This window comes from Manis pentadactyla, chromosome 8 (assembly GCF_030020395.1).
Source record: "Manis pentadactyla isolate mManPen7 chromosome 8, mManPen7.hap1, whole genome shotgun sequence".
Taxonomy (NCBI): domain Eukaryota; kingdom Metazoa; phylum Chordata; class Mammalia; order Pholidota; family Manidae; genus Manis; species Manis pentadactyla.
Window position 1 is genome coordinate 15,723,154 of NC_080026.1, and position 288,358 is coordinate 16,011,511.

A 288,358-nucleotide genomic window follows, 5' to 3' on the forward strand; every position below is an offset into this window, starting at 1 on the left:
TGAGACACCACAATTAAGGAAAGTGAACCTGGGCTCTATAGGAGTCACCTTACTGGCAAACAAGAGCTGAGAAACTCTACTTACGACGCAAACCTGTGGGCTGGAATGGCCCCGAAACTGGAGGAACCAGTTGGATCACAGGCCATGCTCTGGTATCCAAGGGGGATACCATGAGGCTCGATCCTCCAGTCTCTTCCACTGAAACATGATATGTTATCTACAACTACAGGATGCCTACTTTAACCTCCACAGTTTCAGGCAACACCAGCGTGAATACCAGAAAGGAACAGGGAACCAAGAGTAGGGCTTGCTAAGCAACACAACTCGATGCCAAATGTAGAGAACATAGATGGCTCTGATAATTTTGCTAAACTGGTATTTTGCTTAGGTCAAATAAATCTTATTATTCTGGATCAGGTATTTAACAAAACGCAAAGGTACTTACTGATTTTTGCAACCTCAGGACCTGCAGGACCCTCTCTGGCGGGCTTTGTGGTTCCCATACATCATGCTATATGCCTGTATTTCACAAGTTTGGTAGCTAATTAGAGACCTACAACACGAAGTGCAGGCACAGAAGGCTTGTCAACTCCACCTCCTACACAGAAACTCTCTCATTAGGAATTCTCCCTATCAATTCAAAACTTGTGTTGGCTTCCTTCCTTCACAATCAAGTGTCATCAGGTGAAATTTGATGGCCGTGATAATGCAGTGTTGACACAGACTGCAAACTAGTGATGCTGTTATCTGCTGCCCTTTCTTTGATTACCATACATTTTATAATTCCAAAAACCAGGAACAAGGCATTTTGACAAATTTTATGTTGACCAATTTTAAAGTGCTATCAAATCTGATAAGCTGAATCCAGTGAACAATATTTAGAGCTGCTATGTTTTCTTTTCCAGGCACCGAACAAACAGTTCATTGTTTCATGTCTGTCTGGGAGCCACTGCTTTGGGGCACATTATACCATTTCAAAGAACCCTCAGAGGCTCACGTGTGTCTCTGAGCACACAAAGCCAGGAGGGCAGCCCATCTATATGCTCCAGATACATGTGTAAATTAGAACTTATAAAATAACACGGCCATTATAAAATTTGTGTTAAAACTGATAACAGCTTTACTGATTTACTGACAATGAAAATATATAGCATGTTTTCCATCAGAGCATTTATCAACACTTGGCAACCCTGTACTAACTTGACATGTAAGATGATCAAAATGGATTATGTAATCTTTCCCATTCATTTCTATTGATTTTAGTTATGATAAAATTCATCAGGGCACCTCGGAACGCTCAGGCTGAAAGGCTCCGGTTGACAAAAAAAAAGGCGGGGGGTGGCGGTGGAGGGAGAAAAGATTTGACAGAGTTGTAATGGGATGGATATAATTTTAGAGCAGCATTGCACAAATACACAACCCGTGCTCTCAAGGCTCCAGGAACAAATTAATACAAATAATTCTGGCAATGTCATAAAATTATGTCTATGCAGAGATTTACTTTTGAGAGAAAATCACAAAATTCCAAGCTAACAATGAATGTGTAAGGGCCATGAAAAATAAAATTTGTGAAAAACATTTCCAAACTTTCTCTACAATTCTAGCAGTAATCGAAGTTATTAATTCTCTGACTCTAAGTAACATCAAAATGCCAACAAATGGGCCATCTTAATCAGTTTTATTGATTCATGCTTTCAGTTCTTATTCAGTTAAAAACAAGGCACATTAAATACATCCTCTTATAGCTCTATAAATGCATGCAGCTCATTCTGTGTATCAAAAGTAATAAATAATGGCGATAAAACACCAAGACAGTTATAAAAATGACAACCCAGCCTCCAACATAGTATTTAACAGTCCAATCTAGAACAATAACCCAACATAATACATAAAAGTGCCACATATGAAAACACACAGTGTGCATCTCCATTCCAGTACTGGGCCTGTACTTGCCCTTCTTTAAAAACACAGTAGGGCTTTTTAACTCCCTAAAAGGGGTTGACATAATGCAAAACAGTGCAAGTGACAGTGTCACTGATTTCAGTACTATTACATTCGTAGGCCAAAAATCATTACAAATACATAAAAAAGGAAATAAGGTCAATGATCATCCTTAAAGTATGTTTAGTGAAAGCCAGATGAAATTTTTATTATTGTACAAAAGACTAAGTCACCTATTTTGAAAAAGACAAAGCAAAGCTAGAAACTAAAGCAGAATAGGGAACGTGCATTTACTAGTAGAGGTCCTAAAGTTGCACTCAATATAAATTGATTGAAAGCAAGAATATTGCAAACAGCATTATGGATCTGAGGCAGACAACCTTGGCTTAACAAATAATCCAGCATTCTCACCATTGTTAGGATTGTAGTATGGGCTACTTAAAGGAGCATCCGGTTCTCCACCACAGATGGGGGTTCCTTCACCTGAATCCCCTTCAAGGCTCTTGAAATAAATCACTTGATGGTGAAAGACAATGTCTGCACACTCCACCCCCATCCCAACAGAATCATCTACTATCACGTTTATACAAAAAGAAAAAACAATTCTTTTCCACTTGGAATAGGCTTTGAAGGGACTCATTCCCCAATTTCTGTCCTCCTTTCCTGAAATCAGGTAAAGAAGCTGTGTAGGTTTAATTAAGAATTTAGGCAAAAATGCAGGAGGGGTTTATTCACAGTTAAAGACTTGGAACCAGCTCATTTCCAGGACTCTGGGATTGGTGAAGGAGTGCATGTTTTAGAGTCAGTAGATGTTAAGCAAAAGCAGATATGCTCAAAAGAAGAAAGGTGTGCTTTTGTCCTTAAAGGAATTTCACTTGTAGCCAAGTGTGCACAAACAAGGCCTGTTTTACAGACACAGCTCTGCCCAGGCCAGTCAGGTTAGAAACCTCATCCATACTATAATGGACTCAGGGAGGACACAGTCATCATTACTGTTGATCTAACTAGAAAGAGAGAGAGAGAGAGAGAGCACAGATGTACTACTGCGGTCCATCACCTGTGGTGGTCTAAAGGACAGTTCTTCTATTGATTAAGAATCACTGGGGTCTAAACATTCTAGCCATAAAGGCATTTATTGTCTTGATAGAAAAACACTAAATCACAAAGCCACATGCTTCCATTATTTTTTCTTAAAAAATGCCCATGTAAAAAATTCACACCTTGAAAGAAGAAAGTTCACAGTGATGGCTGGGAGCATCACTAGCTCTATTTTAGGTTTCCCTTTAAGAAGTGGCAATCCATACTTCGTTTAAAAACAACATGGGTTGAGATGCATCTTCACTCTTTCAGGGCTGAGGGTGGCAGCTAGGTGAGTGAACCTCCAGTGTCTATATTATGACATACAGGCCCATACCCCATGTGACTGAGGCATACAGATAATTCTACAGTGTTGACAGAAATAACAGCACAGAAGTGTTCTGTGTACCAGCTTAAAAAACTAAGACATCAAGTCTGTGCAAGTAAACTTCCCATTAAATAAAGGGTTACATTTCCTATTAGGTACATACACAACACAACCTGATCTTAAATAAAAAAGTACGCTTTTTTTTTTTTTAACAAGAGGAAGCACAATGAATAAATACTCAGATGACTGGTTAAAATGATACTAAAATATTGCAAAAGCATACCAAATTGGCCCTTTAAATTCAATGCATTATTAGTTAAATTCAGTGCAGACTGATTTTTGTTTTTTGTTATTTTTGTGTGTATGTGTGTGTATGGGGGTATTGTGTGGGTGTGTGTTGTGTGGGTGTGGTTTTATTTTTTTCTTTTCCTTTTTGGTTGTTTGAGAACTTTTCCATTAAGTACAGAAGAGTAAAGGGTTTATGCAACCACAGTGACCTTGAATATCCCAATGTTGTGCCTTTTTACAATTAACTGTAACTGATGTTAGCTAAAGGCTATTTCTATCCTCTTTTACTATCTGTTTAAAAATACCCCCTCAAAAATGATGCAATAAACTAAGCAAAATGGGCCATATTTGACAATATATCACATGCTCTAAGACTTAGGATTTGGGGATAGAAAATTGTGCTGTCATATGTGGATATATAAACACAGGTTTTTAATTCATTACTACTAGAGATTTGAGAAATTTAGTCACATCCCATTACATCCCACTTGCCACTTAAATGCTGGTTTTAAAATGAGAGAAGCAAGGATCTTCCTGGCAACTATAATAGTCAAAGAAAAACCAGCAGTGACTGGGTGGAAAAAAATGAATTGCTGAGATGAAACTATCATGGTAACTTCCCTCAAATGTCAACACTATCCTTATCTTACACCTGTGATTCTGGAAGCTTTCAGACTTTCTCCTTGAGATTTGCTCCTGCAACCAGATCTAAACTTTTTCTTCTCTTTCTAGCTTGGCCAGTCATGCTCTAGACAGAAAAGGGTGCAGGATGGTTTGCATGAGGAAGGCAGACAAGCTGGAGGAAGAAGGGACTGAGAAGTCTCCGGAAACATTATCCTTTCAACAGGTCACTCTCTGCTCAGTTTCTTTTAAGAACAAATACTATCTACAAACTTAATGCCCAGAGCTTTGTGCATGTTACAAAATGTTTCCAGCTCCTTTTTTCAGTTTCTGCCAAAATATTTTGTTTCTAGAACTGACCTAGAATAAATGAATAAAAAAGCAAAAAGGGAGCAGGTCCAGTTGACAGGTCACCAAATGAATGCAAAACAAATCAGTGTGCATGGACAATTAGAAAAAAAAGATTAAAAATATGCTCTTTGAAAGTTAGGTTGAATGGCAAATGCAAATAAAGGGAATACATCAACATCTTAAAGCTTCGGAATGTTCCCAGTGTTAAGAAAGGCAGCTATCCATATCCACTGTCTTGGAGTGTGTAAGTCATCTCTGATGGTTACAGGATGATCTGTTGTTCCTGCGTTTGCTGGCTGTGCATTTACGGCGCAGACTCACAATCCTCCACAACTTCGGTCCACCGGGATGGGCACTCTCCGGTCAAGGTTCTCTTCTGCAGTTTTCATTAGTATAGCAAGCCGGCTTCCAGACACCCTTCCTTTTTGAATAGCACTCATCAGCTTCAAGAGAAAATAAAGCAACAGATTGAGAAGGTCGCCCAGCCTCTGCCTCTCTTTGCAGTGTTCTAATGATTACCTTTGTAGCAAGCAGAGGTGGTTAGGTGCTCTGTCAAAAACCACCACGAGTCCTACAGCTCAAGTAAGAAGAGTAGTTTTTGAACATTTCAAAAAGGGAGAAAGGGGCAGGATTTCATCCTGCTGCAAAACCGACCCCTTTCTAGCAAGTTAGCCTGCCTTGTATGGCAAAGCAAATGCATCACACGTTTGGCCCCTTAATGTGCTCAGGGCACATTTTTTTTGTGTGAGCAACTCACATATTAGATCTTTAATTCCATTTAAAAATCTTAAAAAGGAATCTCTGGTATTGAACAAATACCAACCATGACCTGCCCTTTAACTACTCTTTTTCAGTGTTACTGTACTTGACAACTTCAAGTCCCCTAAATCCAAATTCCTTAAAGACTTTTTAAAGTAATTTATATTTAAGTCCTTCAAAATGGACCCAGAGATCTACCTTAAGAATTAAAAGCACTTCACAGCCCAGATTTTAGTTAATTCATTTTTATCCAATGGATAAAATCAGAATTAGTCTTGAAATTACATGTAGTCAGCAGGCAAAGACCTTTAATCTGGAAGGCACCTTGCAATGATGAGCGTGGGGATTTTTTTTTCCGTTTTTAAGTTGATGTGGTTTTAACTATTTGCTTTTCTTGATTTCACTTCCCCCATCGTTTTTATTTATTTTAAGAAGAACTGATTTAGCCGTCCGTCAGGGAAAAAATACCTATAAATTCTCAAAAATATTTTTAGGGTTATAGTTTCTAGCCAAAGAGACACATTTCTTAAAAATATCTCTGAGTAGCAGTCAGAAGCATCTGCCAAGGGGCTGGATCAGAATTTCATGACCTTATTAAAAGCTGTTTCACAAGCTATTGCTTATTAGAGATGGACTCCTACATGCAGAAGTGTCATTAGAGCTCAAATCTAAAAATAAAGTCATGTAACATTGCAATATCTATAGTGATCCCTCCACGAGGATTATTGAAAAACCACTTCTATATTAAAAAAGGTGTTTAATGGGATAAACATGGGCTCTTTAGTCTTTATAAAAAAAACATCTTATTAAAAAAAAAAACCTGAAAACATACTACACATTTGACAAACAGTATAACATGCAGAATGCTGACATCAAAAGACAGAACAATTTATTGTTTATTGTTTTGTCTCTGATTTCATAAAGACCTTCAAGGTTTATCAGCGCTACTGAGAGCTGGGAGTTTTTCTATATACATAAACGTTATGTGATGCACCAACCTTTAAAAGTTCAGAGTTTCTTTAAACATTACGTGTATCTTGAAAACATATTACAAGAAAAACAATAACATCTGGGGGTGAAAATAGTTCATGATAAATACGGCCAGCATTTTTTTAGTTGAAAATTACACTGTGTATTTAGAAGCATGAATAGTCTCTTTCATTTAGCATTGGACAAGAAATAAATATTTAAAAAACTCTACAAGGAAACCTGCAGATGGTTTGAATTATTTTCTACGTGTGTAACTCTTTTGCATTCAAGAAAATTACTTAAAACCCAAACCACACAACAAACCCATAAAATTAGATTCTTATTGTTTCTAAAACCCCAGGTCTTTCAACCCTAAGTGCTACTGTTTATTTACAACACATAAGAAATGAAGCATGAACTATTTCTTTGAAGAAAAGTTTTCTAAAATCCTGAGACAAACAATAAAATATTGTCAAGAAAAAACTAGACATAACATGTATTAAATGGTTCCTAACTCCCCAGCATAAATTTTAAACTCAATTTAAAATGTGCACTTAGTTAAACACTAAGCTAAGGAATGAAACATTCTTTTTTGTAATGCTGGACACAACCTGTGAAAATTTTCTGCATTTAGATTCAACAATGCTCTTATCTGCAGTGCATCTCCAGAGAGACAATTACCATTTCCTTTGCCTTGATATTGTTTGTTTAACTTGACACAGTGAAGAAAGGGCTGACATTGACCAAAATCCCCAGCATTAATTTATTTCATGTTCAGCATTCATCATTGCCATGGTGCAAGCAAGACCTGGCATTCGTTTGAAATACCTGCCCACGACACACTACAGAAAAAATCTGGCTGCTTGGAAACCAATACATTCTTCATATGAACAGAGTCCCGTGGACAGCTACAAATAGCGTATGGGTTTGCTGAATTTCTTTCTTTTAAAGAATCAAGTGTAGCATCCAGTTTGAAGTAAAAAGTAATAAGATTTACTTCCTCCATGGTTATGATTAAACAATTGAGCCTTGGATAAGTGGAAAATCAAAAACAGAAATGTTGGAATTATATGGTCTCCCCAGAACACAGATTTCCCCACTTTTACTCTCCAGGTTCTTTCTAATGAAAGAGTATAACAATTACATTTCAAGTTCTTAAGTGAATGTGATCCTCAAATAAATGCAGCTATGATTTTTTTTAACTTCTGCATAAAAAAATTTATTTTTCACATAAGAATTACTGTGTTGCCTCTTCTGAAGCAGGTAAAGAATGGTCTGGCAGGCATTCCATGGCATTTTTCTCTAAAAAGCATATTCCTATTCAGCCCTTTAATCCATAATTAACTAGATTTAACCTAAATTGCCTAACTCAACAGAATATATCTTAGGGAAAAAAAGAGTAGCACCACATAGCAACTTATCCTTGAGGGCAGAAATATCAACCTTTGCTGCCTTCAAGCTTTCTTCTTTCTCAGAATGAAGTGATGACCGTGCGGACTTAAAAATCCTTTCTTGAACATCCACTGACAACTAAAGATAAAAACAAATACACTTGTTTCCTTTCACCGTCAACTCACCTGCAAAAATTCATTGAGTTCAACCTGCCCATTTTTGTTTAAATCTACTTCATTCAGAATTTCATGTAGTGTGTTTTCATCCATTTGGACACCAATACTCTAAATAAGAGGAAAGCAAGAACTAATTAGGTTTAATTAAAAATTAGATACATCCTTTTATTAATGTTACCAACCTTCCAAAAGTTAAGAAATAGTACTTCTAGAAAGCACTACATCAGTAAAAATTACTTCATACTATCTTTACCTTCTTCTGCTGTCAAATACACTAAACAAACAAACAAAAAATTACCTCTAATACACGCTGAACATCAACGATGGTAATAAAACCCTTTTGGTCTTCATCAAACTTATGAAATCTCTTCTTGTACCTGAAACACAACGTTGAATATTGGAAAATATATTTACGTAGGTAAAGGCAGAAAAGAAAGAGATGGAAACTTATTAGAAATACCTGTCAACGTCTGAAGGGAGTAGGCAAATTTCAGAGCGATCGGTTAACTGTTCTGATCGACATTTATAGCCCATTTCATAATACAGAAACTTCCTGGCTGTTTCAAGTTCTTCCTAAAACACAGATACACACAAAATTCAAAGATTTATGCAAAGAATTATTGATTTTCCCCCTTTTCGTTTTCTAAAAAGAAAACCACCTTCACTTTTCTGACCAACATGAGTTTTTATTTCCCAGTTTCATTGAAATATAATTTCTCGTCAATAAAATTCAGTCATTTTAGGTACAGTTTGATGCATACTCTACCACAAACAAGATATAGAACATTTCTCTCACCCTAAAAAGCTTCCTCAGACCTATTTGCAATTGATCCCTTCCCCTGACCTCAGCCCCAGGTAACCACTGATCTGCTTTCTATCACCAGAGTTTTGCCTTTTCTAGAATTTCATTTAGTATATAGTCTTCTGTGTTTAAGTTTAACTCCTTTCACATAGCATAATAATTCTGAGATTCATTCACGTTTGTGCATGTTTTGATATTCTGTTTCTCTTTACTGCAGAATATTCTTCCACAGTACTGGACTAGCAAAATCTAGAGGATCAAATCCTTGTGGTTTGGTGAAAAAAGCAATTAAAGGTGAAAACAGTATCTAGGACTTGAACAACTACTTGATGTGGCCTCGAATGCCTGGGCAGACATGGGATTAACTACTCTAAAATTTGGTCACGTGGATGGATGCTGACAGCTGGGCGCAAGTTCCAGAGTCCTGAGAAGAAACAAGTCATCCTGGGCAGCTGCTCTTCCCGTTTTCAGGGTCCCCAGCCTCAACTGATACTAACAATTGCTGAGAACACTGTCTTTTTAGTGTTCATCATGTCACTGTCCCACTGGTTTACAGCTTTACAAACTGTATTTTTCCCTTCTCCCTGTTTGGAATTTGATACTACATTTGCCCACCTTCTGTCTTCTGGTTCTGTTCGTATTTGTCACAATATTTTAAACCTCAACAGAAGTTAAGTAATCCCTTCTGCAAATTCTCATGGTACCCGAAGGTATAATTTTTCTGGGCTTGCACACAAACTCTTAGAGCATTCTCCTATTTGAATATCTATTTCCTCTTCCCAGTATTTATTTTGTTCTTTTCACACAAAATCACTCTGCTTGACCAAAAGAAAGAGAAGGAAACAAATTGGTATTAAACTATGAGGTGCAGAGTTCTCCCTTTTCTCTAGCATTCAAGAGTTTGGTGCCAGACATTTTAAGCAATGACCTAGGTTAGACCTTATGTGCATTCTCTTCAAGTTTTAAAAGTTACTTTTGGTGTCCTTAGAATTTCTTTTCCAACACTTAAGCAATCCCTGACACTAGTCATCTACATCCACATTAGTCCTGGATACCTTTGCACTGCTGGGCACTTGTCTTCCATCTGTTATAAATTTGGTGTTTATCAGCTTGCTTTGTTTAGACTCACTCCATTTTTTCATTTGCTTTCCCTTTCTCCTGCTCATTGGAATCAATTTTGAAACAATTTCTTTTTGGGAGGCTCTCTCAATCTACTGAAGTGATCTGTCTGTCTGCTCTTTAAAGTCTCTCAATGAAATGTATATTTTGTCAGAAGGTTATAAAATCTACCTGACCAAATACTATGGCAGCATTTCCTAAAATACATCCTATGCAATCCTAGTCTTCCTCCCCAAGCCCTTCCAAAGAGTAAGCACCGGGTTTGTCTAAGTTCCCTTTTGGAAACTGACAATGCACATAGCATTTTAAATGTACCAAATTATCTGCACTACAGAAAACGGGTTCATTGTTTAACTCAGAATTTCCCAAATTCTTTTGACCATATAGTTGTCTTTTGTCTTACATTAACGTATAGCTTGTGGAACACAACTGAGCAATGTCCCATTGTCTGAATACCCCACCAACTTCCCTAGACAATGCCTTTCTCCCTAATCAGTTCTTCCAAGTTGGTTGGACTCTGTTTTGAGTAACAGCTTTTTAAATCTCTCTCTAAATTTTGGAAAATACACATATGTTGCTGAGGTATATGTGTGCTGTAACCACCTCAATTAGATTTGAAGATCCTGGCAACCATGAGCTATTTATTATTCCCCTAAAATATTTGGTATAATGCTCAGTATACAAGTCACTCATTAAGTATTGACTGGTAAAAACAACCACAATTCATCTACACAGAGTTATTTATCACCATGTTCCTCTTTCACTTCTGCAGGTTAAATAATCCCAATGCTTTTAACCTTTTCTCAGAAGTCCAGCTTTCTAACCTTTAATTCTTTTTTTTTCCCCTCTCCTTTGTTCTCTCTAGACTGTCTGCTGGTCTCATTAATGCTCCTATGTCTCAGATATTGAGTAATACCTTTAGGTCTTTGGTTTCTGTTACTTTGTTGAGGGGGATGGGAGAATATTTTGGAGTACATAAATCTGCTCATAAAATCTGAACTGAATTTAAGTCTATTTCCTCAGGAGGAATGAACATAACCGGTTTACAGAATCTTCTTCCTCCTTCCTACCTCCTACAGTCTGAATTCCTGGCACAAAATATCTTCCTGCATATTCAAATCATTCCAACCATAATTTTTACAGGAACACATCACCCCCAGTTCCTTCCATAATGTAAAAATGATCGTCAGTAGCACAAAAGGAAGCTTCATTCTTGTGTTGCCTCTGTGCATAGCTTGAGTTGATCAAACAGAAACTCCAAACTGGAAGAGCTAGGTTTTAAACCAGTCCTGCCAAAGCAGAGGCGACAGGGTGGGAGAGCATATGCTCTGGGATCAGAGTACCTGGTTGCAGCCCCAGTCCCACAATGTGCTGGGTGCATGAACTCTGACTGGGACTTCTTCCCTGAGCCGTTTCCTCAACCATAAAGTGGGGGTAAAGGTCATTCCTGACAGAATCGAGGTCGTGGTTAAAGAACTCCTTTCAATCAGTGATTCTGATCATCAGTAGACTATGTACAGTGCATTGAAATTACTAGAGGAGAATTTTTAAAATGTATGGTCATGGTTTCACCCTTGAAGGCCCTCAAGTCAAGCCTCTGATTCTGCTTTTCTCCCCGAATTTCCCAGGTAACTGCTATGTACCCATCTTTGAGAATCTAATCCAGAATGGGAACGTGTTAAGGACAGTACTGGTGCCCAGTGCTTCCTTACTCCTTTAACATATGACAGAGATGCATGGTAATGTCCATTCACTCACCACTAGGTGTTTACTTAAGGCCTACTATATGCTGGGCACTGTGGGCACAGACACAGAATAGGTCATGTCTTCTCCTTTATGGAGCTTATTTTCTGAGGAGAGGCACAGACAATAACAAATAAACAGCTAAATACAGGGTATGTCAATTGGGGGTAGAGTTTAAGGAGAAAAATACATCAGGGAAAGCAGTAGAAAATGCCATTCAGATGGAGGGGCATGGGACAGGGGCTGCTCTTTTATTCAGGCCCTTTAAGGAGGCCTCTCTGGGGCACAGAAAGTTGGAAGTGAGCGACTAGGCCACGGGCTATCTAGAGAAAAGCAGTCCTTGAAGAGGGGTGGGCAGAGCTCCATAAGGAAAAGCAAACCAGTGTGTGGGTTGGAGGAGAATGACCGAACAGGAAGAAATACCAGGGGCATCAAAAAGGTGGCGGCCGGATCCCCAAGGCCTTGCAAACCCCTGTAATGACTTTGGCTTTGCCCTGAGTGTGTGTTCGCAAGAAGCACTAGTTATGGGTCCTCATCTTACTAATAAGTGTATCAGCAGCATGTGATTCCGTAGATTCCTTTCTTCTTCTTGAAATACTTCTTTCCTTTCCTTCGCGGTCACAGCTCTCTCTTGAGTCTCCTCACACCTTCTCCATCCTCAGCAGCTATTATCTTCCTTTCCTTCTGGATTCCTATCTGCCCGACGTTCAAACTCGAGATTGCCTCGGGGCTCGGTATTTGGATGGCTTGCTGATATCTAACTACACGAACTCCCTGTGTAGCTCAACCAGTGTGATGCCATCCACAGGTCACATCCACAGGTTTGAATACCATCCACAGGTCACACCTCCAGTTCAGACCAGCCCTCGGAACCGCAGACTGACATAGCCAGTGATCCGGGTTGTGTTTTAGAATCACAGAAGTTGTTAAAGCAGGGACCCCGGTTTGGGGGAGGGAAGCTATTCCAATAACCTCTGAAAGAGATGCTGGTAGTCTGATTCGGGACAGCAGTTGAACGTTTATGAAAAGGTAGAATTCAAGTCATTATGTGAAGATAAATACGATAAGGTTTGCTGAAGGATTTAGATCAAGTATGATACCAAGTTTCAGGCCTCAACAACAGAAAGGTACAGTAACTATTTTTGACCTGGAGAGGTTGGTGGTGACGGCGATAACGGTACTTTGAAGAAGGTGGGAAGACATCCAGAGACGGAGCTACAGGCTGAACTGCATTCCCCAAAATTCATGTTGAAGCCCTCACCCCCAGTGGGATGGCTGGCATTTGGAGATGGGGCTTTGGGGAAGTAATCAGGTTTCCCTGAGTCTTGAGAGTGGGGGGCCACTCTCCTCTCTCTCCCCATGGGGGTCACTCTCTCCTCCAGGTGGGGACAAAGCAAAAAGTCAGCAGCTGTCTGAGAGACGGGCAGAGGGCCCTCAGCAGAGCCAGCTGTGCCCACTCCCGGACCTCCGAGTTCTAGTGCCCAGAACTGAGAGAAATAAATGCCTGCTGTTCCAGCCCCCCATCTGTGGCATTCTGGGAGAGCCGCCCAAGTAGACCACATCACGGGGTGTTCAGGAAGGAGAGAAGAGTCAGCTGTGTCAGTGTTGCTAAGTGGTTGAATGAAAGGAGAAGGAGGACCAAGAGTTGACAAGGATATTGAGCCACACGTTGGTTTCCAGAGTGACTACAGCACAAGTGGCAGTGAGTGCCCGAACAGAAGGGGGTCAAGAAACACCAAGGGGGAAGAACTGAGCCATTGAGTACAGAAAGTTCTTTTTGAATAAATATATGAAAATGTGTATATCACAACAGTTTGGTTTAATTAAAAATCCTGATCTTCTGTTTATTAAGCAAGCCTGGGGCTGCTTTTGTGGGCATCAGAGCATCACTGGCTTTCTTTTTTTAATTTGGATACAAATATAAAATCTCAAATGACACAAATCAGTAAGCATTTGGTGGTCAGGCAGGAAAACCACTATTTCCTACCAAAGGCACATTTGCAGGAGTATGAATTTCACCATAGAATACATTCTCAGAGTGTTTTCAATGAAAACCAGATTCTGCCCCACAATCGTTATTATCTTACTTTTTCAGGAATTCTGACCGCAAATTTAAGAGTGTTCTTTTACAAGGGATTTTCCAGAAACAACCAACAAATTTTGGTACAAGAATATCTTTTCCGTTTCCTAGGGCATAGCAATATTAAACACACACACACGGGAATTGGCAAGAAATCTTAAGTTACAAATCTACAGTCATAGCAAAAACTATGCTAGCTTCTACTAGCAGATCAAGACATTACATGTTTATAACGGCAACTGTTGTTTTAAAGACTTCTGTATAATACCTCTTTTTTACGATCATCCCAATGCAGTTCTCTGCCCATCAGTTCAACAATCCTGGGCAGGGCTTCCTCGGCTGCCTGGACATTTAGAAAGGCCAAGCGAGTGCGCCGTGAAATCATGTCCACCGCAGTGCAGGCATATTCTTTAATCCCGTATTTCACCTGAGATCGAATAAAAATATATTGATCAGGTTAGGCCTTTTTTGTTAAAAGTTTGTGCTTAGGAAAAGTGACATTTATCTTTATACACTCTGGTTTTCTAGCAGGCGTGAGGCAGATAGTGACATCACACACGTTCCCCCCATCTGCCTGCCAAAGGAAGTTTGGAAATTGGGACAAATTGGACACGAGTTAATGCCTTTCATCCTGAAACACAGAACCTGAAACAAGTATGCAAACTGTATCACTTTTTTTTTAAAGGTATCATTGATACACAATCTTATGAAGGTTTCACATGAGCAACATTGTGCACCACCTCTTATTACCACCCACAGTAATCATTTACTTCTTTGCTTACAGGTAACACGGATGTTAATTTACATAGCTGAACAGGCAAAGAACAAGCCCCAAAAAAGTCATTTTCTCAACTCCTTACGCTGCCCACAATTCTCTGTCTCGGAGCACCCAGATGACAGAAGTCCTGCATCCAGTCAACACAACATGCTTAGTGGACACCCATGTTTTTTAAGGTGCAGTGAATAAGAAATAAATTTAAAGCATGGTCTCGGGTTTCAGTCTCAAATCAAGATATGTCATCAGGCAGCACACGAGCAGTACAAACTTGAAGAACTACAAGTTTACCAATGGGGCAAACGACTGTGAATTCATAAGACCTGAGGGAGCTCTGTGGAGGAGAAAGAAATCTATATTTTCTATTATTATGGTTACAGCTATCAATATCACTTCAGAATTAAAATTACAATTTTATAAATGGAAGGATCTGTGCTTGGAAAACATTTTGCTTCAGGTTTTAGTTGACATATGTTCATTAAAACTTAGCTATATATAACTTCTAAAGAACAGATGAATGGCACCACACAGCAGACAGGAAATTCCCACGTGGCCATTCACATACCTCTGCTTCGATGTATGGAAATTCCGACACAAGACGCACTCCGACAATGGGCCACCTTTTTCCAGTCACACTTGCCATTTTGGCCACCTCAAAAGCCTTGTCGCCATAAGTGGTGGCAAGATGCTGTGCCACCTAAAGAACAGAACCACATTAGGCAGATACACTGAATGTCGCACCTTCTAGGTACAAAGAAAAAGTGTTCACGCTTCTCTTGTCTTTTCTTACAGCCTGTAAGTTCTAGGGCAGTGTTAGATTTTGACTTTGTGGGAGGAAACCCTTGGGCTCCCCATGCCTCGGGCAGCTCTAACTGCACTGCACTTGCAGTGATGGGTGAAGCTTCAGCCTCAGTCTTCTCCTGGTGCCCTTCTGAAGAACGGCCTTCCTGAGGCTCAAGACAGAAAGTAACTGCGATGCCCTGCCTGCCAGGAACAATCGACCAAACACCAGATTTTAAAACGAAACTAATACATGTGCTGCCTTTCAGGCAACTAAAGCAAAATGTGATCACCTTTTTTCCTTAGTTCACTTGCACAGTGTGCAAGCAGAAATGAACCCGGTAAAAAGGAAACTCTAAATTAGGGTGACTGCCCACTCTGTTACGGGCACTAGTGAGATTAGGTAAGGAGTAAAATGACGTGGCAAGACACACCCACCTCACTCTCCAGTCCATAATCCTGGACAAGCCTAATATATAGTGTGGGGCTCCAGTCTTTGCCCCCTTGAAGGAAAAGCCCAACTGTTCTACTCGGTCCTGCTTTCAAACTGTGAGTCTTGATAGCGGCATTGATGGTATCTTCGGCCATAGATCGATAAGTTGTCCACTTTCCACCTATAAATAAGTTGATAAACAATCCATTAGGTTACCATCCTTTATTTTTCTTATGATTAGCCATTTATCAACTTATAACAGAAGTCACCTGTTGTTGGTAACAAAGATGGCAAAACAGTGCACAAGACTTTACTCAGAGTCATGAAAATAAAATACCTGTTCATTGGCGTTAAAAGATTCGGGTGTGATAATTTAACTCAAAGTCCTACATAATGCACACCCAAATAACAAGCTAAAATCTCATACCTGCTATAGTGATGAGGCCACTCTCACTGATATCCACAATATGATTTCGCGAGATAGACTGAGTATCTGCAGACTTGGGGTCTGTAACAAGGGGACGGATACCACTCCATGCTGCCAGGACATCCCCTCTTCTCACTGGGAAGGATCAATGTCAAGGGTGAAGAGGATTACTCAAGGACATGTCAACAAAACTATGAAATAGTTAAAAAGCAGAAAAGAATTCAGCAAAAACACACAAACATGCACTTTTTAAAAGGGAGAAAAAGTCCTTAAAAATAAAAACTAAGTGAGCGGATATGTACAAGAAAAACTCAAAGAACAATCTTGTTACAAAAATAATCTCCATTAAAAAAAGCAAAAAGCTTAAAAATCATTGACACTGGTACCAATGAGAAAGGAAACAAATGTTAGCAACCTTTAGCTGGGACAACCTGGAATAGTTCAAAACATCAACAAAGCACAAACAAAACAAAAACAAACCAGTAGATTTAAGGCTTGTTCTGTTGCCTTCTAGAATATTACTTGCTGTCTTTTCTCAGGGAAGACAAAGATAGTTATTAAACAAACAAAACTGTAACAGGATGTTTTCTCCCCATTCAATGCCAGCCTCTTATTGAGCATTTACGGTAGGTGTCGCCTCGTCAAAAGCACTTGACATACACATTTCATCATATTTACTCCTGCAAAGACCTATAACATCATTTACTGTTATTCTCACCATACAAAAGAGAAAAAAGATCGAAAAAGTTTAACCAACTCATCCAAATCAAACATCTTGGAAATAGTAGAGCAGCATTAGAACCCAGTTCTTTCAGACTTTAAAGTCCACATTCTCACCCACTAAACTGTACTGTCCCTTATCTGTTGACAGATCCCAAAATCTCACTTTTTTTTCTTGTCTCATCCCATTATCTTCATAAATGCCACAAAGCAGACATACTTTGCATTGGCTCCTCCAAGTAGACGTACACAATACTTGTGTTACAGCACATGAAATATATTCAAAGAATATATTTAGTTATCATGAAATTTCCCTATCTCTGCCAAAATACAATCATCCCTCTGTACCAAGACTGATGAAGTTTATAATAGAATTAGACAGATGTTGCATAGCACTCATTACTGACCTAAAATGGCTAAGGAAAATAACCTAGATGTGGTTCTGGTGTACCATCAGGGGCAAGTCAAGGGCAAGACTCTGCCAAAATGTTTATAATCTACTCTTTTTTATGCAGATCAGCTCCAGGGAAGGCTTTTCTTATTCTTTTCCTCTCCAATCTCCACATCAGGCAGCTGATACACCAATCCAACAGCTGCCTAATGATGTAGACTCCAGGGAGGTGAATGTTTACCTGGTCCTGCTGCACTTACTTTGTTAAGCCGGTTAATCCACTCCTAGATAATAGAGAAGTAATTGCAATTTTGCTTCAACCACAACTTAGGGTTATATGTAGCCTCATTCTTCATCTTATGCCCAGCCATTACCCACACTGATGAAAAATTGACTGTATATAGTCATGAAAATCAAAGCAATTGGAAAGTTGTACAACTACATACAAAAGAATGGAGTTGGACCCTTATCTAATACTATATACAAAAATTAACTCAAAATGGATCAAAGACCTACATAAAAGCTACAACTATAAAATACTGAGAAGAAAATATAGGGGAAAAGCTATATGACACTGGATATGGCAATGTTTTCTTACATATGACACCAAAGGCACAAACTACAAAAGAAAAAGTAGATAAAATGGACTTGTTTAAAATTAAAATCTTTTGTACATCAAAGGACCTTATTAACAGAATTAACAGGCAGCCCATGCAATGGGTAACAAAATTTGCAAATCATATATCTGATAAAGGGTTAATATTCAGAATACATAAGAACTCCTAAAACTTAATAACTACAAAAGACAACCTGATTGAAAAAAATGGGCAAAGGATTTGAGTAGCCATTTCTTCAAAGAAGATATACAAATGGCCAATTAGCACATAAAAAACTCCTTAATACCACTAATCATTAGGGAAATGCAAATGCAAATCACAATGATATGTAGGTATTAAGATGGCTATTATAAAAAATTAAAAAACAAAAACGAAAATAAGAAGTGTTGACCAAGACGTGGAGAAATGGGGAGAGCTTGTGAGTTGATAGGAGGGTGAATGATGCAGCTGTTATGAATAACTGTATAGTAATTCCGCAAAAAATTAAGCACTGAATTACCATATGATCTAGCAGTTATACTTCTGGGTACTTACCCAAAAGAACTGAAAGCACAGAAAAGTTGTACACCCCCATGTTTGCATCAGCATCATTCATAATACACAAAAGGTGGAAGCAACCCAAGAGTCTTTCAGCAGATGAATGGAGAAATGAAATGGGTATATACATATGGTGGACTATTGGTCAGTCTTAAAGGGTAAGGAAGTTCTGACACACGCTGTAACGTGCATGAAACTTAAAGACATTATGCTAAGTGAAATAAACCAGTCACAGGAGGACAAATACTGTACAATTTCATTTACATAAGATACCTAGTATAGTGAAATTCACAGGGACAGAAAATAGAATGGTTGGCCCTAGTTACCAGAGGGTGGTGGGAGAGGGGAGTGGGGAGTTAGTGTTCAATGGGTACAGAGCTGAGGAAGAGGAAAAGGCCCTGGATCTGGATGGTGGTGACGGCTGCCCAAAAATGTGAATATGTTTAATGCCATAGAACTGTACTTAAAATGATTACATGGTAAATTTTATATTATATATATTTTACTATAACTTCTTTTAAAAAGCAAGACAAAATTGACATAATTCAAGTGTCATAAGATTAAGGAAATAGTTTACATATAAAACAGACATATCTGGGCCTCTACCAGCCCATACATACCATGCACATTCCTTAGTTCAAATTAAAATATCTCATCGAGGGGAGCACAGTTTTGTGAGCAGAGGGAAGTCTGGATTTCAAATCCCACTCACCTCTTGGTCATGTGCTTTTGTACAGTGAAATATATTTAATACACAGCAGTCCCTGACAAGTATGTAGATCTGTATCTAGCAGACTCTTTGACTCCTGGAAATGATTGGGGGGGAGGGGAAGCACTTAACCAAGTACAAGGAAAGGACCCCAAAAACAAGTTATAATAGATGACGGATAATCCCTCCATCTTGATCTCAAAAGAAAAATAGGTTTCTGATAAAGATAAATTCAACAAGGGTAAATCAGACATATGCTAATATAGCTCCTTAAGGACCACACTCTTAATGTAACCATAGTCTGAAAGAAGAGGGACCCATACACCTCTACAGTGGTGGTTAATCAAATTCATATCCAAACACTCTACCTGAAACAAAGGAAGAAGAAACATAAACAGGTGAGTAAAGCCTAAAGCTTCCAGTCTTATCAACTGGACACCACAAGCTAATCTCTAAAATTTGCCTCTCCCATGTGTGTGTTCTCTTCAGTTTGATTCCGATGGCTTCCATGGAATTGGGGTTAATTTTCACTCTATACATTTCCACAAAATCTTGTAAAACCTCAACACAAATCATGCAACATTTTCATCTTTACAAAAAGCCTAACTAGGAAATTACCACTATTTTCCATTAGAGTGCAACTCACCCTCTGAGTCAAAAAATAAAACTGAGCCAACCACTTAGAACGTCACTGTGGTCACCACCAAGTCTGTAGGGTGTCTGTGAAATTCCTTACGCAGCCACACTGATTAGGAATTTGGTTTCCATTCTTAAAGCCCTCTGACTGATGTTAAAATTATTTGATGGAAAATTAGGCTTTCGAGAGTAAATCTGAAGCATATTCTAATAATTTTTGTGGCAAATGCTTTACCTTTTCTGGTATAAGAAGCAGAAAATATATCTATGAAATTGTGTTGTCTGAGAAAAAAAAAACTACCTAAAACATTTGAGTTTTACAATCATAGAGGAACATTAAATAAAACATTATGTAAACTTCTACCATTTTTAATCCTTACTCTTAAAATTGACATGCAAAACATAAAAGAAAACACTACCAGGGAGAGTTCATAATATGTTAGTAACTTTAATTTATTTTGCTTCCTATATTAGCATTCAGCTTTTTAACTTGAGAATTAACCAGATGAATTATATTCGGATTAAATTTATTTAAAAAGATACATGTAAGTGGCCCTATCATGTTTATAGGATCCTGTAAAGCAGGGTCTACACACATGTTCACACGACACCCACAGGAACAAAAACACAAGGAGAGAGGGAGCCTCTGAGAAGGGAGATGTCCGGGCCCTGGTGGGCAGCAGTGGGCATCCCTGAAGCAGAGGAAAATGTTAAATCAAGAGATAGGGCCTCAGCTGGGATGGGGCCCAGCAGCTCTGCCCTGACAGGTCAGTTAGGTGGGGGAGGGGAGGCCAGCCAGGTTCTAGAGCACAGCTCTCCCTACCCGCTCTGAGGGAGGAAGTGACGTCACCGGTACAGGCACACGGGGCCTCATACACAGAGAGCGGCCAGGCCTGGCCTTGTGCTGTCACCCAGGTCGGCTGCAGGGCCAGGCGGGCCTAGAGTGTCAGAGCTCCTGGCTGGGATCAGCCTTTCCCTCCTGCCCCATGTGCCTGTACCGGTGACGTCACTTCCTCCCTCAGAGCAGGTAGGGAGAGCTGTGCTCTAGAACCTAACTGCCCTAACTGACCTGCCCAAGAGGGCACCTGTTGCCCTTAGCTAAGGAATGCTGCAGGGCTCTGAGCGGTCCCCTCTGCCCACAGACACTGGCATTCGGAGGCAGAGCTGCGGAGCCCTGCAGCCATGGAGGGCCTGCTGCCTGCCGCCGGACTCATGGGCCAGCTGATCCTGGAGCGCCTGTGGGGGGCTCTGCTGGCGATCGCTGAGAGCTGGGGATGCCTAACAGGACTCTTTGGGGTCCCCTGGGGCACTTTGGCAGGTTGTGTGAAGATGCTCCTTGAGGTCCCCTGGGAGACCCTGGCTAGTTGTGTACAGATGCTTTTGACGGCAAGGAGAGCATGGCATTCATGACAGGCACCACGCAACAGAAGCTCTTCTGCCCGCCAAGAAGTACCTGGAAACCGTGGTGACACTGCAGAACGAACGACTCCAGTCGATGACGCTGGCAGGCCACCTACAGGGGAGGCCAGTCCTCCCACCCTACAGAGCCTGAGCTTGGCAGCGGTGGCCACACACCTGATGCTGTCCCTTCAGATCACTCTGGGCCTTCTGGCAAAGGGATGGGGGAGCCAGCCTTCTACACTTCCCAAGGCCACTGATGAGAAACCAACCCTTAGGGCTTCACAGAAGGATGGAGAACAACTTGAGAAGATGCTGCATGATCGGAAAGGAAACACTGCTTTTCCAGTGAGGGCAGAAGCCCTTGCCCAGGACATGGCAATATGCAGGCAGAAGCTGAAGGAAAAGGAGGAGGAGAAGGAGGGACTGTTGGGGTCGAGCGCTCGTGTGGAGCAGGACCTGAAAGAGGGAGTCAGCCGCCTGCTGTCAGTGGCTGAGACCCTGCTCCATGCCATCCCCTCACTTGCACCCCTAAGACATCTCCTGGATGGCAGGAACCTGGAAGTCAAGCAAAAGCGGGAAGCGGGAAACTGCAAACACCCCGTCCCCAGGTCAGAAGTGGCACTGAAGGCTGACGTGCACGATGCTGACTCCCCTGTGTCCCCTCAAAGTCCTGAGAGAGCCAGATCATTGAGGAAACAAAGGCAAGTCAAAGAGCTGAGAAAACAAACAGCCGCCCTCCAGGCAGAGGAAACATCTCTGAGGCATGAAATCCTACAGGTGGAAAGTCAACTACTTCAGCTGAAGCTCCAGAATCTGCTTGAACTACACCAAGAATGTACCATGCAACTTGAGAGCCAAATCGCTGTGGAGGGAAAGAGGTGCCAGAAACTGAGAAGAAACTGATCAACTGGGGCAGAACCGGGAACTCCGAGTTTCAGATTCTCCAGCTGCACAACAAGATAGCCAAAGACATGGGCAAAGAATTGGAGAGAACCAGGTCCTTCTACCAAAGGGAGTTCCTCTTGCGTGAGGAAAGGGCTCAGAAAAGCTGGGAGGCAGCCGTGCAGACTGAGAGAAACCTCCTGAAGCTAAGAAGAGAAGGCGACCACATCAGACAAATGCTGGCCAACGCCCAGGCCCCCCTGCAGCCTTTCCCATGTGGCCCTTCTGCTCCTGTTGCTCCACCTGCAGCCCACGGAGGCCACAAGCTGTCCCGGGATCCCCTGAGTCCTCAGGCCCCCTGAGGAAGGAGGTGGGTGTCACCCTGAGGGCCCAAGGGGCACGGGTGACCTGCAGGTGTGACTCAGCTCACGGCAGCCTGTTTCTGACCACCCACAGCCATGGCACAGCTCTGCAGGAATTTCTGTATTTAAGCTAATTTTGATTTCTCTGTTTTTGGTTTAGCTACTGTTACTTAACTGATACTACAATTCCCTTATCCAAATAAACATAGCATTATAATATTAAGAGCATTTTTCAAATAAGTTTCATTTAATAATAAAAAAAATCCCTTATGAAAAACTAAAAAAAACAAAAGATGCATGTAAGGATAATAAAATTCTAAATCATATTTAAAATGTGAATCAGTCTTTATAGTTTGCAGAATTTTTATATCATTAGACCAGAGGGTGGTTGGATCAGGTTATCTATCAATTTTCTCCTAACCTTGAGATGTAATGACTTTTATGCATCATTCAAAATGCTATTTGCTGCTAAAGAATAAAGTGCTTGTACCTCTCCACCACTCAAATTAAGTAATGACCGGTCAGAGCCATTCATATAATCTGCATCCGTAGGACAGAGCAGAGCTTCACATGTGAAACATAAATTCTAACCTCTTGCAAAGAAAGACTGCAACTTACTGAACTAACAGGTTTCTCTCCTTATCACCTATTCACCCCCAGTGGAAACCTTATACACTAAACAAACTCTATTTAAAGTTTGCTGAAGAAAGAGATTCAGAAGTAGTAGACAGAATGGAAAATCACCGAGATACATTTTAATTCTGTCTGGAACTGTTGCAGCCATATTGTAACCATGGGGGGGAACAATCCTAGAATGAAGCCAACTTGGAGGGTGGCAGAGTGAAGAGAAAGAAGGGCCAGGAAGCTCAGACACTGTTGAGTCACTAAAGTAATCACCTTGGAGCCTTCTAATATTTGGGGTTCTTTTTTTTTTTCAGAGTAATAAATTATTTTACTTAACAACAAGTACAAATTAAATGACTCTATTTCCTCCTCTCATGACTATTAAATCAAGTATATGTAAATACCTCTAGATTCTACAGAGTGGTACTGTTCCATAGACTTTTCTGCAGTGATGGAAATGTTCTCTGTACTTTCCAATTCACAGCCATATGAGCCTATTAAGCACTTGAAATGTAGTTCATGTGACCGAGGAACTGAATTTCAAATTTTATTTAATTTTAACTAATTTGAAAAGAAACAGCCACATTACATGCACGTGCACAGGCTATGACACTACACAAGACAGCGCTAGAGTAAAAATCTCCAAGAGCAGATCTCAGACTTGTCCTGGTAGATCTTCAAGCTGGCTACTTCGATGTGGCAGCCTTGCCCACATCTCTAAAAAACCAACCTTTCAGTGAAATTTGACTGTACTTCCTCTGCTCCTGAGAGTTTAACTGTTCAAACAGCACACCTCCCCCCACAAATACTTGACTTAGTTATAACATGTTCCGTATTTACCACTTCAAACTATCCTCCTCACCTAATCAAGTTCAAAGAAATGAAAACTCTTTTTTCTAAGTTAAGTACTGCTACCTAGAAACTGGTTCTATTATTCAGGTTGTAGCGAAGAGTAGGTAGTGAACATCATCTACTTTAAATCTCCATGGCATAATTGTGAAGAAAATAACTCAACTCAAGGCTTTTATGCTTCAGAGCTCAAAGATTCATCTTAATTTTTCTGGTTCTCAACTCATATTACCAGGAGAGCTAAACAGGATTTCATAACTGTTTCATTTTTCTTGCCTTGCTGAGGGCCTTCAGCAATGTCAATTCTAATATTTCTCAATACCCTAAATGCTGTATTAAGTAGGGGGTCATGTATAACGATCCATAAAGATTAAGTGGCATATTGAAACATTCTCTGAACTTTTAAAATCAAACAAGAAGAGTTGATGTTACAAAATCAAAAGCAAAAATATTTGGGACACTGAGCCAATATTCTAGGGGTTATATAAGGTTTCTAATGATATATATTTAAACAATTAGATATTCTCTTTTAAAATAAATGAATACTTTAATAAAACAAGATGACAGGAAACACCACCACTATTAAAGATGGGAAAAACCCTTATTAAACACAACTTAGAGCAGCTCACCCAGATAGCACCCAGTTGATTCTTTTAAGTGCCAACTACCCAGATGTTAAAAAGCCCACAAGTACCTCCAGAGTGTATAACAGTACCTGGCAGTATTTTCTAAAGGACAGTGAGAAAATAAAATAGTCCTTCTACTACCATATTTAAGAATTATTTTTATTACAACTCATAAATAACTCATTCAGGTTTTGGTATATGTAATATAGAAAGAGTAAAATATAAATCATAAAGTTGAATAGATGTTTTTCACACCTGGTTGAAAAGACTAAGTTCAAATTATAATGAATATTTTTACTCTTAAAAACTTGGCAAGATACATGTTTGTTTTAAAAATTAATAGAAAATGAAGCCCACAGGAAGTGACAATGAAGAGCTAAATGTGCAGTTTTGCTTCATATTGGTTATTTAGCCAAACAAAATGTATGGGGTGTTCTTTCTCCCGTTTGCCACTTTTGAAAATCAGTAAAAAGCATGTGAAAATATCCAAATGAACACAGGGGAAATAGTGTCAGAAATCAATACTTCTCTACCAGCATGTTTAACTTGCTGAAATGAAGTGTTAATCACAGAAATAAGATACCATATTACATTTATAAACTAATGAAACTAGAAAAAGCAAAGCGCGTGACACTATAATTAAACAGCTGGAAGACATCCAAGCCTGTGTAAGTTGATAACCCTGGTACAATCTCTGGCAGTGAGAAGGCAGGTCTGCAGTGAGTTGATATGGCCAGCTCAGTTGTTAATTGAATAACAGGCAATCTATAAACACTACTAATTGCATACGTGAAACCTGTGTACAGCTAGAGAAGCTGCCTAGAGAAGCACTCCAGAAAAACTACACGGATAAAGCGCTCTGCAAATCTTCTGTCTCTCTCAATCCCTTTAAGTCATAGCTTAGTTTCACCACTGCATCCTTCTGATTAACCTCTGCACAGCAGACTTAATGATACATTTTCCAAAAGATCATTTTTCTTCCTAACCCGATACGCACCACACAACTATCAATTACCCATTTCAGAAAAGAACAAACAAGTAACCTAGAAAATTCAGCGTGTGAATGGAGAGCTTTCCAAATCATAAAAGAAGACATGGTCTTATTCCCAACAGGCAAAATGCTTTTCAGAATTGTTCTGACGCATTTTGCCGAAGTGTGGCAGCTGCTGTGAACAGCACGGAGTGTTAAGATTTGACACTTTTTTTTTTCTTAAGGATATAGCCATTTGGGGAGGCTCAGAAACTCTTGTCAGAATTTTACTTATTCATCCATTTAATAAATCCCTTTTAAATGATTACTTCAACCCTGGTGAACACAGAATATTTCAAAGCTATTGCTCTAGGATCTGAACAAACTTTATTTTTCAAATCTTTAGAGAAGACTACTTGGCCCAAGAGATTACTTTTGAGATACGAAGCCTCCTCTATTTTAACATTCAAATGCAAATAAGGCCAGTCGAAAGCAAAGGTTCCTATTATTCTGAAGGTGTCCAGCAGTTCTCATGAAATGAATTGAGACTTAAAAGACTCCCCAGTGGATATAATACCACATTACGAAACCTAGAACTACCTACCAGAGTACTGTGCAGTATTAAGAAGCACACGTATTGGAGCTAGAATGACGTGTTCTCACATCACAGCTCCAACGTGAACGAGGTATGGGCAAGAAACTTTAAGTCACTGGGCCTCAGTTGCTTCATCTATAAAGTGGGAATTACAAAATATACCTCAAAAGATTGTCAGAGAGATAACATAGGCATAGCATAAAAAGTGCTCAATAATGGTAGAGATTTAAAAATAAAGCATGTTTTTACCCATTACAGACAAATGGAAAGATTAACAACAATACATAGGGTCAAATAACTGAAAGGTGCCTAATGTTGAGTGTCTCTCTCACATTTCATCTCCTATAAAGGAGAATATAGGGTTTCACCAAAATTCCTTGGAAAAAACACAAATCTGAATGTCTTCACTTTAAGATACAGACACATATTAGCTGACTTGGCAGTCCACGAAGACTGGATAATTCCTCAAGTATGAGGCCTTCAGTCAATTAGAAACAAGAATGAAAACCAAAAACTATGAAGAATCATTGTTAATTGTTTTTAAAAGGACAAGGAGACAAGTAGGAAACATGTGATAGATAATAAATGAAGGGAAATAAATGAAGCATATGAAAGAGCTGTCACCCTGCTTTTATCCTGGACATTTGCTTCCTGGAGAATTCTTAACCTCAAGAGTCCTCAGACCACCAGGAGAAAGGCCTGATTTACAGTGTTCAGATATTAATCTCAAACGCTTGTGGCAAAATTCAAAATTGACAAAACTCCTTGTTTGTTTCACCAATGAACCTGACTACCAAAAGCTATGTTAACTAAAGAGGCCTTTATAGACCAACCAGGTATTTCCAGGTCTACAAACTATTTCCATAGGTGGAATAAAAGTGAGGGGTACAGGATCCAGTCTCTGTGACAGTCCCAGGCTCATTTCACTGTGGAAACCCCCACCCACAACATGGGCATGATGGTCTTTTGGAACGACACCTGTTTCCAGAACATCCAGCCTTCAAGCACGTATAAGCAGTTAGGTTTCTCGTTGTTACTGCATTTGAACTTTAAGAATTTAGAAACTGTCAACACAGAGCTCTCTGCTCTTGAATTAATTTTATTTCTTGCTGCAACAATCTAAACTTCCTATACTTAGGACCCAATATAAGCCCTCTTTTAGCAAATATTATACTCAGTTAAATGTGAAGTGGAGCAGGATTCATTAACAATAATCAATACATTAAAATACAGTCATACCCAGATGAAGCTCCCTGTAGACAGAAGAAGGGAAAAAAAAGTATCAAGCTAATACTGCAAAGCATTTGGAGCATTTAAATACGGATATTAAATAAGGCATGGCTAGTTCCCAAATAACTGTGTGTGTGTGTAAACATTAGCCACATAGATTTCAATTACATGTTTTAATACATTTATACTATTCTTGTAGGTATCCAAAGAGACAGCACTCAATGAAATTACATCCATTATTTAAAATTAGAAGACACTAAAACTATACAATGTGGATCAATCAATTAAACTAGGAGAGTCCCCTGAACCATTTTTTAAAGCAGTTTGTTTTGTTTGTTTGTAACTGTGTGATGATATAATGAGAAAAATTCATCAGGGTAAAGGATTCACGGATGGTTGTGAGTCATATCAAGATAAAAATTGAGCCTTTGCATGTCCTTCTCTGAAGTCAACAATATAGAACATTCCTGATATAAACAAATGAACACTAGTTTTCAAAAATCTTCTATTTTCTACCTTAATATAGAGAGATTTTCAAACTGCTACCAGCACCAGAATTCCTGAAAGTACCTATTACTGATTCATTTTAATTCAAAATAATCACAAGTGGCATACCAGGATAAATAAAAAGCTTTCTAGCTGAATAAAGAAACCTTACCCTCAAAGAGCTTCAAGTGAGAATATATCCTGGACTATCAGCCATACATAATGTTGTGATATATTAGATCGACTTTCTTTGGGAGTACAAAGGATTAGTAGTTTTAAAGTATAAATTGTATTTTTCTAAGATGAGAAGTTGGGGGAAAGGGCTATCCAGATCTAGGCTTCAACCTAAGCAAGGCATGTAGGTTTAAAAGTGCATGACTTAACTTGGAAATGAAAGGTAATATGATATGATTATAAAGGCACAGAGATGAAGTAGTTGAAATATAAACCTACAAAGACAAGTTGTGAAAAATGTTAGTTTCCATGCCAGATAGTTTAGAATGTTTCCTGAAGTCAATGGGGAGACATCCAAGGAATACTTTTGTGCAGGGAAGGGATGATTGGAACTGTGTTTTAGCAAGAGAGTTCTGATTGGGCAGGGAGAGACCCGTTAAGGGGTCTGTTAAGGGGCGAAGGCAATTGTTCAGATTAGAAATGAGACAGGCATACACCAGGCAATGAAGTGAGCAGAGACTTACATCATATTTCAGAGGAAACAGAGAGAAATTTGACTGGATGTGAAAAGAGAAGGATCCCAAAGATAAGCATGCCATTTCTAGCCTGGATCACTAGATGATGAAGCTATTAGCTAAGGAAATACAGAAGGATAATGCTGGAACACTTTTGAAAGTAACATAGATGAAAAATAAATCATTACATAAATTCACTGAAGAAAAACCTATGACACCCAGGTTAAAAGAACGTATGCTCAGGTTAGCATGGGAAAGAACTGCCACTTTTTAAATTAAACCAAGCATACTTCCCCTTCTTAGCTAAATTCACTGTTAACACCCTACTTCCCACATAGCAGCAGCTCACTAAGCTTCCTGGAATATATATACCCCCATCCTCTCGTTCTTTGACTAATGATTTCCTATGGATATATCCTGTATCTGTTAAGCAGGTCTTCCCACACTCTAGAAATCATATAATGATGCAAACATTTCATACTCTTCTCAGATGAGTCTTTAGAGCTCACGTACAGCACCCCAATCTTGCCATAGAAGCTATCAGAAAAGGGCTGTCTGCATTTCATGTGGATGTAGAAAGTAGAGGGGAAAAAAAGGAATTTTTATTGTGTTATAATTTGGTCCTCATAAATCTCCTAGAAGTGGTCAACACATACAAGTTAGAGCAGGCCAAGTGTGAAGATGAGTCAGACTGGAGACATGGCAGCCACCTGGTAAGAGCCAGATGGCCTGGGAGGTAAGAAAGGAGGAGACACAATCTCAAAGGAATGCATTAGTTACCTTCAACATCACAACTCAGGTAGTTACGCACTTCATTCAAAATAAAGTTGATATCTTCTTCCGAAGGAATAGGATGGTGTGTAACATCAGTTGGGGTGTCAGTAGTGCCAGCTATAGTCATCTTTTGCCAGGGTAAGAAGAAAATTACTCGCCCATCACTGGTCGCTGGGTCAAGAAGTCCCATGCTCTCTGGGCTGAGGTAAAAAGAAGGCGTATAGGTTTCTGAAATTAGCAAAGGTTTAATCTGCATTCTAAAAACTATTTTATTCACTAATTCTCATATAAGCAAACAAGAAATATATGAACTATTAACATTTTCTGCCACTATCCTAACGGCAATTCCTAAAAGAAAAAAGAAATTTTGGTAACAAAAAGGAATACAGCAAGCATGACTGAAATCATACTCCACAGCAGAACCAGCCCTCCCCATCTCAGCAACGCAAGGCTAATTGAGAGAGTGGACTTCAACTTCCCATTGTTTGGGTTTTTATAGTTCTTGGACCATTCACATCAGATAATGTCAGCGGGATAAATGTCTATAATTTATTTTATGGTGGTCAATTAAGGCTAGCTCTTCAGCCTTTTTCCAACTCTGTGAAAAGGATCTTCCTGGGACATTTGACATTTGGCACATCTCTCAATAGAAGGTCTCAGAAGTACATGAAAAAACTGAAGGGCCTAACTTTCTAGAAACTAAAATGTAATAAAAAAGTTCTATACTCCATTGTGCCTAGATGAACTTGTACCACTTCACCATATATGAGATTTCTTGCTTTATTTCAATTTTACAGAAATCTCATGAAGTGCATCCATGAGAAAAGGGCTCAGCTTTCTACTATTCCTGAAGTGACAATGTACTAGTCTAAGGTCAGAAAGGAGAGGAATATCTTAGGAACAGAAATCTTAAAATAGACATAAGATGTTCGTGTATTACACTATTAAATCAAGGTTCAAGGAAGCCTCTTCTCACATATTATATAAATAAAATCTACCAAAATATTAATCAGTAATTTTCACTAACACATGTTTAATATCTTAAAACCAAATTTAAAACACACTTGAAAGAACAGGCAACTGTAAGTAAACATTAACAAAACCTGTCCAATTATGTTATTAAATCACTAGAAACTACTGTTTTAATGTTTTGTTAACCATTCAAAGAAATTTGGAGAGGTTGATAAAGGGATGGGAGGAATCTGAAAGTGTCATAAACAAACAGAGTACTACAATCTTCAGATAGCTGTTTCAATATGACTGAATTCTCATAGCAGCCAATGTTAAAGATACTTTCAGCTCTTGTTAATACTTTTTTAAAAATAGGAAACACCATTCTATTTGTTTTAAGTTAATTTCAAGAAATGCCTGTTATACCCAGACATTTTAAAGGGCACAAGACAACTTTTTATGCTTATTATTCCCTTAAAAAATGTTTTTCAGAAACTCAGACTAATTCAAATGTGTAAGGATGAGAGACTAACAGTGGTTTAAAAACAAGCCCCAAATCATCATCTTATGAAAAAGAAATCTACAGTCATCTTAGCTAATGCATCTTCTTTGTTTAAAGCACAAGGAGTACTAGTTTTCCTTTGCCAAGACCCATCCGCCCCATGGAATGCCTGCCATGTCTACGCAGCCTCTGTAGAAAAAAATCACTGTTTGCAGCCGGCCGGAGAGGTACAGGAGAGACTGGGCCACAGTTCTACCTACCAAATGCAAAAGGCACCAGGGAAGTGGGTCAGTCATTTAAATCTTCAGCTAAAATCTCATCATCACCCAGAGAGAAATAAAGGAAATAGCTTTACTTTCATTTTGATATATTAAAAACTACAAGTACAGAGTATTTTCAGCCTCTGTAGGACTATATTTTTTTCTTTGTATTTGTCTAAGACTTTCTACAAATCTTAAAAGAAACTAGACAATGATGTGTTTTGGAAGCACTTAATTTGATCCTGGGTTAATATGCCCTTACATCAAATCAATCAGTCACTTTGGGATTGGAAATTAATATTCAGAATTTAAGCTTTCAATGTGATAACTAGTACTATATTTAAACAAAAGGGCAAATTGCGTGTTCCAACATTTAAGAAATAAATTATATGTTAGTATATTTTATAGATGCTTATTTTATGGACCAGGTATCACATGATATGCCTAAATAACTCAATAAATCTGATAAACTTTAGCATAAAATTATAATATTCAACAACCTAGACATGAAATGCTGTTAGAGAAGCAAAACTACTGAATCCTTTAAAACCTTTCAATGCAATAAAAGTAGATTAAAGGGTGAAGGTGATGGTTACCAACACACACATACTGGAACCTGTAGAGAATCAACTGCTTAAGTGAAGACATATGTGTCAAACATAAAATTAACAAGCACAGAGGGAAGACAGAGCTATTAATGAATGGTGTAAAAATTTAAGAATCCACTTGGAAATACCTGTCATCAGTTCTAAATGACCTAATTCATACTCTCCCTTAGGGAAGTTTGTTTTCTTATGAAGGATTAATTCTGCAAGGTCACACTAAAGTTTGAAAATGGTTATCAACCACAGTGATGGTATACACAATACACTGAAACCTAGGACTTTTTTCAGTATGCATAACTCACCTGACATCAGGAGGAAAAGCTTGCTGCTAATTTATGTATGTGTCTAGGATTAAATGTAATGGACATTTTTCCCAGGCAGACCATTGCCTTCCTGAAGTACCCTTATTTAAACTGAAATCAATTTATTGTTAACTACTTAGCAATCTGTGTTAGAGCTAACAGTATGCACACACATTCTAGAAAAAAAATTGACTTGCTGTCATTGGTAAAAAGCATCTGTAGTCTAGGAGGAAGAGATGATTATTTTCATGTATTTCAGTCATGTGGTGTATTATTTTTTCTTTTGTAAGAGCATCTAGCCACAACTGTGATGAAAATTTCAGTTTTGTTCTTAAGATGAACTAAAGAATACTTTTAAAAATAAATGATTTCTGTGCACTGGGTTTTCTGAAATCAAAATAAAAGAAGGAAGGAAGTTGGGGAAGGAAGATGAAGGAAGGAAGGAAGGAACAGAGGGAGGGAGGGAAGGAGGCAGGGAGGGAAGAAAAAAAAATCAGCTGTTACCATGGCACAAGATAATTCCACATGAAGCATGTTGGTTAGGGTCATAACAAGTTTAATAAATGCCATAAAGATGCTCTGAAAGCAGTCCAACAAGATACAATGTACATATTGTCCTTGCTCTTTATTCAGCAGCCAATATTCCACAAAGCAGTGGCTACTGAACTGATCACATTGGCAAACTGATCAGTTTCTAAGTGGAAATGTTAGGACAGTAAGTTATCATCAACCAGTTTGTAGGGCCTCCCCAGAAGGTCTGACTCATGGCCGAGGATCTAACTGACCCCTCGGTTTATAACTTGAGTGTAAGTGATGGACTGATGAGTCCAGAGGGCCATTTCAGTGTGAGATCTCCTGTCCCCTCGCAAGAGAAGGACTTGATATGCACAGCAAAACCTCTCTTTGATGCCTTACCGTCAGTGTTAAAGAGGGAATAAACCCTTAATCCAGGCCTCAATCCAAAACCGTGGGGCTCATCTGCAACAGAGCTGAGCAAGGGCTGGGCTGCAGACGGCTCCTCCAGGGCTCCCAACAGGGCATGTGATGGTGCAGGACAAGGTGCTAGGAATGGGGACACTAATTTCTCCCAGAGTAGAAAGACATCACTTACTACATCTCGGACTGAGACAGACCCAGCTGTGACTAACACTTTGATGATTTATGGGAAGGGGGCTTGCAGATGATAATAATACATTTTTAGGGTTAAGAAAGGGGCTCAAAATTAGTAATACATTTTTAGGGGTAAGAAAAGCATTCTGTTTTGAAAATATTACATCCAGGTGATATTATTATATTTCTTAAAGAAATACCTATCTGCTCTCTTGTTAGAATATTATAAAGCATAGTACACAGCAGTATGTGTAGCATGATAAGTTTTTAAATTTATCTTCATGCAAAGTTTTTAAAAGGATATACATTTGCGCAAATATAAACATAAACTTGTATGGACGGAATCAGAAGGTAGAGCTACCGACCACAGCGAGCGAAGCGGGGGAGAGCAGCTGGGGGGCGTGAGGAAGAGGAGGCAGGCTTTCCCTTTTCACTCTGTATCTTTCTATTTTCTACACTGGTTACTTTTATGTCTTCATTTTTGTGTACAAGGATTACCTGGGCAGTAAAATGAAGAAGAATCAGAGTCTGCTTTCTCTGTATTAAAAAAAATCCCTTGTAGGTGTTACATTAAAATTTTAATTAAAAAAAGCAACCATCAATATTTGGCCAAGTTACAACAAAAAACGGTAGGAGGATTCATTCAAAAAATATTTACTGGCCATTATGATGTGCCAGACACAGCACCAGGAGCAAACAGATAAAAAATAACCAAAGGATCACTGTCAAAATGTTTACAAATTAGGTATTTTCATGAGCTAAGGAACCAGAAGCTAAAAGCAGAGTTGCAAGTTTGTTGAGAACTTCTCTATATACAAGAAACATTTGCAACATTTACATTTATTTACTACTCTCCTTTTCATCGGAACTAAATTTCTGATTAGTAGTTTTTGAAAAGTATCAAGTACCACTGCATAAATGTTTATTATCAAGACTGGAAACAAACTGATTTCTCCAATCCTAAGTAAAAATATTAAAGATGGTCTACCTACTTCACCTAGACATTTGGAAAACGAGAAAGAAACCTTGGAAGCTGGTACATAAGAAATTGTCTTAAATATTTTTCTTGGTAGAAGTGTATTTGGTACAAATCAGGTGTATCTTGGACGCTTCAGGAAGATTTAGTTACTGGAAAACTGATTATTAATAAGACAGCATCATCTATAACATAGCAAGAAAACATAGGAGAGTGCAGATATAAACAAAATATCACAGATGCTCTACATTCATTTATCAAATTTTAAAATATTTATATCTCCTTTATGGAAAATTATTAAAATATGGAAAAGTAACTCTCATCCTAGTCACATGACCTAGAAATTACCACCTTTATCTTACCCACAATCACATTACCTAGATCAAATAACCATTAGTATTTAACATACTTCCCTGCAATCTTTTTTCCATATGTTTATATAATGTTAAGCTTGTACTACACATATAATCTTGTGTCCTCCACTCTAAACTAACATTATATAATTAGCATTTTCCTAGGATAATAAAGTTATTTATAATAATTTTAATGACTATATAGTATTCCCTTGCGCAGACATGCCATAATTGACTCATCTATTCTCCTAAGGATAGGAATTGAAGTAGTTTCTAACATTTCTCAAGTACAAATAATATCATAGGGAACATCTGGAGCATAAATCATTACTTCTTACAGAATTACTATTTTGTGTGCTCTATTTACCGTACAGAAATAAAAATGGCATACATGTTCCGTAGTCTTAGCATGGCCACGTAAAATTCTTCCACAGAAGTCTTGAAATGTACATTAGGAATAATCATTATTAATTTCCTAACTAGAACCACATAAATGTTTTTTTATTTATTAAAAATCTCAAACATATATAAAAAGAGAATAGTTAAATGCGCCCAACTCCCAATTTAAGTGATTTTAGATTAACAGCTATTTTATTTTACCTCTATCCCTATCCATTTCTCCATGAGTGGTTATCTTCGTTAATATGATAGGTCAGAAATTATGTCTGATTTTTACATGTTATACTACTCCTTATAACACATTTCCCAAGCAATACAGATAAGAATACCTGAGCAGTCCTCATCCCCAGATTCTTCATAAGAAAATTTGGTATTTTGCAAAATTAATTTTTTTAATGTTTTAATTAAAATACATCCTTCATGGAAAATTTTACAAAATTAACTTTTAATGTCTTAATTCACACTCAAAAAGACTAAGGCTTAGTCTCCGAAGGTGAGTACATAAAGAAAGTACAAAAATAGACCCCAAAGCATTAATCTCTTAAAGTGATATTGCCACAGAAGCTAAGAAATTCCCAAATATTTTGTAAGAGCTCCTTTATGTATTTCTCCTCATTTTGAACAGCAAGCTAGAACAGCTGTTATTAAGAAGGGTGTGCCGAAAGAGCAACTGGAGACAATGCATCATGGCCTTATCCTCTGGCAGGATCACCAAGTTGGCAGACAGTTACCTGTAATAACCAGGCATCACGATGTGGACCCCAGCACTCGGCTGGCAGATAGCCGTGGCGTCCTTATCATCCATTTTGCGCACAGTGTCTGTGAAAGGCCCCGTCGCATTGACGACACATTTGGCTCTCACATCAAATTCCTGCCCTGTGGAACAAAGCAGCATCCATCACGTACCCCATTTGTTTCTGTGTTCACTGACGCTCTGGGTTATGAATTCATCTATTAGCTTAACCTACGGCGAAGTACACTGCACACCCCCCTGAGTGGACGTGAGCAGCAAGAGTTACTGAAAAGCCACTCAAAGGGCTTGCATCTGAGTATATTTACCAAAAACAAGTCCCCATTGAAGAAAGAAAATTATGCCACCTTTTCATCTCCATTCTCAGTCAATTTTGCAAACTGCCCGGCATCAAAATGCCAAACAGGAAAAAAGTGGGACAAGTAAATAAGCTGCTTTCTCCTTAAAACTCAAAGTGTGTAAACAGCATGGCTGTGAGACAATGTATTTCACAGCACTGGGAATGTTCAAGGAAAAGATGCAATTTCCAAACCCCACCTACAAGGCCACAGAACCGGGACAAGAATGAAAATCTAACCAAAGTAAAATGATTGACTTTAATGACATATAAATGCACTGCCTGTGTCACTTAAATGATACTTTGAAACCTGGCACATTTATTTAATTTTATTAATAACATGTTTTTGTAAAGAAAACGGAGTGCATTCAATAGCTGTGGGAATTTCGTGGGCATTTATTATTATTATTATCATTATTATCATTTAACACAAAGGGGGAAAATTGCCAAGTCTCACGAGGGAAAATTTTCACATTAAACCAGTCATTGTTGACAATAAGGAATATAATTAATATGACTCTGAAATCTGGCTTAAATAAAAGAGAAGTGACAGAAAAAAGTATAATTCAGTCATTCCATAGGCAAGGCAAGATGCTCAGAAAGCCCTCGCTGCCACAGCCTGGGCGTACCTGTGAGTGCATCCTTGCACCGGGCACCGCACACAAGCTCCTTCCCTGTTTGGGGGTCTGTCTTCTTGAGCAAGCGGACTACCTCCAGGTAATTGGCCGTGGCAGCCCCGTACCTGGCAGCAGTGAGAGCAATGGCAAGGTTCATCCGGGCGTCGTTGTGCTGTCCTGCAGCAGATGAAAACATCAGAGGAGAGACAGGAGTCACCTCGAGCCACACACTGGTGGTGCAGAAGTGTGTCACAACAGATAAGTCACATCTGTCCCTGTCACCCAGAATATGCGTGATGGCCAGTCAGCTCTACAGGGCATGATTTGAAAATACACAGTCACTGTCTGTCAGGCATTCACCTGCCACTGCCCACAAAGGAGGGGCACTTTGTGCACCACAAAACCGACAAAAAACATTCCTTTCCTACAGAGCTCATATCAATTATCTGGAAGTTAAGAAATAAGTAATTATTCTCTGAGTTTGGGAACATATGTATATGTCAGACTTTCCCTAATACAGACAACTAGTATGCATGAAAGTAAAGCAATTCAAAACTTCAGAATATTTGACACCCCAACTGGTGTTGATGAACAATTTTTAGGAGTGTGTGCTCTATCTAATATTCAAAATCAAGAGCTTCATCTTCCACAGAGGATCTCTCAGTGTTCTATAAAAGGATTTTTCTTGGCTTGAATTTTGATCAGAGCTCCTTAAAATGTTACATTTTTTTTTTAATCACACATAAAAGGTAAGAAATTAAGCGGGGCAAAATTTAATTACAGAACAATTCCTACCTATATTGTTAAAGATTTATTGCTGAAAAATCCTAGTTAAAGAAAACTAAGGGGAAGAAAAGGGTGGGATCGGGGGGAGGGAATGATTAATCACTTTAAAATTCTGGCATCACTAGAGACTTTTTCTATTTATTATTGCCAGTGGAGTTAACGCTGACCAGGAAGAATTACTCGACATTGCAGGGGCCAGGTTCTCTGTGCCCTGAATAATTAATTACCCAGGGTTAGATGTATTGAAGTAGGGTTCAAATTCCCACACACAGGGATCAGTTCTATCAAGATAATACTGATAAAGGGATGAATTTGTAATGGATATTGTTGTTGATTTATGTTGCCAGCATACCAAACATTTAGTATAAATGGTTTATGTAAAGTTTCTTCCTTGTGATTCAGCCTGTGCAAGACCAGAAGCCCTGCACAGGTAATCTGTTCCAGCTAAAAGGGCAAAGTTATAAAGAGAGAATCAATGACTGAAGATTCAGCCGCCCCTCCCCACAAACATCTTATTCTAAAATCACTGAACTGATACAATCAGCCAAGAACCTTTCCCTCAAAATTAAATTCTCTTTCAGTGGAGAACATACATTAAACCTCAACATGCAGAATAAGGGGTTATTTTATCCAAAAAGTTATAGAATGAAAGTAGGAAAATAAATCACAGGAGCAGCAGTAGCTAAACTTTAAGTGGGAAGAGTGGTTAGTATTTCTATCCATTTTGACTCAGCATGACCCTCGACTTGCTATTTAAGATCATCAGCAGGTATGTTTAAAGTTAAGTTTAAGAAAGCAACTTTTAGTAATGTAAATTGGACTATGTTCCACAAAGTTAAAGGCATGCCAACAGCCCAAAGAAACTCAATAAAAATCCCATTTTAGGCCTCTTAAAACTAAAGAGATTACCTATCTAAAGAGAGTACCCATCCCACCCAGCCTTTCAGTAGAAATCCCAGTCCAAACAGTATGGCAGGGAGACACCCAGGACACAATCTCACACAGTACAAATCTCTGAAAAGCCGTGTGTAAATCAACTCTATTAAATCCTATAGGAAGTCGTTGTTGAAAGGAACCAGGCAAAAATCCCATTTATTAAATGACAGATTCCTCTGTAAATTGGTAAACCTATTACACATCACCTGGTAATAAAACTCTAAGCTTTGAAGATACAAAAATCTCTCTTTTAATGTCTTTTTAAAATATAAAATCTCATTAGAGCAGTACTGGTATAGTTCATCAAGCTCTGCTGCTAATAACAAATGCCTCCCTAATTAGCTTCCAAATCCCAATACTTTTGAAGGTAAAAAAGACCAATCTCAGTTAAAAGTGTGAGGTGCAAACAAATTCCTTGGTCTGAATACCCAGCAGCACCTGCCCTGACTCAAATCAGGAATGTCCCTTATCTATGAAGGCCCTTCATGGTATGATCCTCATCTGCCACCGTGTCTTACTGTCTAGGATTGTCAAATCATCTGCGACTCCCTGAACATCCATGCCATTTCACATCTTCCTGCCTTGGCCTCCACTGATTCTTCTGGCTGGAATACCATTCTGAAAGCTCTGGACCACTCCTATGCCTCTCTCATGATCTGGTTCAAATATCTCCCACTAAAGTCTCTCCTTATCTGTGGCCCTCCAAGGCAAAGGTGTTCATTTCTTCTCTGTTAACACTAGATCTTGTACAAACCCTTTTTAGAGTCTTTATGATACTTATTACTTATCTATGCACTCATTGACTTACAAAAGATGAGTCAGGCACTGTGACAAATGCAGGAAACAATACTGAGAAAGACGCAGGGTGACCTCCACTCTTGAGGAGCTCACACCCCTTGGTTATCACTGGATGGCTTCCCGCATCTCCTCACCCCAGTCAGGGGAGGGCAGGAGCCTTACTTGTTTCAGCTTTTTTCTTCTTCATTAGCACCAAGCACAGAACAGGTATCCAGTAAGTGTTACATTTAGCCAAATTCCATTCGGTGTGTTAAGTAAACAGGCTTACTTAGAGTCTCAAATTTATGATTGTATACAATTGTGTTTTATATAATTTTATGTAAGGTTTATAAAATTTTGTAGTCTTTTTCGATGTGTAGTCTCATCTCTAACTATGTAATGGAATGCTTTGTCTCATGTTAGAGAAATTTCAGATATCAGTAAGTTGGTGGCAAGAAATCTGAGGTGAGAAGGAAAACCTCAAATATGTGTACAATCTGACCTTAAAACTCAAACTAGCCCTTGCATTTAAGTTGAATAAGTGGGATGGAAGGAGCAATGGTTTTGAATTATTCTGTTATGACTTAGCCCTTGCTCTCCAGGGGAATGCAAACAATTTTTATAAGCTCCTAAAAATTAGGGAGTAAGTAATTTGACTTTCCTCCAGGCCTAGAAGCTCATACCTTCATCCAGAAGTACCCTTCTTGGAACATTCATCTTAATTCATTTATCTCCTTGGATTCATGGTAGACCTCTTCTGCTTCCCATATTAAATTCACCCTTTACCCTGAGACAGTCAGATGCTCACTATGTATGTTTCGTGAGATAAGTAGCATATTTTCACTATCCTTAACTAAATTCCCCCAAGCCCCCTTTCCTAACATTTTGAAAGGTATCTATATGCCTCCTGTAATTTTATTTCTGGAGAAAAAAGTTTTTGACAACACTACATGTCTTTGCAATGTGATATAATAATGTCAACTCTCCCACCCAACTGATCTTACTGTGAATTTTCAAATCCGTTTTCCTAGAGCCCAGCAACATGCTCCTAATGTACTGCTCCGCGCAGAGCTTCTACACTGGCGCTCACACAAAGACCCAGACGGGGACTGTGAAAATCTGTTTCCTACCCTGTTCTCCTTTGCACTTGAAATCTTACATATGTGCACATATTGAACTTACAACTCATCTGAGAGGAAGCACATAAGAGGTGGAACTATAACTGTTTCCTCTGTTTAGAAAAACAAAATATCAAACCAGCAGCACACCCAAAAGAACGAAGGTCAGTGGTGGTAGAGAAGGATTTCGCCTTAATCCCCAACAGCCATGTACACAGGGAACTGAGAAATACTTCAAGTGAAAAATATTTTGGGATGTAGCCATCTAAAAGATAGGACTCAAACATAAATATTTTGGAGACATAGCAATATTGTTTTTCTCAGAGGGTTTCAAATTGGCAACTAAGTTAACATGCAAAGTAGCTGAAAAAAGAAATAATCATTGAATGTGTAAAGGGCATGAAGAATGAGTAAATATGAAAAAAGTCCTACATAACAAATTACCTGCCATTTTCCCGGTCCTTCAGATCTGAAATTTTGTGATGCCCTGAAATTCTACATATAATCTTTCAATACAGCATATTTTAAATAGCCATTAGTGCACAGCCTATCTGTAGACACAGGAATGTATATAGAAAGTATGTTCTTAAATAAAATAACACCTGTCCATAACTTCACTGTCAATAAAAATTGCCACTGTTGAAATGTTGAGAATATTTCCGTCCACCTCCCTATGCCCTGAACTGGGTCTTGTGCAATCACACGACTACTTTTAGGATGATTGAAAGAAAGAGTAAGTCTCTAAAGCTTTAATCCCATTTCGAACAAAATCCACAGCCATGATTCACTGTCTCAGACTGACAGCATCACAGTGACCTCTGGGGCAGCTTCTCCTTAGCAGTTCAGCAAAGATAATTCAAAGGTTAACCTCCCAAACTCGAGCAGATTTAATATAATCACTGTATTTAAAATTTCCCTTTCTGTTGGGAAAAGCAAGGAGACGCAGAGTACAAAAGAGGTGTGTGTGTGTGTGTGTGCGCACGCATATGGGATTGCTACATTCTGGTTTAAGTATTATGATGAACAAGTTTAAAAGGAAAAACTCAAAAGGACCACATGTTTTTCATGTTAACTGTAACAATGCCATTTGCAAAAGCAAATTATTTATATACCTGATTATTTGTGTGGGGAGTGGCAGGGATCAGGGGACACATGAATGCACTTAACAGTATAAAGCGAAGAAGGGCTGAGAGCTTGGAATGACTGGGTCACAAATTTTGGGTACTCATCTGGGTTACAGTGTCTTATAAAAGGTGCGAGGCTGGGAGGCGCCTCTGAAATGATACAATGCATGCAATGCTAATCTTCAATAGCTACAGATTCCTTTCACACTTCACCTCGTTGCTGGTTTCTCTGACTCTTGCCCAGCATATCTAAAAAGAGAATGAGCACTGAGAAACCCCAAAAGACAGATTCTTTATATGGTAAATCAGAAGAATAAAGTCAGAATTGTATTCTTCCATTAGATCCAGAACTGTAATGAAATCTTGATTTGATCAGCTTTTATGGGCTGTGTAATATTGTAAAAATTGTCCCAATTTCCCTGCAGCCATGCCCCTTGCCATGAGTCTTCACCGTGTCCTCTCCCACTCTGCCTCTGGACTCAGCCGCATGAAACTGTTTTGGTCAGTGGAATGTCAGCAGATTGATTTAAAAAGGATGTTCTCCCAATGCCAAGAAAAGGACACACCCAGGCTAGCCTGCTGGTCCTAGAAGAACAATGAGAGGCCCGTGGCACATTGTCCCAGTCATCTGAGCCAAGGGCACCATACCGCAACTTCCAAACGTAAGCACAAATTCAGCAGAGACCAGAAGAATCCCTCAGCCACCCTGAGACAAGACCAGAGGAACCTAGGTGACCAGCCCAAGGTGTGAGCAATAAATCCCAACTGCTTTTATGCCCTGGAGGTTGTCTGGTTGTGTTATACAGCACTGTGGAAATAGGTAACTTATGCAGGCAATGTGGTCAATTTCCTAATAAAGTTACTCCCAACTAAAAAAAAAAAAAAAGTTACTCCCAACCTGTTCTTATCTTCAAACTTGCATTCTAAGATGGCTATTTAGAATACAATTCATTTCCTATAGAAATGCTATGAATAAATGGTGGTAAGGTGATTAGTTTGCGCCACAAAAGCTATTTAGAGCACAGGGTACCTGAATGAGGCGATTAATACCAGCCTCAATGCCCACCACTCCCTCACACTGACCCTAAATCTCAGGCTGACCCCAGTGCCCATCCTCAAATAAAACTCTGCTCTTCCATATCTCTGTGGGGTTTTTTTTGCTCTTGTTGCCCCTACTCCATGAAACACCACGCCCTACCTGATAGATTATTCAACTTTTTCTTTTTCCTTCATTAAATCTTCCCGACTCCTCTCAGATACAACAGTCTTCTCTCCTCTGTGCTTCTGTGGCACTTTATATGCATACTTACTATAACACAAACTACTTTCCAAATATTTGCACTCAATGCATACTCATTTAGTGAACAAATACACACTAAATGCTTTTTCTGTGCCAGAGATTGTGCTAGGAGCCAGGTTGACAACAGGTACCCAAAGAGACTTAGTTCCAGGCCTAGGAAATCTTGATTCTAAAATTAGTTTCCTAAAAGAAACTGCATCTTATTCAGTTTTGCTTTCCCAATGTCCACCACAGCATTCTGCCTAGTAGATATTCCAATATTTGTTCAATGAATCAAAGAATGAATGTAATGATTATAGGACATAATCACAGGTCAGAGATTGCCCAATTAAGGGAAATGTGCCCAAGGCTTAGAGATTCCAGGAACAGTTCCCAACCCTTCAACCTTACCCCCCAATAGCTACAGCTTCCACTGAACCAAGAGACTGTTTCTCTCTGCCTCGCTGCTTGGCACAGAATGGAAACAGGATATCCTCTTTCCCAAAACCTTTTATAAAAATACAAGCAAAAGAAGAAGGCCAATGATAAAGTTAAAGCATGCAAGGGCTTAATGTATGATTAGGACAGCAAGTGGCAGATGCCTTTAACAAACATTGACTGAGTGGACATTATGAGCCAGGCACAATACTAGGCACCAGGGATCCACTGAATATGGAAATGAAGACTACCCTGGTCTCTGCTCTGTGGGACCACATTCTAAAGGGAAAGACAGATAAAATCCATTATGATAAATTAATGAGATGATTACAAACTGCAACAATGGCAACTGAGAGGAAAGCAGGGGGCAGGGAGAGCAACTCCCTGGGGCAGGGGCTATATTTTAGACAGAATAGTTTGGGAAAGCGGTCAAGATTAGCAAGAGTAGAGAAACTGCAGAGAAGACAATTAAGTCCTAACAGCAAGGCCACCACCTATAAACTTTAATCGTTACTACTTTGCAATTATATCCAAAGCTTATATGAAGCTTAAACTACCAGAAATATGACTATGGCATTAGCACAGCCCCATTTTATTAAATTGTACCTGCAAAGTGGCTTTTTCCATTCATACTTTCAAGTATTCACTTATATTTTATACTTGCTGATGAAGGATTAAGTTTAAAAATCTTTCTGTGTTGATGTACATTATTTCAGGGAATATCTTCTACTACAGACTGGCAAAACTCAAAACAAAAGCATAATATTCAAAGTTTGTGAATTGGAGTAATTTGCTGTCACTTATCCATACTACAGTTCTCAGGAAGGGACACCTGTTAGCACTGAGCATGTAATCATTTTTATTATTAAATACAAAGGTACAATTAAATTCAGGCACAGGATACGACCTGCATCATAATTCTGCCCAGCCTTTCTCTTCACCATATCCTTCTCATTATCGTGGCCCTTTTGTTTCTTCATGTTTCTTTTGTCTTGCCCTAAGTTCTGGAATAAGCTATTTACAATCTGAATAATTAGCAATCAGCATGGATCTGTGGTCTTTGGCCCCATAGAAATGAAATATTGTGAAGTGTCTTAACATGACATATTTCTGTAAAGTTCCTATACCCTCAGGAATTCCCTTTCTTGAAAAAGTTTTAAATGAATCTAATGAAGAGTAAGTTTTCTCCTTCTCAGTAACTTGGGATCTAGCTGGAGTTGAACAAAAATAAAACATTTACACTGCCAACAACAGAACGCTTTGGGCATATTCATTAGCTGTATCTGTGAAAACATGTTCTATATATCAGTTTATAGTCCAGACCCCTCAGACAGGGATCATAGAGAACAATTCTCTCTCTAGCACAAGCCACAAATAGGTTTTTATACTTCCAAGGATGAAAAAGAGCAATGTGACAAAAATTAATTGAAATGAAGTTGGAAAGTCAAGAAGCAAGACATACTATAGAGACTGTTTGACAGACCAATTATGTGCCCTAGAGCCACAGGCCATCTTCCTTGATTGGTTGTGAAGTTCAGGAATGTCACTGAGAAGCCATGTTAGAATGCTGGGCTTTCAGAGTAAGGGCCGTTCTTTACTGCGAGCTGCAGTCTGGGACACATGGCATCTTAAACCAAGATAACTGTCCTGAGGATGCTTGACATTTCTTTCATTTACAAACATTTCTTAAACACCTATGCTCCAGGCATTGAGCAAAGTATCACTGCAGCAGACAGTCATTGAAATGGATTGGCCCAGCTGTCCCAGGACACTGAGATACAAGTGCAAGATTACAGTCTGACTTGAAGAAGTCACGAGTTCCAAAAGGTCGCCCATTCATTCCTTAGCACATCCTTCTCTTTCCTCGGCAGTTTTCCCCCAAATATCACCAAACACAGTGTCTTCATTTTTCTCTCATGTGACCCGAAGATTTGCAAGGAATCTTCATAGAAGTGTGTGCTTAAGTTCAAGCTTCAGCTCTACGAACTCTGAGACCTCATCTAAGGTTCTGCTCATCCATCCTTACAAAGGGAATGATAATGGTATTGACATGGGCTTTATGGGATGAGTGAGTGTGGTAGGTAATGTATGTTGTATTCAACAGTTCTCAATAAATATTAACTATTATTATTGAAAGATAAAAAAAATTACTGGAAAGTCAAGACCACTTTCTACCTTAATTAAAAGACATATGGCTAATGCCTAAAAATATTTAAAAAAGAAAAAGAAAACAGTTCTCCATAGTTTCTAGTTCTAAAGGACTTATTGTTCCTCACTCAATCTGGCAACTTTTCCTGAGACGTGTAACAGCTAATCTCTAATCTCTGCACTACATGAATGCAGTTTGCTTTGTTTCTCTTTTTCACTGTCTTCACTTTTAACCACTGACAAACACAGTACTCTTTTCTATGTGTCAGAAAGGATAGGAAGAGAGGGGAATGGTTTTTCATCCATAGGAAAACAACACTGACAGATAACAGAGTATTTCAGAATATTAAAATCACCAAATCTTAATTAAGAGGACTTCATTTTCTCTTAAAAATAGAGAAGGAGCCTCTGACAATTTTTACAAAGCAAGTCAACAACACCAGCCCTACACTGAGAGAAGTCCAAAGATGCAACTTCTGATCCTTCAAACAGTCCCTAACTGCATGTGTTTCTTTAGCAGATAACTGTCGGGTTTTAGGTTTTTGCTTTTTCCTTCTCCCCATCATACATTCCTTGCAGAGAGGCAGAGCTCCCCCACCTCGCCCATCCCACAGGAGAGAAAGGCGGCCCCGGGGGACACAGGCCCCTGACCTGACTCTGCCTGTCAGATGCTCTCTGCACAGACTGTCAGCCTAGAGATGGTGACCCCGGGAGAACGGAGAACCGGGAGCCCAGCCTGAAGGGGAGGAGAACGGCAGCTGCTCTAGGTGCAGCAGTGAGAGAGAGATTCCCTGTGCAGGAATCAGCATTCAAGTCTTCAACATCGCTTCTGGGACAGGATTTCACCTGTGGCTTTGTCTGCTGAAAATCGCTTTTGGTCCCTTATTTTTCAAGCCGGGTCTTCAGCTTACCCAGCATTTCTGTCTATTCAATGTCTTCTCAGAAAGTTCCTTTCTCCTTAAGTCAGATATATCTTTTGCCTGTGACTAAAAACCTGGGCAAGTCCCAAACTCTGTGCCTCAGTTTCCTCATTGTTGAAGCAGAGTAGGACTTCATGATCCTTCCAGCCCTATTTTATAAGTTGCAATCGTAAAATTTCAACAAAAAAACAACACACACAACTGAAACCTTGTGAATCTAATTCTATAACAAATAAAAGAAGCCCTTTCATGGAAACCTGATCCTCCTTTCATAGCAGGACTGGCTAAAGTGAGTAAGTGAAGCCTTTCACTTGCCCAGAATCACCTTTCAGTCCCCCACTCCTCATTTGTGTGTGAGTACATGCATGCACACAACTTTTTACAGACCCGCTGCAATGGCTCAACCTGCCCCAGCGGTGACTCCGAGTGTGAGCTACATAATAAATACGCAGAGCCCTGCATTAAGGCCCAGCTGGGGAATTCTAACTGGAAGCAGCCTTTAGAGAACATTTATCTGTTGCATGGCGAGTCCTGTATCTTATCAGATTTCTCTCTCTAATCACAGAAAGATTCTGCACCTTATCAAATTGTTATCAAATCAATCTGAGCAGAGCCCAGTGTTCTGATTGTCTGAATAGAATGTGTATCACATTAACATGAAAGCAGGCCAACTCGCGGCAGCCAGGGGACATCGCTGGGACTGGAGGCTCTGAACACCTGAGTTCAGGACACAGCGGCCATAGACGTACTGGATTCTGGGCACATCCCTTGACTCATCGGTTTCTGCTTCTTCATTTGCAAAGTAGGGCTAACACCAACTGCTCTGCAGATATTCTGGCGCCACTGACCTGACCGATTAGAGATCTCATGTGGAAGCATTTGTAAACTGGGAAGCATCTTAAGAATGAAGCTGTTAGATTTCCCTCTACTAAATTCACCTTGCCCCTTCTTTTGTTGGAGACAGTCTTTTGTTATCCAAATTATAAAAATTCCTGTTATCAGAACGATACCTGTTGTTAATCCAGACTTAATGTTTATATTGCGGAACTATATTTGGGGCTTGAAATGAAAAGAGGAAGAAAAGTAAGAATTTAATTCTCTTTTCAACTACAAAACAAAACCTCAGACTCAACTTCACAAGTTTATCTTCACCAGATTCTGTTTCATACTATAGTCAATATTGCATGAACTAAATAAGCAAAATCCTGATCTTAATTTGGTTATTCAAAAGGTTTGCCCTACTAAAATTTTTTTTCAATAGCAATCATGAGTCATCTGATCCACATGGATGTTTTGTTTTTCATAAAAATTAATAAATCAAGGACAGGAACTTGGTTCCACCCAACCATCACTACCATCAATCCACCTCCAGCAAGTACAACAGTGCCTAGCATGGAAGAAGGTGCTGAACTATTTGTTGTCTAAAGTTTTCAATTTATAATTCAAGTGTCTTTGAGTTTAACAGAGCCTGATCACCTTGAGAGAAATGAATAAACAGATACTCTGAACCTTTACAGCCAAGATCATGAGCTGAGGCAGAAGACTGACATGCAAATACTGTGAGAATCAGCTTCCCACAGCCCTTCTTTAATGTCACTCACTACCTCCTAACAGCTAGCAGGATATCTGATCTCTCCCAGATAAAAAGACAGGAAAAGGAAGCTTACACACAATGCAGTCATCAATGAAATTATGTCAATATTGCAACTGCGTACATTAGCTACTATGCCAGATGCTCTAGCCATACATTTAGCCAACAGATTTGCTCTGGAACGATGAACATAAAGGAGAAAACAGATGCACCATAATAAGAAAAGAAGTTCTACTTTGAGAAAGTAGTTTGAGTTGTAAGTTGCTGATGATTCAACCTAAGTATCCATATTTTTCAAAAGGCTAGAAAAATTAGGTAACTACATTCTATTATTTAATTTGAATATGCACATTCCTAAGAAAAAGAAACTGATCTTTTTCCTGATACACACAGAAAAATGGTTTGTTTCATTGCTCTAACCTTCAGCGACACTTCAATGCCTAGCTGGCCAAATTACATCGCATGTAAAATTTTAATATGAACCATGCACTGGAGGATGCTGAAAACTGTCTTTAATTTAGTTGGATGCAATAATAGCATGATAGTATATATTGTTTAAAAAATAACAAGGACAGTCTGAATCAGTTACACAATGCTTTAAAATGTTCTAGGCATGAGGATGGCACACTTACTCTGTAAAGGTCATACGATCTCTATTGACCCATTCAACTCTGTTGTTGGCAATATCTAAATGAATGAGTGTGGCTGTGTACCAGTAAAACTATGTATGGACACTGAAATTTAAACTTTGTGTAATTTCTGCCACAAAATTCAGCCATTTAAGAAATGTAAAAATCATTCTCAGCATACAAAATAAGAGGCAGGTAGGGATTTGATCTCTGCACCAGGAGGGGAAAAAAAATGTGAGAGGAAGAGGAAGAGAGGGAATAGATAACATAAAATTACCTTTATGGGTTCAAAACCTTTTTCTACTTTTGTGTTTGCACATTTTGATAACAAAAAGTTAAATGTGTGTAACTCAGTGAGGAGAATCTTTTCAAGATGCATATATATTACATCATCTTGTGTACACTTTAAACATCTTCCAGTTTATATGTCAGTCATGCCTCAATAAAGGTCGGGAAAAGCTTACAATTTTAAAAAGGGAAAGATGAGAGAAGGAGGGAGGAAAGGAAGGAAGGTAGATTATATTTTGCTATTACCACCATTATACCGAAGAGCACACCCAGTGACAAATCTATGGTTAATACTGCTCAAGTGAAGTCATCTTTACTGTGTCACACATTGTCAGTACTTCCACACCAATGTAAAACGTGGTTGTGCAGCACTCTCTGGGGGGGAAAAAACCAACTATACATCTAATTCAATGCCTTCTGTACTTGAGAAAGGCATTTCCAATATTCTAGACAATCTGATTCAAATTAGCACTCAAAAAATGTAAAAGCCGAAAAACAAAATGATTCAATAAATAGGCCATTGACTCATTTCTGGTAAACTATCACATAATTTAAAATCAAATAATAGCATTAAAGCAGCTCTTTACCAAAAAGGTTTCAATGAATGTCAAACAATTTCTCCTTTGTCTCTGAAATGCTGGAGACACAGAAACAGGCAGCAAGACTCAAATGTAAAAAACTAACAAAACAAATAAAAAAATAACAATACCCTCACACTTTCAATCACTTTCTATAATATAAAAAATAATATCAGTAAGTATAGATATTATACAATGTCACACCAAATTGAAAATATGTTTACTAGTATTACTTTCAACTTTTAAATATAAGGCCAGGACATAGCATGACTATTACAAATGATTTCACTTTTGTTTTTCATCATGAAAAGTAAAAAAGGATCAATTACCATGCTTTAGTGAGTTGAGTTTCTTGCCCAAATTCCTAGCAATTCTCAAGTCTTTCTGGAAGTGCTCATCAGTCTTTGACAAATTGGTTATTGTCAAAGAAAGATCCTATTAGTTTCTATATGAGAGTCAAGGTATCCTCACCCAATTGTAACTACTGACAAACTTTAACTTGCAGACTTAGCCCTAAGCAGGCCCTGAGTCACTCCTGATGGTACTTGGCAATATATAGAGTCCCATTCCTTCAGAATGAGAATCTGCCTATAAACTACTATCTGCCTGCAGGGAACCTCTAGACAAAGGAATCGCTGGTGTTTGCCAGGCTGCAGTCTCTTGCCATATACGCCATAAGGGTCCCTGGCCAGTGCCTGGTTTGCACTCTATGCTTCCACTTGGACTAGACCTCGTCTTATTTCAGCCTGCTTGGCCAGAGCTCTGACATCCTGCTTAGCTCTTCTCTCAAGGACTGGCCATTCTCTCTACTTCAAGTAAGTCCTAGTGTTCTCCATAGACTGCCCCCCCTTCTCCCAAAGAATCTCCAAGATGCTGTCACACACTTGACTCAGTGGATCATCACTTCGCTGAGAAAGCTGCTTTCCTTCTCAGGCCCACCACGGGACTCCTGCATGACAAGGAGCACTGAGATGGGGAGTAACAGAGACTGCTGAGCCAGCCGCGACAGGTGTTCGGACTGCCAGTCACTTTCCCTGGGAGACTGCTCCTCGCCAGGCTGAAGCTTGAGTCGGCCCGCTCCTGGTTCCCTGCTCCTCTTCTGCCAGCGGCCCTTGGGAAAGGTACTGAAGGGTGTCCACATTTTAAGGACAGGAAACATTTCAGCAGACATAGCTGAGGTTTAGTGCTCCCACAAAGAGAGCTAGCTATTAAAGTAGACTCTGTGAAATTTCTTATGGCTTATAGAGAATAAGAGTCACTCACCTATCCTTTACCAATATCACAGTTCAGGATACAAATTCAAAGTCAGTTTCACTTAATAAGTTTTTAATTCTTCTAGTCACCAATAAAAAATTTCTATCTTAAAAACACTGAATTTTAATGAAAAACCTAAGCCTAGGAATCGAAGACCCAAACAGACTGTAACAGTCTATTTACCTTAGGGAGAGGGCAAAATTATAATATATTCCTCCATTAAAATATAACTTTAAATACAGCATACTAGTCTTCGACTTAACACACGTCTCAAACTTCTGAAGAGTGCTACACAAAGACACTTTTGTAAAACAACCTCACAGCACTTTGATGTGGCCGTATGTTCATTAAAAGGAAGTATTACTACTTACATACAGAAGGTACATAATGAATTCAGTATGTGTCTAGAGTTGGCTAATGCTATTAAAGCACAAGCCAAAAGCACAGACTATTAAGTCAAACTGTGATTTGTCAAAGTAAGTCTTAATATGACACAAGTTAGAAATAAATAAGCAAAACACTAATGTTTTGATATGGGATTAGTGAGGAAAGCTAAACCCAAACTGAGACCAGGTTGCAATTGACACCCCTTTGGTCTATCTATAGACTTGACTCTTCCTCTCTCTCTTCCACCTGGATAAGTACAAAATTAGCATGCACCAGCCATTTTCACTCCCCCGAGGTTTTATATCTCTAATGCCATTTTAAAGACTGATATTCTTTCCAAAATGTTGACACAAACCAGTTGGGCAATTACAGATTTTTTTTAAGAGCCCACATTACTGAAGTTTTAAAAGATCTAGATTATTCTTAAAACAGAAATTGGAGAATACTTGACATTAGTTTATTAATGCACTTCCAAATTGAGGAATATTTAACAAAAACGACCAGAAAGGGCAGACATATAAATAAAAGGGCCAAGCCCCGAAGACAACTATCAAAAACATAAAATCTAGTAGGTGGATACTGGAGTTGTCCAGGAAATGTGAGCAAAGAGATGGATACTGCTCCCATGTATTGCATCTTCTTTTTTCTCTGTCTTTCTCTCTCTGTCAGCCAGAGTTCCTTCAAAGAAGCATAAAATCTCATCCAAGACTCTCCCATTAATCACCCAAATACGTTCCCTTGCTCCTGAGTTCCCTGCATCAAATGCTGTGAAAGCTGGATGCCCACTGCCTGCAGAATTCAAAATTAACTCCTTTACGTGGCATACCTGATCCTCCTGCTCCAGGCCCCGTTCGCTGCCCCGCCTGCTCCCTGCCCCTACTTACCCCACGTAGGCTCACGTCCTATACCACTGCTTCCTGGATTCCATGTGCCTTATGCCTGAGGCCGCATGTCCCCTTCCACATCCCCCCCTACTGACTATCCCTGGTTTACTTAAGGAAGCTTTCCTACACCCGCCCCCTGACCCCCACCTTAGGTACCTGCCTCTCATGTGGTGCTGCAATCATGGGCTTGCACGTCTGCACCCTCCAATAGCCAAAGAGCTTTTTGAGGAAAGGAAGAAACTCATGTTATTCTGTGTACTTCCAGTCCCTATTACATTATCTATATACAAGGGGCTAACAGATGATTACGGGATAGATAAAATTGCTAGCCATATTTTCAAAAAAGTACTAACTATCCTATCTAGAAAGATATGAATCTATTATTTCTATTTCCTATGCAAAGTATTGCTTCCTTTATAGGTATCCAAACATCCCAAGGCTATTACATTAAAGCTAATCTTAAAGAAGAACAGAGTTCAGAATTAAAGGAAAGAAAACCTTAGAAAGTACTGCTACCTTTAGCACCCAACAGATGTGGCAATAATAAAACCTAAGTGCGCCTGGACCTGCAGTAGGCACACTACAATCTGGAAGTCGCAGATGTCAACATTCAGTCAACTTCTTCCCAAGAATCATACATCAGAAATCCCGCAGTGTTTATGCACTTTTCACGAACTTTTGGAGGGCAGATTTATCAAAATCCACTAGGAGTGATAAGATCCAAACCAGAGGCCCTGCTGACAGCATCCAATTCTTTAACAGATTAAGAGGCTGGATGGTGAAACGGGCTGGGCAAGAAGCCCTGCAGTCTGGGGAGCAACAGCCTCAGCAGCAGAAACATGAAACTGAAATTCCATTCCTGCTCTCCAGCCACCCTCCAACATTTCTTGGGAAGATCTCACGACTCATGAGTTGATGGAGGGAAATAAGACTGCTCGGCTTTTCATTATTGCCCTTTAGCAGGTTAACCAAACGGACACAGAGATCACCACAGCCCACCCACGTGCTCCTCAGTGCTAGGACAGCACAGGATTTTCTGAACGACTTGTTTAATTCTGGACACAGAGAAACTGGAAGCAAGGAGAGAGGTCGCAGCCCACTGACCTCCAGGCCCTGGAAACCTGCCTTCCAGTGGAGGCAGAGGATGGATTTGAAGGTCTGGGTGTCACTTATTCTGCTGGAGGCCAACTGGAGGCCTCACACGGGGCCAGACTCCCACCCACCCAAAGAGCTAGAGCTCTCTCTTAGCGGGAGTCAGAAAACCTTCACGGCAGTTTGTTTAAATATGTGACAATGTCCAATACTAGACAAAGCACAATTTCTATACCAAATACAGGTGGGAGAGGTGGAAATTAGGGATATTTTTTCCCCCAAGCTCTCTTCTACTCAGTAGCCTTCTAAGTTCCCGGCACTTGTTTATGCTCCAAATTTCTGTGCCTTGGTTTATCTGGTTTCCGGGTGGCTATGCTTTCCAGCAACTGCTGATGCAGCAGCAGAATAATCTCAATGAAAGAGCTGACAGGATCAGGCCCTTCTGGTGTCTCTTAAGTTTCAAGCTCAGTATCTGTGCAAAATGGTTATAATGCCAAAATTCAAAGGAATGAAGAGGGGGAAATAATTTGAAGTTAGTAGCTCAAAAGAACACAATGAGCAAAAATATACCTACTCAAAATCTGATGGTGGGGGACAGAAGGGAGGGCAGTTCAGTCCTAGCCAGCCACCCAGCTCACAGACGGCCCCTGATACCAGGATGCAGGCAAAGGTTTGTTGAATGGAGCTACTTAACAAAAAAGGGGAGAAGAGACGTTTCAGGCAAGTGCTGTCTAAATTAATATGATGGGGTCGATTAATTCTATTCACATTTGGGGAGGAGTGAGAAGAGAAAGACCAAGGTTACATTAAGCAACAAGTATAGCAAAGAAAAATAATTAAACTTCAGTGAGTGAGGTATTTAATGGCCTCTAATATTCATATACTTTAAATATTACTCTTTATGTTTGTCATATTATGTGTGTTAATAATGCTTATGCTTAGCTTTTTCTAAAAAGCGTCATTTGCTACTTAAAAAAACAGACAGAATTGAATAGAGAAATGTTTTTCTCTCTTTATTCATTCTTAGGGCACCAGTTTTACCCAAATGTGGGCTCAGAAAAAGAAATATGCAAGTAGAAAATAGAGGGGAAAGGTAAAACTACATATTAATCTTGCTTTATGCAATATGCATTTCTTACAACTAGCATGTACTATTACAACTAGTTATTTATTTTTTAATATACAATTTGAAGAGGCTACTATATGATGAGTTAGGTTTACTTTAATCCCTTAAGGGTGCGGGAACAGTAAATTTATCTAATTTGTAAATCCTGACTGTATTCAGACTGCTTTTTAATAATTGGATGTATAACCCTTCTTTTACCAAAACAGATCTGAGGTAACTACAGAGGTACAGTGCTTTGCTCACAAAAAAATTATCAAGAGAGGGAACTCTCTGGAGCCTCTTCTCGGTCTTTTAGTCATAATTTGACCTCTGTAAGGGACAGTAAAACTGCACGAGTCACCAAGTGCATTTATTATCATATTTCTCAGGTTGAAAATTAGAAGAATTTAAAGCTCCTGGGAAACAGGAAGTTTCTGGCTTACTGAGAGGCTTTGGAGTTGACCTATCCCAAGTTAACTCAGAGTTAGATATTAATCATCTGTGGCATAAAAACATAAAAAGTACTATTTATCTGATTTTGTTCTTAATATGATAGTTGCTCATCTACTTATTGTGTTCTCTTATCATTTTCTTCTCAAAGATCTATTCTTTTGAATTGACAGCAAATTACACATTGGCAATACTTTTCCAGTGAATGCAAGAATACCTCCTCAGTTTTGGATAGTAAAGGAGCTGCATTTATATAAATTATGTGGGAAGTCAGTTATATGTGTGTGTGTGCTGAATGTGCAGAGCTGAGTTTAAAAATAAAAGGAGGTGTTGTGTGGTTCGGGTTTTCTGTGGGCGTATATACCAATCTAAGGAGTGTTTTGCCAATATAAAGTGTGATATGAGTAAGTATTAATAGTAATAGTGAAACCAGTTTGAAATTCACATTCTAATACAGTGGTCTGTTTGGTTCCAGAGAATATAATCTACCATGGTGTTAGTTTTATTTGTAAGAACTATGAACCAATAACTTTTTCTTCACAGTTTTTCTATATTACATTACCAGGGACTGGTTGTAGAACTGGCAGTTGAAACTCAAGTGTGGGTTTTTCTTTATTTTCATTAGTGCTATTTCTTGTGAGGCTAGATACCAGCTTGTATTTCCATTACACTAAGAAAGCGCTGTGTGTCTTGTGCAGAACTGCAAAATGGATTTGACTACTGTTCTTTCTCTTTCTTCATTTTTCTAAACATTTATCTGAGCAAACACTCTTGATCGCCTTGAAAGAACGCCCGAGAACACACTAGTGTGGGTGGGGGGCCGATCTGCACAGGGACTCTGCCAACAGATATGTGAGGTCTTATATGGTCATACAATAAAGCAGCAAGAAAACCAGTTTCTGGAGACCAATCATTACAGCTTTTTACTTCCTATTTATTTTCTCATATTCCAGTTATAATTACTTCATTCTCCCCTTCCTCCCAAGTGTCACATATAGATCGCATTTCTGAGGGAAAATTACTTAGATACTGGATAGTTAGTTACTTTAAGCTGCAATATGCTGCACATTTAAACACGGATTCTATTTCTTGGGCATGTGTTTTCTCAAGGTCTCTAAAATAAAACCAGAAAACACTTCAAACTTTTAAATCATAACTATAAGCTGCACTTAATGAGTTTCATGTCTAAATTTTTTAATGCACCATTAATTTAAAGAATATTAAAAATTGTTCTGAGAAGTACGTAATTTCATTTATTAGTACAAAACAGACTCACCTACTTAAAAGACTGATTAACATGAGCATTCAGTCTGAGTAAGCAGATTAGTATTCAACACAAGCAGATAATATGAAATAGTTCTTAGCAAATTCAAACAAATCAGAGCATATTTCATGTAATGATAATAGCACTTGAGACAGCTTCATTTTAAGCTCTTATACAGATAAATTAGCAGATGTGTCATTGTTTTGTGGTGTCCAAAGAAAGGAAATAATATTTCATGTTCACCTATAAAAAGAAAAATAACTTAAATATGTGGTTTATTGGTGGCTAAGGATGCACCAATGGGTATATTTTGACCTAAGTACCTAACATGGCTATAAATTTTAATTCCATGAAATTTGGTTCCTGGGTGCTTTTGAAATTCACCTTTTAAAAACTTTGTGGTTCCTTACACTACTATGGAATGAAACACCCAGTATATTACATGAAAAAAGCAAAGCACTACTGTTCTCTAAGAAATGGTAGGAGGAGCAAATGCAAGCGTACATAAGATGTACACACATGCACACATACATGGTGAAAGGATATGCCAACATTAAAAAAAGAGAGAGAGACATTAGCCCTATTTGAACAGTCTTTGTTTTTATTTTTTACCTTTAAGCCCTGTATTTTACATAATTATTAAACAAAAGCACAGCTTTAAAAAATAAATCCATAATGATCTATAAAGCAAAATTAAATTGATTTGTTGTACTGAGTTGGTAAAATAACCACCCTGATAGGAACTGTGTCAAGTAGTTTTAAAAGTCAGTCATTTGTCTATGTACCTCCATTTGCATAAATAGTAACAATAGCAACAACAAAATTACAATAAAAAAATCTTGAACTGGCCTCAAATAATATTTTTTGGAGGTATGATGGAGGTTAAATAAAAGCCATGTGCTCCTGAATTTCATGTGGAACTATGTCTAAGAACTCCTGTTTTTCTTCTTTAAACAAGATAATTTTTTTTAACTTTTTCTACTGAAATGCCAAGAAATAATGACCAATGAGTAGCAATGACATCCACAGAGAATAGATTTTGGTCTCTAATTCCCATTCCTCACAAATGTCAAGGCTTATTGAAGAAACGGCTGATCTAAGGCAGAAAAGCTTCAAGATAAGCCTGAAATATCTTGTCACAGCACAGAACCCATCATAGATAACTGACAACATTATCAACAGGGCTTAGGGGCCAGTGTGAGGAGGTGCCCATGGCCAGAGATAGGGCAGTTTGAACATCAATAACTCTAACGGGCTGACACACAACAAATATATTTAAGCCATGAGTTTAACTCACAATCCAAAAATATCTCACCACCCTTGGAGGATGCTAGAAAACCGACTCACTATTTTTGGAAACTAGAGTATAAATGGAAAGAACCAAATATTTATTCGGAAATTTTATATAAAATATACTTCAAGGTAGGCAAATAGCTGATACAGGGAAATTATAAGTAATCCAACTAATAAATGAGATTGGAAAAACAGTAGAAAAGAATCATTTTGTAACCTCTTTACCCCTAATGTAATACTGTAAATGATCTAGGCAATGATTATAATGACTGCTTAAGGGGAAAAAAAGAGAGGCAAAAGACTTATAATGGTAATTCACACGATTACCTATGAAGCACTATGAACAGAACAATTTGAACCAGCCTCCTTAGCTAGCCACCAAAGATGTCCCACCTCTCCCCAATAAATTATGCTCTTGTTTTTCTTTTGTAATGTCCTGTCCCTTAAATCTCAGCTGTCTCTGCAATTCCCTTTAATTAACAGAATGTGGTAGAAGTGACACTGTGTGATTTCCAAGGCTTGGTCAGAAGAAGTCTTACATTTGTGCCTTGGTCCCTTGGTATGCTCAATGCAGTAAGCCAGCCATCACATAAGAAGTCTGACTATTCCGTGAAAAAGTCCAAGCTAGCCAGGTGGAAAGTCACAGTGAGAGACACTGGGCCAGCCCCCAGCTGTTCCAGCCTTCCCAGTCCAACAGAAATATAAATAAGGAAGTTCCCAGGAGACTCCGTGGTTATCCACAATCTCACTGCAAGCATAGGAGGAATTCCAAGTAAGAAACACCCAGCTGAGCCTACCCATCCTCGGTACGGTGAAAGAACCCACTGGTGTTTTGGGCCAAAAAAGAACCCACTGGGTGTTTTGTGTTCTTACACAGCAAAAGACTGATGGAACCAGCCTACGTACCACTGTACAGAAAACACAGGGGAACTGTTACTGAAACCATAAGGGAACAGAGGAAGGGACAGGAAACTGATTCGTTACAAAAAGACTGAATTGGCATAAGTGAGTCTTAACTAGTGTTTGTTTTACAGGCTAATTTTTGAAATCAGGAGCCAGTTAAGCTTCTGAGACTATAGGGGACATATGAACCTGACTGGATAACTGATATTAAGAAATTACTGTTAAACATTTTCATTGTGACTATATTTTAAGGAAAGACTAAAATACTCAGGTATGAACTTTTTTTTTTTCTGTGGGGCAGGGGGCACAGATAGGCATATAGATGAAGTTTAGTGAGTTTATAAGGGTTCAAACAGATGATTCCCTTTATTATTCTCATTACTTCTTCATAGGTTTGAAATTTGCCTTAATAGAAATGTGTATACTTTGCTGAACCATTGGTTATTTTCTGTTAAGGTGTGTGACAGACTTAAAATTTAATGGTAGCTAAAAGAAACCATAAAAACTAATCCACATCTCAAAAAGTTCTTTTTTTTAACCAAAAATAAATAAATAAAAGGAGAAAACAACTTGAATATCCCTGTATATCCAAAATATTGGTCCAGATATTTCTTATGATTCCCCATCTCCATAAAGCAGGGATCATAATATCCTATTCCAGCATACATACCGAGCTGGGTCAACTAAGATGATTTATGGGGAAAAAAATGGTTTGAAAACCATCCTCTGCTGTACAAATGTAAAGCATTGCTTGTGGCAGGGACCATGTGTTTGGTACAGTATTTGCCATATGGCAGAAGCTCTCAACACCTGAAAACTCAGAACTGTGTCCATAATGCATTTGGCCCTAATGCCAGGCACAATGCCTGGAAAATTGAAGCTCCATAAATATTTTTTGGATGAATGAGTTAACTGGGGGGAAGAGCGCATGGAGATTTCTGATACAATAGCTTTTGCCTTTGATCCTGTATCTTTTTTAAAAGGGTCAATTGAGCAACAGTTTATGGGGGGGAAATAGGGTACCGTGAAACCACCAGACCTATTTGCTCCAACAACTTATATGCAAACATATCTTACTACTGGTGAATTTTATCCCTGTTTTCAAGCTTTTTTATACAGAGTATAATATAAATTACTACTATCTCAATAGGCTATACCTGATCACATCAACTTTTGCATGCTTTTGATTTTCCTAAAAGCCGATTATAAGAGAATGAAAGCCTGGTATTTCATACATGCTGGTCAAGTGAGCAATAAGCAACTGCAAACTTTTCTAGGGGCTATTTTGCTCTGCCTCATCAGCAGGAAGCTAAAGCATATGTTGGATGTTAGCCTGGATGGACACAAATGTGTCCTATTTATTCAAGATTTCCTTTGAAGCCACAGTTTGTAAGTTTTGTTTCTCAGGGGTACATGTCAAACTCATTTAGCATTAGTTGGTACCAAGATACACTGAATAGCAAAAAGGCAGAATTCAAGGGCAAAAAAAAAATGCCTGCTGTATGAGCAATAATGTCAGTGTCATTTATCTAACTCACAGAAAATAAGGAGAAATACAATGGCAAAGACGGTAGTAGAAAACCAAAATAAAAATTATTTATTTAATTTATAAGTATAAAACTACATATGGACAAGGAGAAATATTAAAAACAAATGTGCTTTAAATCAGTGGCTAAGATGTGGATAATTTTAAGTTCTTTTAAATGTTTCTGAACCCTTAAATTTCAAAGATTATATATATATACCTGGAGCATGTTTACATGCACAGTATTTTCCTTTCTCCTAAGAATGTTCTGAAAATTTTTCTCAAAGGGTCTGCAAATTTTAAATCTATACAGGAACATTTGTGGAACTGATGCTTCACTTTGGAATATTTTTATCAAAAGTAGAAATTTGCTGGATTGCAGAATATCCATAAAATTGACCCAAATAAAATGATACTTAAGTAATGCTTCATTTGTACAAAGTTATTTTACATGTAAAATAGTTCATTTAAATCTGAGTTATGTATGATAAGCCTAAGTTCATAGATGTATAATGTAGGGCTCAAAACTCAAGAGTATGTAAACCCAAGTCGTCTACACGCATGTCGTTAATTGTTGCCACTACATTACACTACTTTGGACAGCAGTTTTCAATTATAATTGTGATGGTCATAACTGTGAGACAAGTTATGTCGTTTCCAACATTATTGTTCTAAGACTCATCCATGTTGTTCAGTTTAGCTTATATTCACTTCCAATGCAGTGTTTTACTGCATTATGTGAATATATCAGACGTTATCTATTCATTTGTCTCTTGATAGAGATTCGAATTATTTCCCTTTTTGAAATTATACCCAGCACTGCAATGAACTTTTCTTTACCCATCTCCTGGTGGGCATGCATAAGAGCTTCTTCGGGACACACACTATGTAGCAGAATAACTGAATCATAAGGGTTGTGTGTGCTTAACTTTACTAAGACTGTCCAATTATTGTCCACAGTGTTTGTATCAACTTATATAACACGTCATATTATAATTTTACAAAGTTTAAAAATAAAACTAAATAACAGTTTATTTTCAAATATATTCATATAACATAAAAAAGAGAGAACTCTAATAATAAAATTCAGAATACCAGTAATTTCTAGGAAAGAGAGAAGATGAAATAAGGGGTATTCACAATTTGAAGGCACAAATAGATTCAATGTATTGATAAGTTTCTAAGTTTAAAGGTAAGTTGTGGATTCCAGGGTTGTTATGATTAAGCTTCACAACTTATATATGTGTATTAGATGTATTCTTTTATGTGTATCAATATTTACATAACTTTAAACCTTGGTGTGTATGACAGATAATAAGGATCTAAAAGGGACAGGAACCTTGAGAACCGTTGGCAAATAGAACTTTATGTTTTAAAATGAATTTATTATATTTTCATTTTAAGGTGGAAATGAAAATAAAAACAATAGACAAGTTTTAATACACCATGATAAATTTTGGTAAGTTTGAGATAATATCCCCTCTTTGTCAAAAATTTTGGTTTTATAGACTCCCCCCCCAATCAAAGTTCACAGAAACTGGACCTTCCAAAATGAAGAAAGGGATTTGGTAGTGTTTCCTCTTCCAGGGGAATTTTTCCTATCTCTACATACATCTATCTTGTAAGCATTCAGATTAGTCAGTTATGAAAGACAGAAAATGATGACAAATTACTAACCCAGTGATTCAAAAATTAAGTTGAAAAATTAAGTTGACTGTCCCCCAAAGGGAAAGTAAATGTCAGCATATAACCCCAATATGTATTATTTATAAATTACTTATCTCAACTATTTTACTTATATATAATAGACATTTGAACTTCATGTAAAAACAGGTATTGTAAGGAATTTGACAGAAACATATCTTAGAAGTCCTAATATGTTCTTCCTACACCCAGTGGATGGCCCTGTACTCCCCACGAGGTCCACACTCCTTTGTAGAGATCACCACACCACCAGTCAGCTTCTATTAAGCAGCACACAGCCTAGTCTTGCATAATAGCACTGCAGTTTTGTTTGTAAATCCACATATTTCAGTTATTTATTCAACCTATTTCTATTACCCTGAAGAAATGAATGTGTCTGTCAGACTTCAAGCAGATACACCCTATTAGTTCAACAATTGTGTTTGCAAATAGTGTAAATGAGAATTAATAGAGGCACCATCTTTAATTTGACTTATGTTCCAGGAGTGCAACGGGAAAACAAAAACGAAAACATAAGACAGAATAGAAAAGCACTGTTGTGTTATTGGATAATTGATTTTTTTCACTTTCAAAGTAGATAAAATCAACACCTTACAATACTTGTCTTTAACCCTAACGTGTACAACTGCAGGGGCATGCCTAGAAGAGTAATAGTTTGTTCCTAACAAAAGAGTCTAGATTCCACAATATGCCTTCTGCCAGAGGCATCGTTCCCCAAAGCACACAGCTAACTGCATCTCCTGCTGCACCTGTAACAATTTAATTGTATAAGTCAGCCTAGTCAAGCATCTCCAGCTCATGACTGGGAGACATGAAATTCATTGTCATTATTGTCCCTGTCATTTTGGATCATTATATCCCGCTGCAGAATTTTCCTCACTTCAGTGCATTTTTACCTCCAGGAGCCAGGGATTATAGCTGAGGTTGGGGTGGAGGCAGGACCGTGAACTACATTTACCTCAGGGGAGCCAGGGATTAAATTGGCTTTGCTCTCTCACGAGCTGAATTCAGCTATTTGTACGCTGTGCATTTTAGGCTGGAATAAAAAATGAATATTCTAGTGAAACCTGGGCTTTAATTCCCTCCTTGAAACATGGATATAACTAACTTTTATTTACATTAGGAAAGCTAATGTAATTTCCTGTAGGTTGCATATTTTCATATGTGCATAACGAATACTTAAGGGCATCATCGGATATGAAATAACAGACATCTCTCTCTGTCAATGGCTAGACTCAGAAGGAAGAATTTAAAGCTGTAATTTTCTTCTCCAGCTTCATCTTATAGAAGTTTAATGAGGGCATTTAATGGTTTTAAATATTTAATGATTTTTAATTATATCTCATTTTCAGTGCACTGGGTTGGGTGACTAGAGTCCAGGTAGAATAGCACCAAAGGCCTACTCTGGGAGCAGGAAGATTGACATAAAGTTGACAAGGGAAGACACAATAAGTTCCTGAGGAAACGGGCTCCCCCTCCACAGCGGGATCATATAATCTCACCGCCTGCAAGTCACCCAAGCCTGTCATGCTGCAACCAATTCTTGATGACTTGGGAGACTTGGACCAGTCACCGTGCTATCTACCTGGTAACCCCCTTATCAATGGTAATGGTCATGGCCAGTATTCAGCCAGCGGATATCCAGCAGGAGATGGAGAGAAGCAGATAGAAAACACTAGAATGTGTCTCAGTCAGAAAATTTGTGAGTTCACTGTATGTTTTCTCTAACAGAATATAAGAAGAAAATACAACCTGGTATGTCACTTCCTATCCCAACTTTCAGTTCATATGGATTTTACAGAGAAATCTGACATTTAATTTGTCTTCACTGAAAAAGAGAGTGGTTATTACTCCATATGTGTGAGTTTGTTTTCCAGCAGTTAACAAGAAAATACGGCAACGGATCATACCTATGCCAAGCACAGAATAGCCACTATAATTACTACTTTAAAAAGTACATGGATTTTATCACCTTTTGTGGAAGAATAGATTTTACCTTAATTATATGCAATGGCCATCACTATTTCTATTTAGGATAAACTTTTTAAGAGTAATTAAGAAATTTTTTGACCTTTGTCCATTTGTACTTCAGAGGAAACAGCTTACAGCCCTAATATCTCTGCTTTGAAGGAACCTTAAATATCGTCTCAACCAAGAATCCAAGTTAATGGCAATGTTTACTAGTCTCTCTGACTGTATTTTCACACCATTATATTTCACTTTTCTTGGTGCTCAAGATTAGAGTGTTTAGGTAGCAAAACTTGTGGCATTTAAAAGTTCATTTAGTTACTGGTGCCATTTTTTCATCATAATCAAAATTCTCTCAAGGAGTTATAAAATGTGTTATTTCTGTTCACTTTAAAATGGCTAATTTTATGTTATGTGAATTTCATTTTAATAAATTATTTTTAAGTATATAAAAAAAAAGTTATTTCAAGCAGCCCGAATGCATGTTGAAATCATTTGAGTACTGTGATTACATTCTCATAATGGTCATTGACCAAGAAGAGTATCTTTCTTCTGGTTAAAAAAGGTTTGTCTTATAAACTGCAATGCTTAGACCTCATTTGTAATGGGAAATATTCATGAAGGTATTTTTTTCTTCCCTGAAATCTATAGGAGCAGGATGATAAATTTTTGGTTAAGGGGTAAGGCATCCCTTCCTTTCCTAAGCACATATTTACTGCATCTAATTCTTTTACTTATATGCTCCTTTCTACTTATTTCCATGTTAGTACTTAAATTGTTCATCACATCATTAAATGAAACGGGTTGCTCTACCTGTGAATATAGCTGTGAATCATAGAATCACACTCCGTTTCATAGCTTTGTTTTGTCTTTCCTCAAGCATGATATAGTTGGGTCTATATCATTTCAGAACAAGGATAAAGAAAAATTATTTATTTCAAATAGCTAGAACATAATTATGTTTACCCATTCATTCTATTCACAGATAATCAGATTTAATGATTAACTTTTAATCTCAATTCAAAATCATTTTAAATAATATTTTTATAAGTTTTCAGTAATCTGCTAAACTCACACCTTTGCAACCTGTAACAAGCCATACAAGCCAATTCTAGATTACAGAAATTCTTCTCTCTTCATACTCATAGGATAATGTTCCTTCTGCATATATGACAAAGATTTCCCTTAGTTTCTCTCTGCAGAATCAATCAGAATCTATAATTCATAACAACATCAACCCAACATAAGACAGGCTGCCCCAAATTCAGATATGACATCCACTAACAGTCCTTTTAAGGCAATTGCAGATACGCACAAGCTAAAAGATAAATAAGTGTAGTTAGTGTCTGATACATCACGTGGTAGAGAAAAAGACCAAGTCTTTGAGAGCACTTGTGTAGGAGGGTTTAGTAATAAGACACAAAGGGCACAGGTATTTCCATGTCAGGATGGGCAGGGTGCCAACTGCAGGATGCCTCCTACTCCTCCTGGACCAAACATCTCTTTAATATAATCACCCCATAAACTACAATGGATTAGGGTCTGATGCAGAGAGAGCAAATTCACAATGAAGGTTGTCCTTTAACATGCGGGCTCACTCAAGGGCACCAAAAAAGTAGTTAAGTGCCCCCCTGTGGTGTTTAGATGCTGGAAGGCACCATAAGGTGTGAATTTTCTAGCTTTTAATGTTTGTCTAAGACCCTTAACATTTCTCTAATATTGCTGCTCCGAAGACATTTTCTGGAGTTTGTCCCTGTTGCCCCTTCTGCACGTATACATTTTGCATTCATACGTGAAAGCCTGAGAGACAAGAGAAACTGATTCAGAAACCTAACACTGAGAAGAAGGAAAAAGGTAGCGGTGGCCTTGAGGACATCCCATAATGTGAAATACAATTATCAAAGTCTCCTGAAAAAAATAAACCCCCAAAACAAACAAACAAACAGAAAACATTTCTTCATGCTAAGAGTGTAGATGTTTGACACAAAATACAAAAGATTACATAATGGGGGGTAAAAAAAAAAAAACTCCCTGACTAACAGAGCCTAAGCTGTCCTTTGTGTCACAAAATTTCTAACACTTTTTGACCATGTACAATTATGTGGGTCCAGCTATTTTCTTACAAAGGGACATCCTTGGACTATTTTCCAAATCTGTACACCCTTTAAAACTATAATTTCACAAATGGCTTTTCCTTTTTTGTTTATATTATGGTGCATCTGAAGATGTATTAAGTGTTGAGTTCCTTCAAATTACAGTGTCCAAAACCATATTGTTCACACACACACACACACACACACACACTCACACACACACACACCCCAAACTGGTCAGTGTGCTGCACACTGAACACATGGCAAACAGATACTAGATAATGTCACTTTAGAAAACATCTAACAACAATAAAATAAGCAATAAAAACTGAAGGTTTGGTTTAAGAGATTCAGCATTCATCTACCCTCATCACATAAATTAAATGTTCAAGAATTGTGTCCTGTGCAAAATACAAACATGTCAACTTCAGCCCAGGGGGCATTTTTCCCTCGGTTTATAACCCCTTGAAAATAGAGGTTTCATCTAGAAAACCTACCAGATCCTCAGCTGCTTTCAGCATGATAATGTATTTATAAGGCAAGCCTTCACTGGCAAACACGTAACAAATTAAACGGCATGAGAGCGGGGTCCAAATTCATCATGATGGAAAATGGGCCAAACCAACCATAAATACAAAGCGGAAATCAAAAAAGCAAAGGAATATGCAAAAATAAACATTATTAAAAGCAAAACACTATGGGAGATTCTCAGCAAATATTAGAGAAAATGGTGAGTGCATGTACATATGTGCGTACGTCTGCTTGTTGTGAAAGATGAGCGTTTTAATTAAGAATGCAAAACTATCTTATGAAGAATATACTGTGAGGGTCAAGAGTGAGCGAAAAGTATTTTGTAGAAAATAAAAATCACATACCATCATAGTAGACAATTGCTCCCACCAGTTTGTCCTTCTGCAGCATTGGGAAATGTTCAAGGGCTCTTGATTTGCTAAGGACATAACTGCTTTTCAGGCAATTACTTCCGGCAACCAGATCATATAGCTTGATTCCTGCCCAGTAGTAAGGTAACTGCCACCACCTAGAGCATAAATAGGGGGAAGGATTCTTGAGACACAAGTATAACATTAAAGAATGTCATTTTAAGTTATAAGATACTTTGATACTTTTCATTTAAGAAAAGCAAAATATATGTAGAACTCTACTGCAAAAAAAAAAAAACAGGAGGATGGCATGACTGTTTCTGACACCAGCTTGGCTGAATTATACAAGTAAAGAAATCAGTGAGACTTTAAATGAATGACCTCCAAGGAGGTGGTTCTCCACCTCGCTGCATACTAGAATTCTCTGGGGAAGCATCAAAAATGAATTCGGATGCCTGGGCCTCACATGTCTAGAGACTGGTTTAACTGGATCAAGGTAGGGGCTGGGGTGTCTCTAATGTGCACTCAGAAAACCAGAGTAAGAAACTACTAATTAGAAATACAAAACAAAATCCCCTTTGCCTTCAAGAGCTACCCCTTAGAGGTGGCCCAGAAGAGAGTAATTTAGGAAAAGCCATACTTTTAGACACAACAAAGGAAAATGTTCAAAAATGATTCCAGATTAGGACCAATTAAAACTACATTAAGAAAATACACATTGAGGTATTTTCTTTCTGAGGGAATTAAAACTACATTTCTTTCTGAGGGAATTAAAACTACATTAAGAAAATACACATTGAGGTATTTTCTTTCTGAGGGAATACTTCCTCTAAACTATGTTGTTTTATTAGCGTCAGATAAGCAAATAGTATACTGATGATACCAGAAAGCTTACCTGTAAATTGGAAGCATTATAGGCAATGGAGATGATAAATGGGGAGCAATTTCTAGCAGGTTGGCACGCTCGTGAAGGGCTTCCTTTACCATCCTATACTGAAAGGCAAAACAGAGAAAATTAGTTTGGCAGTAACAGATCATAATATTTTCAAATGGCAAATAGACACCCTGCCAACTGATTGATACACAGAAACCTCTCTGCCTCTGAGTGAGGATAGCTCCCTCCTAATCAAATTTCTAATAATACATCATGCTGTCAACCTGAAAGATTTTTTAGAAACCTTAACTGTATTTGCATAGGAGAATAACATGCTGTCAGAGTTCCCAGGTGTAAGATATTTTCCTGACTTGAGTTACAAGATTATTGTAACAATTTCTCTTGCGTTCTCTGTATTGTCTGCTTTCTCAGTCCTTTATAATATTTTCCCAGGTAAGAGAGAACAGACTGCTCAAATTCATGCTAAACGTTTCCTTCTTGCCTCCACTAACCCAAGCAGAGATACTTGGGAGTTGCACAAAATTTTACAGATTATAAAAAAGCTTTTGTCTGAGCTCCTTTAGTCCCCATTATGACTCTCTAAAGAGCCAGCATTATTATTATACTAATTTTACAAATGAGCAAACTGAAGCTCATAGAAATCGAATAAATAAGCTGGAGCACATCACAAGTCTTCTGATTCTAAACACTATGCTCTCTTCCTTGCATCCATCATGATGCCAAAGAGACACATAAGAAAACGGGACAGATTCAAAACTGACAATGTCAAGTTAGTGCTGCTGTGTTTTGCATGTACAGAAAGCAGATAGGGAGTTCAGCTGATTTTTTTTACCCCTCTGGGAAATGTCATCTTCCACACTGCCTTGGCAGTTTTCAAATGGTGGCAGACTGGACACAATAAAGTGGGACATAAGAAAAGCATGACTCAGATCATCTTTTCCCTAAGAATATGTCAGTGACAATATGAATGTATGATTGCTGCTGCACTTTAGAGCATCAGTTTAATGCTCCTATCTCACAGCACAGCCTCCCTTGAAACTGCTGGGGAACTACAGTTTGGTGGCCTTGGCAAAAGAAAAACAATCACAATTGTTAAAAGGCAACACACCCAAAGTGACTGTGTAAATCTGCGACTCTGACATGCCTGTGTAGAAAAAGCCCCTGACTGCCCATAAACATAATGATACAGGAGAGAACTGGCACACCTCTCCTGAAAGATACTCCAGCAGAATATACTAGATAGGTATTTCCAACAGGAAGAAATGTTAAAAGCTATGGAAAAAAAACTGATTTAATTGGGTAGAAAAAAGCATAGTCACAATTTTTGTTTAACAACCAGCATACACAATTACCTGCTCGATATCCAACTTCATGATAGCTTTCTGAAGATATCTCACACCACCATGGATCAATTTAGTGCTTCTACTGCTGGTCCCTGATGAGAAATCATCTCTTTCTACAAGGGCTGTTTTTAGTCCTGTGTAACCAGAAAACCAAATTAACTTCTTAAATTACACAATTTGTATGTAATTCATTAAAGGCACTTCTCCAGGGTAGAGACAATCACAAGAAAAATTACTCTGAACATGGATAAATTTGTATTCAAAGTGCAGTACACTGTCTATATTATAATGAAGAGATTTGAGTCTCTTCCTAGGGGAAAAGTCAAGCCAGAACTAGAAGCATATTAAACTGTGAGTGAATCACAACGAGAAAATATGACAGTACAATTTCATGACAGTAACATACTCTTGTGCATTTAGATGGTCAAAGCAGAGCCTGGCACCCATCTTTACCCGTGCAGAGTTAACTCAGTGTTGCTGCAAAGCCTTTTCAAACTCAGATTCACCCTTCCATACAAAGGCCCAGGTGTGTTCTGACCCCTCACCAGCAAGCTACTCTTAAGCCCTGAGAAATTTACACTAAATCTCCTGTGTGCTGGCTTGGATTTCTGGAGTGGTGTTACACTGGGCATAAAATGGGAACAGAGATTAAAGATAATCAAAACAGAGAAAGAAGAGAAATACCTCTGATACCGAGGAGTTTATAGTCTAACTTAGAATATTGAAGCACGGTATTGTACAATTAGAAAGAAAATACAAGTCAGGACACATGAACCCCGTGCTCAGCATCCATCAGTAGTAAAAAACAAAACAAAACAAAAAACAATATTCTTGGAAAAGGTGAGGCTAAGCAAAGGCTGGTCAGTCCCAGGAGTCATCCCTCCCGGCCTTTCTTTGAGTGTTGCAAATAAATGTCTCAGGGGTAAAACTAGTATTTGTTTTGTCTTGTTTTCTTGCAGAGATACCCTGCCTCTTCAGGGCTGGGTGGGACCAGCAGTAGTACAAATCCATACTACTTACAGATGAACCCCAAAACTTCAGAAGACCCAAAGTTTACATCAACACCAAGCCATGAGGAGTTTTCATGGCCTGATGTCCTCTTGGGGGATGAGAGGACGTCACAGAACCCGATCACAAGGAGACTCTAACTGGGGTAGCTGGGGTTCACAAAGCTCATAGAAGAGAACCTGCACATGTATTCAATTCAGAGCCATTTATTACATTTAATACCCAAGGGTCGTTTTTATAACTTTGAACAGTTTAAATATCGTACCCAAATGTCACCATAAAATCAGGGCAATTCTCTTGACTCATAAGGACAAAATATTTGGAAACCATGGAGAGAGGAGAGAACATTGATTCAAGGGCAAAACTGCTAATGCTCTAACTAGCAAAATAATAGAAATTACCGGGATAGTAGCCCAGGTCACTCTTTTTAAGCATTTGTGCCAGAGAAAAATCTGTAAACTATGAAAACCCCAGTAATGCTAGTACATTTAGTACTGGATGTATTCTTAAAAAACAAACAAGAATGTATCAAGTTAGCACATAATTTTAAAAGAATTTTGAGAGCCCAAGTGCCAGGCAAAGTGTTGACTGAAGTGAATTAATCTTGGACCATGCTGTAAGTAGTCCCAGCTGAAGAGAGGCCAGTTACATGCAGTAGAGTTTTACAGGTGATAATTTGAAAATACAAAGGGCTCTAATTTTATTCTGAATTAGAAGTTAAGTTGAGGATATAAATCCAAAACTACATAGTCAAGATTACATTTATATCTCATAAGAATGCACCATGTTGGTGAGCTGTATCACCTTTTCTTAGTAAGTCCACCACAGAGAGTTGCTCTTCCAGCACTAAAATAGAGCATTTTTTCTTTCGTTGAAGATCAAATGAGAGTGTTAGCTTTCAAATGGCATTTAAGAGTCAGATTATTTAAAATATACCTCTCTTTCAACCTTGGAATCAGTCACAGCATGCCCACACCAGATGCCCACACCCTGAGAGGCAGGGACATAGGCAAAGAGAGCAAGAGTAGTCTCCCACCCAGCCCACAGGGCCCCACATGAGCGTACCCAAGGTAACTGCAGGCTGTGGTAGAAGAGGTACTAGTTCCCCGCGGTCTCCCCTTCGTGGTGTGCAATCCCCACCCTGGAATGTGGGCTGGACCTCGGGCCTCACTTCTAACAAGCAGGACCCAGCAACAATGCTGGCCTGTCACTTAGGAGTTAGGGGTAAACGAATCTGACCATCACTCTCTTACAGGCACTCTCTCTTGCCCTCTTTTGTTCTCTTGGGTGAAGCGAGCTGTTGGGTTGGCCATCAAGGAATCAAGGGAGGCCCCTGGTCAACAGGTCATGAGGAACCGAGGCCTCAGTTCAACCACCGGTGAGGAGCTGAATCCTGCTAAGACGTACTGCAGTCCAGCAGAGGCTCAGGCCAGAGGACTGAGGCTAAGGCACACCCAGATTCCTGACCCGCCGGGACTGCGCGATAATGGATGTTGTTGTCATAAACTGCTAAATTTGGGGAGTAGTGGGAAATTGATGACACAATTTCCTGTGTCGACAACAACTGCATCCAAGGTAGGAGTTTTGAACTGTACCCAAGGATGGGGTGTTTGGGAAAGGATGAGTCTACGGAGGATGGAGTTTAAGACGGGTGGAGAGGGGCAAGGGAGTTATCACTGGCAAAAATCAGCTTAAGCAAGAGAAGGGCAAATGTTTGAAATGGCCCAGCTTATTTAGGGGCTGCTTGTCACTCAGGGGCTGGAGTACAGGGCACAAGGGATGGTGGGAAGGAGATGGGGAGCAGGGATGATAAAAGGCAGCTCACGGAAGGCCTTTCATCCACATTGGGGCACCTGGGACCTGTGGATCTCCGTAAAAGGAAAATGCCTCTGAGAACATGGTGGGAAATCATGGATCAGCGGTGATACAGGAGAGAATTTTAGGGGCTTGTGTTATCAGGATGAATTTCTATCTTTCCCAGACTGACACAGTGTGGGGCAGGGAACTACTCTAGGATTAGCAAGCCATCTCAGGAGGATATTTCTGGATACTTAAGTGAGAGCTAACATTAAAGCCTCAGCACTGCTTTTGCAAGTATTGGACATTTTAAAAAGTTATTCACATACACTGATGTGAGAAACCCTAGTGAATACCAACATCAGTTAAAACGGGCTTCTCTGTTAAACCACACTGTTTTTCTCATCCCATTATTTCCAGTGTCATATCACCAAGCTACCCACCAGAATTTCTGGAGAGAAATGCTACTGCTCCTTCCAGAGCAAAAACATAAAAATTCCATCTCCAAAATTATAGGTAAATTGATATATGGAAGCACCATGTAACCTAAAGGTACTACTAAATGTTCTTGGAACCACACACACAAAATATACTAAGAAAAAGAAATATTTTAAAAATTTCAACTGCTATTATATTCTAAATGTTCTAGATTTCTCATTTTTGTTGGGTCACAACAGTGGAGTGAGGGAGGAGGAAAGTCATGTGAAATCAAGACATTATTGGAAGTTCTAACCGTTTCTCATAAATACTTCCTTGACTGACTAACCGACTTCAGCCGAGACAAGGAAATGTTTGAGCCCTGTAATGATCTTGCACAGTTCCGTTATCTACTGTGTTCCTTTCTGTTTCACCTCTCAGTCACCCAAATTTATTTTCCTCCCCTCCAAAATTACTAATCTGAAATTAAGAGCTTACTTTTCTGATACATTAAGCATAAAGCAAGTAAGTGAAAAGACAATACTTTCATCTTCTCAAAGAGAATGAAGAGTATTTTGAAGTGACATTCAGTGCTAACATTTTGTGTTCTTAGGTAAAATGATTCAGGTTGAAGGACATCAAAAATCATGTACCCAGGCTTCAAGGAGTTACTCCTGGCAGTGGCCTTGAAGAACTCGGGAAGACCTTCCCTCAGAGCAGAAAAGATGGGCTCCCACATGCCCGGCAATGAAGGGTTGGTCTCTCTGTGCATTTGCAGTTATTTGTTAAACTAGTTCAAGATTTTATAAGGAATAGTGTTTCTTTGTTTCTCCTCTTTTGAGCAGTTACTTTTTATGGAAGGCAATAAGCTCTACTACTGCTGAGATGAACCAGAACAATTAGAGTGGGATTCTTTTTTTTGTTTGTACTACTGATTGCTTTTATAGGTATTCTCAGAAATTTCATGATCATAATAAAATATTAGTATTTGGAATGAAATTACTCTGAAATTCTTAGATGGAATAACATTAGTTATGGTAGAAGAAGAAAGTCAACTGAAATCTGCCTTTCAGTCATCTTTAGACCCTCTCTTAAGTTAAAATTGTACCTTCTGGGTTGGGTGAACTAAATACAGCTCTTTACAGCTCTACCTTTTCTGACCTGCGTAAGACTGTCTGGCTACCAAGCACTTCCAAGATCCTTTCATGGATCAAGACAGTTGGGTGAATTTTAAAGGATAATTACCATCTAAAGGGAGGAATGATACGACATTTAACTTTCACAACATGGAATAGAACAGAAGTATGTTTTAATACCTTTTACTGATTATCTTATTATGCATGAAAACATGTTCAGTAAATGCAGAGAAGTAAAGAGAACAAAATAAAACTCTCCTGTAATCACACAACTCAGAGATAACCACAGTTGACATTTGGGTGTTTAAACATTCACATTTTCTATGCATTTTTACATACATACATTTTTACAAAACTGGTATCATATGATTTATTCCATTTTTTTTCATTTAACATTGTTTATTGTAAATATCTCTCCACGTCAAATAACTTTCCTATCATTTCATTTTTAATGTGTGAAGAGTATTATCTTAGATATTTACAATGATTTATTCAATTCCCCTATTTTTAAACATTTGGGTTATTTCCTACCTTAACTGTCACAGACAGTACTGCAAGATGTATTCATTTAAACTCTCTGCATCTTTAATTAGAATAAATTTTCAGATATGTCTATATTTGGATTTTTTAAATACAAAGGAGAGAGTAATCTTTATGAAATAACCATCAGAGGCACGAAGGTAATAACACACAAATCAAGAACTTTAGACACTCTGTGTATCAGTACTATAGCAAAGGTTTCAGAGCCACAAGTCCCCTTAAAAACAAATGGTGTAGTTTAAGGAATGGGAAGTTTATGTTTTTTTAGAAAAGCTTTGGGCACTTAAACTCTGAATTTCAGAAAGCTATTGCCATTAATAAGAAAAGGGACTCACTCAAAGGCTGAACATTTTATAGGAAGGATCAATTTCTCAAAAAAATACCACTCCTGTAAAGTTGCAAAGTAATTCTGGCTTGTTAATCCTCAAGATCAGGATCCTATGCTTTAGCCTTGTAGTTTCTAACAGTGAATGTTAACATTTTATAGAACTGTACAATATTGGATTGGTTTTTTAATACATATTTCTTTTTTTTACCTATTTCTATTTTTATATTAGGAAACAAATAAACCATTAATACAGATATTATATTAAGATAGATCATATCATTAGTATACTTTGTGTTCCTGAAGTATATACATGATTATGGAGCCACAAAAATATATTAAGCCACAGCATTAATTGCAATATGCAGTTTGGGGGCAATAAAGGAGTTGCTGCTTTCTCTTTTTTACTTTTTTATTATAAAAACAGCCAATATTCAAAGAGAGGAGGAATATCCAAACAATATAGAAGGATGGAAAGGGAATAATGTGTTGCTGACTTCCTACTTACCAAGGCCAGAAGTAACCAACACTATGAAAAATGTCTCATGCATCTTACCAGAAACTTTCTCTGCTTATAAAAGTATCCAACCTGTATGTATCTTTTTGGTTTAAACACAAACTCATTCTTTACAACCTGTTTTTCAATTTATAATACATTTTAGCAATTTTCCCTATAAATACTTACCTCTTTTCAATAACTGAAAATACCCAATTTATTAAAGCAGATACCATTTTTTTGCTATTACAAATATAGCTACAAATAAAACTTTGATCAAGATGGCATCATAAGTTCAAGTTTGAACTCCTAAAAACACAGAAAAAATTACACACACACACATATATATTTTTTAAGGACACAGTTGGCTCAAAAATAAAAAAACTCCATGGACCTAAAATGTAGTAGAAAGTCACAGCAGAGTATTCAGGCCAAAAGCCTCTGTTTTGCTGGGCTCTGGGTCTAAAATAACCAAGATTTCAGTTCCTGAAGGGTAAGAGGAATACAAGCCTCCTAGATGAGGCAAAGTAAAGAGGCCAGACGAGCACTTGAATGCTGGCATTGAAGAAAGGGCTCCACCTCTTGTGAAAGTAGGCTGAAAGGCTTCTCTTGACCTCCATCCGGGGCTGTGGGCCATCTGCTGGAACAGGCCTAGGAGGCAGGCAGACACAGCCCAGAGGGCTGCACCCGGGCCAAGAAACAGCCAGCTGACGTGGCAGTTGGTCTGCATTCCAGACCCAGCAGGAACGATGATTCGGTTCTGGGGAAAGTCTCGGATGGGGCTGTGCAGTGGCAACTATAGTGATAGAGTTGAAGATATGGGAACTGATATAATATGAAGGAAGGCAAGGAAAGAAAGGACGCAAAGTATAAACATGGAAAGTAAAAATACAGAACAAATGCATACAGAATCAAATTAAGGTAAATGGATAAAATTCACCTATTGAAAGAATCTATCCGTTAAGCACTTAAAAAAAGAAAGGAATCTAGCTATAGGCTGCTCCTCATGGACATACCAAACCAAAAGGATACAGAAAAGATGAAACAACATGAAACAAATCATGTCTGTTTGATGGATTTTAAGTATTTTTCCCAATTTCACATGGGTTTGTTATACTTTTGCCATAGATAGATTTTAATTTTTATGAAACCAAATCTAGCAGGATCTTCCAAAAGGAAAATGGCTTTACTGGTGTTGTGTTTAAAAAACACCTTTCTTACTCCATTTTTTAAAAAAAAATTTATGTGTACTTTCTTCTAATAGTTTTATGGTGTTTTATTGTTAAATCCTTGATCTACAGGAAATACGATAAACAGAATATATGTATGTATATATATATATATAAAACACACACACAAAAAAAAGGTACAAATCTGGAGAAATGGATACTGCAACATCACTTATTAAATAACCAATAATGACAGATTTGGAATGCTGCCTTTATCATATTTTAAATTTTACTTATTTAGATCTATTTTTAGACTCTCATTCTGCTGATCTCTCTATTCCTTTACCAAACTACTTTACATAGCTTTAGAATACACTTTAATATCTGACAAATCTCTACTCCTTTATCACTATTCTTTTTCAGAAGTTGCAAAATTTTCAAAAATCTGGAGATCTTATAGGCTGGTTTCTACAGATAAACTTCAACACAGTTTGTCAAGTCCCTCTGTCCAACTCCTGCCAAAGAAAATCACTCTATTACATTAAATTTCCAGATTAATTTTAGTAGGAATTTATAATCATTTGTTGCAATTCTACTGTTCTAAAAAGATTTTCTCTTCCCTCATGGTGGGAGAGGGGTGGTAGTGAGAAGAGGTGAGGGGCGGAGACCTGTAATTCCTAGAATGCACTATTTTCCAAGGCTCTGTCTTTTCTGCATTTTTTTTTCTGCAATGCACACACCTCCTCCCTTTCACAAACCTTTACTCATGCAGAGGAGTGTGGGTGTTATCCTCAGTTGTGCTTGAGAATCTTGAGGCTCTTTGCAAAACCAGTTAGGACACTTGCTGAAGGTCACAGAGCTAGTAAGTGATGGAGCCAAGACTCAATCCCACTTCATTCTAATCTTATAACCTGTGTCCTTAATCACTGGGCTACACTGCCTTAGACTGAAGAACTACAGCAAGAATTCAGGAACTAGCCAGACACCATTCATAAACTACAAGTATATCATATGTTTTTAAATAAAAGAACTACAATTAATGTTTTCTTCTATCAAGAGGCAGTCTTCTCTGGAATCTGAAGTCAGAGAGGTTAAGTTTGTAAATCAGATTTAAAACCAAAGTATACTAGGTGAGCCGTGATGCATACAGTTGGAGTCACATAAAAGAACAAAGAGAACAACAACAACAAAAATTGAAGACCCCCGAGTGAGTGACTACATTTATCAGATTCTCTTTGGGAGCAAAGTACCCACAGCTACTTTTCAAGGCTGTGCTTCGGCCCAGGGATGGGACACAGAGGTGCTGAACAGTGAAGCAATTTCTACCCCTCCTAGAGACCTGCAGAAGAATGTGAGGACTGTGTATATTACATTTATAAAATGGTATTCCCAAAGGAAGCAAATGAAAATTGATTCCCAAGAAAATGCAGAGGGTAAGAATGCAAATAAATGTTCATTAGGAAGACTTCATGCCTCTTTTTCCTCCGTCCACAGCCTTTGTTTATCCATTATCAGAACTGCATTTGGGCATAGTATTTCACCAAAAAGCTTGTGCAAACATTCTTCTACAAGCCCTTTAACATCTAGTGGTTCCCCCCAAAACTTTGATGTCCTGAAAAATCTAATTATTACTGGTAACTTTAAAAGATCACAGTAATTTATTTTTGTCAAATGTGACTAAAGATTAATGGATACAATCAGGAATAATTTGGTAAAAACATATCAAATGCAGAGAAAGCAAAATTTGTTGTTAAGTGAAGCATCAAATATAATAAAAGAGCAAATTCCATGAATGAACAGCAACAATGCACAATTCATTAACCAAATGCCCATAATTATTTCACACTTCAGAGGACTACTGATATGATCAGAAATTGTAGTAAAAGGATAAATATAGACTAACTTCAGCATCTCTATACATTTTAATTATAAATGCTACCCCCGGAGGACTACCAACATAATAATAGAAATACAAACCAAGGTTTATCCATCCTGTTTATAAATCATAACTCCACATATATAAAATAAGACACTCCATCAATTATAAAAGACAGAAGCCAATATGCCAAGAGATATTAAAAGTACATCATTTTCTTGGCTGTTATTAACTATAAAAATTTTAAATCTGGTCAACATTGAGGGCTAGCAACTTCTCAAAATCATTATCATCACTATCACTACCTACAATCACCTGCTAATGCACTGATTAATGTTCTGATTACTACTGAATGTCCTTAACTGCCCAAAGAAAAAAAGGTATTTGTTCAGCAAATATTAATAACTATAAGCTCTTTGAAGATAAGGCCACATCTTATTAGTCTTTGTAGTCTCAGAGCTGGATCAGTATTTGACTTGCAAACAGTATTGTTTTAAATTTAAAAAAACTGGGAACCTAAAGAATCATTAACAACAACATCCTTAGGATGAATTTCTCAGCCATTAAAAAATAAATACCACATACATATAAAGATTGCTTAAATGCAGTTACTAACTTCACACTGCAAAAGCAACACACGGCAAAATAATGACTACAGAATGAACCTGTGATTTTCCAAAGGCATAAATCTAAAAAGTGCACAAAAATGAACACAGGTGAGATTTTTCAAAAGGAGGAAAGGAATAAAAGTCACTTTATTGCTTTTGCCTTATTTGAGTCCCTCAACCCACCCGAACTCTTCCAGGGAAGCTGGCTTTCCAGCCCCCCTGCCCTCATCAGTTCTACGTCTCCATTTAGACAGTTCTCTCTGCCTTCACAGAATCTTTTCACATTTTTTTCCTTCTATCAGTGATACCCAGTCAGTTCTCAATTATGGGCTCTACCCTACTGTGTATGTTCTCTGCCCCCACTCAGCAATATGGGACACACACGGGCACACACACAGACACCCTGTGTAGATAACAAATTTGTGTTTTCTAAGCACAGCAAAGCAACCCTTACTCCCTACCACAATCTCCATAAGGTAGTCCTAAACCTTTTCTCCCCCAAAGTCCACTACTCCTGTCTTAAGTAGAACATCTCACTTTGTTGTATGTGTGTAAATAACAGTAGCTCTTCCTAGTCGCATAAACCCCTCTTTCAAATCTCAGAATCTATACTCTTTGTTTCTGTCTCTGAGAAGTGTCTCTTACTTTCCTGACAAAGCTAAAATACATCTTTGATATCCCATGCCTTAGATATTTGCAAAACCTGTTCCAGGTGTTGTCTTTCATTATTTGCATTTTAAGGTTTCCCTCTGCACAGGTTTTTTTTCCTCTGCATGCACAAAAATATTCAGATTGCTCCTAACTTTAAAAGGGGAGGGAGGGAGAGAGGGAGAGAGGGAGAAAGAAAATGATGGAAGAAAGGAAGAGAGAGAGGAAGGCAGGCAGGCAGGCAGGAAGGAAGGGACAGGGGGAAGGAGAAAGAAATGCAAAAACAAAAAACCATTCTTGCAATATCACCTCCCTTCTTTATATCCTGCTAATACCATCAACTTACCTCCTTTCTATTCTGTCTCTGGATCTCTCAAAAGTTGATGTTCCTGCCTGCTCCTTCCATACTGCCTATCCATTCGTCATCACCAAACCTAACACTCTTCATTGTCTCAAAGAAGCCTATTCAGTAAGTCCAAAGGCCTTTCCCTGGCAGGGCAGGCCCAGTCCTGCCTTCCACCCTCCTCTCATTCCCCTTACATAGCCCAGATGCTCCAAATGTAGACGCAGGGTATTTCCTACACACGCTGACCCCGTGCTGTTCCTCCTGCAGGTTTCCTCAGGTCGGAACATCTTCAGCAAGCAGTGTTTGCTCATTACAATTCCACCTAGACTAAACAGCATTTTCCTTTCTCCTGACCGTTCTCTACAAATACGACCAGCCTTACCTTTATTCCTCTATCATGCCCCCAAACCTTTGAAAGGCACATATTCTCTATATTGCAATTCAGTCTATACAAACATGCAGAAGAAAACTAGGAGAACCCTAAAAGTGTCGACACCATCAATCATCTTTACACACTCATTGGCATCTTGCACATAGCCACGCAAATAACAGGCACTCAGTGAATATTTGCAGAATCGGAAGAGAAACAACTGCTATATGTTTCAGTACATAGACATGATATGAACATAAATGGAGACACTGAGAAATATATTTTTCTGAATCTTACTGGGGAAATGATACTCTTTGATATAGAATATTGTCACCAGTAAACTCTAACTGCTGAAAACGGCTGTCCCAAACAAGACCTCCCATTATGTGGTGAATGTGTCCTCTATTCCCACACTCCTGCCCAGGCTTCCAGGCGAGATTGCTGAGCTCAAACCTTGAGATGCCTGCAAATATTCTTTCCATCTGCTTTAGCATGTCCAAGGATAACCTGGCTCAAGTTATAAACCATGGATGCAGACAGGGACTTATATGAAAACTGAGGCCTCCCTGGCAACAGAATAGATTCTAATGCCTGTATTTTGAATTTACTATTACTTAGAAGTAACAAGAAGGATCTAGACTGTGAAGTCTGCATGGATCAAAACTTAAGTGAGTGCAATCATAGTAAATCTAAGCCACTTTTTTTGTTTGTGTGTGTCTAAATCTCATTAAATTTATTTCATTTCTGTGAGAATAAACTCAATTGGGATAGACGGTAACTAAATCTAGGGTGGCTGTGGCAGTAACTTAATCTGAGAATTATTATTCCATGTAATAAATTATTACCATTGAGTATATAACTGAATAAATAGTGAACCTCATATAGTAACTAAAATAATCCAGCATCAAAATTCCTTGCAGCAGTGCCCAGCCCAATTTGATACATCTAAGAACATCACAAAAGATTATTTCTCTAGTACAACTGGTTCTAAAAGTTTTTTGCCTCCAAGTGAATAATGGCAACTACAACAGTCTCTGAGCTTCTATTTTGCGGGACAAGCACTGTTACAAGTCCTCTTGATGATTACACATTTAATCCTCATAACAATTAGTCAAAGAAGTTTTTTTCCCTTACATGAAAGATGAAGAATCTTGCAGAAATTAAATAATTTGCCCAGGTGTGTGCATGTGTGCATGTTCACACATATAAGTACATCTGATAAAGCAGCTAAGCCAGGATATGTACCCAGATTGCCTTGATTGCAAACTCTATAATAATAACCACAGGCAAAAAGCAAATTATTTTATTAAATATGATCATATATATAAGAGCATTATTGGTGTTTTATACTGAACTTTCTTTACTTGTCACATTTCCATTTTTAAAGAGCTTTTCATCATATCTTTCCTAATGTTAATAGGGTAGCTGAGACAGAACTAAAGGTAAGCAATAGTCTTTTCCATTATTTATTCACATAAACTTGAGTTTTCCAAACTAGAGTCTATTTTTCATAGGCAGAAATGATTTTAAGAGACACAGGAACAAAAACAATTATTTTAATAGATTAATCCATCCTCATACATCTTTTCTACACTTCCCTGACATAAATGTGATTTCAAGTGATCTACAGATAATTTTATTTCATTTAAATGTATTTACTTCACCACTGTGCAAATAAAAAAAAAAAAATTAGCAAGAACACCAAATCAATGAATGCACAGGAATATAGCTTTCTTTTTAAGGAAATTCTTTCAAGTGTAAAAACCAAGTTATATTTAATTTTCAAATTGCACAAGCCTATTTTTGAAAATGCTTCATGAAGGATGGAAAATTAGGAAAAGCAACAGAAGTGTGACTTTACTAGCACAGAATGCGTACTGTGTGTTTACCTGGCGGAGGGAAGGTGGGAGCTCTATATGTACCACAGCATCCGCACCGGGACTTACCTCTGGTGACCGCATCTAGGGCACAGCCGCACCCTGTTGCTCCTCCTCCAATCACAAGAATATCGAATTCAGACATGTTTCGCAAAGTCAGTATCTGAGCTTCTCTGGAAGGAGGCTCTCTGTTAACTGGTTCTGAAACATACTCTTTTGCTTCAACATAGGCCAGGTTCACCTGATATAAAAGCAGACCGTTTTTAGTTGCTCGTCTAGAATGCCAACTTAATAAACTGTATACTAAAAGAAGACATTTGTAATGGAGACAAGGAATACCAGAGCTAGCCCACGGGTCCACGCTCCACAAGGAGTTTTTCCACATGGAATTACCTTGTGGAAAATGAAAGACCTTAAATTTTTGAGAATATTTTGTTTTTCATGAATTACAACAATTTAGGCGTGGGATGTCTGGCTTCAGATTCAGTATCTCAACTGCTTGTTTTGATGTCATATACGGCCAAGTTCAATGATTTTGCCACAGTATACAGCAATTCCCAAATGCACTAAGACAATTTATATATATATATATATATTTTTTAATATATATTTATATAAAATTTATATATATATATATATATATATATATATATATATATATATATATATATATATATATGGGAGAACATAAGGAAATGTTTTATCCAGCAGCAGCAATTCATTTAGATAACATTTAAAAGTGCTAAAAGGATGGGAAAAGCACTTAATGCCTTTCTACAACTTCTTAAAAGTTTGTGTCCTTCATTCATTAATTCCCCTAACAAAGACACATTCTAGAGCGTGGGGATCTAAAAGCTTAAGTCAGCACAAATGCAAAACAGCATTTTTCCCATTTTGTCGTAGGGGCCACTTAGGAAGCTCTGAACCACAAGGCCAAAGCTTGTGTAAGTAAAGGTGATATTAGCTCTGACCAAGAGAGTGTTCTGATAAGTGATTTTTTTGTACTCATTTCAAAAAATAAACCAAATTGCTCCTTACAATTACATTTAATTATTGTCAGGCCAATTGAATTTCTATAAAAATTAATCTGGAAGCCATAGGGTACACCGAAAGGAGCCTGGACTAGGGTGAGGGGCTCGCTCGGGCCACAGCATGCTGGTTTACCAGTGGTGTGACTTTTGACACATTTTCCTCTGGGCCTTGGTTTCTTCATTTATAGAATTGATAAAACCCCTGTGATGTGTCTATCTCTACATCTCTGAAGTGTCCTCAGTCTGAATGGAATAATGATATGAAAGTGGTTAGTAAACGGTAAGAGTACCACAAAAGAGATAGTATTATTATTATTATTAAATAACTGGATTCTTAAATAGCATACAACAGGGAACTTTCAAAATGTATTTTACAAAGTATCATAAAAACAAAAGGTTATGATCAGATGCCATAACTTTTCAGGCTATCAATTCAGATGCCAAGCCACAAAAATGTTATTCTCCTTTATATGACTCCTCCTAAGTATCTGCTAGTAACCATTTCCCCACGTTCATATTTAGATATATAAATTTAAGGTAACAAACTACATAAATGTAACTGCTGGGTATTGTGGAGAACATGATCTTTGCCTTCCATCATCTAATGAGAAGAAGAAAATATACACACATATAAGTATCTACCATAGATACAGATACAACAAGTATGTAGAAGGAACGAATGCCAAAATAGAGGGGAAAGCACCAGGCTATGACCATTCACATGAGGCAGGGAGTGCTTTTCATTGGAGGATTCCATCAGCCTGAGACAGCTGGGTGAGACTCAGTCACAAGGCCCATCAGCAATTCAACTGCCAGCACTTTCACACATCCTGAGAATTTTCCTGACACTTTCTGCTTGGTAAGTTTTCTAGAAATACCTGAGAAATAAATGTGTGTACTACATTATGGTGTTAGTCATGAGATCTTGGTAATACAAAAAGGTCTGTAGTCTACCCTGCTTAACAGGTGATAACTATGAATACAAAACTCAAGTGAATTTCATCTTAAGCAAGGATGCTAGGCCTGATGGGCATCTCTCATGCCTTGTGGGTATGTCATTCCATAGACTGCACTGTTTCTCCTGCCTTAATCCTCTGCCTCATTCTTCTCATTAGCATGCTCTATACTGTCTCACCTTCACAATAAAAATTCCCTCTTACGCATGTTTCTAACAACCACTCTAAATATTCTAGAAAGACCTGCATACATACCCTTACTGCCGGCCTCCTACTCTGCCTCAACCCACTTATCCCTCTCTAATGTGTGTTTGCACATATACACCACCACCACTACCACCATCACCAAAATTCACTAATGTCCCCTCTGCTGCTAAGTCCAATGAGCTCTTTTTGTCCCCGATTTTAGCTCATCTCGGGACACAACTGGCTGTTCACTCACCTCAGCATCCAGGAGACCATGGTCTGCACTGAACTCTCTTTCCTAGTTTCTGTTGGACGTCCCTCTACCTCCCAACATTAAACATTGACTTTCCTCTTGGGTCTGTCCTACTCATTCTCCTCTGATAACTAAAAACTCTCTCTCTAGAGAATTTCTTCTACCTCCATACTGTCATATATCATTTATACCTCACTGACTTCCAATTTTGCCCCCCTATCCCAGAACCTAGACATCAAACTACCAACCTGGCACCCCTATTTGGATGCCTCCCATATATCTCAAAACTGAACTGATGATTTCATCTCCCCACACCTTTTCCCTGTCCATATTCCTCACCTCAGTACAGGTACCATTGCCCATCTAATTGCTTGTGCTTCTCTCTGAAATCCCATATCTGATCAATCACTGAGTTCTGTCAATTCCAACTCCTAAAAACTTCTCACATCTAGCCATTTCACTTTCAGTGCCACCTCTCCCCTGTTCTAATTCGACATCCTCCTACAGGTCTCCACACATTTACCAGGCCTCCTTCTAAGTCGTTGTCCACACTGCAGCTGGGGTAATTACTTCAAAACTTAAATCATGTCATTTCCATGTGTAAAAGCCTTTAGGAGTTTCCAACTTAATTTAGGTTAAAGGTAATTGTCTTTACTCCAGTTTCTAAGATTCTTCAGTCTTTTTAGACTAGCTTAAGCATAACAAAAAAATGGACAATACCAAGTGCTGGTGAGAATACAACACCAGTGGAACTCTTCTTGTCCACCCAGTGGAAATGCAAAATGATACAGCCATTTTGGAAAACAATTTGAAAGTTTCTTATAAAAGTGAACGTACACTAACCATATAACCCAGCAATCCTTCCCCAGGTAATTACTCAAGAGAAATCAAAACCTGTGTTCACATGAAGACCTGCAGAAAATGTTTACAATGGCTTCATTTATCACTGATGAATGACTAAACAAACTAGTACAGTTATGCAATGGAATAATAATTAGGGGTAAAAAGAACAAACCACTTGTAGATGCAATAACATGAATGAATCTCAAGTGCATTATGCTAAGTTAGGGGTCAGCAAATTATGATTTTCCACCCCAATCTGGCTGCCACCTGATTTAATAAACAAAGTTTTTCTGGAACATGGCCACAGCCAGTCATTCACCTACAGTCCATGACAGCAATAGCAGAGTGAGTAGTTGCAAAAGAGATTGTATGGCCTGCAAGCCTAAAACTTGCACTACCTGGCCCTTCATAGAAAATGTGCCAATCCTGGTGCTAAGTGAAAGAAACTAGACCCAGAAGTCCATAGAGGAAATGATTCTGTTTATATGATGTTCTATAAAAGCAAAAGTGTAGGGTCAGAAAACAGGTCAAGGATTGTCAGATTCTGGAGATGGAAGGAGGGAAACATTGACTACAAAGAGAATGAGAGAACTTTTAAAAAGGATAGAAATGTTCTTTATCCTGAGTGTGGTGGTGGTCACATGACTACGCACCTATCGAAACTAACAGAACTGTAATTATAAAGGGTGTATTATATTGCATGTAAAGGATACCCTCAATTATACCTCAATAAACTTGACTTGAAAAAAATAAGGCAATTATGTATATAGTATTTAAGTGCCAAGCACTATTATAAAGATTTTATTTTTTCCTATTTATTTGATCTTCACAATAACACTATGAGTTAGTTACTATTATCATCTCTTTTTTACAGAAGATGTAACTGAGACACAGAAAAGCTTAGCAATTAGCCTATGATTACACAGATAGTACAGAAGAGAGCAAGGACTTCAACCTACACAGCCTGGCAGCAGAGACTAAGTTTTCTATTGCTACACCGTATCGACTCTGCATATAATTTGAGGGAAAATAACAGACTTAATGGATATAATAGGCTGAGCTCTCACCAGCTGCCAAAGGCAGAAAGTTTTGGTTTTTGGTACAGTTTTGTTGTGGAGGGTTTCCTGCACAGTTCTTCCAAAATTTTTTTAAAAAATAGTCAACACTATTGAGGGTAATTTATTTAATTTCTAACACTACATTTTAAATAACATTTTATTTTTGTTTATTTTTTTCATAAAAACTGGAAAGTGTTGCAACTGTGAAGCTAAGCAGCAAGTTTATTTTAGAGGCAGTAAACACAGCCTAAGGCCCTACTTCTAATTATGACAAGAGAAAGACTCATTTGGGCTTCATATGGTTTTGAGTCACAAAACACATCTGCACTCTACCTTCCCTAGAATATGTTGACTGAAAGGAAATAAAGAAGAGACAAGTGGCAGGAATAAAACAGCAGTGGTAGGCAACAGCACGCTTTGAGAAAAGAGGCCTTTGTGCTCCACATCCTCCCAGAATGCTCCTTCCTCACGCTCCTCCTTTTAAGGCAGCTCATTAAACAGGAATCTGGGAGATAAGCTTCCCTAGAGGACTGATCCAGAGGTTCTGGGAGAAGCCTTGTAATGGCAACATGCCCAGCGTCACCTGAGAGACCAAGGCTCTCCTGTGTCCTGAGAAGACACCTCACCACCATCTCTCATTCATCCACTCGATATGATAACCCCTCACGGAGTCCACCGAGAGGGGGCCAAAAAGAAGCAGGAAAAGAGGTAATTATAACATTGCTTAATGGGAGGATTTAAGATAGAGTTGAGACGACAAGAATCATAGGAGGCACCCCTAAGCCAGACCTGGGGAGGTTTCCTGGAAATTGTAACTGCATCAGGTCGAGAAAAATGACTAGGCATTAGGCTGGGTGACGATACGTGGAAAGGAAGCAGGGATAGCATTTGCTAAAACCAGAAGTCATACTGACATCTCTTCTTCGGTCAGCACATTACTCTCTTAAAAACATGAATGACACATCCAATATTTCACAACTGTTATATTTCACATAAAAATCAGGATTCCTATCTGAGATGAATCTGCTGCAACGGGACAGCAGCCGCTGCCCTGAGCAGGACATGTGTGCTCTTCAGCTCACGGTTCCAGCTCACTAGCTTCGCACTTGTATCTCACTAGTCTGGCTCCTGTAAGCATTAAGTGTGCCAACCCTGGTCTAAAGACAGGCCGCGCCCAGCACTACCCACTACCAGATCCAGGATCAAATACCCAATTCAGCCACTGAAGCCAGAAGAAAGGAGAGGCTAAGACACAAAGCAAGCTGCTATTTGCTTGCACGATTCCAAACACAGCCCCCAGACAAAAAAAAATTCTAATCTTGGTAGAATTAGGGGTATATCTCATGTTTCATATGACAGACGTTATTTCTGGTTCATTTAATTATGATTTAAAATAATTTTATTGAATTAAAGAGTAGGGTTTTTGTCAACTTGGGAGCATATTTTCATCTACATTAAAAAATAAATAAAATTCCTCTAGCATTCTGATAGCAAACGCTTAGCTTTTGTCAAGAGATGGGCACATATGAACACCTACACAGAACTGAAAAACCAAGTTCATCATCTTCAGGAGTTTACATTCTAAAGAACAGAGCAAGGTTCAGAACAAGATCAGTTTTACTATGTCAGTGCACCATTAGACTTGCAAATTAATAAAAAAAAAAAAAAATCCTAGGCATTTGCAACTTCGGGTGAGACCGAAAACAAGATCTAATAATTAGTGTCTATTTCTGAAAGAAGTGAATATTTAAAGACCACAGGCAATTAGCAACCCGGCTGTCCTGTAATCATGTACAGTAATAATTGGAGTATAAAGTAGGGCTTCATGCAAATCACTTCATACTGCAACTATCGCTCTCACTCTTTCCCATATCATGTGATTCAATCACATATTGAGAATGGAACTGCTGGATTTAAGGGAAATTGCTGTGTGTTTTGTTGTCACTGAAAAAGACTAACTATATTTGTACATTTCTGGAAAGAAAATGCAAGAAAGCATCTCCTTACTGTGAATATTAAGATGTTTTAATGAATCACGTCCTGAATCACTTTGTGATGCTAAACAATGATGTTTTTTCCTTGTACTTACATGACAGTAAGCAACATGTCTCAATGTGAGCAAACTGGTGATTACTCTGGAGGAAGAGTTGCTAAATGGTTGGACTGTCATCTCCACTGGGGACCAGAAAAGAGAAAACAAAATGGGGGCCAGCCTTTGGGGTGGCTGAAGTCACAGCTCTTGTTTACCTTGAAGGTGCTTTCCAGTCTTTGAGTGGCTGTGGTTCCTTCGAGAAATCACAGAGGAGCTCTTTTAACAATGACGTACTATATCCAAACCATTAAATCATAAAACTTCTTTACAGCTGGAAAACAGGAAAAACCATTTGCTTGTCTGAAATCTACTTCCAATAAATTCGTATTATAACTGACAAGCTCTCAGGTTTGAGGGATATGTTTTACTGATTTTCAAATAAATATTTTAAAAACATAGGATACGTTTGGAGGTGTCTAAATTTGATGTTTTTCTTCAATTCCAAGAGCATGATGAGAATGAGAAGATCTGGAGAGGAAGCCCGGATCAGGGAAGAAGAGGCAAAATAATTATGGCCCAGCTGCTGCTAGCCCCACTCTAATATGTTCGTGCCTTTAAACCTCACAATTATACCCAAAGGGAGGCATCCTTTGGCCACTGAAGAAAGTGAGCTCAGTCATTCCTTGGGAAAGTAACTAAGAGAATCAGAATTTGATCCCAGGTTTGATTACAATCTCCAAGTCCTCAGCTCTGCTAGTTATCTTTGCCTGTATGTGTGGGTTACTTGGACCCCTCGATCTGCCAGCCTCTCTGGCATGAACAAAGCAGGGGGATGTTGATGGCAATCAGTGAAATCAGAAACCCTAGGGAATCTCTCACCTGTGGCCAGCCACACTGGGCAGTTGAGTTTCCACAACACCCAAAATTCCATGAAACAGCACTTTTCCTTAAAAACCTCCCTGCAACATACATCTGGAAGTGGATGGAGAGGGTTTGCTCTGGCTCCATCCCTCTCAGATAAATAAACACTGATCCAATGAGCCAAATGACGGGTTCTAAACTTTACAATCCAGATGACCCTCGACTACATCTCAGCCGTTAAGTTCAAAGTAGTTCTGGGCCATTTGCTTGTCTGAAATCTAATTTGTGTGGGCCAAATTTGTGATGTACACATTCCAATTCTCATGAATTATTTCAGCAAATATGCACATTTTTGTAATTTTTCTAGTTTATACTCATAAATATAACTAGATCTCAGAGTTTTGTTGAAAAATCACAAATTGCAAAATAAAGGAAGTAAAATGAACATTGCCTAACTTATCTTGAAACTTCTATTTTCTTCTTAATTTGCCAAAGCTCTACCTAGAGGAAGCCTTCCTACCATAAACACAACTTAACTATTAAGCTGGAGATGGGGAGAAGGGTGAAGGGAGCTAAAGGACTCTCCCAAAGCACTTACAGAAAGTTTTCTCAATCCCACAATAACCCTCAAAAAGTTTCTTAAAGAGGCCTTAAAATGAATAAATAGTTGAAAATGAAATGCAAAGTCAAATCAGAATGAATGTCAATGTTGCTCAGTTAGCAACAGCCTAGAAGCTCACCAGCTGTCAATGCTAATCATAGCTCAGTCGTTGACTCACTGTGTGACCTATAGCAGCACAGTTAACCTCGATGAATTGGTATGCCAGCAATAAAATAGCATCACAAACTCCTCGAAGGCCTGATGTGAGTTATAACTCAAAGACATTGCCATGGCCCACTTTGGGAGCTAAGTGTTAAATAAAAACCAAAATTATAAGGAAGATGATAGGATGCTCTTCAAAGAACATTTCCAGCGCTGCCTGCATAATGTTAGTGCTTTGAAGAAACATGCCTCTGAAAAAAATGGTTAACCATATAGACTAGTTAAGAATAGTTCAAACTGTCCTTATCAAAAGTACAGTGTATTCAGAATCCTCTTCAACTTTAGATATCAGACATAGCCCCAAAATATTTCGTTGTGTTTCTAGGAAAAAACTGTTCTTCCAGGAATCTATGCACAGGGTCCTAAACTACAGAAGCAAGTGAATGCTATAATCTTTGGCATAAACTCTAACAATAAAACGCTCATCAAAAGAAATACCACTTATTTGTCAACTGGATTAGAAACTAAAGTCAGGACACAGATGTAACAGCTGAATGCTTAACAGAACTTTTTCTCTTCTTCAGAGAACACTGCTGGATTTCATTTCTCACCCCGTTTTCCAGGTGGCTGGAAATGATCCAGTGTCATTGCCCTGCAACATGGCAGAGCCATTAGAATGAAGAGACACAGGTCCTTAAGTTATTGCAAGAAACAGTTGCCCCACCTACCTTCATTAAACTGTAATATGAGCAAGAAATAAACCTTCATTGTGATGTGGGGGTTGTTTATTACACCAACTAGCCTACTACAATGAATACACAACTATGAGATACGTTTAGCATTACAAGCCAAGAGATACAACTTGCCTACCCTCTCTACAGTCCATACATAGTCCACAGTCTTCCTCTGATGGATGAGGCCCTATCACTTACATAAAAACAAATCTACACACATAAAGCTTCAAAAGGACAGATCAAGTGGGAGCTCCATCAAACCATGGTGCAGAGACATTTCTGCCTTTGTATGTGACATCATGCTGATGCTGACAGCTCTTCAAGCAGGCAGATAGAACCCAGAAGCTCAGTATCCAACCACTAGTCCTTTCTCTTCCTTAATATACATCCTTCATGTGCTATCTAACACTACAGTTCCCACCTAAACGTGAAGACTGTTTAAGAACAGTTGCTGTTACAGGACTTGGTAAGTTTTCTTTAAGAAAAAGGCTGTTTATGAATCTATGAAAAATGCCTCTGGAGATGGAAGGTTATTTACTTAGACAGAACAAACAAGTCTCGTAGCCTGAATTGACTCATGAAGTTAAAAGCAATCTGGCAAGCATAAAGCAAACGTGTCACGTGATAATTTCAGCGACATCAGTGCTCCGGAAGACTTATACTAATTTCAAACCCACAGATATTTTTTGGCTTAGGAACCAGAAGAATATTTATAATTGAGATTAAATTCTTAAAGATATTAAGGGTGCTCAAAAAAAATTGTTATATTCAACCACAGATATTACTGAAACACGATGCTTAAGTGGAGTTTTCATCATTACAAATTTCTTAGTTGACATCAGGTTCTAGGTGCTATGCTTATGATTTTAAGTATTAGTTATTCATTTAAAAGGTTTTAGTTTTTTAGGGCAGTTATAGGTTTCCAACAAAACTGAGAGGAAGATCAGGGATTTCTCATATATCTTCTGTCCCTAGACATGCATGGCCTTTATCAACATCACTCACCAGAATGGCACAATTTTTACCAAGGATGAAATGACCTGACACATCACAATCACCCAAGGTCAATAGTTTACTTAAGGGCTCATTCTTGGTGTTGTAAATTCTATGGGTTTGGGCACACATATAATATCATGTATCTATCTATGCTTATAACATCATCCAGAGTAGTTTTACTGCTCTAAAAAGCCTCCTTGCTCTGCCTACTCACCCTTCACTTCCCCGAATGCCTGGTAACCACTATCTTTTTACTGTATCCATAGTTATGCCTTTTACAGAACGTGATAGAGTTGAAATCAAACAGTCTGTAGCCTTTTCATACTGGCTTCTTTCATTTAGCAATAGGCACCTAAGGTTCCTCCATGTCTACTCATGACTTGATAGCTCACTTCTTTTTAGTGCTGAATAACCTTCCATTTGTCTAGGCATACCAATTTACTTATCCATTCACCGACTGAAGGACATCTTAGTTGCTTGCAACTTTTGCCAATTATGAATAAAGCTGCTGCAGACATCCATATGCACATTTTTGTGTAGATAGAAGTTTTCATCTCCTCTGGGTAAATGTCAATGAGCACGATTGTTGGATCATATGGTAAGAGTATGTTTAGTTTTGTAAAAAACTACCAACTGCCTCATAAAGTAGCTGTATCATTTTTCATTCCCATGAGCAATAACTGAGATTTCTTGTTGTTCCACATCCTCACCTTGGCGTTAGGCTTGTAAGTTGACTTCTCTTCCATAGATATACATTGGAACTTCAGGTTTTCTCTAACCTCTACCAGTTTCTCTGTTTGGCAGTTAATATACACATTATACCAAAAGCTCAGCTATTTAAAGGACTATGGTGTTACATCTCTTTTATTAAGTCTATTTCCAATTTTCATCTTATATCAGGGGAAGGGAAAGAAATAACAGCACCAAAGAGCTGCTTTGTGTCATTGGCTTACATATACTGACTTAGCACAGTATAAGCAGGGGGAAAGAGCCTGCAATTAGAGTGACATTATCCTTCCCTTATGAAGAAACTGGAGTTCTGAAAAGTTCTATAACTTGTGCACAACAGCAGGCTCACCAAAACTCAGTCACACCTGAACAACACAGTCAGGATGATAAATATCTGTTCATTTGGGGGTCCATTAAAATAAACCCCAAAGTAGATCTTACTCTGGCTAGAAATGACCATTCTATTTTTTGCTTCTTCACTAATCTTATCTTTTTATATTTCTCAAAATTCCTATGGATTTTAATTACCCATGCATCACTTTGCCTTTCATGAACATAAATATTTTTCCTCCTAAGTTTTGATGACACTATCAGTAAAAGTAATATAGCTTCATCTGTAATTAAACTCACCTAATGCATCACCATTATCATTTGTTTCATGCTCCCTTATTTCACAAGTAACGGAGTTAACTATAGTAATAAGTAGACCCCTTACAAGTACAGTGAATTGCAAAGTGACAGGGTGTTTTTACATAGCATGAAGATCCTGTCATTAACAACTATTTACTACATCACTGACTTTGGAAAATAGTTAAGTCTAATTGAATTCCACTTCAAGCTAAAATGACATAAGAAAATTTCGATTTAAAAGAAAGAAAACGAACTTTTTTTAAAACATTGTTTTTTAAAATGTTTCACCATAGAATTCCAAAACCCTTGTACCACATATTAATTAATAAATCAAAAAGACTATATTAACATAACATTTTAGGCACATATCAGCCATATAAGTCTGCCATAACTCATAAAAGCCTAAATAGAAAAAGAAAAACAGTGGGAACTTCAAGAAATTTGTTACATACAACAGGAAAAGAGCTTAAGTCAAGAATGGGGGTTGTGCACCTTATTAGTGGCTCATGCTTAGATCAGGAAGCAAGACAAAGAGGAAACAGAAGGGTGTGCGTTGTACCTGTTTTCTATCCATTCTCCCACAACCGCAGATGAAGACATTTTTGCTACTAATCTCAAAGTCTTTACAAGGGAGGGACCCCTGAATGCAGGGCCTCCAGTAACAAGAGCAACTTTCCTGCTCATCACAACCACACTTTCCAGCCATACCACCCAGGAATCTGGCCAGCACGAGCACTCTTTGAAAGCTCACTAGGTCCCAGGAACTCTGGCAGGCCCTGCTGCTCTTCGACAACCCTGTGACTGAAGAACCGCTGCTCTCCCCACCTTAGAGATGGAGGAGAGGCAGGCCCAGAGAATTTAAGAAAACTGCCCTTAGTCTCTCAGTTCCTCAGTAAAGCTAGGTGTGGGATGCAAGCAGACTGCAAAGACTGCCCCAAAGACCGTATTGTCCTCCCTTCTGTCCTGTCGCTCGTGAGGGCAGGGCCAATCAATGAGAGTCTCTCAGGTTCCTGGTGCTAGTAAGATCTCTGCTCACCCTGAAAAGGGTCCTTGATTTCCATAACTCTGAAGCCCACTCTCGCCTATGTAAAGTGCAGAAAAGGAGAAAAAAAGCTTCCACATCCGGGCTTTCAGAAAGTTCGCAGTGGTTCTCAGGCTTCACCTCAGAGCTGGCTCACAGAGCCCTCCACACCTTCAGAGTGGGTAATGGAAGGAAGAAACCCAGCATGTGTTACGTGACAGGGTCCACCCTCAGACCTGCACAGATCTCTGTTACATCAACCACACCACTGGGGTTAAAAAAAGAAGCCCACACTACAACACCAATGTTTCCACTTAGGACCTAGAAGGTATGAAGTACAAGTTGAGGTAAAAAATATATATATTTTTTCAAAAAATGCCCTTGGTCTATAATGAAAAGACAAAAGCCTGGGGCAGCTCTCAGTCAAATCTGCACCCCCACTTTATTTTTGCCCCCGTTTCACTCCCCTCCCCATCCCAATGTGAGGAACCCCCTGCAGCCCTGGCTTTAATGCTCCCCATCCATGCTCCCCACAAGGTTTACCGGCTTTGAAAGCACGGAGCACCCCTCTTCCAATTTAAACTCCCCACTTCATCTCCGCCATTCTCCCTCCAGCTCAAGATTCAAAAAGGACACTCCACCGTGAAGTGACACTTTCCGTTCACTAGGGGCGCTTCCTGTCCTGAGAGGAAGACTGGCTGTCATCTGCATCCTTTTCAATCAAAAATTCACTATTAAACAGTCTATAATAAACAGTGAATGACAAAGACCTTACTCTCGAAACTGCACACCACTGCAGAGGTGTTTGCCTGCTGCATCCCTGTGGGATTTAAGAAGGTAGGATGTTTATATCCCACTACTTAGCCTCCTGTTCCCTGGCATATGGTTTGTCTGGGGAGAGAAAAAAATCAAGAAGCCTTTGTGGAAACCTAGTCATCTACTTGTGGGTGTGGAAAATAAAAGCAGAGGGGAAATGAAATGAAAGGAAGCCCCTCCAAAACCACTCAAAAACTCCTACATGCATCACCGAATGAGGTCTAGAAGGTGGAGGTCATTTGTGGCCATAAGCATCCTTCCCTGCAGGTGGACACAGTCAAAAAAGTCAATTAACATTCACCTCCTTTCCCTCATCAGCTTCCTCACTGGAATCGAAGGTCTAGGGTGCCCAAACTCCAGAAGAAAATAACATTAATAATAGTAATAGCTCTCTCCTTTGAAAGACCCATCCTTTCTAAAGCTGACTTTACTTACCTCAAAAGAAAAAAATCTCTGGGCTTCACTTGGGTCAATAGTGGACACTATTCACCACTGACAAAATAAATATAAATGTTCATAATACGCTTCTATGAGGAAAAGCCATACTATGAAGTAAAATGAAACAAGAAAAATCATTGCTATCACCTCTAACCCCTAAGCTGCCCCCAGAAATACCAGAGTCTCCACAACCTTTCTACTTCCTCACCTACAGTAGCTTTTATTGAAGCAACTGAGTGAAAAGGTCAGTGAACCCCATGGTATGCAGTTTCACTGCATTTTGTTTAATTAATTTTAAAAAGTAAATATAATAGTTTTCTTCTACTCTTTTCCTTGGAAATACAGCTAATTTAACTGGAGAATAGACCTGAAAGATGTTTGTGAGCTGACCTGGCAACTGAACAATTAGAGCATTATCCCGTCACCGAACAAGCTCTAACAATTGACGGACTTTCTAAATACAATCAGCCCGCTTGTATTTAGAATACAAGCCCTGCCTGTATTTTAGGAAGGAAGATTTGTACTGTGAATATCAAATGAGCACAGGCTAGGGGACTTAAGGAGCCAGAGCCTCGAGCACAGGAGCGCCAGCAAATATATCTGAATGCAAAGTCAGCAGCTTTCTCATAAGCAGCATCTTGGGGTTGCAACACCAATTTATTTTTAAAGGACGATAGTTCATCAGCTGGAGTCGTCTTTGAAAACTGGAAAAAATATTAAAACACAAGCCAGAACGTTAAGCATTGCTCTGTGGAAAATGGAACATGCTAAGTCACATTTAAGGCTATGGGTTCTACCAAATGTAGCCTAATAATGGCTATCAAGGGGCAGATTTTTCTGGACTGCTGAAGTCAGGAAAATTTTCCCTCCTACAATGGCTGATTGGCAGATATTATCTGAGAAAGGACAGCTGAGATCTGTGGTTATTTTATGTCAATGGCTCAAATGAGCTGGTCTCCTCTCCCCTCTCCTTTCTGCCAATCCCTATGGCTATATCTCAACCTGCTACGGGAAATATTCTCATGGCGGTGGCTTAAAGGGACAGTAATCACCACAAAAGAATGTGAACACTGGGATGCATGTCTGATGCAACTCTTTGATTGAATATGTCTATGGTGATTTTTCTCAAAAGAACTTGTCAGATTAAAATTATAAATGACTTGAAACCTCTGGTACATGTTTCATTTGACTATTAGGGTGGTCAGGATGTCTAACTGAGGAAGGAGAAGAATGTCCCAGCAATCGACAGACCCTCTTGGGTCTTGATTTTACTGACTAAAACTCACCACTAACTTGATTGATGGGAGGGAGCACTGCTTGTTTATCCTTCTGGGAGCTTAAAGAGAAATCAAAGAAATATGAAACAGTATTACCTAGGTATCAAGTTAAGTTATAAACTCTGGAGGAGAACATGCTTACTGTGGCTAAAGACATACACCAGGTACAAATTTAGCAACAGCTCCTCCTATGAGACACCATGACCTTTGGCACTGGCATTTTCCCTGTATCGTTTCGGGTAGCACTGAAAGATGGTGGAAGTAATCTAATCTGTTAAAGCCCATGTCCCGAACAGAACTGCCCTTCTGAAACAGCGTCAGCAGAAACAACATCTTCTCACACTTACTTTGAAGGAACCAAGGGAACATTTGAAAAGAAATAGTGCATCACGCCTGGTCAGTGGGTGAGGATGAGTTTCAGTAGCAAGTCAGTGCATTTCAATGCTCACTGTTGAGAATGAAAAAGATGAATGCAACCTCTTCCAAACCGTCTGTCTTTAGAAGGAAGCACTAAAAATGAGCTTTTCTTTTTTTTAAGTGATAAGCTAGCAAACTGATTTTTCCTAATATGTCTGTCTAAAGTAGTATGTTCCATGCAGGATGCCGACTCCCAGCAATGCGGCTGGCTCTACCCCTTTGTAGGACAAAGACACAGAAGGAAGCACAAGGCAACCCACAGCCTAAAGGTTCTCACAGTGATGTACAAAAGGAATAGTGCATAGACAGCCCAGCTACAAATAGTTTGCCAAATTCCTTCACCTCCACATCTGAACTTGGGAATGCCCCATCCCGTTGGTATCACAAAACGCCGTGAACCACATGGGGAAGGGGAGCAGGAGACAATAACACTAACTACCGATGTGGCTACCAACATCTCAAGCCTGAAAAGAACAAAACCATTTACCAGCTATTTCCTGCCATCAGTCTGAACGACAGGAAGGCACAGTTGTGCAAAGGAGAAAAAATAAAATGAAAATAAACTGAGACTTTAAATCATCAGGAAACTTCATACGAATCTCATTTCCATGGCTTTCTCCCACTAAAAAACTCCCCCACTATAAAGTGATACCAGGTAAGTAACTAAACCTTTCAGAAATAAAACTAAGGTTCACGGTGGAGCCTTTTGTTTAGGCTTTTTTCCATTTCCTTCCCCAGCTGCCTGTCTTCGAATAAGACAAACTTTTGGCAGGAACCCTGATAACTTCCATCCAGACATCTGGATGGATTAGACAAGGGAAGTCTGGACGAACAAACCCTGGCACTCAGAAATGAAGCAGGCTTTTAAAACCAAAAAGCCAAAACAGCAGCTAAATAACATAATGCTTTCTGATAAAAAAAAAAATTTACTTTTCAAAAAATGAGATAGACACCATCCTCAGGGATCCTTAAGGTAGGATTCTAAATTAGGATTTTTCAGCTCAAGCTGAGCCAGTATTTCTCAAAAAAGCCATTAGCATACACACGCCCCATATACAGTTCTTCAACAGACTGAAGTTTCATATTCTAATCAATACATGTTTACTTACTTGCTTCCTTCGGTAATGAGCAAATTGAGAGAGGCCTAGGACAGTTGCAAGAGCACCTCCTCCAACAAGAACAGTCCCTTTTACTGCCTTTTGAAATGCCATTTCTTAGCCTACAGAGGGAAAAAAAGGAAACAAAAAGAAGTTAATTGGGATTTTTATCACACAACAACCCTCATAATAAAAAGAGCCTCTGTCGATTATAAAACTACGTTAAACTAGAAAACAAAACATAAAATAAGGAAGTTACTAACCTGTCGATTTGTATACAGCAATTCAAAAACAAATCACAAAAAACCTAGAGGAGGGAATTGACCATGGAAGAGTTACTTTCCAGCGGGAACTAAAGAAAAGCAAATTAAGAGGCAACTGAGGATTCTTAAGGTATAAAGAAAGTCAAGAGAACTGCGAAAAGAAATGTGATTGTGTATCGGACGAAACTGCACGCTTGCAAATTGGTTCAACTGCTAATCCCCTCCACAAGGAGACCTGGTAGAAGGCTTCTGTCTCTCAACATGACAATGAACCTCAGGCCTGCTGCAAGTTCTTTAGCGAGTGTTTAATTCCGAATTGCAGTACAATCCCCTTTCTGAGTTTAACCTTTCCTACCGAAGTTCTCATAGAGCCAAGAGCCAACATTTGCGTTTCTATCGCTATAAAGTCTATACTTTACAGATAAAAAGTGAAAGGAAGCCATGCCCTTCTTGATTCTTTCATGAAATGACAGATTTATCACTATTAATCCCTTTAATTAAGGGAATTTAAAAAGAAAAGGGCTCTTCTAGCCAGAGTTTCAAGACACCACGCTGTAAGGAGTAAGCACCATCCAGATCAAGCACTCTTTCATGCTCACGGTATATTGCTAAACAAAGTTTTGTGTTGTGTTAGCTCTTGACTTTCTTTCTTCTCACTTTAAAAAATATATATATATTTCTACTACTAGACTTAAATATTCTTTAACTTTTTCAGAAGCCAAAAAAAGCATAAAATGGAAAATTTCACCAAAAAAAACTCTTGTCTGCTTTTATTCTGCTAAATAAAAAAAAAAGAAAAACTGTGTGTTCACCTGAAAAAGAAATTCTAACCTAGAGGTGGTACTGAGCAATCTGACCTGCCTAAAACATTCATTGGCAGTAACAGCTGGCATACCAACGTCTTAAATGAAAGCCACCACCCTGTTTTCCTGAGCAGACGGAGGTCTGACCTGTCTAGGCAACACACCTTATACTGTACAGACATCCCATGACTCAAAGTTTTTAATATGAAGTCAGTTTTAACCTAGGATAGTAAAGAACAAATAGTACCTCATGTAAATTATGATACAGTTTCAATGTCTGGGTCCATGTTGGATGGACAGAATCCATTAGTGTAACTATCCTAAATCAAAGACTTTCAGTGTAGTCGGTAACTATGATCTGGAATGCTATCAATTATGTACTAAAATAAAAGTCGGCATATCTTAAAATTTTATTTTTCCTCTGATCTCATTCCTTTCGACAACTAATAAATTCCTACGACTCATCATTTTTATTAAAATTCTCACCAGAAAAATATTTCCCGTGTATATGTTCTCTGCTGCTGGAGGTCCCTTCTTTACTGTCCCTTCTCTACATCAACCATCCCCTCACCCAAGCGATGCAAAACGATTGGTACAGGCTGACGTGGGGCCTCCATTCATTATTCAGTCAATGTTAAGCAAAACCTTATGTCCAAGGTTGCTCTGATAGTAAAAACCACACCTTAGCCAACTTGGAAAGCATCCATCTGTCACAGCGCACCATCACCATCCCCAGCACTGCTACCAATGGTCAGGTGGGTGCCTACCACACAACAATAGAAACCCTAGCTGGTGAGAGACAGCAGGCTATCTCCAGACTAACTGGGTTCCCCTGACGACTAGGGACAGAGAACACAAACCCAGTACTAGTTACCTAAACAATGTGTGTGCACTCCCCACACAGACAGCGGTCTGGTGCTCCCTTAGATGTGAGTTTTATAGCTGACTTTAGCTCAGTATCATTGTTTCTGTGTTGATAATGTCATTGATAACCTCATAAAAGTTACCACACCCCGACATAGCCAACAGAGGGATGCTCTATAACATGGTCAATGAAAATGACTCAACAGAGGTGTTCATTCAGCCAGTTAAGTCTGGAGCTAGATTTTTCCAATTGTGTTAGGTCCCTGCTCACCTTATTATACTGCTTCACTTTGATTTGTCTGAAACCAAAACTTGCAAAGGGTTTCTCAATGAGCCACTAACACTAATGAAAAACTGCGTTAATATATTATTTTGTGGCATCACCAATAATGTTGACTATAATCAATAGTTTCTTTTTTTCAGTAATTTCATAAAATAATCTATGCTTGAGAGATCATTATTTCTATTGTGATCAAATCCATCCATTTCATCTGGCTAGTTGGAATGAATAAAACACTCTTATAGGTAATTCAAAAACAAAAGCACGGAATCAATTTCACCTGGCTCTCCTAAGATGCTGATGATGATTATGGTAATTTTTATTAATGTTATAATGACAGTTGTTGACATTTATTGAGCATGTGCTAGGTATTAGGTACCATCCTTTTAATTCTCTACATTCATACATCAGCTCACATCACCCTCACAACACCCTAATTTCATAAAAGAGGCTGCTGCAGTTCAGTAGGAGTAGGGGATTTGCCCAAGATCACTCCCTAGTAAGTGACAAAACCACAGCTTAGTCTACGTTAACCACTGGGTGGTTCTCCCCTGCCTTTGCTCTCACAAGGCAACTTCACCCCAAGAGACACACCATATTTTGCTGTTACTCCCAAAAGAAGGTTCTGTTCTCAAGCACTCGCCCAAAGTGTACAGTCCCTTGGCATTAGGGTCCCTCTGAGGCAAGGAAGAAGCCTCTGACAAAATATCTACTAATAACCCTCTGCCAGGCAATGTAAATACTTTGTTTAACATCCAAAGAAAGAAATTTAAAACAAATAAATATAAATCATATGCTGTGGACTACTTGTACCCATTTACATTTCACTATAAGAAGGAAAGTTTTCAAAGTAATTATGAAGAAGAAAAGATTGTTTCCCTTCAAAGCAAAAGCTGCAATCAGGAAGTTAGCAAAGAAGGGGAACAAAAATATCAATAAATCTTTACCTTTCTAATTTAAAAGTGTGAAAAGACCAGAGGTAGAAAAGAAAACTAGAGGTAAGAAAAAATCATGCAAAAAATAAAATTAGCTTAGTTATCACAGCCTGATGGCCATGTATAATAGCCTATGAATTAAGTCACATATACATTGGCTCAGGACTGGCTCCTGCATTTTCACAGACCAGTGCCAGTGCTCTACTACTTGCAAGGAGAACCAGCCCAACTAAAATAAAAATAAAAACCTAATAAACCTAAATAAAAAGATACTCAACTAAATATACCTGTGAGTTTATCAACTGCCTCAAAAAATACTACCAATTTCGAGGATTATATATTAGTCTGTCTTGTAACTCCGTCTTATACCTACCTGTGCAATACTGAATGTTATTAATACTCTAATAGATGAAAGACTCTGAATAGCCAAAGCAATCATGAGAATGAAGAACAAAGCTGGAGACATCACAATTCCTGATTTCAAGCTATCTTACAAAGCTACATTAATTAAAACAGAATGGTATTGGCATAAAAGCAGACATATAAACCATGGAGCAGAATACAGAGCCCAGAAAAAAGTCCAGCCATATATGTTTGATTAATTTTCAACAAAGGAGCCAATAATATACAATGGAGAAAGTCCCTTCAATAAATGGTGTTGGGAAAACTGGACAGCTACATGCAAAAGAATGAGACTAGACCACTATTTTACACCATACACAAAAATAAATTCAAAATGAATTAAAAACTTAAATGTAAGACCTGAAACCATAAAACTCCCAGAAGAAAACAAAGGGGATAAGATCCTTGAGACTGGTCTTGGTGATATTTTTTTGGATTTGACACTAAAAGCAAAGGCAACAAAAGAAAAATAAACAAGGACTACATCAAACTAAAGAGCTTCTGGACAGCAAAAGAAACCATCAACAAAATGAAAAGGCAACCAACAGAATGGGAGAAAATATTTTCAAACCATCTGATAAGGAGTTAATATCCAGATATATAATATATGAAGAACTCATATAGCTCAATAGCAAAAAAAAAAAAAAAAAAAGGCAATTTGAAAAATGGACAGAGGGACTCAACTGACATTTTTCCAAAGAGATACAAATGTCCAGCAGGTAGGCAAAAAGGTGCACAACATTCCTGATCCTCAGGAAAATGCAAAAAAAAATCACAATGAGATATCACCTCCCATACAAAGAGAAGAGAGGACAACTGCTGGTGAACATGTGGAAAAAAGGGAACCCTTGTTCACTATTTGTGGGAATGTAAATTGGTCTATACACATGGAAAACAATATGGAGTTTCCGCATAAAATTTAAAATAGAACTATCATATGATGCAGCAATTTCAGTTCTGGGTATTCATCTGAAGAAAATGAAAACACTAACTCAAAAAGATACATGCACCCTCATGTTCATTGCAGCATTATTTACAATAGCCAAGATATGGAAACAACTTAAGTGTCCACTGATGGATGAATGGATAAAGTAAATTGTATACACACACACACACACACACACACACACACACACAAGCAGTACAATATTATATTATTTGGCCATAAAAAAGAATGAAACCCTGCCATTTGCAGAAACATGGATGGACCTTGAAGAGTATTAGGATAACTGAGATAAATCAGACAAATAGTGTATGATCTCGCTTATATTAGAATCTAAACAACACTAACTCATAGAAACAGAGAACAGAGGCAGGGAGTGAGGGAGGCAAGGGAAACAGATGAAGGTAGTCAAAAGGTACAAACTTCTAGTTAGAAGAAAATGAGTTCTCAGGATGTAATACACAGCATGGCGCCTATAGTTAACAACACTGTATTGTATATTTGAAAGTTGCTAAGAGAGCAAATCTTAAAAGTTTTCATCAAAGAAAAAAGAACTTAACTATGTGAAGTGATGGATTCAACTAAGCTTATTATGATAATTATTTTGTAATACATAAATAATACCAAATCATTATGTTGTACACCTTAAACTAATACAATGTTATGTTAATTATATCTCAATATAACTGTAAGAAAAGAAACATTTAAATTATAGCCAGAAGAGAGGAGAGTAGCTAGAAGTAGAAGTGGGGATGATGGTAAAACACCACCCAATGGTGCTTCCATCAACCGGAAGATGTAGGCAGGATAGCGTAAAGCTAGGGTGCTATTTCTCCTTTGTTCTATTCTAACTCAAGCACTGAGTTATGATGCCCTGGAAGAAAGAATAGAACCACAATATTGACAGTGACTAAATTTCACCTGAATTTCTGTGATTTGGAGTCCCTCAAAATGACTGGAAGGCTGGGAGGATGTCTAAAAAGAGAAGTTGTTAAATTATATTATTTCCAGAACCAAGACAGTGTCAAATTGAAAAAAAAAAAAAACAGTAGAATATCCAGTCAGGATGTCACAGTGAACTCATCATGCTTCAACTCATCTTGTATGCTCTAAATACATGGTAATGACAGGTAAAGCAGATAAAGAGGAAAAACACATACATACATATATATTAGCATGCATACTGTGATGGATAAGAAAGTAAGGTGCTGTGTCATTGCAGTGAAACAAGAGATTGGCTCTGACTAAAAGAATTAAGGAAGGCTTCAAAAAAGACAGGATACTTGAGAAGGGTCTTGAAGAAAGAAAAGCACTTGTAGGGGAGTTAGGAGGGGCAGGACTGGATAGAGAGAGATCAGAAGGAGAAAGAAGAACATCACAGTAATGTGGGGGAAGCAGACAAGTAGTTATCTGGTTTGGCTGGAGATGATGTTCTGTTGGAAACGAAGTTTAAAAAGAAGTCCAGAGCAAGAGTTTTAAAAAAAGACTGTTAGAAATTCTATGAAAGCTGCCTCAATGTTCCCAGCCTGCCAAATTGTTCAGTGTCTTTTCATGTAGTCAGTATTTAATAACTGCAGTACCTTATGGAAAGGTAAATACAGAATCCCTTACAAAAGCAGTAAGCTAAGTGTATCATATTTATTGTGTTCAAACTAGGTTTATAAATCACTTCCTAGATTTGAGGATGGTATCACCTCTTGTAATAGCAACAAGAGGTTCTGATTTTCTGATGTAGAAATAGTGAGTGGTCATTTCAAGGATTATTTATTTCCCTCAAATAGTTTTTAATATCCTCTACTTTGGACTTTACTATTTGTCTGCCTCTATTCCTTCTGTGCCTCCCATGTGCCCTATTCCATCTTGCATCTAGCACACTGTTGGGTATTTCATAGATGCACAGTAAATGTTTACTGAGTGGGAAGGAGAAAGAAGCAAAAGAGAGTGAATGAAGAGAGAAAGAGAAGAAAGAAGAAAGAAAAGAAGGATGAGAGGGAAAGAGAAAGGGGCTAAAATTTGTTTTTTATTAAAAATTTATAAAATCATTATCAGCTGTTTATATATAATAACTTCATAACAATTTTGGAAAATTTTCACTACACTGAATTAACATTTAAAAGAAAGACCAAAACACTGAAGTTACAGTATCACTACTACAACTTTTATTGTTGTATCGTATACTGATAAATAATAAACTTCATTTACCACAAAAAGAATAAAAATAAAAAAAGACTCTGTGTATGTGAAATAAGATACTTCCGTGATCTTCTGGTGGCAATGGGGAGTTGAGGCTGCAGATGAAAGAAGCAAAATGCTTTATCCCATGAGTTATGAGGAGCATTCATACTCCTTTTGCGTTGAAGCTTACGATGAAAACAGAGACCAACTGAAGGGCAATGAAAGAGTCCCCACGTGAGGAGAGCCTGGTTTGAGATAACAATGAAAATGCAAACACAGAGACTGACATTTTGTAGAAACCTCTAAAGATAGTAAGTACTCTGAGAGGCCAGACAGGACCTGATAACCAGTTACAGAGGCACCAGGAAGAGGCAGAACCCGTAAGAGGCTGTAGCCGAGATAGCTGGGGACTGGCTCCAATATTACAACATGAGCATTTAGAAAGAGGACCATGTTTAAGGGAGAAGAGCTCAGTTGGCAATTACAGCAATCTGAAATCTCAAACTTACAAGAGTAATCAGAGCTAAAGGGATGATTTGGGAATCTTCTGCCTGGAACTGTCAAATGTAACTACTGCACAATAAAATGTATTTACTGCGAGCAAACAAAAACCGGATTTGCCATTTCTCAGTTTGCTGACCGCAACTCCTCTAGCTCAACTGAATTCTTAGCTGTCCTTTTAGGTCTCCCATTATAGAAAGAGAGACTTCAACAGTGAGAACAACTGCTCAGATCTTTTTTCAAAGAGTCCCTGAGCTCCCACCACTTCTGCCTCCTCCCATTCAGAAGTAAAGCTACTCGTCCAGTTAACTCATGTATTTGAATAATTTAACCACATACTTTAGACTTAAAAACAAGAATAACTATCCATTGAAAAAGGCTGAGGGTTCCCTCAGCAACCACCCACAAGTAAATTTATTCCAGAACAAGAGCATATTTCCTGACCACTGAATTCTCCAAATAGAATACTCAAACTCTTCTTCCTGTCTTACAGTCTTAGCTTCTCTCTTAATTTAACATAAATAAAATCCATCCAAATGAGTTATCACTCCTCTATGCAAGGAGTCCTAGGTCTCTTCACTTTTACAAAAACTCTCCTCTGGCTTCTTCCATAGAAATAGCAACTTCCTTTCCAGTCTCTATGTTCTCCATTAATTTAAGAAAAATTGGGACTTCTCAGGGTTTTGAGTTTTATGCCAGCACAGAAGTAAGCAAATTTCTCCCCACCCCTTACAAGAATGATCAGTGTGGGCCAGTAGGAAATATAGCTCGAAGATAATTTTCAATAGAGTAACTTCAACCACAAGCCCTGCAGCCCTTGAGACCTGTGTTCTCTAACAAAACATAAGGCATTCCATGCCCTTTACCCACCCTGGGAAACCCAGATGAACAAGGCCTTTAAAACATAAACCAAAACCCCCAGGACATAACCTAAATGTAGCCTGTGCTACTGCACAAGCCCTTTACCTAAGCATATGCAGGTCCAAAGGAAGCAAGAAGCTCCTTACACTTCAACTGTGCAGTCTTGTGTACCTTGTAACTGTGCATGGGAAACTGCCCCCTCATCTATTTTCAGTCAAGACATTCCGCCAAACCCACAGAAGGCACAACCTACAGGGCCAGGACTCAAGGTCCACCTGCACACAAATTCAGTGACTTATGGGAGAAGGGTGCATGAAATCTTACAAAACAAGGGTGCAGGACTTCATCAGAAGAAGTACTGTCCAACCAGTCCATACTCATGGAACTTGGTGGCAAGTTCACAGCAAAATGGATGAGGGAGTGAGTTTGAAAGCACTTTCCCATTAAGCAGCCCAGTTTTAACCATGAAAGTCAAGATTTCTGGGTTGCTGTAAACTAGACATGTTTCAACAAGGCAAGCCCTTTATTTTTCTAACTGATATACTATCAAATATTCTGTATACTTCCCTCTAAGAAAGCAAAAGTCCAGACAAACCAAGCATATGTGGATAAAGTGCTGATATACTCAAGTAACAATCAAAGCTTACCACGTACTACCTTCTCTTTCAAGGCTGACCTTACAGTGGGAATAATACCAGCACTCTGCTAGCAAATGCATCCTCCCAGCCCAGCAGAGAGTCACTTCCAAACACATACATCTTACATGGTGACATGTGATCCCTACAGAAACACAGAGAGAGCCCTCGGGCATGCTTTTTGAAAGCTGTCAGACATAAATGAACAAAACAGTCAACATCAGAGTGCCATCAGGCTGTTCTCTAGAAACAGAGAAGAGTCCTAGTCTGTAACTTGAGAATGAATTACCCTTTTGGTGGCTTTAAACATTTTTAAAAAGGATTTAGGCCAACTCTGGAGGGGAAATGAACCTAAGGGTTATCCACAAAAGATTATGCCAATGGAAATAAGTGAATGTATCAAGTCCTGAGAAAACAGAAGATACTTTTATCCTTCAATCACTGACATCCCTAGCCCTTCTTCTCTTTCATACATGTATTTTTTTCATGAGGTTCACCATAGAATTCCAAGAAATCAGTGAAGCCCATCTGGGCTAATAATAGATTTATACTCATTAAATGTGAATGATCAGTTTAATTCATAATGGAATGATTTCTATTGTATCTGCTTTTCATGGAATCGCTATTAAAAATCATAAAGAACTACAGTTAATGCAAGTGAACTTGTTTTCCAGTTCAAATTCATTTTGAAACCAAAATTAATATGTATTCTCTATCATCCCAGATATGATCATGGATTTCTTATTTTAAGTTGGAAACTGTGTTTTTTTTTTTAATCCACAACACAACAATAACAACCAACCTAGAGTTATAAAAAAATGCATTCACCGAGCAGGATATCAAAGCACAAACAGAAAGGTGTTTCTGATGTCATTTAGAAAAGCATTCTTCTTACTTAGTAAAATAAGACAAATGAAAGCACCAAATAAAAGTTATCAGAGAAGTTAGAAATATAATGAATCCTCAGATTCTAGATGTCCAAAACTGTGGACTGTGGCTGATGAGGAAGCTAAGCAACGTAATCACACGTTGCTGGTCCAGGTTTGCCCCTGTCTTTTCACACCCCATAAGAATGTCTGACTGCTTTAGGGAAGGGCATCTTCTATTTCCAATCAGTTTCCCCAGGAAATCCAATGCCAGAAGGGGCCAACCCAAAAGGGGGGGGAAAATGTTGACAAAGGGAAAGTATCTTAACAGATAAAAGAGAAACAAAATCAGGAAATAAAGAGAAAGTGAAAGAAGGCAGACTGTATGTTTATATTGGTTCTCATAGCTTCAACCCAGAAAAAATACCTTGGAAAAACTTCCCATTCTCTCTCTGGGGCACCTTTAAGTCAGTTAGAACCTTTTAGGTGCAGATGACTGAGAAAGGGGTTAGCCCAAGACCACTCTGCAGGCCCAAAGGAGGGCAGGAGCCTGGAAGCCTGCTGGAAGTGGTTGGCACAAAGAAGGGCTGACCTGCTTCCAGAGGTTCTGATCAGAGTTTGAGAAATGTAAGCAAAAGAGACAAAAAGAAGAGGAGCAAATAAGGTCAACAACTATTTTAAATGAGCCAGTTAAAAGTCTCTGTTGTGAGGATCACAGATTTGAAAAGACATATGCACCCCTATGTGTAATGGCAGCTCTATTTACAAGTGCCAAGACATGAAAGCAACCTAAGTGTCCATCAGTAGATGAATGGATAAAGAAGAGGTGGTACATATACACAATGGAATACTATTCAGCCATAAGAAGAAAACAAATCCTACCATTTGCAACAACATGGATGGAGCTAGAGGGTGTTATGCTCAGTGAAATAAGTCAGGTGGAGAAAGACAGGCACCAAATGATTTCACTCATCTGTGGAGTATAACAACAAAGCAAAACTGAAGGAACAAAACAGCAGCAGACTCTCAGACTCCAAGAAGGGACTAGTGGTTACCAAAGGGAAAAGGGTTGGTGAGGGTAGGTGGGGAGGAAGGGATAAGGGGATTAAGGGACATTATGATTATGATTAGCGCACATAATATAGGGGGGTCACGGGGAAGGAAGTATAGCACAGAGAAGACAAGTAGTGACTCTATAGCACCTTATTATGCTGATGGACAGTAACTGTAATGGGGTATGTGGTGGGGACTTGATAATAGGGGGGAATGTAGTAACCACAATGTTGCTCATGTGAAACCTCAGCATAAGATGGTATATCAATGATACCTTAATAAAAAAAAAAGTCTTTTGTGTTTATAAAAAAAAAATTGTCTGAAACATTATTACATGAATCTATTTGGTGTGCTATTTTTGTTTTTTAATTTAACATGCAAAGTCATAACCAATTAAAGCATTTATTTTACAAAGTACCCAAAAATGAAAACATAGAAAGGGAGGAAGGTCCTAGAGGAACACAGGCATACATGCTCAGACTCTAGTCATCATTTAGTATGTAAGACTATTTATCAAAAAATAGTGTTTCCAAGGCAACTTCCATATTATGCATTTATGTTCTCTGCCATTTCTAGAATACACACTAGTAAAATTGTCACAAATTTGACCCTTTTCCTTATTTTCATGAAGTTCACCATAGAATTCCAAGAAATCAATGAAGCCCATCTCAGCTAATAATAGATTTATACTCATTAAATGCAAATGATCACAGTTTAATTCAAAATAGAATTATTTCTATTGTATTTGCTTTCCATGGAATCGCTATTAAAAATCATAAAGAACTATATAGTTCATGCAAGTGAACTTGCTTTCCATTTCAAATTCATTTTAAAACCAAAATTAGATATATTCTCTATCATCTTAGATATGTTAATGATTTTTGTTTAAAGTTGCAAACTCCTATCTTTACTTTTTCCATAAAAATATATGTCAGCCTTCTTTGTTCAGCATATATGTAATTTAAAGTAATCCTAAGAGGCATTAAAATAAAATGCCCCTCACGTGTGAAAATCTGTAGCATTCCTTCCCCAAAATGCTCTCCCCCTCCCCCCCTTATAAAGACAGTTAAGGAACCGAGTGGTTAACTTGCCTAGTATGGAATTAAACAAACAGGCATTTATATATCAACTAATAAGAAATGCCCCACTTTAAAAGAGCACAACTCTGCCTTGAGGGAAAAAGGAGTATTACCAATGAATCACACAAAAAAAATTTCCTTAGACAAACAGATCACCCTAGTCTGTGCTTCTTGCCTGTCTGCCCCTTTACTCACTGTGCTATTGGGTTAGGAAATTGTTTCACATTCTTTTGGCAGGATAAACCCTGTTTTAGATTTCCCATGCTGTTGTAGAATCTACTTCAGTACTTAAGACAAGAAAAACCCTTTACTTTGTTATAGAAGAAACTGCATACCAAACAACAGAGTTCAAAATATCTGTCTTGACATTAAAATATATCAAGCCCCTCATCCAGATTTATTGTAACTGTAACAGAGCCTAATAAAATCATCACAATCCTAAGCTCATAAAAACCCTATAACTGATCATTTTTATGATAATTATTATATATCGCTGTTGAATACACCCCCCAAAATGTTTCACAAAAAAACATGTACTTCACCATATAAATAAATGTCCTCTAAAAGGGCTTAAGTACTATAAGATAGTTTGTAGGCATAGTGAATCCAATGAAAAGGTTAACCTATCGGGTGACAATAAACTTCATAGTCAAAACAAATACACTCTAATTTCAACTAAACATGTTCTACACTCCGTAAGAAAGAAGTGCTTCAGGTAATTAAGTTTCTATTTGTCTAGATCTTAATCAGAGATCTTTTCTGTTGTTTTCCACTATCTTATTTTTTATGAAATATAGTATTATGAATCAGGAAAAACTAACTACTGAATGTAGGCATTTTTTTTTGATGACTCAAAATATCTTAGAGACTCCAGATCATTATTCTGAAATCTTTTTTGAATAGCAGAGGTATAGAAGGTTTGAGAATCTGTCTTCAAATGTAATGAGCACAAACAAAACTGAAGAGCTGGCTTTTTTTTCTTCAACTTCAAAATACTGATGCCAATTGATTTACTTAGTTTTCCATTATTTTTATCATGGAATGAAAGGAAAACGCATCAGTCCTTTCAAAAGTTCCAGATCCATTTGCATTATATATGTCATCAGAAATGCATTTTGAAAAAATATTTATTGAAGAGAGTTTATGAAATCCTAAGCTCATAAAAACACTATAACTGATCATTTTTATGATAATTATTATAGCATAATAATTTCAGTTAATTTACTTTCATTATAAAAAAAAAGTTTAAATTTGATTACAGCTCTACTAATGTACAAACCATGGCTGATAGTTATGAGACTGAGAAGTATGCAGGGGTGAGGAGACCAGATATTCTGCTTCCTTGAGCTTGAGAAGATCCCCAGGAAAAAAAGTCAACTACTTCTTATGTCCTGTAGCCTTTCTTTCCCTGTAACTGACTGAAATTTGCATGTAGTAGTCATTCCTGAATACCTAATAATCCACATGTATAAATGCAACTAACAACAAAGGGTCAAATTACACACACAATGCACAGATGCAAAGGAAATCTAAGGCGGACTACAGTCAAAATAATCATGTATTATATTATTTAGCTTAGTGATCACACTCCCTAAAAACGTCTGACCCTTAAGGAAAGAAGAATTGGACAACAGAAGAAACAGATTGCACTAATTCATATTTCTAACCAGTTTTTTTTTCAAAAGTACAGAACACAAATCATGCAACATTTTGTAAATGCTGTGTTACAGGGAGGGGTCTTTTCTCACCCATCCTCTGGAGCATACAGACAAGGACTACGATGAGAAGGCTAGGAGACAGGTTTTTTTAGCAAGGAGAAAGTACACTCCCAAAGAGAGAGCCAGTGGCCTGAGAGATCAGGACCAGCCAGCCCTGTTTATCTGAATACTTGTTGGTTTTATAGGCAAGTGTGAAGGGTGGGTTAACAGGTTCAGGTTATATAACTGCCCTCTGTGCACTCTCTCACTCACAGCGCATACAGAAAAACCCACAGCGGGCAGGTGTGTGTGTGTGAATTCTAATGATCATGTGAATGGGCCAAGGTCCTTGGACATGTGGTGTCCTTTGTGCAGGCCGCAGCCTTGGGGATTTAGCACTAATTTAATCTAAGGATCATGTGAATGGGCCAAGGTCTCTCAGACTTGTCTCAGCACCCTTTGTGAAGGCCTCAGCCTTCAGGGACTTAATGCTAATTTAATCTAAGGACCGTGTGGGCCAAGGTCATTCTCAGATATGTCTAGGTGTCCTCTGTGCAGGCATCAGCCTTGGGGATTTCCAGGCTCTTCTCATTTCAGGCAGAGTGGGCATAAACCTACCTAGAAAGGTTACTAGCTTCCACCTCTCTCTTCCTTTCTGCCACTCATATCTTACTGACTGCCTATAATAGCTCCATCCCCTAACTCCCCCCAAAAAGACAAGAGAGTAGGTCTAAGCAAAGCTGTATTGCCATTTTAGTCATCTTGGCTAAAACAGACTTGGTCATAAGATCTTATTCTCCCCACTTGAATGAGGAGGCATCCTCTCCAAGCCTCTCCTTTTAGATCTTTCTTTTCTTCTTTAAAAGGCCTGGCACACACTCTCAGGAAAGCGTTCAAGTACTAGACTATAAACAAGTCTAGTCACTGTGCATGAGATACTGTGTACCAACATTACACAGCTAATATCCTAGCATTTGACAGTCCAAAATTTAAATGGCATGCACAGATGATAAAGAGTTCTATGCAATATTCTCTCTAAAGTTGCTATTGCTAAAAAAAAAATTCTACATTCTTTTAATTCTTGAAATACTAGATTGAAAAAGAAAATTACCAGGGGTAACTTTGGAAGGAGATTTTGGAAGGAGATTAAGGAGTCTGGCCTTGCAATTCTGTCTCTACCACTAATGTGCTTTGTGATTTCAAGCAACTCATTTGAATTTGCTGACCCTCACTCCACCAATAAATGAAGTGTCTCTGAAATTGTCCAGAGCTATTCAGAGGGGAAAAACGCCCACATACTTTAAAGGTGGTACCATCTTAATGTCCTATTTATTTAGAACTGTTGGCTGATTAAGGCTTGTATTTTTCTATTCAATAATTATTTACTGATCATTTAACATGTGCCAAGCACTGAATATACAACTGAGAACACACACAAAAAATCCCTGCCTTCCAAAAGCTTGCATTTGAGTGGAGTTTACAGTTTTTTAAAAACTGTCTTAACTATTTTGAATTAAAATAAAATGCAAGTCACACTTCATCTTCTTCAAGAATATTAGCCATGAATGCAATTATGCATGACTCAGAGCCATCCAAAGTCCCTTAGATATGTCCAGATGGTGACGCCCCCAAGAACAGCAGAAGGAACACTATTAACCTCTGTACAAGGTGGCCCCAAGCTTTATAAAGTTTGCCTGGTTCCGCCAAACGATGGTCATTTTCTCTTTTGATCTTTGAGCTCTCCCACTCACTTCTAACTTGTTACCACTGTGCCCAGAAAAATGAGCACCCAGTTAGTTAAAACTGTGTTTAAGTGACCAATAAATAACTCTGAGCAACTCCTTTCTAGGAGTGACTCATAGCATGTTAGCATTTGGATTTGCAATACTGTGGTTCTGTCTATTCAAGGGCCTTTTCACCGCTTCCTTTCCAAGTTAATCATCGGCTGGGCTTATTGGACAGTTTTGAAGTTTGTTATGTACAGTATGGATATGGATGAAACAAACTACACAAGTCTCTTATAAAGAGTAAGAATTTCAAACCAGCTACAAGCACATAGTCCAAGATCAGAGAAAGAAAATGTTTATTTCATTTCTGCCTCATCTGAACAGACCCACATTATCTTGAAAAAATTGTGGCAGAGCTGTTTGCTTCTTTTCTAGAAACAATTAGAACATTAGAAAGAAAAGTTTGCTAATAAATGGGCCAAAAAAAAAACATACCTGCCCCTCCTAAAAATCTTCAAAATTCCTTGTTGGAGACTGGCTTATGAAAAACACACTTGCTGTTGGTCAGGGAAAGATAAAAACTGTACACTCCGAGAAAATAACCACAGCTAGAGTTCAACAAATACTCAGGAAGGCATCCCTGAAGGACCTACCCAAGGAAAAAAGAAGAAAGGAGGGGTTTTCCTGCAACCAACCCTGCTACGACCTCCTCCACACTGCTCCAGGGGCTGGCAACGTCTCTGCTCTTGTGGATTGCAAGAAACAAAAAATAAACACATTAACAAATTTAAAAGCTGATTATTTTAAAACTGACAAGTGCAATGAAGGAAAGGTGGACTATTGGAGAGTGAATGGAGCAGCAGGAGGGATATACTTCAGATAGAACGGCTGTTCATGAGGAGAGGTGGCAAAACGTAATTGAGGAGGAAGAGCCGGTCACACAGAGACCCGAGAGAAGGGCCTTCTACGGAGGGGACGAGCATTCAAGGCCCTCAGCATGTGCACGCTTGGCCTCTACTGGACACTGGAAGGCCAGTGTGGCTGCAGCACAGTGAACGATGTGGGCAGTAGTTTCCAGAAGAGGCAGAGAGCAAGACAGGTGCTGAGTCACATATGACTCTCTCCTAGCAAGGTGCTTATCCTGACAAGAGAGAGACAGAAAATCATGGGGCGGTCTTAATCAGTATAGCGATATGACGGAATTTATAGGGAAGAAGGAAGATGGAGCCTAGCTATGGGGCACAGCTTGTCTTTTAGGGTAATGTAAGTAAGAGCAGTCTTGTTTCCTTGAGGACAAACACCTTAGCCGTGCTCCTAATAAGTAGATGAAGTATGAAAAAGGACATAATGGGGAGAAGGAGAGTGGGAAAGTTAACAAATCACAAGAGAAAATAGTCAAAAGTGTAAACCACAATTAAAAACAGGGCTCTAAAATACAAAAAGAAATACTTCAGGGATAATATTGACTATAAATATCTAATGAACTTACACACTTGAAAAACTGTTCTTCCCATTCAGTCTAACAAGCTGGTAACAGTGAACAGAGTGTCAGCTGAGAGCCTCTCGAATGCCAGCAGCTGAAGTCTTTTTGATATTTCTGTTCCCCATTGGGCTAGGGTATTTTGCAGGTGACTCTCTTTCCCCCTACAACTCATTATATCTTGATCCAATTTTGGACCCATATTGAAAAAGGATCACATCTCAATAGGCAGAGGCACCCAGAACACTCCCCACCAGCCAAAGGCAGGAAGCTAAAGAGCTGTGTGAAACTTACTGACCCACTGAGTATAGATTTAATAGACGAGAGACTGCATATGATTAATTACAGTTATTTATATTTACGGGTTTGAATCTTAAGGATCCCTAGCCTCTCTCCATTTTATTTCATAATTTTCCCCCTGCTGGAAACTGAAGTGCAAAAGTCAATTGCCTGATTGTTGGCATCACACTGGAAACTAAAGGGCCATGCATTTCAATTCCAGCTCAAGAAACACTCTGGCTGAGCAGATGAAATTCACCAGACCCCAGCAGGCTAGGCTCACACTGTTGTCAGTCAAATCACATAGCTGATGGAAATCAGAAGAGCACATTAGCAATTTACACTCAACAGCCTCTTCTCAACCATAAATTATGAGTTAATGTTAAGTGAAACCCAAAGTTAATCCAAAAACTTTAGCCCATACTTTGAGGCCTGTGTTCTTACCATGAGGCAGTCAGGAGGCAAGTGACTTGCAAAATGGAATTTCTAATAGGACTGTCAAAACTCCAGGTTCCAGTGGCAACCCAGGGACCCTTGGGCCTGACCTCGCCCAGGGCACCTGTGCCTACCTCGGTCATTAGTCTGGCAGCTGCCAGCAGCATGGCGGTTTTCAGACAGTTTTCTGAGGCAGCTCACGGCTCAGCAGCAATCAAAGAATTGGGCAGTCAGCAACCTGGACATCCCGCCACCCTACGGCAATCTCAGCCTGGACAAAACCACCCAGCTTCAGTTTCCTCACGTAAAAGATGGTGATTGTCTGTACATTTCTGTTTTCAGGGCACGGGTAGATTCAAAAACCCCAGCAAAAACCCTTTTCTCCCCAGGGCCTCCTGCTTTTTTCCCATCCAAATTGGGCAGTGGGGGGATAGGTTATTGACTATACCAAAGTAAATGCCATCAACAGCCATTTACCTGACTTTGACTTGAAAAAGCAACATTTTTTTTTGCTGGTAATAATTACAATGAAGTGAAAAAAGGTCTAAAAATAAAAAGACAGCCTTAAATAAGTCACATATTCTATAATTCCTTTTATTGCTTAGGAATTAATTCTTTCTGGGTTAATTACACTCTGGATGGAGATGGGGTAAATAGGCAAGCAGAAAATTAATTATGAAGAGAACAAAAGTAGATAAAACTGTATTTGTTTTAAAGTATATGGGCAAGCACACAACATGAAAACTAGAAGGATATACCCCAAAATGTTTAAAATCTCATCTTTGAATAGTCGGGCTGTAAATCATTTTTATTTTCTTCCTTTGTATATCAGCTTTAATATTTCTAAAATAAGCATGTATTATTCTTGTAATAAGAAGAGAGAGAAAAAAAACAGTCTGTGCATGTGTATGTATGTGAGAGAGAAATGGAAAGAAAAAGGTAAGAACTCTAAAGAGCACCATGCAGATAGATAGCTGACATTTGACTAAATCCCATATTATCTGACCATTACTTGAGTGATTTTTCTGTTATACAACTTTTCTCATCTTTAATGAACTAGAGTAAAAGACCCACACAGAGAAAGGAAAATAATGGTTTGCCTTTACAATCTATTAGGAATCTTGGAGCAAGAACTGGAAAATGTCACAGAATTATCTGCCTTATTTTAAAGAACAGTCTCCACCCTAACTAGAATGAATTTGCCTTGTGCCTCTGACACAGTAACTAAGCCTGAGTTAAACTCTACCTAACCAGTCTTGAATTTTTTTGTTATTTCATAGTACATCCTCTCAGAGATTTAACATTTAACAAACATCAGAAATCCCAACAACCAATCAAACTAGTGACTACAAAGCCTATAGAATGTAGGGAAATGTGGTGTTGCCCAGGGTTCAACTCTAAGAGTGTCGAATCTCATCAGCCCAAAGCCCAGAGGGTCCCTCCACTGTGCCAGGCTCGGAAGGAAGCCCGCAGATACACAGGAAGGACAGACCCTCCTGGATGGGGACCACCATTCCCTCTCCCCACCTTCTGACAATTCAGTGTGCCAGTGCTCTAAGCACAGCCGGAATCCTTCCCGTCATAAGGTGCAATCCTTGGCATATTCAAAGGATACCACCGACTGGTCAGTAGAACACTCTCCGCATGAAGCAGTGAGCATACGGGCCATCAGAGACAGACATCCCTGGACCGAATGCCAACTTTGCCATTTACTACCTGTGTGACCAAGCTGTAGTCTTCTCATCCATAAAAATCTCATCTATTTCACAAGTCATATTGAGAATCTGAGATACAATAAATAAGGTATAAAAATACATCTGCTATCAGATATAAAAGATGGCAGTGTGAGAGGTGAGACAGAGAAATCCTCCCAAAACCACATATAATACGAATATATAGTTAATACAACTAATCCCAAAAGAGCAAGAAAGAAGGCTGCGCCAGACTGTATACACCCGGAGAACAGAGCCGACCTCATGAAACAGGAGTGTCTATCAATGATACCTTAATAAAAAATATATATATATAGATTTGTTATCAACCCCACTGCTAATACAGAACATTACTGAGCACCTATAATGAGCTCCCACATTTGCAATGTCAAGTTGGGGTGACACAGAAAACTAGAGGAGATGAACCTGAACCCTGATCACCCCAAGCAGTCCTCGGGGCTGACCGAGCCAATGGTGCATTAGATTCACAAGCTGGGACATGGATCCCATCATGTTTCTGGAAAAAGAGCAGATGGGCCTTCGGCGGCATTTCTCAAGCATCTCTTCCCAAAATAAACATTCTCTCAAACAGAACAGATACTGTTATTTCTGGGGTGTTCTATCAAAAATAAAACCCTATAAAGCCCAACGCCTAGTGGAGATCTAACTCCAGGCCACAGGTTACCTGTCACACAGGTCACAGGGAGGTTGCAGGCTCTCTTTCAGTTAATGTCAGGATTTAATCACACAGAGTCCACTGTTTATACTTAGTCTATCTCTAGTAGCTCCACTGACAGATTTAAAACATTCCCAGTAAGAGGCTTGATCAAAGGTCTATGGCCTGGGTTAACCCATGTCACTTGGGCAACTTTTACCCTCAAAAGTGATTTTTTTTTCTGTCCACTATTCAGAATACTTCTTGGTATTCATGTTTAGTTCAAAAAAGGATGAGAAATTGCTTTCTGGCTCTCCCACAAACCCTGAACACCATCTAACTTAGAGGAAAGTATTGATAGAAAACCAAATGCCATCAAAACAGTCAACTCAAGGAGTCAATATTTTTTTAAAGAAAGTAAGTTATTTCTTAAGGCTGTGTCCCTTCTAGGACAATGCATTGATCTCAGGAAGTAAAATGACATAGCATGACTTTGGTTAACCTTACATAGAGGACCTAGAACAAGGGTCAGTGGCTCTCTCTTCGGTACCAAAATGGGTCTCGTTTGGTCCTTCACTCAGAGCAAGCCATCCACTGTCCAGCAGTTCACTGTGTCACCCAAACCACCTTTACCCATGCCCCAGAGCGCCCTCCACTCCCCACAGGCTCCCCTGCCACCCCTCAGCCCACCCTTGCCTTCCCCTTACCTCCACTCTCTACCTGCCTGCACCAAGGTGTAACTCCCTCCTGCCGTATTCCATGTGCCCTTGCCACTCTTCTCTTACTAGGTTCTTACCGCTGAATCCTTTGTTCAATATATTTAAAAAGTTAGTTCATATAGGATCAAGGAAACCAAGGTTGGAAGATACCTAAAAGGAGCTGGACATTTTAACCAAGGTTCTGAGAGGCTCCACACACCAATCCTGTACTTGGGAGCAGGCACTGGACACTGCCCAGTCAACCATCCTTAAACACTAGCGGAAAACCACATGTGTCTGATGCTTGTATTTCTTTGGCTATGTAACTGAAAAGTTAACGATTACAATTCAGCATAAAACAATGACAATGGTGAGCAGAAACACTGGATAAGGCACTCAGCGCTAAAAGACAAAGAACATACGATTAAGTCTGCCACCCATCTGAACTAACTACATGGCCACCGATTTTCTTCTGCATTCATCCTCTACTTCAATCAGAAGATTTGCCTCCACCGCTGAAGTAAAGAAAAGAGGATATACAAAACAGAATTTACATTTCACAACAGAAAGTTAAGCAATATGTAAACCAAAAGCAGTACTAAACCAAGAATAAACAAAGATGAATAATTTATAGTTTCTGCCTTTAAGGAACTCATAACTTAGAGAAGATTCTAAAACAAAGTGATACAATTAAGGTTTGTATCAGGGCTAGAGGAGTTAATTATTCCTGGGGGAAAGGGAAGGTAGGAAACATCATTAGGTTTGTAGAAAAAGCAATCATTAATGCAAACATTGAAGGTTTACCAAGTCTAGGGTGAACCTGAGCAAAGACGTGATGGAATGAATGAATATTGCATTTTCAAGACCAAGTGGGTGTGACATGCCAAGAACACAGGACAGTATGCAGTAGCTATAACCGAGGAGGTGAGGAGACTGAATGGGCAAATGGGTAAATCTCTGCAGATTTTATATGCCATTCAAAGGACTCTGGCCTTTGTCCAGGAGGCAACAAATTACCAGTAAAGGCTTTTAAGCATCCTGCTGTGAAGGGGATGCTTAATTCTTCACCCATAATTTTAAACGGATAAGCTCCTCTGCTGCCAGCTAGGTTACATTCGCCAATCTCCCTTTGCTGATAAGTGTAACAGGTGCACCTGATTTCTGGCCAATTGTATGTGAGAGAAACTGATACATTCATTTCAAAACAGCATTTAGAAAGTAGATACGCTTCTTCTCTTCTCTTTCTCCTTCCACTAACTGGATACAGTTGAAAAAAAAAAAGCCCTAAGGGATGGCAGAATCACAAAGTTTCCAGGACGCCTAAATCATCAAGTGGAGGAAAGCCATCTACCAATCAAGACTATGACTTGCCCAAGAAACAAACGTCTGTTGTTTGTGTTTTTGTATGTGTTCAGACCTTTCTGTTTTAACAGTTTAGTCTGCTGTACCCAAGAAAATCATCTTCGCATAAAGAAACACACAGGTGAAGTTAAGGGCTCAAAGAAAATGCTGACAGTTTGAAGAAACTATGGCAACAAATGGAAAAAAGTGTTCTCTAGAAACAAGGAAAAACTGTCTTATGGCTGGCTAAAGCTGGAGAACATAAATTTGTATGGACCACCAATTTGCACAGTTGTACGCATCTAGCCATAGCATTCAAAACAAGGTGTAGGAGTGGAAAAGGCTGATACCAAGTTGCAGGTTATTCCCACATCCATTAAGACTTAGAAGGATTTTAACAATGTCATGGGTTCTAGAAGCCAAATCAAAAAAGGGATGTTTTCAGCAGACGTATTACGCGCTGCACTGTGTTTGAGCAAGTTCAGCATTATCGGTAGAACTACTGAACTACAGGACTAAAGTATAAAAAAGTGGAAGTGTTAAAAGGTAAAGCTCAATTGAGAGGAATGCAAAGCAAAAAGCCAGGACTTACATTACAGAGGGAAGAATAAGATTATCCCTTATTCTGTTATTTCTTCACAGTTTTCAAGGAAGTTTCTGTCACCAGGAAAAACTATGTGGCTTTGAGTAAGTCACTTAACTTCTCTGAAACTCTATTTCCTCATTGATGATATATGAAATAATGTACACAAAGTGCTTAGCACAGTGCCTTGAAGATGGTGACTACTCAATAAATGACACTTATCATTACTATTTATTCTGAAAAATAAAAAGACAGGGTTGGGTTAGATCCCTAACCTTCTTCCTTTTTGAAAATTTGGTGAATCTATATTTTTTTCCATATAAATAGCCCAGCTACTTATGATGGCTAGGATGGGGGAAAGGGGTCAATACTAGCAAACATAATAGAAGAAAGAAGTAAAAATATACTTGTTATGAAGATCCTATGAGCACAAGCTGGGAGGGAGGGGCAAGGAATACAGCAGCTGCTCCACCTGGAGAGGCTGAGAGAAAGGAAACACTGACCTCGGGGGCGAAAGGAAAAGTCAGGCCAGGGTCCAGCAGTAGACAGAACCCACTAGCCAAGACTGGCTTTACCTGAGGCAGGACAAGAGCAATAAAGTATTTCATGCTTTTAATGGGCTTTAAATACATGCAGTTCAGGCACCTCATTTTGCAGACTGACCAAAACCACATTTAAGTGATTATAAGGTGATTTCAGGGACTCACAGTAGTCACCGCTCCACAGTTCCCATCTACCTAGCCTGCATACATGGTACCCAAGGTTTTGTCCCCTTAGAATCCAGAGATCTTTGATGAGCGGACATGTTCATTTTATCAATCATTTTGTGAATTAATTTTCCAGATTCTTTCTTAAGAGTCTGGGTCAGGTGGACAGGTGGGAGAGAGCACAGAAATCAGTGAAAAGAAGGCAGCCCGAATAGCACAGATGAAGCTGGCTGAGCCTGTAGCAGATACCAAATGACCTTCTCATTTGTAGATTCCTCCACTGGTTTTCTTCAGGGATTGCTTTTATAACTTTGCTTCATCTGCAGTGATTTCCTTTCCTCCTCCTAAATATCCTTTAGGATCAGAAGTGCCAAATGTGCAAAGAGAAAGGGGTGGCCCAAAAAACTTACAGTATTCACCTTACCTGATTATCTGAAATTCATCTGCCTTTATGTTATTTGCTGTCCAATCTCACCCAACCTATTTCTATCAAACATTTGAGTAATTAAGAGATGAGTGAATTATGAGGCAATCATTTATTCAATAAATATTTATTAGGTGTCCCCCACATGCAAGGCACTTGGGTTGGGCATGTGAGTTTTATAAGGTTATGTCAGATCCAACCCTTGCTCTGCATGATCTTCTGCAGGAAAGGAAATGATACATATTTTCAAATAATTAGAGTATATAGGAGTAAATGAGAGACCTACCAGTGACATAAAAAGAAGATTGAATGATTTAGCAAATGTACAAAATGCTTCTAGCTGGGTCAGTAAGGGAAAGCACGTGAAACTGGTAGCCAGCGGTCAGGGCATTCAATATTGGTTGGATTTCAAAAAAGTGACGTAGAGGGTACAGCATTAGCGTAGGGTCAGTGACAGGAATAAGACAGACTTAGAGAATGCTAAGTATTCCAGTTTGGCTGGATCACAGAAAAGGTTAAGGGCAGAACCTTAATACTGGGGCAAGACTGGAGAGGTCTATGAATTCTACGACAAATATTTAGAATTTCACGCAGTAGGGCAGAGTGCCCCACGGGAAGGGTGGAACACAGAGTGATATGATCAAAGCACTTTTGACATAAACACAGTGAAACAAAACACCCTTTCTTTATTCAGTTTAAATAAAAGGAAAATGACTTTTGAGAACCCAGTACTCTAAGCTGTAGTATTTTTCATCATTTTTTAAAGACATTTAGAAATTTATTTTCTAATAAATATGTAATCTTTTGTTCCTCTTATATATAACCACCTGGCCTTCATAGTCACTGATGGATATAAGTAATAAAGCTTTCTAAGTACATATTATTACCAAGTCATACTCAGAGGCTAACTCATTTGACAGTAGCAACTTCTAGAAACCTTGTTTTCAGAAAATAGCCTCTCTGCTACACTTTATGGGGTTTGTTTTCCCTTTTATATTAAAACCTTTCATGGTAGGATATAGGTGGATGATCAAAGATGAGATTCCACAGAGGACATATCACTACTTAAAGAATATGAGGCTTGACAAATCTAAATTAAACAGCCATTGCTTGAAAAGTACCCGCATTTTCATAGTATCTCACTATTAAAAAATAAGGTACATCAGTAATAACTTCATTTTGCTAGAAAAATGAAATGTCCTCAAATAACATTTTAAAGTTTATAATAATAAATGTTTAAAAAGTCACAAATTTTTACTTGCAAGGGAAACATTTTCCTATGCACTAATTATTCCCACTAATTTTAAACTAATAGAACCAAAGCTTGACCTAATTAAAACCAGAAATCATGTTTTGACTGTTGCATAAATCAGAAATCTGATTTTGAAAGAACCAACATTAAATTTTCAATTGAAAAATGGGAAACAGGAGCACAGATATGATATAGGAAGAAATTTTTAACCCAAAGAACTGATAAGAACCTCCACCAAAAGACGAAAGTCCTAGAAAACACCAAAAAAAAAAAAAAAAAAAAAAAGCCATGGTCACATTCATGTCAGGACACAAAACAAGAATTGTGGCCAAATGCTGACCACAATCATTATTTAAACATCCATCAGCAATTCGTGCTTCCTTTTCCTTAAATGTTCCTCAGATCAATCCCTGGTCAGATATTACAGGAAGAGGTCTATTCTACAGTTATTAGAGATTTCCTGGCTTACAGCCACCTTCAGCTTGTCTTTCTCACTTGGAGTTGGGTATGATCATCTCTTTCTCTCCTACATTTTTTCCTCCTATCATGGCAACAATTCTAAAACAAGGAAACTTACAACATGCCCTTTGTTAGTTTCTTCTTAGCCTATACACCCCTTCCAAGTTTTCTTCTTTCTTCAAAGATGATGGGTTCCGATGGAGTTACCAAAGTATTTTGATGTGCATTTAAAACCATTTTGACAATGCCTTCTTAGTTTAGTTCCTCTCAGTCCTTCCCTATTTCTCAAAACAACAATCCTGAAATTAGCTAGTTGTGGGGATCCCAAACCTAATGACCAGCAATTTTCCCCGAAACTACAGATGAAAAATACATCCCCGGGTCCACAATTGGACAGAGGAACAGACAGGCCATCTGACACATTTTTCTATCCAAGTGTGTTAAAAGTAGCAAGATTGTAAAGTTATAATTTTCAAATTCAGTCCTGGACTTTAAAACTTCAGAGACATAATGAAAAGCATTTCTTCATGCACATACAGAATTTTACTGTAGGTTTCTAATATAATTTTCTATAAGAAGCTCATTTTTTAAAAGTACATGTTCATACTGGCTTTGTAATACACTGAAGTACAAATAGCAAACATTCTTGAAACAAAGATGATCTTCTTTTGCTGTATAATCTTCAGGAAACTTTAGTCTCTCTGTTGCTGAAGTGATATTCTCTCCACCACAAAATTGGCTCAACTCCTTGCGCCCATGTTAACTTATCCATTCCAAAACCACAGCCAGCATTCTACCACTGGGCATATGACTCTGCAAGAGCTTATGTTGGTCCTTAATACTTTCACATCTATATGTTTTACCTCATCAGCCAAATGCTAACCTTCCCAAAAGCAGGATAATCATAGTTTTTCTTTAACTACGACTTATGGCTTCAGAATGTTACACAACCCTACAGACAACTTCAGTTAAGAAACCAAATGTTCACATATCTGATTTCTAATGTCCTTTCTGAAGTGTTGCAAGACAACCTTGTGAGTCCAGTGTAGAAAGAACTAAGTTTTGGAAAACCTAAGCAGAAATATCATCATCACATTAAAAAAATAAAATAAAGAGGAGAAATTAGATAATGATCTGGAAATTGCCTCCTTTCTTTAATAACTGCAGCTGCCAGTAACTACCTTCCCCCACAATTACACACATCGAATTAAGGGGGTGAAAGCCCAGATAATTCATGCACAACATGCAAGAGCTAAATGATCTAGCTACTGTGTTCTTTGTTCAAATCTTCCCTTTTTGAATATAAAATGAAAACAGTACAAGAAGGAAGGAAGCTAATATTTTGAAGACTACCTAAAAGATACCTCACTAGTGATTTTAAAGGTGTTATATATAATTATCCACATTGTTCCAATAAGGCAACTGAGGTTCAGTGAGTTCAAATAGGTTACCTAAGACAAAGCCTTTGGTTATCTTCCTCCCACTACTCTCAGCTAAAGTTTGTCCCATGATTCAATCACTCATTGAGAAAACATTTATTGAGTGCTGATTGCAAGCTAGTCATTACTAGAAGCATTAGAAATATCAAAGTGTGTGAGACTGACGGAGCCCTCACACAGAACTTATGTTCATGATGGGAGGCAGAAAACAAATAACCAAACAGGATTTCAGAGCTATATTTACCAGTGTGATTTATGTACAATGATAGTCAATATTTTAAAATATCTACAAGGTCAAATAGAAAAACTAAGTGGGGACAGGGGACCCACTGACAAGTGGTAACACTGTGGCCCTCTTATCAATTCTGTGCCATCACTGCATCTTTTAATAATCAGAGGGAGGGAGAGGAAGCAAGGCTTTAAAATGCTGCTCAGAGTTCCTTTATAAAATAGAGTGACTATTGGAGATACCAGAATGGACAGCTCCAACAATGTTGGTTTTCAGGCCTAAAATTATTTCTTTTATCACTAAGGTACTGCTGCATTATTTGAAGAGCTGATTTAAAAACTCAAGAGTGTTGTAACTTGACATATGCCCCTATGAGACACAGAGGGTTTCCACATCCACATCATAAGGTTCCCCAGGATGCACATGGTATCCTTTGAGCAATGACACCCAGCTCTCAGTGGATGGTCAGCAACTGATGCAGGACTCAGAGGCGAGAGCAGTCAGTAGCTATCAGGAAGTACCTGGTCCCAGTGTGGCAGTGGCCATTACCCTCCAGACTCCAAAATGAAACTTCACATCCAAACTTGGAACATACTCAAAATGAACAAAAAGTTTTGTTTTAAGCAATAAAGGCTCCGTTTAACTCAGTCTTCCTTCCTTCACCTATTTACACAAGTCAATTAAATTAGCTGTGAGCTATTTCTATAGCTGCCTCTTATGATATTTATAACGTGATGTGTAACTTGGGTTGGCTCCTGTCACTAAGACTTGGTGAGACTTTGTGGTTTTAAGTTACTCTGAAACTCCTAAGGCAGGCTGTTAGAGTGTGAGCGGTCCTGCGTGCGGGGAAGGCAGTCCAGAGACCAACTGCTAGGACCAGCAGTTCATTCACAGTGCTATCTATACCTTCCTGCCAAAGCATGCTTTGCAAATTTACTTTTGCTCCTGTAAATTCACTACGTGGGGAGTGGAGGCTGTTCTAAGTTCACCAGCATACACTTACTTCCTCCTAGGGCCGTCACACTCCAGCAGTAAGATCCCAAAGAAGCCTCAGGCCCCTTCTAGAAGCTTTGCCTCCCTTGCTTCAGAAGAGAGCAACAATCCTTGCCATGCCATATCCACAAGCCAAAAGTTTTTAGTGCACTTTCAATCTGATACCAACCCTCGCCCCTAAGTCCTGCCACTTAACTAAGTGGGAAATGTCTTGCACCCCACAGCCCTCCAAACCTAACAGCTAAACCTAGGTAAGAATGAGTCCACCTTCTCTGTTGGGGAGAAACCCTAAATCTTTCCCCAGATTCCCGCCACCACCCACGCCAGCTCCTGAGTCCTCGGGGACTCACCCGGACCAGACAGGGCCCAGTCCCCCTCCAAACCTGGGGGCGGGGGCCGGGGTCTCCCAGGAAGCACACACCTGAGATTGATCCTCTCGCGCGAGGCGGGGAGAACGCGAGCACCCAGCTCCTCCGGCCGGGGCGGAGTCTCTGCCTCCCCCGAAGCAGTGCTCCCCGCGAGGCGCGCGCGGCTGTCACTCCCGGGCCGGAGGAGCGGGTGTAACCCGACGCGCCCCGCGCCACTTCCTCCTCCCGCTCCCGCCGCCCCTCCCCGCCCGCGGGCTGGCCCGGCGGCCTCCCCATCCCTCCCGGCGGCCTCCGGCCCGGGCGACCCGGGCCCCGCAGAGAAACGCGGAAGCGGAGGCGGGCGGCGGGCTGCGAGCGAGCGAGGCTCCGCCGCCCGGTAACCGCGACCGGACGGGGCCCCGGGGCCCGGCGGATGCTGCGGCGCCGGCCCTGCGCCCTCCCGGCTCCGGGCTCCCCGCGCCCCCGGCCAGCGGGCTGGAGGGCCGGGAACCCCCGGCTGGCTAGGCCGGGGAAGGGCGGGGGGTGTCGGATTCCCTGGGCCCTCCCCTCGGCATCTGCCCGAGTGAGCAGGGGCGCTCGCCCGCCTGCACGCCTGTGGGGCCGGCTTACCTGATCGCCTGCCGCGCGCCCCGAGTCTGGCTTCCCCTACGCGGCAGGCAGGCTTCCCTGGGCCTAAAAACGCGTGCAGGCGGCGGGCGGCCCCCTGGGACCCCGCCGTTAGAGCCGATGCCCTCTCCCGGGCTCCCCCCGCGCGCGCTGGGTGCGCGCTGGGTGCGCGCCGGGCCTCCCGACCCCCCGCCTGAATGTCCGCACGGAGACCCGCGACGAAGCCCAAGCCCAAGCACGGGGATGGGGGTGTGGGGGCTGAGCACAGGCTCCTTCGGCCCAGCCTCGTACAGGTGGAGGGAGGCGGAGAGCCCCGACCGCCAAGCAGCAGGCTTCCCTCTTGCACCCCCCCACCCCCAAAAACCGACCTTGCCCACTGAGCATGCCCGGCTCACTTGTTGGAACTACAAATGCTAGGCGAGCCCAGGTGGACCCAAGGTAGCCTCAGATCGGGCCCAAATGGACCCCATTTCTTTAAGACCATTCCTGAAAGACCTCTGAGAGCTTTATAAATAACATTTCTAAGTTGGTGTTGGAAAATCGCCAGGGGAGAGTTGGAAAGGCCTTCCAAAAGAAGGCAGCCACATTAGCTTGAACTAAAATCTGAGCGGTGGGTTTTTTCAGCCAGTTACGTATTAAGTCACTCATTGATTTATTTAAATACCACAGAATTATTATGTTTGGCCCAGAGGAATGTGTAGATTCATTGGGTTCCAAACTCATAGTAACTTCAGGAACTAGCCTACCTAGGGAACAGTGGTTCTCAGCCTGCCTGCACGTTAGAATGGGGAGAAGGGTGTAAAAGGATGAAGGCCAAGTTCCCAGCCCCACATCAATCGAATCAGTTTGTGGATGGAACCCGGAAATCCTCATATTTTAAAACGTGGCTAACAAAGGGTAGCTGTGGGATCCAACAGCCGTTGAGCATCACCTGAGGACTTGATAGTAACAGAGTTTTCGCTTCACTCCCAACTACCTGGTTCCTAAACTCTAGGGCCGAGACCTAGCTATCTGATTTAACAAGCCCTGCAGGTAATGCAGACGCACACCAAAGCCTGAGAACCGCCTTTTAAAATCTCACAACATGACTCTTAGCGAGCAACCAGGATTGCAAACCCCTGGAATAGACCAATGCTTTCACATCACTTCAGTTCCCCATCATTTATCTATCAGAGAAACATGCCACGCAGAAAAGGAATAATGTGGTTGAATTGAGGTGCCAGGCCTGGATTTCCTTCCTGCTAACTCTCCCAGAACAGGTCAGTGCTTAGGAAATTAGGGACCAACTGTTACTCACTTTTGTACTCTGGTGCCCAGCACAATGTGTACAACAAAATAGATGTCTAATAAGTGTTTATTGATTTGAAATGAATGCTTAGATGAACAGTATTTTTCAGAACCTATTATGTCTACTGTTTATTTTCCCCTACAATCCGGGTCACTTTGCCAGAAGGGATTTACTTCTCCCAGGGACCCATGACCATGTGTGGTGGTCTGACCCAGGTCAGAGCCTGATGGAAGAGAACCCAGGAGGAGGCAGAAAATTTTGAGGAGGTGAGAAGTCAGAAGCCATAGACATGATTTCACTTACCAGGTTGGGTCCCAAAACAACCAAAGAGAAGCAGGACATGACATCCTGTAGAATTCATTAAAGGCAACAAAGGAAAGAGGTGTGTCTGGGAGGCGTTGAGGGAGGAGAGACAGGGAAGCCAAACATGATCAGCCTCCGGCTTACTCTGAAGTTTTTTCTAGAAAAACTACCAACCTCGGCACCTCTTCCTTACCCTTCACATTACAGATCTAATCTCAGTTACAACATTGAAAAACATTTTAAAAATAGAAAATTGTTGTAAAATAGTTAACTCCAATCACTGCAGAAAACATAACTGATTTATAATTACTCAGCATAAATTGGGCAACCACTTTTGCTCAAGGCAAAAATGGTTCAAACAAACTTGTTAATTTTTAAAGATGAACACTAGATAATTTCAAAACACAGAGGTCTATGATAGCTTTTGCTTTAAGACCTACAGATACTTACAAAATAAAAAATTATTCCCTACTTATCCCATCAATACTTTCTAGAAGGAATAAAATATAAAAGTAAATGTTTCCCTTCAGCCTTATACATAATTATTTAACACTTAGGATACTATTTATAAGTACCAAAAACAGTTTTCTGCCTCTCTATCTCTGCCCCTGTGTCTTGTTTATTATGACAAGAATTCCAGAGTTTAGTTGCTGGTTGGGGTATCTAACAGGAATGTAATTTCCCACATGCCTAAGCAATTTATTTTCATTATTAAGATAGTTTTGTGGGGAGGAAGGGAATAATCATTAATTTAGGAATTACTCTAAAGAATTAAGTATAACATTAGATCCACAGACAATTCAAATGAAAAAAAAAAAACCTACACACACATGGCTTCTTTTTGGTCATGGAATTAAAACAAAACCAAACAAACAGGTTGAGGACTAAAAGGGGGGAAAATTGAGTGAGGATGTAGGAAGGGAAGCACTACCATAACCAAATTTAAAAACCAAGGAATTATTTCAGCAGGCCATCTACTGTAGAGCAGTATCTCAGAGAAGTTAGAATCTTAAGTGTTTCTCCTTGTCATCATAAGCATGACTCAGCATTTGGAATGAAACTATGTTTACTGTCCCTCAGATTGAGAGTGTCAAATAACCTTGTTGCCGTCTCTTTTCTCCCTGTGCCTAAGAAATCTCCACAGCTGTCACGGGTTTTCAGCCTCCCAGGGCTACCAAAATCTAAAAATCTTTCCCCCTTTCATTTTCTCCTCTCTTCCCAAAGCCTGAGTTTGCCCACCAATTAATTTATCTTTCTTGTGTAGTGTTTTTAAGTTATTTTCTAGTGTAACCAAATGAGAGAATTTGTCCCTTCCTAAGTCTGGAAAGTAGGCTACCTGCTGCTAAAACATCTTAAACCCAACTCTTAGGGGTGGCTTTTCCCAACATGCTGGATGGAACCTTCCATCAGCAAGTGTACAATGTGCCTTCTGTGCCTCTCCACCACTTGTTTTAGCGCTTGCCCATTTCTAGGGAGAGACAAACTTTCCCCAAGTACTCATTGGTCACCGATGCTCATAATAAAACTTAGGGAATACAAGGATTGAAAAGGGCCATAATGTTCTTGACTTCCACACTTGTTTTAGAAATGATGAAGTCAAGGTTCCGAGGTATTCAATAACTTACCTAAGGTTACAGAATTAGTTACACGCAAAGCCAAAACTACGATGAGAAACTTCTTGGTATAGCAAACAGTGTGTGCGTTTCAAATCCATCTTCTTCTAAGTTCTTTAACGTTGGCCTGGTTCTCTGGCATTCCTGAACCTTTTTCCTCATCAATGAGGATGTTGGTAGGGAACATTCACAGAATGTTTACACTGTACCATGCAGTAGTCTTAACAAGGTATGTGTAATCTTTAATCCTGAGAATAACTCTGAGTTTTTGGTTTCTTGGTTTTGTGTTGTTTTGTTTTAACAAATGGGGAAATTGAGGCACAAAATTGTTAATTAACATGCCCAAGAAAACACAGCCAACAAATAGCTAAACTGGGATTGAATGGGATAATACATGTAAAATGCATAGGCTGTCAATAAAAAATTACCAATGTCATTTCCCTTCCCTAACCACCAGGCACTTTAATTTTTGGTCCAATTTGCTTGGACCAAAATTGTTCAGAGCTCTGATTGCTGTATATCCTCATGTATTTCTTCCATTATATTATTTTAGTAGTTTACCTAATTTGGGAAATACTATATGCCCCTGTAAGCTTATCTATTGTTAACGATAGTTAGAAACACTAAGATAACCAAACATTGAACAAAGACTACACGTTTACTACTTACAAAGGAAAGAACTAATATAGAGTGAAAATCTGAAATTCCTGAACAGGACCAGACCAGTGACTCTGGGGCTTTGAATTAGAACAGCTCATTTAGTACGCCTCTGCCTACTTACTACCTAAGTTCTTAAAAGCAGAATTATAGACATCTAAAATATCCAAGAGAAAATCTTCCCACATCAGTGATTGTCAGAGAGTGAGGATCAAGACAGAGGTGAAAATATATGATCCTTGAAAAGATGAAATAAAAATACTAAATATATTTTTAAATGGGGACTTTAAGTTTTATTTCTGCTTTATAAGAATCTGGGAAAGCATTTTTTAAATAAATTTTTAAAGCACCAATATAAAGTGGCACCAGAAACTCACTTAAATCTAAAGGTCTGGAGGGTACAGGAAATGTGAACTCCTTCCTTAGAAAGGAAGACAGCCACTCTTTCTAGGACAGGGCAGCACTGAAAACAAGCTTTTCGCAAGTGTTGATGGTGTAAATTGAATAATGTTGTCCCTGGAACACGCCTATTTAACAGCAGCAGGCAAGTTGTGGGTAAGTAGAAATGTCCCAAGAAACTCATATAGAGAACATGAGTAAGTGTTAGGTTCCTTTTTGGCAGGTGAAACAAAATGGAATGTTGGATTCTTTGGAGTAAATCTGGTTATGATTCAGGGAAAGAGGTGGCTGAGCCAAGGGTAAACAGCCTGAGAAACTAGAGATCTGTTCAGTTCCACATCTGAATGTCTGTCATACAACCTGGAGATGGCTTAAATCTCAGCATTATGGGCTTAAAATAAACTTGACCCCTGTTTATAATGTTAAAATGCTTTTTTAAGCAAATGAAACAGCAAAAATAGAACAATAGCTATGAACAGGGCTTATGTTTCCCATCATTAGGTTTAAATGAAAATGTTGCATCTTAATTCAGCAGCCTTGCTGTACGTGGGCATTGACCTAATTTCTTCTAAGCCAAGAGGAAGGCACTTTACACACAGGCGTACAGGCCAGAGAGCAACAGGTGCTGTTCCCTCAGCGAATCCCTTGGCCTCAAAAGCAAATCTCCCTCATTCCTCCTCTATCAGCGAAAGCATCATGTAAAGCCGAAAAAAATGAAAAATAGAAAAGTAGAGAACCTTTATGTCATCTTTGGATTACATATTGAAGTTTCATTTTGAAAATAGCTCATTTAGGGGGTGTAAAAGAAAAGCAATCAGTGGTCTAATGTAACCTCCATCAGGGAGAAATTTAACAATTCAATGAAAAGTCTATTTTTTTTTTGATTCTCTACACCACACAGTATAGATAAACCTCTTCCCTTCCTGCCTCACTTTGAACTCTGGTTAGGTTTCTGAGCACTTAGACACCATAACATGTGATAAGAACTGAGAAACTGGTGTTCAGGTATCTAAAAATTGTTTTTTCTAGTAAGTTTAGAGTCTATGTGTTCTTAAACTAGCTTTCAATAGTCAAATGTGGAGAAAGGTATTTTTTCCTGATCATATGCTCTTCACTATGAACTTAGTCCTCTTTTGGTTTTGAAGTAGAGCAAAAGTCCTACCCTCACAATGATGGCCTTCCTCCTTTAGGTCTCCAAGTGCTGCAAGGGTGAAATCCTAGCTTTTCCATCATTACTCACCATAAACACAGTCCATGTTTCTGCTGTTAGATTAGGTGAAGAGCACATTGTCCCCAGGCTTATGGAGCTAAAGCAAAGAAGTAAAAGCTACCCTACGGTAGGCTGAATTGTGGTTTCCCATGGAATCTGTGAATATTACCTTAATGGGGACGGCGGCAGAGGTAATTTGCAGACATGATTTAAGTATCTTGAGATGGAGAGATTATCCTGAATTACCAGGATAGACCCTAAGTGCAATCACATGGATCCTTATAGGAGGATCCATAGTTTTACACAGACGGAAGAGTGTTAGATATGACCACAGACATAGATTTAGGTAATGCAGACAGAAGCCAAGAAGGCCAGTAGACACCAGAAGCTGGAAGAAGCAAGAGATAGATTCTCCCCTAGATCCTCTGGAAGGAGTAAGGCACTGCCTACCCCTAAGTTTGGTCCAGTGATAATACTGGTTTTGAACTTCTTGCATCCAGAACTGTGGAAGAATATATCCTTGTTGGTTTAAGTTACTAAGTTTGTGGTAATTTGTTATAGCAGCAATCGGAAACTAATAGAGCTTCCTTCATTTATTTCCATTTGACACTAATGCCAATCTATTTTTGTAGATTGCAGCCCTACAGTAAGTAAATCATTGACATTTGTAGGGCATTTTTCATTCAAGATGCTAAAACAATTTATAACCACATAAATGGGCTTAATTTTATACACTGGTCTATTCAAGCAATACCAAAGTCTTCTAAAATTTGAGAGATGCCTGGACGATTTTATTTTATATCTTTTTGAAACTTCTAATAAGTAAAGAAATGCCACAGCAAGGTTAAAAAAATTATAGTATAATCTGAATGTTGCAATTAACCAACTAATGCTTAGCAGAAGGAATACTTCGGTAACTATCCATATAGCTTCATATAGAAATAAAAGCAAAAAATTTTATTTTAAAAAATGCTTTTATTGATTTTTATTTTTAATTAACATATAGTTGACACAATAAACACATATATATATTTCATGTTTGCAACATAGTGATCTGACAATAATATGTATTATGAAATGCTCATCACAAGTGTGGTTACCATCTGCCAACATACAAACTTATTACAATATTATTGACTGTATTTCCTATGCTGTATTTTTCATCCCTGTGACTTATTTATTTTATAATTGGAAGTTTGTACTCTATCCCCTTCACCTATTTCACCTATTCCCCATTCCCTTTCCCTGTGGCAAACACCAGTCTGTTCTCTGTGTTTATGAGTCTATTTCTGTTTGGTTTGTTCGTTTGTTTTGTCTTTTAGATTTCACATATAAATGAAATAATACAGCATTTGTCTTTCTTTGTCTGACTTTATTTCACTTAGCATATTATCCTCTAGGTCCAATTACATTGTTGCAAATGGCAAGATTTCATTCTTATTTATGGTTGAGAAATATTCCATTATATACGTATGTATCATATCTTTCTCCATCCATCTATTGATGGACCCTTGGGTTGCTTCCATATCTTGACATTTGTATATAATGCCACAGTGAACGTAGAGGTGCAAGTATCTTTTCAAATTTACATTCCCACCAACAGTGCACAAGGGTTCCTTTTTCTCCACATCCTCGTCAACACTTATTATCTCTTGTCTTCTATTAATTCTTCCAAACCATGAACAAAGTATGACATTTATTTGTGTCATCTTCAATTTCTTTCATCAGTGTCTTATAGTTGTCAAGAGTATAGTATACAGTACAGAGTTTACCTCCCTGGTTAAATGTATTCCTAGGTTTTTTATTCTTTCTGATACAATTGTAAATGGGATTGTTTTCTTAATTTCTCTTTTTGCTAGTTTATTATTAGTGTATAGAAATGCAACACATTTCCTTATATTGATTTTGTATCCTGCAACTTTACTGAATTCATTTATTAATTCTAATGGTTGTTTGGTGGAGTCTTTAGGGTGTTCTATATATAGTAACATGTCATCTGTAAGTAGTGACAGTTTTGTTTCTTCCCTAACAATTTAGATACCTTTTATTTCTTTTTCTTGTCTGATTGCTGTGGTTAGGACCTCCAATCCTATGTTGAATAAAAGTGGTAGGCATCCTTTTCTTGTTCCTGATCTTAGAGGCAAAGCTTTTATCTTTTCACCATTGAGTATAATGTTAGGAATGGATTTGTCATATATGTCCTTTATTATTCAGATATGTTTTATCTATATCCCCTCGGTTGAGAGTTTTTATCATGAATAGATGTTTAATTCTGTCAAATACTTTTCCTAACTTTGGGCTTTGTTTATTCTTCTTCTAGTTCTCTCAAATGTAAGGTTAAATTGTTTATTTGAGATTTTTCTTGTTTCTTGAGGTAGGCCTATATCACCAAAACTTCCCCCTTAGAACTGCTTTTCCTGTAACCCAAAGATTCTGAACAATTGTGTTCCCGTTTTCATTTATCTCTAGGTTTTTTTTATTTGCTCTTTGATTTCTTCATTCACCCATTGATTATTTAGTAGCATGTTATTCAACCTCCACATGTTTGTGTTTTTCCAGTTTTTTCCTTGTAATTGATTTCTAGTTTCACACCATTGTGTTTGGAAAAGATTCTTGATATGATTTCAATCCTTTTATATTTACTGAGATTTCTTTTGTGGCCTAACATGTGATCTACCTAGAGAATGTTCTGTAGACACTTGAGAATAATGTGTATTCTCCTATTTTAGGATAGAATGTTCTCTATATATCTGTTAAATCCATCTGGTCTAATGTGCCTTTCAAAATCACTGTTTCCTTATTGATTTTCTGTCTGAATGATCTATCCATTGATGTAAGTGGGGTGTTAAAGTCTTGTATTACTGTCTATCTCTCCCTTTATGTCTGTTAATATTTTCTTATGTTGGATGTGTAGATATTTACAATAGTTATATCTTCTTGAAGGGGTGATCCCTTTATGATTATATAATGCCTTTCTTTGTCCCTTTATTGTCTTGTTTTAGCTGATTTAAATATTATAACCCAGTATATCACTCCTTTTGCATGGAATATCTTTTTCTATCTTTTCATTTTCAATCTCTGTGTGTCTTTAGGTCTGAAGTGAGTCTCTTGTAGGCAGAATATAGTTGTTTCTTGTTTTTTAATCCATTTAGCCACTCTATGTCTTTTGTTTGCGGCAATTAGTCCATTTATACTTCAAATAATTATTGATTAATTTGCACTTGTTGCCACTTTGTTAATTGTTTTCTGGTTGTTTTTATCTTTCTTCTCTGTTCCTTTCTTCTTTTATTGCTCTGTTCCCTTGAGATTTGATTACTATTTTTATTGTTGTGCTTGGATTAATTTCTCTTTCTTTTTTGTGTATCTATTATAGGTTTATGGTTTGTGGTTACATGAGGCTCATATGTATCATTCTAAGCATATAGCAGTTGCTTAACTTTAAACACATTCTAAAAGCCCTGCGTTTTTATTGCCCTCTCCATGTTTTGTGTGTATGATGTAATATTTAACATCTTTTTATTTTGAGTATCCTTTAACTAATTATAGATAAAATTGATTTTACTACTTTTATCCTTAAACTTTATCACTGATTGATCGCTACCTTCACTGTATGTTTGCTTTTACCAGTAAAATATTTTCCTTTCATAATTTTCTTACTTCTAGTTAGTAGGATGAAGAGAAGTTAAGGGATCTCTACAACAAGTTCAAGCATAATAACATTGGCATTATAGGAATCCCAGAAGGAGAAGACAGGGACAAAGGGGCAGAAAACTTATTTGAGCAAATAATAGCTGGATACTTCCCTAATCTGGTGAGGGAAACAGGTATTAGGTTAAGGAAACACAGAGAACCCCAAACAAGATGAACCCAAGGAAGACCACATCAAGACACTTAATAATTAAAATAGCCAAAATTAAAGATAAAGAGAGAATCTTAAAAGCAGAAGTGGAAAAGCAAGCAGGTATATACATGAAAAGCCCCAATGGCCAACAGTTGATTTTTCAGCAGAAATTCTGCAAGTCAGATGGGAGTGGCATGATATATGCAGAGTGCTAAAAGGAAAGAACTTATAATGGAGAGTATTCTACCCAGCAAAATTATCACTCAGAATTAAAAGAGAGACAAAGAGTTTTCCAAACTAATAAAAGTTAGAGGAGTTCATCACCACTAAACCAGCCTTAACAAGAAATGCTGAAGGGAAGGTAAGTTAGACTAGATTTAAGACATGTAAAGAGTGCTGGGGTCTGTGGCAAATTGGAGAGAGCATACTACATCCAAAGAGATTAGCCCACTATCTTGTCCTGGTGATTAAATTTTGTGTCATCAAGTAGGAAAACAGATATTATGTGCCTCCTTATGTGATATAATGTGAAGGCCATATCATGACCTCTGAATTATTTTTGCCCCAAGTGTTTAACCTGAATTAATCTTGCCTTTACATACGAATTCTCACCCATAAGTCAACTGACCCCTTCAAAAAGACAATGTCATTGAAGAAAAGGGGATGTGGGAGAGCCTGATCTAGAGTAAAAGTGACTCATGTGACATAACCAAATATAATGCATGTGTTTTAGCTGGATCCTGGCTTAAAATGAAAATGAATGTAAAAGACATTTTGGGAACAATGGAGAAATTTGAACCTGGACTGAGTAAGGATGACAGTAGGGAAATATGATTTTTTTTTCAGTGTGATAATATTGCAGTTATGTAGGAAACTATCCTTATTTTTTAAATGCATACTGAAGTTTTTAGGGTTGAGGTAATGTATCCACTTTAAGATGATTCAGCAAAAATATAAATGCATAGATATAGGTATTTAGTTTTGTAATAACTGTGGCAAAATACTAACAATTGTTGAATGTAGAGGTAGGTGAATAGATATTTATTTTTCTTTTTACTTTTCAGTAAGCCTTAAGATTTTTTAAATCAAAATCTTTAGGAAAAAATAAGAGGGGTAGTCTTTACTCAGCTCTTGTCCATCATTGTCAGGGGAATTAGGTCCATGTTACTAGATGCTCTGAATTTTCAAAAGAACTGGAAATACAGAGTTTTTATATAAAATGCTTTTTCCACTTAAGACAATACTAGAAACCAAATCTTTAAACAAAAACTACAACAGAAATTCTTTGTACAGACCTGTTACAATGTATCCGGATGGTGAAGCTGACCTCTCTGGTTACTAATTTGCCATCTCTGATTTAAGACTCTTTACACTGTAACCCGTACCTTTCACCTTAGTTTTCTGACTCTCCACCCCCTATTTTCTTCTTTCTCCAAGTGGTATCTGGCTAATAGTTCTCTTCTCAATTTTGCTTTTCTTTTTTTCCAGTTGGCCTCTACCACTGTGCCATTTCGTTGAGCAGTTGGCAGATAATGTGAGAATTTAATCATGCTATGAATTTCTCTGGAGTATTAGATGATTTAGCAAACTAAGAATTGTTTAATAATTATCCTAGGGCACTAAACATTATCTTAATGATCTAAAATAGTTATTAAACCTTCCCACTTAAGATTATTAAATTGCAACATCTGTCTTCAGGAAGCATTTCTATTGCATGCAATATTTGCAAAACATTTACAACTGCTTTTAGTTATATCTCATACCCTGATAGGTTTATAGTTTTTTTCCTTACTTAATGACTGAAAACACTAGGCATGGAGTCCTAAAGGTAGCTTGAGTCCTTTGTATAAGAAGGTCTTATACCTAGGCAAGCTTCCTGGATGATAGGCAGCTGCTTATCCAACTGTGCCACGTTTTCTCTAGCCCTTGTTTGCTTTATTAGCTAATTACTGGCTGCATATTCAACCCAAGTTCTAACTATATTAAGGGCTATTTACTAGCTAAAATCAATACCCTTTTGATTAGACACCTGGCATGGCTTTTGGTAACTAAGCATTATTTGGGCTTCACTGCTTTTACTCCATCCGGGAGATGAAAGTGCTTAGCGTTGATTTTTTTACACTTAGTGGCTACTGCTCGTAGCAGTAGGAGATAAAGCGCAGTGGAGATTGCTTTACCATGGCAGAGAGTAGGAACAAGCACATAATATTTATTGCACAATGAAAGGGACAAAGAAAAATACAATGATGAACAGTGATTTTATTCTTTTAAGGTTCTTTTTCGGTTAGATAGATCTCTTTGGATATACAGTGGGTGCCCTCAGCACCATGTTAGCCCTTAAAATGCAAAGATGAATAAAATACATGCCCCAAGTTGCTTAAGTTGGAAAGTATAGCATTGAAGCAGTAATTACTACGGAAGTGTGAAAAAAAAGCAAAAATTAGATGTAGAACTGGAGTTTGACATTATATGGCAAAGAGAATGATTCATTCTTTCTGGTAAGAAAAATGCCAAAATTGCCTTTTTTGGTGATGGTGGTAAAATCAATCTAAAAGGCTCCTCTTAATGAAGGTGTTTTATTTCAGAAATATTCCATGTTCACTTGAACAATATGAAAATATAGACAAAAAAGACAAAAATATCCCTACAATCCTACATTCAGATCACAATTAACCACTGTTAATAACTTTCTGTAATCATTTTAAAGAATGTTTCCTATGACATATATGCACAACTTTTTTTTTAAATAATAGAAACCAAAAAAATGTGTGAAGACATGCGCTTTGAATCAAATTGTTCAAAACCAGGTCTTGCCACCTATTTCCTTCATGACTACAGGGAATCTCTCTGAGCATCAGTTTTCTCATCTATAATATATGGGTAATGATTATTAATAATCCACCTTAGTGGATTGTTATAAAGATAAATGATTTGATGGAAGTACAATTCTTAGAATAATCTCTGGGGTATATAAAGCACTCAACATATTCATTCATCAAAAATGTTTTTAAGAGCTCTTCATACTAGGCATTTGGACTATATCAGATAGTAAAATATGGTATTTATTTTAAATATTATCATTAATATAACATTTTGTAAACCTTTCATTTAACAAGATATCAAGAACATCTTTCTTTAACAATAAGTATGGAACTGTATCAACATCATTTCAACTGGCTGCATAACATTTCTTTTCGAAATGGTCATTTTTACTGGCTGCACAGCATTTCAATAGGAAGATATACCATCATTTATTCAGGACCTACAAGGGTAGCTTCCAATCTTCATTATAGGTAATTTTTAAAAAATATTTTCTGTGTACTATTTAATTTATTCCCTTTAAGTGGAATTACTGATTTAAAGATGGTGAACATTTTAGAAACTTTTTAACACCTGTTACTAGCTCGTCCAAGGAACGCTTTCAGGTGGAAGAGATATCAGAGCTGGGTATTGAAGGAAAACCAGAAAACAGATGGGAAGAAAAGTGACAGTAAGACACAAGAGGAAGGAGTTCATTATCTTTAAGTTGTTTTGAGTTCATACTCTAAAGCAAGTCATCTTTTGGGCTAAATAAGAGAATGGATAGTTTTAAAAGAGAATTTTGCATATAATCCAAAGTAAAGGATATAAAGGATAAGGGCTGAGATGTTTTTCTTTCAACTCTCAAGAATACTCCAAGGAATTGGTGCACCTTCTGAGATGCTAGCAAGCACGTTTTTATGATCCACAACACTGCACAGAATGTTCAAGGAAGGTAAACCCCTTCTAATACCTACTCAGCCCCCTCTGCTCTCAAGAAACATATAGAAGTGCATGCAGGCTGCTTGGTGCAAAGTTCTTAGTTGTCTTTTTGTTTGTCTTGTTTTTAATTTAATGTATGTAAAGATAATTTGGAACACTCATTGGAAAATACTTGTTCCTAAGCATAATGGATACCTACATTGATTTTTGTGAGTAAAAACAGGTCAGAGACTAGGGATCTGCATTCTAATGAGCACCCCCAGCTCATCCACCTGTAGGTAGTCTTCAAACTACACCCTGTTGAACAAATCTGCTGTAGACCCCTTACTACTCAAGGGCATTTCCTGTATAAGCAACGAAGTATATTACCTGAGTCTTGTTAGAAAAGCAGAATCTCAGCTCTCACCTTTGACCCACTATACAAAATCTGCCCTTTAATGAGTTTCCTGGGCAATTTTTATGCACATTAAATTTTGATAAATCCTGTTCTGCAGGTTAACTGTCAATAAATACTCTGTGAGTAGATACAACATAGAAAAAATTTCCCATGAAAAGTAGAAATCCTATCCATTTGGGGGATTTAGAATTCAGGTAATACCAGGTACTTAAGAAGATGCACCAAGAAACCTCTTATCTCAAATTCTTTCCAACATCACTTGAAAAATCTGAGGGAAAAACTCCCAGAAGGATAAACCTGTGGCACATAAGACTTCTTCACTAACATTCCAGTAAATGTAATGAGGAAAAATGAGATCTAAATGATCTATTAATAGTTTTCTAGTTATCCCCTACTGCTTATATATCAATTCCTAACTCTTTTCTAGGTATAAATGACTTTATAGGAGGTTGCAGCAAGAAAGATATAACAGCTCTAAGTATGATCAATAATAGATGCTAAATGAAATAAAATTGGTTTTAGTTTTATTTCTCTTGTCAGTTTCTATTGACCAACCTTTTAAATTGTAAAATTATGCAGCTGAAACTAAAAGCAAATAGAGGAAAGGATGGAGCTTTTACTTAACACTACTAGCTGATATTTTAAGAGGTGCAAAATTGGTAGAAATACATCCAAATTTCATTGTATTAGTCTTCTGTAGGAATCTGGCCAGAGATAACCATTTTTGTAATCAAATCTGAATATTTGTCAGTATTTCAAGTTTCATTAAATAGTTAAATAATTATTTCAGCTAGCTGTGGTGGGATTTGGAATAAACCCAAAGGGAAAAAAATATATATTGGATCAAGTAACAGTGTTGTAACCACAATTCCTAGTGTTTCAAATAGAAAAGAAATAGAAAAGTTTCACAATTTGTTAGACATTAAAAAGGTAATGTAGTTTGTTTTGTCATCATCCTCTAAGTTTTATTTTAAATAAGGCAATGGTTGATTTTGATTAACAAAAAAAAAGAAAGAGAGAAGGAGGGAGGGAGTGAGACAGAATTAACTAAAAAGCACTTACAAGTTTTTGGCTGGTATTCAAAATTATTTGTCTTGATACTCATTTTGCTATTCAAATACTAAGGTAGAGTGTAGGAGACCAATCTCCCTTTCTCATAATGCAAACTTAACTACATTCTGCCCCTTCAAACTAGTTCTTGTTGATGATGAGGATAATAATTTTAAAAAAACAGAATAGATCAAGAAAAAAAGAAAAGCAGAAGAGAAAGTAGGGGGAGTGGAAGAGATTCAGATCAGAGCAGTCAGTAAGGAGGCCTATGTTCCTCAGATGTACAAACCTAAAGCCAAAAAGTAGCAACAAGAAAAAGAGCTGGAATGCTGATCCTTTTCTCCTTAAAACAGGAAAGAAATGCTATTTCTTCACTAAAATCAGCTTCATTATCACTGATCTTTATGGTCATTTCACTGGCCAGAGAGAATGGGTCTCTAGAAATCTCTTCGCTGACACTTTGTGATTCATGGTATAATATTTCTCAAACTTTTAATATTTAAATGTACATCTCATTCACTATTTTTCTTCCTTTGTTATTAACTTAAACAGTTTTCTTCAAATCAACCTACTTTTTAATCTAATTTACTTTTAACATACTTCTTAATCAATCTTTTGCCGAAGAAATAATAGCCATGAATTTCATATTAATATAAACAAATTAAAATAAATTTAAAATCTTAAATGTCTATGTGCCACCTGAAAGCATCTCATGAACCAACAGTTCAGACAATCCTGACATAATAGGTGCTCAGTAAAAATCTGATAAATGAAGGAATGAATCTTTATTTTTAGCAGCTTGTTTTGGAAATTGAATGCACAATACAAATGGAAAAATCATTGCCTGTTCATTAATATTTTGCCCCAAATCATCAAATCACCCACAATTTTCATCTTCTGGCATAGAGTATCAGAATTTCCCTAATTACTTGTATTAATCAAATAATATTTTGTAACTTTTCAGGGACCCTTCCTTATTGATCATTCACCTTGCAAAAAATGAGATCAAAGAAAAAACACAGAACTCCAAAGCTAGATTCTTCTGAGTAAAATTGATTAATTCACCCTTCAATGGACACCTATTATAGGTGAGGCATTATTCTAATTTCTGAACATGCAGAGATAAATAAGACTTAATCCTGAACTCACACTGCTTAAAACTGAAAAAACCAGACAGTTAAAAAGAGTAATGTGATTCAGAGTGATGAATGTTACAAGAGACGTATGTACCAGGGCCAAAGAAATCCAAAAGAGTGAGTAACCAGAAGTTGCTGAAGAGAGTCAAGGTGAGGGCTCAGTAGAGTCAGGTAGTAGCAAAGGTCCAGGATCTGGGACCTTTATAGGCACTCAAGAACCATTTTTTAAATGCATGAATAAGTGAAGGAATACAGTCAGATGTTAACTACTTGGATAAACAGGAAAAAATCTATCCAGATTTAACCATCCAATATGTCAGGTAAATGAGTTTGAACTTTAGGATAAAGTGTGGTAAGACAGGGAGAGACTTTGAAATATTCTCATTTAATTTTAAACCATGAACTCTGATATACTTACTTAAGCAATATTTTTCACTTTCCAGTGTGACAAGTTACTTAAATTCTTGCAGAAGTGAGGTTCTGGGGACAAATACGAGATGGGTTAGAAGACCTGTGATCTCATGCCAGCTCTGGCGGTCACTGGCCACCTGTTCTTAGTCACACACCGCCTCTCCGGGCCTAAATTTTTCTCAGCCTGGTGGCATACAACTTTGGGTCCATTGCAAAGTGTATTGAGAGTCTCATTACTTCTCACAATTTTTGCTGCTACCGCCTTGGTCCCAGCCTTCACCATCTTTCACATGGACTGTTAAATAAACTTCTAATTTGTCTATGCCTCCTTTCTTGCCCTCGTTCACTTTATGCTCAACTCTGCAGCCAGGCTGTTGGCCATTTCTCTGCTTAAAATCTTTCCATATCATTCAGAGCCAAAGTCAAAGTCCTGGCCATGACCACTACCCCCCCATCTCCTAATCTCATCTCCCATTCCAGCCACAGGACCTCTTAGTGGTTTTCTTAAAAACAAAAACCAACTCCTTCCACCTCCAGGACTTTGGACTTGCACTTCATGTTCTCTCTACAAGAATGCTCTTCTACCTTCCCAGGTCTTCACTCAAGCACCGTCACTTCCTCAACAAGGCCTCCCTTCACCATCCTGCTTAGAATTTCAGGCTCTCGCCAACCTTTTCTAATCTCTTTCCCTAGTTTATTTTTCTCCACGGTACAAATCCCCACTTAGAGTACTATATGTTTTGTCTTATTTACTGTGTCTTTTGTCAGTCTCCTCCTATTAGAATGTGACTGCCATGAGGGCAGGGATTTTTGTCTGTTCTGTTCACAGCTGTATCCTCAGGGTCTTAGAATTTCTGGCACATAAAAGCCTTAAAAAATATTTAATGAAGGATGAAAGTAATTCGTGAAGAGTAAAGAGTTTGGATTATTCCACAGTTGAATAATAGAACACGCGCCATTATAGTGTCTAAATGTTGGAGAAAATAGGAGCACTCATCATCATCATAATTTCTGAATATAGTTAGATATTATGTAATACCTTTATGTTTTTGTTAACAACATATATTAAAGACCCATTGATCCCTTCTGGGACTGTCACCGTTACTGAGAATATACATGGGAAAACTGTTGACATTACCCTATTTTTTAAATGCAAATGACATTGAAATCACAATCATTTAAAAATGTAAGTACTCATTAAATAATGCTAGTATAAATAACTTTTCAAAAAGTTTTCAGATCTCATCCACTTCAAATGTAAAAAGTTGATTTCTTTTTTAATAAAGTTCACCAATAATATGATGCTGCAAAAGCCATTGAAATGTCACGGAGCTAGAAAGTAACTTGAGATCATTTAGTTCAAACCTTTTCCATAAAGCATGAGAATATCTAAGCTATTCAGGACCCACATATTTCTTAGGACAGAAACACGTTCAGATATATCTATAAGAAGCATGAATACTTTTAGATAATAGACTATCCTTTAAATTTTAATGTGAATGTTTGACCTCACATTGATTCTCTCTCCTTGTGCTTCAGCATCAATTATTACTACACTGTTGGGTTTAACTTCAGTTTATATAAAATTTGAAGGAAAAAAAACCATGGTAAGTAGCAAATTGTATGTCATTGCTGTTTAACAATTATTAGTTTGCTTTAAAACATTAGTTTGCCTTAAAATATTCTGAAAGCAGTTTCACTGAGAATGCCAAAATGAAGGTAAATTAATGCCATACATTCTCTGCATTGGTGTTACAATTTTTAAATTTGAGTACCAGGAAGAATGACATCAAGACCCTACCCAATTATAAGGAGAATCAAGTTTTGTCTCCAAGTGATTTATGCATTTGCATCAACACTTTTAAATTTAACATTGCAAATTATTTAAGCAGAAGTGACTGAAGTTTTGAGGCAATCTAAATCCAACTGGGTACTTTCTGCTGATTCTCTAATTGTGTTAAGTATGTAAGTCGCTTTATATTCTTCACAGTCCCATGGAAGAAAATTCAGTTATTTAGAATGAAAAAAAAAAAAAACTGCTGGATCCCGTTCAGCCTCTAAAATATTACCTTTATTTTTCTTCACTAGTAAATTGAACTTAACTAGTAACTAGTAAAACAAACAAATGCTACCTATCACACAGAATTGTTGCAAAGCAAACTGCCTGTGTAAGTAGCTCATGACTGTAAGTATATGATAAAGGGCCATTATGATTATTAATTTTGATGTCACCCCTACCAAAATAGCTCCAGAATGTCTAAGCAAAGTGTATGAAATATTGATGAAATATCAAACTGCTAGTTTCATAAACTCAGCAAAAATATATTTTATCTGCTATGTTTTTATATTCATAATTTGTCTCTCAGTTTTTCTATTTATTTGTCCTCATAACCATGTCACTAATCTTTATACTGGTTAGAAACAGGTTTTACAGCATTAGTTCCCATTTATTGTTATCAATAGCTAACATCTGTTGAGCTAAGCTTATTATATGCCAGACACTAGAAAAGCTTCTATGCATAATTAGCCCATTAAATTCTCAGAACAACCCAAGAGGTAAGATAGCTGTGTGCTCATTTTACCAAGGAAGAAACTGAAACAGAAAGGTGGCTGCTTTGCTTCAGTTCATAGAAGTAGAGACGGAGATGGGATTTAAACCTCCGTAGCCTGGATCATATCCTGTATTTGTAACCATGACACCATACTGCAGTGTTTCCCACAGTGTCACAGCACTTTCTAAGGCCAGCTGATAAAGCCTACCTCTTATTATTCAACACTGCTAGGAGAAGCCCTGGGTGGTTACCAGCACTCTCACGTGACTTGGGCAAGCACCTTCGTCAGAATGGTAAACTGAGCCAAGGAACTGCTTAGTATCTGAATGGGGCTTGGTTTTTCTGGCCAGGCAAAATGTTTCTTAAGCCTAGGAAGGATTCTGTAGGAATAATTATTATTAATGATTCAAACATTTAAACTGCTATTTTTATAATTTGTAGTGATTCTACAATATAGGATCATGGAGTCAGAACATGGCAGTTATATTTGGAATTCCTTATGCTTCTGAAGAACCACTTCAGGTTTAATGACCCTTAAGGTCATAGTAGAATACATCTTACTAACTTGATGTCTTCCAGCTACTTGGTGACAAAGAAAACATTGTTAGAAATATCCATTGCTGGATTGTTTACTATACAGAACTTAACATGACTGAAGATTATTATATAAATCAAATATAGAGTAAATTTGTTATGGGTCTGTTGTAGATCAGTAGTCAAGAGTGTAAGTTCTGTAGACAGAATCCCAACCTTTTACTTACTTTTTGAGTATCTCAAGCAAGTTACTTAAGCCCTAGTGTTCCCATTTGTTAACTAAAAGTGTTCTAGTTTATGGTAATTATTTTGCTGTTAGTTCAAACTGAACAAGACTGCTCCTTAAAAATACTATACATAGTTTTGCTTTTCTTCACCAACCCTATTATTTATTTTCCTCTATGTAGAATTAGTCTTAGAAGTGGGAAAAAAAAGTTACATTAAATTGGAAATAATCCATCTGTTAAGCCATTCAGTTAATTGATCAAATGGAATATTCCTTTTACCAGTGCAATATCTTTTTTGGGTAAATATTATATACATATATATATAAAAGAGGAAAGGGGAAGAGTGGAAAGGTCTCCAAGTAACTAATAGCAATATTAACCTTTTAAGCATAAACTCAAGATAAGACGGTCATGAATGCTGAGGAGCAAAACAAAGTCAAATGGTATATGACTTTGCAAAACAGACCCTTGCAGCAAATGAGTGCAAATAAAAAATGAAAACAAATGTGGGGACGGTGATTAGTTTCCAGCCAAAGTAAAACCTGTAAGTTTCTATTAAGATCACATATCTTCACTACTAGTATACCTCAATCCTGGATGTTAAGTGCTCAGTCAGTTAAAAACACCTCGGAAGATGGATCTGTAACATCTGCTTACAGAAAACTAATGCTGGTGGAAAATGCTGAGGGGACACAAAACATTGCCTTGGCCCTATTCTCTAGGCCAGTGACATCCAATCTGGGGCCTTAGGGATGAGCTGAACTGCAGCTAAGGAGTGTTGGCTTACAGGAGATAAATGCCCAAAAGACAGAGTACCAGGAAGCATGGCAGCTGGGAATGATCTCCAAAGCAAGTCTGGGGCCACAGGAAAGAGGAAACAACAGAATATACACGAGAAAAGGAATTTGGGTGCAGAGACTCTATGGGGTGGCAGCCCTAGCAGGGTGGGTGCTGGGTGGGCAGATTTAAACATATGGAAATTAGATCTTTCCATGATTTCCTATACTATAATGGATCGTGCACACTCTACAGTTGTAAATAAACAAAGATGTTTGGAAGCCTATTCACCCCCGATCAGGGAGGCTTTGTGTACCCCTTCACATTATTTAGCGCATGTTTTGCATTCTAAATGTAACCTAGGAACAACAGTCTGGCCATCGGACAGATTGTATTAATAAGGAAGATGTTACAGGCAGCAAAAATCTAAGCAAGGAGAAGAGCTACAACCAGCTGTAACTTTGTCAGTGCTCTTTATGAAAAGGCATTGCTGGGAAGGAATTACAGACACTTGGCTTATAAAGAAGCACAAGCTATGTGCAGCTCATTCATGGAGAAAAAGGGCCTGGCCTACGGACCCTGCTCAGTTTCTGTACCAAGGATGTATATCCATTGTGAAAATGGAAACATTAGACATTTCATAAACTGAGGCTATTAAGCATTTGGATTTATAATGAATTCCCCATGCTCTACTCCAGGTTCACCCACATCCATCAGATTGCAGCCTGACTTCCCTTAAACTCTGACCGTAAGAAGAAAAATGTCTGGTCATCTATACATAATAATGCTGATCAAGAAGAACACTGTAATTTGAAGTGGAAATCAAGTCATTTCCTTTCCTGTTTAATGTACATCTGACTCAGAGAGATGCACCAACAAATGGATTTCTGAGCTTGCAAAACTGAGGGTCAGACCTTGAGCTGTGGAAAACCGACCAAGCAAATGCTTTTGAAAAGCATCTAGCCTGATTTCTACTTGAGACCTCCTACCTCCATCAGACCTCAAACTAATCAGTAATAATTACTGAATTATAGTATGTGATTATTAAATTATAAAGTACATAAATTATAAAGTATATGATGAATGATTAAATCCAAAACATCAATATATTGCTGATTTGTGCTAAAATTATAAATACACATAAAATTGTTTCAGAACCAATATACAAATACCACTATTAAGAGACATCTAACATGTAAAACTGAAGATTTCTTTGCAATTTTTTCTTTGGAATGTGTATCACAAAGCATGTATAGAGAGAGTACTGTGTTCAAATGTTACTTCAGTTAATTCTTTTGTGTATTTGTGGTTATGTTTTATATACCATTTAAGCTCCTTCATTTCTGTTCACAGTCAAATTTTAGAGTTTGCTTTCTTCATCATTTCTTACTAAATATTATTATTTGAATATGCTTAAGTGGTTCAAAATACAAAGCTATATAAAAAGATATACTCAAGGATGTCTTACTCTCATCAGCCTCATTCTCACACATCTCCTATAAGTTTCTTCTTCTTATATCTTTTCTTAGAGAAAAAAAAACAAATACATGTGTGTATGTGTGAATGTGCGTGTGCGCATGTCCATACACAGCTGATGAGGTATGTGAAAACTTGGGTTACATTTATAAATGAACCCAGTACATTGAACAGCAAATCAGAAAATTCACAAAGCTAGGATGATTAATAAACAAGGCATTTGACAGAACAAATAAGTAGATTTTGCAATGATATTTACATTATTGAAAGTGAAAATAAAAATATATCTTTCTCTCCCTAAAGTTTTGTCTCCTCCTTGTTTTATTTATGCCTGTCTCTGCCGCGCTTCATGGCCATTTATTACATTTAGTGCTTCTAACCCTTAAAATAATAATGAAAATAGACCATAAGCATTTAGATTAGGAACTGTTCTCAAAATACGTCCAAAGCAGAAAGCTATTTTTTAAAAAGTGGCCAACAATTATCTTATCATCAAGGAGCCTTTTGAAAGAAGTTACACTGTAATTCATTTAGGAAGCCTGCAATTCTTAAATTATTTAAATATTTTTACTAGACTTTCTTAAATTATATCTCTGATAACCAGGACATTACTTTCAGAAGAGAATTTCTTTAAGGGATTCAGTCTTCTCTCCTAGCCATTCACATTGAATAGCTTCTCAACTTTCTGGTTTCAGATTACTGTTGGGTCTAGCTTTGTGTTGCTTAACTGGTAGGAACTTGTTAAGGCAAGAATTCATATTAAGAATGAAGTTAATGTTGTTAGCAAACAAATACACTGGTTTCTGCAAGTCCAACACTTAAGACTGTAGTATTGTAACTGCTGAGTTTCTTCTTCCTGATAACTTTATGTCTCCGTTTGTTAGGACTGCAGCAAGAAAGCACCACGACTCCTGTGGCTTGAACCACAGAAATGTATTGTCTCCCAGATCTGGAGGTTTAGACTCCAAGATCAAGGTGTTGGCAGGGTGGGTCCTTTGAGGGCTGTTGGGGAGAATCTAGCTCCTCTGGTCTGCTGGCAATCTTTGGTATTCTTTGGTTTACAGAAGCACAGCCCCATCTGCCTTTGTCTTCACGTGCTGTTCTCCCTGTGTGTGTCTGTGTGTGTCCAGATCTTTCCTTTTTATAAGGACCTAGTGTTACTAGATTAAGGGTCCCCCTATGACCTCATCTTAATCATCTCCAAAGACCCTATTACAAAAAGAAAAAAAAAATCACACTGGTACTAGGGAATAGGACTACAACACATGAATTTTGGAGGGGACACAGTTCAACCCAAAGCATCTGATACATAAATTATACCAAAAGATACATATTTTCTATTATCATTTTAGCATAATTTTCCAATATTTGAATATGGTATGCTCAGTGCTATCATTCTAGGAGAAGAGAAAAAGAAAGGGGGCAGGGAGAGGGAGGGAGATAAAGAGTGAGAGGTTATTTTTAAATATTTTCAGACCTCGGGTGAAGTTCTCTACCAAAATATATTGATTATTTTTAATATATACATTGATGAATATTGATAGGTCACTTCGCATGTGCAATTTCCAATGTCAGTCAGAATATCTGAACACTGACTTTATATCCAACATTGTGTTAGGGACTGCTGAAACACAATTATGCAAACAAACAAAACAACTATAAAAAAATGTTTCCCTGACCACAACTTCAGTGTATTAGGGAGATATGAACAACAGTGAAAAATACAGATGGTGAATATTAAAGAGCTAAATTTTGACAGGGCTGAGAAATATTGCAGGAACTCAGAAACGCAAAATACTATTGAGGTTTGTTAATATACAAATACTCTGAAAAATCAATAAGAAAATGAAAACCATTCTAGTAAACAGGGCCCATCAATAGGGGATTGATTAAGTTAGGCTATGTCTCTTTCCCACGGAGGATTCTGCCATTATTACAGCAAGGGCAGATTGGCCTGTGCTGAATGAATACAGGGAGAGACAAGTTAAACAAGAAATTTTCTTTTATTGATTTATAATTGACACACAATATATATTAGTTTCAGGTGTGCAACACAGTGATTTGATATTTTTTTCACATTATAAAATGTTCGCCTTGATAAGTCTAGTTACCCTCTGTCACTACAAAGTTATTAAAATATTACTGACTATATTCCTTATGCTGTACATTATATCCCCATGACTTATTTATTTTGTGTCTAGATATCTGTACTTTTTAATCCCCTTCACCTATTTCTTCTGTCTCCCTAGGCACCTCCCCTCTGGCAACCACCAGTTCGTTCTCTGTATCTGAGTCTGTTTCTACATATAAGTGAAATCTTGGTATTTGTCTTTCTCCGCCTGACTTACTTCACTTAACATAATAACTTTTAGGTCTATCCATGTTGTTGCAAATGGCAAGAATTTCTTCTTTTTCATGGATGAGTAATATTCCATTGTATGTTTGTATGTATATCTTTATCCATTCATCTATTGATGGACAGAGGTTGCTTCCACAGGTTAAACAAGAAATTATTCTCCCTGAGGACATTGGGTTGCTTCCACAAATAACACTGCAATGAACACCTGCTATAAGTCCTTTCTTGACCTATATAATACTTTATTTGCAATAAAAAGAATTTATTGCAAAATATAATAGTGAAAAATGGAAATGTAGTTTACATGTAAACCTAATTTGACCAAGTGGTGCCAATTGATCTGCCGAATGACTGTGCCCATCCACATGCCAACCAGTGGTGTACCAAGGTCAAACGTTCTCCATGGCCTGACCCACACTTGGCACTGTGCATCTTTATAATGTTGTCTAGTCTAGGATGAATTAGCCCATTTCCCCGGGGCTAGTTTGTAATAAATAAAATGATACCTTCTTTAACTTAAATTTCTTTGATAATTTTTTTTAATTTAATGAAAAAAAAGTCTTCTCCATCCAAATCTTTTACTCTATGATCTACTCCCCTTTCACTTTACTATGACCTTTCTTAGAATCCAACCATGCGTTTTCCCTTAGTCAAGCTCATATATTTTCTCTGCAACCTCAAACTCATCATTTTTCAAAGCAATATAAAAAGTTCACAGATTATTAGTGCTGTAAAGAGTCTTAGTGATCTAGAACAATATCTTCATTCTCCATCCAAGGAAAAGAAGGTCTGGAGAAACGAAATGACTCTACTGCTAAAGGGATTTGAGGGGCAGAGGCAGAACTGATCAGATACAAGTGGCAGAGCTTTGGATTCAGACGGCAAAAGGAACATGCATGATGGTGGGTACAGCTGAATAAGGCTTCCCAATGGGACGCAAAGCTGAAACGGCCCTTCGAAAGATGCAGAGATGGGGAAACGTTCTAGACAGAGAAAGTAATCTGAAGAAAGCCATTCTCAAGGGGCATGCGCATGCTGCATTTTCTGCATGACAGAAAACAGCAAGAATGCAAGACTACTGTAGGTAAAAGGCAAAATGGACCGGGGACTTGGGGAATATGGAGAATCTAGCCAGGACCAGCTACATAATTTTTAGGTCCCAGTACCAGATGAAAGCACAGGGCTCCTTATTTAAAAAAACTAAGAGGCATCCATGAAGCTTGTGCTGAAACTAGAAAGCTTCAGAAAATGAGGTTGGAAGTAGGATCCCCTGAAGTTTGTGAACAAAAGATTGAAATAAGGAAAACCATATTTAAAAAAATACAGATCTCTCTTGGGAGTAATTCCACAATATGCACTAAAATTTAAAATGTACTCACTCTTTGACTGAGTGGTTGCTCTTCTAGGAATTTATCCTGTAGATATTTCATTCATGATCAAAAAGGCATGTTTCAAGAATATTCACTGCAAAAGATCAGAAACAGGCTAAATGGCCTCTGCTAAGGAACTGGGTAAGGCAATTGTAGTACCTTTATGCCATGGGCAATCTCATCATCTTCAAGCATCTTAGCATTGCAGCTAGATTCTTCATCCATACTTGGATTCTAAATCCTTAGGAAACTTGGCTTTGGTGGGGGGGCGCTATTTGTGACTGTGAGATGGAATAAATAATATTTTAATTCCTAGCTGGTAAAGGACAGTTTAAAATGAATGTGGAGCCATAAAAAGCACAGCAGTGTGTATGCTATGGATTATTTGTGAATAAAAGTAAAACGTAATACTAGTATCTACATAGAATAGCTGTGGAGAAAAACAAGCAGCTGATGACAGTGGGACCCCAAGAACTGGTAGGCGTGGGATGAAGACATACTCTTTAATACATATTCTTAAGCCTTTAAAATTTTGCACCATTTGCATGGGTTACTCAAAAGAGCAGACGAGTTGCAGGAAAGAAGAGAGAGCCCTTGGGAAGGGAGAAGGAAGCCATTTCTGCCTTTAGATGGTGGGTGGCCAAGTAGCACAGCTCAAGAGCATTTGATTAAATGCTGCACCCAGAGATGACTGTCAAGAGAAGGATAAAGAATTCACACCCGTATATCCTCCACTCTGAGGACTCTGGATAGGTTTGAAATTAATTCTATTTCCGAGCAAGCAATAAAGGAATGATTGAGTTTGCAAACTTTAAGTAAGAAACAAAGGGAGGAGGAAGGACTAGGAGAGGGAGCAGATTCAACTGGTAGCAGCGTGCAGGACGGCAAAGGAAATCAGGGATTTCCCAGGTAACCCATGGAGTGCGCTGGTGGGGGTCTGCACTAGGGAAGAGGCATGGGCATGACAAGGAAGAGCAAAATTCAATGCCATGGAGAAAATCCGACTTGTTGACTAATTGGACATGCTGGAGAATGAGGAACGAGCATATCATGAGCAGGATGATTTTGCAGTGACAGCTTTCCAAGAAAAATGGCTGCATTCCCAACATCTGCGTGCATCTGAGAGTTAGACCTGATTCTTCATTTCCATGCCTTGATTTTAATCCTTAGGAAAGCAGGCCTTGGGGTACTACTTGTGATTCTAAAATGGAATAAGTAATGATTTAATTCCCAGCCAGTAAAGGGCACTCCAAACGACTGGCTCCACCATTTCCCCAGGGCTAGTTTGTAACCTGGGACAGAAATAAGCTGTGTGTATTAAATCAATACAATCACTCACAAGTTTAAAAAAAAAAGTCATTGCTTTGGTAGCTGTGTATTATATGAACTATTTGTTCCTTAATGGTTAAACTTTCTTCTGACGATGTAAAACTGGCTGCATTTCCACACTGAGTCACCACCACCCAGGGTCTAGGTGCCTCGAGCAAGTTCCAAGGTGCCACGAGGCAGATTGCAAGCCCCTGCCTGCACTATTGGGCTGTCACAATAAGATTTCCTAGGAGAGATGCTTGTGCAACATTCCGGGGCACTCCCTGCTTTCGTGCCCTCTGCCCGCCTGGCGGGAGCGGAGCGGCCCATCGGAGCGCGGGGGCTCAGCAGCCTACGGCAGGGGTCAGTGTGTGCTGCCTGGGAGGCGCTGCGGGCCGCCTTGGGATCTTTCCAATAACAAACCCACTGCTGCCGCAGCAGCTCTGATGTGAAACAGGATCGATACAGGGTATGGCTATGAAACACAGTAAGACAGGTATTAGTCAGACTGTGTTACGCAGAATTAGCAAAAAGGCAGGAGGCATTCCGCCCGCCTGCAGAAGCCATGTTTCCGCAGAGTCCATGATAACCCACTTCCCCGCCTTTCCACCCTCGGCCCCCAGCTCCTGCCACTCCCCCAAACAGACCTTCCCAAGGTTCCGCCCTGAGCTCTTTCCTCTCGTGATTTCCCCCACTTCTGCTTTCTCGCCTTTTACTTACTTCTGTGCACTTGACTCACAACTCCGCCTCGGTAGCCTTGATGTCTCCAGATCTAAATGTCAGGTCTCAATGCCCACAGGCCTCTCCCCCTACTGACCTCACGGTCAGTCTGTCCATCCCTGGGCCTGGACCTTTCCCTCTTCCAGGCTTTCCTCTTCCTGACTTGCCTTCACTGTACCCCTATCCTCCTAGGCACTTCAAATGGCTTCCTAGATTCATTTTTCTCCCTCTTTCTGCCTTGCCACAAACCTCCTGCTAGACTCTCCACTAGTCCTGATTCAGGACCTCATTGCCTCTCCACTCCTGTTAGAACCACTTTCCAAGTGAATTTCTCTACTTTTAATTTCTTTTACTTCCACTCCTCTGGCACACTGTTCCCACAGTATCCCTTCAAATGCTATTCCCTTGCTCTAAAATCTTCTGTGGCTTCCCTTGCTACAAAATTAATATTATTCCAACAAACTAGGGATGTGTCCTACAAGCTTTTTCATGGTTTGTATTGTCTCTTTGTAATTCTATCATTTCTTTAAATTTTCCTTAAACTTCCATATTTTCAGCCTATATCACTTTCTAGAGTATTGAGTCATCTGAATTTACTATGTTTTGGATAACATACTTTCTCAATTTGTGTTGTTCACATGTGAGCGATATAAATACTACTCAAACTGACTGAAAAAAAAAAAAGACAACTGTGGGTAAAATTGCAATTTTCCAGAATCTCTCTCCTGGCCTTAGTGTATTGCCATATCAGCAGGTGTTTCCAAGGAGCGGAGAGAAGTAGTTCATCTCCATATCAATAGGTAATTACAAGGATCGGCCAGGGCATATCTGGACGGGAGAGGTTGGGTGGGGCCCCTTCTGCAGCTGGGTCGTAAGAAACTGGAAAACAGAAGTGGATGACTGCTTGTAAGAAATAAATGGGTTTCTCCCACTTTATGTCTCCCTTTGACTGATATTGGTTTTGAAGGTATTTTGCCCCGCGATTTTACTCCAGAATTACAACATCTCTACTTTCTAAGGACAACTTCCTCACATCCAGAATTGGTTCTAGTTAGGCTTGGCTGCTCCTAGAGTTCAGTGTCATGTTAGGGATGTGTATGTCTCTCTTTTGGAAAAGCAAGATGACACCAAGAAATCCCGCTGACATTCAGCCAGTTTACTCACCCAAGCAGAAAGATTGTCTTTGCTTATAGCTCTGGCACGAAAGCCCTGGTAAAGGCTCTGATTGTCCCTACCGTGGTCACAAATCTACCTCTAAATTAAACACAAGGGAAAATACGCGGATTGACCTATTTCACATTCCTACCATTGTGACTGAGACATGGAGATGAAGAGGAAAGTTAGCCTCACCCAAATCACAAGATAATGATTTTCTACAGAACAGAAGACTTGTAAGAGATTTGAATGAGAGTCGATGAACTGCCAGACAGACATCAGACAGATGTCAGGCACACACGCGCGCGCGCACACACACACACACACACACACACACACAAAAACACTTGCATGCTTTTGACTGCATATAAATAACAAAATGCCCAACTCAAAAGGGTTAAACGATAAAGATTTTTAATTATTTTAGTTAACCAAAAATCTGGATGGAGAAAAATCCGAGGATGGTGCATTGTCTCTATCTTTCTACTGGGTTATCCTAGTCTCCTTTCAGGTCACAAGATGGCTGCGGCAGCTCCAAGCATCACACCTCGTATGGCACTGTTACAAGTCAAAAAGCAAGGGCAAAAAGATCTTCTATATTATTTTTCCTAGAAGCCCCTAGCAGTCTATACTCACTGGCAGAAACTGTCACACACTCATCCCAGACCAATCTTTGGAAAGGAAAGCAAAGTCACGGGCTTAGTGCACCACTTTTGTCCCTGGGGCTGGGTAGACTCAATTGGATTTTTAGTAAGAAAGTATGTAAAATGGACTTTGGTTGGCCATTAAATGTTTGCCATAAAACTGTAATTCTTATTTAATTTCTTCCACTTGTTTTAAACTTTTGGTAGTGTATCTTGTACTTAGGGTTTTTTAGTTGTCTTTAATTTTGATTCATAATATGTTGGAGTTCAAGGAACTTAGGTCATTTAGTTCAGAGCTTTTCAAAGTTTTTATTTCAGACTTGTAATCCAACACACAAATGCAAGTAAGTAGGAGTGTTTAAAAATGAGCTAGTGCAAGTGGGGTGCCTGGCAAAGAAGGTGGGGGTCCTACCAGCCAATGGCCTTGAGCCCCTTCTAGAAAGCTAGAGCCTTTCAGAATGGAATTTTTAGACCATGTATCTCTCCAGTTCCCTCATTTTAGAGAACTGAGGTGCTGAGAGGTAAAAATGGTGTGATCTTGCCCTTCCACCGGTTACTTAAGTTTATAGTTTAGATCAGCTGATTCTCTAATCTCTGCACATCTTCTATGTCTGTATAATTCCATAATGTATTTGTCTTCAAAGTTTGCTTTGTATCTACACACTAAAATATCCTTACAATAAATCTTAAAGTAGAAATCATTACATTATTCATTAGCCTTCCATTATCTTTCTCTAACTGCATTCTACTGTTCTTGATATATACTGTCCAGAGCTACATGCAGTATTTCCAGTGCAAATACAGCAATTTATTCTTTTATAGGCAGAACAGGGCTGTGGCTAAGTGGGCAGACATTAAACATGATACTACATGTGTTCCAATCTTGCCTCCAAGAACTTCAATGTCCTCATTTGTTAAGTTGAAGTAATTATAATAACTACTTCACTGGGTTGAAATCCATGTGAAATGTATTTTCATAGTCCAGCACACAGTTATTACTATGTGTTTGCTGTTATTTTCTCATCTTTTTTTTCTTTCCCAAATCCTCCTTGGCCATCAAAGACCCTGCAAGTTCTTGGGAATTTCCCTCCCAGAGATGAAGGGCCAGTAATGCCTAAACCCAGAGGCTTCTATCTTATTTAAATTCATTTCCGTAAATACATTTCCCTCACTTTACTTTCTCCTCCTCAAATATTTTTGTTGTATGGTTTGCAGTTTTACTTTCTTTGGAAACTAAGGGTAAAGGATCAGACTTTTACTATCGGAGTTGAAAGGGGCCCCAAGGTCAAGTCATTCACAGTAGAGGAAAAGGCAGTTTAGAGAATTTAGGTTACTTGGCTAGAATCACCACTGTTTCAAAGATCCTTGTTTAGATCACACAGTTCCAATTTTCCTTATAATTTGGATCAAAGTCCCAGTTCTCCTTCACTGCTCACACATCTCTACTCACAGTCCCTGACGAATCTCTCCCATGCATTTGTCTTAATAGCTAATAACAGAAAAAAAAGGAAAGGTTGTTATAAATTATCCATGTCTGAGATAGAGGTAGGTACTTTTGTAATCCTATACACATATAACACAATTCTCATATGCCTCCTTCACCAAGGACAAATTCCGAAGAAAGAATCTCTTTAAAATTCAACAGAAGTTAACCTAATGAGATTTTCGTAAACGTTAACCTAATATTTTATACTTAGCTAATTAAATTTTTCATTGCTTTCTCTAATGTTGAATATATATACTAAGAAAATAATCAATGCTCACATGAATAATTCTTTTCTTGTAGCATGTGGATATGGAAGCTTCTGTAAGCATTGGTGGTTCAGTGGTAGAATTCTCGCCTGCCACGCGGGAGGCCCGGGTTCGATTCCCGGCCAATGCAACATGACCTTTTCCCTTTCGATTTCAGCGCGTTTTAGTTTCCCAAACAAATTTAGAGTAAAAACGTTAGATGTGTGCAAAGGAAGAAGCATGAGTCACGTCTAATTTCCCGTATTTTATTTACAGCAATCGAAAGAAGTTTCCCTGAGCCTCGCTGTTTTTTTCTGGCTCCCTTTTAGATTATTCTTCGGGGTCCTGGTGTATATGAACTAAACTTTGTGTACAATGGAAAACAGTGTTTTATGACGCAAATAGGAAAAAAAAATTGGCAGGCTGGTTATTTGGAGATGCCGGGGATTGAACCCGGGACCTCACACATGCGAAGCGCGCGCTCTACCACTGAGCTACATCCCCCAGCCGAAAGTTGCTTTTCCGCTGTTAGTATTCATGCAACCTCATTAGCGCCCGTCAAATTTGTCTAATCTCGAGCTTATTTCGGTGAGTGTCTCTGCGGCACGACTCCACCCTCGGTCCTAAACCGTGTCGGTGGTGCGGTGGGCCTCGTGCAGCCAGCGGTCTGGGACGGGAGGCCCATCACCAGCCGTCCCGCAGCGCGCCGGGCGCCCAGGGAAGGAGGGACTGGCTCCCCAGCGGCAGGTGGGGCTCCTCCCTGGGTCTGCGGCGCAGGGAGCGATGAGAGGGCGCCGCGCGGCCCGTCCGCCGCTCTGCCGCGCGGTCGAGCCCGGACCTCAGCCGTGGACCCTGCGCGCCGGACGCCGAGGGCCCGAGAGGACCTGCTCCTGAAGCAGGGCGGTGGGGACCTTTTGCGTGTACCGGCACATCTTACGGATTTACCTGTGCGACCGTCCCCACTCCAGTAAACTCACACCCCAGGAACACGACCTGTGCACGCCAACTCTCCGTGAACTGGGTGGTGGAGGGTTCCTGCCAACTCTTGGAGATGAAAATGAGTTCGCAACATTTGCCATGGGGTCCAGATTGAAAGTGAATGACCGCTTGACCATATATAAATATTCATGAAGTCGGGGCGGGGGACCAGCTCAAGATGGATTTTTTTCTGTTTAATATTTATGCCTTGGACCCGTTTAATTGATTGATACATTAAGATAGTAAAGTAAGTTACTGAACACCTCCTCCTGTATGTCCTCTGAACCATTCCCTAAATATTAATCGCACTCCCAGCCCCACATGAAGACATGGACCCAGTCCTGTTGCCTAGGATATGGCCTCTCTCCAGCGTGAATGTGAGGTAACGGGATGAGCTAACTTGAGTTGTAGTGAAATGTGTTTTTGACCCTTGCCGGTGCAGTTTAAACTGATGCCACCCCCCTGCTACCACCCCAAGCAAGCAAACGCTGGGTGGTATGAAGCCTCCTCCAGCCCCGTGACGGAAGCAGGGGAAGTATTTGGTGTTGGCGAACTGGGTGTCTGTCACTGCCAGGCGACCTGTAAGGCTGCCCCTAAGGCTGAACAGCGAGAGCCTAGAATTTCCATTCCCTTCAGTTGCAGCAGAGGAAGCCTCATGAATAAAATGGTGGGCAGGCCAAAAGCCACAGCAGAAAGCAGAAGTTTCAAAATAACTCTGGGTTAACCACAAGCATCATAGTCAACTCCTAGAGTAAAAATAAATAAATTACTTTGTTTGCTTACAGTAACTTAAACAAATAATGGCTCATAATCACATTTTGCTTTTAACTAGAACAAGCCACATGCTGATCTAATACAACAATACAACAATACAGAATGTCCAAAAAATAAACAAAAAAAACCCTACATCAGTGGACAGTCATTAAGGAGCTCTTCTCCAAGCCTAACATTTCCAAACCAGTCCCTGGATGCCATCCTGCAGCACTAGAAGATGAATATCTTCAGTTGAGCCTAAGTCGGGCAATAGGGACAGAACCAATTTCTTCGCTTCCAAGGTTTCACCAGTGCAATTACAATTGTAGTATTTGGTTAATTGTAAAGGCAGCATGGCTTCCGCCAGCAACTGCACCTTAACATTCTCTTTTGGATTCCTTCCTCTTGTTAGGGTTTATTTCTCTGTCACCTGAGGCACTTCCTTTAACGAGTCCTTTCTTTTTCAGGCCATTCTGAAATTTCAGAGCAAGCCCAGGGAAGACTCTTTTAAAAGTGCTCACTCCTATTCCACCACTCCAAGGCCTGCCTAGGTGCATTTGATAAAGAAAATGAAGTCAAGCTCGAAAGCCGGCAGAGGGTGTGAAGTGGCTTAAACCCAAAAGAGAGGCTCTAACACATGGGCTTTTTCAGCCACTATGCTTGGTAGGAAAAGTGAAATAGGAAGCACACTTTTGGATGGGGGTCTTTTCAGAAAAACTTGAATCACACCTATTCTGTATGCAAATAAAACTGCCCCAGCTGTGCTCACAGATGAAGAGGTTGTCCAAATGTCCAACATTTTTTAGGTGTAAAAAATTCATTTTTATCTTTACCTTCTGTCTGGTTGGGGACGAAGTCCCCCTTTCTCAGGCTCTTTCTAACTCTGCCACACATATCACAGCTTTCACAAGCATGGACCTTAGGACCCCACTTGGAGGCGGGTGACGTTCATCTCTGGCATTGCGTACACATTCCCTATCACATTCTCGCTTCAGCTCTCGACACTCCTCTTCCAGCAGGTACAGCGCACCTTCTCCTCAATGCTGACTAAGAGCTAAGATGTTTATTTCAAGTCCAAGTAATAGCTCTTACTCCTGACTGCACATCAGTATTCCTGGCAGAGCCTTTAAAAAATGCTGATGCTTGCTTGAGCCCAACCCCCAAACCAATTAAATCAGAATCTCTAGGAGTGGGTCTAGGCATCAGTATCTTTTTAAACGCTCCAGTAATTCTAGCTAAGCTTGAGGGTCACTGCTTGAGTGCTATTTGCATGTCAATTAGAGATAGCTAGTGATGATTTTTTTTCCTTTTATAAACTTAAATTACTTTTTTATTGAAGTATAGTTGATTCACAATATTATATTGGTTTCAAGTATACAACACAGTTACCCACATTATTAAATCCTCACCCCCATCTAGTGCAGTTGCTCTCTGTCAACGTAGAAAGATATTACAGAACCATTTGCTATATTCTCCATGCTGCACTTCCGTCCAATGTAACCAGTAGCTTTTTTGGCCCTTAGGTTGTTATTAATGATAATTAATATAATTAATATAAGTGAACAACGTATATTATGATTGAGGTTCCCGCACCCCTTTATCCCCCTGGCCCCTTCCACCTCCACCCACACGCACACACCTCCCCCATGGTAACCACCAGTCTCCAGTGATAGTTTTTAACTAAACTTATTGTGTTAATCACCTTACAGTACATACGTATAGGAAACCATTATGTTGTATACCTTAAACAATGTTACAGGTCAAGTATATTTCATTAAAACTGGGGGAAAAAAATTAACAAGAGATACTATTACTAGTCCAGCAGTTCTCAACCTTCGCTGCATTTTACGAGTAGCCAGCAAGCTTTAAAAAAAAATTCTGATGCTTGAATTCCATCTCCAAATATACTGATTTAATCTGTCTGAGGGTGGTCTGGCATGGAATGTTTAAAAGGCTTCCCAGGTGCCTCTAACTTGCAGCCAAGGGGGAGAACCAAAGCGTTAGAGTGCATATTTTGTCAAGTTCTTCACCCAGTTGTATGAGCAGCAGAGCTGCCATAATTCCAAAAGTGGAGGACTCATTGCCCAGAGCCCTTCACACTCGGGAACTGGCACTGCTAGAGGGTGAAGGAAGTGGCTCATTCCAACTTCTCTTCCCTATTTTCCTTCATATAAAATAAAACTGGTAGAGGCTGGTGTTCAAGTACTAAACACAAGCGTTTCTTAACTTTATCCTGTCTCCTCTACTCAGACCCCATAATACATGAATAGGTTACTCAAGTGAGCTTCCCCTGCTGACTTGTTGGCCACTAGGCTCAAGAAGAGATTAGGAGAGAGGTGGGAGGAGCGTAACCTACATTTGGCACCTGGGAATGCTCAGTGTCTGTAGGTTTCAGGGTGGAAAAGGACTGAATTGTTTTACTCAACACCTAAAGGAGCAGGCAGCTCTTTGGAATATATTATTTTGCTCCTCAGGGTCATAACTCTTAGTAATTCTTCATCACTACAGTTAATTATCACTAATAACAACCTAAGGACCAGAAAAGCTACTGGTTGCATTTAACTCAGAGAATGTTAATAAACATTACTACATTCTTTTCAGTAAGTACCCCAAAGTGAAAAATTATAGTGATCATAATTTGCATTGAGAATTAGGAGTATTTGTTGAACAGTAAGATCTTACTTGGAAAGATGCAAATTCTATAATTTAGATTCTGGATTCAAACAGATGGAAACAGAAGGAGGTACATATTTAAGATGACATTTAAGAGAGAAGAGATATTACCAAAAGCCCCTAACTTCTGGAAACTATCAATGGTCAGTTTAGGAAAGGGTGTTTTAGTACTGCAAGGAGAAAAAGAAACCTGTATATATGGGGTATGAAAGATCTTTCCAAATTTAGATGATCTGCTCAGTAATAGGAATTTCTGTAGTCTTATAGTACTGGCCCATTCACAAAAGCTGGAAATATGATGCATATTTTCTTATGATGGTCTCTTGTTAAGGTCTTATTTTGCCTTCTAGCTAGTCCCGTGAGATTAGGTATTATATTTTATTCTTTATGAATTCTGAATAGCATGAAACACTCACTGAATTCTCAATAGGCATTTAATACATGCTGGCTTACAATTTCAATTAGGAAATTGGTTAAAAAAAGAAAAAAAGAAGGTTGCTTAAGAGCAAATGGGTATTAGGGATTCTATTTGGGTGATGAAGATATTTTAAAATTGGATTACCATGATGGTTATACAACTCAGTAAAATTTCAAAAAATTACTTGATTTTATAGATAAAATGGGTGAATTTTATGGTATGTAAATTATATCTCAGTACAGTTTTAAAAAGTGGGGATATGAAGGGAATTGAATGTGTTAACAATGGAATAGGATTAATATAACGGTGAAAATTTACACATACAGACTGCATAATGATCTGAAAAAGAAAAAACATGATACATGAACAAGGGAAAGTGGAGGATGAAAGATTTCCTGTGCCTGGAGAAGGAAAGGAGCAAATAGTTGTTACATAGACAGGGAAACTACTGTTTCCAGCAACTGTTTACAAGGATAGAAGTGCAAACTCTGTGTGGGTGTTACACTAGCACAGGAGAACACACAGATAACCCGTAATATAATCTGACAGAATTCTATAATGGAGTGTTCCATGGAGTATTTAGGGAAGAAACAAACAAAAACATTTTAACTTGCCAGAGTGCTGGAGTTCACAGAGGTAAAGATGTCCCACCAGGTTCATCGCACCCTTAAATCTGTACCCCTGGGCTGTATAATTAGTGTGAATCTAAAGAATTGCTTTCTCAGCCAGCGCCAAAGAGTCTGCTTGTCTCCAGTACCTGTTCTTCTTTCTCTGATAATAGAGCTTCTGACATTCAGTGGACATGCAGCCACCAGGAACAATGACATGTCCTACCCTCCCAAGCAGTAGTATGGAGGAGGAAACCCATCTTTTCCTTTAAGAACACATGCCAGAAGCTGTAAACATCATTTCCCCTCGCATTCCATTAACCAGAACTTACTCTCCTGGTTAAATCTAGCTACTAAGTGAGGGTTGGAGAAAAGCAACAGTAGAAACTTCAAGAGCAAGTCCATACCTGAGTAGATGGTCCCACACAGCTGTGAAGCCACTATTCCAGGCCTGTCTGCATCTGGACTTTCATGAGAGGGAAGCTTTCTTCATGTTTAAGCCACTTTGGGAATCTCTCTTTCCCATAATAAAACCTAATATCTAATTAATAAAAATAATTATTCTTTTTAGGACATAGGTAAGCATATGACATATGTTGCCCATGTGACCCCAACAGGCAGATGGAAAGCAGTGTTACCAATTTTGTAACTGAGATTAGATTGCAACTGCCAGTAAGGTTGGGCTCAGACAAGCTGCCTGGCTGCCAGAGATGTTATTTGTTACTAATTCTAGGTAAAGAAAGGAGATAGAACTTTCTTGCTTATTTATCACTGAAAGGCAAGTGGAAGTAAAGGCAACTGCATGATAACGAAATACTCTTTCCCAGTAGTTTGTCTGTATTTTAACCATCTTTAACTAGAGGCAAATTAAGACAAAAAAAGACAGCCATAGCTTTTCCTTTGGCATCAGAGGTCTTCCTCCCCAAAATTATACTTAATGCTGCACCCCTTCAATTCTAAGCTTTTCTTATTATGTTACAAACTTCTTCAAAAGTGAGAAAAATGACATAAATGTTTACTGGTATCCCAAATGCTTACATTTCTTGTCTCTCTTGACTAACAAAGAAGAGGACATTGCTCTTATCCTCACTCATGAAACTAAAAGAATTTTCCACTGATGTACAGAAAAGCAGAAAAGATAATAAAATTCCCTCACACTTAACAGCATTCATATAAATGTTTGGAACCCCAGAAAAATTCCATAGCCTGCAAATATATATATGGTGTGTGTGTGTGTGTGTGTGTGTGTGTGTGTGTGCATGTATACAGTGATAATATATAATACATATATGCTTTAAGAACTTTATATATACTTATTAATGTAAAATATTTCTGATATTAATTTACCAAGTATTGATTAACTTAGGGATATATTGGAAATAGGGATAACAAGAGAAAGAGGTGTCTAAAATGATTCCCAGTATCCTGCCTTGAAGAAACGACATGCGTGGTAGTGTCATTCAATGAAACAGAACATTGGAGGGAGAGTGAGCTTTATAGATGGTCATAAATTCTATTTATTTTGTTCAATTTGGGATGAGTAGCAGTTAGCCTGTTGAGGATGAATGGGAATAAGGAGGATGAAGAACAACATTCTAAGCAGAAGGAGCAGAATAGTCAATGACCTAGAATCCAAGAAGATCACAATGGCTTTAAGGGACAAAAATAAATTTAGCTGGGGGTATGTGCTGCATTGTGGACCATGAAAAGGAAGAGCTGAAGCTGGAAGCTCAGCAAGGGCCTGTTAATATCATAAAAGCTTATAGATCTGAGAGAAACCATGCAGAGTTCTATGGGAAAAGATGAAATTTTATTTTTAGAAAAATCATCCTGGCTGTGGTATATAGAACATATGGGAGGGGACTCGAGAGGAAGCAAGAAAACCATTGGAAGCTGGCATCCAGCAAAGAAACAGTGGACTTAGGCAAGAGATGACAATCTAGAGCATCTAGCCACCCTGCCCAATATGGCAGCCACCAGGAACATCTGTCTATCGAAATGTGGCTAATCCATATTGAGAAGGTAAAACACCTCACTAATTTTTTTTTTATCATGGCTGCATGTTGAAATGATAACAGTTTCGGATATATTGGATTAAATGAAATATATCGCTAAAATTAATTTCATTTTCTCATTTTCCTTTTTTGTGGCTGCTAGAAAATCTAAAATATTACACATGTGACTCACATTATATTTCTGCAGGACAACACTGATTTAGAGCCTTTGCATTGGAAAGGGAGAAAACTGAATGAATAGAGTAATATTAAAGAAATGGGTTTGGCAGGAATTGCATATTAACTAGATAGAGAGGATAAGGAAAAGGAAGGAATAAAGGATGATTCCAACTCTTCTGACTTGAGCAACTTAGTAATAGAATGGTAGATTGAAGATGGTTGAGGGATAAGAAAGACTTTTATTTTTAAGATAGCAGATTCAGTATGTTTGAATGTAAATATAAAGGAGTCAGACTAGAGAGAGACAACAAAGATATAGAAAAATTACCTTTAACGTCTCCCTTTAGTTCAACGGGAGACACACCAATATTATTGTAGCAAAAGAAGCAGAAACAGATGGGTTTTTCAAAATGGTTACTTTTATAGATTTGGAGACTGTAAATTGAAGATATTCCCATGAAAGGCTTCTATTTTCTCTGCAAAGAGGAGAGTTCATCTCCTTGGTCTCATGGCCAAGTAGGTGTGCTTAGAGATTTGATGAAAATGGAAAACCTCTGAGAGCTGGAAGGATCTCCAGGCAGCACTGAGCCAGAGAAGAGGCTGGCGACAGGCCTGCAGGGAGCCACCGGCCTAGGGATGGCAGAGGAGGGGATGCCCAGCTGCCTGAGCAGAGGTTCTGTTATGTCCCTGTGACAAAAGGACAACAAGGCCAGAAAGTGGGGGAATTGACAAGGAGATAGATGCACACGGAATAGAAGATGAACCTGAAAGGAAGTAAAGAGACAACTGGGTTGTCCATGTGTTTGAAAAGTTCTTTGATGTCAAACAAGATGTCAAGCTGTGGTCAGTGAGATCTTTGGAATAAATATTTCAAATGTGGGGAAGTTCAGGGTGACGACATTGCCCTGGGAGTGGATATCTAAAGTGGCGTGGAGGTGAAGGTTAATAAAGATAGGATGATCAAGGAATTGAGAGGCTGGTAATATTCACAGGGACATTAATTCACCTCGGGAAGAGTGTGTGGTCTGAGTGGGGCAGGCAGTGAGCCACATGCGTATCTTTAAGGAAATGGGGAGAGTGGGAGGTTGCAGGAGGGATGTAGATTTATAGCAGAGTAATTATTCAGTATATGTTAGTTTCTTTTAACTGTTCACATACAAATTAATAAATGATTATATTCTGTACTTCCACATTAGAATAATGTTCTATCCTTCTCTCCACAGACACATGGAAACACAATACACGTCTACTCTCTCTCTCTCAACACACATAGACACACACTCCTCCACTGCCTAATACATATTAATCTAGCTGTTGGACAAAATATGTTGCAAAGAATTGGGGGGAAGTGTGTTAAACTGCATTTTCTATTTGTGCTACAGATAGAAAAACAATGCGCAGTTTGGTTTTTTGATGTCAGAACAACAGAAACTTTCATCAAGTGCTCAAACAATAACTTCTGAAGGTTAGAGGCAGGCCGTGCTCTATGTGGTGAAGAAACATTTTTAAAGACAGAATTTCATGGTGAAAAGAGTACCAAAATAAGAGTCAGAAGACCAAATATCCAAGCAGATTGGTCAGTTATCAGCTAGGGGTTTGGGGCAAGACATTAAACCCTGCTTATTCTCTACCTTCCCACCTGTAGAAGAGGGGTGGCTTTTACAGCTTTTACAACTCAATAAGATCTTTATGAGGATTTAATAAGAAAATATACAGAAAATCACTAGGTAGACTATAATGCTCAGGCTATCTGGGGGTTCTCCTGACCTAACTTATCATGGTTCCTACAATACTAATAATACTCACTTTCAAAGTGGGGAATTAAGAATTGGATCCAATTTATGATATCTGAAAGAAGCCTACCTGTTTACTGATTATTCTGAACTTTTGCTGCATTTCTTTTCTTGTTCAGGTAAGTACCAAACAAAATACACCATTTCTTTTAGATTTCTTCAAGTGTGAACCTTGAGTCATGTCGCAGCAGTCACCAGAGATGTTTGTTTGAAACACAGTTGCCTGGATTCAGCATCTAGAGATTCTGTCCTTTGGGTTGAGACTCAGGAATCTGTTCCCACACACACTAAAAAATTTTATAACAATTTTGTTGAGACATAATTCACCCATTTACAGTGTATAATTCATTGCTTTTTGGTATATTCACAAAGTTGTGCAATTATCACAATAAAATTTGAGATCTGTTGGGTCAGGTAAAAGTTTTATGACAAGCCTTGACTTTCTCTTTCTAGCCAGTAGATCAAAAAGAGTTTGCAAGGAGGAGGAATTGCAATTAAGCTAAGGTTCTTCAGCTACTCTGAAGGCCTGCTTTCTGATCTAAAGGTCTTTTTTTCTTCTTAAGAATTCAGGATCAATGCAACTTCCTAAAATCTTTAGACAGAGCATGTCTTTAATAGCTTTTGACATTTTCAATTTGCCAGCCTTCAGAACTCCATTGTTGACTCAGTTCCATCTCTGTTTAATTAGAGGGGAAAGATTTTTAAACAAAAACACTTCATTGCTCCTGTAAACGGAAACATAAACTGCAAGGTGTAAGCCAGACAAACCCGAGGCTTTAGAAGGAGTCACAACTCTACTGAGGCTGATGTTTTAGATATTTTCAAAGTGCCTTTCTCATTCTGTGGGGAGAAAAATGTTCTGGAGGGCCATATCGAGGAAGCCAGGTAAGTTTCTTTTCTGGTTTTCACAGAGAGGGTCTCTTATTTAGTTTACTGCATGGCAAAATTTCTCAAACATCTTAACTTATGAATATTTTACGTATATTTTGTATGTTTTACATTAACATAATGTGTATATATGTGTCGGTGTGTCTGATACACACCCACACCCACATCCACACACCTAGGTCTCTTTTCTACTGGAACTGATAGTCATTCTAGGAAGGTCATATGAATGACATCTGAGTTTTGATTATGAGGATAAAAACAAAAAACCCATGAATCCTTACAGAAGGTTTAGACCAATTCTTTTTTCCTTCGAGGTGCTCCCACATGGAGAGGAAGTTTTCTTAAATTAAAATTAAGAACTCAAATATGATTTTCAGGGTGATCTTAAAAGCTGTAATGAAATAAGTCCTACTCTCTTTTAATAGCCAAGTATTATATTTTTCAGGGTCATGACATTAAAATGAAAGCAGACTGCAAGTTATGCTTTAAAATTGGTTATTTTCCATGATGTCAAAAAGAAAAGCAGAGAGCAAGTTATGTTTTAAAGCTGGTTATTTTCCTCTGCTGTCTACAAAGATTGTCAATTCAGTATAAAGCTCAACTCAAACTATTTATGAATGGTTTCCAAATTCCAGAGACCTCTACCTGGGAGCCTTTTTCAAACTGCTGGAATTACGGCCACATATAGATGCCATCTTGGTTTAAAGCACAGACCCCCACAATATTACCCATGTTTATATGTCTTGAAGCAGCCCCTAGTTCCAGGAAATACTTTGTCATCATGCACTTGACAATTTTTGGTTGCCATTCAACCACATCACAAACTTAACACTCAGTTTTCCCAGTCAGTCTTTCCAAGGACCCAGCTCACCTCTTTCTGTTTGGGTTTCCATGCTGACATTTAGAAAAACAACAACCGCTCGACTCATAAAGCCCTTTTTATATGTTCATACTAATTTTAATATTGATTTTCTTCTAAAAGCTCCAAAATATTTTAAGAATTTCTTCTTTTTTTGCAAGGTTGAGCTTCCAACTTGTAATTTTTAAATGCTTCCAAATTTTTTCTTAACATATGTTGCATGAAGTCTGTCCTATTAACAGAACCTACTCCCTCCTCCACATAATATAAAAATCCAAAGATTTAGTCTTTCAGAGAGTATTTGTAGGTTGTTGCACCATTAATTCGAGCTTTGTGTTTAGTTCAAATGAATTTGTTTAGATTAGGTTCTCCCATGTCATTTATCTATAATCATCAAACATCCTGAGTTCAAATCCATCTCTGGAACACCTAGTTTGGTGTTGTATCTGAATAGGGACATATTTCTTTGTACTCATGAGGTCAGTGAAAGACTTAAAAAATGAACTCAGCAGCATAACATTTGATCCTAACATTTTTGAACATCTCTCCTTTGCTTCCCCCTTACACTCAGGAAACTCTATTTAAAATCATAGGCTTTGATAAGTATGTGTAGCAAATTAAGACTTTGAGAGAGGCATTATTGTTATGATTAAGCACTTTGATGCTGGAATCAGACTGCCTGGGATTGGATTTCAGTTCTGCTACTTTCTACCTATGCAACCTCAAGAAAGTCATCACCATTTTTGTGTCTCAGTTTCTAAGTAGGAATAACAAAAGCTGAATGGAGGTTGAGGAGTAAATATATGCAAAGCACTTAGAACTATGCCTGCCACATAGAAGTAATAACACATGTGAGCTATTTTCGTTTAACTACATTAAACAGAACAACATTTATAGATCAGTTACCAGGAATATAGATACCATAGAGTTTGGAGGCTATGCACACGAGATCCTCAGGATACACAAATAGGATAATCCTGGAAGGAATTTGAGAGAAGTTCCTTATTATTTATTTATTGCTTGAATTTCTACTTTACTGTTTTCTTTATCTTATTTATTTATTGCCTTGAAGAATTTTACTTACAGTGTTGAATTGCAACTTGCATCGTTAAGAAATAATCCAGTAGTAGGAGGAATTTAAGGACTCCTCTGTGGCTGTTATTTGTGATTTTATTCAATTTTAATAACCTATTTCATGATGGGGTTAGGATTGGAATGAAATCTTTTCTAAATGATGATTAATCTGCACCATCTTGATCCTGGAATTCTTCCATGATGAAGGCACCAGTAAAGACTTGAAAAATCTAGAGGGGAACAATTTTGAGAATGGAGGGAGGGTCCTTGCTTCCCATCAGGAAGGCCATTCATAAACACTAACCAGATTTCTCCCAGAATCGTGGCAAGGCTGGAGGCTGAAGTAAATATTTAGAGTGTAATTTAGGATGATCAGTTCTTGATTTACCTTGTTTAGGTTAGGTAAAGGCAAGGACCCAGCCATTACAAGTTTACTTGACCATTGGTGAAATATTCAAGCTATTTCCAGAACTTCACTTGCCCATTAAAGGTGAATGGACACCTTTAATGGGTCCATTTAATCCTAGTCTCCATTGGACAGTTGGAGATTAAATAGATTGACTCTTCAATAGGGATAAAATATAGTGCAATTTACTATACAGGTGTATATGATCTGAATCAATAAGAGAATAGTGATGTCCCTAAACATTCAATGCCTAAATAATAACAGAGACTCTTTTAGAATATATGAATCCAAATTCCTTATGTTCTGTGTCAAGAAACTGCAATTCACTGTTTGTGGGTCTTCTCTAATCATGTCATATAGGTAAATCTCACCTTCCTGAGCAGGTTTCAGGGTTGCATTTCTTCCTCATTTCCTTCAGCACTTGCACTATGTTGGGCTGTTGACTCAACTGTACAATAACTTCACCACAGGTATCCCAGTCCTGGCCTCAAACTGTCAAGATAATGTCAAATATGCGGTTGGCAGTACCAGAGGTAGCATGGGTAATGCATCGCCCAAAGGTGAATATCCTACATATGTTCAAATGCAATCCATGCCTCTAGATAGGAAGTTCATAAGGAAAGCCAGAGGTCATGCTGTCAGCTCTGGGAGACAGTATGCAGTGACAAAAGAAAGTCACTGACTTCTAGCTTAAATGCATGCCCTGGTATATTTGCACACAACTCATAGTTCACCCATTCTAGGCATCTTTCAAGCTAATTTTGGGGTTTGACTGTGCAAATGTAGAAATGGATGACACCTGACCCTACCTTTAAGGACTCTATAGCCCATAAAAATGGTACTCTGAAACAACAGGGTTAGGAAGAACAAAACAGTATTTGTGATTTGAGTAGAGGACTTCTCCAAAGAGAAGAAAAAAAAGGTAAAAAATTGAAATGATGATTATATCAGCTGATTTTTTTGCCTATAAAACAGTCAAGCAGGATTTTAACAATGTCCACTCTCTATAATAAAAGCTAAACCTCCACATATATGTCAGCTCCTACAAAAAGGATAAATACTAGCCTTTATGGCTTTGACATTCTGAAATAAGGAGGGTGAAAGTACTTATATAGACTGAAACAGATTTTAAAGTAAGAAATTTCCAGATAACTAAGTGATTCATCATTTTACAGGCCTTTAATTATAATCCCACTTGTGATTCTATAGAAAATCTGATTTAAAAATTAAGACAGCTTTTAACTAGGTCAGGTCATTAAGTAGGACCGTCTGTGTCTGATTCAAAGAACCCTTGATTATAACATTGTTCCATATTTTACCCTAATCTCAGAAATGTGTCAAAATGTATGTTAGAGTAACTTTGAGTGGTTATTATTTTTAAACTATCAATAGCATATAACCCAAAATTTTCAGCCAAAAAATTTAAAGTCAATAGAATGTTTAGAATACAAAGTTGGGGAAATCACTCCCCCAAAAATAGTATAAAAGGCAAAAACACCACAGGAGAGGGAAAATAAGAAAATCAAGCATGCAGCACAGGAGGTCTACAATTCAGACAATAAGAATTCTAGGGAATGAGAGAGATAGAGACAGAGAGAGTGCAAATTTATAAGAGAAAATGATAAAAGAAATAATAGAAGAAAATATCCCATTTCTGATGAACACGTTCCAACTGAGGTCTTGGTACAAATGAATGAAGAGACAAACATCAGAGCACATACAATGATAAGATTTCAGGACATCTTAATAGAGGTAAGTGTTTCCAGAGAGAAAGCAAAGATCACATTCAGAGAAGGGTAACTCCAAACCCAAGATGTCAGAAGAGTAGAGAAATGCCTTAATGCTCCAAGAGAAAATGTTTAGCTTTGAATTATTAATCCACCCAGACCATCAACCAAACATGAGTGACTACAAATTTACCAGACGAGCAAGTTCTCAAAAAATGGCTGTCCAATGTGTGATTTGTGCTATGGAAATGAGGGAGTGCACTGAAAGAGGGGAAGCCTTAGGTTCCGAAAATAGTCAGCAAAGGGAAGGGCAAGGAGAATTCCCAGGAGGACAGCTATGCCTGGGGTCTAGACAGCAGTCATTCTGTATTCTTGGTAGAAGAAGACAGAAGGTGTAAGGGGAGAGCCCCCCAAAAAAGCAAACAAGCAAGGTGAACTTGGTATGTTTGACTCTAACGATATGTTTTTCACTTCAGTGGGGTAATTTTTTAAAATAAATACTAAGATTTTGGGGTAGTAAAACATGTTAGGTGTAAAGCAAACTTATGATGACAAAAAAATCAGACAATTATTAACTCAGGAAGCAAAGTTATAGAAGAAGGAAATGTAATCATAATGAATTACTTAATTATAAACAATATTTATACAGACATAGCAATATAAGCGAATGTTGATTTAAATAAAATTTTGGTGTAATAATATTTGGAGTGGGGAGTGGAAGAATGCTAAATTCTCATCTTTTAGAATTGGAAAGGTACTGACTAATGTCTAACATCAGTAACTATAAACTGCACTAAAAGCATTAAGAAATACGACAGCAAAGTCTGCATAAGACATAATTAAAACAACTGAAAGTGGTTACCACTGGGGGAGATAGACCAGGAGTGGATCCACTGGGAGAGGTGGAGCAGCAGATTCCTGTGTTTGTGTTTGTATTTTAAAATTATATGCATATACTATTTTGATTTAAAAAAAACCAGCTAAGCTATTTACTAAGTTGTGAGCCACATTGAGAGAATTATTACACATAAGCCCCTTTCCTCGCTTTCCTATATAGAGCTACATCTAGCAATAGTGGTCATTTTTACTGCTAAAACGCTTGAGTTATGAGTTTCCACATCTTTAAAACTCATATTGATTACCTGAGTCATTTTTTTTTAATTGGGAAAGCCTACTAAACCATCCAGTTGTAAATATTATCTGTCATCTAAGACAAATGAGCATTTCTTTGTTAATTATGCTTAAAACACAAGTATAAATAGCTTTACGTCATCTACGTAAAACAAATATTTGACATAGACTGAAAAATAGAGATGGTATCTTGATGAGATTTCTATTTTTTTCCTCTTTCCACCCCTCCTCCCTTCCTTCTTTTTCTTTTTACACTTCTGTATATATATATATTCCCTTTTTAAAAACTTGACTTGATATTTCTCTTATAATAAAAAAACATATTGATTTAAAACTCAAAATTAAACATAAACATAAAATTTTGTGCATAATACATACATGCATAAGAGACAGCAACAATAATACACTAAATTTTTTTTTGTAGATAATTATTTTTTTATTGAAGGGTAGTTGACACACAGTATTACATTACATTAGTTTCAGGTGTACAACATAGTGATTCAACATTTATATACATGACAATTCTAGGTACCAGCTATCACCATACCAAGCTGTTACAATATCTTGATTATATTCATTACATCCCGGTTACTTATTATTTTACCACTGGAAGTGTATACTTTTTTTGTTTGTTTGTTTGTTTGTTTTGTGAGGGCATCTCTCATATTTATTGATCAAATGGTTGTTAACAACAATAAAATTCTGTATGGGGGAGTCAATGCTCAATGCACAATCATTAATCCACCCCAAGCCTAATTTTCGTCAGTCTCCAATCTTCTGAGGCATAACGAACAAGTTCTTACATGGAGAACAAATTCTTACATAGTGAATAAGTTACATGGTGAACAGTACAAGGGCAGTCATCACAGAAACTTTCGGTTTTGCTCATGCATTATGAACTATAAACAGTCAGTTCAAATATGAATACTCATTTGATTTTTATACTTGATTTATATGTGGATACCACATTTCTCTATTGTTATTATTTTTAATAAAATGCTGAAGTGGTAGGTAGATACAAGATAAAGGTAGAAAACATAGTTTAATGTTGTAAGAGAGCAAATGTAGATGATCAGGTGTGTGCCTGTAGACTATGAATAATACACTAAATTTTAATGATGGTTATTTTCTCTGGTGGGATAAGTGCCTTTTTTCCTCCCTTCTTATTTTTCTGTATTTTTCAAACTTCAGAACAACATTTTAGTATTTCTAAGTATTAAGTAAAGTAAATAACATTTTCCTTAAAGACAATGCTGGCAGCTTCGTCACGTCAACCCAAACTACGTTATGACAGGCAGCAAGCACATGTGAAGGAGGCCGCTGTACGCAGGTAGCCAATAGCAAGTATTTTGGGGAATAAGGCTAAGAGGGCAATTGTGGTAATTCCTCTAACTTTAACTCTCTTCCCTCTCATTGTGTGGCAACCCTCCAGTTTTGATCACAATTTTATGAAAGGAAAAATATTCTAGTGAAAAATTAAGATGGTCTTGGTTTGAGAACAAAAGACAGTGATTCTCGAGAAAGGACTGTTGCCATCATTTACTGGTATTTTCACTGTGAGCAGGTGAAAGCTCTGTCGTGGTGGGAGCGGAGACAGCTGCATACAAAGTCATATTCTGATTCAGCAGGACTTGAGTAAGGTCTGGAAATGGGGTTCTTCCAAAGAACTCGAGATGACTTTGATGAGTAGCCACTTGGGAGACTCATTCTTCTGGGAGACAGAAGGTAGGTTTCAACTGGAGCAGGTCCCTGTTTCCTGCTCTCCCCAGAAGATTCTTTCCTGTTCTCTGTTCTGCTTCTGTTGGCACTTCGGGCTATACTCCTCAGCCTGGCAGATTCACTAATCATGTGTCTTCTGGCCCTCAGTTCCTAACAACACAACATTATTTCTCTGTCTCTTGTTGCCTCTGCAATTACCTGGCTCCATTTAGACTATTTTCTTATTCAGAACCACCCAGGGAAGAACAGAAGGCTTTTCTATGAGCCACTGACCACAGGCTCACAGAAAGAAAACACTGGCATGACTATTACCAAAGACCTCAAACCTCAGATACCCTAGAATGTGGGGAGTAATTCAACCCGATACAGAATAATGTATGCTTACAACACTCACAATAATTTTATCTGAATATATTATGTTCTTTGGGGGAATGGGATTATTAGACTGCATTTGAAAACAGCTTTGAGGATCCCTATGGTCTGCTGCTGCTGATGATGATATGAGCCAGGTCACTAAAGAACTGTTCAATAGTTAATACTTCGAATGTTCTTTTTTCTCCCACAAGTTTCCAAGATCAAATGCTTGTGTTAATTGCTAGAGCTCAGCTATTCTTCACTTTCCCTCTTTCCCTATTGTCTCTCTAGTTCTCCCTCTCTCCCCCCACTCCTCCCTCCTCTGGGCTTGCCTCTGCCATTGACATTTCTGGCATCAGTCCTTCTTGGTCAACTTCTACTTGAATTCAAGACTCAACATAAGCATGATTTCCTTAAAACTTCATGAGTGCTCTTGGTAGCCTTCTGTGGGAGATACTATTCCTTTGCCAATGCAAAACCCACTCCCCTTTTTATTCTTTCAAATGAAGCTCTAAATTTTTCAGCAATCAGGCAAATTCCCACAGTGAGAAGATTTGATTACTGGTCTGTCATTACCAGGAAGGTGAAATCTTGTTGGGTGCTTTGAACTCTGGTACTGATCCTCCGGCCCAATCAGCAATGATCAAGTTAACAGGGATGGTTTGGTCCAGGCACTCAGCTTCTTTTCTCCATGAGTTTTAGTAGAGGAAGTGTAGCTGGCAAGCCTCTGAGGCTCCATTACCCACTGAGTACCACCTGGTTCAGCGCCCAGAGGAAAGAGCCCCAAGCAACTTTTACCAAGAGCAAGAGAGAATGAGCACAAAAAGGTGTCATAAGGAATGACTGCTCTTGCCTTTCTTCTTTAAAACGGAAAGATGCCAGTACTGCCCTCGAAATATCTAGATTTTCTCAGCCATTGATGGGGGGGAAAGTCCATACAACTATTTACTCGCAACTTTAACCTCTGAATGAATGCCTAAAGGTGTGACAACTTGACTCCTGCTTCCACACTGCATTTGTGACTCGGCTCCTGACAACCTCTGCAGTCTCTTCTCTCACTGTTCTATGCATAGAAAATACCCAGCATATCTAATTATGTCCAGTTCTCTGATTAGTCCACACCCTTGCATAAGCATCTCTCTCTTCCTTTCCAACCTTTCCAAACTTCGTACACTTGCCAGCTTCTACTTGAATTCAAGACTAACATAAGCATGATCTCTTCTTTGAAACCTCATGAGTGTTCTTGGTAGCCTTCTGTGGGGTCACTATCTCTTGGCCAAAGCAAAAGCCACCCTCCTTTTCATTCTTTCAAATGGAGATCTAAATTTTTTCAGGAATTAGGCAATAATCCCTAGTTCTCAGGAAAAGTGGCTCCAGCAACTAGTCTATGCACTGTCATGGGACCAATTTGTAGCCAGTAAGATAAAAAGAGAAATCTGTTGAAGCTTCTCTCCTTGATAAGAGGTCAATATTGCAAGGAAAACCTCCCTTGCCTATACCACCTTCTGCTTCTGCTTCTGCAGAAAAAATAGCATTTGGACACTATTTTTTCTAGGTCAAGTGTGCCAGAACACTTCTGTGCTGCAGCCGTCACTTGACTTTGAGGGGAGGCCAGGCCAGCAGGAGTGCAGAGACAGTGGCCTCAATGTCACAAACTTATTCCAGCCACTGCTAGTTGATCCCTTTCTTGCCTGCAGCTGGAAGCATTCCTAAGTGTCACCTCTTATGTGGCGGACGTGCAGTCATTGAAGGGCTTCTGTCATCTCCCCATAATCGGTTCTGCCTGAGTGAAAACATCTTTATTCTTAAGCAGTATTATATTTATTGACACCAGAAAAGCATCTGTAACGGGGCATAACTGGACTCATCCCTACTATGCCAATAAAAACAAGGCAATTTCACTGGCCAAAAGATCTCATGCTGTCATTGAAAGCAGAGTTTAGTATAAATCCGTACTGACCAGGAGAAATGTCTTTCAAGTATGTCTGCATACAGAAATGTAAGGAAGAAAATGTTTAGCTGTGTAAAATGAAAAATGATTTCTGTTCTAATGATTTCTTAAAGTCTCCCAATAAGAAGACCAAACCTCACATTATGGGAGCCAAAAATCATTCCATCATCAGCTATATATGTTTCTTGGTCTATATTATTTCTGTCCCAGACACTGGAAGCCTGGACTTCTCCCAGAGAAGAGAACTGTCATCCTGTCACATGATTGCAATTGGCAAGTCTTACCAAGAAAGTTTGGCAGATTCTGAGGACAGGACTAACATATGTTTTATATATGTGTGGGTAGGTGTATATATATAGCCATCCATTTACATACATATATGTATACTTATTTATTTATAAGCCTTAGTTAAAGTTAGAAAAATTAATTTGGATGCATATGCATAAGCCACACAAATTAGCACTAGTTTAAAAGGAATTAGTATAATCCTAAAAGAAACCATTCTGATTTTTTTAAAGTTTTAATGCCAATGCAAATTTTAAAAGTAGAACATCATGTTAATAACTTTTATCTTTAGGTTATTGCTCATTTATATCAATGATTCATTCACCCATTCAACAAGTGTTTTGAAACCAACTACAAAGGCACATAAGGCAAAAAAGATAATCCTTGTACTGGAGAATCCTATGATCTAGTGGTAGAGGGGGAAAAAGGAAATAGTTCATTCACTCAATCATTCAAAAAATTAGTATTGAGGACTGTTTGAGTCTGTCATATATGCTGATAACATGGAGGTGAAAAGACAGAAGATACCTCCTTTCACAGAGCTTATGTAACACTTGGGGGGGGAAGCAATAAACAAATCCCATCAATATATATGCACATAAGGAAGGGATCAATGAAATGTAGAGACCTCAAATAGAATGATATGATAAGGACTAACTGTAACCACTGTTAAATGTATGGCCAAGGAAGACTCCTCCGAGCAAACATTTTAGCAGAGTCTCAAGAGACAATTGAAAGGGGATGTAAGGTGAAGTGAGGTTGTCGCTATTGTTAGAAATAAGCACAATATAGAGTCATTTGCCCTCTGGGTCAGCAAACCAAGACTTAATTACAGTTCAACCTATTCCAGGAATGTGATATTTTAACAGTCAATCTGCAGTTTGCTGATCAACACCAATGAGGTAGTCTACACGATAAAAGCCTGATGGTCCCTTGTTTCCCAAAAGATGTCCTGGCCTAAAACAATCTCTTTTCTTTTGCTATTAACTTTTTGCCCCACCCTCCTTCCTATAAAAACCTTCCATTTTGTACAATGACTGGGATCATCTCTATACTTGCTAGCTGGGATGCTGCCTGATTCATGAATTGCCTAATAGAGCCAACTAGATCTTCAAATGTACTCAGATGAATTTATTTCTTTTAACACTAGTGCTATTTTTGATGTAGTATTGGGAACTGTGTGTTTGTGTGTGTGTGTGTGTGTGTATGTGGTGTTTAAGAAAGGAGTTACTATATTTGCTTTATGACAATGGGAGTAATTGAGTAAAGAAGTGATGATTTAGGAGAGGATGAAGAGAAAATTGAGAAACCAAGCTCCTGAGTACATGAGATGGAATAGGACCAGAGCAAAACTGGAGGAGCAGACCAGGGATAGCAGCAGACACTTGCTGTGTAATAAACAAGGCACGTAAAGAACAGTTACAGAGTGACGTGGGTAGATAGTTTTAGGTTGGAAAGGTAAGGGGAGTCTTACCAGGTGACTTCCATTTTCTCAACGATTTATGAAGCAATGTTATAAGCTGAGAGTGTGTCTAGGAAAAGGTGTAAGGAGATTTAAAGAGTAAAGACAAAATGCAAAATTATCATTTTGGGAAGTGGGGATGCAAAAATCCTATGGAACTAATAAAACTGCTCTTGACTCCTGCAATAGTTTATTATATTCGTCAACTTGACTGAACCTTGAGATACCTAGATACTTGGTTAAACATGATTCTGGGTGTGTTTGTGAGGGTATTTCCAGATGAGATTTACATTTGAATTAATAGACTGAGTAAAACAGATTATCCTCTACAATGTGGGAAGGCCTCAGCCAATCCACTGGAGGCTTGAAATGAACAAAAACATTGAGGAAAGAATTCATTTTCTGACTGTCTTGTTGCTGGAACATGGGTCTTTTACCTTCCTGGTTATCAGGTCTCTCTGGAGATGGGCTAGAAAAATGCCATTTGGCCCCAAGGTCTCTGGCTTGCTGACTGTAGATTCCCTCTCTTTGAGTGTGTACTTTGCCTTAAATAAAGCCTTCTCGCTGCTCAACTTACTGAGTTTTGTCTCTTTGCTCTTCCAGTGGTAAGCATCTTTGTTACTTCACTATTTCATTCAATTTTCTAGACTTAACTGTAAGTCTTCTCTCTGTTCTTTTTCAGACAAGTAGGGAGGGGCTACTGAGATCTCTGATTTGGGCTTGCAAATTCCTGTTGCCTGGGTGACCTGGACAAGACTGTTGTTATACGCGTCATGCTCTTTAGTAGCCTGCCCCCAAATCTCCTTTCTTTGATTTTGTGAAGTTCTCAGAACATAATCTCATTCCTTCCAGTGCTCTGCGGCTCCCCCAAATCCTGGGGTGGTAGGGGCTTAATTCTCATGCCATGCAGATTCAAGTGGACACTGGATACCAGGGGACCCTGGCATCAGGAGTTGGCAAGGGATGTGCCCTATGCCGAGCAGGAGTTCAATGAACTTCCCTTACCTCCCTCTGTTCTTTCTTGCTCTCTACTGCCTGCATGACTGCCGCCATTCACTGCTACTCTCACTTTAATGAATTCCTTCCTTACCTACACTCATCCAACCTGTTCATGAATTCTTTCTCCACCAGAGTCAAGAACCTTCCCCTGTCCAGGTTGAGGTTTCACTTAGTGCACAGGGATAGACCTCCCCAAACGCAGCTGCCCAGCAACACTACTACCCATTTGAAATGTATAGCCAGAATTTTAAGAGATCCTGGCCAGCATAATTATTGTGTCTTCATAAATATTCAGTTGTTTTGGTACACAGGGACTACTGGGTGTAAATAGGTTGATGCTCAGGTGAAAGAGGGTGGCAAAGAGAACAGAATGAGGGGTGTTGCCAAAGAGTGGCTTGGTAGTGCATCGCAGAATCTGAGCTGGCACAGAGGGAAGGAATGACCAAGGAGGGCCAGCTGATAGTGAGAGAGCCACAAACTCAGAGACTGGAAGTCTTAATGAAGCCAAAGTGTTGTTTGTGTTAAGCTACTTGACTTAATGAGCTAGTGGTTTAGAAGAGTGGCATGCTTGAATTTGAGATTTTAGAGATGGTGAATTCATTAACAATTGCAAGGTCAAAAGTATGACCAGAGGAGAAAGTGCCTGAGAGTGGGTGAAGAATAACTTAATTCTACTGTATGGTGGGGAGGTCCAGACAACACTGTAAGGCATAAGATGTATCATCCATCTGGCTATTCATGTCAGTAAAAAAGGTAGAGCAGGTAAGTGGGTGTGCAGAATAGTAATATGAAAATGAATGCCTAAGCTAGGGGTTAATGAATTTTTCTGTAAAAAGTTTCCATATACTAATAGTTTTAAGCTTTGCAGGCCTGATGGCCTCTGTTACAATCAACTCTGTCTTTTTAGCATGAAAACAGCCACAGGAAATATGTAAAAAAGTATGTATGGTTGTGTTCCAAGAAAACATTATGTACAAAAACAGCTGGTGGGCTGGATTTGGCCCATGGACAATGAAAATAACAGGTGACAAAGTCTTGGACTTCTGACGATGAGCGAGGTGAGAAATAGAAATGTGGGTCAAAATGAGTATTTTATACTTTTCCCTGAGAGGACAGATAGCCAGTTTACGATGGCAGATAAGAAGCTATCAAGTAACTGCTCACTCCTGCAGCTTCCAGGATATGACTGTCAAGAAAGGGATGACCTTGACATGGAACTGCTGTGTTGGAGCAAGGAGCATGCGTTTTGGTGAGCATACCTGCTTTTGAGTGGCCCTTGTAATACGGGAGGGTGACTGGCTCTTACCTGGAGCTAGAAGTGTGGGACTACTTCTTTTCCAAGATGCTCAGTGTTGTTGACTGGTGACTTGACTCTGACTCAAGGGGAAAGGGCAAGGCAAAGTTTCATGTAAGTGGAACATACTGAATGCATTTCTAAAGAATGAAGATGCAGCATTGGTAAAAATGGGAATGGGCAGAATTTGTTTACTCCACTCAAATCTACATCAAAAACTCAGTCACTGAGTTGGTTAATTCGGGTTTCTCCAATATTTAAACATGAGTAAACAGCTTCCAATCAAGCAGGCTTTTAGATTTGGCTGGACATGAAATTATGAAATTGTCTACTTGAGGGCCTGGTGTCTTGCATCAGAGTCATGCAGAAGCACTTCAGCACACTCATTATGACAGCATTCAACCTCAATTTATAGAAACAATTAAAAAGATCCCTGGGTTGAGTTCACTGCAAGTACCTTGTAAACCCTGTACCTGAAGATGGTCTCTCGGATGCTCATTTTTAATTATGGTTGAACAATAGATTTTTACCTCCATTTCTAAAATATTTTTAACTCCCAGCCCTAATTATACCATACTGAATTGGACCAAATCATTAATACTGTTGTTGTTTTGCTAATACTATTGAAACGGATTCTCCAAATGTTTAAATTATTCCTTGCTAACAAACCAGGTAGTACTTTATAGGGAGATACTAACTCTTTAAGACCCCTGGAGTATAATTTCGTGTACCTTGCTAATAATCTGAAGGTATCTGATGTGCTTCTTGATAGTAAATTAGGCCCTGAGATACTGGTTTATTGCTTATAACTTGTAAGGTTTCTGTATATTGATGACAAAAGGGATGGGCCTGCCTTTTAAGTGAATGTTTCATTTGATCTTTCTAAAGAACACAAAGAATGGTTTGATTCAGTTAAAGCACACTAGTGTGAGAACATATCTTTTTCATGTTTAGTTAAATCATTTCTCCCTTAGGAAATATATATTTTACCTAAAGGAAATACATATTGTAGTCCACATTTCATGATGGATTGAACAAAATTTGACATTCATTTAGCAATTACTAATTACAGAGTCTTGGGGAAAGAAAGTTGAATAAGGCTTAATGTCTTACACAGCCTTCATTTATTCAGGTTTAGATATCCTTTGTATGGCATATACATGTACGTGTGAGACTCTGAAAAATCAACAGGAAATAATATTTAAATTATACAGTATCAATTACATAAATAATGGCAGTTCATAATTACTGAGCTGCTATTACTCTACATTATTTCACATGTATTAATTCATTTATTTCTCACAACAATCCTATGAGGTGGGTACTGGTATCCCATCTTAAAGATAAGTAAATTGTTTTTGTTTTTGTTTTTTTTTTCCTGGATAATTATTTTTTATTGAAGGGTAGTTGACATACAGTATTACATTACATTAGTTTCAGGTGTACAACACAGTGATAAAAAGTTTATATACATAATTCTAGGTTCCAGCTATCACCCTACCAAGCTGTTACAATATCTTGACTATATTCCTTATGCTATACATTACATCCCGGTTACTTATTTATTTTACCATTGGAAGTCTGTCCTTTTTTTTTTTTTTTTTTTTGTGAGGGCATCTCTCATATTTATTGATCAAATGGTTGTTAACAACAATAAAATTCTGTATAGGGGGGTCAATGCTCAATGCACAATCATTAATCCACCCCTAGCCTAATTATCGTCAGTCTCCAATCTTCTGATGCATAACGAACAAGTTCTTACATGGAGAACAAATTCTTACATAATGAATAAGTTACATAGTGAACAGTACAAGGGCAGTCATCACAGAAGCTTTCGGTTTTGTTCATGCATTATGAACTATAAACAGTCAGTTCAAATATGAATATTCATTTGATTTTTATACTTGATTTATATGTGGATACCACATTTCTCTCTTTATTATTATTATTTTTAATAAAATGCTGAAGTGGTAGGTAGATACGAGATAAAGGTAGAAAACATAGTTTAGTGTTGTAAGAGAGCAAATGTAGATGATCAGGTGTGTGCCTGTAGACTATGTGTTAATCCAAGCTAGACAAGGGCAATAAAACATCCACGTATGCAGAAGATTTCTCTCAGAATAGGAGGGGGGAGGTTCTAAGCCTCACCTCTGCTGATCCCCATTTTCTCACCTGATGGCCCCCCTGCGACTATGCCTGTCTTAGGTTGTTCCTCCCTTGAGGAAAAAGATAAGTAAATTGTGACGAACAGGTAGTAAGTGGAACAGTTGAGTTTCAAAACTGGATCCATTTGACTGCAAAGCCTTGATCTTAATCTCTATCTCATTATGCTTCAGAAACACATATTTTAAGCTGGATAGAATCAATAAGAAAGAGCTGGTTATTGTAGGATATGGATTTTTGCCACTCTTGACAGACAGAAAAAAAATGTGACATTTCAACTGCTGGCAATAGGTCTTCAAGAGTTCCTCTTAAAATTGCAAATGTACTCCTAGAAGGAAGAGATATTTAAAAAATAAACATTTTGGGGCTCTTAAGGTGTATAACCTCACAAAATCTTAAAAGAATAGGACAAAGGACAGATAAGCTTTGATAAGGCTAAGGAGTGATAGGTATGAATGGAATAAAGAAGGAGTATGCCAAAGCAGGGGGGGGGTGCTACCTCCGGCAGTCAGGCAGCATGACAGAACTGAGTATGAGCTTTTTTTAGGGGTGGCTCTTAAATGAGGACAAGATGAAGAAACATGTAAGACAAGATTTTATAGCAATATAACTTTGCACAAGGCTGTTATTTCTACTTCAGAAAAAAAAAATCAATGGTACACCATTAGCAAGTATGACAAAGCTGATTTGTATGAACTGAAAAAATACAGTAATTGTTCTTGGCAATGACTGATAGATAATTTCTGTACAAAGAGTTTATGATCAAGAAAGCCTTTCTTCCCTCTTTCACACCTATTTCCTTCACCATTCTTTACATAATGTCAGAAGATTTTACCCATGATCACTTGCAACATATGATTATGAATTAACCTTACACCCAGAACAGGAATACTAATGGAATTGATTCCTAATGAGTTCTGCTGCTCCTTTTCATCACAGTTACATTCTTAAGTTAGTATAAGACTTGTCGATATATGACTCATTCACAAAAGTGCAATTGTAGTTAAATACTTAGTTACCATCACGGTAATGCTAATAATTATAAGGATGAGGATGATTATAGTAATAATAAGCTGAAGTGATTTTAGGGTTAGACATGAGGCTAAAAATGATATCTTTATGATATGCGTTTATCCTACATCAATATGTTTGTATCAAACTTGCTCAATTTACAAATCAAAAATAGATTTTTCTGTCAGCAAAGATCAGTCTTGTATCTGAAAATCGAGCACAGCTTGTACATCATCATTAACCATAAAGGCTCTGAAATCAGAACTTAGCTGCCAATTTTGTTGATGATGCATAAGACGAAATCAAGTACAGCGGGCTCTTCTGTCCTATGCTAACTGCAGTACTGACATTAGTGAAAAATCTGTTTGTTTTTTGTTTCAGGAAATTAAATAGCTATGACTAAAATGAAGCAGAGAGAACAGATATATCTGGGTAATAAACAGGTGCCATTTTTATTTTTAAGTTTTTTTCTTGCAGATTCATCTTGATAACTGCAACACTAATTTGACCAATTGCAATGACCTCAAAGAAGTATGTGACACTTATTTAAGAAGATTATCTAGAGTGGCCTTCGTTTTGATAAACGAGGACCAAATAACACAACTTGCTTGTATTTAAAATCTATCACAAGTAAATATTAATTTTTCAATTATTATTCCTTCTAATAGAGAATCTATAGGCAAATTGTACCTTTAAAAATAAAAATTTATTTGCTGATGTATCAACTACCTTTTCAGAATGGACATTTCATATAAGTTAGGCCCAAACTTTAATGCTTTAGCTGAGGAGAAAAAAAGCCCATTTCTGAATATTACCTTAAAATGAGGAAATGTGAGAATTTTCCATAAGACAACATTAAGTTAAAGGCATAAAATGAAACTGTAAATCTTTAAATGTATTGGAAGTTTGTTGAATCAAGGAGACCCTTATTCTTTTTTTCCAGACAAGCATTAAATATACTATGCCAGTTTGGGGTTAAAGTAAGGATTTAACACATACATTAACCATCACCACTTCAGGAAATCCTGTAAAAGCAATCCTAAAGATTGTTTTTTAAGACACAAAAAGATGGGGAGGAAGAGGAGATAACAAGACACTTTGAAAATTGGAAAATAGGTGGGGAAAACCTGACTGACTTAGCAGTCCCTAGAGAGTGGACACTGAGCTAGTAAAGGGGAAAGCTGAGAAACACCCCTATTAATACAACAGAACACTCAAAAGTTTCAAGAAATGGTAGCACTAGGCCATTCTGTCACGGAGATGAAGTCGGTGCTGAAGGGAGGATGGGGGGGAAGCTGACGTAGAAGCAACAACCACAGATCTCCTTCCCAACTTCATACCAGTGCGAGACTGACTCTTCCCACCTTGGGATAAGTCTGTGATTTTATTTTGGACTGAGAGGCCAGGCACAGTTGAAGACCTGAATATTCCATTGAAAATATCCCCTCAAATCTCTTCCCATACTCAGCTCACAGGACAATGGCAGCCAGATCTCCACCAACCAGGAGGGAGGGAGGTGGACTTTTCTCTGGTAACCTGGCCGTCCCAACTGGAAAGACCTACAAATACTGCTAATGAGGATGCCCGACAAACAGTCTTCCCAGATCACCTTGCAGCAAAGCTTAAGGTCAGTGGGCCCCGCATGCGTATATGCATTCAAGAGCTCCCAATCAGCTTTTTGTTTTTCATTCTTAATCAAGAGCAGAAAATTAAGGACTATAGGACATCTCAGAAAACCTCTAACATGGAGAAGAGAGGCCAAAATAAGCAATCAAACGCAACTTAGAAGAAATGGATACCATGAAGGAAGAACTAAATTTATGTATATTTATACATATACATGTGAATATATACATACATTCATACACACATACATGGAAATATATACATATATATTACTATTAATATCCTCAGAGTTAACATAAGACTTAATAGCCTTGAAAAAAATAACAAAATACTATATAAATGGAACATTTGGAGAACTCTCAAAAAGAAAAAAAATATATATATATATATATATATAAAATGATATGCTATTGTTTACAGCAGCATTATTCACAATAGCCAAAATATGGAAACACTCCAAACACTCACTGACAGGTGAATGGATAAACAAAAAGTGGCATATACATACAGTGGAATCTTATTCAGCCATAAGAAGGAATAAAATGCTGACACACACTTTAACATGGATGAAACATGAAGATATGCTAAGTGAAATAAACCAGACACAACAGGGCAAATGCTGTTTGATCCTACATATAGGTGGTACCTATAGTTATCAAAGTCATAGAGACAGAAGATAATAATGGTGGTTGCTATGATGGGGGTTTGGGGGAGGGAGAAATGGGGAGCTATCATTTAATGGGGACAGAGTTTCAGTTTGGGAAGATGAAAAAGTTCTGGAGATGGTGGTGGTGATGTCTGCACAATGATGTGAATGTACTTAATGCCACTGAACTGTACACTTAAAATTGGTTAAAATGGTAAATTTTATATGTATTTTGCCACCATAGAAATAAATTAAAAAATTAAAGTATGCAATGTCACTTGGAAAATAAAACTTAGAAATTTTCTCAAAAAATATACCAACAAAATGAAATGAAAATGAAAATAAAGGAATAGGAAAACTGGAGGATAAGTCCAGGAAGTCTAACATATATATATATTTCCAGAAAAAGAGAAAAGGGAAAGCATACAAAAGGAAATAATCAGTGAAGTAATTTAAGAAAATTCTCCACAACTATAAGACATTAATTTCCAGACTCAAAGGCCTATCCAGTGCACAATATAATGGGTGAAAATAAAATCACACCAGGGCTTCCACTGGAAAATTTTAGACCACTGGGGAAAAAAAGAAGATCACAAAAGTTTGCAGACAGAAAAAAATTGGGTCAGAAATCACAAAATGGCATTGTATTTCTTAACAGTAAGACTGGAGCAATGCCTATAAATTTCTTAAAATTGTTTAAATTGGTACACTTAAAATTGGTTAAAATGGTAAATTTTATATGTATTTTGCCACCATAGAAATAAATTAAAAAATTAAAGTATGCAATGTCACTTGGAAAATAAAACTTAGAAATTTTCTCAAAAAATATACCAACAAAATGAAATGAAAATGAAAATAAAGGAATAGGAAAACTGGAGGATAAGTCCAGGAAGTCTAACATATATATATATTTCCAGAAAAAGAGAAAAGGGAAAGCATACAAAAGGAAATAATCAGTGAAGTAATTTAAGAAAATTCTCCACAACTATAAGACATTAATTTCCAGACTCAAAGGCCTATCCAGTGCACAATATAATGGGTGAAAATAAAATCACACCAGGGCTTCCACTGGAAAATTTTAGACCACTGGGGAAAAAAAGAAGATCACAAAAGTTTGCAGACAGAAAAAAATTGGGTCAGAAATCACAAAATGGCATTGTATTTCTTAACAGTAAGACTGGAGCAATGCCTATAAATTTCTGAAAAAAAAAGTATTTCTGCCTGAAACTCTATTACCAGCTAACTATTAATCATATGAAAGGGAAGAAAAAAGGTATTTCTCAGAAATGCAAGATCTCAAAAATTCTGGGGTTATTGGAAGATATATTTTGAGAGACAGATAATGCGCGCGCGCGCGCGTGTGTGTGTGTGTGTAGGAGAATAAAAGAAGGAGAAAGAAAGAGAACATTAAGAAAAAGATGAATTTTGTGGGTCATAGGAAACAGGAGATCCAACACAAGAAAAAGGGAAAAGAAGCCCTTGATAAGGGAAATAGAAATCACAGGTAACTGCTATTTACTGTGCATAAGGGGCAAGCTCCAGACCGATCTCATTAGACAATTTTTGGCTGAGGACAGTGCAGGGCTCTTTATCTGTAGCTTCCCTTTTCTCCACACTGAACAGATGTGCATAGAGAAAATTGGTGGACTTATCACTTCAAATGGTGATGGTGTAAGACCATAAAAGAGTGTGTTCCTAACTTAAAATAGTTCACTGCATCCTTTCAGCCATTTTTGCAAGAGCCTGCTGATTTCTGTAGACTACAATGCAGAAGAAAATACAAATCTGATGAAATAAATTCTTCTAGATAACATTCTTTCATATAGGGGGTGTGTATGCTTGTATGTGTGTGTGAAATCTCTGAAAGAATATACAAGAAGCTGGAGACATACTTGCTTATGGGAAAGGAACTGTGTGGTTGGGAAAAGGGTATGAAGCAGCCTTAATTTTCAAAACGTATTTTTGTTCCTTTTGAATTTGTTGTCGCATCTCAAAAATGAATAAATTACATTCCTTCAAATATTATAATACATAGTTTTAACCAGGAAGTTCAGCTTCTGGAATTTATACTAAAGCAATACCTGTTCATAAGCAATGTGGTATAGGTGCAGGGATATCTCTGTATTAGCAAAAGAGTTGAAACCACTTAAATGCCCATTCACCTGGTACTCGTGAAATAAATTTATATTCCTGCAATGGAATAGTATACAACCAGAAAAAGAAAATTTTAAGCCCTGTCTGTACTGAAAAAAAGCTAAGGGAAAATAGACAAGATACACACTTAAACACACACGGGGTGCTCATATTTGCTTGTATATACTTAGACTATCTCTGGGAGGAAATACAAACATTTTATAACATTAGGTTAGCCTGGAAAGAATTGGATGGCAGGACAACAGAGATGGGACAGAAATTGTTCTCTGTATGCAATTTTGTACCTTTTGAGTTTTCAGCCATTTGAATATGTTACCTACAAAAACCAAATTGAATTACAATTTTGAAAATGTGGGGCATTTTTAAATAGCCTAGAGTATTTTCATCGTGATTCTTTCTTTCTTCCCTCTTGCAAAGCCAGTATGAGATCTTTCATCTAATAATAACACTCTGGTTGTAGTTCTGCAATGCTTAAGAAATAAAATCTGTTACTCCTGCTGGGATCAGAACAGTTGTCAGCATATGTGGGCAGCAGTGGGTGAAGAGCTTTTGAATTTAAGGCATATTAAACTAAATACCAAAGTTGGGTGTATTATAACATCATTGTAGATATAGGAGAGATCTTATATTAATCACATTTAGGAACACGTCAATGTGTTTCTCTATGATATAGATGAGGACAAGACTGTCTTTATCAGCTTTGTGCTACCCTCTCAATCAAGAGAGACCAGAGATATGAGAAGAGAGGGCTAATGGGAATTCTGGACTGGATTTCAAAACTGTCTGGGTCCCTTTTCAATGGCATGAATTACTGGGATAAAAAGCATATTTTCTCATCTTCCTTTTTCTTCTAAGTGTTTATAAACTATTACATTAGAAATTCAGGCATGAATTTAATTTCATAGAAGACTTTTGAAAATGCTGGAAATAACTAACATTCAGGAAATTAAGTGGGCCATGTGTGCCATAAAGCAGATAACTCATGTTACATGCCTTGAAGTAGCATGATAAAGATGAGGTGCAGTGCTAATGAGCCCAGTCTAGGAATTAGTCAGTTTGTGTCCAAACTCTGTGTTCACTGACCCTGACATGGTCTTAATCATATCCCATATTACTCTCTCTCCCCCAGACTCATGACCAGAAATGTATATTTGATGGACTCACAGAATTATTAAAGAAACATATCCCACAAGTCTGTGGATCACTGTACGAACATTTACTTTCACAAAAAAAAACCGGACAGATTTTCAAGGACATCAGGGCTTCTACTAGGGTGCCATCTGTCTCAATATTGAAAATTTGGGTAATCTTTAAATGCATAAACCCTTAAATAGAATCCTCTTAGCATGACAAATTACTTTAGTGGCACCTCTTAACTCAACAAATGTCTACTAACTTTGAATACCTAAGGAAAGATGCACCTTCCAAAAGAAATGAGGACAATAAGCAGGCAGAAAGGTTTTTACTGTAGGTACTGGCAGAGTGCTGGGGAAGGCCATAGGCTGGGACTCTTTAGAAAGACGGTCTTGGTAATGATGTGGACAACCAGACCAGAGCAAGGAAGCAACTGGTGACAGTGGACAATGAAGGCGGCTGTTGCCAAAATCCAGGTAAAAATGATGGAAGTCAAAGGAAAAGGGAATAAATAGCTAGATTTTTGGAGGGAGGCATTAGGAGGTATAGGAATGCAGTGTACAAAGGCATAACGGGCAGGAAGTTATACCTTTGGTAGGTTTTTCATGCTCCCCATCCCCCCATGTCTGCTCCTCAGTCATTTGCTTATCCATATTCCTGTCGGGGGCCTTTTCTCCTCCATGCCCTTTCTCAGGGCACCACACTTCCCTGCAACTTGCCAGAAGTCGGGACCACGACAGTCTCGGGGAGGTGCCATGTGCAGGTTATACTTCTCTGTTGCTCTTTTCCTTAATCATCCCGTACACACACCACACAAGTCTGTGCAGGTGTTAATAACAACTGAAGGTGAGGAATAGATGAAGGGAATTATGACTTTCTAATAGTTCAAAGGAAAAAAAGAGGAACAGAGAAGTTTTGACAGAGATCCCCTTAAGAGCATACCCTGATTCCTAGCCTGCTTCCTTGTGTCAAGCCCCCTGTTGCCAGTTCACTGCTATATATTTTCCTCTTAGAAAGCACCTTTCTTCGTGTCTGTACAGTATGTATCTTTACACCTTACTTATGGTGGTTTAATCTCATGGGGAGGGCATCCCCCTTTCACAGCCAGTGCAACCCATAGGATAGTATTTGCAGCGGTACCTTTCCCAAAGCAATTTAAAGTACTACTATAGATGTCTCTAACAGAGTTGGCATCTCAATTTCTTGCATATTGGTAGCAGTGAAGATTTGCCACTTTATTTTTTGATCATGTATCGGAATCTACACATACATCTCTCCCAAGGACAAATACTAATTATTAAAGACAATTCACATTAAGAAAGTGAAACATTTCCTCATATATAACCTAATTTTCACTGAGTCTACCCTAAATGGAGAAAACTACCTACATTTTAATGCAGATTATGTGGATTTGCTGGTATTTGTCCCCCTGCTTCTAACCTGGCCAGATTCCTAGAGGTCCATAGGAAACAGGATGCATTACAGCAAACTTTTCAAGTGACAGCAACTCCCTTCCTAAACAAAGATATTGAAATCATGGAATTATTAAAAAGTATGAATATGAAATGTCTCCGTGTGTTCTTTTATAAAGTGGGTGGAGGGTCTTTAATTACCTTTGTTCTTTTCTGTATCTGATTTCATTTGCTATTGGAACTAATGCTTTGGTTCATGGCTATAATAAATATTATGTGGGTCTGGGGAGGAAATAGACATGCACAGGAAAGGAAATAGAAAGAAGGTCTTAACTTTAAAAGAGAAGAGGAAGACAGCACAATATAAAGAATGAAAATTCTTGAACTTTGTAATATGCTGTATTTGTGCAAGAATCAAGACTGTTACACATAATCACAGATAAGTTGATGAAATTTAACATTCTTGGAATTATGACTGCTATTCCTGTTATTGTGGTAAATATCTGGGCTTACAAGGATTAGGCAAATTCTAAGGTCCCAGGCATAAAAAAACGTAAGACTCTTTCTGCTTCACATTCATTTATCCCATGTACTCCATTATTTCCACTTTTCACGAATAATTATTGATAGTTTAGTGGTCAGATCCCTAAAAATTCCAAGATGAATTGGAAAGAATTCCTGCCCTCATGGAAGTCAGTCTAGAAGGGGAAATAAAAATAAAGAAATAAACCAGTAATTGTATATGGATCACACTAGAAGGATGTACAGAGTCTAACAAAGTAAGTGATCATTTTAGAGTATGTGGGTAGAAGGTATGAGGAGCAGGGCAGTGTTAGATAAAATTTCACAAAGGCTAGGGCACCTGAGTCTTTGAAGGGTAGACAGTACGGAAAGTTCATTTCAGTCTAAGGAAAAGAGCTCATGCAAAGGTACTAATATATGAAGCAGATGGGCGATTTGGGAAACTATAAGTAGACAGGAAGCTGGAGGTGGGGTGCAGCAATAAATAAAGATGTGGGAGATATACAGGGACCCAAGGCTGCTACGTTTCATGTCTCCAGCTTAGACCACTGAATTTTCTGTTGTGGTGATTTAAGGGTTTCATGTCTCTGTGGCAAGAAGATTCTCATCCTCTTGGAAGCTCAACCCAAAATGGGCTCTCCAATTTGGTTCTGACATGCCCATTCTTATGTGACAGTATTAAATTCCACCACCAGGACCACCACCACTACCCTGCCTGGCTGCAGTAGCATAATAAATTGGTATCCCACGGGATGCCTCTAATAATACTCAGTAAGTTTTGTACTTAGTATGCCTCTCAGCACTAAGGCTTGAGCAGGTGATACCAGTGTACCAGTTCAGACTCTCTCCAATGCAAGAGACAGAAAATTGTCTGATTTTAGCTACAACAGAACTGATTTACTCATATAACCTGAGAGTCTGGTGATAGGTTTAGCTCCAGGTTTAGTTTGATCCAGGTTCAGTCTTCAACACCCAATTTCTCCTTCTCCATCTCTTGGATCCATTTTCTTTCTGTGTTGGTTCTATTCTCCAGCAGAATCTTGTCTTGTAGTGGCAGTTTTTATCTTTCTGTGTTCAAATACAAAGAAAAAAAGGTTTTTCCAGATGGCTCCCGCACGAGTGACTGCCAGTCGCTGTGCCTACCTGGGGTGCTGTTTGGTTGATGGTAGGAGGAGCTAGGTAATCCCCGGGACAGAGGAGTGAGGCCGGGCAGCATTCAGCTCCCACGATGTGCCTGTATGCTAAAATCATGACCTCGTGGGACTCCTTTGCCAAGCCTGCCCTGGGTCACCTCTTGTGCAACTCTTTCAGGGTCAGCTCCCAGCTCCTTGTATCTTCCTCAGGGAACGCTGATCATTCTCTGTCTCTCTCCCCCTGTGGATGCCCATGAGGATCCTCTTTTCAGTTCCAGGGAAATCCTTTTCTTTTCGGAGCTTCTTCAAGGTACTTAGGCTGTGTCCAGGAATCCTTTTCCCTGAGACTTGAGGATTTTATAAAATAAAGTCAGAAATACTCATAGATAGCTTTTCTTCTGCTCTTCTTTGTGCCTCTTCCTGGGACAGTGAACACTTAGTTGATCTGCTTACAAGGGTGGGGAGGAGAGAAGAAATAGCAGAAAATACAGGAAGAAGAGGGTAGACATAATTTAGATTTGGAATTATTATCTCAAGGATTCAATGCACATGATATGACAAAGTAGTAATACAGGAAGTTTTTTCATTCTCTTTCTCTTTCCCTTCCCTTCCCTTCTCTTTCTCTCTCTCTCAAAGATACGAGAAGACAGAGAGACCACTGACGAATAAGTTGGTAAATGAGCAGACCTCATAGAGGATATGTGATAGAAAATAAACCTTGACAAGTAGTACATGCCACCCTTATTTTTAGCACGGTATTCATGTATCAGTATCAGCTAAGTATTATTGGTTTCTGACTAATGAACAGTAAAGTTTATAATATTTTGTGTTTATAGTTTTGAGTATTTTTCCAGGAAAACTGATTTTTGAAATTTGTTGGGTCTCGTTCTACTTTCTGACGACTGAACCCTTTATTAACACTTCTATATAGCACATTAAAAACACAGAATTCCCAGTAAAATGAAATCAAGGAATAATAGTTTTCCATGTATATCATTCCATAATGCCTTTCAATAGGAGTCGGGCTCCACTCTGGAAAACAGAAGCTGCTCTTAAGTATTTAACACAGGGAGAATTTAATTTAAGTAATTTGTAAAACAGGTGATAGAAAGGCTGAGTAACCAAAAAAGAGAACAGTCCTTTTTCTTTTTTTTTTTTTTTCAGTTTTAAAAATTTTAATACAGTTCACATTGGCAGGCCTGGTTCATTTCGGCTCCTTCACTGACAAACCTGGCGGCAGGGACTGCTTCAGTTTTCTCTGCCTTCTCTTTGTCTGTGATGACCAAGGCATAAAGGTATCTGCTGCATCGAACTTTAAACTTCACATTATCCTTATTTTTCTTGATCTGGCTGTGAGCAGGAAGTCCTTGATTTCCTCAATTTTGTGAGGCACGGCTACACGGCCTGCACAGCAAGCGCCAAGCAGCGAGGCAGGCGGAAGAGCAGTGCTCTTTCAATAGGATAAAGCCTCTACGATCTTGAAGCAGAAGGAATAAAGGGAAAAGGCAATGTTACTGGAGCCCAGGGCCAGAGGTCACTGTGCATTTGGCAGGAGGTAGAGAGCATGGTGGCCCTGCGGGAATACCCTGCAGCTTCCCTTCCTCCAGCTCTCCACTTTCCTGCTCTTGCTTCCCATTAGTCATACCCAGTTGGCTGCCAAGACCTAAAGGCAGGCAGGCAAAGGCAGCTTGCAGGGATCAGACCGCCCTGTGACACAGCCCAGAGGATGGCAAGGAAGAGCCAGGGATGGATCAGAGGGCCAACAGGCCTAGGACCCTTGACCCTCACAAAGAACTTTCTGAAATTCACTGTTAACAAATCCTGGTTGATGTTATTATATTTTATACTAGAAGAACAAAGTTGTTTGCAATGGACCTTATCAATGAGTTACCAAAGTTGGTACTAGTTTGGAGATGAACCATTAAAAGCAGGACAATCTTATCAGAAGGACCAGCTATGTATGTATGTATGCCTATATTTTGAACTGATGTTGGGAGCCCTGTTAGTTTTGTTGAATTCATTTTTAAAAAAATTCTAAGAACCCTGCCTGCCTTAATTTCTTAGCCTTTTAAATGCAGAAAGCTCCAGCTCTATACCTTTCCCTTCATTTGAAATAGTGAGAATTTCTCATCACTTTTCTTGTTAACCTATTTCTTCTTATCCTATCCATTTGAAAATTGCTAAGATTTGCTTACACTACAACTTCAATGATATTTTCCGAAATGAATTTTCTATCATGAAAACTACACTGCATAGAAAATGGCAAATATTTGTGCTCATTCCTTTGAAGCTTCAGTCTGGCTGGTCCCACTCTCTAAATATAGATCAGGATTAACTGAGTAATAAGGCAAGAGTGCACAGTAATTTCTTTAATAAATTCTTCAATCCTGCGACTGTAGAGAAGTCTTTCAAAGGATTTAACCTCAGGTAGACAGAAACTTTGGAAATATTGAGAAATGTCCATAATCTAAAACATTCACTATGTTTGAAAAATTTTGACAAGGTTTATTCTATCAAGGAGACCCAAATAAAAGATTTTCCATATTTGAAGTCTCTTCTTTCACAAATTTCACCATGATTGTTCTGGTTTTTCTTTTGTTTGGAGGGAACTGGTTATTTTACTGTATTTCTACTAGTCCTAGACCTTAAAATTGGGCATGTCTCAATTTGAGGCTGTATGCTGTAATTCACATTCCACTAAAATTTTTAAGGTAAGAATAGAGAATGGAACTGACTGCATTAAAAAGGGAAAATAGGCAAGAGTTTCAATTTAAAACTGTGAGAAGTTGGAAGTTTCAGGAAAGAAGCAAAGAAAAATACCTCTTTATAAGCTGCAGAAGAAAGATCTTTAAGATGAACTTAAATTAGAAAGACCAAACATTTTATGGGAAAGGGAGACAGATGTGCTTTTGCAACCGGGAAAATACTGGTTAACTTTTAGTTGTGATCACACTTTGATGGTGTCTATGTGAAGCAAATGTTTTGGCTCTAAACTTGTTTCTGTCGCTTTTATGTTTTCTGCCTTCACCAACCAGGAGACAGGAGAATAAGGTAGATTCTTTCTGATGTGGGTCAATCAGACTTTCCCTATCTCATAAAAATCATTGATAAACGATTTAGTGTCTTTCAACTGGAAGCTTTTTCCTGAAGACCCTATAATCAAGATTTAGGGGCACAGTTGGAGAAAGTGATCTTAGTACATTTTGCTACCCATAATTCATCCACTCACATGTGAGAATGTGGGGTTGGAAAGGACCTAAGACATCATATGACTTTAATATGTCTGTTGATGTGTGAATGAAGCATATAGTTATAACTGTTTCTTCCTCTTAAAATAGTGTTAATGGTATAGCTGAATTCATTCTTTTCCTCAAACAACCCTAATATATTTTTTTGAAAGATGCACAAAATAATTAATCATCAGAGGACTGAATTATTTTTCATTTGGTTACCTTTTCCCCCTATGACATTGTGTGTTCATGTAAGTAACTTTATACTTGAACAATTATGTCTTTCAACATCCTAGAATGTTGTTGTTCAAAGGAGCTTTGAAACCACCAGTTCTCCATTTTGAAGGTGAGAATACTGAGAAAGCGAAACATGTGATTTCTGCAAGGTGGCACAGAGAGGCACAATGAAGACATAATTAAACCCCAATTTCCCAGTCTCCCAATTCCTATCTCATTGAGCCCTTCACTACACCATTTTGTCTTGATTGTGAACCGAGAACCATTTCCTCGGTCCTTTTAACTCACTCTATCCATGCCAGGTCACTCGAAAACTTTTGCTTGGATCTGCAAATTACATACCAGCATCTCAGGAAATTTGGAGTTCGTACATATGAGCCATTTTGCTCCAGAGGCGCTAATAATTGTCTTTATTAATAGTCTATTGGTTACTTACTAGCTGTTTCCACGTTAACAGACTACGTCCACTTGTATAGGTGGACCTCAAAGGACAGCAGGAGTGTCACGGTGTGGGACAGAATTGCCTAAATATGGAACTTAGAACAGGAAGTCCCCGCAATAAATTTACCTACAGAGAAAGCCCCTTTTAAGTGGCAGCCTGCATGAAAGTGCAGAATGTTGAAAGATGACAGACTTTTGGAAAATTCAAATGTGCTATGTACAAGGCCAAAAAGACAGGCAAAATGCTCTGGGGCTGAAAGTGTGAGAGTCTCTACAAGTCCCCAAGTCAAAACAGTAACGTAGCCCGGCCCCGCAAAAACCTAGATAGATCATTCTGGTGGAATGTGAGCAAAGGGATATGGTCCAGATACGGTGTGGGCTGCAGGCGGAACCCCGGCAGGTGTACCCACAGACGTTAAAACGTAGTAGATCAGGATATTTAAGCTGGAAGTTTTTTGTTTTGTTTTGAACTGAGCATTCACTACCACCGCGCCTCCGACCTGCACTAGAAAGGGCGTGGAGAGCGCAGGAAGTACGAAGAGGTGAGACCCGGTCTGGAGAAGGTAACAGCGACCCCACTCCCTGAACCCGTCCGCTCGGCTTCGTCCTTCCCCCGGGCGGGCCGCGCCCCCCACGGGGCAGGCCGGGCCGCGGGAAGGGCGCGCGGCGGGGAGGACCCGGGCTGCCGGGGAGGCGGGCGGCTTTACTGTCTCCCTGCGCCCTCCTCCTCCTCCCGCCCCTCGCCCCCGCGTCGCTGGAGAGCCGCCCGGGCCGCCCGGCGGCGGGTTATTTATAGCGCGGGCTGCGCACGCGTCACGGAGCCCGGCCCGGCTGACGAGGCCGCTGACGCGCTTGGCCGCGGGGCTGCGCGCCGGCCCGGCGACAAAGGGGACCTGTGTGTGCAGCTGCCGCCGCTGCCGCCGGGGGCCGGGGGCCGGGGAGGGGGCCGGGCGGCTGCTCCCGAGCCGCCTCCCTCCGCCCGCCACCCCTCGGAAAGGGACCGGTCTCTTCTGCCCCTGGCCGGGCCCCGGGCCCCGCCGTCTGCTGCGGCTTCCTCTTCTTTATTTTTAAAATATCTTATCAGTAAGTTCCCCTCGCCCCAGTCTCCGCTGCCACTTCCCCCGTTTCTCTCTGCCCGCCCCCCAACACGAGAGAGGGGGAGTTAGCCGGCCGGGGGGCGACCGCCTGGTGCGCCCCGGGAGCGGGACCCGCGCCGGGCGCGCCCAGCGGGGACGCGGTGACCGCGGGGCCGGGAGCGCCGGGCAGGTAACGTACCGCGTACCGAGGGCGGGGCTTGGTCTGGGGTGGGGGAGGGGCCCCGTCTCCCCGCGCCTTCGCCCCCGTCGCCCGCGCGCAGGAAGCCGATCTGGGTGTGTAGCGCCAAGAGCAAAAGAGAAACTCCGGCGTGACTGACTAGCTGAGGCTCCTCCCGAGGGCCCGAGATAATGGAGGGCTCCCCGCCCCCTCCCCGCGGGGCCCGGCCGGTCCACCCCCGCCTTCCGGGAGGAGGGGCTGGCGCGGAATTTAGGGACTTCCTGGGACGCGGAGACCGGCTCTGCACCGTCCCCCTCGGCAGCCGGGAGCTGGGAAAGCTTCTTCTGGAGCCTCTCGCACGTGGCAGGCAGGCAGAGAACTTGCTGTGCCTTCTAGGAAATTGCAGTCGATTTGTACTGCAGTTTCGCTAATTGGGAGTTCAAAATTAAACTTTAATAAAGCATTTGTGTCGTCTCGTCTAATTGTGAAAGCTTCCATCCGTCCTCGTAGATAGGCTCTAAGTCTCAAGTTAATGGCGCTAAACTAGATTTCCCCCCCAAGTACAATTCCGCCAGCCGCCGTTGGCGCAGCTGGATTTCCGTAAAGTACAGATGTTGCTAATGGCAGCTTAAGCACGGATGGGCAGATAGCATACGGAATGCAACATGTTGCCATATGGTTCCTTTAGCCTTTCACCTCCAGGGATATCAATCACATATATTCTGGGAGGAACTTAATGACTCTCTGAACGGCAAAATGAATTACCTGGTACAATTTATATCTCTTGACCTGATACGTTATAACAACAGGGAGATAGGGTCTCACAGTTTCTGTGGTATAAATTGAGCTACAGGGCTACATTTCAAATTCTGTAACATCTCCGTAGTTTGAGGGGCCCTGCCAAGTCATTCTGGCTGTAAAATCTGTTTCTGTAATCCCTTCCCCTTCCCACCTCGGATGACACAAAGTTTATAAAGTTTAGCAAAACCGTTGTGTTGTCTTAGAAATTGCCAATCAGCTGACCAAATACTAATTGATAAAGGCATGGAGAAATGGAAAATATGACTTCCAGAACTAGTTACTTAAAGAGTTAGAAATCGCTGGGAACACCGTACTGTGGAATCCAGAAAATTAAAAAGGACTTTTAGGAAAGACAGGTATTATGCTAGTCGTTTCAATGTAACTTATAAACCCATTCATTAACTATTTGAAATTCTGTATTTTTTTAAAACTGAAGTCATTCATAAACTTAGGAAAGTAACTTACAGAAAACAGAGCTCAGCAATATGAAATACAAGAAATATAAGGAGAACCTCCTCAGCAAACCAATTTCTATACAGTTCCCCAGCCCACCATGAACTATGTACTTGAACTTAGATCATGTACTAGTTATTTGCCACCATGACTCCCCCCCCAACCCTTCCCCCCCACAGGTCAGTGACAGCGTGCTGAAGTCACTTTAGATCCTAGTGGAATGATTCTGCAATATTTCACAGATCATTTTAAAAAATATCCTGGTGACTAATAAAATGTTTAATTGCCTCTAATTTCAGGTTATACACATGGTTGTCTTTTACTGTGTCTCTCCTTTTTCCTTTACTAATGCAGAGAGGCAATAGCGAAAAGCAAGAAATAAGGGTAACAAAGTAAAATAACAAAATAACATTTTAAAACTTTTTAATAGGGACATATGAAATCAATAGACATCTAAGGTATTTTGTTTCTGATAATATGTAAACCATGTGAAGTGATAGACTAGCAAAATACACAAAGACATAAATAGTATAAAAAGTATAGTTTCAATAGTCAAGTTTCAGAAAGTTAACATTTTCAAAGTTTGTCTATATATTATGTTTTTTCAGAATCATTTTGAAATTACAAGATAATGTTTCTCCTTTCCTCCTTCTTATGTAATGGCTGATGATTTGTTACCTAGTGCTTGAATTAGTGCAATGATTTTGATAAGTATCAAATAATATTAAATCTTTTTTGTATATTAGTAGAAAGTCTTACACAGAATGCATTAAGACCAATTTGAGTTATGATAACCTTTTCTGGGGGCTGTTTTTGGTAATCTTTCAATGGCTGAGATTTTATTTCTCTGTATAGCATCAGCCCTAGAGTTTTAACCTTGATCAGTACTTGGCTTGTCAATAATGACTACATCTCCATGACTTCTGAATAGGCAGTGAGTGTGTCCTTTTAGTCAGTCACACAGAACTTGCCTTACAAAGCTGTTATTGTCATGAACAGATATTGCAGCCTTTTGTTAGGCTCTGTGATTATTAACGTGTTCCTCCTTCAAAAGCCAGTCTGCAAGTCCTGCTGTGCTTCATTTCAGAATTCAAGTCCATTAGTAAATAAAATCCTAAGCAGCATTACTTGCTTTTTCTCAAGTTATAACATTACATATAGTTCATGAATAATTTCAGGTCCTTTTAGACATTAACTATATATATTTGATATACAGTAATAAAACAGTATTTGTATCTTGCATCATGACTTATTTTAAATGAAGATTTGATGGATGTCCATTGTTACTCCAAACGAGATGGCTGGCTGCCAAGGCGATCCCTTATAGCTGGAAAGTACTAGCATTGTTATTTTCTACTAGGGAATCGCTTTATATTTTTTGAGGCCTCAACTTCACCTCCCTCTCTCAATATTGCCCTTCTATTCAGCTAACCTAACAAATGGTTTGGATGTGAATATGTGTCCGTATTGGCCAAGGAGATTTTCGCCAGGGTTTCTGGTTGCCTCCTGGTTTACAACCTTATTTTGAGCTGGTAGGTTTAGCTGAAAATGAAGAAATATTAATTGGACAAGGTGTAGTCTCCATGGTCTAAGTAATTTTAATTGTGCTGTAACCCAAGCTACGTTATTTTTTACTCATGAATGTATTTAAACATATTTAAGATAGGGTAGATTTATGTTTTTCTCAAGGTAACGAGACAAGTTATGGATAGTCATTAGGTCTCTAACAGAACTCTTCACTCCAGTGAGTGGGGATGGGGAGAGCTATTAGGAAAGAGCATATAGTCCAAATGTACTTACTGGCTGTGTTTGCTTTTTAAATTTAAAATCCACACTGCTACATTGGAAATTTGTTTCTCTCTTTTATAGCATTTCATTTTTACAAAATTAGAAAAAAAAAACCTGTCAATCTGTAAATATTTAACCAGCCAAGCAGGAAACAGTCTTTTATTCTCAGCTATATGCAGCTTTGTTTTTATCTGGTTTAGTGTGAGTGCCATGTAAATATCACATAAAAATTTGACTTGGTTTTCCTTACTTTGACTGAAGATTGACAGGGGCTTCTTTAATTAATCTTGTTCCCTTTCATGTTCTGTATTCTGATATTGAAATACAGTATTTTTATACATTTATAAGATTGTGTTGCATTTATTTAATTTGTTTCTTTTTTTAAAGCATGTAGCCTTGAATGTTTGTTCTACTTTTTTTTTTTCTCTTCACATCATTACTCTGGTACTGCTTGATGTAACTTGATTAGCTCCCTCCCCAGTCATGATTGGTAATTAAAATAGGCATTAAAATTAGTCACTTAGCAATTTTGCTGTTCAATTGGCAATTAAATTACTTAATTGCAATTAAAGTCCTAATTTTAATTGGCAAAATGATAGATGTAGATTTAAGATAATATGTATAAATACTTTAATAAGTGTCTATATAAGGATTACTTAATTACTCAACTTCAAGTTTATGCTGTTAACTTTAGAACTTTTAAGTGAGCAATGAAATTTATATTACATCTATTCAAAGGATATGGTAATTAGATTTATTACTTATCACTATAAGGGTCCTTGCTATAAGTTACTTTTGTAGTGTTAAAATTGTAGGCTTCATAATTGCAGAATTATGATCAGGGAAAGGGCATATGTCTTTGTGTTATATCAATTCAGGATCTTCATTTTTTATTAAATTGAGAGGTTTGTATCCACTAGTTAGTGGTTATTTTATCATTAAAGGTAGAACAAAAACTAGCCAGCTATGATATACATATAAAAACTGTTGCAAAGGGTACGTCTTCTATCTACTTAAACAAAATGCTATCTAATACTGTGATGGTTACTAATGTCATTAGCTACTTTTAGAATTTCAAGCATCTATAAGTGTCCTTGGTATTTTCTTACCATATAGCAGCCTATTTTTTAGAATCTTTCAAATGTCTTCTAGGACTTTGTACATTTCAATGTCTCCCATGTTTACTGAAATTAGCAATGAAATCTAAAACCAAAATTACTTTTCCTTACTTTAAGAAGAACTCTTACATAAGAAAATATTGGTGGTTACTAGAGGTTGGGAGGAGGTGAGATGTTTAATGGGTATAGAGTTTCAGTTTTTTAAGATGAAGATTTATGGGGATGGTTCTTGATGGTGGGTACACAACAATGTGAATGTATTTAACACCATTTAACTGTATGCTTAAAAATGGCTGAGATGGTAAATTTTTTGTTAAGTGTATTTTACCATAATAAAGAAAATATTATGTGGTTAATTTAAAAGTAAGTATTGAGGAAATGGTTACTGAAAGTCACACATTAGAGAAAAGATGGATTTTTATTACACAAAATACTTTTTGAGTGGCATGAGGTTTTACCATATGTTCAGTTTTATAATTTTAATTTACAAGTAGATGCTTCTAGTAAAAAGGATGCTGGTTTTTTCTGTACATCTTTACACATTTCTAGAACTGAGTTCTGAATCAAAGTAAGAAATACTTTCATGTTAAGTGGTTTTTGGTGAAAAGTGGGCTGGGTAAAATTGATTAAAAGCCCCAATTACCCAAAATATAAAAATCAGCTAAGCAATTAACTTGTTCTCAAAAGCATACTATAGGAAAGGAACAAATGATTGGTTGATTAATGTCTTACTAATGCAAATGAAATGGCCAAAGCAGAAAACCCAAAGCCCTCAATATTAAAATATGATTTTGTATTTCCACTAATTTTTTTTTTCAAAGTGAAAATTTCTTCTATCACTAATGTAAAATAAAACTTCCTGCTGAATGGCGATAGCTTAAGATATGTATCTCATTGTTATGCTTAAAATATGTTCCATTAAGTAATTTTACCTTGAAATATCTTAAGGTTACTTTGACTCTTACAGCGTAACAGTTGTGTCTATTCACTATATCTGAGTTGTAAGGTCTACTCTATGTTCATTCTGGGGGAATAGTGAAATAAATCCCTAAAGGCCTCTTTTCCATGCATTAAGATAGAAAATCCTGTGGGATTACATCCATGTTTGCTTTGTAAATTATACCAAAAGCTCAATTTTATTAAGTATAATCTGCCTAGCCGTGCATAAAATAAAATGCTTGGGTTAGATGTGAGTGTATGTATTATTGACATTAAAAAAAATATTTTTCTATTCACGTGCTAATATGTTCTGATTAATATTATAAAAAATAGTATATATGTAGTAATATGACTTTCTTAAATGCTTTTCTGAGGTCAATCAATAGTATATATTTGTAGTAATAATAATCTTGTGATTTGTTGATTTCAAAAGAAGAAATGGACAGGACCAATTTTTTACTCCCATTTATATTAGATTGTTAAGAAAATAGATCTTCATTTTGGGGTAACTTTACACATTTATACATGACAATAAAGTTGTATCAGATTCTGGACCCTGAAAAAAGCCATTATTGTCATTTTAATTGAGTTATAAAATAGTATATATTCAAGAATCTATTTATGTTCAAGAATCTTGAAGTGTTGCTGTCATATAAATGCAGAATTTCAGTTTCTTTTAGCCTAAAGCATCATTTTAACATTTTCTGAAAGGTTCAGTTACACCTTTTGATTTCATTGTATGTGTAATTAAACCTCTGTGCACAAAAGCATTCTCTTATATACCAGCAAATACACCCACAGGAATCCTCTTCTAAACTGTTAATTTATTTAAATATGTAATCATAGGATTTTAAAACATGCTTTCATTTTTCCAAACTATATGCCAATTTGAACTAGGTGATAAAATGAGAAATTATATTACTATTTTGATTTTTTTTTGCCTCTCTGTGACCTAATAGTGAGTTAAACATGGGTAGGAAGAAATAAAATCTATTGTGAAACTAATTCCATGTGTTAAACTGTTTCCCTTTTCTAGAAAAAGAGACTAAAGAATGTGTAGTTACTTATGAATTCCAGCACAACATGAATATTTGGGCCTGCAGTATGCTCTCCTCAAGCCTAAATAGTAAATAGCTAGAGGCGTGTGGGGGGGTGCGGGGGTGCGCGCGCGTGCGTTATCCTCCTGGACCGTGTGGAGTCAGGCCCCCTACTGACAGGATCAGTCAATTACAGACATTGGAGGTTCTACTGAGAGTTCGTTCCGTCAGAATCTGGTAGCACACATAAGTCTGGAGTTTTGAGCGTGGTACTTCTTTACACTTTCTTCTGGTGACTGTGCTGGGTCCTTTCCACCCCAAGTATATCCGAGCTCTACTAAAAACACCAATCCAAGGAATAACTTACACAATAATTGATTTAAGTGAGTTTTTTAGTCTTGCATCCACTGTGTCTTCCTAAGAAGTAAAGTTTCTCAGGAATTAGAATAAGAATTTGAAGAGGAAAGGGAAGACTCATATGAAGAGATGGATAGAAGGAGGAAAGTCCACCTTCATCTCAGTCTAATGTTATATTAATCAGCCCATTCCCAGTTACTAATAATTATTATAATTAGCCGCTGTGAAAACTGCCTCTCGATTTTAGGTGCATTAAGACTTGGGCAAACGACAGGTTGTCGTTACAGAATAACGATTCACACTACGTTTGATGTCTTTGGAGCTCACTTTAAGAACTCCAGAACACTTTTCCACTCTCTGGGAGAGAATTATCAAGTTGCCCGCAGGCTAAACCCAAGTGATTTTTAAAAATGGCAACCAGGAAGGAGGAAAGTGTGGAAGGAATGTTTCTACTCAGTTGTGCTTGTAGTATGGTGCGTGATGGTTACAACCTTAAAGTTCTCCCGGTCCCCGCTTTCCTAGGAATAGATAAAAAAATAATTACTGCCACCCCAGCGTATCTGCGCCCGTTTCCTACTGCCTGAAAATAGCAGCTGGGAGCCTGGCCCCCCGCCGGGATCAAGGCGCGCTCCCCTCGCCGCGCCCCGCTCCCTGGCGGAAGGGGAAGGGAACCCGGGAGGGCGCCACCGAGCCAGAGCTGCTGCTATTTTGGGCCCAGCCGCGCGGGTGCGTCAATGCCTGCGCCCCTGCGTCACCGCCACCCCCACCCCTTTCCTTCTCCCCTACTCTCCAAACTCTCACTTTTTCCCTTTCGTTCGCGTGAAATCGCTCCTGCCCACGGAGCGCTGACGCTACCGAACTCATGCTAATAAGCTATTCTTTGCCCTCCCTCATCCCCCTACTCACACACCCTCACCCGCCACCCCCACTCTGTCTCCCTCTCCCTCTCTCTCTCTCCCTCTCTCTCTCTCTCACACACACACACAACACACACACACACTTCCTGGTTTTATTTTTTCTCGCGCCCGCTAGGGCACCACTGAGCCGCGGCGGCGGCGGCGGCGCAACAGCAGCAGTCGCAACATCTGGGGGAAACTTAAGGTGGTCACGTAGGTTTTCCCCCGGCTGCGGCGCGGAGGTGCCAGCGGTTTCTCGGGGCAGCCGCCAGGCACCTGACGGTTACGCCTCTCCAGCCGCTGGGGTGCTGGCGGGGGCGGGGAGCCGGCAAAGGCGGGGGTGGAGATTAGAGCTGAGCGGTGGGGATCGCGGAGAGTTCCACGCGTTGGGCCCGTACTGGGAACATGAGGATGGGCGGCGGTGGGGGTAGGGGGTGGCTCCCGCAATCAGGAAGCGAGCCACGCCGGGGGAAGGCTGGTCCTCGTCGCAGGCAGAGAAGGGGGTCGCTTCCAAACCGTTTCCCCGTTCCATCCTCTTGCAGCCCCTCGGGAAAAGCCCCAGAACCCCGCCCAGCCTACCACCCCAGCGTATCTGCACCGAGGAGCCGGGAAGGGGACTCGCTCCAAGGAGTAGGGGCGTTTCCTTTGCTAGAAAGCGCCTTGCACCCTCAGGGTGGCGGGTGGATTGACTTGCAAAGCGAGGTCGGCAGCGACTCTGGCTGCCGCGGGGGTGCGGCCAGCTCACACAGTCTGCCCGGGCCCCTTTCTTAAGAGGGCTGGACGCACACACTTTACGCTTCAAGGAGATACCCACCGACCTAAGTTTTATCTTTCCCTCTTGGCTCCCAGATTGAGGCAGCGAGAGCCGTTGTGCTCCAGAGGGATGTCAGTGTATTTCCCTAAAACTCATGGAAGCTTGTGAGTTGTTGGGCACCGAGATGTGTCGAAAGTAATATTACAGTTGGCAAAAGGTGAGATTAGAGCACCTTTCTGCAGAAGGCGCACCTGTTGCGCGCTGCTCGGCTGCATTGTCTGCGAAAGGAAAGTGGGTGACGCCTCACTGTGAATTTTGGGGGTCCCTAAAGGTCTGGGTCGCAGTCTACCCTCTCCTCTCCCCTCCCCTATCCACCCACTACGTTGTCCTTTGCACGTGGGCACTGCAAGGAAAGAAGGGAACACAGAACATAGGCCCTACCCACTCCCTTCCACCTTGGACTCGTGTGTGTGTGTGTGTGTGTGAGAGAGAGAGAGAGAGAGAGAGAGAGAGGGAGAGAGAGAGGTGGGGGCGGGGAGGAGAAAAGGGAAGAGAGAGTAGGAATGCCAGAAGAGGAGGAGGCCGCCGACAGGAAAAGGAAGAAAAGGACGATGTAACGGGCTGGGGAAATCCCACCCTAACTGCCCGAGCTCTCCGAGCGTCTCGTGTCGTGGGGCTTCTGCATGCGCTTCGGCTAATGGGGGTGACAGGCGTGGGTGGGTGAGGTTAGGGCGCTGCCCGGCACACCCCAGCCTCTGCGATTCCAGGTGCTGGCTACCTGGCCCACGCCAGCCCTCCCTTGCGCCGGGGCTTTTGTTGCACCCTCCCCCACGCTTGAGGGGCCGGGTGGCAGCGGTGGTGCGCGGGTTTGGGGGAAGGTGAGGTGAGATGTCGCGGCGCTTGCGGGCTGTGCAGACCCGAGTGGAGAGGTCACACCTCTTTCGGAAAAAAAAAAAAACAAGAAACAAACAAACATAAAAAACCCAAAACCAAGCTGGCTACCAAGGTGAACCCAGAACGGTTCCCACCTTAAAATCGGCCCTGCTCGTGACGTCAGGTCGGAAATATACCAAAGCGAGCGCGGGCCAGGAGTCCGGGGAGCGCGGCCGCGCGGCGATTGGGCGGCGGGCCGCTGACGCGCGCTGACGCGCGGAGACTTTAGGTGCATGTTGGCAGCGGCAGCGCGAGCCACATAAACAAAGGCACATTGGCGGCCAGGGCCAGTCCGCCCGGCGGCTCGCGCACAGCTCCGCGGTCCTGCTCGTCCGCCCAGCCGGCCGCCTTCCCCTGCTCCATCCCGGCTCCCGGCGGCTCGGCTCCCAGCGGCCCCGCAGCTCACTCCTCCCCGACCCTGCCACCCGGACTCCCAGAGGGAACTACACTTCGGCCGAGTTGAATGAATGAAGAAAGACGCGGAGAACTCCTAAGTGAGTAGGTACAGCCCGTGCGCTTGCGTTCTTTTATCCTTCTTTATTCGTTTGCATGTCTCTTCTTTCCACATACGTGGTACAGGTTCTCTAGGAGTGGGCGTCAGAGGCGCGGAGCGCCAGTGGGCGAAAGAATGGGGAGAGTAGGTGCGCCCAGCTACAGAGGGCATTTGTCTGAACTCCAGCTCTGGCACTAGGGGTAGCTGACTCTCATCAGAGGCTTCCAGGCTCCTCATTGGTGGACGTGGAAGGGAGGCTTGCATAACTTGGGAGGCTTCGGACTTACCCGCAGAAATGTGCGCAAAGTTTGCTCTTAGTGAGAAATTGATTGTTGCCTTTGGACGCAGAGACTCCAAGTCCTGCCTATACGAGGGGCCTGGACGCTGCCCACAAAGTGACAGGGAGAAAGTTATTCAGTTTGTGTGTTGCTTGGGAACTGTGTCACCGCGGCTGGCCGGCTTGCCAGTGTTGCCTGGGTATTGTTGAGTAGGAGGGTAGGAGAGGGTGTTGGTAGAGTGTCCTGTTTCTAAGTTGTCTGAAATTTCTGGTTTTAACACATGCCGTGCTTGTGTATGTGAGTGTGTCAGAGAGAGACAGAGACAGAGAGAATATGTAGAATACAGTTATGGAGCTGTGAAGTTAACCAGGAGGTTACTATCCAGCAAGGGCATATTTCTCAAAGGCCATAGAGACCAAAAGTCTTCTTTCTACTTTTTCTGGTTAACCTTTCTCCCTCATGAAGTAAGATTATGGAGGAGGGAGAAACACAAGAGGAGTAGATGTTTGGCTTTTTCACTAGTAATAAGATTGTGCTCTAGAATGTCTTCCAAGTGGGGATATCTGAAAATTACTAGGACTCAAGAATGCCTTGTTCCAGCAAGTAGGCAGGTTGTGGAAGGCTGTATAGGGAAGGTGTTCAGCTTAGCATGTTGGGAAGTGCTGCTGACACTGTTGTCAATACTGGATAAGCAGTGTGCTGCTCCCTCTGCAATTGACCTAGGATGCCCCTTAAAAAGTAGTCTCTTCTTCCCACCCTTTGGCCATTCAAGATGTTGAAAGACAAGCTTGCTGGAAAAGTGAGTGGCAATTCACCTGTATCCCCAATCCCAGTGTCAAAAGCATTTAGGAAATCCAGACACTTCCATTTAGATTGACTTCAGGGCTGCCCAGGCCTTGTTCACATTTTGTAACGTGTGGGGGCGGTGGAAGAGATTTATTTTCATTTTATATTTTTGACTTCTTTCTCACCCCCTCCCAAAAGAAAAACCAATTTCACCACAGGAAAAGAAAGAAAAAATCAAGAGAAGGTCCCAATGCTATATTTTATTAAACTCTAGTTTCTTTTGATTTGGGTCTGCATTAAACTAAAATGGAAATAAGAATCCTCTCCCACCCACCTACCCCCACACATCCTAGCAAAGGGGCCAATCTATTATATTTTATAAGTATTAAATAAGTACATGGAATACCTTTCCTCCTTCAGAGCCCTCTCTCTGCAAGGATTTACACAGTACAGTGGGTGGCATTTTCTGTTGTTTCCAGCCATCTCAGCTACACATTCATTTTAACTGCTAAGTTTGGTAGAGGCTGCAGAGTAATTTCCAATAAAACAATCAAGGAGGGCATCAACGGGCCTGTCTGGTGAGTCTACAGATGCCCAGCCAGTCGGGGGCAAAGCCACCCTGAAGCTTCCTGTGTCTGTATTTCAGGGAGGACATCAGACAGGCTGGACTCCCCATTGCTTTACTAAAAATCTTGGGAATTTTGTCCTTCCTTGAATTACGACCCTGTCCACCTTTAATTTCCTCGAAAACGCCTGTAACCCGGCTGAAGGTTAGTGCAACTTCATTTCTCTTTCCCTCCCCCAAGTTTCCTAAACAGCAAGAAACAGGGCAATGCTATGTTCCTCAGCAAAGCCTTTTAGCTTAAGGTTTTCCCGAGCCATCGCTTTGGGGAACAACTTTCTCATTGTGCAATTGAACTTCATTTCTAGAATGAGCTTGCTGAACCCGAGCTTAAGGGGAAAGGGTCATTCGAGCGGGATTGCCCGTGAATATCCGGGAACGGAGACCCTCAATCGGTCTTTCTTTGAGCAGTCTTTCCATGCCCTGCACTGTTTTGCTCCGCAGCCTTCGCGCCCTCCGCCCTTCCTCTCGCGCCCCTACACGCTCTCTGACCGCCGCGGGCTGCCGGTGTAGCTCCAGGTGTACCCGAGCCCGGGAGGAAGTGTTCAGTTGACCAGGCTGAGTGTATATTACCCTGTTTCATTTCCAGCCATGCCTTGTGTTCAGGCGCAGTATGGGTCCTCGCCTCAAGGAGCCAGCCCCGCTTCTCAGAGCTACAGTTACCACTCTTCGGGAGAATACAGCTCCGATTTCTTAACTCCAGAGTTTGTCAAGTTTAGCATGGACCTCACCAACACTGAAATCACTGCCACCACTTCTCTCCCCAGCTTCAGTACCTTTATGGACAACTACAGCACAGGCTACGACGTCAAGCCACCTTGCTTGTACCAAATGCCCCTGTCCGGACAGCAGTCCTCCATTAAGGTAGAAGACATTCAGATGCACAACTACCAGCCACACAGCCACCTGCCCCCCCAGTCCGAGGAGATGATGCCGCACTCCGGGTCGGTTTACTACAAGCCCTCCTCTCCCCCGACGCCCACCACGCCGGGCTTCCAGGTGCAGCACAGCCCCATGTGGGACGACCCAGGCTCCCTCCACAACTTCCACCAGAACTACGTGGCCACAACTCACATGATCGAGCAGAGGAAAACGCCCGTCTCCCGCCTCTCCCTCTTCTCCTTTAAGCAATCGCCCCCCGGCACTCCCGTGTCTAGCTGCCAGATGCGCTTTGACGGACCCCTGCACGTCCCCATGAACCCGGAGCCGGCGGGCAGCCACCACGTAGTGGACGGGCAGACCTTCGCTGTGCCCAACCCCATACGAAAGCCCGCGTCCATGGGCTTCCCAGGCCTGCAGATCGGCCACGCGTCACAGCTGCTCGACACGCAGGTGCCCTCGCCGCCGTCACGGGGCTCCCCCTCCAACGAGGGGCTGTGTGCGGTGTGCGGCGACAACGCGGCATGCCAGCACTATGGCGTGCGCACTTGTGAGGGCTGCAAAGGTTTCTTTAAGGTGAGCAAGGACCGGGGTTGGAGGAATCAGGTATGGGCCCCCTAGTGCCCAGAGCCTCCGGGCACGGGCTCCGCCCTGGTGCAGGCAGCCCAGCCCCAGCTTGTCGGGACGGTCCAACTCCCGGGGTCCGCGGAGGCATCCAGCAGCAGTCCACCGGATGCGGGGTGGGGGTGGGGCCTTTGGGTGCCTGAGGAAGGGAAATAGAAAGACCGGGAGACTCCCTCGGACGCAGCCGACCCGGCCGGCCCCCCGCCCGAAGTTACTGGAGCCAGAGTTGGAAGAGGGTCATTTGCATGTGCTAGGAGCTGTCTTCTCTGTTCAGATTGAAATTGGTTAGGACAGAGAACCGTGTCTGAGCTAACCAAGTGGAACGGAATTCCCTATGGTCAAATTAAGTGATCTCTTTATTTCGCCATCCTGATTGAATAATCTTATCATTTTAAATAGAGAAGGTCTCCAAGGAATGTAAATAATATGAATGCCCACGGATTTGTATTTACTGAGCGTCTCCTTCTACTTCTCTTGGCATATAAAACACAGCAAGGAGCGGCAAGGTTAGCTCAAATGTTAACGCTATCAATTTTCTCCTGTTAAATGCCCTGGGGGAGGAAAAAGAAAAGAAAGAGAAAGGAAAGGAAAAGGGGAAAAAAATAAAAAAGGAGTTGTGTGTGCTTGTTTTGTGGGAGGGAGTGTAGATCCCAGCTGTTCGGAAATTATCTCTGGATTCCTTGGGTTGCTGGATTTTCAAGAGAAAAAAATTCTGCTATATTGTCTCTTTTTGCAGCGCACGGTGCAAAAAAACGCGAAATACGTATGTTTAGCAAATAAAAACTGCCCAGTGGACAAGCGGCGCCGGAATCGCTGTCAGTACTGCCGGTTTCAGAAGTGCCTGGCTGTTGGGATGGTCAAAGAAGGTAGGTCGGAGCAAGCAGCCCACTCCTCAGTCTGTACCCCCGGGAAATCGCTGTTTCTACCCCAACCCCACTTTCCACTTCCCAGACCTGGGGGTCTCCCGGATCCCCCAACCCGCATCTGGCCTCCACGACCCGGCAGCTGCCTGCTTGCCCATCTTGCCTTAGAGAATGCCGCTAGGCCCTTCTCGCCTTTAACTATACGACCCATTTAGAAGAAGACGTAAAACCACCCCACATTTTTTATTTTATTTTTTAATGCTTCTCGTTAGTAAAAGCTTTACAAGCAGTGGGGCCCTGAGCCGCCCCGGCCCGGCGTCCGGCGGCTGCGGCCTTCCCCGAGGAGGAGCAGAGGCGGCAGCTGGGTCCCGCTAGGGGGAGCGGCGCTAACCTGGCTGTTCCTTCGCAGTGGTTCGCACCGACAGTTTAAAAGGACGGAGAGGTCGTTTACCCTCGAAACCGAAGAGCCCCCAGGAGCCCTCTCCCCCTTCGCCCCCGGTGAGTCTGATCAGTGCCCTCGTCAGGGCCCATGTCGACTCCAACCCGGCTATGACCAGCCTGGACTATTCCAGGGTAAGAAGCTGGCGGGGGGGGTGTCCTATGGACAAACCGGCAGATGGGCAGGACCCCCTTCCCACACCTATCACTAGCCCCCAGATCCAAGGGTAAAGGAGGCAAGCCCTGCTGTGGCCTCACAGCTTTGGCCAGAAACACAGGAGACAGACTGATAGATAAATGCTGGGGGTGTAGCCATGAGGACAGGACAGAGGGACAAAGAGAGGATAGGCCATACAGTCACACCTCTGCCAGCAACCTTCCCACTGCCACCCTCCACTTGCATACTCACAGACTGATCCCTCTGATGCCAAAACCAGACACTGTGCAAAGTGCCCCCACTTGGATTCTGTCCCTACTCTTTCATTCAGATGCTCTAGCCCTCTTCCTCTCTGGCACTGTCAGGGTGGGGCCTGCCTGCTCTGGGGTCAGGGAGAGGAAAGAGTGAGGGTATATAGAATAGGGTGGGGTTCAAGTGGTCAGATTCCTCTTTTACCCCAGCTGTGAGAAATCTGTGGGCTTTAATTGGAGGAGGTTTGTCGGGCAAACCTAGAAGCCACTGCAATGTTATTAAGATTTGCAAAGGGCGGCTCTGCTTGGGACCCACTCTGGGACTGGCATGAATACTAACGTGTCAATTGTTTTGTGGAGATAAGAGTGAACGCTTCCCAGGGCTGGATGGCACTGTATTTAGTCTGTATGGAAATGGTAATTTACATATTTAAAGCAGCGACCTCATAGCACCATCCCTAATTGAATTAATTGCCCCGGAACATCTAATTTCCTTACTGGTCAGAGCGAGGTTTAATTGTTATAAAAACCTGGCTCCCCTACTAGAAACGGGGTTAGCAATTTCACGGGTTATATATTTTAGAGAACCTCATTAAGTGCTTTTTAAAATGAAATTCCAGTTCCAGGCGAACCCTGACTATCAGATGAGTGGAGATGACACCCAGCATATCCAGCAATTCTATGATCTCCTGACGGGCTCCATGGAGATCATCAGGGGCTGGGCTGAGAAGATCCCGGGCTTTGCTGACCTGCCCAAAGCTGACCAGGACCTGCTTTTTGAATCGGCTTTCTTAGAACTGTTTGTGCTGCGATTAGCATACAGGTAATGAGGGAGGCAATTCAGGAAGGCTGGAAAAACAGGAAGAGGAATGGAGAAAGGAAAAGAAAGAGGAAAAAATGGGTTGGGGGTGGGGAGAGAAAAGAACAGATAGGAAATGAAAGGTGGGGGAAAGGAAGTAAAGGGTAGTAGACAAAAGGAAGGAGCCCGGGAGCCTTGGATGAATGGAATGGAGGTGGGATAGGGGGCGTTCTTGATTGTTATGAAATTAAACCTTTTCAAGGTCTACTGGTCTACATTTTATTAACTCTTCGGTAATTAGGTGCCTCTTAAATCCCTCATTTATTGCTCTTCAAGTAATTAGTTGTTTAGCTTTTCTCTCTCTCTTTTTTCTCCCCTCTCTCTCTTTGGTATTAATTGCAGGTCCAACCCAGTGGAGGGTAAACTCATCTTTTGCAATGGGGTGGTCTTGCACAGGTTGCAATGCGTTCGTGGCTTTGGGGAATGGATTGATTCCATTGTTGAATTCTCCTCCAACTTGCAGAATATGAACATCGACATTTCTGCCTTCTCCTGCATTGCTGCCCTGGCTATGGTCACAGGTTAGTACCACAGGCTCAGGGCGCTTCTCCACAACTGCCCAGTAGAACTTGTCCCGGTGTTTCCTTGCTACCGATCCTCCTTGGTCCTGCCAGCTAGCTAACTGTCTTGTGTATTCCTCTTTTGTTTCTGATTGTTTTCTGCAGAGAGACATGGGCTCAAGGAACCCAAGAGAGTAGAAGAACTGCAAAACAAGATTGTAAATTGTCTCAAAGACCACGTGACTTTCAATAATGGGGGGTTGAACCGCCCCAACTATTTGTCCAAACTGTTGGGGAAGCTCCCAGAACTCCGTACCCTTTGCACACAGGGGCTACAGCGCATTTTCTACCTGAAACTGGAAGACTTGGTACCACCACCAGCAATAATTGACAAACTTTTCCTGGACACTTTACCTTTCTAAGACCTTCTCCCATGCACGTCAAAGGAACTGGAAAGAAACTTTAACGTGTCAGAGGGGCAAGTCACAAAGGGCAGAGATTTCCCCCTGAGCTGCTGCAGCTCTAGCTGGCTCCCACCCCCTCCATAAAACCCCTAACCCCTTGATCCCTAAACAAACAAATAAGCAAACAAACAAAAAAAACAACAAAAACTGTTGCTATTTCCTAACCTGCAGGCAGAACCAGAAAGGGCATTTTGGCTCCGGGGCATCCTGGATTTAGAACACGGACTGCACCCAATACACTGGTATAAACTTTTTATTATTAGTTTAAAACTCAGTTTATTGTTCAGGAAAAAATTCCTAATGTTTGATGGGAAATGTTTGACCATGTTTGGTTGTTGCAGTTGAGACAAATGTAACACACACACACATACACACACACACCATAAGGGGACCCACATGTATTGCCCTTAAAGACTTCAAAGTTTTCTGCTGTAAAGAAAGCTGTAATATATGGTAAAACTAAATGTTCCGTGGGTGGCATGAGTTGAAGAAGGCAAAGGCTTGTAAATTTACCCAATGCAGTTTGGCTTTTTAAATTATTTTGTGCCTATTTATGAATAAATATAAAAATTCTAAAAGATAAGTGTGTTTGCAAAAAATAAATAAATAACTACACAAAAAAGGGAAAAGCATGTTTGATCCTAGGTCGAAAATGTTATAGGCACTTGCTACTTCAGTAATGTCTATATTATATAAATAGTATTTCAGACACTATGTAGTCTGTTAGATTTTATAAAGATTGGTAGTTATCTGAGCTTAAACATTTTCTCAATTGTAAAATAGGTGGGCACAAGTATTACACATCAGAAAATCCTGACAAAAGGGACACATAGTGTTTGTAACACCGTCCAACATTCCTTGTTTGTAAGTGTTGTATGTACCGTTGATGTTGATAAAAGAAAGTTTATATCTTGATTATTTTGTTGTCTAAAGCTAAACAAAACTTGCATGCAGCAGCTTTGACTGTTTCCAGAGTGCTTATAATATACATAACTCCCTGGAAATTACTGAGCACTTTGAATTTTTTTGTTTTTTTTTAATGTCTAAAATTGTCAGTTAATATATTATTTTGTTTGAGTAAGAATTTTAATATTGCCATATTCTGTAGTATTTTTCTTTGTATATTTCCAGTATGGCACATGATATGAGTCACTGCCTTTTTTTCTATGGTGTATGACAGTTAGAGACGCTGATTTTTTTTTCTGATAAATTCTTTCTTTGAGAAAGACAATTTTAATGTTTACAACAATAAACTATGTAAATGAACAGAATTTTGTCTTCTTTCTGGGTCAGGAAAAAAAGATGACTAGCCAGGCATATACAATAGACAGAACTGGAGATTGACTTGGGATGGGTCACTTATTCAACATTTGAGTTTCAAATCTACAGCCTAGATCTATTCTGACAAAAGCAACTGGGGAATTGAACTAATTATCCAGACAATTCAGTACATTATTTTTCCTTAACCAGAATTTTGCAGTGTGGCAACCTACATTTATCAGAATCAATAAGAGTATCTCATCTCTCTGTTAACTTAGTAAGTGCAGCTATCAAGAGAAATTCAGGAGACCAAACAGCCTTTGAACTTTTGTAAGGCTAGAACTTCTGTCAAGTTTTTTTCTTCCATGATGTTTAGGAAGTATCTTTTGAAGACTCAGGAAGTCAATACCAATCTGAAGTGTGTTGTTTGTGACCTCTGTTTTCTTTCCAATTCTTCTAATTACTACTGTTGTATAGGGTCTTGGAGGAAGGGCCAAGCATTTGGGACCTTTGGTTAGTGGTGTTTGGCATAGAGGAGAACTCAGTAGAGGCTTTTCTCAAAACTTTTTGTTTTCCTCCTTCAGTGGATAGTAAAGAAGTTCAATTTGCAGTTTTGGAATAATATTTCTGTCTTAACATTTTCTCAGATAAATAAAATATCCGTTTGTCAGGTCCTGGGTCTGGTATAAATACGTTATACCACAGCTTATAGGATTCCACCCAGCACCAACTTTAGCAAAGAAAGTAACTAACGCTGTAGACGCTGTTTTCAGTCTGTGTTTCTGCTTAGAGACCAGGTCCTTAGACGGTCGAGGTCCTTCCAGTTTTGCCTCACTCCAGCTGTGCATTCATAGTGCAGGATGGGTACAGTGTACCCTAACCCTGGTGAATTTAGTGATGGCTTCTGGGTCACTGAAATTTAGATAGTATTATTTTTTTTTTAATGCAGGGTTAGAACAATAAATTGCCCCGAGAATTCTCAGGTTGTTATTTTTACTTTGCCTTTCCCCTCCTCTTGAAAAAAAAAACTTCTGTGGGTCGGGAAAAGGAGACAAGGCAGGTCTCAATGGTAATTTAAGGTTATTTTTACGAGATGCATTTCTCTGCAGGTAACTCCGAGGGGGCAAAAGTAGGTGGCCACGGAAGAGATTAAATAATAAGCGAAATGTCCAATTGCCTGGCTTTCTTGAAAAGATGGGGCTTGCCATTCCTTTTATTTTCACAATGTAAGCCCAACCAAAGCCGCACACTAATAAGCACAGAGAAAAAGAAAGCTCTTTAGAAATGCTGGAAGTCTGCAGAGCCGTCAACGCACATCTCCCAGGTGTCTGCAGCCCCGAGACAATTGCATTTCGCCTCAGAATCCCCGAGAGCTGAACCCAGAAACGAACTCTGTTGCCGGTTCTCCCTTAAGGAAGCGGCTGCGCATCACCTGAGGCCAAGGGGGTGTCAGGTAGTGCACCTCCAGAGAATTTGGGGTGAAAGGAGGGAAGGATGACTCTCCCACCGCCGCGTGCAGATTGCGCCGGCTCCGCACATATTCAGTTGTAATTCCTAAGTCGCAAAGTAGCTAGTGCTTTTTCTGCTTCACAGCTACTGAGTCGATTTCCAAGACCCGGCTGCGCACTGGGTTGTGCGGGGAAAGCCTCGGACACATCGCTTCTGCATCTTCCGAGATCCACGCAGCTGAGCCCTTTTCCTGTCCTAGTCTTTCTAGAGTAAAGCCTACTAGGAAAAGCAACAGACACGCTGCATTGTAAACACCAGACATTGCACGGAACTTCTTCAGAAAGATATTCAAACTTTATAATGGGGGCTTCATATCACTCTCCTCTCTTCACCGTCCTTTTAAGAATTTCGGGTATTGTGTATAGTTCCAGCAATGAAAAATACATAATCATTGTTCTGCAGATATGACAACGCACTTCTCAGCTCAGAGAGAAGGTCTAATGTTAAGTCCTCACGGTGTCTAGACCCACTTAAAGTGGTTGTTTAGAACGTCTCCTGACTTTATGAAGAAATGCCCTTAACTTAAAGCACAAGTGAGCCAGCACTACCTCCTGCTACTCGGTGGGTCCCTCTTCTCCGCGGTCCAGGCGACCGCCGCGGCCGCAGTCTCTGTAGGTGCTCAGGCTGCTTTCGCTCCCACCTTCCGCTTTTGGGGAGCGGGTGGGAGAGAGAGAGAGAGAGAGAGAGAGAGAGAGAGAGAGAGTTTGAATTCCTGGTCCTCATTCTAACAGGAGAGCTACACCTGGCCCAGGTTGCTGATAGTATTCTTTAGTGACAGCGGCCACCCAACGACCTCTTGTGTATTTCTTCTTTTTGGTGCTCACCTCTATCCCTAGAGTTTGGGTGGCTCCTCCACTAAAAACATCAATCGTAAATCTTAATCGGACAATGGTTCTCTCTCCGAAGGAGAAAGTTTTGCCAATGTGAAAATGTCACTTGAAGGTGCAATTTCACTTTGCCTTGAGAACATCTTGGTTTCGTCTGTGGCGGTGCGTCAGCACGAATATCCAATTATCTGATTAAATTTTAAACCTAGGCGTCGGCAGCGAATACTTCCGAGATACAAACTGGTCCGTGAGGGAAAAGTTTTATTTCATCGTAGTGTGTTGGGCACAGAGTTTTCCGGTACAGGATACATTTCCGTCCTGTCCGTCCCCGTACAAGGGCGGCAACACACGCGCATTTCTGGGCGTCGCCGCGCGTGTTGCGCATCCCTGCACCCCCAGCTCCCTGCCTAGCTCTGCTCACGCGTCCGTTTCCTTTTTCATCCGCGGCGCGGCAGCGCGGAGGTGGCGGCGGAGAGTAAGGGCTGGGGGTCTCCCGGGCCAGCCTCGCCTCTCTCGGTGAGAGAGGCGCCCTTCTCGAGGCCGTGGGTGCCCGCACCCACCTCAAAAATGGAAACAGTTTCTATCAAAGCGGGAGGAGAAAGGAAGGTATCTAGTCCCACGGATTTACAAACTTTTTTTTGGTATTATTTTGACGTTTGAACAGAGGTCTGGGAGTGTCTCTAAGACATCCTCCTCCAAAAGGGATTGTATGGCTCCCCCTGCCCCCATCCTCTATCTCCGCTATTCGGGAACCGGAGCTGTCCCTTAGGCGCACGCAGGAATTTCTCAGCAGTCCAAGTTTCCTGGGCACCCGGCAAGCAGGACTTGACTCAATTTTTGGGTCCCACGGAGGAAGGAAGGGGTTGGGTCCTAGCCGATGACCAGTCAACTGTTCCTTCCCATGGGTCTCGGCCTCCAGTAAAAAGAGGGCACACGGTTGCAACAGTCCTCGGAAAAGGTTCTGCTTAGATCCTTGCATCTGACAAAACTAGAATCTGAGAGCTCGCTTTTTGCAGAGCTGCATTTTGGGGGTTTCAGTAGGATATTGGCTAACTTCACTGGTGAAGCAAAATGTGAATTCCCAACAGGGTCATCATCTTTTTGCAATTTTTAATTTTATATGTTTAATAATAAAATAAACACAGAAAAATCCGCTTTTCATTTTTACTTTTTAGTTTTACTAGGAACCCCAAATTGGAGAGTGCACACAATCATTTTAGGATGGCGACGCTGTCATTTAAAGCCATTTTCCCTCAGTATGTTTTCTGAGCACGACAGAAAACGATCGCTGGAGCTCGCAAGGTTCGTGCTCCGACTTTAACTTTACATTTCCTTAGGGAAAGTCCGGCTTCCGTCGGAGGGCTGCTCTTAGAGCAGTCTGTGAGCAGGGAGGCAGGGCCCCACCCGACGCCGGGCGCGAGGAAGACAGGCGCACCTCTGGTTTCTAGCCGGGAGGTGAGTTCAGGCACAACGGACAGTGGTGGGAGACCTCCGGAGAGCGATCCTCTGGCCGCTTACTCCCCGCCCCACTAGGCTTCTCACCGGGCTCCCACTCCCAGCGTGGTCTCATTTTGAGGCACCAGGATTCCTGCAGAGGACGTGCGCGTGTTTACGGGTCCGCCTGGCACGGATGTAGACACGCAGCAGCTCACTGCGTTTTGGAGACTTAGTTTGACTCTGCAAGGTTGCACCAGGACTTTGCCGAGGGATCCCGGCAGCAATTAAGACGAAATCGCCCGGGTTAACTCTCTGTTTCCTTGGTTTCCTGCCCTCCCCAACTGCCTCCTTGCTTCTTTCCCAGATGTTTCTTGTCCCCCAGGGCCGGAGGTCTCAACAGGTTCCAGTCAGTGCAGGGCCAGTCCGGTGCGTTAGGGCGCGGGCACCTGCGGCTGTGCGCGCCGCTGGCTTCCCTTGCACCCACAGATCAGTTGTCAGCCTTGGGTCTCGGATTGTGTCTCTACACCACACTTGGGAAACCTTTTTTAAAGTGTGGGGCGCATAAAGGGGAGGCGGGTCAGAGGCTCAGGGCGTCCGTACGAGCGCATCCGCACCGCAAGAAGGACTGGGAAAGGGCCCGTTCACCCATACCACACGCGTGTGCCGCACATGTACTCTCAACTCCGAAGCTGCGAAGAGAGGTCGCGCGCATCCTGGCCCTGCCTTCATAGGTCCTCGAAACACTTGTTAGGAGACCTAGGCCCGCGAGCTGGAGGGAGCGACTGGTCAAGGTGGCCAGATGGTGCTGCGCCCCGAGCGGCTGCGGGGGCAGCCAGTCTGCCTACCCGCCTGCGCCCGGGCGCGCTCCTTTCTCCCTGGAAGACATTGACTGCGGGTGGCTGGCTGCCCTCTTTTCCGCTCAGCAGAGAGCTCTCGCTGTCGTGCTCAGCTGGATGCCCAGCCAACCGTTCCAGCTGAGACGCGGATCCTTGGAGAGAGCGGCTGCCACGCTTTCCACCAGGTTTCTTCTTCCCTCAGTGGATCTCTCTCCTTCCTACTTCTTTGTATTTCTATCCAAATTTGTGTTTGGAGAAACTAGGACTTCCAGGACACCCGTCGTAACAGAGACGATGCCCGAGTTTCCGTTAGAGACTTCCCTAAGGCAGTAGGGTGGCGGCGGCGGGGGGTGGGGGTGGGGGCTGCTGCGAGTTTGAGAACTCCGGCGGTTACTAGAGGGACTTCCAGAGGGACCGAGCCTGCTAAGATATTCTGCCTCTGGAAGCTTGCACAAGAGGATTGTGTTGACTATCTCAAATTAAATTGGACTTCTGAAAAGGGTACAGGAGCGGGGGCAGGGGTGGGGAACAGAGAGAACTCTCCATCAGTATGCGGCAATAAGGCTAGAGTTTTTCAAACTGAGGGTCCTGACCCATTAGTGGTTTGCAAAATCAATGCAACAGGCTGTGATCAGCATTTTCTTTCAAAGGAATAAAAGAATAACAGAATCAAAATCATGAGTGTTACACAGAGTAGCTGAAGTATGAAAAGTCTTAAGTGTTGTTCACTGAAACTTTTCTTGGGCTACAATATAAAATACATGTATGAGGATGGGTCTCACTCAAAAAGTCTGAGAACCACTACCGATGGACCAGAGGGTTCCAGATGTGGAGGGGAGGGGATGTCTCACTGAGAGATACTGAGAAGGGTTTTTCAGCCCTGTGGGTTTGTAATCAACCCTTTCTCTGTTTTCCTTATTTTTTTTTTTGTCTGTTTCTGTTTTCTCTTTCCTCCTCCTCCCCAACTCCAATGGGAGTCCACATCTCTGGCCTGTTATGTGCTTGGAGCCCTGCTGGGCATCGGGAGTAAGGGCAGGGGACAAGCATATAAAGTCACCCCCAATGCCTTTCTCTCAGCAACCTAGCATCTGGGAAGAGGGTGAAAGTGAAGTGAAGAAGGTCATTGGGGAGGCTGGAGAGAAGGGAGGGGAATGGACATAATGTGTCTACTCACCATATGCTAGGCCACCTCATTTATATGCTATCACCCAACACAAGGGAAAGCAAAAGCTTTTGAGGAAGATAGGTAAAGATACAGGTGGATCAAAATAACAAACCATACTGTGAATGATCAGGTGAGTGGGGACTGAGAGGGAAGAGGAAGAGGAAACTTGAGGAGTTATGTAATCAGAGTGTTAGAGTTGAAGGCACACAGAGATGGGCAGGAGAAGACTAAAGTGCCCTGGAAATATAGGATGCCCAGGTACCACTTACAATGTAGATGAATTTAAAGAAAAAAGAAGAGATGAATGGAGCAAATAAGAAGAGCACATAAAGGATGCTGGGGGTGGGTGGGCAGGTATGAGATAAACATTTGGATGTGGAGGCCATAATAAAAGAATTATCTAAGGAGAGGGCGGCTTTAGGTGTGGGAGGCCTTGGGCTAACAGGGACCACTCAGAAGTTTTGTCATAAAGGAAGTAAAAAGAACAAAACCAGCGGCATAGAAAGGTATGCTTCTGTCCTCCCTTTCTAACTGAAGAGCTTTGAAAGCAGGCTTGTCTCCTAAAGGGTGCTGCAATCTCCAGGCAGGCGTGGTGTGGACTCCTTTGAAGATTTGGGCCAATGTGGGCACATCCAGGTGGAAGATGAGGCCACCTTCCATAGTTTCTGGCCTTCCTCCATCACAATAACTCTACCCACCATATGTTGCAAAGCTAAATCTCATCTCAGGTAGTCCTCCCAACTCCAACCTGTGAGGTTCACGTTATTACTTTCATCTAAAAATGAGGAGATGGGGCACAAAAGCCTTGTTAAATATCAGCCAAGAGCTGGATAGTTGGGATTCGAACTCAGAACTAGGGCATACAATGTCAGCTGCCTCGTCTTTGCAATGCCAGGGTCAGAAGGATTGTACCTCTGCCCACACCTTGGGGAAACTGATTATATGTTTCTTCTGAGAGTCGAGAATATTGTTTCAGGTGTGCTCAGACTTCTAGAGGGTAGCATTGATGTAAAATCATAGTGGGGTACCAATAATAGTATATTGCTCTTCTCTCATTTTAAAGAATAATCCCTTCTTAGAAAAGATTATTCTGCTTTTCTCAGTTAATGCAGGAAGGAGTTTTGAGTTGTTTGCTTCACTGCCCAAGAAAAGAATGATTGCTGCATGTGTTTATGTCACTGAGAAAGTCCTATTAAAGGTAGTAAAGAGAAAAAAAATGTTTTTCCTCCTGAAGCTGTTTGAATTTCCTTATATTAATCACTTGCTTTTTAGCCAGCTTCTAGGTTTCCTATCAGGAAAACCAAATTGCACATCAGTATGTTCACTTTAGTCACAGCCCCGAGCAGGCCACTTTGTAAAAACTGGCTGGGCATGAGCCATTTACTTTTTCTTCTACTTTGCCTGTATTTTGGGTCTACGATGTTTAACTGTTATTAACATTTTCTTTAAAGCTACTCTCGCAGTCTACCCAACGGTATAAACTGGTTTTGCTTAGCATCTCAAACAGAGAGTAATATTTCTTCAGAAGACTCTCTGCCTCTGACTCCGTGTGGTCAAAGGGTTGCAGAAGTAGTTTTATTATATTAAGAAATTTATTAGAATATACACACTAGACAAACAAAATATGGTAGATTTAGGTCACCTGTTTGCTTATACAATGATTTTGTTTGTCTTTGACATTTAATTTAAGCTTCAGTTATCTGAGGGCCGGGATAGCAAAAGAGTGTTCTGCCTGTGTTATGTTTCTTGTTTTGTAACACTTACTTGTCTGTAGCTCTCTGGATATAATTCACAGGAAGTGATTTAGGGACAAGGAAGCCTTGTGACATATTCTGAAAGTGCCTTTCTGAAACAAAGTTCTGAAAAGTTGAATTATGGCGACCCTAACAGTGGCTTTTATTTTTGAAGACTGGATATAGCTTCATTTGCTTTCTTAGTCTTTGCTTAATTATCCTCTTTGCATACTGAATTGATACAGCTAAAAACAAGCTTCCAGAAATCCATAATGAATGCACTGGATGCCAAGAACATGTGTTCTGTGCAATTTCCCTGCTCTCACGGCAGTGCTGGGCAGAATGTGTATGGCCCACATGTGTAAAAACAACATCAACAACACTGACACATCAGCGACTTATTTTTAATATACCTGAGAAGAATAAAGTCTGCTGCTGTAAAATCTACACTTGCGGATGTGTTAGTCCTAAATAACCTTTAAAATTGGTCATGGTGTGGTGGGAGATGGTTGGTATTCACGAGTGTTTTGACATGTTTGACATTTTATGTATGGTGTACTGCTTGTCTGTCTTGCATTTTTTCCCCAATACTGCATGTTTTCTTACTAAAATGCAGCTTTTGGTGTTTATATTTGGGGCCCATGAGTCTGCTCATTGGATGAATGATTCATTGTTATTTATGCAAATATGTATTAATGACTAGGCTATTACTACCTTTTATGCTATGGTCATAAAAAGAAGGCTGTATAAAGAACTTTTAGATTTTAAAGAAAAAGTGTATTTGACACATGTCAAACATCTGAAATTTGCTACAGTTCTCAATTAGCAAATAAGGAAAAGGAATTCTATGGAATGATTATGCTCTCAGAAGTCAAGGAATTGGTGCACCAGAATCTGGTGTAATGAGCAGAGGTTTTGAAATCAGTCTGAGTAGCACTTAAAATTTTCCTCCATTTATTTTTGGAAAGGGTGAAAGGATCTCTACAGGAGATTACCAATTGAACTGAGCAATCTAGGTGGCCTTGAGGTAAATATTTATAAGAAAACACATATCTAAATATGTATAGACTCAGAGACTTAAACAGCATTCTCTGAATAAGACAGAGATTCAATCATCTTCCCTTTGTACCCCTGTCTATGTTAGTTCTCCAGGGGGAGCTAAAAAAATGAGTTCCAAAGATTTAGCTAATCTTTGGTGAGGCATTTTTCAAATCGAATACCATATACTGAAAGAACTAAAAACTATCATTTTTTTTTTCGAGTATTGGAAAAGGCAACAACTTGGATTGAAAAAGCTTTTGGTATCCCTCTTTACCTTGTAGTCTACTTTAATGTCTACACAGATTTGTCTACAGACAGATTTGGTCAAAATTTTTCTAAGTCAGAACTAATAAGTTGCTAATTACCTTTCCTCCCTTGGAAGCCCATGTTGCTGATAACTGTGGCTTCCCTTTAAATGTTATCCTCTTTAAGACTGTAACTGACTCTAAGGCTTTGACATTTTTTTGTCCCAGATATTTCTCCTGTTTTTAATCTCCACCTGTGGTCACATGCCAGGAGACTGTGCACCTCCAGGCGGAATTCTAGAGGGGCAATGCTCTCTGTCTGGGGTGTCAGGGCCACTTTTCTTCTGGAGCGTATTTTTGTGTGAACTTTCCTTTGTGCCCTCCCCAGAGGACTAGCACATCATCTCCATGACACACACAACAATTGTTGCCTGGGGTTTGACAAGAATACCATAAGTTTACTTTCAGCTAGCCGAAATATTTAATGTTTCATCTTGTGATTCAAATGGGGTCAAGAGACTGACACTCATGCACTCTCTCTGAGTATCTTCCCAGTTTCTCCTGTAGACTAACAATGCCTTAGGTCTTCCACATCCCTTTGAAGACCTTCCTTAGTAAACATTCATTCGTAAAACACAAAACAATGGAAAACTTTAACATGGAAGGTGCAGGGTTGCTCTTTGAAAAATATTACTTTGACTTGTAAAGCAATGTGAATGATTATAGTCTGACACTAATAAGATTGTGAATCTCATTTCCTAGGTGATGAGTTAGGGGGAAAAAACGCAAGGCTTCCCTTGAATGTGCAGGGTTTTTGTATGCTTAACATTGCTTTCATCAAAATATGTACTGTTGATCATTCATTACATTTCTTGTATGTACTTAACTGAAAAGCAAGAAAAAGAAAATCAAGTGCTTGTCTTTCCTTGAGTTAATTTCCCTTAACATGTATTCAAAATAAGCATTCCAATGTAGCATAATATCGTTATGGAATTTGATGATTACAGGAAAGCTGGTGTGGGTGGGAAATGCATTAGAGTGCAAGTAGCAATGTATGATATAGAAAAGGCGAGATAAGAACAAAGAAAAAAACCGAAGGAACAAAACATCAGCAGACTCAAGAATGGACTAACAGTTACCAAAGGGAAAGGGACTGGGGAGGATGGGTGGCAAGGGAGGGAAGGGGGAGAAAGGGACATTATGATTAGCACACATAATGTACGGGGGTGTGCATAGGGAAGGCAGTACAACACAGAGAAGACAAGTAGTGACTCTATAGCATCTTACTACGCTGATGGTTAGTTACTGTAATGGGGTATGTGGTGGGGACTTGATAATGGGGGGAATCTAGTAACCACAATGTTGCTCATGTAATTGTATATTAATGATACCAAAAAAAAAAAAAAGAAAAGGTGAGATATTCTAAACAAGAAGCTGTAAACTGGCATTTTTTTTCCTTTCTGTAACTAGAATACTACCTAATACTTGCATTATATAGGCATATTCATATGTTTTGATGATAACTTAGTGAAACTGGACCATAAATATAGAAATGAAGCATATTACTAAATATATATGATTTTGCAATGAGCACTTATTATTTTTAAACGTCTATGTTCTTATGGCTTTCACTTAGAGAAATCAATCCCTCAGTACTCTGAATAGCCTTATCATATTTTTTTCCTCCAACTCCTAACAGTAACTTCCAAAATTGAAGATTGAACCATAGTAGTCAAACTTAACACTCCTTTGATCAAATTACAAAACTGGTAACTAAAGGAACATGCAACCTGTGATATAGTTTCACAAAGTCTTATTTAAGGTCTTATTCAGATTAACATGAGCATGGTCACATATACCAAAAACTGGTTGAAAGGCCATAAATAAAACAAACTCATCTGGCAATAAGCTGACTTGTGTGGAGTGATTGATTCACTGGGGGTGTTCTTATAAGGTCTTATTTAACTTTATTATTAATAATGTTATAATGGGCAAAGATCATATTAATTACACTCACAAATGGTATTGCTTGGAGAACTTGGTGAGATGGGAGAAATACAGTGACACAAAGAGAGGCCAGACATACACGGAGAAAATAAACCACTTCTCAGCTGAGCAAGCAAGATGAAAGCAAATACATCCAATACATGTCATAGCAAAACAAATTTAAAATATAGAGTATGAGTATAAAAGAAATATTTGTAAAATGCTAATATTTGGAGTGAGGGCTAGATAAATAATTAGGTAGAAATATTCCACGTAAAATTAGAGGAAAAATCTTATATGCTTTTTAACTGAATGCCTAGGGACTTCTCACCATCAGAACAGGAGAGGTGCGAATCCTCTTCTGCAGGATGCTTTGACAAGGCGGTGCCAGAATCCTGCATGCAGTCCTGAACTTCCCAGCACCAGAGGGATGTTGACAAATTGGACAGATTTCAGAGAACCACAACAAAAATGATTAAGGGGCTGGAGCAATTGACTTATGAGGAAAGATTAAAAGAACCAATTATGTATTGCTTACCCACACAAGACAAGCAGTAGAGGGGAGGAGAGATAAGAAAACCATGTATGATTATTTGAAGAGTGTAAATACCAAGGTAGGAGATGAATTGTTTAGATTGTCCCAAGGTAGCAATAACTTTGAGGTAAGGGGAGGAAATAAGTAGAGGAATTTGGTGGATCATCAGAAAGATAATTTGCAGTGGTATTATTTGTAAAATAATAAGCAATTTTGAGGAATGAGTAAACTGTATTACATTATTATTAATTTTTTTAGTGCAAAAAAGACTGCCTATTCACTACTGGGAAAACTTTTAGATGGGTTAGAGAAAAAAGAAGGAAAACGAGTAGTTTACTTCAACTTAGAGTGTGAAGAACTTTATATGTAGTTTAAATTAAATATGACATATTCAAATAAAGGTCAGAGTGAATCTTAAATGAAGCTAGCCTAAAAATAAGACCGTTCCTACTTTCATAGGTCTTCTCAGCATTAGATCTACTCTTGCCATATACCCTGTAGTAGGGGAGTCTTACAGAGGTCAATTGTAGTGAGAGGGTTTTAATGTTTTCTTTTAATATTTTCTCATGGTATTGGACTCCTCAATAGTGATGTTGCTAGAACTCAGTCCAGTATCTAGTTGATAAAAGAAATAAGAAATGTCCTCCTTTATCTCTTATTACTATTTTTTCTGGCATGCCCCTCTGAAACTTGTCTCAGCTTGGAAGGAAAAAGTACAAATGGAATGAAGTGGCCACTTTAAATGATAATAAGCATGGAAGTGAGAGAAAGAATATTATTCTGAAAACATCTGAAAGTGCCTGACTCTGGAAGTGAAGCAAAGAAAAGATCTCTTCTAGTGTCAATGGGAAATATAAATGGATCTGAAAACATGAATGGAAAAAAAAAAAAAGTACGCGGACGCAAGGCGCCTCAGGACCTCTTGCTTTCTCTTAGTGAAAGAGTGTTGTTCCTGTGCTAGAAGATGCAGCATGAGAGATAGAGATGCAGAAGGAGAATCTCATTAACATGAGATCTCCACTCCCCGTGCACTTTGAAACTGCCTGCTGTCAGGCTGCTGAGAAGCCAACATATGCAGGCTTCCAGGGCGTGCATGCTGCAGAAGGCTGAGTGTAATTATTTCTGGATAGGATCCTGTGTATGATTCCATGATAATACTGACTGGTAGTCTGTCTTTATTTGAACGGATATTTACTATACATGTAATTTAAGCTTTTAACAGTGAGGTATTGTATTGGGGGAGCACACCACTGTTTTCTCTTAAGCTATGCAATAAATGTTCATATCTTAATTCTGGTGGGTATATTGTGCTGATTGGAAGAAGTAAAAATCCCTAACATTATTTTTTTTTTTTACTTTTTTGGGAGATGTTGTTTATAGCCAGTACATGATAGATTGTGTCAATTATAACCAATTGGTTCTATCTGGAGTATCTACAAATTTCTAATGGATGTGTTTTATACCAAATCTTGCTACATAATTTTAGTTTCAAGATGACATATCAAGTGTTTGTAGTACTCTCTCAGGAGATCCCAAGTGTTTTCCTTATTATCATTATTTGTTAAAAATAGTGTTTAAAAATATGAATTACCTAATAAAATTCAATGAACTATATTTACTGCACAGTTTCATTAAGTAGAGAGGATGCTGTAAGATTTCAGTAGCTTTTTTCATTTTGTAAACGGTTATACTTTCTGTTTTTATTTTGACAAACTCTTCAACCCAGATATTTAATTTAATCATTTTACCTTAAAAAGCAAAAGAGAAGAGATTACACAGGTAGACTGTACTGTCAGTGAACATTTATACTCGCTGAACTGCTTTACTTTTGTTACTATGTTCATGGTTTGGTGGAAAAATGACCTTGTTTTGGCACAAAAATTAATTAAAGTCAACAAATCTATTTTTGACTTTTTCTTATAAAATTAATGATAGACTTTTTTAACAAGAAACATTCTGCTGTAACTAGTTGTGCAGCTAAAATATCAGTGTGGATAACGGAGGGGTTTGGTTTTTGTTTTCAGTTTTATGGTTAGCTTTATTTTAAACATTAGTTCTTCTGATCATTTAAAGGAATGTTGAATATTTACAGGGCTTACACCTGGGTTCCAGAACTTTGGATGGAGAAGTCTTTTTGTTATTCTTATTTCTTTAATAACCAGGAATTTGTTGTAAGTGTTATTGTGCTTTTGTTTTTCAAATAATTAAGAACTTAATTTCTTTTTCATTTTTAGTCTTGTCATTGTTTCAGGGTGAAATCTTGGCTCTGCCCCTTTGTCTGTTAACCTTTTTATTCAGTTTAACCTTCACATTATTTTGAGCTCAGGTGTTTTACCACAAATTTTCCTGAAGTGATTTTGCAATTTTTTTTTCTATCCATGGCATTTGTGGTTCCTTTCTGTCTTTTGAAAGCATAGGACAAGTCCAACCAGGGTGAAGGGCCATGTTCAGAGCTGAGAGTTATGCAGTAAGACTATGAGTTGTGTGGATCCTTTCAAATTCTCTACATCATTGCACAGAATGTGAATTCTCTTTGGGTACAAGAACATTATTATGAGTTATGCCTTAACTTCAACAATGTTTGTAGTATCTACTTTGTGAATTTGATTCTTGAGGCAGTTAACATTTGTTATCTTCTTAGGAAGACACATACTCGTCTACTTATAGAATTACAAATGATGAAGCTTAGAGTGATCTCGCAAGGTTGACTAAGGCCATCTCTTTTTCTCCTGGCCAGTCTTGTCTTGCTTCCCTTGCATGTCAAAGACAATGTCCCAGTGTATCTCCAACTGCACAAAGGGTAATATATCAAGAATGAAGATTTGAAAACAAATTTTTATGAGGACTTGAATATTTAGATGCTAAATACTTTGAATATGCCATTAAAAGGAATGAGAGATTTATCTTTTGATGTATTTCTGAGACCTACTGAAAATCCTTAGTCACTTGAGTGTTTTACCCCATGGTATATTAACACATTTATCCTCCAGATAAATGTCTCAGAAATGACTGTTTTTAGGCCCACTTTAGGAAGGGCATATTTTGCATATAAAATATTATGATATAGTAACAGAATATTATAGCATTTAGTGAATGATTTCATGAATACTCTCCCAAGTGTGTTTAGGATGCCAAGTGTATCTAAATTACATTATGTACATTTGGCTTCCTTGTACAAAATGTATTTATTTATGGAAAAAGTGGTTTTTTGAAATGATTCTTTAACATATGTGAATAACTTCCATTGATTTTTTTCCAAGGAATAAGATGTCTTTGAGTTGGTTTGAGCATGAGAGTTTTTGACAATGGTGAGCTTTGTCGCTTAACACTATCTTTGTGGATTTATAAATAATGACTTATGTTTGTAAGATGTGCACAATGCAGAGGAAATGCTTGAGGCAGTAGACATGTATTATTATATATACAGATACTAAATTGCTCTGACACTAATTAGGGCATAAATAATGGCATACCTAACCAAAGGCAAGCAAAACGTTTGTTGAGTAACTAAAACTAAACTTACTTCTTTGCAGGTTCAAAGTCCATCTGTTTAAAATAGGCTAGGTCAGGCAGATAAACATGAGCAAGTAGATACACAGTACCCAGCTTTGCATCATTCTGAATATATTGAACTCCCACTGAGAGCCTAGATCTGGAGGCATGTGGAAATAGAGGTGTTGACACGTTCAGTAGGATGAACCTCTATCTTAGAGCTTTTTATTTTCAGTAAGTTGTATACTAGACTGCGTGTATCTCATGTTCTCCTTGTTCTTTTCTATTTGTAATTTTGTAGGGAAGAATTAACCTAATTTGGGCTGATATTAGGAACCCTTCAAGAATTAGACCAGTTGCTTGGTTTAAAGCTATATGTTATAGAAAAAGAAAGGGGAGAAGCAGGCTCCAGTGGAATGATAGCTTTAGATCTTTTTGGAGTATGCAGGGGAACAGTTCTGAAGATTTGGATGTAAATGTAGGAGTTGACTAAATGCAAGCTAATAGTCATTCCATAACTCAAGATCCAAAGCAATGTATCACATACAAGATACAGTGAGATTCCTGGCACTTCCTGTGAACATTGAAATAGAAGTACCTATCTTTGGTAACCCACAAAACATTTAAGTTTGTTGAACAGTGCCAACTACTAGCTATGTTACCCTGAGCAATTTACCTGTCTTACCTATGCCTCAATTTCCTCATCTGTACATGGGATAAAAAGAGCCTGGTACATGATTAACGCCCACTAGGGTATTGCTATTATTATTCTATTACCACTATTTGAGAATATAAAGACTTTTTAATTTTATTCATATTCATTTTGTACTGTACTTGATGCTTTATAATGCTGATGAGAATGAAGGGCCTCTTTTCAGGTCTGTTTATTTGAACAGGCTTGGCCACAAAGTCTTTACATGCCAGTGTAGGAATGCTGGGATTGCAATGAAGAAAAGACACGGTCCGTCTGCTTTAAAGTCTCTTACAGTCTAATAAGAAAGACATAAAGGAAAACAAACACTTTCTGCATTATATATATATATATATATATATACATATATATATAATTTAATTAAAGTATCATTGATATACGATCTTATGAAGGTTTCACATGGAAAACATTGTGTTTTCACCATTCACCCATATTATCAAGTCTTCACCCCCCCATTACAGTCATTGTCCATCAGTGTAGTAAAATGCTATAGAGTAATTACTTGTCTTCTCTGTGTTGTACCTCCTTCCCCGTAACCTACCTATATCGTGTATGCTAATTATAATGCCCCTAATCCACTTCTCCCTCCCCACCCACCCTCCCCAACTCCTTCCATTTGGTAACTGCTAGTTCTTTCTCAAAGTCTGTGAGTTTGCTGCTATTTTTTTTTTCAGTTTTGCTTTGTTGTTATCCTCCACAAATGAGTGAAGTCATTTGGTACTTGTCTTTCCCTGCCTGACTTATTTCACTGAGCATAATACCCTCTAGCTCCATCCATGTTGTTGCAAATGGTAGGATTTGTTTTCTTCTTATGGCTGAATAATATTACATTGTGTTTAGGTACCACATCTTCTTTACGCAGTCACACATAGGTTGCTTCCATATCTTGGTTATTGTACATAGTGCTACAATAAACATAGGGGTACATATGTCTTTTTGTATCAGAGATCTTGTTTTCTTAGGGTAAATTCCTATGAGTGGAATTACTGGGTCAAATGGTATTTCTATTTTCAGCTTTTTGAGGAACTTCCATATTGCTTTCCACAACAGTTGAACTAATTTACATTCCCACCCAGCAGTGTAGGAGGGTTCCCTTTTCTCTGCATCCTTGCCAGCATTTGTTGTTTCTTGTCTTTTGGGTGTTGGCCATCCTGACTGGTGTGAGGTGATATTTCATTGTGGTTTTAATTTGTATTTCACTGATGATTAGTGATATGGAGCATCTTTTCGTGTGCCTGTTGGTCATTTGAATTTCTTCTTTGGATAAGTGTCTGTTCAGATCCTTCACCCATTTTTAATCAGGTTATTTGTTTTTGGGTGTTAAGGTGTGTGAGTTCTTTATATATTTTGAATATTAACCACTTATTAGATGAGTTATTTATAAATATATTCTCCCATACTGTAGGATGCCTTTTTGTTCTGCTGATGGTGTCCTTCACTATACAGAAGATTTTTTGTTTGATATAGTTCCATTTGTTCATTTTTGCTTTTGTTTCCCTTGCCCAAGGAGATGTGTTCAGGAAAAAGTTGCTCATGTTTATATTCTAGAGATTTTTGCCCATGGTTTCCTCTGTGAGTTTTATGGTTTCATGACTTACATTCAGGTCTTTGATCCATTTTGAGTTTACTTTTGTGTATGGGGTTAGACAATAATCCAGTTTCATTCTCTTACATGTAGCTGTCCAGTTTTGCCAGCACCAGTTGTTGAAGAGGCTGTTATTTCCCCACTGTATATCCGTGGCTCCTTTATTGTATATTAATTGGCTATATATGTGTGGGTTTATATCTGGGCCATCTATTCTGTTCCATTGATCTATGGGTCTGTTCCTGTGCCAGTACCAAATTGTGTTGATTACTGTGGCTTTGTGATAGAGCTTGAAGTTAGGGAGCATAATCCCCTTAGCTTTGTTCTTCCTTCCCAGGATTGCTTTGGCTATTCAGGGTATTTTGTTGTTCCATATGAATTTTAGAACTATTTGTTCTAGTTCATTGAAGAATGCTGTTGGTATTTTGATAAGGATTGCATTGAATCTGGAGATTGCTTTAAACAGGATGGTCATTTTGACAATATTAATTCCTCCTATCCATGAGCATGGGATGTATTCCCATTTATTGGTGTCTTCTTTAATTTCTCTCATAGGTGTCTTGTAGTTTTCAGTGGAGAGATCTTTCACCTCCTTGGTTAGGTTTATTCCTAGGTCATTCTTTCTGATGCATCCACATAATATATTAATAACCCTAAATAGGGGCCTGTAAGCCACATGTTGAGATGGAGTACCCAAAACTGCCTGAGAATATCTTTTTCAGAGAAAATAGGAGTTTATTTCTAAGCCAAAGAGGGGATACATGATTAAAGGCATAGAACTATGAAAAGACCTGGGGTTTTCTGGGAAATGTTTGCATATAAAATCCAAGGTAAGGGATATTGGCAGAGGAGGTTATATTGCTATTTGGAACCTGGATTCTGCAAAGCCAGAATTTAGTTTATATTTTGACTGGTTGGCAGTAGGGAGCAATTAATGAATCTTCAACTGGGAAATACAATCATCTGATTAAATTTTTATAAAGATCACTCTGGCTACACATGGAGGATGGATTGAGGGTAAATTGATTTAAGAAATAGGGAAACCACCTAGGATGATGCTGTAGGTGTCTAGAAAAAAAATGGGTACCTAAATTAAGGTAGTGGCAGAGGGCCTACAGGAAAGGGAATGTATCCAAGAGATGTTTTAGATGCATGGAAATAGTGCAGAAATGAACCAGCTCTGAGGGAGTAAAGATAAGAAAAGGAGTATATTGTGATTCTCAGGTTTTAGGTCTGAGTATTAGAGTGGTGGCAATAGATGTTATGGATGGGGAGTAATTACTGGAAACTCTAAATACTTCATCTAGGTTTTCTATGAGTGTGTCAGGCAATGCAGAGACTTCAAGAATACCCCCTTGCTGGGATACACACTTTTTAATTTTTATAATATTCTAATATGTAAATTAAATATAATTTTTAATTAAAGCAATATTTCATCTAGTTTAAAAGCAATCAAATAGTAGTAAAAGGTTTATAAGTACAGCAATCACTTGAAGTCATCTCTTGCCTTTCAGTAATCCCCATCCCCAGAGGCAACCACTTCAGAAATTTTTCTAGATCTTTTGATTATATTCCTATTTCTTGATTTCTTAATGTTAGACATTTATTTATTGATTTCCCATTATGATAGCTGAGAAATTTGCTTTCTTTCAAGCCATTTCTACTTCCCTCTCTTTTTCATTTCCATTTCATTCTTTCCATGTAAGTATATTACAAATTTTAGTCCATTCAATAGTACATCATTATGACTCCTATGGAGTCAAAATCAAACTATGATTTACTTTTTCATACAAATTTTATATCGATTTTTCACTTTATTGCTTGCTTGTCGGTGTAGTCTATCATTGTACTTCATTTGCTGCTTCCTGTGTTCCTTCTTACTATTTTTCCCAGTGTCCAGATTTGTTTTACCCTAATTTGTAATTCTAAAATTTTTAATATAGTTCCAAACTAGTTAATAATTGCAATCTATTCTCTTCCCAAGCCCCAGTCTCAGAGCAATCTTTGCCCCTTATCCCCAGACTTTCTATTCTGATCTACACTGAATGCTGCTTGGCCTGGGGCATTTTTCTCAACCTGGGGCTCTCCTTCATGGGTCTTCTGGGTCATTCTGTTTCCTTGGTCTCATTTCCTTTCTTTGTTTTAATTTCCTGGGTGATGACACATCCTTCATTAATGTTCTGAGAAAGCATTCATGAGAGAAATTTTCTGCAACTTTGTATGTTTGACAATATCTTAATTTTATCCAAACACTTGTTTGATAGTTGGGCTGGTTATAGAATTATAATAACTTTTTTTCCTCTGAATTCAGAGAAAATAATTTTTTCCTCTGAATCTTGATAACATTGCTATATTTTCCTTTTGTATCTAGTGTTGCTGTTGAGAAACTTAATGCCATTCTGTTTACTTTTTTCCCCCCCTTTGTATATGGCCTCTTTTACTCCCCTCTGGAAGGTCTTAGGATCTTCTTTGCAACTTCATTACTATAAAATTGTATGACCTGAATTATATTGTTGGCCTTTTTAAAATTCATTATGCTGTGCTGTGTATTCAGTGGGATCTCTCAGTCTAGAATGTCATTTAGTTTTGGGAAAATATCCTAAGTTATTTCTTTCATACTGTTTTCCTCTTTAATTTCTGCTCTCTCTTTTGGGAACTCCTGAGGTAACGCTATGGATTTTGGACTCTCTGAATTAATTAAAAAATATAATCATATTTCTTTTTCATTTATTTTTTGCTGTTATTTCTCCCATCCAAGTAGTAACCAGACCTAACCCTGCTCACCTTCTGAGATCAGATGAAATCAGGCATTCAGGATGGTATGGCCATAGCCATTTTGCTATTACTTCTAACAATCAATAATCAAAGACCATTTTTTCTCAACCATAAGTTAGTAAAAGTCAACCACATTGACAATATCCTTTATTGGTAAGAGTGAAGGGAAATAAGCGTTCTAAAATTGTTGGTGGGTGTGTAAATCGGGATAGCATTTTTAGAAGACAATTTGGCAGTACTTACAGCAATAGGTTCCAAAGTTAAGTCTCTCCCCTAAAAAAATTCTCCTTAAGAGAAAGGGATACCCATATGGATGCTTAGCGTTGCATTGTAATAGTGAGGCCCCCAAACAATTGAAATGTCTGTCAGGGGAATTATTAAATAAACTGTGATATATTCAAACTATGGAATACAGCATAATTCATCAAAAATATGATGTAAGATATATGAATCTGATTATGGTAAATCTTTAAAATATATTGTTAAGAATAACATTTATAGTTATGTAGCATGTTCTTATGGTTTTGGTACCAGTTCCAATATGTGTGTGTGGGAGGTTCCCTATGCCAATAAGCAATTCCTGGACACCAGATGCATGTCCTACAGTTCAATCCAATTCTGACAGCATCTGCCTGAGATAACATCAGAATTCACAAGGTAAGGACTCAGTCCCACAAGACTGTCCCTACCCCTTCAGGTGCCTGCCACAAATCCAAGTTATCAAGTGTACTTTTCACCAGCTGGCTGTAGACTGGAGGTTCCAAAGACCTCCTAAAACTCAGAATGCCAACTGCAAGTTCAGGCTGTTACTTGTACTTCTGATTGACTATATATTCCTCTTTTGGTTCCATTAATTTACTAGAGTGGCCCACAGAACTCAGAAACATTTTACTTACTAGATCATTGGTTTAATATAAAAGGATAGCCAGGTGGAAGAGCTACCTGGGACAAAGTAAGAACAAAGGGAGAGAAGCTTCCGTGCTCTCTCCAGGTGCATCACTCTCCTAGCACCTTCATGCGCTCAGCAACCCGGAAGCTCATGAACCATGTCCTTTTAGGCTTATATGGAGGCTTCATTACATAGGCCTGATTGATTAAATCATTGGTCATTGCTGATTGAACTCAGTCTTCAGCCCTTCCCTCCTTGATTTGGGGGAGTAAGACTGAAAGTCCAACCCTCTGATCATATGGTTGGTTCTTCTGGCACCCAGCCCTAACTTTAGGTGCTCCAAGTCACCTCATTCACATAACAAAATACCTTGATCAGTCTTATCACTTAGGAATGTTCAAGAGTTTTAGGAGCTCAGTGCCAGAATGGGGACAAAACCAAAATATATATATTTCTTATTATAAATCACAATATCATGCATGTATAATATGATCTCAATGAATCTATTTATAGATAAGTATCACTATATATGTGTGTTACATATAATGCTTTACACATAAATTTAAACACACAGCCTTCTGGAATGTTGCATATCACTCATTATTAAAAATTCTTTTTCTTTTTTTATTGAGAAATAATTTACATATATCACTGTATAAGTATGATTTGATTACATATATTGTGAAATGATTACCACAACAGGTTTAGCTAACATCCATCTTCTATATAAGAAGATCTTCTCTATCTATTTAAGATATGATAAAAAATGTTAGCGATAGTCATCATAGTGTACATTATATCTCTTGTACTTATTTTCTTATAACTGGAAGTTTGTACCTTTTGATCACCTTGCTCCAATTCCCCCTCTCTCCACCCCTGCCTTTAGTAAGCACAAGACTGATAGACTGATGTCTTTTTTTATGGGTTTGGTTTGATTGTTTTTTAGATTTTATGCAAGTGAGATCAGATAGTATTTGTTTTTTTCCATCTGACTTATTTATTTTACTTAGAATAATGCCTTCAAGATCCATCCGTGTTGTTGCAATGGCAAGATTTCTTCTTTTCTACGGTAGAATAATATTCCATTATATATATATACACCATATCTTCTTTATCTATTCATCCATCAGTGGACACTTAGATTGTTTTCATGTTTTAGCTATTGTAAATAATGCTGCTATGAATATGGGAATACAGATATCTTTTGAACTAGTGTTTTCATTACCTTTATATTCCTAAAAGTGGAATTGTTGGATCATAAGGTAGGTCTATTTTTAATTTTTTGAGCATCCTCCATACTGTTTTCCATAGATTGTACTAATGTACAATCCCAGCAATAGTGCATAACAGTTCATTTTTTTTTCATATCTATGCCAGCATTTATCTCTTATCTTTTTAATTAAGACCATTCTACCAGGCATGATGTGATATCTCATTATAGTTTTAATTTGCATTTCTCTAATGACTACTGACATTGAGCATCCTTTCATGTACCTATTAGCCTTTTGTATATCTTCTTTGGAGAAATGTCTGTTCAGGTCCTTTGTCCTTTTTAAATTGGGTTATTTGTTTTTTTGCTATTAAGTTATATGAGTTCTTCATATATTTTGGATATTAACCACTTTTATATATATGGTTTGAAAATATATTTTTCCTTTTCTGTAGGTTGTCCTTTCACTTTGTTGATGGTTTCTTTTGTTGTGTAGAATATTTTTAGTCTGATACAGTCTCATTTGTCTATTTTTTATTTTGTTGCTTATGCTTTAAGAGTCCTATCCAAAAAATCATTACCAAGTCACATGTCAAAGAGTTTTGCTCCTAGGTTTTCTTGTACAGGTTTCATGGTTTCATGTCTAACATTGAAGTATTTAATCTATTTTTAGTTAATTTTTGTGGGTGGTATAAGATAGGGGTCCAGCTTCATTCTTTTACATGTGAATATCCAATTATCCCAGTATCAGTTACTGAAAAGACTGTCTTTTCTCCATTGAGTATTCTTTGCTCCCTTGTCAAATATTAGCTAACCATACACATTTGGGTTTATTTCTGGGCTCCTGATTTTTTTCCATTAATCTTTTTTTTTTGCCAGTGCCATTACTGTTTTGATGACTACAACTTTACAGTGTAGCTTAAAATTAGTAGTGCTATGCCTACTGCTTATTCTTCTTTATCATAATTTCTTTGGCTATTTGAGGTCTTTTGTGGTTCCATACACATTTTAAGAGTTTTTTTTTTTCCTAATTTAATTCTGTAAAAATTCCATTGGAATCTTGATAGGGACTGTGTTGAGTTTATAAATGGCTTCTGGCAATACTGACATTTTAACAATATCAATTCTTCCAAACCATAAATGCTAGAAACATTTCCATTACTTTGTGTTTTCAATTTCTTTCATCAATGTCTTATAGTTTTCAGAGTGGAGATCTTCACTTTCTTAGTTAAACTTAATCCTAAGTATTTTATTATTTTTGATGCTATTATAAATGGGATTCATTTCTTTATTTCTTTTTTCAGAAAATTCATTGTTAGTTGCTACTGATTTTTTGTATATTAATTTTGTATCCTGGATATAAAATTGTATCCTGAATTCAATAATTAGATCTAGCACTTTTTTGGCTGAGTCTTTAGGATTTTCGATATATACAATCATGCCATTGCAAATGGAGGCAATTTTACTTCTTTCCAATTCTAATACCCTTCATTTCTTTTCCTTGCTTGATTTCTGTAGCTAAAACTTCTAATACTGTGTTGAATAGGAGTGATTCAAGTAGACATCCTTTTCTTGTTCCTGATTTCTCTAGGGCCACTTATTAAATATTTATTAGTTTCCTTTGGTGGTAGCTTACTTATCTCATTTTCCATAATCTTTGATTCCTTCTGTTGGTACCTGCACATTTGAGTAATGGTACTCCTCTTCCAGACTTTATACATTTGCTTTGGCAGAGACAGACAGTTCTTCACCAGGCAGCTCAGTTTGGGTTTCTGGGTTTGTCTTTGCATAGGTGGGTCCTGTCTGCTATTATGGTCTAATTTTGGGCAAAGCAACTGTTCAAGTTCTGAGGGCAGAAATGGGGGTGTGTGCCACTGGCTGAGAAGAGTTGGCTAGGACTGGCGGCTTGGTTTTCTACCCCAGTAAGGATATAGTATGTGCTCCAGAGTTGCCTAAATTCTCTGGTCAATCTTATTAAGTGGTTGGAACTGGATACTATATTTAGTAGCATATGGGACTATATGCTATCCCTTGCCCAGGGTCTACCAGCTGGTTGTTAGGGGCCTGAGTCAGGTCAAAGTATACAGTGAATTCCTTGGTCAAATAAGGCCACCAGTATTATTCTGCTGAAGCTATGCTCTCTTTTCAAGTACCACTGTAATGTAAGGCTGTTGAATTGGCTATGCATCTTCCTGTGTGCCCTGGTTAGATTTCCTGTTTAGACAGGCTGAAGGCTGTATTCAAAGATAAGCAAGACTATGAATTAAATTCTGTACCTAGGCACAGTGGGAGAAGCAACTCTTAGACTAGTAAAGCTCTTTGTTGTCTTAACTCAAGCCAACCTGAACACTAAGTTTCCTGGCTAAACAGGGCCACTGGCTTTGCTCTGCAAACTATTGGCTTTGTCTGCTCTTCACTTGGTTCAAGAGCTGCTGGGCCACCCATTTCTCAGGTGTTTTTGCTATCCCTTCTGGTTAGATGGGGCTAGAGGACACTCCACAGTGGGTGGGCCTATGTCTCAGCCCCCTTGACTTGGCAAGAGGAGTTGGGGCCACTCTAGGACACTCTCAATTTCCCAAATAGGTTCTCCAGTTGGGAGGAGCCAGGGGTTACCCTCAGGCATGTCTATGAATGAATCCTCCTGCTTGTGGTTAATAAGGGAAGACTCCATGCCTGGTACTGGCTTTGTTCTGGGGCAATAAACTCTGCCTGCCCACCTCTTGGCTTGAGTGCTACCTGCCGCACAGCTTCCAGCGGTTGTCACAAGGCCTTCTGGTCAAGCGGGGCTGGAAGGCACTCTCCATAGCAGGTGGGGCTCTGACTCAGCACTTTGCTGGGGGTGGGCAAGTGGCTTTTGGGCTGGCAAACTCTTCATTTGAGGATCGAGATGAGGCACATCTGCATCTTGCTCAGTTCTCTGGTCAGAGTGTGCTCCCAACTTGGTTCTGCTGATGAGCAAAGCCACTGGTTGGGATCACTACTTGGGCACGCAGGTATGAACTTGGTTGGCCAAGATAAGCTCCTTCTCCCTTATCCATTTTAGTCAGATTCCTGTAGCTGGGCCCCTTAGATTCCCCTGCAAACCCCATGGTGTGAGATCAGAGTAGGGGCTCCCCAAAAGTGGTCCACAATGCTGGGGGAGGCTGATTGTTCCCCCCAGGTTCTCTTTGCCTATTAGAGGAACTCGAGGCTCCGGGGAGACCTCTCTGCATGGGATTGCCCTGTCCTAGGGGAGAGGCAATTCAGTTAGTGTGTAGATGCTACTGTTACTCTTCTTAAGTGGTCTGTCATGGCCCCTGAGGTGCAGGGGGTGCTTCAGCCTCACCTCGCATTCTAGGATTATTTCAATGGTGTCTTGTACTTGAATAGATGTTAGTTGTTTCTCTTGTAAGGAGGAGTGCAATCGGGAGTGACCTATTTTGTCATCTTGGTGATATTTCACTCATTTGACAATGGTTAGTGAAGAAACTTTTTCCATTTTATTATAGAGACTTCTGCATTGGTAATTTTACCAATGTACTTATGTATGAGGTTTGTAAATTGAAAAAAGAACAACTCAGAATTTTTTCACTATCAAATAAATTCAAGCAAGAAGCACTCACTCCTCATTTTAATTCTGTGGGTTTAGATATTTTCTACCACTGTCATCCATACCTTGAAATTTGTGAATGTACTAGCTTGAAAAGTAGTTTTATAATCATGCAATCAATCTTGTATTTTATTTATGATTATTTTACCCTTTGTTACTGAAAATATATTTGCCACTTAATATTTTCTAACATCTTGTGTGTTTGTTGAATAATACGTAGAGTACAGAGTGCAAAGAAAATCATATATCAGGATTCGTTCAGCAGCCGTTGGCTGTGAGAGTCTCACAGTATGACTGATAATTAGTTTTCATTAGTGAAAACAGAGAAGCAAAGAAGAATAAATCAACTACCACACACGTGAATCAACCTAGAATCAAGAGTTCCATTTGTTTCCATGTGAATGATTTAGTTTTCTTTGATTTTTATGCTACTGTAGAGGAATAAATAGTATATGAATAATTCAAATTTGTAACATCCTTGGAAACTTAATAAAAAGGAGAAAATTTGCTCATTTGAAGAGGAGCCGTATTTTAACTAAAATATATATACTGTGCAAAGCATGCAAGTTGGTTTGATAATGGGTCATGGAAAAATGCCTGTTTTTCTTAATTTTCAGATATCAAGAAGACAAGGATTTTGATGGATCTTTGTATTCTTTTCTGTTTTTTTTAAGCATTAAATTCATTTTAGGTGGTAAAACATAGTGACAAATACATACTGATATTTTTTCTTCTCCTCACAAATTGCTTGTGGAACCAAGAACACTCAGTTCTTTGATTATGTCCTGATGTTGCCTGGCTTCTTTAAGAAGAGACCCAGTCAGGGTTCTCTGTCACCTCTTGGCTTCGGAATCTAAGTTCAGATCATGTATCTTGCTGCTGACATATCTTATGCAAAGGGTAACTCCAGAACCACAAAGTGATGATGTGTTTTGCTTTTAAAGGCAACTTTTGGATATCGAGGTCATATTTCAAAGCATTAAATTTCACGCTCTACTTGAAGGCTGTGAATTCTTCATAGATAGATATTTGTGGAATATGACCTCTTTTTAATTTTTGCATGTTGTGACTGTGCCTTTGAAGTTTCTATAAAGGTAAGCAAAAGATCAGGGATGAAGGTTGTTGGGGAGAAGTCATTGTTATTTTAAAGCTACTTTATTTACATAACAAGAAATGTCCACTTTATACCATTCTCTTTCAAGTAGGGTAATGTAAATGCTCAATTTTTTTGAAAGGAAAGAAAAAAAACATGCTGTAAGAAAAAATAATTGTATATTTAAATTATGATATATTATGTAAGGGGAATAGTGTATAAATGTTAATTCATGGAGCTGTAAAGCACCTATATAATGTTAGAAAGATGCAAATATGTTTATGAAAATAATATGCATTTTATTTTATCTACATTGTATTTATATTTTATTTATTAAGAACTTATGGTAAAAGCAAATGCAATGCCTGTTGTTAGAAAATCATGTTTGTAGTTGCCCATGTATCTATTTCAAGGCTATAAATATTTACTAAGGAAAGAATCAATCTCTAATCAAAATAAACTATAATTCAGGGACAAGAAAATACCATGTTTAGAACTTGACAATCAAAAATCAGAGAAAAGAGCCATCGGTGAAGCCCTTGTAGAATAACATGTATTCTTTCTTACTGATCCCAAAGAATTTTTACCAAAATAATTTTTTTGAATAACAGATTAACTAGAACCTTGAAGTCTTTCTTTTTGATCCTCCCAAAGAATTCCCGGCTAGCCAAGTCATAAAATGCAGCCTACCTGGTACCCAGGGGACATGCTGAAGTAGGTAGGAGATGTGTCTGGAGACAAGTAGGAGCTGCATGATGCAGGATCTTCTAAGCGATTGTTAATGTTATCCTGAGGGTGATGGGTGGCCACTGACACAAAATACTGAGACATTATCATTCTTATTGGAAGATGGTGGCTTGCTTAAAGATGATTTTTCTCTGGGGTCGCATATGCCCAAATAAGAAATACACATACAAATAAAATATTAATTCATTAATTAAATGAATAGTTGTTAGGTCTCTATTGTGTATCAGACAGCATGGGGGATATAAGAATGAAAGACAGATGCTTAGTCTAATGGAACATTCACAAAAATCAACAAACTCCACGGTGAACAGTAGTAGAACAGAAGTATGTGCATGTGTTATGGGAACACAGGAAGAGGCATGTTTATTTCTATTGTTAGGAAATGAAAAAACACCTGAGTGTATGATTTTGGTCGAGATAAGTGAAGCTTATGGAAGCTTTTTAAAAATACTTCTAGTGTTTGTGTGTGTGTGTGAAATCTTCACAAGGCATACAAGACTTTTCTTACTTGGAAACAAGATTACACACATGAACTTGCCATGGACTTGATATCTCCATTATTTTGGTTTGGCCTAAAATATTTCAGACCTTAATATAACTTGATGTATATAGTATAACTAGATAGCAAATCTGGCCACAGGAGAAATTGCTGAGGCAAATATAAACTTATTGTTTTTCACAATCTATTCTGTTATTCAAGACTTTCAGTTTCAATTAATTAAAAAATGTGTCAAGCACCTAATATGTGCAGGCAATATGCTAGAGCTGGGAATTAAAATGAGAAAGACATAGTCCCAGTTCCTCCAGAAAATACAATCTAATGGGGAATAAAGATCATGAAACAGGCAACTCCATATTGTTATATTTTTTCTAGTTGTGAATTTTTTGTTCTTTCTCATGAGTAGCTGCAATTTTTCAGTATTGAGTCATTTCAAAACCTGATTTGAGATGATAATAATTAGCAGTTATGGATGTATAACATTATTTTTTCTTGTTTAGGAGTGACGTGCTTTGTTTTTTATTCCTAAAAAGAAAACATCATAAATATGGAATTGGTTTACATATATAATGTCTTATTTATTTAGTTGGCTTGTTTAAACCTTTTGGGAACAAGACAGTTACCAAAGAATGAATAATTATTTACAGCTGTCACTGATGGAATACTTACTATGTATACTTTACATACATTAACTCATTTAATCATCAAAACAATCCTGTTAAGAGGGTATTATACTCTACATTTTACAGATGAGGAAACCGAAGCACTGAGATGTTAAGTAACCTGCCCAAAGTCATACAGGACAACGAATTGGAGCCAGAATTTAAGCCCTGGTAGGCAGACTCTAGAGCCATTGCTCTTAATCAGCAAATTATTCTGATCCCAGAATGAATTAATGCATAAATATTCAGTTGTACATAAAGGAAAAATTTAATGCTAGAGTTCTAAATTATAAAGCTTAGATTGTCATTGATCATCGTATAATCTGATTGTCACAAAAAGACCATTGCCCCAGCAGACCTGCTGTGGAACATGATAATTCTATCAGAAGAATTATTCCTTTGGTATGAGATTGATATTCTAGAGGGGCTCCCTAAAACAAATGGTTATCTTTCTATGGAAAAAGTACTTGAAGAATGTACTATTACATTATCTGGGATTACATTGCTAAATAATCTAGCTGTCGCTTAAACAAATTTGAGGGGCCAGGGGAATAGCACATGAGATAAGTACATTTTTAAGAGGAAGATGAGAGTCTGCTAACCTCATATGCTTCCTAGGAGGAGAACACTGATGCCAAACTGCACTGGACTGTCAGCAAGGTTTAACACTAGAGTAACGAGTCCTCTGATGGGGAGATTGGTGCCAGTGACATCTACAGCCCTTTGGGAATCTATTCTGGAAAAAACAGTTTTTCTTATACTCTTGTTGCAGATATAATTAGCATTTCATCTTGGAAATAAAATAAACTTTGCTCTTATTCATCAAGCACAGATTATGTTTAAGAACTTGTAGAACTTCTAAATCCTTTCTGATCACTGATTTAAATGTAGTAACTCTGTTCTAGTTGTTATGTAGTTATGTAATAATACTATTGCAGAGCTATGTGCCAGAGCTGTGTTTTTATTTTTAAGACTTTTTTTTAGAGTAGTTCTAGGTTCACAGTAAAATTGAGAGAAAGGTAAAGAGGTTTCCCCTGTGCTCCCTATCCCTACAATTGCATCTCCCCTCCCATTACTGTCATGTCCACCAGAGGCGCACCTATGTTATAATTAATGAACCTACATTCAAACACCATTATCATCCAAAGTCCATGATTTACATGGTGGTTCACTCTTGGTGTTGTACATTCTATGGGTTCAGACAAATGTATAGTGATATGTATCCATTATTATGGCATCATACAAATTATTTTCACTGCTGTAAAAATCCTGTTTTTGCCTATTTATCCTTCTTTCACTCCAAGCCCTGGCTATCATGGATCATTTTATTGTCTCCATAGTTTTCTCTTTTCCATAATGTCATATAGTTGGAATCATAGGGTAGATGGCCTTCTTAGATTGGCTTTTTTACTTAGTAATAGCGTTCAAGATTCCTTAATGTCTTTTCATGACTTGGTGACACATTTCTTTTTTTGCACTGAATAATATTCCATTGTCTGGATATACCACCACTTATTAATCCATTCACCTACTGAAGAACATCTTGGTTGCTTCCAAGTTTGGAGAATTATGAATAAAACTGCTATAAACATCTGTGTGCAGGTGTTTATGTGGACATAAGTTTCCAGTTCTTTTGGGTACATACCAAGCTGTGCAACTATTGCATAATATCATAAGAATATGCTTAATTTTGTAGGAAGCCACCAAATTGTTTTCCAAAGTGGCTGTACCAGTTTGCATTCCCACCAGCAATGAATGAGGGTCCCTGTTGCTCCTCTTCCTCTCCAGCATTTGATGTTAGTGTTTCAGTTTGGCTATTCTAACAGGTGTGCAGTGGTATCTCATTACAATTTTAATCTGCATTTCCCTGATGAATATGATGTGGAACATCTTTTCATATGTTTATTTGCCATCTGTATATCTTCATTGGTGAGGTGTCTGTTCAGGTCTTTGGCGCATTTTTTAATTAGGCTGTTTTCTTATTGTTGAGTTTTAAGAGATTTTCATATCAGAGTTGTCTGTAGCATTTAATGCTAACCAGGGTTTAATGTGATGTTAATAAGAAGTAAGAGGCATAATATAATATAAAACATGGACTAAAAGAAGGTCTGTGTTTATGAGAACACCATGAGTATAGAAGAGATGAGAGTTGCTACTCAAAAATGTTTGAACTCGAACACAGGCAGCCAGGCTGTAAGAAAGTCCAAGTTAGATATGCAGATAGGATGTGTGGAGAAAGAGAGATGCATGCTAGTCCCCATCTGTTTCAGTGAACCCAACTCAGGTGTCAGACGTATGTACGAAGGGACAATCTTAAACGTTCCAGCTCTGTCAGGTGCCAAGCTAATAACATCAGAGGCCCCAGGCATATAGCCCCAGTTGAGCTGTCCATCCACCTATATGCATTGAAGCAACCCCAGCTGAGTCCCAGACATTGTGGAAAACCATCCCCGCTGTGCCCTGCTCAGCTCTCGTAATGCTCAGAATCATAAGCATAATACAGTTAAGCAGTTTGCTACTGAGTAATAGATGGCCAGGACACGCTCTTTAGATCCCCTTTGTAACTCAGATGAGGTTTAAAGCATGGGTGGGACATTAGCCTTCACATAAACTAAAACAACCTAAACTGCTGAGTACACAATTGTATTTTGTTTGCAATTTCAGTTTCCTTTGAAAATGCAAACCACGGTGGTTAATTAAATACTAATAACAAATATTTAACAAAATGTTGGCATCTGACTATGACCTTATAGGAAAAGGACATGCGAAAACACTTTTCCAGGTATGTCTTTGGCCTAGCTCCGGTTTAGTGCCCTCTCTGGTTCCATTAGGTTGGTATACTTCGGCTTTTCTCTCTCTTCCTCTTGTTCTTGCTTGTTTTCTCTCTCAGTCTCTCTTACTGGAATAACATGAGAAAAATAGGAAGAGTAACAGTTATGTTGTAGGCATAGTGCATCATGATAGAAGAAGGCATGCAGGGGGAATGAATCTGTGATGGTTTTGACCTATGGAGGTTTTAAGACTCATGTTTGAAGGGTGGATTCTGAGCCACGGATCTAGGTCCAGTTGCCGTGTGTACTGCAAAGCGTAAGCAATGAAGAAGAGAAGGCATTTTGTACCTAATGAATGAAACAAGAAATGGTAAAGTATACATTGTTTGTTCAAATGACTTAGTGCGCCTTGAGTGAGGGACTCAGCCTCTTTAGGTCTCTGTTTTGGGTTTCATAGTTTAAAAGGGTTGAGTTAGAGGGCCTTTAAAATCACTCTATTCCTATAATGTTTGACCTTGAGTATAAAATAGAAGAAAAGGTAAAATCAGTGATCCTGACACATAGTAGGTGCTTAATAAATATTTGTTGAAAGATTAATATGAGACATGTATCAGATTTATCTAGTAGACTCTAAGACAGTGAAAGCTAACTCTTTTCAAGAATGCTATGATTTCCTAACTGTAACACTTATATTTAGAGCCAGAACTAGACAAAACTGATATAGAGGGTATGTTTCTTGGTATCTTCATTAGTCTCCTTCTTTTCTTCTTTCAGGAATTCCAGGCTTAATCCAGGAATATACTGATACAATCCCTAAAGGATTTGCTCTCTAAACTGGATATCAACTAGGGTGTTTGGAAAATAGCCTAAAGTCAGTAAACAACTCTACCCTTTCATACCACTGAATGTTTAGAAAAACTGAACTTCTTATTTTATGTTCATTTGTAGATTATAATTATAGTGTAATATCACACTTGGGAAATGGACATTGATATAATCCACTGACCTTTTCAGATTTCACCAGTTTTACATGAGCTCACATATATATATATGTGTGTGTGTGTGTGTGTGTGTGTGTGTTTACTTCTATGCTATGTTGCCACATATGTAGATTTGCAGAACCACAATCAAGAGACAGAACTGTTATGTCACCATAAGGATTCTTTGTGCTACTTTTTAATATAAAACTGTTTCTCACCCCACAACTCTTGGCAACCACTCTGTTCTTCATCTTTACAATTTTATCATTAAAAACTGTAATATAAATGGAATCATACAGTATGTAACTTTTTGAGACTAGTTTTTTAAATTCAGTATAATTCCAACCCACTGACTTCTAAGGCTCAGCAAAAGATGGTATAATAATAGACTAAGATATGAAGGAACTGATATTTTTGGATAAGATTTCTTATGTGTGGTTTGTTTCTTTGATCCATTTAGACAAATTATCTCTTCTTTCCACTATGTATGCCAGTTCATACTATGTCAGCAATCTTTTATCGTCAGTAAAAAAGTTTTTACCTGAGAAGATGAAGGGAGGAAAAGTGAATTAAGCCTGACTTTTTATCTACCAAATATGCCATTTCTAACAATAAGCTCAAGTGAAGGGGTTATATTTAGTGATCATAAGGGTCTAGTCACCTCGGACTAGGTGTTATGTCTCGGGTTATAAAGATCCTATAAAGAAATGTTTGGTGACCTCTTTGGCCTCCAGAATTGGGAAGCAGGGAAAAAGCTCTAAATGGTAGGGCGGCACTACAAAAACCAGAACCAGAAAGTAACTAGCAGAGGTGAAAGAACTAACAAAATACCAATATTTTCACACACAAAAAGAAGAGGTCTTATTATTATCCTTGTTTTACGAATGAGAAAAAGACAGCTAGAGAGCTTAAATAATTTCCTTAAAATCACATAGCTGGAGACAGAAATCAGAATCCAAGGAGACACGATTAGAATCTATTTCTATTTCTAAGGAAATCTGTCTTTCAAAAAACAAAACCAAACCGGTGCTACAGACATTAAAGATGTAAGCATCTGGGGAAGACAGAGTCTTATGAGGGAGTGACGTCTAAGTAAACTTTGTTGATTGAAGTGGAGAGGCCATTCTAAGCAAGTTTAGAGGATTTGAGAATACATATTTATATGTTAAAGACAGCAAGGAGAATATGTTTACCTAAGGCACTGATCCCCAAAGTGTGGGCCCCAGACCAGCTTCATTAGCCTGACTAGGAACTTGTTAGAAATGCAAATTTCCTGGCTCCTGACTTAATGAATCAGAAACTTGGGGGTGGAGCCCAGAAGTCTTGTTTTAATAAACCCTGTAAGTGGTTTTAATGGGCGCTAAAGTCTGAGAACCACAAATGCCCAAGTGGAAAGCTTACATTAAATAGTATATGGAAGTGAAGGTGTTTTAATGGCCCAAAGGTATGATCCTAAGTTTAAAAGAATTTCTACAGAACTGACTTTCTTCCTCTGCCCCTTGATTCTGATCACTTGCAGGTTATCTCCATCGGCCTAAAATCTAAATTGTATTTTAGTATTCTTATGTTTATTTAAGTATCTTTGGCCTTGATTCCTACGTCTGCAATCTACTGTTCTCTGAATTTGAGTGCACTATTGTACTCTGACTTACCTCTGGCAGATATTGTTCATACCAGCCCTGGGACGGTAGAGGCATAAGAGTATTTTGATACAGCATGGATTTTGGTAAACTGAAAAGTTTTCTAAACTGAGGAGTTTAGATCATTACTTTTAGTTATAGGATATCCATAAAAGACTTTCAGTAGAGGAATGATATGACAAAAATTGTATTTTTTGAATATTAATTTGGAAGCAATCTGTAGAATAGATTGGGTGGAAGTGATTTATGAAGCTCATGCAATAAACTAGGGATGAAATGGCAAGAGCATTGGTATTGGAAGGGAATGATGGGAAAAGGAATAGAATGTGAAAAACCACACAGAATTAAGAATATGACTTGAGGACTAATTTGCAATAGAGAATTAGTAAGAGGGAGGAAAGAGTAACCAATGGATCAAGAGATTTGATAAATATGAAATAATGCTATTGACAGAAATATGGGACTCAATTCAGATATCTTGTTTTGGAGACTTAGATAATTTTTAATGTATTCAGGGTGAGAGAATGCTGAAACATCCAAGTGTTGCTTCTCATAATAATAAAATAAATGAAGGATTCTTTCTTTTACTTTTGTAAGTAAATGAATAAATGGATGCTTTCTCCAAGGATCAAAATAATAAAGTTAGATTACCTTAGGGAAGATTATGATTTTTCTGTCTTGAATTTCATTAATCCAAGCATGATTAAATAGATCTGTGTGGCTTTGAAGGCATGCTATTCCAGACAGGGCATCCAAGAGATTGCAGTAAGTGGACAAGACAAAGGAAACTTTGAAAAAGCATAGCCCCTGCACAGTGGATCCTTAGTGGCAGGGATAGTAATGGTAGTGGCTTTGATGGGGCTTTGATGGGTGAAGGGACTGGGGTGAATATTGGAGGGGTTGGTGGTGGTTTTTAAATGGAGAATATATTTATCTGGATAGTATTTTGTATTTCAGTAGTCTACTGCTCTTGGATCTGATCTTGCATGCCTCAAAAATGCACAGCAGAAATGGAGTTATGGAAATGTATAGGCACATGACTGTGTTCCTATAGAATAATCTGTTAAAAGATGCTTTGCTTGCTTAGAAGTTGATGTTAACTGAAAGAAGCCACCTACTTTAAGATAGAAAGATGTTCCCAGGTTCCATTTTCATATCTTGCCAAATCATGATAGTATGCGGAGTTTGGAAAACAACATTATGGAAATTATTTAATTACATGCAATGTATGTGGAAGGGAACACGCTTTTTCTTTAGCAGATATGCTACGCCCTGCTATACTCTTTACCTGACAAGCCATATTTAAGTTTTTCTTCTTTTGTTCCTTGGGGTTTATAATAAGCTTTAAAACGATATAGGAAATAGCGCCTGGGGACCCCAAAACACTGACACCAGGGTTCATAAAGCATTTATAAAGAAATGCTGACACATCTCTTGAGGCCATCCCTGTTAACCAATTGTTACTATAGCTGTCTGAGGAGCATATTAATACACCTATTAGCAATGTAAGTCTATTTCATTTTTGGGTCAGACAGCCAAAAGATTATTTCTTTTTTTCTTTTCTTTTTCTGATTGCCCTACCTGGGCTGTAACTAGCTGAACATTTACAACTGTGAATGATATAATGCAATTAAGACCCTCCATAACATTCTAATTTGCATATCTCATTATATAGAGTGACACCATTAGAAGACATGTGTTGAAGCTTTCAAAAATGATTATGATATGTGCATGTATAATGGGATGAATATGCCTTTCCGAACGAAGATTGTACAATATTCACAGGCATACTTAGGCTAGCAGGTGCTTTTTGAGGAAGTGATTTCTATGAGCTCATACCAATCGCATTCTTTATTTTGCTTCTCTTTTCTATGAACACAAGCACAAAAACTCAAAATAAGGTATAAATATGTAAATAGAAGCTTTAGATGATAATAATTATTCAAACACAATTATCTGGGCTCCTTACTCTTTCTCCCTCCAGATTTTCTCTTCTGGATGGGTTTGGCCAATTAGTTATTTATTTCCCACCTTCTTCCTTGCTGGGGCAAGATTTGGCAGTGACTGCATTTGTATGAGGATTCCCATGTGATGAATAAAGATTTCTATGAAATTTCATTTCATGTACAGGTTCTTTCCCAGGCTCAGAGAGGGCCTCCAATAATATATCCTCATGGTCTTCTGTTTTTGTTAGAAGGAAAAAAATTTGACATTGTGAAGTATATTTGAGAAGACACTTTAGAATGTTTCAATAATATAAGTGAGGAATGTGAGACTTCTAATTAGGAGATAAATGAGGGATACTTTTAAAAAATCATCTCTAAATATATTTATTTAAAAAACCTGAGAGACATCTTAAACAATTAATGAAATATGAAGCAAAGTGATAAATGGAGTGATTAAAATCAGTAGAAACTATTCTGATACTGAGAAATAAAACAAAAAATTTTCAGATCATACTAAAAGCTACAGTTCATTAAGAGGAACTGGAATAGAAAGAATGAATAGGCTCTTGAGTTGTTTGACAATCTAATTAATAAAGGAATGACTCATACAGACACATTAAAGAAATATAAATTTCTTGGTGCTTTGACATGAATTACTGACATTGGTGAAGATAATACTACACTCCAGTAAGACACTATAATGAGGATTAGGGCAAACTGGTTAATAACTATTATCAACTCAAACAGTATTTAATATTAGTCGCTACACAAGAAAACTTGAAATGCCTTGAAATCTTATAGTTTATATGGCAGAAACTTGGAGAGTTTGTGTGAAATTAACAATAGGAATTGTGAAGCTGTAAATTGTAAGTTGACTGCAAGCTATCAACGATGGAAAACAAATTTCAACCTATCATTTAAAGAAAATATTGTCTTATTTTTTCTCCTCCCTATAAAAACTGATCTTAAAAAATGAATACTTGAAGAAGCAATAAGATTATGCAACCAAAAGTATATCAGTTAAAAGGTGTTCCAAAGTTGTCCTAATAGCTAATTAATAAAACAACAATTTTTCTGGATTTTGCTATATTTGTGGTATTGGTTACATTTAAAATAATTGTAATTTTTAATAGTTCAAAATATTCACGTTCATGACTACTTTCATATCTGTAATTTTGCATTGCTTTTTCTTAAAGTACCGCAAATTGTATAAATTTAAGCCTTATAAAACCCGAGTCAGCTCCTGCCTTATGGTCCCTCTCCACACAATAGCTCTGAGGTCTGTTAACAGTTTTCTCACCTTGACCCTTTCAGCGGAAGGGTAGTAACCCCTTTCTGCTTTTGTGACTCTGTGGAATTCATCATCTTTTGTCGGCTTTCTTAAACCGTGGTTTCTCAACCTTGGCCCATTGACATTTTGACTGGGTGATTCTTTGTTATGGGGGCTGTCCTGTGTGGTGCAAGACGCTTAGGACTACACTTTGCTTTTACCCACTAGATGCCAGTAGCATTTCCCAAGTTGTGACCATCAAAAATGCCAAATATCTCCTGAGGGGGAAAATCATCATCTCCAGTTGAGAATCACTTTCTTAAAACTTTATCTATGGTTCTTTCATTAAAATCCTTTCAAATGCCCCTTTCAGCTTGCCATTTTTTCTAATAAGATAGTTATTATCAAATATATTTTCAAATGAATCACAAAGCAGATATGTCATTCTGATAAACGTCAAAATTAGGTACATCATTTTTTTCTTTAAGAAAACAACTATACATTATATTCTTCTGTGTGGAGTAATAGTTTGAAGAACATTATTTTAAATGCTAAGGATCACAAAAGGAGGGAAAAATATACATACAAACAACAAATATAAAAATGAAAAAAAGAAAATAATTCTAGAACAAAAACATCCCATAATGTCAATCACTAAAGATGGTGAAGAAAACTTAAAAATACTTGAACTTGCTTAGGGATTCAAGCAAACAAAACAAGGAAGATTATGAAAGAAACAAAAGAGAGATGAGTTTAGGCAGGACTTTCAGTGACAGCAAAGGGAAGGAGGTTGGCAAATCCTTTCCCTTCAAAAACAAAAGTACTGTTTTTGTTATTGAGTTGTAGGAGTTCCTTATATATTTGGGAACCCGTTATCAGATATACAATTTGCAAATATTTTTTCCCATTCCATAGGTTGTGTTTTCACCCTGTTGATTGTTTCCTTTGCTGTGCTGAAGCTTTTTAGATTGATGTAGTCTTTTTTTCACCTTTATTGCCTGTACTTTTGGTTTCATATCCATTAAATCATTTCCAGGACCAATGTCATGAAGCTTTTCCCCTGTGTTTTCTTCTGGGAGCTTTATAATTTTGGGTCTTCCACTTAAGACTTCAGTTCATTTTGAGTTGAGCATGGTGTAAGTGGGGTCCAGTTTTCCCAGCACCGTGGAAGTGACTGTCCTTTTCCCATTGTGTATTCTTTGATGTCCTTGTTGGAGATCAGTTGACCTATTAGACATTGTGCTTGTCAGCTTGTCTATTTCTTGTCCTAAACTGGACTATAATAACCTTATCTTAGGGTGTCAACTATACTTACAAAGAAAAGTAAACACGTTTGGTTTAAAATAAAAAAAATCAATTAATGTGATATGCCACATTAATAGAATAAAGGATAAAATCATATGATCATCTTATAGATGCAGAGAGAGCATTTAATAAAATTCTACATCCATTCATGGATTAAAAACTCTAAATAAATTAGAAACAGAAGGCAATTTCCTCAACCTGATGTAGGGCATCTGTGCAAAATCTGCAGTGAACATTGTACTTAATGGTGAAACTCTGAATACTTTTCTCATAAGAGCAGGAAGGCAAAGAGGTGTGATGTCAATATTTCCACTTACTACTGTATTGGAGGATTTAGTCAGAGCAATAATGCAGGAAAAATTTATTAAAATTACACAAATTTTGAATGAAGAGGAATAATATTCTTTATTTGCCACCATCATGATCCTTAATGTAGAAAAATCCTAGAGGACATATAAAACAAAGAAATAATAACCATACCAAACCTTACTAGAACTTAAAAATGAGTTCAGCAAGGCTACAGGATATGACACAAAAATCAATTGTGTTTTATATAATAGAGAAAAAAGTGAAATTAATAAATCAGCTCTATTCACAGTAGAATAAAAAAATACTCAGAAATAAATTAAACCAAGGAAACATAAAATATTTTAAACAAAACTCATAAAATATTGCTAGGAGAATCCAAAGAATTTCTCATAAATGGAAAGACTACATAATGGATTGGAAAACTAAGTACTCTAAAGATGGTGATCATCCCCAAAGTGATTTATACCTAAAACAATCATTATCAAAACCCCAGAAAGGATTTTTCTTTTGTAAAAATTTATAAACTAATCTCCCAAATTTACATAGAAATTCAAAGAACCTGGAATAATCTAAACAGTTTTGGAGAAAAAAGTCATTGGAGGAATTAAAATACCTAATTTTAAAACTTTCTGTGAAGCAATAATAATTAAGATGGTATGGTATTGGTATAAGCATAGACATATATATCAATGAACAGCATTGAAAATCTAGGAATAGATCTAGGAATAAACAAATGAATATGAATAAGGTAAGTTCATTTTTAATAAAGATGTTAATGCAATTTAATGGGGAAATGATAGTCTTACCAACACATTTTATTGGGAATATGGTATATTATATAAAAAAAAAATGTAGATCCTTATGTAACACTACAGACAAAAGTTAAATAAAAATGAGTCACTAGACCTGAATATCGAAACTAACATAATGAAACTTCTAGAAGAACACAAAATAAAATCTTTCTGACTTTGGGTTAAGAAAATATTTCTTAGATATGACACTAAAAGCAGGATTCATAAAAGAAAAAAATGATAAATTGGATTTTAAAACTTTTAGGATACCATTAATAAATGAAAAGGCAAGGCACAAACTGGGAGAAATATTTGCAAATCATATATCTGATAAGCTATTTGTATCAAAAATATATAAAGAACTCTTACAACTCAGAAATAAGATAGACAATCCAATTAAAAAATGGGCAGAATATTTGCACCATTCACCAAATAAGATACCCAAAAGCTAGTAAGTACACGAGGAGATGTTCAACATCATTACTCACTAGGATAATGCAAATTATGAACACAATGTGATAAAACCATATACCCAAAGAATGGCTATAATGAAAAAGACTGACAATATTAAGTGTTGATGAGGATGTGGAGAAACTTAACTCTCATAAATTGTTGGTGGGAATGTAAAGTGGTATTGTCATTTTGGAAAACAATTTGGTAGTTTCTTAAACAGTTAAAATAGAAATTTACCATATATCCTAGGAATCCTACACCTAGTATCTCTCCAAGAGAAATGTAAACGCATCTACATAAACTTGTACATAAATGTTCACTGCAGTATTATTCATAAGACCTGCAAACTGGAAACAATCCAAATGTCTATTCAGTGATGACTAGATAAACAAAATGTGGTGCAGCCACATAGTGGAATACTATTTAATTAGAAAAGGGAGCAAACTAGTGTCACATGCTACAGTATGGATATACCTTGAAAACACTGTGCTCAGTGAAAGAAGTCTTATACAAAAGACCACAACTTTTTTCACTCTATTTCAATATACTTTTTGGAAAAGCCAATCTATAGAGATAGAAAATAGATCAGAGGATGCCTGGGTTTGACAGGTAAGTGGGCATGGAGGATCTTTTTAGGGTAAAAGAAATATCCTAAAAGCAGATTGTGATGATAACTGCACAATTCTATACATTAACTAAAAATAATTGAATTATACAATTACAATGGGTGTATTTTATGGCCTATAAATTAAATCTCAGTAAAGCTATTTAAAAGAGAAGTAGGTCACCCTGTTGGTAGACAACTGATGCTTTCTTGTACAAACAAAAAAATGGGAGTGATTTTTCAATTTAGTCATGATGTCTTGTGAAATCATCAGTATGTTTTAATTAATTTTCTTTGAATTTTTCTGTTGATATTTTCAGATTATGCTTTGTAGCAAAAGGGTTTATAGTAAGGAGTTATCCTTACAAGTTCTAAGTGAGAATGACCCTGGAAGCATTAGAGAGAATTGTGCTTTAGGTTGGAAAGGAATGCAGACATGCATACCCTTGACCATTTTGGGCTTTGTGTTGGGTTTGTCCAATTTTATTATGTCCATTTTTCTTTTCTGATTCTTCGAGTTCAATGGTGTGGCTTAACCATCCCCTGGCTCAGTCTTCTCCCACAACTTGCCCTGGGGATAATTGTTAAGCCCATATTTGTTGACTTATATCTGAGAAAGGATTTTTCTTTTTTGTTAAAAATATATACATATCACCCTGGCTTGCATTTTTTACATTGGGTTCTCTAGCCGGTCTAGTCAACATTAATGTGACTTTAAGAATTGTTTGGCTTAGTTTGGTTTTGTTTGGATTTGCCCAAGCATGTTCTGTGACCATACATCAAGTATCTAAAACTCATTTGTGGGTGTCAGCCGTACCCCTTTCAATCAGGTTAGATAATGTGAGTTGGGAAGCAGATTGCTTATTAGCATACTGTCTGATCAATCTAATAAACTTTAATTCAGTTCAGTTTAGCTTATTGCTCCCCAGGGTGCAGTGTGACTTTCTCCAACTTGCTGAGATAAAACTCCGATCCCATAACACTCAGTGCAACCCAGATGAACTTTCCCACCAGTTCTCATACCATTCACAAGTAACACTAGGGGCTGCCAAAACGCAGCCTCTTAGTTTAGTCTCCTATCTTACATAATTATTCATGTAGTGATTCATCAGGTGCAGCTTTCCAGAAATTGCAACCTGGAGTTCATGCTGAAGCTATTGAAATTAATTGTAACCACTGAGATGAATACTTAAAGTCATCTAAAAACTCTAATAAGGAAATGTATCAGATTTTGCTAGTAAACATTTTTCTCTGTTTGGTATGATCCTTAAAGTGTGTGAACTCAATATCCTAAGGTTTTTCTCTGTTTGGTATGATCCTTAATGTGTGTGAACTTAATAACCTATTAAATGCATTTATCTAGAATGCTATAATTATATCTCAATTAAAAAACATTAAGTTAAAACCAATGAAATACAGACATGAATTATCATTATTGCTTTTCTGAAAAACTTTCCTAGACTCATGTCAGCATTTAAAGTAGAAGCATTTATGTTTCTTTTTGGTGAAACTCTCTTCTTCTATCCTTATCCCCACATTCCACTCTGCATTTGAGCTTGTCAAAAACTTTTTCAAGTCTGTAAGTTTGAGGTGACATGTACAGTATGAAGAATGTGGATTTTTGAGTCAAACAATCCTAGGTCTAAATTTTACTGAGACCAATCAGTATTGTTCCATTAGGCATGTCACTAATATCTTTGCACTGCAATTGTCCCTGCCTTAGATTGGCAGTAATAAAATCTATTGTGAGGGGGCTGTGAGGATGAAGAGCAATGTCCATAAAATGCTTGGTAAAAGTAGATACACTACCAATACTGGCTCATGCCCTTTCCTTCCTTTTCCTCTTCTTTTTCTTCAAGATTACAACTTTTGCATGACTACATAAAATACACTTGGTAGTCATGATGTTCTCTTCCTTTTTTATAAGGCCTCTCCCAGTCTTGTAGAGAAATAGGATGATAGCCATTACATCATTTATTCAATAACTATTTACGTGCTCCAATTATTTGCTTGACAGTTTTCTAGATGTTGGGTATATAGTTATGAATAAAATTATAGTCCCAGTCTTCAGGGAACATACAGACTAGTAGTTGTGACTAATCACATGGGTTTAGCTCTTTTTTAAAAACCCACTCAAGTTGATATCAGATTGAGTAGTACTTCAACATTCTGGAAGGTGCCACCCTGAATTGCCAACGATATGGTCATTGAATAACTTGAGTTTACAAAAGAATTGGCTGTCCTCATGTAGAGCCTGGCACGAGATGTTTTAAATAGTTCGAAGATACTTACAAAAAAAGATAAAAGAAATAAACTAACACTTGTCAAAAAAATCTTACTTCATTTTCTCTTTAGAACAACCATTAAAGGCAGGTGTTATTTTTATTTGATTTATAATAAGGAACCAAAGCTGAAAAGATAAAAAATCTTCCCTAACTTTTATAGCCAGAAAACAGTGGTACTGTTTATCTTCAGAAATCCAACATTTTGATACTATGTCAAGATATATGGCAGCATTAATTAAGTAGATTAGCACCCGTTCCTAACAGTGGTGAATAAGATGACCTCTATTTTTGATACGCTTCTCTATTTGCACCCTGTTATTCCTGGCCATTTTTTAATAGCTTAATCAGGGTTAAGATTAAACATATCATCAGGCACAGATTCTCTTAGAGCAGAGGTGGGAATAAATGGATTTCAAGGGTTGCTTCCAGTCTTGTGATTTGTGATTTTAATAGGTTGGTATTATTCCATTTATTTGCATTTTTTAAAATCAGAGGATAATGTTTAGCCCAAATGAATAAATCTCTAAAGAGACAATTTCGCTCATAATGGCACATGGGGACAAGGGACAATGGCACGTTTATGGATGGGGCTTGAATGACCTACTGGGCCCTGGTCTAGTCCTACAGAGGAGGCAATCACTATTCTTTGGGCCCTGGCCCTGGGTACACATTACTTAGGGCTTTAGGGTTAGCAATGGTTTGGATAAACTTCTAAGTTCTTGTATACAGGACAGAAAAAAACATATGTTATGTTACACACCACTCTGTTGTACCAATGGGAAAACACCCCTTAGGTGACAAATCAGTGATGCAGAGCATGCTCACTGAAAATATATTGTTGGACTGGGTAGGCTTTACTGCTAATAAATTAGCCATTCTTCTAAAATCCTCACCCAAATGAAGAATTTCTCTTTTATGGATTCAATTCTTTTAAAAAGTATATAAAAAACAGTCACCAATACTATATCTCTGTTTCATTACAATTACATAAACTGTTAAATGAAAATGATTCTGACAATTACAATGGCAGAAACTGGTTTAAAAAAGGTTCATTTAATATAATTGAAGATGTAAACTAGTGCCTGCTTAGCCTAGAAAAATTATAACACACAGAAAATGTTGCTTATATCGTCTCTCAGAATAAAGCATGGTTGCCAAAAATTACCTCTTTTCTAATATTTAGTCAGCTCAAAAGAGGAATCAACTTCCATAAAGAGTCAACATTTCCAGTTTTTCCCCTTTCCTAATTATACAGAAAGTTACTCTGAAGTCAGACTACTTTTATGCATTAATTAACCTGATTCCCCCATGCAAATATTTAACAAACATCTAGGAAACAAATATTCAGACATTGATTGAATTAAACAAATATTCAGACATTGATTGAATTAAACTGAACCCATAATCCAGATTCCACATGCTGTTTATTTTTCCCTCACCTAACCTGGATGGGCGGGTGTGGGTTTGACTTTTCTTACACTCCAGGGGTTTTGAGCATCGTTTGGTCTAATTGATTTCCCTACAAACTGACAGTCTGATAGACAAGGAGCCTATTTATTTCTTAGTCAGAGAAATGGGCTACAATCTGAAATACCAGTGCCGATCTTTCTCGGCATGGCCTCTATTTTTTAATTTACATCATATTTAATCTTTAGAAAATTATAATAAGACAAGAGGGATATGGAGAAAAACTCAAGATGTATATAACCCCTGTGCACACTTCTGCTTAGGTTAATAGAAATTTTTGAATACCAACAGTGTAACATCTCAACTAACAGCTAATAATCATACTTGCTATATGAAAATATGGGTGGTTTGTCCCAGCTTGGTAAGAAATTGCCCAAAGGCCCGTGGGAAAGGGCAAGGTGATTTTTCATTACACTGTGATAAGCCTTAAAAATACAGCATCACTAAAGACTTTTTGACTGTTATTCTTCCTTTCTCCCCTGCTTAGCTTTCTGCTTTTCTTTATTCAAAAGTTACTTTATTAAAAAATTACTTATTGAGAATATGCCATACAGCAGGCTATGTACTAGGCAGTAGTTAAGTTATCCTTTACCTTGGTAAGTAATAGTTACTATATGTAGCATTTTGGGAGGGAGGGGCCAGTGGGAGGCATGAGAACAAAGGGGAAGGTGGAGAGTAAGGATAAGATCAAGACAAGGGCAAGTTGTTTATATTAATTAATTCACATCATGCTAAACTTTATTTCCCCTTGAGTTGGTTATTTTGTTCACTTACCAAGTATTTATTGAGCAAATACTATGTTCCAGGCACTGTCCTAGGCTCTGGGGATGCAAAGTTAAGGTATTTTAGTCTTATCCTCATGGAAGGTACAGCCTAGTGGGGGAAAGAGGGGTAAATAAAGCACCTCCATCAGGGGTGGGGAAGTTTTGTGATGCAGACTTTTGCGCAAGGAACTATGCAAGCCCAGGGAGAATGCATCCAAGTCAGATGAGAAAATGATACTGAATTTACTATGAGATGGCCAAAAGTAAAACAAAACAAAAATAGAATGGAACAAAACTAAACACTTTTATTAGTCTAGTTGGCCTTGATAAAAAGGGAAGGATTTAATGAGGAAAACTGTTTTAGTCTTAGCAGCCTGCAACTCCCATTATTAATTTAAAACATACAAGAATAAATGTATCATTTGCATGTTATGTTTTAATGCTTACAGACTGCTAACTAACTTTATAGATATATATCCCTCATGATGTTATTGGGTAGTAAGACTAATTTATAGACTTATAAGTATTGTTCAGTTTCTTTGATAAGTCCCCAAATCTTTTATCATCATAGCAAATTATCAATAGCTCAATGCCTATTTTAACTGCATTGAACAAACTGCCTGATATTTAAAGTCTGTTTGGTAGAGTTATTATTGTTTTATTCTAGTGAAGTGGTCTTTTGTTTGTAGTGGTATAATTGGCAGTCCCTAAAAAAATATCAGCTCTGCCAATCATACCATTATGTGGTGGTAACTTTGATGTGAAGTTGAACTTGGACTATCTTTCCTCTCTGATAGCACAAGGGAAGGACAAAAAATGCACTTGACATAATTTTCTTTGGTAAGCTGAGGTACTAAGCAAACAGCTGTATTCTTCTGTGTGAGCTGTGCATAAAATAACAGAATATTAAATGGATGCCAAAAAAAAAATCCTTCAGTTTCAATTTCTTGTTAGACAAAAGATCAAAATAGCCCCAGCACCAACAAATTATCCACCATTCTGAAGTTGTTTTATAGCTAGGAAACAAGTATTACAGAAATACAATTTTCCTACATTATAATATAGAAAAGGTATGTGTAATTTTATCAAAATAATGTGAATAGTAAAATAAATTACCCTAAATTAGGTATCAGAACTATTCAATGATGGTACATAATAAGAGTAAAATAGTACAGATTCTTTTTATAACTCTGATTTTTCAAATTCATATCTATAATATGAATTTTTCAAATTCATATCTATAATATAACATTTGAGTTAAGGTAGCATTCATCCTGCCAAGAGGGAAGGTACTCTGAAGCAAGATTAATTCGTGAGCAGTGATATGCCAGAGGTTGTTGAATTGATAACATAATGAAAATCCTGGAATTACTTCTAGTTTTTTCCATTTTATCTTCCTTATTATAAGAGAAGAGTGGTAGTAATTCTTTCTAGCATCTTTCATAATAATTAGGTAATTGAATCCCCAACTCAGCATTTTTCCTTCTTTGGTATATTTAAAGCTTCTCTGAAGCTTAAGTATGAAGAGTTTCCTAGGAATGAGTCACCACAATTAAGCCCTTTATAAAAAAACTTGCTTTCATTAGCTAGTAAGAACTATTAGAAATTTGGCTTTACCACTCTCTCCATGTTTGTTATTATGAGACACATCTATTTTTATTTATTAAGTAATTTAAACTTAGGCTAATAATTAAGACATTTGTTTTATTATGAAATTTTATTGTACATAGCTTTTATTATTTATAACATATTTATTTTGGTTTTTCTTTGGCCATCTAATCACCGTCATCTAAGTACCCTGTAGTTATGACCATGGTATCCACTTTGTAGCACACAACAAATCTGTTTTCTGCAAGATTCAAGGGTGATTTTGTTATAACCCTATTTGTAATTTCCTAATTTCTGAGCTGATGAAGACACAAACATTAGATGTTAATTCATTTGAAGTGACATGACCACAGAAGCTCCAGCTAAAACAAAAAACCCAAGTTACAAAAATAGCACATAGAACATCTTAATCAACAATGTAACTGTCATATTATGCCTGTAAAAAAAAAAATCACATTCAACGGAAGAAAGGGAAACACAGAAAAGTTGGTATATAAGTGTTGTAAAAATACAAATTTTTAATAAGTGGTCATTACTCTGGCATTTTTGTTGTTTCGTTGATGAGGTTTCATCAACAGATTCAGAAATGTCTATTCCTTTTTAATAAATATCCCCATATTTCAAATACCACAGAGAAGAAAGATCCATGGCAATTACTTGGAGCCTGTAAGAAGCCCATTTTGTTTTGAGTTTATTTCCCTTACATTCATATGTAATCAAGTTTGAGTCAGATCACTGCTGTGCTTCATGCAGTGTCACTATATTAGAAGCCATTATACCCTTGGCAATATGAAGGTCTATGTGGTTCTTGACTAAATCTATGAACTGGTGCTGGTTTAATCTTGGTCTTTGCACATTCTCATCTCTGCTAAGACTGTTTTTTCTCACACCGTCCAACTGGTCAACTCTCGCTTTGTTGATACAAAATTTAGTTGTTTGTATCAGGGAGGGTGAATCTCCTTCCCCAGCCTCTGCTTCCTCATAGGGTTTCTGTTGTAGTTTTGTTTTTGTTTTCTTCTAGTTGTATTGAGATATAATTAATACATAATGTTGTATCATTTTAAGGTGTACACCGTAATTATTCGATATATGTGTAACTTGTGAAATAATCACCACATAAGTTAGATTAATATCCATCCCCTCACATAGTTACAAATTTTTTAATTTTCTTGTGATGAGAACATGTAAGACTGGATAGGATTAATCAGTCCCTGTGTACCATCTGTGACTGGCAACACATGTAAATGGTTGTATTTCCTCATGTATTTTGGTCTGGACATCTTCATCATGACTGTCTCCCCTACCAGACTGAATTCTTTGAAAGCAAGAATTCTCTTAGTCACCTATTTTTTCCCCATTGTCTAGAACAATCTCTAGTGTGGTACAGATAGGTATTAATCCATGTGTATCGCATCAAAAACAATGTAAGGCAAAGAAAGGCAAGAACCAAATGATTTCACTCATCTGTGGAATATGACAGCAAAGTGGAAACTGAAGGAACGAAACAGCAGCAGGCTCACAGAACCCAAGAATGGACTAACAGTTACCTAAGGGAAAGGGACTGGGGAGGGTGGGTGGGAAGGGAGGGATAAGGGGATTAAGGGGCGTTATGATTAGCACACATAATGTAGGGGGGCACAAGGAAGGCAGTATAGCACAGAGGAGACAAGTAGTGACTCTATAGCTGTGTCTACACTGATGGACAGTGACTGTAATGGGTATGCGGTGGGGACTTAATAATGGGGGGAATGTAGTAACCACAATGTTGCTCATGTGAAACCTGAGCATAACATTGTATATCAATGATACCTTAATAAAAAAAAGAAAGAAAAAAATGTAATTGGCTGTCTTTATTTTTAAAAAAAAGGTTGTTGTAATACCTAAAATGATAAGGGAAGTTGGGTCACTAAACCTGATGTGATTAAATATCATGAAGGAGTCCATATAGGAATGAATCCATTAGACAGATGTGGCTATACACGTCTGTTTAAGTCTTTAAGGTTTTTTAAAAAAAGGATTATTTATTTTTTATTCTCACTGGTTTAGAACCTATATGACATTCCTTCATAGAAAGAAGCCTTATTTTCTTTTCCTGCTTTTTTTTAAATGAAAAAAGAAGGACACATCCTGTAGGAATATTCTGAAAACCCCATCAAACTTCCAAACTTGCAGAACATTGCCAAGATATGCACATCTTAAGATTTTTCTCTTATAAAGCCAAGAAATGTGCAGCTTATTAGCAGTTCTCATGTACAGTTTTATGAGGAAAAGGAAAATGCAGAAGTGAGTGTTCCTATGGCAATGAGGCTTCAGTTCTGACTCCTTTCCCAGCTTTGCAACAAGCGAGCTATGACTGTGGAGTCCTCGCAGCCAGACAGCTGGCGGAGCCTCCTAGGACCGAACAGTTGCTTTGACAAAAATCTTTGTTGGATCTGCTTTACTCCTTTCTTCTCAGTTAATTCTCACTTGTGTAAAAGAAAAAGCCATGCTTATGTACTGATAACTTGGGTTTTTCATAGAGCTTGCTTCCCTTTCATGCACACATAACCCATCTTTTTCATATCCTTGTGTTTGACTTATGAATCAGCCTGCATTTTTGCAGGCTCCTATCATATCATTCAGATGAAAAGTCTGAAAATCAGGGCATCATCTCTGGAACAGAGTGCCAACTCTCTGACTGACGGTGTTGCAATGAGGCCACAAATCGGACACCTTAGGCACCTGAAGCTGTATCTATGTCAGTGGAGCAACAGAGTCATACCTTGGAATTCTGTTTTGGATAATTAGACGCTGTGTTCATTAGAGGCTGAGTTTAGGTCACAGAAAAACATCTCTGACACAATTCTTCTCGCTCATAGGCTACATTACTTCGGATTAAATTAATATTTGATTCCCGGATCTGTAAAAAGCACCATTTTATGTCCAGGGGGCTAAAGATAGTTCTATACCACAGTCCATGTATCCAGGTGTTTATGGGAAAAGTTATAAGGAGCAGGGACATAAAAGAAGCAGGACTGATTGTAGTTATGCAGCATTTAAGAGTGGTAGTTGTTTCTCTCTCTCTTCATTACTTTTTCTCTTTTTTACAGTTAGGGATTCAGGTTAAAGTTTAAATCAGGTGAAGGATTAAAATATACTTCTTTCTGTCCTCTGACAAAGATTCTCATAAGGAAGTACTGCCTACATAATGGAGAGAAGAATAGAATTCTCTTTTTCCTAAGTGTTGTAGAGACACAGTCTATTGAGAGATGTCAACTGGCATTTGATACTCGTGTCTTTCTACCCATGGAAAGGTTATCCAGGGACTCAGCTCATGACTTCCCTGATCCTGACCAGGCATCTTGCCAGCAGATTGAAGAGCTCTGCTGGCTGGACCATGGCCCCTTCTCCCTACACTCCTAGCCTAACTTATATAGACCAATGTCTAGCCATAAAACCAGAAACTACCCAATTGATAAAAGCAGTTGAGTTCTCAGGTTTCATGAATAGAAGTAGAGCACCCAGGAAAAGGGAGAGATAAGCTTATTTTATTTCTGCTGCAGAATACCTGGAGTATTGTATCCAGTTTGGACTATTTTACAGGTGTCATTGAACATACTGAAGAAATGCAGGGAGTTGAATATGCTACAGAGAAACAGGTTAAGGGACTAGATAGGGTTGGCTTGAAAATGGAAGACTCACAGTTGTATGATTGTCTTCAAATATCTCTCATGCAAAATAGGTTGAGAATTATTCTTGTTACCCTCAGAATAGTGATTCTTAAGTTTTATGAATCATAGGCATTTTTGAGAATCTGGTGAATGCTTCGTACACTTGAAGGAAAAGATACACACAGACACCATATATATACATATACACATACACACACACAGGTAATTTTTAGGAACAACATGCATATGGAAACCCTCAGATATGCCTTTTTCCTATAGGGTGGATGTAGAAAGACCAGAGCAGCAGAGTTCAATTTAGTAATAGTAGAGTTTTCTAGTGATTTGAGTTTACTGGAGCCAAAATAGGCTGCTCCAGGAGTTGATAAACTATCACTGGGCAAGTTTGAGAGGCTGGTGGCTCTGTGAGGGTTCTGTCAAAGAGGAATCTTATAAATACGGTGAAGTTTTGGCTTGATGAATTCTAACTCCTTTAAAGCCTTGAGAATCAATTAGAATCTATGAGTTTTATGGTAAAAGCCTCACATAACGATTGGTCTATAAGGCATATGGTAATCCTGTTCACAGACACTGGCATTCATGTACAGCTTTATAGAGTACTTGATTTATTTTAGGACTTCTGCTTAATTTCCTCTTGGTCTTCCCATAATTTTCATTAGCTCCATTTGGAGTTCTTTTTGGGTTTGGCTCTATGGACCAGTACCCATATTCATTGCAGCAATAAAGCTTTAAAACTGAGTTATAAAGTCATGTGTTAGTTATCAGATTTCCCTAGCTCATTAGCTCCTAGAGAATAGAAGCTGGAGTTTTTTAGGTTGATCTTGTAGAGAAACCTGCACCACGGATTACCAAGGTCACTCTGTGACTCACTGCCATCCTTTGGGCAATCATATTTTCAAGGAACTTTTACGTTAATTGCTGGAATGACTTTACATTGTTTTGCTGGAGAAAGAAAATGAGAGAGAGAGAAAGAAAGAAAGAGGGAGAGGAAGAAAGAGGGGGAGAGGCAATAATTCTGGTCACTGTTAGCCAGAACCTCTTAATACCAATCTATTCTACTGCTGAACTAAACAAATAGATTTGGTTTCCACTTTCCAGTCCTTGGGATTTTTCCTGTCCCTAGAAGCAAAGGTGTTGCTTAATGGTAACTATGTTGCTCAGGGCTTCTAGATCAATTTGGGATAAAACCGTATCTTTCTTGTTGTCCAGACAAGGCACAGAGAAAGAATGAATAACATCATCTCACAAAAGGTAGAAATCTCATGACAAATAGAAACTGAGAAATACATACTCTTATAGAAGCATTTGCTGTTGTGACCATTACTGGGGCCTCAGATGTGTGACAAGTAGGTTGCATTACATTTAAAAAGTACTGTTGAAATATATTAGTAATTCATCCATTTCCGTACACCGAGGGTTACTTGAGAGATTTCTAAGAGTAGATTCTTACACAGGAAGGCTACATATTTCTGAAAATGCCAGCTATTTAGGGAAGTTATCATAAAAGGTATTAGAATCAGGAGAACAATGTATGGAATTTTGGATGTTGCAACCAGAGGAATAGCTAAAGAAGGTCCAGGAAAGGGCACCTGAGCTGAATCAAGGGAATGTGAGTGCTGCCATCTGAGGACAATCTAAAAATATTTGCTCTCATCTGTCTGGCAATATGCAGGCTAAAATGGAAAATGATTGATGCCTGTCAAATTATGAAAGTTATGTATAATTGGAACCAGACTTAAATGCAAATGAACTAACATATGTGAATGGGATTTAAATAGTTCCTGGCACATAGTAGGTGTTCAATAAATGTTAATTCCCTTTTTATGCAAGCTTATTTGAAAATTTAAAAGAGGAAATTTTAACACAAATGAAAAGAGATATAATTTGCAGTAGGTAGTAAACATAGGGAATTTGGTATTGAAAGAGGTGATTTTGGTGGAAAATGTGGAACTAACTTCAAAATAGACTTGGATAAATCCAGAGATGATAGATACATAATGATTAGTTCAGGGAAACCAGTTATGAGTTTTTGTAGCCTGAGGGGACAACATCTAACTTCCAAAAATAAGTTTGTTGTTTTCCTCGTTATAAAAGACACATTTGTTAAAAACTTTTAGAAAGATAGATGGACAAAAACTAAACTTACTTATGATACCACCATATAGTAACACCACTCAAAATTTTACATGTATAGTTATAGTACTTTTCCATGTAAATGAAGATACTTCATGAGCTGTGCATAATTGTTTGATAAAGTTTATTTTCTTTAATGAACTGAAAATCTTTCCATCTCATTAAGATTGTTTACAACACAATTTTATGCGATTAATTCTACATAACATGAAGAATATCACATGTTATAGAATCAGTTGCCTATAGCTGACCTTGATAATTTCCCTAAGTCTTTGCCATCAGAACCAGTATCCATGTGTCTGCCTCTGGGTAGTTCTTAACATATTTTATTAGGTTGAATCCTTAGGAGTGAAACTGTTTGGTCAAACAATATGAAAATTTTTGAAGCTTTTAATAGTCATTGCCAAATGCCCTCCAGAAATATTATAATAGTAACATGTACTCCCATTTTGGTTAAGTACTCATTTCTTCAAACTCTCCAAATGTGAGTATATTAAAAACACTATATGGAATTTATTTGTAAGTTCTGTAATTTTGGGATATGCTATAATTTTAATTTACAATGATTAGTAGTGAGATTAAATATTAAGTATTTAAAAATGTTTACTTTTTAGGAGCGAGATTCTGTCATTTTATGTACTTTCTCCAATATTGTATTTGACTTTTTCTTACTTGTGTTTGATGTGTTTGACTTTTTCTTATTAATCTGGAAGATTTCCCAGTGTTGCAGTATAGTTGATTTTCTTTTTTTTTCTTTTCTATGGGAACCCCTCTGGTCCCCGCACCTTTCTACTACAGAAACCAGTTGGACAGGATTCCCTATTTCCCAAAGTCCTTTGAAGTTACACCATACGTGTGATCTAGTGCAGCCAGCCAGCTGCATCCATTTGGGACTTTGAACTGGGAGCGGGTGATGGAAGGAAGCAGGGAAAGATGAGGATTTATTCTTGTAATTTGGCAGCTCAAGCAGTGTCTGCAGTAGCATCTAATGTCCCAGGCTCAGCTTCATCTGCAGTGGTGTCTTCAGTAGATGGGATCTGTGATAGGATTTTGCTTGTCATTCTGGCTGCCTAGCCTCCATTTCTTCATTTAAAAATATCATCGTTTTAAAATTCAGATTTATTAAAGTATTTACATATAGTAAATATTAACTTTTGTTTGATGGATTTTTGAGACATGTATACAATTTCATAAACACTACCATAATCAAGATATATCACATTTGCTTACAGAGCAAGGGACGGTTTAATTGTTAAGGTACTCATTATCTAGATACCCATTTCAAAGTATAATTTATTTGTATTATTCCCATTTTGAATCCCTAATATTGAGGGACATAATCTAAAAACAAGATAAAATTCACCCATACATAACTTCATTTTAGCATTTGCTACTGACTTCTTTAGAAATGATAATTTGGTACAGATATCTGTGTGGTGTCCATATCAGAAGTCAAGGAATAAGTCAATGTATTTGCTGAATTCATCTATGTACATGGAAGGTTGAGTGAAGTAAAATATGTATTAAGTGGAATAAAATATATTGCCTCAGCTCTCAATCTTGTTGATGAGAAAAGAAACAGAAATTTTGGTTGAAGGAACTCTAAAACATTCTTTACGACCTAGGGTTAACTATGTGAAGGTATCAAAAATAATAAATCGGAAGAATAATCAGCGAATGTTCCATGGGGTAGGAATGGGTTTGAACAAGGTGTGATGAACAAGGTGTAGATTTGGAATAGGTGAAGAGGAGGAAGTTATTTCTATGTAGAGCTCAGGGAAGTGAGAATGAACTAGGCACATGTGGAAGCCGGACACTAACAAACGCTGAGTTGTAGGGGAGGACAAAATAAGGTTGCATGACCACATAAGGAGATCTCTTCTCCTTATTTCTTTTGTTGACCAGTGATTGATAGTAGAAAACATAACAAAAGAGGGAATGGCAAGTAATGTATCAGTGAAAAACCTTAGAAACAGCTGAAAATTTGTATGTTTATTGTATATATATGTATGTTTTCTGAATATGTTCGTACATGCACACTTCTCACTTTGATTTTCTATTACATGCCTTTTAACAGATATTTAAAAATTGAAATAAATTGACATACAATATCCTATCAGTTTCAGGTGTACATAGTGATTCAATATTTTTAATATATTACAAAATGATCCCTGTGATAAATATAGCTATTATCTGTGGCCATGCAAAGTTATTACAATATTATTAGCTATAATCTCTATGCTGCACATTACATCAAGGGCCTATTAGTTTTATAACTGGCCCTTTATAGGACCAGAGAAAGTTTGTACATGTTAATCTCATTCACTTGTTGTGCTCACTGCCCAGCCATTTCCTCCTCTGGTAACTAACAGTTTGTTTCCTGCATCTATGAGTTTGTTCTGTTTTGTTTTGTTTTTCAGGTTCCACATATAAATGATGTTATGTGGTATTTTTCTGTGTTACTTACTCCACTTAGCATACCCTCTAGGTCTATCCATGTTGCAAATTGCAAGATTGCATTCTTCGTCATGCCTGAGTAATATTCCACTGTGTGTATATCCCACATCATCTTTATTCCCCTGCTAATGGATACTTAGGTTGCTTCCATGTCTTGGCTATTGTAAATAATGATGCGGTGAATATAGGGGTGCATCTAACTCTTTAATTGGTGCTTTCATTTTCTTAGGGTAAATACCCAGAAGCAGAATGGCTGGATCATATGGTAGTTCTAATTTAAATTTTTTGAGGAACCTCCATACTGTTTTCCATAGTGGCTGCACCAATTTATGTTCCTACCAATTGTGTACTGGGGTTCCCTTTTTTCCACATCCTCACCAACTCTTGTTATTTTTTGACTTTTTATTCTAGCCACTCTGACTGGTGTGGAAGGATATCTCACTGTAGTTTTGGTTTGCATTTCACTGTTGATTAGTGATGTAGAACATCTTTTCGTGTGCCTGTTGGCCATGTTTATGTCTTTGGAAAAATGTGTATTTGAGTCCTCTGTCCCATTGTTAAATCTGGTTGGTTTTTTTTTTTTATATTATAAGTTGTATAAGCTCTTTATATATTTTGGATGTTAACTCCTTATCAGATGTATGATTTGAAAATATCTTATCCTATTCAGTAGGTTGCCTTTTTGTTTTGTTGATGGTTTCCTTCATTGTGCAAAAGCTGTAGTCTCATTTATTTTAGCTCATGTTGCCCCTGCCTTAACAGATTTCTTGAAGTTCTCTAAATGTGCACTTCTTGTAAGTGGAAGAGAGAAAGACAAGCAGACGTCATAGTGTATACATGGACTTCCCTACACAACAATGTCCATGACTACCTCCTCCTTACACTGCAAGAGGGGAGAAAAGTCAGATTTTACTGAATCATTTGTTTTAAAATATATTGTTGGGAGTATGTTGACTGAAAATAACATTGTATTGGGTGGTGCAGCTTGAACATAAAAATATTTTACTTGCTAAGTATCAGTAAACTTTAATAGAAACTAAAACACTCAGGCCAATAGTAATTAATATCTCTGCTTTTCTGAGTGGATCCTAAGGAGAAACAAGCTCCTGAGAGCCCAGGTTTTGCTTCTGATGCTATAACCTTGGGGTAGATGAATGAGGGATGACTGGCCCTACTTTGTTGGGTGAAGGGGAATTTCCAGGAAGGGGCCATTATGTGAGGATAAAGCCCTGTGAGAAGGAACAATATATGTCTTGATTGTTGGGAGATGTTCATAGATGTCAGTCTACCAAGACCATTATACTTATTCATAGCCACGAATTCCCAGAGGGAGAAGACCTGACTGCAGTGCTGTGCCCTGGGCAGGGTAAGGTGCTAAGTGACACCTTGTTTACTATCTCCATTCCTTTTATTTTTAAGGAACTTTGTGTTGACTGCTTAGTTATTTGATACTTTGGGGGAGATAAGGAGGAATTTTAATAAACAATACCCCTTGTCCAAACTTGAAGACTTCCACAATACATACACAATAATAGTCGTAATTTCTTCTTATAAATTGTTTCTGATTGTAAAAAATATACCAATATCATGTGCTCATGAAGTTGAAAACGTACCCTATTATATGAACAGCTTTGGAGTTGTTTTTAATTGAGTCAGGAATGTGGGTGTGGGAGGAGGAGATATTGAAGTGAGAGCTATACCCACATCTGCATTTTCAAATTTCACATGCTCCGGGTTAAGAATTAAGAAACATAGAATGCCCCTTCTAGTAAAACACAGATTCCTACCCTTGAGGAACATGGAATATAATTACAGAGCAAAATTTTTAATCGATTATTTTGAAGTCCATGTTGAGATTGCTAGTGTAATGATGAAGAAATAAAACTATGGCAGTTCCTAAAATGCAGCAATAAGGAATGGATTAGGAATAGCATAGAGATGAGGTCCTGAGCTCCGCTGCTTAGTTCTCAAACTAGCACAGCTATGGAATCTTTGATTAGTGGTCAGTTTTTCTGTGTCTTGGCTTTATCATCTATAAAATGGGGACAATAATAATAATAGTAATTTGCTTCATAGATCATTGTGTGGATTAAAAGGCTTATCATAAATGTTAGTTATATTTATTACCTTTTATAGCTATCATTTTATTTCCTGGAATACTATAGGCATAGTGAATCTTTTCTTCTCTTGAATAATCTTAGCTTTCAGAAATTTTTACTTTAAAATAAGCATTTATTTAAACCATATTAGTAACCATATATTTTAATTTAAAAGTTCACATTTAAAGAAGAAACAGTAAGACAGGGCACAAATGATGTATTGTGAAAGGATCATTTGGTTAAATTTACCCTGGGTGAAAAATGTTCTAGTTTCTGTATTCAAGGAAAGCGGTTAAAATACATAGGTTGATAAAAGGAATTTGCAACTCAGTGATTTTTTTCTCTCATGAACAGATTACCTGGGGAGGGGAAGGGGACATTGTGCAAGGACGCCTTTGTTACTTAAGTTTGCTGTTCTCAGGAATTATGCACTGCTAGGTTATGAGGCTGAGAGGCATCTAGTCATATTTCAGGTTTAAATGTTGATTGATCATAAAAAAGACATACTTTCATAAGAGGGAAAATGCATTCAACATTTTTCCCTGAGTAAAGTATGCAGAAAACCTGCTTAAATGGGGCATATAATTTTTAATGACTCAGGCCTTTAGTCCTCGGAAATGAACCAAGTGTGATAAATAAGATGGGAAGCTGGTGAATATTGAGTGTCTCGTCATCATTTCATCAGATTTGAAATCACTGAAGAATGTGTGTGGGAGGTAGTAGTTTGAAAGGACTGGTTTTTAACAGATTTTGTGAAGTGTGGAATAAATTGAAGAAAGTTGATTGACATCAACTAACCCCCAAAATCTCTTCCTAAAAACTGACAGATATCAATATGATAATCAGAAATAGTGTAAAACTTTCAATTTAAAAAAAATCAGGGTTCAGGTTTCTCTTAGAAATTATTTTCCAGTCAACTTTCTTTGACTCATACATTATTGACAAGAAAATATGCTTACACCTTGCACCTTTTCTTCTGACTACTTTTGACCTTTGATTTTCCAAATAACTATTAGCCTACACATAGCTAGTCTATTATTATTTCTGTTCTTATGTCACTGGCTGTCCTTAGGAGGAAGTTTTCAGTAGTTAGCCCAGGAGAAAAGCAAGGTTTGTGCAACATTAAAAAATAAATGCATGCATTCATTCTTGTATTTAAACAGATCTAATTATTCAAAAATATATTAAACCTGTCCCTGAAGATCATAAAGAAGAGAGAGTGTGGAAAATGTAAAGAATTAAGTGAATTAAAAAAGCTTAAAATGAACAGGTAATAGTGAAGAAAAAAATTCAATATATTATATATACAACTGATTTTAATACAGCACCAGTGGAGCATCAGTGCAAAAATCCTTTACCCATAGAGTTTAGTCTACTTTCATTTTGTAGGGCATTCAGTGTCTTAGAACTACTCAGAATTAAGTAACATAGATAGATCAACAAGCAAAGAGAATTTAAAAACACGAAGAATGGATAATGTTGGATGACCAGGCTGATCATATGAAATATTTTTGATTGATAATAATTAGAATAGTAATCTTCAATTTTGGCATTGAGATGGCATCATATAAACTCAAACTCTCAACATGCTTTAAAGTTATTAAAATTATAAAAAGTAAGGCATAATTTTATGAACAAAGCAAAAGATAAGGGATCAAAACGATAAAAAGATTCAGAATCACAGAGCTAGGGAATAAAGGTTTAGTATATTTGATAAACATATTTGTATTTGATAAATATAAACCATAAAGGTCAATAAAATGGACATTTGACAAATCAAAACTAGATCTGTTGAGATGAGAGATGAGAATTGAGAGTTATGTCAAAAGCAATAGAAAATTTTAATATTTAGGAAAAGGCTCCTAGTTCATAATAGAGAAGAAACATTACTTTATTATGATAAAATGGAGTTGAAGAATATGAGTGTATGTTGATTCAATGAAATTCACAAAAAGTTCTTCATCCTGAAAACATTCTCAAGCACATTTTGCCATTTTTATTAGAGGAAAGGGGAATCTTCGCTACAACTACATCCAACTGTATGCTCATTCTGGGAGAAATGTTGATCACATTTATAAAATATAAAATTAGCCCACATGTATTTTTTGATTTACATAAGAACACACATAAACCATCAGACGCAAATATGAAATGCAGAAATATATATTTATGTATGTATGTGTGCATGTTAATCTTATTTTCCTAGTATAAAACCAAAACTGTGGGCATTGATATGACAATTAAAAAGGAATAAAAATAATAAGCTCTGTAATACTGCTTATATATATATATATATATACACACACTATATATAATTTCTAAAGATAGACAATAATGTATCATTAGTGAATCCATGTTGGCATTGATGATCACCATTTTCTAAGTGCTTGCAAGGTATCAGTTCTGTAAGCATTCCATAATTTTGCTGCTCTACAAATTCCAGAATTCAACACTCATCAATAGTATTTTCTCTTCGTTTTAATTTTATGAATAGAATATCCCATCTGATGATCAAGCAACTACAAAAGCTAAGCATTTAAAACTTTTTGTTCCACCTCAAGAATCGACTTCACAGATGCAGTTTCATGCTCTAGAAAACAGGTATGAAAATCTTCACCTTACGTGTTGTGTGTGGATTATGTAAGGAAATATAGGTAAGGCACTTTGCCCAATGCCAGACAAATTAAGTCTTTTATAAAAGTAAACATTAAAAAAATTATTTTGATAGTTGGGGAATTGGATGCTTATACTACTAGAGGTGATTTTATTAGTGATACTGAATGATAAACATGCTAAAGCCACTACAGAGGAAGAGTTTTATATGAAAAATTCATGTTTTTTATTTGATACATTGGCCTTAGCCAAACAAATGTTAACTGTTAGTAAAAATTGTCATTTTTGTTAATGGCTAATTTCTTGAGTTAGTTGATGGATGTTTATTTTGGTCATATAGTGCTTACAACTCTATTGAAAGGATTTAGAAATTTTATTGTATACTTTTCAATTGTATATCCAACATATCTTTTCCTCAAAGTATATGAATTGATTTCTCTCAAAGGCCAGTTCAAAAATGTTCTATATTTGTGGCAGATTAAATATGTATTCAGGGTCATTGGAACTTATATGTACATCACAGGGAGATAAAGACATGATGAAGTTACAAGTTTGTTTCCTAGAAATCCACATTCTTCAGATCTATCTAGGAAAACGGCTGTATATGCATGAAACTGTATTATCAGCCAGTTTACATTTTCCCATCTGGTTCAAAGAATAGTGTCTGTCCAATCTCTTGCTGCAACATAATACATTTAATTTGTTAATCTTTATCTACTAGTTTAGTAATTCCATTAACATGGAAATTTAGCTAGTTGGATATCCATTCATTCACTTATTTACTATATATAATTTCTAAAGATAGACAACAATGTATGACTGGTGAATCCATGTTGGCATTGATGATCACCATTTTCTAAGTGCTTGCAAAGTATCAGTTCTGTAAGCATTCCATAATTTTGCTGCACTACAAGTTCCAGAATTCAACATTCATTACTTAAAATCTCCAATAATATTTTCTCTACTTTGTTTTTAATTTTATGAATAGCATATCTCATCTGATGATCAAGCAACTACAAAAGCTAAGCATAAAAGAAGTGGTCAAAATTTGGCATGAATTGTAAGAGAGTTAACAGATAAAAATCAATTTTTCTTTTAAACAAGAAAACCCAAATTTTCTTGTCTAAAGTCTCCAGGACTCAGAGTATATTTTTAGAGGTGGACTTTCTGGGTTTGATTCCTGGTTCCAAAACAACTTCTCTGGATTTTAGTTGCTTTCTCAGGAAGTATGGATGTAGTATTACTTGAGGGTTACAGGGTTGTTGTGAATGGAAGATTGAATAAGTCATTTATAAAGCAGCTAATACAAGATGTGGAACACTGTAGAGACTCAAATTAGAGACCGTGTTGTTATTATTGTTGTTACTCTATCAGTTCAATTTCAAGCACCCAAAAAGAGGGGTCCTTTAGCTCTCTGTTCAGCTCTTCTATGCTTCTTGCCTGAGTTGCGGTACAGGTTTGGGGCCAGGAGAAGTTCTGGGCAGTGACACTCTCATTGTCATATGGGAGGTGGGGTGAGGATTTGGAGTGGGATATGAACTGATGGGATCATTACCACTGAGTAGGTCTGGGAAGTGGGGTAGAGACCCATGACAAGAGGACAGAATTCGAGGCAGGCCCATTAAGATCTGAAGATCTTAGGGCCCACATATAAAAGAAGAGAAGCTGTTGAAAAAGGAAGGAGGTGGTTGGTATGTTTCCTTCAAGTCCAGACATACCACTTGTAACCAAATGAAGACAGTGATGTCAGCTGAGCCTTTGAACATCCAACAGCCTACAGTCTACTAGTCTTGAGCAGCCTCAGCCTGAACTTATCTCCCTAGGGCAGGAGGAAGTTAGGGGACCTCAGGAAAGAGAGACTAACTATAATTTCTAATTTCAGAATGGCACCCCTCCTCTAAGATCTTCCACTCGGGCACACTGAAATCTCTAAAACTGGTTTATAGAAGCTTAAACTTCTTTACACTGGAAACCAAATCTTAGAGACATAGGCTTTAAAATGTGTATCGACTGAAATAACCAATTTGTTTCTATTTTAACATATGGGAGAGGGATTAGAAAGCCAAAAGTCATCTGCAACTCTGACTTAGCTGTGATGTATCTCTCCACTATGAATTGATTTTTAAAAAATCAGGTGTATTGAGATATAATTTACATATAATAAAATTCTCAGTAGGTTTGATTGATGAGGGATAAGACAACACTTCTTTAGCCAGCTTCCTAAACACGTGTGCAAAGGCCATTCAGACTGCCCACAACTACTGAGCAAATCTGTCTTCCCACACTGCAGCTCTCCACGTTGGAAGGGAAACAGCATCCTGTCAATTCCCCAGTGGAATCCCGAGATCAGCCGAATTCATTATACTCCTGTCATTGCCGACACTGCTGGGAAATGTAGTCTCATGCCTTCCAATCCCAATACTGTTGGCTCTGGGCTGCCTAACCCTACTTTCCTCTCTCTCTCCCAACTTACCACCCCACTGCAGCCCCCATTCCATTTTAAATGACTTCCATGTCATTATTGCTGATTAGTAGAACTGTAATGGGCACAATTTGCTTCTTGATAGGTTTGGAAAGTCACTTCTTTGCGTGTCCAAAGTTACAAGCATGCATTTTGCCTCCCCATAACCCTTTTCCTTCCACATGCTTTAGAATGTCCTTACCTGAGAGAGTATAAGCTCCATGAGAGCACAGGTCTTTGTTTTATTTACTAATGTGGTCCAGGTAACTAAAACAATAACTCTCTAGAGTATGTATTCAATAAATGTTATTTGAATGAAGTCAACCATTTTTTTTTTTTAGATAATTATTATTTTTTTTTATTGAAGGGTAGTTGACACACAGTATTACATTACATTAGTTTCAGGTGTACAACATAGTGATTCAACATTTATATACATGACAATTCTAGGTACCAGCTATCACCATACCAAGCTGTTACAATATCTTGACTATATTCATTACCTCCCAGTTACTTATTATTTTACCATTGGAAGTGTGTACTTTTTTTTTTTTTAATTTTGTGAGGGCATCTCTCATATTTATTGATCAAATGGTTAACAACAATAAAATTCTGTATAGGGGAGTCAATGCTCAATGCACAATCATTAATCCACCCCAAGCCTAATTTTCGTCAGTCTCCAATCTTCAGAGGCATAACCAACATGTTCTTACATGGAGAACAAATTCTTACATAGTGAATAAGTTCTTACATGGTGAACAGTACAAGGGCAGCCATCACAGAAACCTTCGGTTTTGCTCATGCATTATGAACTATAAACAGTCAGTTCAAATATGAATACTCATTTGATTTTTATACTTGATTTATATGTGGATACCACGTTTCTCTCTTTATTATTATTATTTTTAATAAAATGCTGAAGTGGTAGGTAGATACAACATAAAGGTAGAAAACATAGTTTAGTGTTGTAAGAGAGCAAATGTAGATGATCAGGTGTGTGCCTGTAGACTATATGTTAATCCAAGCTAGACAAGGGCAATAAAACATCCACGTATGCAGAAGATTTCTCTCAGAATGGGGGGGTGAGGTTCTAAGCCTCACCTCTGTTGATCCCCAATTTCTCACCTGATGACCACCCTGCGACTGTGCCTGTCTTAGGTTGTTCCTCCCTTGAGGAATCTTACCCGTCTCTGGCTAACCAGTCATCTTCCGGGGCCATACAGGGAAATGTAAAATTGGTAAGTGAGAGAGAAGCCTTATTGTTTGAAATGGTTAGCTTTTTATTTCTTTGCATATTTATGCCCTGTAGCTTCTATGCCCAGCATTTGTCTTGAGGTATCTTTACCACTTGGAAGAATTATGATACTCGGTAAATTTGATATGAGGCACGAATTCTATTTAAGGGTTGTAATTAGGAAGGAAGAAGAAAAGCTATAGAAGTAGCAGGCGGAAGAAAACATGGGAAGATTGATTATTTCTTTGACATATCTTCTTGTAGAGTAACTTCAGCATGGATAGGTTTTAAGCTACTACTTAAATTGTGCACACACATTAACATAATAGGAGTATAGTTACATAACCAAAGCATACCTGTAATTACCAGCCATCTCCAGTGAAACCAAGAAAACCAGTTAGGCATCTTAGGCATTTGTGAAAACTTATCTATGATATGGTGGATATTGTCCAACTGAACTTGAACAGTCTGAGAGAAATCAGACAAAGTAAAACAACCCATTCCTGGGGAATGTTCACATCCCTTATGTTCTTTTAACAGTAAATAGTCTGTAGTTGTAAGATTTTGGAGCGCTACAATTTGCACTTCTAATAATTCTTGATTGAGTTCCAACAGTATAGATCCAGTCAAATTTGTTGTTTTACTGTATGCACAGGCCAGCTTAGATATCTCCTTCCTCATTCCCATGGCAAGTCCAGGAACTGGTGGGATGAGTGCATCTACAGCTGTAGCAGTGCGTGGATCTTTGTTGGGGTTTTTTGATGATCATCTTCTGGCATGAGTCTTCCAGAGAGTGCTGATGTTGGAAGTTCTTTTTCATAACGTATCTTAGTTCATTTTCGGGGTAGCCCAATTAGGCTTTGATCCTCTGTATAAACACAAACAGACCCTTTGCCTACACTTTTCTATGCCCTTTATACCCTTGTGTAGAACTCATTGGAGGTTACCACACAGGAACTGCCCTTTTTTTTTTCTTGGTATCACTAATCTACACTTACATGATGAATATTATGTTTACTAGGCTCTCCCCTATACCAGGTCCCCCCTATAAACCCCTTTACAGTCACTGTCAATCAGCATAGCAAAATGTTGTAGAATCACTACTTGCTTTCTCTGTGTTGTACAGCCCTCCCTATTCTCCCACCCCCCCATGCATGCTAATCTTAATACCCCCCTACTTCTCCCCCCCCTTATCCCTCCCTACCCACCCATCCTCCCCAGTCCCTTTCCCTTTGGTACCTGTTAGTCCATTCTTGAGTTCTGTGATTCTGCTGCTGTTTTGTTCCTTCAGTTTTTCCTTTGTTCTTATATTACACAGATAAGAGAAAACATTTGGTATTTCTCTTTCTCCGCTTGGCTTGTTTCACTGAGCATAATACCCTCCAGCTCCATCCATGTTGCTGCAAATGGTTGGATTTGCCCTTTTCTTATGGCTGAGTAGTATTCCATTGTGTATATGTGCCACATCTTCTTTATCCATTCATCTATCGATGGACATTTAGGTTGCTTCCAATTCTTGGCTATTGTAAATAGTGCTGCGATAAACATAGGGGTGCACTGCTCTTTCTCATACTTGATTGCTGCATTCTTAGGGTAAATTCCTAGGAGTGCAATTCCTGGGTCAAATGGTAGGTGTGTTTTGAGCATTTTGATGTACCTCCATACTGCTTTCCACAATGGTTGAACTAACTTACATTCCCACCAGCAGTGTAGGAGGGTTCCCCTTTCTCCACAGCCTCGCCAACATTTGTTGTTGTTTGTCTTTTGGATGGCAGCCATCCTTACTGGTGTGAGGTGATACCTCATTGTAGTTTTAACTTGCATTTCTCTGATAATTAGCGATGTGGAGCATCTTTTCATGTGTCTGTTGGCCATCTGTATTTCTTTTTTGGAGAACTGTCTGTTCAGTTCTTCTGCCCATTTTTTAATTGGGTTATTTGTTTTTTTTTGTTGAGGTGTGTGAGCTCTTTATATATTCTGGATGTAAAGCCTTTATCGGATGTGTCATTTTCAAATATATTCTCCCATACTGTAGGGTTCCTTTTTGTTCTATTGGTGGTGTCTTTTGCTGTACAGAAGCTTTTCAACTTAATATAGTCACACTTGTTCATTTTTGCTGTTGTTTTCCTTGCCCAGGGAGATATGTTCAAGAAGAGGTCACTCATGTTTATGTCTAAGAGGTTTTTTGCCTATGTTTTCTTCCAAGAGTTTAATAGTTTCATGACTTACATTCAGGTCTTTGATCCATTTTGAGTTTACTTTTGTATATGGGGTTAGACAATGGTCCAGTTTCATTCTCCTACATGTGGCTGTCCAGTTTTGCCAGCACCATCTGTTGAAGAGACTGTCATTTCGCCATTGTATGTCCATGGCTCCTTTGTCAAATATTAATTGACCATATATGTCTGGGTTAATGTCTGGATTCTCTAGTCTGTTCCATTGGTCTGTGGCTCTGTTCTTGTGCCGGTACCAAATTGTCTTGATTACTATGGCTTTATAGTAGAGCTTGAAGTTGGGGAGTGAGATCCCCCCTACTTTATTATTCTTTCTCAGTATTGCTTTGGCTATTCGGGGTCTTTGGTGTTTTCATATGAATTTTTGAATTATTTGTTCCAATTCATTGAAGAATGCTGCTGGTAGTTTCATAGGGATTGCATCAAATCTGTATATTGCTTTGGGCAGGATGGCCATTGTGTCGATATTAATTCTTCCTAGCCATGAGCTTGGGATGAGTTTCCATCTGTTAGTGTCCCCTTTAATTTCTCTTAAGAGCGACTTGTAGCTTTCAGAGTATAAGTCTTTCAGTTCCTTGGTTAGGTTTATTCCTAGGTATTTTATTTTTTTTGATGCAATTGTGAATGGAGTTGTTTTCCTGATTTCTCTTTCTGTTGTTTCATTGTTAGTATATAGGAAAGCCACAGATTTCTGTGTGTTGATTTTGTATCCTGCAACTTTGCTGTATTCCGATATCAGTTCTAGTAGTTTTGGGGTGGAGTCTTTAGGGTTTTTTATGTACAGTATCATGTCATCTGCAAATAGTGACAGTTTAACTTCTTCTTTACCAATCTGGATTCCTTGTATTTTTTTGTTTTGTCTGATTGCCGTGGCTAGGACCTCCAGTACTATGTTAAATAACAGTGGAGAGAGTGGGCATCCCTGTCTAGTTCCCGATCTCAGAGGAAATGCTTTCAGCTTCTCGCTGTTCAATATAATGTTGGCTGTGGGTTTATCATAGATGGCCTTTATTATGTTGAGGTACTTGCCCTCTATTCCCATTTTGCTGAGAGTTTTTATCATGAATGGATGTTGAACTTTGTCAAATGTTTTTTCAGCATCTATGGAGATGATCATGTGGTTTTTGTCTTTCTTTTTGTTGATGTGGTGGATGATGTTGATGGACTTTCGAATGTTGTACCATCCTTGCATCCCTCGGATGAATCCCACTTGGTCATGGTGTATGATCCTTTTGATGTATTTTTGAATTCGGTTTGCTAATATTTTGTTGAGTATTTTTGCGTCTATGTTCATCAGGGATATTGGTCTGTAGTTTTCTTTTTTGGTGGGGTCTTTGCCTGGTTTTGGTATTAGGGTGATGTTAGCTTCATAGAATGAGTTTGGGAGTATCCCCTCCTCTTCTATTTTTTGGAAAACTTTAAGGAGAATGGGTATTATGTCTTCCCTGTATGTCTGATAAAATTTCGAGGTAAATCCATCTGGCCCGGGGGTTTTGATCTTTGGTTGTTTTTTGATTACCGCTTCAATTTCGTTGCTGGTATTTGGTCTGTTTAGATTTTCTGTTTCTTTCTGGGTCAATCTTGGAAGGTTGTATTTTTCTAGGAAGTTGTCCATTTCTCCTAGGTTTCCCAGCTTGTTAGCATATAGGTTTTCATAGTATTCTCTAATAATTCTTTGTATTTCTGTGGGGTCTGTCGTGATTTTTCCTTTCTCATTTCTGATACTGTTGATTTGTGTTGACTCTCTTTTCTTCTTAATAAGTCTGGCTAGAGGCTTGTCTATTTTGTTTATTTTCTCAAAGAACCAGCTCTTGGTTTCATTGATTTTTGCTATTGTTTTATTCTTCTCAATTTTATTTATTTCTTCTCTGATCTTTATTATGTCCCTCCTTCTGCTGACCTTAGGCCTCATCTGTTCTTCTTTTTCCAATTTCGATAATTGTGACATTAGACCATTCATTTGGGATTGTTCTTCCTTTTTTAAATATGCTTAGATTGCTATATACTTGCCTCTTAAGACTGCTTTTGCTGTTCCCCACAGAAGTTGGGGCTTAGTGTTGTTGTTATCATTTGTTTCCATATATTGCTGGATCTCCATTTTGATTTGGTCATTGATCCATTGATTATTTAGGAGCGTGTTGGTAAGCCTCCATGTGTTTGTGAGCCTCTTTGCTTTCTTTGTACAGTTTATTTCTAGTGTTATGCCTTTGTGGTCTGAAAAGTTGGTTGGTAGAATTTCAATCTTTTGGAATTTTCTGAGGCTCTTTTTGTGGCCTAGTATGTGGTCTATTCTGGAGAATCTTCCATGTGCACTTGAGAAGAATGTATATCCTGTTGCTTTTGGATGTAGAGTTCTATAGATGTCTATTAGGTCCATCTGCTCTACTGTGTTGGTCAGTGCTTCCGTGTCCTTACTTGTTTTCTGCCCAGTGGATCTAGCCTTTGGGGTGAGTGGTGTGTTGAAGTCTTCTAGAATGAATGCATTGCAGTCTATTTCCCCCTTTAGTTCTGTTAGTATTTGTTTCACATATGCTGGTGCTCCTGTGTTGGGTGCATATATATTTAGAATGGTTATATCCTCTTGTTGGACTGAGCCCTTTATCATTATGTAGTGTCCTTCTTTATCTCTTGTTACTTTCTTTGTTTTGAAGTCTATTTTGTCTGATATTAGTACTGCAACCCCTGCTTTCTTCTCGCTGTTGTTTGCTTGAAATATGTTTTCCCATCCCTTGACTTTTAGTCTGTACATGTCTTTGGGTTTGATGTGAGTTTCTTGTAAGCTGCATATAGATGGGTCTTCCTTTTTTTCCATTCTATTACTCTGTGTCTTTTGATTGGTGCATTCAGTCCATTAACATTTAGGGTGACTATTGAAAGATTTGTACTTATTGCCATTGCAGGCTTTAAATTCATGGTTACCAAATGTTCAAGGTTAGCCTCTTTAGTATCTTACTGCCTAACTTAGCTCGCTTATTGAGCTGTTATATACACTGTCTGGAGATTCTTTTCTTCTCTCCCTTCTTATTTCTCCTCCTCGATTCTTTATATGTTGGGTGTTTTGTGCTGTGCTCTTTCTAGGAGTGCTCCCATCTAGAGCAGTCCCTGTAAGATGTTCTGTAGAGGTGGTTTGTGGGAAGCAAATTCCCTCAGCTTTTGTTTGTCTGGGAATTATTTAATCCCACCATCATATTTGAATGATAGTCGTGCTGGATACAGTATCCTTGGTTCAAGGCCCTTCTGTTTCATTGTATTAAATATATCATGCCATTCTCTTCTGGCCTGTAGGGTTTATGTTGAGAAATCTGACGTTAGCCTGATGGGTTTCCCTTTATAGATGACCTTTTTCTCTCTAGCTGCCTTTAACACTCTTTCCTTGTCCTTGATCTTTGCCATTTTAATTATTATGTGTCTTGGTGTTGCCCTTCTTGGATCCTTTCTGTTGGGGGTTCTGTGTATTTCCGTGGTCTGTTCGATTACTTCCTCCCCCAGTGTGGGGAAGTTTTCAGCAATTATTTCTTCTAAGATACTTTCCATCTCTTTTCCTCTCTCTTCTTCTTCTGGGACCCCTATTATACGGATATTGCTCCTTTTGGATTGGTCACACAGTTCTCTTAATATTGTTTCATTCCTGGAGATCCTTTTGTCTCTCTCTATGTCAGCTTCTATGCGTTCCTGTTCTCTGATTTCAATTCCATCAATGGCCTCTTGCATTCTATCCATTCTGCTTATAAACCCTTCCAGAGTTTGTTTCATTTCTGCGATCTCCTTTCTGGCATCTGTGATCTCCTTCCGGACTTCATCCCATTTCTCTTGCGTATTTCTCTGCATCTCTGTCAGCATGTTTATGATTCTTATTTTGAATTCTTTGTCAGGAAGACTGGTTAGGTCTGTCTCCTTCTCTGGTGTTGTCTCTGTGATCTTTGTCGGCCTGTAGCTTTGCCTTTTCATGGTGATAGGAATAGTCTGCAGAACTGGGACGAGTGACGGCTGGAAGAACTTCCCTTCTTGTTGGTTTGTGGCCCTCCTCTCCTGGGAGAACAGCGGCCTCTAGTGGCTTGTGCTGGGTAGCTGCTCGCAGACAGGGCTTCTGCTTCCTGCCCGGTTGCTATGGAGTTAATCTCCGCTGTTGCTGTGGGCGTGACCTGGTTCTGGCCTCTGCTCCAAAGTGGTGGAGTCGCGTTGGAGCAGGAGCTGCTGGGAGGCTATTTATCTCCGTAAGGGGCCTTCCTGCTCCCTGCAGCCCAGGGGTTAGGGTGCTCAGAGATCCCCGGATTCCTTACCTCTGGATTAAATGTCCCACCCTGCCCCTTTAAGACTTCCAAAAAGCACCCACCAAAAGAAAAAAACGGCCACACACACACAAAAAATTAAGTAAAAAAAAAAAATTTTTTTTAAATTAAAAAAAAGAAAAAAAAAATGGTGGCTGCTCGTTTTTCTTTTTTCTCCAGTGCCAGCCTCAGGCATCTGCTCACCGGTCTTGCTGCCCTGTTTCCCTAGTATTGGGGTCCCTATCCCTTTAAGACTTCCAAAAAGCGCTCGCCAAAACAAAACACCAAAAAATAAAAAATGGTCCCTCGCTTTTCTTATGTCCTCCAGCGCCCGGCCTCCAGTACCCGCTCACTGTTCTTGCTGCCCTGTTCCCCCAGTATCCAGGGCCCCCTGGGCACGTACTGTGTCTGCGCTCTGGCCCGGATGGCGGGGGCTGGGTGCTCGGCAGTCCTGGGCTCCGTCTCCCTCCCGCTCCGCCCGCTCCTCTCACGCCGGGAGCTGGGGGGAGGGGCGCTCGGCTCCCTCGGGGCCGGGGCTTGTATCTTACCCCCTTCACCAGGCGCTGGGTTCTCTCAGGTGCAGATGTGGTCTGGATATTGTCCTGTGTCCTCTGGTCTTTATTCTAGGAAGGGTTGTCTTTGTTATATTTTCATAGATATATGTGGTTTTGGGAGGAGATTTCCGCTGCTCTACTCACGCCGCCATCTTCCGCCCCTTCTGCAAGTCAACCATTCTTTAACAAATATATAGTTATATGGTCATACAACAATGAATGATTATAAAATTCTTTCCCTCATGGACTTTATATTCTATTGTGGATGCATATGTTAGAAAAGGCAAACAAAACAAAACAAAAAACTGTGGGAAAAAGAAATCAAGCTAAGGAAATTGTGACTTGGAAATGGGTGTTTGGGTTATTCTGGGTAGGGTGATCAGGACAGTTTTCTTTAGGGAGGCAAATCTGGGCAGAGCACTGAGTGACGTGAAGATTTTGACGTGATTTGAGAATAGGCAGAAGTAACAGAAAGTATAATGGTCCTGTGACAGGAGTATGTTTTGTGCATTTGAGAGGGAGAGAGTGGGTGGAGGTGATGTCAGGGAGGTGAGCAAGGTCTGTACTGCTCTGGTCTTACAGGTTATAACATTTAAGTTATATTTAAACATAATGTGAAGCCACCGGAGAGTTTGGAACAGGAAAGTTACATGATCTCATTTACAGGCTTAAAATGCACCAATATTAAGGCTACTTTGTGAAGCAACCAAGTAGGACACCATTGCACATCAGGTGAGGGATGGTGGTGGACTGCCCTAGGGTGGTGGCAGTAGAGAGGAACTCAATTTCTGGACATATTGTGAAAGTGAGTTCTGGAGGTGAATTTGAGGTGGGTAATGGAAAACGAGAAGTAAGGGTGGGCCTTAGGCTCCTCACCTGAGCTGGGGAAGTCAGTTTTACTTACATGTTTCTCATGGAAAGAGTGAGATGGTTTATTTTGGAAAATATTTATTATGGTTCCGTGAAGACTCAAAAGAAAATGGTCATTTAAAAACCAGTGTGCCTTTTTAAAGAAAAATGTTTTTTATTTGGAAAAATACCAAACAAGAAGAAAAAAGTAACTAAACAGAGAACTGTGTACCTTTTGCTAACTCCACTAATTGTTAGCATTTTGCAACATTTTCTTTTTTCTCTTTCCATATATATATATATACACACAAGCCTACAAGATTTTCCTTTGGAAGCATTTGGAAGTACACTGCATGCGTAGTGGAACTGAACCCCTAATATTTCGACATGTATTTATTGAGATCAAGAGAATTATCTTACATAAGCTTTTGACATTGGTACAATGCTATTAATCTAATATGCAGCCTATAATGAAAATTTCTCAGTTGTCCAAATAATGTTCTTTTTTTTTCTCTTAGCCTTGAGTTAATCAAGGATTATTCATTGCCTGAAGTTGTATTTCTTTAGTCTCCTTTAATCTGGAGAAGGCAGTGGCCAACTTTTTCTATAAAGGCTCAGATAATAAATATTTTAGGCCTTGTAGGCTACATATGGTCTCTGCTGTAACTATTCAGCTCTGCTGTAATGTATATGTGAATATGTAAATGAATGAGTGTGGCTATGTGCCAATAAAACTTTATGGATCATTAAATTTGAATTTCATAAAAATTCCATGATTTGTGAAATATGCTTTATTAAATTTTTTTCCCCAATAATTAAAAAGCATAACCATGCTTGGCTTGTGGGCTACAAAAACAGGCAGCAGGCTGGATCTGTCCCACGTCCTAAAGATTATTGATCCCTGATCTAGAACAATCTTTTCACCTCCTTATTGTCTTTAATAACACTAACATTTTTGAAAAGTCCAGGCCTATTGTCACATTGAATGTCAAAATCAGATTAGTCTGATTGTTTCTTCAGTATTAAATATAGGTTAGTCATTTTTGGCAAGAATGCACATAGATGGTATCATGTCTTTTTCCATGCAATGTATGTCCAGAGGTATACATGATCTCAATTTATCCTATTATTTGTGATGTTCCCTTCCTTTCTTTAATTAACTTTTGTGAGTATAAAGTGGGACATTTTATTGATTTGAACATGTTCAAATGTATGAATATTTTTATCATTCTTACTTTTACTTTATTTTATTAAAAAGTTTTTAAATATTACATACATGTTGGGTCAACAACATTCCTCGTTCATGGTATGCTGTTATCTTCTATCCCTGCCAGGCCCCTCTCATTTTCTTTTTTGTTTTGCTTTTCAATCTCCCCCTTCCAACCAAAAATAAATCTACACTATTACATTAGGATATATACGTATCTGAAAAATATAAAATGTGGCTTTGTATTTATATGTCTTAAATTTACATAAGTGATACTGTATTATACTCTCATTTTTTCTGATGTTTTTATCCCTTACTATGTTTTTAAGATTTATGTATATTGTTCTATGTGTCATCTTGCTCTAAGTATAATACTCCATCTACCATACTTCATTTCCCTAGCAAAGTGCTGCTAAGTTGTTTCCAACTTCCTTTTACCACTAACAATGCTGTGATGAACACAATCACATGCCACTCCTGTATTTCTGGGGTAGGAACGTAGGAGGATCACCGGGCCATGGGGTTAGCCTCCCACAGTACACAAAGCCCTGCCTGTCAAGTTTGTGCCAGCCAACAATCCCCAAGATTCCTATTTCTCCATATTCCCATCAACATTTGGTATTATTTCTAATTTTCACCAAAGTGATCATTATAAGGGGATACTTCATGTTTTAATTTGTATCTGTATGAAAACTAGTGTGGTTGATCATCTCTTCATAAAATTATTTTTCTATTGGTTATTGTTGGGTTTCATGTCGTTTACTTGTTGGTACAAGAGTCCCTTATATCTTCTAAATATATATCGATAATCAATGTTTGATGTGCCTGTCTTATGAAATAACATGGAAATTAGAGAAAAGGGGAGGGAGGGAGAGAACAAAGAACAGAATGTTAACAGTTATTGAACCCATTTGGAATCTGTGTGGATTTCATCATGCTATTCTTTCAGCCTTACCGTATTTTTGAAAAAGCCTATATTAAGATTTGGCTGCACTTTTTTTTCTTTGCATCATCAGAGCTCTCAGATGCTATGTTGCTTACTTGTGGAGCTGAAACATGGAAAGTCTTGTATATTCACTCAACTATTAAAGAAATAGTGATTGATAAACCACTATCAGACAGGTGACCTTCTGAATAGTGGAGATACTGTAGTGAATGAAGCAAATTCCCTAATCCTAAAGAAGTGAATCCTAAATCAAGTGATAGGGGATGGTTAATCAATAAGAAACCAGTAAATGAAAAAGATGACTTCACACAGTAATGTGTTCTCTGAAATAAATAATACAGGGTGTATGATAGTGACATGATTACTTTGAATATAAAATCAGTGTACTGAGTGAATAAAGAATATATTTAGATTAAAAGGAGAGTGGCATGGTAGGAGATTGTGGACTGT

General features: G+C 38.6%; 2 protein-coding genes and 2 non-coding genes across 13 annotated transcripts; 2 read left to right on the forward strand and 2 right to left on the reverse strand.

Moving 5' to 3' along the window:
• Nucleotides 1-1,661: 1,661 nt before the first annotated feature.
• Nucleotides 1,662-125,803, reverse strand: GPD2 (glycerol-3-phosphate dehydrogenase 2). Of its 2 annotated transcripts, none has more exons than XM_036884142.2 (17): nucleotides 125,474-125,803; nucleotides 96,739-96,848; nucleotides 80,658-80,829; nucleotides 67,985-68,109; nucleotides 66,633-66,730; nucleotides 65,732-65,895; nucleotides 36,335-36,499; nucleotides 35,349-35,493; nucleotides 29,166-29,359; nucleotides 16,062-16,196; nucleotides 15,640-15,815; nucleotides 14,987-15,118; nucleotides 13,915-14,073; nucleotides 8,363-8,475; nucleotides 8,201-8,279; nucleotides 7,912-8,010; nucleotides 1,662-5,049 (listed from the first exon to the last, which is right to left on the reverse strand). In XM_036884142.2, the coding sequence occupies exons 2-17, from the start codon at nucleotides 96,838-96,840 to the stop codon at nucleotides 4,924-4,926; spliced, it is 2,184 nt and encodes a 727-aa protein (XP_036740037.1). In that variant the 5' UTR covers nucleotides 96,841-96,848; nucleotides 125,474-125,803; the 3' UTR covers nucleotides 1,662-4,923. The 2 variants fall into 2 exon arrangements, with proteins under 2 accessions (XP_036740037.1, XP_036740036.1); XM_036884141.2 differs by lacking the exon at nucleotides 125,474-125,803 and adding an exon at nucleotides 124,918-125,055.
• A 30,643-nt stretch (nucleotides 125,804-156,446) lies between these two features.
• TRNAG-GCC (transfer RNA glycine (anticodon GCC)) lies at nucleotides 156,447-156,517 on the forward strand. Its single transcript has one exon. It is a non-coding gene; the product is annotated as a tRNA-Gly (tRNA).
• A 281-nt stretch (nucleotides 156,518-156,798) lies between these two features.
• Nucleotides 156,799-156,870, reverse strand: TRNAA-CGC (transfer RNA alanine (anticodon CGC)). The gene has a single exon. It is a non-coding gene; the product is annotated as a tRNA-Ala (tRNA).
• A 46,782-nt stretch (nucleotides 156,871-203,652) lies between these two features.
• NR4A2 (nuclear receptor subfamily 4 group A member 2) lies at nucleotides 203,653-213,768 on the forward strand. 9 transcript variants are annotated; one of them, XM_057505568.1, is made up of 8 exons: nucleotides 203,653-205,235; nucleotides 206,237-206,445; nucleotides 208,720-209,585; nucleotides 210,370-210,499; nucleotides 210,906-211,069; nucleotides 211,963-212,165; nucleotides 212,544-212,722; nucleotides 212,867-213,768. In XM_057505568.1, exons 2-8 carry the CDS (start codon nucleotides 206,415-206,417, stop codon nucleotides 213,121-213,123), a joined length of 1,830 nt encoding a protein of 609 aa, XP_057361551.1. In that variant the 5' UTR covers nucleotides 203,653-205,235; nucleotides 206,237-206,414; the 3' UTR covers nucleotides 213,124-213,768. The 9 variants fall into 9 exon arrangements, 8 of the variants coding, with proteins under 8 accessions (XP_057361551.1, XP_036740129.1, XP_057361553.1 ...); XM_036884234.2 differs by lacking the exon at nucleotides 203,653-205,235 and having other exon boundaries at nucleotides 205,533-206,445; nucleotides 212,544-212,560; nucleotides 212,665-212,722; nucleotides 212,867-213,149; XM_036884231.2 differs by lacking the exon at nucleotides 203,653-205,235 and adding an exon at nucleotides 208,155-208,278 and having other exon boundaries at nucleotides 205,538-206,453.
• The last annotated feature ends 74,590 nt before the right edge of the window (nucleotides 213,769-288,358 follow it).

Bases quoted from the DNA above. Each gene is read 5' to 3' on its own strand.
- GPD2 (XM_036884142.2), bottom strand. From the start codon at position 96,840: ATGGCATTTCAAAAGGCAGTAAAAGGGACTGTTCTTGTTGGAGGAGGT. The intron at 35,494-36,334 runs GTACGCCCAGGC...TTTGTTCCACAG, and splicing joins GTGCAAGGATGCACTCACAG to GGCAGGAATTTGATGTGAGA. The intron at 15,816-16,061 runs GTATGAGATTTT...ACTTATTTATAG, and splicing joins TGGCCTCATCACTATAGCAG to GTGGAAAGTGGACAACTTAT.
- NR4A2 (XM_057505568.1), top strand. From the start codon at position 206,415: ATGAATGAAGAAAGACGCGGAGAACTCCTAA. The intron at 206,446-208,719 runs GTGAGTAGGTAC...TTTCATTTCCAG, and splicing joins AAGACGCGGAGAACTCCTAA to CCATGCCTTGTGTTCAGGCG. The intron at 210,500-210,905 runs GTAGGTCGGAGC...GTTCCTTCGCAG, and splicing joins TGTTGGGATGGTCAAAGAAG to TGGTTCGCACCGACAGTTTA.